Source organism: Cetorhinus maximus, chromosome 24 (genome assembly GCF_964194155.1).
Source record: "Cetorhinus maximus chromosome 24, sCetMax3.hap1.1, whole genome shotgun sequence".
NCBI lineage: Eukaryota > Metazoa > Chordata > Chondrichthyes > Lamniformes > Cetorhinidae > Cetorhinus > Cetorhinus maximus.
In genome coordinates, this window is record NC_135902.1 from 21,657,636 (window position 1) to 21,945,993 (window position 288,358).

The 288,358-nt window shown below is 44.3% G+C and overlaps 4 protein-coding genes and 1 long non-coding RNA gene across 15 annotated transcripts in view; 2 read left to right on the plus strand and 3 right to left on the minus strand.

The window, feature by feature from the left end:
• Positions 1 to 14,526, minus strand: part of itgb4 (integrin, beta 4) — a 154,546-nt gene extending 140,020 nt beyond the window's left edge. For 2 of the 5 annotated variants that reach the window (XM_078570845.1, XM_078570842.1), the window contains exons 1-4: positions 13,946 to 14,526; positions 4,165 to 4,240; positions 3,566 to 3,648; positions 2,678 to 2,770 (exon numbers count right to left, since the gene is read on the minus strand). In XM_078570845.1, the coding sequence (XP_078426971.1) occupies positions 2,678 to 2,770; positions 3,566 to 3,648; positions 4,165 to 4,237 (249 nt within the window). In that variant the 5' untranslated portion in view covers positions 4,238 to 4,240; positions 13,946 to 14,526. Of the gene's footprint in view, positions 1 to 2,677; positions 2,771 to 3,565; positions 3,649 to 4,164; positions 4,241 to 12,271; positions 12,289 to 13,945 lie in introns of those variants that run through there. The other 3 variants (XM_078570843.1, XM_078570846.1, XM_078570844.1) reach the window with 3 other exon arrangements.
• Positions 14,527 to 42,385: 27,859 nt separating this feature from the next.
• Positions 42,386 to 134,626, minus strand: sap30bp (SAP30 binding protein). Its single transcript, XM_078570848.1, has 11 exons — positions 134,528 to 134,626; positions 122,992 to 123,095; positions 121,639 to 121,686; positions 89,541 to 89,583; positions 55,124 to 55,212; positions 49,816 to 49,907; positions 47,906 to 47,966; positions 47,109 to 47,160; positions 46,922 to 46,980; positions 44,847 to 44,931; positions 42,386 to 44,711 (listed from the first exon to the last, which is right to left on the minus strand). Exons 1-11 carry the CDS (start codon positions 134,604 to 134,606, stop codon positions 44,530 to 44,532), a joined length of 894 nt encoding a protein of 297 aa, XP_078426974.1. The 5' UTR covers positions 134,607 to 134,626; the 3' UTR covers positions 42,386 to 44,529.
• Positions 48,279 to 49,768, plus strand: LOC144667639 (uncharacterized). The gene is made up of 3 exons (XM_078529115.1): positions 48,279 to 48,493; positions 48,602 to 48,799; positions 49,573 to 49,768. Exons 1-3 carry the CDS (start codon positions 48,279 to 48,281, stop codon positions 49,766 to 49,768), a joined length of 609 nt encoding a protein of 202 aa, XP_078385241.1.
• A 40-nt stretch (positions 134,627 to 134,666) lies between the features above and the next one.
• Positions 134,667 to 241,153, plus strand: recql5 (RecQ helicase-like 5). Of its 6 annotated transcripts, none has more exons than XM_078570849.1 (19): positions 134,698 to 134,968; positions 149,392 to 149,513; positions 153,365 to 153,883; positions 159,353 to 159,458; positions 163,820 to 163,931; positions 166,311 to 166,473; positions 167,175 to 167,257; positions 205,218 to 205,445; positions 207,749 to 207,848; positions 208,206 to 208,248; positions 213,856 to 213,914; positions 221,986 to 222,062; positions 222,591 to 222,684; positions 225,849 to 225,974; positions 226,814 to 227,400; positions 233,880 to 233,994; positions 234,074 to 234,325; positions 234,473 to 234,545; positions 240,753 to 241,153. In XM_078570849.1, exons 1-19 carry the CDS (start codon positions 134,860 to 134,862, stop codon positions 240,845 to 240,847), a joined length of 3,063 nt encoding a protein of 1,020 aa, XP_078426975.1. In that variant the 5' UTR covers positions 134,698 to 134,859; the 3' UTR covers positions 240,848 to 241,153. The 6 variants fall into 6 exon arrangements, with proteins under 6 accessions (XP_078426981.1, XP_078426975.1, XP_078426976.1 ...); XM_078570850.1 differs by having other exon boundaries at positions 234,074 to 234,319; XM_078570851.1 differs by lacking the exon at positions 225,849 to 225,974.
• Positions 192,164 to 196,124, minus strand: LOC144699705 (uncharacterized). 2 transcript variants are annotated; one of them, XR_013580598.1, is made up of 4 exons: positions 195,757 to 196,124; positions 195,470 to 195,610; positions 194,075 to 194,280; positions 192,164 to 193,237 (listed from the first exon to the last, which is right to left on the minus strand). It is a non-coding gene; the product is annotated as an uncharacterized LOC144699705 (long non-coding RNA). The 2 variants fall into 2 exon arrangements; XR_013580597.1 differs by lacking the exon at positions 195,757 to 196,124 and having other exon boundaries at positions 195,470 to 195,697.
• Positions 241,154 to 288,358: the final 47,205 nt, after the last annotated feature.

The window sequence follows — 288,358 nt, forward strand, 5'->3', positions numbered from 1 at the left end:
AGAACCCAACAGAACAAAACCCAACAGAATCACGGCCCAAAAGAACCACATCCCAACAGAACAAGAGCCCAACTGAACCACAACCCAACAGATCAAAACCCCTTCAGAACCACACCCTAGCAGGAACACAGCCCAAAAGAACCACACCCGAAAAAACCACACCCCAACAGAACAAAAGCCCAACAGAACCAAAACCCAACAGAACCACACCCCAAAAGAACCACACCCCAACAAAACAAAAGCCCAACAGTACCACACCTCAACAGAACCACACCCCAACAGAACCATACCCTAACAGCACCACAGCCCAACTGAACAAAAACCCACAGAACTGCAGCCCAACAGAACCACATCCCAACAGAAGCACACGCCATCAGAACCACAGCCCAACAGAACCACATTTCAACAGAACCAAATACCAACAGATCAAAACCCCTTCAGAACCACATCCCAGCAGAAACATAGTACAAAAGAACCACACCCGAGCAGAACTACACCCCAAAAAACCACACCACAACAGAACCAGAACCCAACAAAAGCTCAACAGAACCACAACTCAACAGAACCACAAACTAACAGAACAAAAGGCCAACAGAACCACAGTCCAACAGAACCACAGTCCATCAGAACCATAGCCCCACAGAACCACAGTCCAGCAGAAACATACCCCAACAGAACAATATCACCTCAGAACCACACCCCAACAGAAGCACAGCCCAACAGAACCACAACCCAACAGAACCACAGCCCAACAGAACCACATTCCAACATAACCACAACCCAACAGAAGCACACCCCATCAGAACCACAACCCAACAGAACCACATTCCAACATAACCACAGCCCAACAGAAGCACACCCCATCAGAACCACAACCCAACAGAACCACATTCCAACAGAACCAAATACCAACAGATCAAAACCCCTTCAGAACCACACCCCAGCAGAAACACAGCCCAAAATAACCACACCCGAAAAAACCACACCGCAACAGAGCCAGAACCCAACAAAAGCTCAACAGAACCACAACCCAACAGAACCACAAACTAACAGAACAAAAGGCCAACAGAACCACAACCCAACAGAACCACAAACTAACAGAACAAAAGGCCAACAGAACCACAACCCAACAGAACCACAAACTAACAGAACAAAAGGCCAACAGAACCACAGTCCATCAGAACCACAGCCCCATAGAACCACAGTCCAGCAGAAATATACCCCAACAGAACAATATCACCTCAGAACCACATCCCAACAGAAGCACACCCCATGAGAACCACAGCCCAACAGAACCACATTCCAACAGAACCAAATACCAACAGATCAAAGCCCCGTCAGAACCACAGCCCAGCAGAGCCACTCCAGAACAGAACTACACACCAGCAGAACTACATCCCAACAGAACCACGCCTGAACAGAAACACATCCCAAAACAACCACACTCCAACAGACCAAAATCCCAGCAGAAACACAGCCCAACAGAAATACACCCCTTCAGAACCACAGCCCAACAGAACAAAAGCCCAACAGAACCACAGCCAAACAGAACCACACCCCAACAGAGCCAAAGCCCAACAAAACCAAAGCCCAACAGAACCACATCCCAACAGAACCACACCCCAACAAAAGCACATCCCAACAGAACCACATCCCAAAAGAACCACATCCGAACAGAACCACAGTCCAGCAGAAACACACCCCAACAGAACAATATCACAACAGAACCACAACCCAACAGAACCACATCACAACAGAACCACAGTCCAACAGAACCACAACCCAACAGATCCACAATGCAACAGAACCACAACCGAATAGAGCCACACCCCAACAGAACCACAGCCCAGTAGAACCACAGTCAAAAGAACCACATCCCAGCAGAGCCACAGCCCAGCAAAACCATGTCAAAACAGAACCACACCCCAATAGAAGCACAGCTCAACAGAACCACTGCCCATCAGAACCACACCCCAACAGATCCACAGGCCAACTAAACCACACCCCAAAGGAACCACATCCCAACAGAACCACATCCTAATAGAACCACATCCCAACAGAACCATAGTCCAACAGAACCATAGTCCAACAGAACCAAAGCCGAACAGAATTACGCCCCAACAGAACCACTTTGCAACAGAACCACAACCAAATAGAACCACCCCCCCAACAGAACCACACCCCAGCAGAATCACACCCCAGCAGAACAAAACCCCAGAAGAACAAAACTCAACTGTGCCATACCCCAAAATGGAGTCATGGCTTTCGGAAGAGCAACATATTAAATTGTTCTGTAGATGTTGATGGTCCCAGCAGGTACACAATGAAGCAGCTTTACTCAAACTCATTGATCATGGGCTAAGGTAGGAGAAATAAGCCAAAATTTTTACTCCTTGTCACCAGACAGTAGTAAGACGAGGACAGAGTCCAACTAGCTTGCAACTAGTTGTGGCCAACTAGCTTCCCACACCTGAAGGACAATGGCCAGGACTGAGAGAAGAGGGGCAGTTAATGTGCAGTAAACTGTGTCCAGGCCAAAGTCAACACATTTAGGAGTGAGAGGAGAAAAGAGATCCTTATGGAAATACTTCCTCTCTAAGAGGGAATGCTTTAGATCTGGCTTCCTTGTTCACAGGCTACAGACTGTGCAGCATCTCCTTCCCTGTGTGGGACATACCTTTTTTATTTCCATCGAGCTTTTCATCTGGATTATCTGTTTGCACTTTGACTGTAGGTTGCTGTATAGATCACACCTGGCGTAATGAATGCCCTGCAAGACAAGAAACACAAATTATTATAGCACAGTACTGCCCATCACCCATCCCCTCAAACCTTCGCCTGCTCCCTGTCCCCCAAAGCAACTCACTCCCCAACAGCAGTGCGGGCGTACCTACATCAGATGGACTGCAGCAGTTCAAGACAGCAGCTTATTATCACCTTATCAAGAGCAATTAGGGAGAGCAACAAATGCTGGCCTAGCCAGCGATGTACACGCCCCATGAAATAATTTTTAAAACTCTCCATACCCTGAATCTGCTTACACAGTATGATGCTCTACCTGGGAGTGTGGGAGGGGGAGGGGGTCTGTGATTGAGTTTGGAGGTGGGTGCATGGAGAGGGTCTGTGATGGAGTTTGGAGGTGAGGGTGTGGAGGGGCTCTGTGATTGAGTTTGGAGGTGGGTGCATGGAGAGGGTCTGTGTTGGAGTTCCAAGGTGGAGGTGTGGAGAGGGTCTGTGTTGGAGTTTGGCGGTGGGGGTGTGGAGGGGGTCTGTGATGGAGTTTGGAGGTGGGTGTGTGGAGAGGGTCTGTGTTGGAGTTTGGCGGTGGGGGTGTGGAGGGGGTCTGTGATTGAGTTTGGAGGTGGGTGTGTGGAGAGGGTCTGTGTTGGAGTTTGAAGGTGGGGGTGTGGAGGGGGTCAGTGATGGAGTTTGGAGGTGGGTGTGTGGAGGGAGTCTGTGTTGGAGTTTGGAGGTGGGAGTGTGGAGGTGGGAGTGTGGAGGGGGTTAAAGTTTGTTGCTGGGGTCTAGCAGAGTGGGGCGGTTGTACTGCAGTTTGGTAATTTACCTTGTCAGCACAATATGAACAGTCCTTGTTCACTCTCATGCATTCAGTGCAGGTTTTGGCTCGACTGAGAATACAGCGATTGCCTGAAAGCAACAGAAGGTTCAAAGAAGCATCAAATACACACTAGCAAAAAGTGAAACATCAAACCAGACATACATTCAGACATCATCACCTGAACATCATGGTTTACATTGGGACAATGTGATTCCTTAAACGGACCACCACCAACACGGTAAATTTGTTAAAAATACCTTTCCTGAAACTAAGGGATGAAGATCATTGCTGAACCCTCTGAATTGTCTCCCCCTCTTCTAGTCCCTCCTTATCATCCCCTCCCAGCAGGCACCCCGGCACCCAACATTCCTGATCACTGTCAGCAATGCAAATTGACACTTTCATCACCAGTGATCATCCTGGGAAGATCCAGCAGATACCTGAATGTGTCTGTCTAAGGACCAATATCAGGTGTGCCTTGGGTCCATCCATTCCAGCGAGAAATCATTCCCAACAGGGAATTTCTGCACCACAATAAAGGTGAGTTCCACACTGGTAAAATGTTATAAAAGAGGAGACACCAAAGATAAAATTAGAAATCTCACTTCTCTCTCCCTGGCACACAGCTGCCAATACGACCACGCTCAGCAATGAGCACCATATCTTCCACTGCTGCATCTCCTGATAAAACACAAAGGGTTAATGGTTAACTGCTCAGTATTGGATACAATGCCAACTATGTTACTGATCGATCCTCCATTCAGAGTCACTTCCATTTTAATCATGAAATAAGAAGTGTTTGGTAAACAATAGATTATTTCGACTCAACAAGTGTATTCATTTTCAAAGGTTAGTCCCCACCTACCCACCTTCTCACCATATGCCTCAAAACATTTTCTCTCCAAATACACATCGGCCCAGGTTTTGTTGTCAACAGTGAATGAGCAGAACCAGTTATTCATTGCATTAACATTTGTCCATAAACTTTCTGTAGGTTTTGCACTGGAACTTACAGTTCCTAAAGAGCCATTTTGGCCTTCTGCAGAGGATCTGGGATCTGTGTGAACAGGGCTGTTTATCTCCTTAGCCAATCAGATTAAAGCGTTATTAATGAGCAGCGCAGAGTCTGAACCAGGAAATGTAAACTCAAATAGCTAATTCAATGCCAAATCATGTATAGAAAATAAAGAAAGGGACAGAAAGTTGGAATTAAGAGAGAGGTAAAAGAGACAGAAACAAACAGTAAAAGAAAATATTATTTTATTTTAAATCCCCAATAATTACAATTTGAAGGAATGAGACTACACATGTGTAAAAGTTAATTCTCAGTGCCAGAGAGGTTGTTTGGCAGTCATTAAGACCCCACCATTAAAAATGTACTTGCACTGAAATGAACAAGTCTGGGTGTTTAGTGGGTATCTAATAGGATACTGAGGGGGTTTGACGTGATAGCTGCTGAGAGAATGTTTCCCCTCGTGGGGGAATCTAGAACTAGGGAACACAGTTTCAGAATATGATATCTCCCATTTAAGATGGAGAAGAGGAGGAATTTCTTCTCTCAGAGATCATTAGTGTTTGGAATTTTCTTCCCCAGTGAGCAACGGAGGCAGGGTCATTCAAGGCTGAGATAGATAAATTTTTGATTGACAAGGGAGTCAAGGGTTTTGAAGGGCAGACATGAAAGTGGAGGTAAGGCCACAATCAGATCAAAGATGATTGAACGGCAAAGCAGGCTTGAGGGACTGAATGGCCTACTCCTATTTCTTATGTTCTTATGTAATGGGTAAGTATCGCAACTGAGTACCGTTCCATGTCTAGTCTCTGGGTGAGATACAATTATGGCGAAGATTCTAGAGGGTCAGTGCACTTGGTGAAGCAACTTTCTGATTTCCTCATGTAACAACATGGTCATTGGAAGTTGCTGTCTGACTTACACTTTCATAATAGTAAAACCCTGTTAGCCTCACAATTACCTATAGACCAAAATACCTGAATTACAGAGAAAATACATCATAGGAACAGGCATTTTCTGTTAGTGTTTACCCTCCATACGAGCATTATCCGAATCCCATGTGCCCACTTTTCCCAATATCCCGTCATCGCCTTTACATTGTACCATCTATCAATTTGTTTTTAATTGTTGACATGGTCTGTGATATAAGCACTATATCAGCCTCACACCCTTTGCTTTATAACATTTCTACTGCCCTATTGTAAATCTCCTCCGCCTGGGCCTGAATTTTGCGTTCCGAGGGCAGGCGCACACCCGACCCGAACACACGTAAAATTATGCAAAAAGATGTCAGGCGTGTGTCCTGATGTCAGCGCACACACGTGCAATATTGAGATCAGCAGGTGCGTGTAGGAAGCGGAGCAGTCCCCGCTGACAATTAAAGGGCCAAGTAAGGTAATTAAAAAGCCTACTGACCCCGATTTTATGTTGCCTGTGCGATTTTTAGCTTGTTGCAAGGGTAAAACGGGCTGGCGGAATTCACGTTTTTATCATTTCCTCATCCACGAGCGGGATAAAAGGCCCCCGGAGCAGCAGCACTTTCTCTGTCATTGCCAGTCCTTTGCTGTGTGAATACAGAGTTGTCCCAGAGTTTCTTGGCATCTTGTTTGATTGTCAAGCCTGCCTTTCAGCATCTCATCTTATCTCATCTCATCATCAGGTCCTCATCTTCCCTGGAAGGTTCTCCTGAGTATTGCAGCAAAGTGCTCCTTCATTTTCAAGGCACTGTTCCTCTGCATCCCATCAAATAGGGATAATGTATTCTGCTGGTGGAACCTCCTCTGTAGAGGAAGAGAGGGGCAGGAGGGAGAGGAGGCCAGGTGGACGCGGGCAGCATCCCAGAGACAGACCTTTAAGAGGAGAGGCACAGGCTCGGTTGGTGCAGGGCCAGCAGGGAGGCCAAGGCGGGAGGGCACGGTGTAAACGGCACTACCCAGTGGCTAGAGTGTTCAGGCAGCACTCCAACTACCTCCAGATGTCCGAGGTCCAGTGCCGCAGGAAACTCCGCTCCAGGGACACACTGACAGCAATATGTCGCATGATAGGTCTGAAAATCACCTCCAATTGTGTGGGCGGACACCCCATGCCAGTGACTTTGAAGGTCACAGTGGCCCTCAACGTCTATGCCTCTGGTTCTTTTCAGGGCTCAGTGGGGGATCTGTGTGGCGCTTCTCAATCAGCTGCACACAGTTGCTTGTGACTGATGCCACCTTTAGACATGCCTGCACTTTCATCCACTTCCGGACAGACGAGGCAAGCCAGGTAGGGAGAGCATGAGGCTTCGCTGTGATGGCTATGTTCCCCTGAGTCCAGGGTGTAATAGATGGCACTCACCTGGCCATCAAGGCGCCAGCAGGTGAGCCTGGAGCTTTCTTAAACATAAAGGGGTTCCACTCAATGAATGTTCAGATCATCTGTGACCACAGGACACAGATTCTCCAAGTTTGTGCCTGGGAGCTCACATGATGCTTACATCCTGCGGCACTCACAGGTACCAAGGCTGTTTTTGGCTCCTGCATGATGGATGGATGGCTCTTGGGTGACAAGAGCTATCCCTTGAAGAGGTGGCTGATGACCCCACTCTGCCACCCAAGAGCTGAGGCCGAGGAGAGATACAACAGGAGCCATGCCTCCATAAGGGCGGTGGTGGAGATAACCATCGGGCTGCTGAAGATGCGCTTCAGATGCCTGGACTGGTCAGGGGGAGCATTGCAGTATTCTCCAGAGTGTGTCTCCCTCATAGTTGTCACATGCTGCGCCCTGCACAATCTGGCTCTGGCGAAGGGGGACCCACTGGAGGCTGAGAGAAGCGAGGCAGCTCCAAAGGCCACGGACGATGATTCAAGTGATGGCTCAGAGGAAAAGCCTGAGGAGGCGCAGGGTGAGGACCTCAAGGCAGGAACCCTCAGGAGGCAGGGACACCAGGGATGCTTTGATGCAGTGAACCTTCTGCGAGGCATCCAAGGTATCGATACCTCGTCAACCAATGGCACTGTCTCCTTTGCAAACAATCAATAAATGAGAACCCAATTCATTACGCCAGCACCACACAACAGCATACTTTTACAAGCCTGTGCTCCATCTGGCACTTATTCATACCATCCAGCCAACTCAGCCCATTTAAGTCAAATAAATGTTTATGTTACTTCACATGAACAATGAACAAAGTGTCCATCCCTCACGCAAACATCAAAATAATTAACACAAATAATGTCACCAGTGACACACCCATTGCTGTGCTCAAGGTGCCTTCAACTTACATCTGTGGGTGCTGCGTCTTGGTGCCCCCCGCCCCCCCCCCACCCACTCACTGACGGTGATTGGGGGCAGCCCACTGACTCTGCTGTCCTGGTGGCCCTGATTACCTTGGCGGTCATCCTCCAGCCACTGGAGCCTGAGCAGGCTCCACCTGAGAGGGTCCATTAGCCCCATGGCTGGGCACTCCTCAGTCATCGTGGCATCATCAGATGCAGCAGCCACTGGCAGAGGGGTGGAGGAGCTGGTGCCCTTGTCCAGAGTGCCCTGAGAGAAGCCCATAGAGGCGACAGGCAGATCGTCTGCCAGCGTGAGGAGCGTTTGCACCTCCTTGCTCACCATTGATGGACTGGGACCTAGCCGGGAGACTAGGTGCCTCATCTATCTCTCACACTGGCAGTGACTACCTGAGGTCACTGCCTGTGTGAGGGTTTGCAGGTCCAAGTGCATCCCCAGGAACCCCTGAGTCTGCTCCTGAAGCTGCCTCTCCGTCAGAGTCGCCACTCTCTCAATGGAGGAGGAAGTGCTCTTGGTGTTAAGGGTCAACGCAGAACTCATGCTCCGCATGGACTCCTTCATGATGGAGACCATGGCTCGCAGACCCTCATGGATCTCCACCAGTTCTCTCTCCGCATCCAGCATCTGCCATCTGATGGATGATTCCAGAGGCTCGTCATCTGCCTCAGATGTGCCTGGTCCTGCTCTCCAGCTGTGCTCCCACTGTCGGCTCCCTGGGACTACTCTGCCTCTGCCAGCTCCTCATGCGAGTATGATGTACCCTCACCGCTGTGCATTACCGTGGAGCCGAATACCTAATGCCCACCAATGTGTGAGTATCTGCGCTGGTGCTTGGTTCAGAGAGACAGTGTGATGCTGGTGCAGGTGTGATGTCTTCCTCTGAGCTCAATGGTGGGTCCTCAGGGTCACCAGTGGCTCCTGCGGATGGCGCATCTGTAGGAGGAAAGAAAAGATCAGTACATTCAATCATCATAGTCATTATGCATGCTAGGTGGGCTAAGGAGACAGTGGAGACCTGCTGCATGATGCTATCTGCATTGGAGCTTCAATGGGCTCTCCAGCTGTGACAGTTCACTTTCTGATAAGAGCAGCCTGTTATGCTTCCAGTGCCCATCACACACGCATCTGTCACCTGCAGTCTCACATTCATCCAAGTCTCACTGCAACCGGAGGAACAAGCTAGCTGGTGGCATTCAAGCTCCAGTGCATTGCTCTCGTGCTTAGTGAGGAAGCACAGATTTGGCACTCCTCCTGTTCTGCGGCGCTCATCAGCGTTATGACTTCTCTTCTCCTGTCAGGGAAAAATAGCCTCATTATTGCTCCATCTGCCTTTAGGTCCTTTCCTGGTTCCCACCCGGTTTCCCACCTGGGCATTAGGCGGGCTGTGTCACTATAGCACATCTCACCGTGCAATGCACTAAGGCCAGTCGTGTTGACATGGCAGGGGAGGCTTCAGTGCCACTTGGCATACACACTCCCAGACCCCTGAACGTTCTGAGAAACAGGCACCCGACTAAAGTTCTCCTCCCATGTCCATGCCATTTCTGCACTTACCCTTGCTGACAACAGATCATTGAACCTTTTACGGCACTGGAGCCACATGTGGCGCATCACGTCGTGCCCACTGACCTGGGCGGTGACCTCTGTCCAGGCCTTCTTGGTCAGGTAGGGCAGCCTTCTCTTGCCATCCCTGGGCATTAAGATATGCTGCCTGGCACTGACCTCCTCAACCAGCACTCCCAGGCACTCATCTGAGAAACAGGGGGCAGAGTGCCCACCCAACTTGCCCTCTCGCTTTCCATGACCACCAGGTGCTGAGGCCATGACTGCACACCAGGACGCTTCTTGAACAGCTTCTAAACAGCTCTCTCAGCCTCCCCAACAATGGCTAGCAGCCTTCAGGGAACTGCCTCATCCATTTTTGAACATCCCGCCGGGTCCCCAGCCTCTCAGATATATGTAAAAGATTCCATGGCACTATGATAGAGAAGAGCAGGGGAGTTATCCCTGTTGCCCTGGCCGTTATTTTGTTCTCAACCAACCTCATGAAAACAGATTATTCAATCATTATTTCATGGGATTATCATATGGTATCTGCTGTGTGCAGGTTGGCCACAGTATTTCATTGGCTGTAAAGTGCTTTCGGATGTCCCAAGGTGGTGAAAGGCACTATAGAAATGCAAATACTTTCTTTCTTTTACTCTCCCTGGAGTACTAAAGACCAGAGATTAATGTTCCTTTCTAGTTTGAATGGCTCAGCTACACACTGCATGTAGCTACTGACCAGTTATAAAGCCGTACCTGTTTATGTGCTTTTCAGTACTTGCATCCCCAAATCTCTCTGCTCCTCTACAATTCCTCCAGATATAGACCAAAGGCTGGTAAATGAACTTGAGGTGCAGATCAGCCATGATCTAAGTGAATGGTGCATCAGGTTCATGGGGCTGAATGGCCTACTCCTGTTCCTACATTAACTGATCTCAGCTGAAGCAACAAGAATACCACAATTTGGAGCAGGCAAAGCATCCAAGGTTCTCAGTCTTGATTCATATCCCGTGAATCCGCCCCTCCTCCCCGACCTGTGTACAGGTTTTGAGAAGAATTGGGTACTGGGAGACCTGTGTAGTTGAAAATCCTGTTGGTGTTCTCTGTCTTGGTTAGCCACATGGGCTAGGTCTCTGCTCATCCACCCAACCCCTGCACCATCTCTCCCTTCCTGCTGAAAAACAAACCTGAGCAGAGGTTAAAAGGGGAGAACAAAACTGACAAAAAAGCTCTTCCTGCATAAATATACAGTCCCTTTAATGGTCCAGGATCCTTCTGAGTTCTGTAGAATTAACAGGATTGGTGATCATTGCTGCAATCTCTTACCTCTTAAACATCTAAGATTCTTGACAGAGTAGATGACGAGAGGATGTTTCCCATCATGGGGGAATTTAGAACTAGGAAGCATAGTTTCAGAATTAAGGATCTCCTATTTAAGATGGAGATGAGGAGGCAATTTTTCTCTCAGATGGTCATTATTCTTTGGAATTCTTTACCCTGGAAGAGCTGTGAAGGCTGAGTCATTGAATATTTTCAAGGTTGAGATGGACAGACGTTTGAACAATAGGGGAGTCAAGGGTTATGGGGAACAGGCCTGAAAGTGAAATTAGGACTAAGATCAGGTTAGTTATGATTTTACTGAATGGTGGAGCAGACTCAAGGGGTTGTATGACCTATTCCTATTTCTTATGCTCTTATTACTTTTTATTTTTGATGGACATAGTGAGGAAAAACCCATCCACATTACCCAAACTTTAAAGACACCATCCAATGCACTAGAGTGTATGTTTCTATGATTCACATTATCCTTCTGCACTAAAGGACTGCAGACAGCAGCAGCTTTTTGGTGTGAGCCCCACTCAATAGGAAACTGGATAGAGACTGCCCAAAAATATGCCATGGAAGACTCTTCCAGTCAACAGAAAGAGGAAGCTTTTATCCATGTACATCAAACAGATTTGATTCTAGGTCCCAGATGTGAAAGTACAGTGTCTAGCCTATTGCAAGATTGGGGAGAGATAGAGAGAGGACAATCTTCACCTAGTAAAGTCAAATCTTCACCCTTCAGAGGGAAAGATTCTTGCCACTGAAATCTTCACCTCTTAGATAGAAAACCTTCACCTCAGAGACATAACTTGTCACCTAATAAGGAGAAAGGTTTTCACCCCTTTTAGAGGGACTCTTCATCCCGTAGAGAGAGGTCTTCACTTCTTGGAGGGATAGATGTTAACCTCTTAGAGAGAGAATATTTACCCCATTTCAATCCTTAAAAAGAGAGTGAGAGCAAGAAGTTTTAACCAATCAGAGATAAAGTGGTGAAAATAATCTTCACTCTTCAGAGAGTGAAAGGAAGTCTTCACCCCTTCAGGGATAAATTGGAGACTAAGTCCCAGAAGTGAAAGGACACACCATCAGGTCAATAATGAATGGAGTACACAGTGAGAGGAACCTATAGATTACAAAGTGAACTAGGAAACCATGAAGAATAGAGCTTGCTAACAACATATAAAATACAGAGTAAGCAGGAAATCTACATGTACAGAGCTTGTAAAGGAAGCACAATGATCAAGGCTGTAGAAAAGGTAGGGTCAGTTTTCCAAATATATACTGCAGAACTAGCCAAAAATGCAGAGTCCAATGAGAGAGAAGATGCTAGCTTCACTTTAGACTAACAGAGAAAGGTGCTGAGTCAACAGATTAAAGGTCCCATATTCAATCCCAAACTGTGGTGGGTTTGCTGATCTGAGCCAGAATAGTAATAGGGATAACATGACTAGACTCAGTCACCACTGTAAGACTCATAGCTCTGAGTCAGAATGTGCTGGGTTCTAGCCTCACTCCATATTTATCTCTCAATGAACAGCCCCAAAATAACTGGTCACCTCAATTTGCTGGCTGTGGGATCTTTCTCTGCACCAACTGGTTTCTGCTTTTTCCTGCACATCAACAGCAATCACAATTTAAAACTTAACTGACTTTGAAGTAAGAATCATCACTAAATCTCATAGCACAGAAGGAAGCCATACTCCCCACCATGCCTGTGCTGAAAAGCATTAATTGAATGGAAGTTCTATCCATCACTGTTATAAGGAGGATATCAGTTTCCCCTCCAGAACATCCCTGCTCCAGTGCCCATTTGCCAGGTGGGAATTGGATATGGATTCACTAAAGCAGGTAATCCACAGGCACAAACAATGGGGGGGTGAAGGGAAGAAATGTGGTGTGTCACACACCTGAGGGAGGATCAGACCCCACCCTGCATACAATATTCCTGGTGAAATTGCAAACTTCCTGTCAGTTTCAGATAACATTCACCTTTGGCCAGGATTTCTGAACCAGCAGAAATCTTCATAAAGGTGTTAACCCAATCACCTCACACATCCCCCATGCCCCTTCCCCATTCCCTCTCCCGCTGACTGAACTCCAAACCCATTCCCAACTCCCTCTCCCACTGACTGAACTCCAAACCCATTCCCCACTCCCTCTCCCACTCACTGAACTCCAAACCCATTCCCAACTCCCTCTTCCACTCACTGAACTCCAAACCCATTCCCCACTCCCTCTTCCACTCACTGAACTCCAAACCCATTCCCCACTCCCTCTTCCACTGACTGAACTCCAAACCCATTCCCAACTCCCTCTTCCACTCACTGAACTCCAAACCCATTCCCCACTCCCTCTCCCACTCACTGAACTCCAAACCCATTCCCAACTCCCTCTCCCACTGACTGAACTCCAAACCCATTCCCCACTCACCCCAACTGACTGAACTCCAGACAGAGACTGATTCACCATCACACCTCTCGCTGGTCATGGGGGCCACACTCTGCTATAACTGAGGAAGGACTCGGTTTTGTCTGTACAATCCGGGGAGGGCGACTCAGTTTTAAAAAAAAATCACTCTTAACAGAAGAACCATCTGCAAAATATCTTCCTGATGTACTCCCGGTCCCGCAAACATGTTTAAACCTGGGGTTCAGCTTCCAAATGCTTTTGGGTTTAAGAATCGAAAATCAACTCTCGCTGTCTCCTACTGACAGCTCTGACCAGAGTCCGGGATGATGGTCAATAACCAGAAGGATCAACCGCTTCCAATGCAACTCTGCGAATGGTCAGCAGGCAATGTATCGAAATAGTTGGTGGGAGGGGAGCTCAACCCCAGGGGTCGGTATGTAATTTTCCCCCACCCTGGGATTAGGGTGCAATTCCACCGGGAATCAGGCTGAAACTCCCCACCCCCCTGGATCAGGATCAATTCCCCCCCCCCCCCCCCCCCCCGGGGATCAGACTGGAATTCTAGCAGGAATCAGGCTGGAATTCCCTTCGGGATCACGATACCTCCTCCCCGTCGCTTTGGTCACACATTGGTCGCTTTGGTCAGTTTCCCCCCCCCCACCCCCCACCAAGTCCGGGGAGAATTTGTCAGTTTCCCCCGCTCCGTCCCAGTCAAACTGTAAACTCAGCTGCCGGAGCGAACCCTCCAAATCCCTCACCCCAACCCAATTTCCCGAGTGAGCTCCTCAACCCCAGTTCCGAAACCCTGCAACTTCACTTACCTTCCGTTCCTAGTGGGCCGGAGTAAAGTGTCCTGGTTAAAGCAAAAAAAAAACTGCGGATGCTGGAAATCCAAAACAGAAACAAAAATACCTGGAAAAAGTCAGCAGGTCTGGCAGTGTCCTGGTTAAATATTGCCTCGGGTTATTCTGCTTTCCACTTTAACCGTCTCGCTTGGTGGACTGGAGCCCGAATGCGGTGTCTCCCGGAGTTTGGGGGAGTTTGTTTTTCTCTCCCTCCGTGCAGGTATGTACCTGGTGATGAGAGCACAGCGTCACCCTCTGACTAACTTCAGCATTCCTTACTCACCTGCCGGGGCAAGATCAGAACACATCGCCTCCCCCACCCGGGGCCACCGACTGAACGAAAGCCAGTCACAGAACCTCAGCAAAAGTCAAGGCAGCTTCTGCACCAAGTACAACTGGCAATCCCCACAATATGCCATTCCCAGTCCAGGGTCGGAGCTCCAGGCTGAAACCTGCAGTGCTGAGCAAGTGCTGCACTGACGGAGCCCTCTCACGGCGCTAGACGAGGAGGGGAGTTCTCCCCCCCTGGTCAAAACTTATTCGTCAACCAACATCATTAAAACAATAAAGAAACAGGTTAAAACTAGAAACTTATCTAACCGCTTTTTGTGGAATCTTGCTCTGCACAACTTGGGAGTTTTGCCCGCAAAACGGCCGCCACTGCACTTCAAAGGTAATTTTGTGAAGTGTTGGGGGACATTCCACAGAGATGTAATAAGATCCTATATAAACAAATCTCTTTTTCAATATCAGTACAGTAGATATCACAAATCTACAACACACTCATCTACTGCAGCCATGCACCTCCCGAAATCCTCGCCGATGCAGCCGCACAACTCCACTCATCCCAATTGATGCAGTGTTGAATTCCAGAAATATAACACAAAGGTACACTTTGCAGTGCACCCACTCACACTCACAATATTAGAGTTATGCTCTATGACATTCTAGCCAAGAGAAACATATATAAAATGGCCTATCATTTCCTCAGCACTAATTTAACCCAAATGTAGATGTGAGTAAAGAGTGGTGAGAAGTTTGTGGCAATCAAAGACAGAAATTTGGCTAGTGTTGGTCTGTGGTCCTTGTGCTTTCATAAATGGATCAACTAACATGACTAAAGGGGAAGTAAAAAGTCAGCATTTTTCTTGTTACTGCATTGTTGCAGCTTGTTGACCATCTCCTTTGTACCAGCTGGTTCCCTGACCACTGGAAATCTTTCCTTACCAACGTCAGTGACTCATTCTCTGCCTCATCTCTCACATCATGAGCTAGTGCTCCCGTATATCTATAATGGGGTCTGTTTAAAGCGGAGGTGTAGATGGTTAGCATTCTGGTGTGTGATGCTGTTCTGATTTAGCTGGAGGGAAACTATAACTTCTCCTTATTCTGTTGAGACAGCAGATGGTACATTGTGAGCAAATTAATGCACTTAAACATTTGGATACCACATATGGACTATTACTTGATTAAAATCATAGACCAGCTTGACAATCATACAATCATAGGGTGGTTACAGCATAGAAGGGGGCCATTTGGCCCATTGTGTCTGGACTGGCTCTCTGCAGAGCAACTCTCCTAGTCCCACTCCCCTGCCCTTCCCATGTGGCCCTGCAAATGCTTTTTATTCAGGTGTTTATCGAATTTCCTTGTGAAAGCCACAACTGAATCTGCCTTCACCACACTCTCAGGCTTTGCTTTCCAATCCTAACCACTCACTGCATAAAAATATTTTTCCTCATGTTGCTGTTGTTTCTTTTGCTAATCACCTTAAATCGGTGTCCTCTGGTTCATGGCTCTTTTGCCAATGGGAACAGTTTCTCTCTATGTACTCTGCCCAGACCCCTCACGATTTTTGAACACCTCTATCAAATCTCCTCTCAACCTTTTCTAAGAAGAACAGCCCCAGCTTTTCAATCCATCCACGTAACTGAAGCCTCTCATCCCTGGAATCATTCTCGTAAATCTTTTCTGCACCCTCTGTAAAGTGTTCACATCCTTCCTGAAGTGCAATGCTCAGAATTAGACATAATACTCCAGTTGAGGCTGAATCAATGTTCTATACAGGTTCACTGTAACTTCCTTGCTTTTGTACTCTATGCCTCTATTTATAAAGCCCAGGATGTGCCTTAATAACCACTTTTTCTATTTCCACCTTCAATGATTCGTGCACATGTGCACCTAGACCTCTCAGTTCCTGCACCCCCCCTCTTTAGAATTGTACCTTTATTTTATATTGCCTCTTTTCGCGCTCTCTACATTTCTCTACATTAACTTCCATCTGCCAATTGTCCGCCCATTCCACTGCCTGTCTATGTCCTTTTGAAGTCCATCACAATGCTTCCAAATTTTGTGTTATCTGCAAATTTTGAAATAGTGCCCTGCACATCCAAGTCTAGGTCATTAATAAATATCAAGAAAAGCACTGGTCCTGGAACTGACTCCTGGGAAACTCCACTGTATGTTTTCCTCCAATCTGATAAACAACTACTCACAACTACTCTGTGTCCTGTCACTCAGCCACCTTTGTACCCACTGTCCCTTATCTTCCGTGGGCTTCAACTTTGCCGACAAATCTATTATATGGGACTTTATCAAATGCCTTTTGGAAATCTATGTATACCACATGAACTGCATCACCCTCAGCAAAAATCTGTAACCTCATCAAAAAACTCAAGAAAATTAATTAAATAAAACTTGTCTTGAACAAGTCAGCACTGCTTTTCCTTGATTAATCCACATTTGTTCATTTTTAAAAATTCATTCACAGGATGTGGGCTTGAGAAGGTGCTGACTGGCCTACAGTTGTTGGGTTTATCCTTAAATAAATTTTTTAACAAGAATGTAATATTTGCAATTCTCCAGTCCTCTGGCACCACCCCAGTATCTAAGCTGGATTGGCCTGTACCTCCACAATTTCCTTCCTTAGTTTCCTCCTCATCATCTGATGCATCTAATCAGATCTGAATGATTTATCAATTTTAAGTACAATGAGCCTTCCTATTATCTCCTCTTTTATCAATTATTAACTCATCCAGTATCTCAAATGCTTGCTCTGTTACTACGACTCTGGCATCATCTTCTTCCATGATAAAAAGTACTTGTTTTAGTACCTCAGCCATGCCCTCTTTTTGATCCCTAATTTCTTCTTTTACTATTTATAATGTAGACTTTTGGATTCTCTTTTATTTTAGCTGACAGTTTCTTCTCATACGCTCTCTTTGCCTCTCTTGTTTCTTCTTTCACTTCTCCTGTGAACATTTTATATTCAGCCTGGTTCTCACATGTATTATCAAACTGACATCTGTCAAATGCCCTTTTTCTGCTCCATCTTACTGTTGACCTGTTTTGTCATCCAGGGAGCTCCAGCTTCAGTTGCCCTACCTTTCTCAACAGTACCTGAACCATGTCCTCTTTAAAGGCAGCCCATTGTTCTTCTACAGTTTTGCCTGTCAATCTGTTCTCACCCCACCAAAATGGGCCCTCCACCAATTAAATAATTTTACTCAAGATTGCTTCTTGTCCTTTCCCGTAAATTATCTAAACTTTATGATACTATGATTACTGTTACCTTAATGTTCCTCTAGTGACACTTGATCCACTTGACCCTCTTCATTCCCCAGAACCAGATCCAGCAATGCATCCTTCCTCATTGGGCAAGAAACATAATGTTCAAGAACATTTTCCTGACTACCCTTCAGAACTCTTCTCCCTCATTGCTATTATCTTATTACTCTCCCAGTCTATATCGGGATTATTAAAGTAATTTATTATCGCTATTTTGTAGTTTTTGCACCTCCCCGTAAATCCTTTGCAAATTTATCCCTCTATGTGTTTCCCATTAGTTGGTGGCCTACAGAATACATGCAGTTATATAATGGCACCTCTGATGTTTGTTAACTCTAACCAAATAGATTCTGTCCTTGATCCCTCTAGAACATCCTCTCTCCAGCTCAGTAATATTTATAATATTCTCTTTAATAAATACTGCCACCCCTTCTCATTTTGTTCTTTCCCTCTCTTTCCTGAATACTTTCTTTCCAGGAATATTTATTCAGTCCTGCTGTGACGTCTCCACAATGTGTAGTGGTCATTTCTACTGATACTGTCATGGGCAGATGCATCTGCAGCAGGCAGGTTGGTAAAGATGAGGTCAAGTATGTTTTTCCCTCTTGTTGGTTCCCTCACCACCTGCCACAGACCCAGTGTAGCAGCTATGTCCTTTACAACTCGGCCTGCCCGGTCAGTAGTGGTGATGGATATTGAAGTCCCCCACCCAGAGTACATTCTGTACCCTTGCCACCTTCAGTGCTTCCTCCAAGCTTCCTCGATGTCTACACCTGTGGGAAACACAAGAAGAGATCCTGAGAGCTAGCTTCAGAGAACAGAAGCCTCTGCAGTGCTGAAGCTTCCCAATGCAACTCAACAGTGCAGTCTTGGAAGATGACAAACAATACATCCACTACCAATGCAGCCACTTCTATTCAGGCCCGAGGATGCAGGCCATTAGATCCAGGGGCCTTGTCAGTCTTAAGTTCCATTATTTTTTTTGTCTGGGTGAGTGACCTCCTCCTGTCACCCTCCGGGAAGAGGACCCTCCTCTCCCTTATGGCCTCCAGGAGGACCTTCAGGTCCCCATCGGTGAATTGAGGGGCCCTGCCCAGGCTCTAGGCCTCTGGCTCTCCACAGATATTCTTGAATTTAATTCTGCTCTGCTCTTCCAGTCTGCAGTAACATCGGTGAAAAGACAGCCACAGTAATGCTGCAGTGGTCTGTTTAAATCAGGCCTGTACTTGCACAGTCCCACCTCCATTCTCACCTCTGCAGCTGTTTCACTGAACTTACCAATGTATTGCCTACTTTATCTTTTGCTGTCGATGAAGAATCTTCCAAAGAGAATGCCTTGCCTGAGTCCATGGCAGAGACCATAAAGGATCATAATGTTAAAGAGCTGGTACTTCCCCAGGGTGAAAGTCAATTGCCACCTGTGCTTCAGTCCCATCTCCAGGCCAATTAAGGGGTGTCCCTGTGAAATTCAGGGCCAGTGACTATTTACCACTGGGGTCAGATTCGTGATCCACAAACTATCCTGACTTCCCTTTCCTGTCCCCACAGAGGACATCCGTTCACATGGAAATGGAAGTTGTTCTATCCCCAGCATTAAAATCTCTGTCTCTGATCAGTACAAAAATTATTTCATAAGAGATAGGTGTCCTAAGATGGTCACTCCATCTGTGGATTCTAGGCATGGTACTTGGTTAGTAGACAGACTGCAGTCATATTCTGGTATCTGCTTAACAATTGTTTATTAGTACCACTTCTATACAGGTTACATGGTAGGCATGTTACTTCTAAGCATAGTGCTCCAACCTCTCTCTCTCAAGTCTAACACATGAATGAATAGTGTCAGTGTTATATCATCATATGCATTATGCATTAGCATATCCCATCTGTTAACCCGTGATATTACACCTCCCCCCAAGTATACTATCCAATTTTCAACAACAACATGAAACTATGGCCAGGATTTTCTGGCTTCGTTGTGGTGGGACCTGTCGCAGGAGATTCAGCAGCCCAGCCAAAAGTCAATCGATTTTTGGCGGGACCGGACAATCCCGGTGGCAGGTGGGGGTGGAAAATCCAACCCATGCCTTTAACTATTTACATTGCATTTCTGTAGCTCCCTTGTTACAACTGTAGATTCTGCTCAACTTTAATTCCTACTCTTCCCCTCCCCAAATCATAGTCCTGGGGGCTTCAATCTCCCACAGTATTCCTGGCCTTTAGGGAAGATGTCTCGGAGATATGAAGGCTTTCTTCTTATTCTGGGAGGGTATCATCATCAGCAGAATAGGACAGCACTTTAGCAGCATTGCTGGGAAGCAGAGTATATATTTCAGGATGACTGAACTGCAAAGACAATGAAGACTTTTCAATGAAAGACTGGTCCAAGAGAGAATACTGATGAAAATGGACCCTTGGACCCTCTGGGCCTAGAAGAGAAGAACTCAGGAGGCTCTGAGGAACTTGTTGCTCCATCAAAGCACACCAGGGAAGACCTCCGGAAGAGAAATGATCTTCAACTCCAGGGAAGATTGTCACAGCTGGATCATTCACTCCTGTATCGAAGACCAAAAAGAGATTGAATTTCCAAAATTTCAATTAACTTAGATGGCAAAGAAAAAAAACCCAATAAGATTCCTGTAAAACTGTCAGGAAAAGAAGAAGAGGTGATTTCCCAATGATATTTCGGGAGGACTGTCCACTTTCTGTCGGCAGTGGTAAGAGAGCCATACTTCTCTCTGTGTGAGGTTGCTCCACTATGGACAATGGGGAGAATTGCTGAGGATATGGAGACAAGACAGCCTCATCTTCTGTAATAAAATGAATTTCTTGTAGACAACCAACTCAGGGATAAGATTGGTGTACAGGATTCTGCAGCTTCAGAAGTGCTAAAGATTCTGCCGCAGCTTCTGTGCTGATCTCCAGCTCCGGAGGGAAAAAGGCTTTCAGCTGGGACTGAAGTACAGGTGGCAATTGACTTTCACCCTGGGAAAGTACCAGCTCTTTAACATTATGATCCTTTATGGTCTCTGTCATGGACTCAGGCAAGGCATTCTCTTTGGAAGATTCTTCATGGCCAGCAAAAGATAAAGTAGGCAATACATTGGTAAGTTCAGTGAAACAAAGATTTGAATGCTACTCAGCCACTAGAAATACAACTGACCCTAAAAAGGCAACAGAGACTTCATAAGGTGCGTCCATCAACTGGAAAGACAAATCATCCTCTAGAGCCTCTATCTCCAACAGATTACTCAGTGCTGCAAGGGTTTCTTCCTCATCACTTTCTCCTAGGAAGAACCAATTCAAGTCCAGCAGGTCTTCATGGGAATGTTCACCGTCTGCTGCAGTACCTTCAGTATCCATCACCTCTGGCCTAACTTCATGAAGAACTAAGAGATTCATAACTTCAATCTCCACCCGAGGTCTAGTGGATGGTGTCTCTGTGAAAGAAATGAACTTACTGCTGATCGTACAAACTTCCTCAGCTTCTGAAGGCTGAAGTGCCACTTGTTCTAAGTAAAAGTTTGAAGATTGTTGCATAAAAGACAGGGAGTCATTCAAATGGTGAGCATCATCTGGTTTTTCTAGGATTCTTATAAGTATGCCAACATTACCACTCAATAAGGATGTACATTGATTGTGAAGAACAAAGAGAAAATCAACGATCTGTCGACCCTTATAGCAAAGAGGAGCGATAATCCTGCCTTTCATTGGAAGGCTAATGCTGCCTGGACCTTATAATTTGATGTCTGATGGATCATTGTCTTTCTTTTTATGAAAATTTACAGAAAATCAAAATGTAAAACAAAACGAAAAGCTTTAAAACACACAAAAAGAAGTTTCCACAATCTCAGATTTGTATGACATGAATCAATACTTAGGAGCAATACCATACAGTCTGGGTGAGATAGAAACCTTGGGAAATGTATTAGACAATTGGAATGGACTGTTTCTCATTTGTCAGGCTGTTTGTCCAACATCCAGTACTGGATGAGCCAGAATTTCCTCCAATTAAATATTGGGAAGACAAATCCATTGTCTTCTCCATCAGACATCTGGTATTGAATCGCTCATCTATACCTTTGTCACTTGACTATTCCATTGCTCTCCTGACTTACCTCCCATCTTCCATTCTCCATAAATGTGAGTTCGCCCAAATTCTACTACCTGTATCCCAGCTCACCATAAGTCCCATTCACTCATACTGTGTAGATTGCTTGTGTGTGTGGAAACAAGTGCACATCTATTCTGTCTCACCATACCATTATCTATTTGGATAAGGTAGAACCATGATGTGGTGTCTGTTCAACCACTTGTCCATAATGAGCTTGGTCTCAAATTCAAACTGGTTCTCCTGGTTGGAGGTCTGGTAGGTTGTGTGCTTTGTGATGTTTATCATATGTTCCACATCTGACTGGAACAATATTCATCCTCTTTCTCCCTCACTTTTTCCATGTCATCAGTTCCCCAGGGGTTGGTATTGGGACCTTTGCTATTCCTGATATATCATTAATATATGATCTAGATCTTGGTGTGCAGGGGACAATTTCAAAATTTGCGGATGATACAAAACTTTGTAAACTGTGCGGAGGATAGTAAAGAACTTCAAAAGGACATAGACAAGTTGGTGGAGTGGGCTGATAGGTGACAGATGAAGTTCAATGCGGAGTTGATGCATTTTGGTAGGAAGAACATGGAGAGGCAATATAAAGTAAGGGGTACAATTCTTAAGGGTGTGCAGGAGCCTAAGGACCTGGGTGTATATGTGCATAGATCATTGAAGGTGGCAGGACAAGTAGGTAGAGCAGTTAATAAAGCATACAATATCTTGAGCTGTATTAATGGGGGCACAGAGTAAAAGAGCAGGAAGATTATGATGAGCTTATATAAGACACTAGTTAGACCTCAGCTGGAGTATTGTGTACAGTTCTGGGTGCCACACTATAGGAAGGATGTGAACGCATTGGAGAGAGTGCAAAAGAGGTTTACAAGAATGGTTCCAGAGCTGGAAAACTTCAGTTACGAAGATAGATTGGAGAGAATGGGACTGTTCCCCTTGGAGAGGAGAAGGCTAAGAGGAGATTTGATAAAGGTGTTCAAAATCATGAGGAGGCTGGATAGAGTAGATAGGGAGAAATTGTTCCTGCTCGTAAAAGGATCGAGAACAAGAGGGCACAGATTTAAAATGATTTGCAAAAGAAGAAATGTGATGTGAGAAAAAACTTTTTCACACAATGAGTGGTTCGGGTCTGGAATGCACTGACTGGAAGTGTGGCGGAGGTAGGTTCAATCGAGGCATTCAAGAGGGCATTAGATGATTATTTAAATAGAAACAATGTGCAGGGTTATGGGGAAAAGGCAGGGCAATGGCACTAAGTCATAACGCTCATTTGGAGAACCGAATAGCCTCCTTCAGTGTTGTAACAATTCTGTGATTCTGTGATCAGCTTGTACTTAAGGCCTTAGTGTGTTTGGAAGAGTAGGGAATTGAGTTCTCAGTCTTCTTCCCCTGAGGATTTCACATGGTGCTAAAGCATTTTGGAATGGAGTTGAATGACAGCTTAGAAGTTCAAGCTGGATGTCATCGTTCTTCTTCAGCAATGCTGTACACACTCCTCTTTCAGCTTCACCATTGGCTTGGGCTTGAAGGTAACTTGGTGAGCTGGTAGTATGGACAAATCCTTATGATGCTGTGAACTCTTTAAAGTATTCATTGGCAAATTGCAGTCCATTGTCTGAGATTACAATGTCTAGGATTCCAAGTGTTGCAAATGTCTCTTTCGGTGAGGTAATCGCTTCTTCAGAAATGTTACCCTGCAGTTGCTTGGCTTCTATCCATCTTGAGTCTACTACAATCAAGAATATTTTACCTCTGTGTTCAAACAAGTCCATCCCAAGATATTCCCATGGTCTTGATGGAAAGGAAGATGACATCAACAATTCTCGTCTCCTGGTGATAAATAGTACGAGTAATGCAGTTTGATATAATCTCTTCCAATGATTTTGAGAGACCTAAAATGGAATATCTTACTTTGGGCTCAACATTTTCTGACGCTCAAATGTTCTTGGTGCAATCGTTGTAGTATATCGAATCTCAGAACTCTTGGAATGACCACTTTCTTGTCAGGATAAGTAAATCATCAACTACAGTGATGTGTCATCTCTGTTCATAGTACTGTCTGAGAATGGGATTGTGTGGCATATATGCTGGCCATCCTTTGTTGCAGTATTCTCTGACCTGAGCACGTTCTTCATCAGATTTCTATGCACCTCTGATTTCATTCAGAGTTGCTGCTGGTAGAGTTGTGATTGTTGTCAATGGAAAGGTTGCTACCTCTTCGACAAGAACTGCATCACCTTGTTCAAGTCTTGCCACTGGGATACAGGACAAAGCATCTACTGTAGTCTGCTATTTTCCTGGAACATACTCTGCCTTTTCAACAGTCCTCACCATCCTCAGTCTGAATCGTTGTATTCATAGTGGCATCTTTGCTCTCCTTAGAATTTAAGAGTGTCACAAAGAGTTTGAGGACTGTCTCAATCTTGAAGAGTTTTTTTATAGAAGTTTTTATAAAAGCCATAAGTTCACCTTGGAACAGTCAACAAGCAAGCCTGAAGATGCTGAAGATGTGGGCAGGGTTCTCAATGAGTACTTTGCCTCTGTCTTCACTAAGGAGAGGGATGAAGCAGATATTCTAGTTAAAGAGGAGTGTGAAATATTAGATAAAATAAGCATAGTGAGAGAAGAAGCACTCAAGGGACTGACATCCTTGAAAGTGAATAAGTCACCAGGGCCAGATGGATTGTATCCCAGGCTGCTAAAGGAAGCCAGCGAGGAAATAGCAGATGCTCTGAGGATCAGTTTTCAATCCTCACTAGATATAGACAAGGTACAAGTGGATTGGAGGTCTGCGAGCGTTGTACCATTATTTAAAAAGGGTGCGAGCGATAGACCAAATAATTATTGGCTGGTCAGACTGACTTCTGTGGTGGGCAAATTGTTAGAATCAATTCTGAGAGACAGGGTAAACTGTCACTTAGAAAGGAATGGATTAATCAGGGATAGTCAGCATGGTTTTGTTAGGGGAAGATCGTGTCTTACTAATTTAATCAAACTTTTTGAGTAAGTAACAAGGAGGATTGATTAGTGCAGTGGATGTTGTCTACATGTGACTTTTCTATGGTTCTGTGGTTTTATACTCTCCTCCATGCTAGTTGTCAAAAACCATTAGAGGTACAATCTGTCAAAACTGGCAGCGTTAGGACAGAAGCCATGCCAGATTTTGGATTTTGCTAGATTTTTGGTTGGGCGCTTTGGGCAGTTGGCGGTTCAGGCCAATCCAGGTCAGGTGGGGTCAAGGGTCACTTGGAATAGACCAGCACGCAAGTGGCGAAGGGGATAAAAAATCTGGCACCTTGCAGTACCTAGCCAAGTTGACCAGGTAAGTTAATTTTAATTGAGCATAATATGAAACAAAAGGATGCATGGCAGATTTTAAAAATGTCCAGTTTTCGGACAACTCAAGTTCTTAGGGAGCTAGTTTTGAGAGACTGTACCTGTATTTACATTGAGCTTTAAGAAGATTGAACTCTTTCCCAACTTAGCTAAGCTTTCGTCTACAGATGACATAGGATGAACTTCGCATTCAATTGCTTTGTTCAGCTGTGTAAGATCTAATCAAATTCTGAAAGATCCGTTGGTGTTTGGCACCGGGACCATCCCCCTGCACCAGCTTGTTGGTTCTGTCACAGGTGAAAATACTCCTTGCTTCAACGTAGAGCCAATTTTCTTCTTTACCTTTGGCAAGAGTGGATGATGAACTTTTTTGGGTGTAAATATATATGCTGGCTTTGTTTCAGGATGTAGAGTGATGTGTCTTCAATTTTCCTCATCCTGTGAACAGTTGTGGAAAGTCAACTGATCTTCTTGGCTTTCCAGTTCCTCTACTCTGCAAATCAGTTGGTGCAAGCTTTCCTGCTTAAAAGTTAACAATTCTGGTTCAGGATCACATATAAGATTTCAGTGATTCTTTTCTCTCAATATTGAAGAGTCGCATTCACTTGTCCAATGACCATGAATTCTATACCTCCTGGAACAAGTAGATTTTGCAATATGGCTGAAGAGAGCTTTTCTGCAATCACAGTTCAGCATCAGAGAAAACTGAAACTGCTGCACCCATGTCCAATTTAAAGTGTGCCTTGTTTCCCTTGAATAGGATATCAGCACTCCAGCAGTTTCTGCTTGCTCGCTGGATCTCTTCAAGGAAAGGCACCTCAATGTCATTGATATTTTCTATTTCATGGATTTTGCCATCTTTCAAAGGCTTCCCTTTGTGCGTATTCTGTACAAGGTACTTGCTGCGTGGGGTCCTTCTTTCTGCAAAAATTACATTTGGCCTCATTGGCGGGACAATTTTTGTGACTGTGTTTTTTCCTGCCACACTGATTAGTTAGCTGGGGTAGTTGATGGATGCTCTTCCTGCCTCCCCTGATTTTTTACAGCCACCTCTCTGCTTTGATACTCTACTTAGTCAGTCATTTTTGGGATATGGTTCTCCCGGACACCCCGAATCATCAATCGATTTTGCTTCCTGACCTCAGCTTGTCTGTTCTGTTGAATCGCCTTTGTTAAGGTTAAATTATCCGTCGACTGCCAGTGGTCAGATCATCCAAGACTCTGATAACAATTCTGTCCCTGATTAATTCATCTTTTAAGCTGCAATATTCACAGTCCTCTGCAAGTCTATGCAGGTTGTTAATAAATGTGTCAATACTTTCACTTTGTCATTAGGTACACTTGTTAAATTTAGTCCGCTCGACAATGGTATTCTTTCGCAGTAGGCATAAAGTTCTTCTATTGCTTCATCCTCCATAGCTTTTCCTTTGTTGATCCCTTGCCTGACTAAGATAGCATCTGCACAGCCACCCATAGCATATAATAGTGTAATGACCTGCTCACTGCTCAGTTTCACAATGAGGCCCAATGCAGTGTGGTATCTAGTATCAATTCAGCCATGCTTCTACTTAAACCTGCTTCTGCTTAGACCTGCAAACTGCTTGAAGTTTTCTGGTAATGGCAGAGAATTTTCCAATCTTGTTCTTTCACTTGCTGCCATCATATAATATTCTTGGCCTTGTTGCGCTAACACGGAATATTCAGAGTGTGCTGAAGTAAGGAAAATACTAACTTTATTGAGAAACATCTTACAGAGGCTTCATCATGCCATGAGGTCTACAAGAGAGAGCAGGATCATGAGTTTTTGCATCACTCCCTGTGATGATGCATACTGTCTCTCATTAGCATATCACACAGACAGAATTAACCCCTTATACCACAGTTTTTTTGGAGATTTGAAGGTGATGATGTTCTCGTGCATTGGCTGCCCTTGTCCTTCTAGGTGGTACAGGCTGCGAAATTGGAAAGCGGTGTCTTAGGAGCCTTGATGAACTGCTGCAGTGCATCTTGTATATGCTGGTGGAATGAGCAAATGTTTAAGATGGTAGATCAGGTGCCAATCAAGCGGGCTGCTTTATCCTGGATGGTGTCGAGCTTCTTGAGTGTTGTTGGAGCTGTATTCATCCAGGCAAGAGGAGACTATACCATCCCACTCCTGACTGGTGTCTTGGAAATAGTGGTTAGGCTTTGGGGATTCAGGAGGTGAGTTACTTGCCGCGTAATTTCCAACCCTTGACCTGCTCTTGTAGCCACAGTATTGATATGGCTGGTCCAGGGTGTTGATGATGGGGAAGTTCAGTAATGGCCAATGCCTTTGAATAACAAGGGGAGATGGTGTCTGTTCTATGTCATTGATCCCAACATCAAACATGTCTTCTGGTTGTTCTCCTTTCCCTCACAGAATGTTTTGTGCCTGGTCAGTAATGTCCTTTACCCTGGTACCAGGGAGACAACACATCATGTGGATTCACATCAGCAGATGCAGAAACATCTGTTTAACCTCCTCACTCTTAAATCCCCTATGACAACTGCATTTCTAAATTTTACTGTGCCTCTCTGTGCAATGCTTTGCCCCATTGGTGCTGTGGATATGCTCTGTATTGTACTCCCCAAGCTGATGTCATAGTATTCAACACTGTATATTGGTTTGGCGGTTTCATAACACTGGAGGATCCCTGTACAGTTTCCCCTTCTTCCTATCCTTCCAGATAGCCACTGTCCTCTTGGAGTCTCTATGGCTGTGGACAACTACCTCCTGGAATGTGCGATTTCAACCTCCATATGCCCTGCAGTGACTCTAGCTACCCCTCAAGTGCTGGAACAGAAGGAAGCACTTCCTGCACGTGTGGCTATCTTGGATAACAAAGGGTCCTGGGAGTTCCCACATGGCACAGCATTTTCAGGCACTGGCTCACACTGTCCAGCCATTTTACTGAAATTAACAGTCTATTATCTTAAAGTTCTCTTTATTTTGAATGCTTCCTGCATTCTCTCCCTCACTTTTGCCATTGCCCCTTGGTTTTAATCACTTAGCACCTCCTTCCCCCTTTATGCTTAACTTCCACTCTCACCAAATTCCTATTTGAAAGTATTTACTCTGTTTGCTATTCACACCATTTAGATGTTCATTCTTTCTCTGTTCAAGAATCACGAGACAGGTCCTAAATGAGAAAAGAGCATTCAGCCCATCAGTGCCACCTCTTTCACAGCCCATATAAGATATTGATTCTACCCACTCATTTAATTCCCTTCCACGGCCCTGGTACATTCTATCCAATTGTGGATTATACACACTCATTTAGTCCTGTTTGGGGACTATTAGACCTGTGACAGTAGAGCCACAGTTTGACACAGCAGCTCACACAAAGCCACTGCCTTAATGCAGGCCATGGCTGTTATTACTCACTGAATTTAATCATTTATTTCCATGACAATGGTTTCTCTGTCATTCTTTATGAAAAGGCTTGAAAGTTTCTGTGCTGTTGTTTTGAGAATTCAAGTGCTCTTGAGCCCAGCATTCTTTTTAACTGCCCCCTCAAATACATCAGTATCATCAACTGTTTGGAGGAGCATATGTTCACAGCCAGAAATGGTGTTTATTTGAAATATTGTAAGGATTTTGATGAATATTTTTGAGAATATTGACACCAAGATTTTGTATGTTTAATGACGCTGACTGAATGCATTGAATTAACCAACTTGCATTGAATTCATGACCTCAGGACGCCCCAAAGAGCTTTATAGCCAGTGAAGTGGTTTTGAAGTGTAGTCACTATTACCATGTAGGAAACACAGCAAGCTCACACAAACAGCAATAAAATACATCTGCTCAAAGTGTTGATTGAAGAATAAATATTGGCCAGAACGCCAAAGGAGAACTTCCCTGCTCTTCTTTGAATATTCCACCCATGGAAGCATATGGTCTTTCATTTTATCAGAAAGATGGTGCCTCTGACAGTGCAGTACTCCTTCAGTATTGCATTGAAGTGCCAGCCAGGATTTTGTGCTCAAACTCTCGGGAATGGGATTTGAATCTGACTCAGCTGAGAGTGATATCATTGACCCAAGGCTGACAGGTATGGCAAGAAAAATTCAGACATTATAAAATCATTCAGGTGTCAGACAAGACTCAGTTGGTAATACTCTTGTCTCAGAGTCAGACAGTTAAGAGATTAAGCTCCATTTTAGGAATGCTAGGTTGACACTCCAGTGCAATATTGAGAGTGCTGAACCGTCAGAGGTGCTGTCTTTTCTAACATGATAAAATTCTTCATTAGGATGGAAAGTGAAGTAGTCCGACCCAAAACTAGGGTCCTAAATCTAAACAAAGGAAAAGTACAAAGGTATGAGGCATCAGTTAGCTAAGATAGATCGGGGAACTTCATTAAAAGGTGGACAGGCAATGGCTAATACTTAAGGGACGAATGTATGCTTTGCAACAATTACACATTCCTTTCTGGTGCAAAAACGCAACAGGAAAAGTGGCCCAGCCATGGCTAACAAAAGAAATTAAGGATAGTATTAGATCTAAAGAGGAATCATATAAAGTTGCTAGAAAAGCCCTGAGGATTGGGGGCAGTTTAGAATTCAGCAAAGGTGGACCAAGAGATTGATTAAGAGGGGAAAAATAGAGTATGAGAATAATTTGCAAGAAACATAAAAGCAGACTGTAAAAGCTTCTATAAGCATGTAAAAAGAAAAAGACTAGTGAAGACAAATGTAGGTCCCTTACAGTCCGAAATGGGAGAATTTATAATAGAGAACAAAGAAATGGCAGAGCAATTAAACGACTACTTTAGTTCTATATTCTTGGAGGAAGACACAAATAACATCCGAGAAATGGTAGGGAACCAAGGGTCTAGTGAGGAGGAGGAATTAAAGGAAATTAGTATTACTAAAACAATAGTGCTAGAGAAATTAATGGGACTGAAAGCCAATAAATCCCCAGGGCCTGATAATCTACATACCAGGGTACAAAAGGCAGTGGCCATGGTAATAGTAGATGTGTTGGTTATCATCTTCCAAAATTCTGTAGATTCTGGAACAGTCCCGGCAGATTGGAGGATGGGCAAATGTAACCCCACTATTAAAAAAAGGAGGGAGAAAACTGAATTATAGACCAGTTAGCCTAACATCAGTAGTAGGGAAAATGCTAGAGTTTATTATAAAGAATGTGATAATAGGATACTTAGAAAATATTAATGGAATTGGAAAAAGTCAACATGGATTTATGAAAGGGAAATCATGTTTGTCAAATCTACTGGAGTTTTTTGAGGATGTAACTAGTAGAATAGATAAGGGAGAACCAGTGGATGTGGTGAATTTGGATTTTCAGAAAGCTTTTGATAAAATCCCATATAAGAGGTTAGTCTGTAAAATTAAAGGACATGGGATTGGCGATAATATACTGGCATGGATTGAGAATTGGTTGGCAGACAGGAAACAGAGAGTAAGAATAAATGGGTCTTTTTCGGAGTGGCAGGTGGTGACTAGTGGGGTACCACAGGGATCAGTGCTTGGTCCCCAAGTATTCACAATATATATCAATGATTTGGATGAGGGAACCAAATGTAATATTTCCAAGTTTGGTGATGACATAAAACTTGGTGGGAATGTAAGTGGTGAGGAAGGTGTTAAGAGGCTTCAAGGCGATTTAGACAGGTTGACTGAGTGGGCAAATACATGGCAGATGCAGTATAACGTGGATAGGTGTGAAGTTATCCACTTCAGTAGGAAAAACAGAATGGCAGAGTATTATTTAAATGGTGATAGATTGGGAAATGTTGCTGTACAAAGGGACCTCGGTGTCCTTGTACACCAATCACTGAAAGCAAGCATGCGGGTGCAGCAAGTAGTTAAGAAGGCCTTCATTGGAGAGGACTTGAGTACAGGAGCAAGGATGTCTTACTGCAGCTGTACAGGGCTTTGGTGAGACAGCACCTGGAGAATTGTATGCAGTTTTAGTCTCCTTACCTAAAAAAGGATATACTTGCCATAGCGCAGCGAAGGTTCACTTGACTGAGTCCAGGGATGGCAAGATTGTTGTATGAGGAAAGATTGAGCCGACTAGGCCTGTATTCACTGGAGTTTAGAAGAATGAGAGGGGATCTCATTGAAACTTTAAAATTCTGACGAGGATGGACAGACTGGGTGCAGGGATGATGTTTCCCCTGGCTGGGGGAGGTCTAGCAGTCACAGTCTCAGGATATGGGGTAGAACATTTAGGATTGAGATGAAGAGAAACTGTGAAGGCCAAGTCGCTGAATAAATTTAAGAAGGAAATAGATAGTTTTCTCAACTCTAAAGGCATTAAAGGGTATGGGGAGAGAGCAGGAGTATGGCGTTGAGACAGAGGATCAGCCATGATCATATTGGATGGTGGAGCAGACTCGAAGGGCTGAATAACCTACTCCTGCTCCTTTTTTCTATGTTTCCATGATGAGATTTAAAACAAGGCTCCATCTTCTCTTTAAAGTGGATGAAGAAAATAGCATGTATTATTTCAAAGAGAAGCAGGGGAGTTATCCCTGGTGTCTTGGCCAAAATTTTTCCCTCAGTCATAACACTAAAAAACAGATCATCAGGTCATTATCTCATTGCTGTTTGTGGAAACTTGCTGTGTGTACACTGGCTGCTGCATTTCCTACATTACTTCAATGACTACACATTAAAAGTACTTAATTGGCTGTAGCATGCTTTGGGATGTCTTGTGGTCATGAAAGGTACTATATAAATATGTCTTTTTATCATTCAGATAGTTGCTGAAAATAAAATGAATAAGGAACAAACATTGACCTGTCGCCCACACCTAAGGGCATTGTCATGAACCTGACTAAACTGTTGGCTTCAATGTAGCCTATTTTTCTATCAAGCTTTCTGCCTCTCCCAGTGTTTCATTTTCTGTGCTTGTTTCTTCACCACTTTCATCCTCTCTTTGCTGTCCCACCATGTTTCTTGCTGCTCTTTCCTACTATGTTTCTCTGTTTCTTGCTTTTTATTTCTTTACCCTTTCTCCTGTATGGTCACATTGCTTTATTGCTTGTATTAGATAAACATAAACTGGTGATGTCAGGTTATTCTGCATACAGTAATGTAAACACAGAGGATAAGATTTTTACCACTAGGTTTGCTATTTCAACAACAACAACTTATATAGCACCTTTAACATAATAAATGCCCCAAGGTACTTCATAAGAGCTTTATAGAGTAAAATTAGACATCAAGCCACATTAGAATATATTAGGGGCAGATGGCCAAAATCTTGGTCAAAGAAGTAGATTTTAAGGAGTGTCTTAAAGGGGGAAAGAATGAGTAGGGACATGGACAGCAGAGTTTTGGATGACCTCAAGTTTAAGGGGGGCTGATGGTAGAATGTTGGATACCAGCCAGGAGTGCATTGGAATAGTCAAGTCTAGAGGTAATAAAGGTGTGATTGAGGATTTCAGCAGCAGGTGAGTTGAGACAGAGATAAAGTCAGGTGATGTTATGAAGGTGCAAAAGCAGTCTTAGTGTGGGAATGGATTTAAAGTTGGAAGCCTAGCTCAGGGTCAAATATCACAATGAGCTCATGAACAGAGTGGTTCAGACAGGGAAAAGAATGGAGTAGGTGGCTGGGAAATGAAGTTCGGAACAGGGACCCAAGACAATGGCTTAAGAACATAAGAAATAGGCAAGAGTAGATCATAAAGCCCAAGGCCAAGCTACTCCGCCATTCAATATGATCATGGCTGATCAGTGACTTCAGCTCCACTTCCCCACCTGTTCCCCATATCCCTTGGTTTCCTGAGAGACCTTGTCTATCCCAACCTTAAATATTTTCAACGATGGAGCATCCACAACCCTCTGGGGTAAAGAATTCCAAAGATTCACAATTCTTTGAAGAAGAAATTTCTTCTCATCTCAGTACAAAATGATTGGCTCCTTATCCTGAGACTGTGCCCCTGTGTCCTAGATTTCCCAACCAGAGGAAACAACCACTCAATGTATCCTGTCAGACCCCTTCAGGGTCTTGTAGGTTTCAATTAGATCACCTCTCGTTCTTCTAAACTCCAGACAATATATGCTTCAGTTTTCACAATATTTAATTGGAAGAAATTTCTGCTCATTCAATACTGGATGTTGAATAAGCAGTTTGATAATTTAGCACCAGTGGAAGAGTCGGGAGAGGTGGTGAGGTAGAGCTGAGTGTCGTCAGTGTACATGTGAAAACACGCTGTGTTTCTGAATGATGTCGCTGGAGGGGTGTGGGGGGAATAGGTGAGAAATAGGACGGCCCTAAGGATTGATCACTGCGGGACACTCAAAGGTAGTGATCTCAGGATTACTACCAGTGCCACGTGCCATTCAGAGTAGAAATCGCAGGATATATCGGATGAATACATGGCTGAAGAGATGGTGTGAGGGAGAGGGTTTCAGATTCCTGGGACATTGGGAACGGTTCTGGGGGAGATGGGACCAGTACAAACTGGACAGGTTACACCTGGGCAGGACTGGGACTGATGTCCTATTTGCTAGAGTGGTTGGGGAGGGTTTAAACTAATAAAATGGATGATATACCCGTGCAAATAGATGTAAACAGGTATGATATAGTCGGGATTCGGAGACATGGCTGCAGGGTGACCAGGGATGGGAACTGAACATCCAGGGGTATTCAGTATTTAGGAAGGACAGACAAAAAGGAAAAGGCAGTGGAGTTGCATTGCTGGTTAAAGAGGAAATTAACGCAATAGTGAGGAAAGATATTAGCTCCGACGATGTGGAATCTGTATGGGTAGAGCTGAGAAACACGAAGGGCTTGAATATAGACCCCCAAACTGTAGTGGTGCTGTTGGGAATGGCATTAAACAGGAAATTAGAGATGCATGAAATAAAGGAACATCTGTAATTACGGGTGACTTTAATCTGCATATAGATTGGGCAAATCAAATTAGTAACAATACCATAGTGGAGGAATTCCTGGGGTGGATACGGGATGCTTTTCTGCACCAAAACATTGAGGAACCAACTGGAGAACAGGCCATCCTAGACTGGGTATTGTGTAATGAGAAAGGAATAATTGACAATCTAGTTGTGCAAGGCCCCTTGGGGATGAGCAACCATAACGTGATAGAATTCTTCATCAAGATGGAGAGTGACACAGTTGAAGGGGAAAATAGAATACGAGAGTAAGCTTGCGGGGAACATAAAAACTGACTATAAAAGTTTCTATAGGTATGTGAAGAGAAAAAGATTGGTGAAGACAAATGCAGGTCCCTTACAGTCAGAAACAGGGGAATTTATAATGGGGAACAAAGAAATGACTGACCAACTAAATACATACTTTGGTTCTGTCTTCACAAAGGAGAACACTAATAACATACCAGAAATGTTGGGGAACACAGGGTTTAGTGAGCGGGAGGAACTGAAAGGAATCAGTATTAATATGGGAACTGTGTGTTGGAGAAATTGATGGGATTGTAGGCCGATAAATCCCCAGAGTACTTAAGGAAGTGGCCCTAGAAATAGTAGATGCACTCGTGGTCATCTTCTGAGATTCTATAGACTCTGGAACAGTTCCTACAGATTGGAAGGTAGCTAATGTAACCCCACTATTTAAAAAGGGAGGTAGAGAGAAAACAAGGTAATTATAGACCAGTCAGCCTGACGTCGGTAGTGGGGAAAATTCTAGAGTCCATTATAGAAGATTTAATAGCTGAGCACTTGGAAAACAGTGGCAGAATCGGACAGGGTCAGCATGGATTTCTGAAAGGGAAATCATGCTTGATAAATCTACTGGAATTTTTCGAGAATGTAACTAGTAGAGTTGATGAGGGGGAGCCAGTGGATGTGGTTTATTTGGACTTTCGGAAGGCTTTCGACAAAGTCCCACATGAGAGATTAGCGTGTAAAATTAAAGCGCATGGGATTGAGGGTAGTGTATTGAGATGGATAGAAAACTGGTTGGCAGACAGGAAACATAGAGTCGGAATAAATGGGTCTTTTTCCAAATGGCAGGTAGTGACTAGTGGGGTACCGCAGGCATCGGTGCTGGGACCCCAGCTATTCACAATATATATTAATGATTTAGATGAGGGAGCTAAATGTAATATCTCCAAATTTGCAGATGACACAAAGCTGGGTGCGAGGGTGAGCTGTGAGGAGGATGCAGAGATGCTTCAGTGTGATTTGGACAAGCTGAGTGAGTGGGCAAATACATGGCAGATGCAATATAATGAGGATAAATGTGAGGTTATCCACTTTGGTAGCAAAAACAGGAAGGCAGATTATTATCTGAATGACTATAAATTGAGAGAGGGGAATGTGCAACGAGACTTGGATGTCCTCCTACACCAGTCTTTGAAGGTAAGCATGCAGGTGCAGCAGGCGGTAAAGGCGGCAAATGCTATCTTGGCTTTCATAGCTAGAGGATTCGAGTACAGGGGCAGTGATCTCTTGCTGCAATTATACAAGCCCTTGGTGAGACTGCACTTGGAATATTGTGTGCAGTTTTGGTCTCTTTATCTCAGGAAGGATGTACTTGCTAAAGAGGGAGTACAGCGAAGGTTTACCCGACTGATCCCTGGGATGGCAAGACTGACATATGAGGAGAGGTTGAGTCGATTAAGATTATATTCGCTGGGTTCAGAAGAATGAGGGGGGATCTCATAGAAACCTATAACATTCCAGGACTAGACAGGGTAGATGCAGGAAGAATGTTCCCGATGGTGGGGGAGTCCAGAACCAGGGGTCACAGTCTGAGGATACGGGGTAGACCATTTAGGACAGAGATGAGGAGAAATTTCTTCACCCAGAGAGTGGTGAGCCTGTGGAATTCGCTACCACAGAAAGTAGTTGAGGCCAAAACATTGTATGTTTTCAAGAAGGAGTTAGATATAGCTCTTGGGGCGAAAGGGATCAAAGGATATGTGGAGAAAGCGGGAGCAGGCTATTGAGTTGGATAATCAGCAATGATTATAATGATTGGCGGAGCAGGCTCGAAGGGCTGAATGGCCTACTCCTGCTCCTGGTTTCTATGTTTCTATGTAATGATGTGGGAGCAGGAAGAGAAGCCATTGCAAGTGATACTTTGGGCTACAATTAGATACGTAAGAATGGAACTAGGTGACAGCAACCACACCCAGCTGGATGACAATGGAGAAGTGTTAGAGAAGGAGGTGTGGTTAACTGTGTCAAAGGCTGGAGACAGGCTGAGAAGGATGAGGGGGGATAGTTTACTTTTGTGACAGTTGCATAGGATAACATTTGTGCCTTTAATAAGAGCTGCTTTGGTACTATGGCAGGTGGAAACCTGACTGGAGGGATTTGAACATGGAGCTCTAGGAAACACCAGCACGGACTTTTGAGGCAACATCATGTTCAAAGGCTTTGGAGAGGAAAGTGAAGTTGGGGATGTGGTGGTGGTTTGCAACGGCAGTGCGGTCAAGGGCTCTTTTTTAGAGGAGAGAGGTGATGATGGCACAGTTAAAGGAGAGAGGAACAACACATTAAGAGAGAGAACTGTTAACAATGTCAACTAACATGGGGGCCCAATGAGAAATTGGGTGATCAGCAGTTTAGTGAAAATAGGGTTGAGGGAGCAGGAGGTGGGTATCATGGACACAATGAACTTGGAGAGGGCACGAGGGGAGGTAAGAAAGAAATTAGAGGCAGATGCGAGTTTAGGGGTAGGACTGGGGGAAGCATTAAAGCAAGTTTGATCAGGTGGGCTAGTAGAAGGGAGGGAAGCAGCAGAGGCAGCTGATGGGATGATCTGTCTTAGTGACAACGACGTCCATGAGCTCCTCACACTTATTGGTGGAGGTGAGGGTGGAGGAAACAGTGGAGAGGGATTTAAGAAGGTGATTTGCAGTAGAAAGAAGAAACCGGGGGTTATCATTGCATTCTAGGATGATCCTGGAATAGCAGTTGAGAGGAGGACTGGATAGTACTTTATGTAGTCCAGCCAGATTTGGGGTGTATGGCTAAACCAGTTGTCTGCCTGTCTGTCTAAGTCTCTTCGGCTGAAAAGAACGGAGAGGAGAGCTATACCTTATTCTGATGTATCAGGCTGGCTTGGGCCCTCTGTAAACCTGAACTGATCCAAAACTGTGCTGCCCATATCTTAATTCTTATCAATCCTGGTTACCCATCGCACTTGTGACCCCACTGAGCTGACCTGGAGTTTTGATTTTAAAATTCTCATCCTTGTTTTCAAGTCCCTCCATGGCCTCACCTGTCCCTGTCTCTGTAACCATCTCCAGGCCTACAACCCTGAGACTTTAAAAAAATTATTTCATGGTGGTATAGTTCCAAGTCAGAATGGTAAGTGGCTTGGAGGGGAACTTGCAGGTGGTGTTCTCTTGCACCTGCTGACCTTGTCCATCTGGATGGTAGAGGTCGTGGGTTTGGAAGGTGTTGTTGAAGAAGCTTTGGTGAGTTGCTGTAGTGCATCTTGTAGATGATACACAGTGGCAGGGGGGGAATGTTTAAGTTGGTGGATGGGATGTTGATCAAGCGGACTGCTTTGTCCTGGATAGTGTCAAGCTTCTTGAGTGTTGTTGGAGCCGCATTCATCCAGGCAAATGGAGCCAGGGCCACTGTGCTCCTCTAGTTCTCCATCACAATCCTGACTTGTGCCCTGTAGATGGTGGACAGGCTTTGTAGAGACCGGCACTGAGTTACTCGCCTCAGAATTTCCAGTCTCTGGCCTGCTCTTGTAGTTGCAGTATTTATATGACTGATCCAGTTCAGTTTCTGGTCAATGGTAACCCCCAAGTTATTGATAGTGGGGAGTTCAACAATGGTGAAGCCATTGAATGTCAAGGGGAGATGGTTAGATTCTCTCTTGTTGGAGATGGTCATTGCCCGGATATTACTTGCCACTTAGTAGCCCAAGCCTGAATGTTGTCCACATCTTGCTGCATATGGACAAGGATTGCTTCAATATCTGTGGAGTTACAAGTGGTACGGAACAGTGTGCAATCATCAGTGAAAATCCACACTTTTGATCTTATGGTGGAGGGACGATCATTGATGAAGCAGCTAAGATGATTGGATCTAGAACTGCAGTGATGTCCTGGGACTGACATGATTGACCTCCACCAACCACAATCATCTTCCTTTGTGCTAGGGATGACTCCAACCAGTGGAGAGTTTTCCCCTTGATTCCCATTGGCTTCAATTTTGCCAGTGTTCCTTGATGCCACACTTGGTCAAATACTGCCTAGATTCAAGGGCAGTCACTCTCATCTCCCCTCTTGATTTCAGCTCTTTTGTCCATGTTTGGACCAAGGCTGTAATGAGGTCAGGAGCCGAGTGATCCTGGCGAAGCTCAAACTGAGCCTGAGTGAGCAGATTATTACTGTGTAAGTGCCGCTTTATAGCACTGTTGACAAAACCTTCCATCACTTTGCTGATGATCGAGGGGGTGCTGATGGAGCTGGATGGGATTTATCCTGCTTTTTGTGGACATGGCATATGTGGGTAGTTCTCCACATTATTAGATAGATGGAAAATTGTCCAGGTGTGTCCTGTCCACAAAAAGCAGACAAATCCAATCTAACCAATCACAGCCCCATCAACTTCCTCTTGATCATCCACAGTGATAGAAGTTGTCATTGACAGTGCTATCAAGTGGCACCTACACAGCAATGATTTGCTCACTGATGCCCAATTTGGGTTCCGCTAGGCCCACTGTGCTCCTCTAATTCTGGACTCTTGAGCATCCCTAAGTTTATTGCCCCAACATTGGCTGTTGTGCCTTCAGTTGCCAAGGCCCTGAACTCTGGAATTCCCGCCCCAAAAACTCTCTACCCCTACCTCTCTTTCTTCCTTGAAGACCATGCCTCATGACTCACTTCTTTGAGCTTTTGGTCATGTCATAAGATCTCCTTATGTGAATCGGTGTCAGATTTTGTTTGATAACACTCCTGTGAAGTACCTTGAGATGTTTTATGACATTAATGGTGCTATATAAATACAAGCTATTGTGAAGCAAAGGAACCCTTAACGAGGACAGATCTTTCTGTTATTATAATCCTTGTGCCTGTGGAATAATTCATGTTGGGTTCATCAAATGACAAGTGGCATCTCCAGCCTAATGTACAGCTCCTGTATTGGTTGGTGATGGATAACTATTGATGCTCTTGTGCTCCATTAATATAGTCCTTGCTCATGGTGCTTGGAATGTGCCCCATTTACAGAGGCCAGCTAACCCTGTTACCTGAGGATCACAGTCACCTCCATGCTGGTAATTCCAACACTGCTGCTTTTGAAGGGAAAGAAAGTGACAGATTGCTTTGAGGCTGGGCTTACCCATATTCATTGTGATAGCAAAAGTCCTCTATTAAAATCATGTGTCCCATGGTTCCATGCCCTGTCTCTGAGAAGGGTGACTGCCACTGACCCCTTCAATGTCACAATTATTGCAAAGTGATTTCCAGTAGCCTGCTCTGTGTCTGGAGAACATATAAACATATGAATTAGGAGCAGGAGTAGGCTACTCGGCCCCTCAGGCTTGCTCCGCCATTCAATAAGATCATGGCTGATCTGAATGCAACCTCAACCCCACATTCCTGCCTACCCCCAATAGCCTTTCACCCTCTTGTTAATCAAGAATCTATCCAACTCTACCTTAAAAATATTCAAAGACTCTGCTTCCACCACCTTTTGAGAAAGAGAGTAAAAAGACACTCAACCCTCAGAGAAAAAAATTCTCATCTCTGTCTTAAATGAGCGACCCCTTATTTTTAAACAGTGACCTCCCAGTTCCAGATTCTCCCACAAGAAGAAACATCCTCTCCACATCCACCCTGTCGAGACCCCTCAGGATCTTAATGGTTTCAATTAAGTCACTTCTTACTCTTCTAAATTCCAGTGGATACAAGCCTAACCTGTCCAACCTTTCCTCATAAGACAACCTGCCCATTCCTGGTATTAGTCAAGTAAGCCTCTGGACTGATTCGAATGCATTTACTTCTTTAAATAAGGAGACCAGTCCTGTACACAATACTCCAGAAGTGGTCTTACCAATGCCCTGTACAACTGAAACATATCCTCCCTATTTTTGTAAGGAATTGCTCTCACAATAAATGATAACATTATATTAGCTTTCATAATTACCTGCTGTACCTTCATACTAACCTTTTGTGATTCATGCACCAGGACACCCAGATCCCTCTGAATCTCAGAGCTCTGCTATCTCTCACCACTGAGATAATAAGCTTTTTTATTCTTCCTGCCATGATGAACAATTTCACATTTGCCCACATTATACTCCATTTGCTAGATTTTTGCCCACTCACTTAACCTGTCACTTGTAGCCTCCTTACATCCTCTTCACAATTTATCTTCCTACCTATCTTGGTGTCATCAACAAATTTAGCCACCACTCCTTCGGTCCCTTCATCCAAGTCATTTATATAAATAGTAAAAAGTTGAGGCCCCAGCACTTATTCCTGTGGCACACCACTTGTCACATCCTGCCAACCAGAAAAAGTCCCATTTATGTCAACTCTCTGCTTCCTATTGGCTAGCCAATCTTCTATCCATGCCAATATGTTACCCCCTACGCCATGAGCTTTTATTTTCTGCAATAGCCTTTGATATGATGGTTTATCAAATGCTTTTTGGAAATCTAAGTATGGTACATCCACTGGTTCCCCTTTATCCATAGCACATGTGCCCTTCAAAGAACTCCAATAAATTGGTTAAACATGATTTCCCTTTTACAAAACCATGTTGACTCTGCCTGATTGCCTTGAATTTTTCTAAGTGCCCTGCTATAATATGTTTAATAATAGCTTCTAACATTTTCCCTATGACAGATGTTAGGCTGGCCTATAATTTCCTACTTTCTGTCTCCCTTCCTTTTTGAATAAAGGAGTTAAATTTGCTATTTTCCAATCTAATGGAACCTTACCCAAATCTAGGGAATTTTGGAAAATTAATACAGGTGCATCAACTATCTCAATAGCCACTTCTTTCAAGACCTTAGGGTGAAGTCCATCTGGACCTGGGGATTTGTTAGCCCGCAGCCCCAACAATTTGCCCAATACCACTTCCCTGGTGTTGGAACTTTCCCAAGTTCCTCTCTCCCTTCCATTTCCTGATTTACAGCTATTTCTGGGATGTTACTTGTGTCCTCTATAGTGAAGACTGAAGCAAAATACCTGTTTAATTCGTCCATCATCTCCTTACTTTCCATTATCAATTCCCCAGACGCACTCTTTATAGGACCAACGCTCACTTTGAGAAATTAGAGTTATTCACTGTGCACATGCCCTGTATATAACAGAATGCCATTGATTTATCCTGCTTCATGTATCTGGTGGGGGTGAGGAGGGAGGAAGTGATTGCAACTGTTTCTTTATTGCATTGTTCTACATTGTAACTTAGTGGCCTGTGTATAGGCCGTGACTCCTACTGGTCAGCTCACCACCTATGTATGGATAGTACAGAAGGGACAGAATATAAAAGATTCACTGTTACATTATGTGGGTTGGATTTTCCCCTTCTCATGAGTCTCAATTGGTTTCACAGTTGCCAAAAAACCTTCAGGACATCACCCAACACTTGCATTTAAATAGCACTTTAAAAAATTTTTAATTTAAAAAAAAAATTCATTCATGGGATGTAGGCTTCAGTGGCTGGGCCAGCATTTATTGCCCATCCCTTGTTGCCCTTGGTGGTGGTGAGCTGCCTTCTTGAACCGCTGCAGTAGGAATGTAGGAAAATGTCCCAAGATGCTTCACAGCAGTAAACGGCAATTCTAAGTTTATGAACCTAGACATTTAGTGTTGGCCCTTGGAGTTCCAAGGCAGAGCCCATGATCTGATCTTATTCGGTGGTCAGTCATGGCTCGGTGAGTTGCACTCATCTTTGAGTCAGAAGCTCAAGGGATCAAGCCCCAGTCTAGAGCTGAGCACAAAATTCAGGCTGACACTCTGTCAGAGGTCCTGTCTTACAGATGAGACATTAAACTGAGGCCCTGTCTGCTCTCCCAGGTAGATGTAAAGGATCTCATGACACTATTCAAAAGAGCAGGGGAGTTCCTTATGGTATCCTGGCCAACATTTATCAACCAACATTAAAAATAAACACACCGTCTGGTCATTATGATATTGTTGGCTGAGAGATCTTGTATGCAATTTATATGCTGCGTCTCCCTACATTACATTAGTTGCTACATTTTAAAAACACTCACTTGACTCTACAGCACATTGAAAGATCCTGAGGTCATGAAAAGCATGACATAAATGCATACTCTTTCTTTCATGGTGCTCACATAAGAAATTGTGAATACAGAAATCTCGAGCATTTTGAAGCCTGGTTAACTCCATTCCAATGCATTCTGGTTATTAACTTCTCTTCTGCAATGCCTCCACCTGCACATAAAAGACAAAGTCAAAGGCAGGCAATTCAGAGATGACAATGAACTTTAATACTGGTTCAATAATAAAATTATACATTACAAATAAAACACAGTTTTTATTTCCCCTCCCACCCAAAACACAGGATTGGGCCTTTCAAACGAGACGTGTGGGCAGTCATAGCAGCCACCGCTCCATCCATTTGTTGCTAGTCTGGTGAGTGTTGAGGTTGATTGTACAGTTCCTGGGACTGGAGGAAATGGTCATCTCCTTACTGATAAGTAAAAATGTCAGTGAGCAAGCACCTTTTTACACAGCATCAGTAACAATTAAACAAGGGCTTTATTCCAGATGTTTGTTACCCATGGAGATGTACATCAAATCTCAAATATTCATAGCTCCTTCAGGAAACGCAGTACCAAAAGAGCAACCAGAATAATCAAAAGGGATGGAGGGATTAGATTAAGACGAATGATTATATAAATTGGGTATTTCCCCCCCTGGAAAAGTGAACACAAGAAATAGAAGGAGTAAGCCATTTAGCTGTCAAGCCTACTACATTCTTCAATAAGATCAAGGCTGAACTTCTACATCACCGACATGAGGAAACTTCTTTTTTCATGCAGCGAGTGGTTAGGATCTAGAATGCACAGCCTAAGAGTGTGATGGAGCCAGGGCAATCAGGGCTTTCAAAAGATAACTGAATAAGTAATTGAAGGGAAAAAAAAAATCAGTGCCACAGGAGAGTGGGGGAATGGGACAAGTGAAGTAAATTCAAAACTAATGTGAAAACAATATTTCACTGAGTGAGAGGTCAACCTATGGAACAGGCTCCCATGGGAGATGGTGGCCAAGTTAGTAATGATACATTAGGATTCAATTTTAATAGATGTTTTTTCAGTAAATGCTATTTTGAGATACAGTATCTGAGTCATTTGAGATATTATGTGTTGCGAGAGTATTTGCTTGGGAAGAACAGGTGACTTTGGACCTATGGTTTCCAAAGCTCTTCACTGGGGTTTCCTCAACTCATGTCAGGATCTGTTGTAGGCTCATCGATAGAGATCGATTGCTGTGGTTAATCAGTAACTCTATAACACTGTATGATCTGACAACCAGGATTGTAGAAGATGAACTAGATGACCCTAGGTCTTTTATCGTCTAGCAATCCCTATATTTCCATGTGTGGCACAGAGTCTCGCAGACCAGGTGGTCCCAGGTTAAATCCCTGACCTGTACTAAGTTATCTGATCCCACCTTGGGCAGGATTTAGGCCAGTGCAGTTCACCTTAATGCCACTGGGCTAAGGATGGAGAAAGAAACTCAGGCCATGCTTCCTGCACCATCTCATTACCCCTGCTGGAAATTGTGTGGATGTAGGCACGAGGAGAGGACTCAGTTGTGGTGGCTACCAGAATCAAAGAGCCTGCCAACACTCTGCCTCGACTCATACTTGGATGTGGCATAGAAGAACTTCCAATGACATTCCAGCAAAGATTAGTACTTGAACCAGGAATATAGAAAACTGGCAAAAACCGCCATCTGACAGAGATGTTTTAGGGTTTGTACAAAGGAGCAGGGTTCAGTTTCAGATAAACATGAAAGTAAAACTCTTTTATTTGTGCTTCTACACTGCCAGCAGTTTACAATGCTTCATTATAATCATACATAAGTGTGCAGCGTGTGTTCACTCAGTCACAGTTTATAGCACAAGTGCAAAAGGTTACAGCATGAGACAGACAGGAAGCACCATCAATATTCAAACATGTAGGCTTGATTTCCAGACCTGTGATCACAAGCTGCCCTGTTGCCTCACCTTCCCCCTTCCCTATCTCCACCCTCTCCCCATCTTGCCCACCCAACCCATTCCACCCCTCAATCCCCTCCAGCTAGCCAATTTACAGGGTAAGTTACAGGTCACTATATATACAGTTTAGACCCTTTCAGCATTGAAATTGCAGCCACCGTTCCCCACTCATCAAGGACGCGTAATTTTTTTTTAGGTTGACCATTTATGGGTCATGAAGAATCCTAAATTGGGCAGTAAAGAACTCTCCCAACCTGTTTGTGAGCCAGCTGTAGAGATGAGAATCGGTAGCAGTAAGTAGGAAAAAGAAAGTTCTAGAACGTAAACCTGGCCCATGAGGGATTAACCTCAGCGGCCACCCAGAGACAATACTCTCGACCTGAGCTCATTGCTTGGCTTTCTTCACAATGGTCCCCACAGCGGAAATGACCGTGGTTTTTGCCCCGGTGGCACTGGTGGTTACCGTGACGACCCCTGGTAGCGTAGCGGTGGTGGTAATGATTGTCGGCTGAGCTATTGTCGTCACAGGCACTGCAGAGTCCCATTTACTCTTCCTTTTCTGGGAATCTGCAGAGAGGAGGGCAAGAGAGCAGGTTTATGAGAAAGTTTGCCTGCATTCCACTGGAGTAGCAGCAGTGCTGACTGCATCACCAAATGGTGAGCTCCTGCCCCATGTGTAATTTGTTCCACCCCATGAGTTACCTGCCACGGTCGTGCTTGCTGTGGTTGTGGTGGCTGTGCCAGAGCTGGTGTTGGTTCCTGTTTTTGTTCTGGTCACAAATTCAATCTAAAAAAATGATGAGAAGTAAATCAAACAACAACAGAGGTGCTATTACCCTATTGGGTGTATTCTATACATCACCAGCGAGGAGGAAAGATAGAGAAGAGCAAATTTGCAGGAAAATTACAAAGATACAAGACCATGGGGTAGATACAGTTGGGGATAGTAATAGTTTAAGGGCAGAGAGGGGGAAGAGTTTTGAAGTGCATTCGTTGACTTTTGCCTTTTATACATGCCCCCCTTCAACACTGCTCTGTGGAACAACCTCACTTTGCCTCTCCACATCTGGCATTTTAACAAAAATGTTTTTGCTTCCTTTCAGGTGTCAGGGATTGCATGCCTAACCTGCTGAGTATTTCCAGAATTTTCTGCTTTTATTTCAGATTTCCAGGCTCCGTGATATTTTGCTTTTGCAGTAGAGGTACTGCCTGCATTTAAAAGTTAATCACAAACGCATAGTTCAGTCCATAGAATAGCGATCTTTTATTATTTTAACTGCTCAAGGGCTTAGAAAAAACATTCTACTTTAAAATATATGTGGTTTATCAGTTATAGTAATTACTTGTTTCTTGTTAAATAGTTTTTTTCACTATTTTAATTTTTAAATGAGATTTGGCATATTGCTTTGCTCCTCTTGTAGAATAGGGTCTTAAAAGCAATTGCCAAACACAGTTTCTTGGCTGTGCACCAAAGGCTTATCTAGATCTTAAGCCAAGGACAGACACGATAGCAGTATAGGGAGTTATAACTCACCAATGACAGTGATCCAAGATACAAAATTTTAAGGGAGGTTTGAAAAGATTTAGAAACTATCTTTCTTTCAAATTAGGGAACTTCCTTTGAAGCTTCAAGACAAATATCCCTTTCTTTTCTTTCCCATTAACTATGGAACCATCTGCAAGTTAAATCATAGTTCAGCACAGTCATTGGAAACTTATCTGCTCTACCATGAGAAGCTAGCAACAACTACTGCAAAATATGGAACAAAAACAAAAATTGCTGGAAAAACTCAGCAGATCTGACAGCATCTGTGGAGAGGAAGACAGAGTTAATGTTTCAAGTCCGTATGACTCTTCATCAGAACTAAAGAGAAATAGAAATAGGTGAAATATAAGCTGTTTAAGAGGAGTGGGACAGGTGGAGCTCGATAGAGGTGGAGGCAAAGGAGAGATTGCCAAAGATGTCATAAACCAAAAGTCAAAGGGGTGTTGATGGTGGTGATATTAGCTAAAGGATGGGCTAATGGTGACATTAAGGGTAGAAAGCAGGATGAACAAGTGACAGATGGCCCTAGTGGGGGTGGGGGGGAAGGGATCGAAATAGGCTATAAGGTGGAGATGAAACAATGGATGGAAATAAATTTTAACTGCAAAACTGCAAAATATTGGTTGTATTACAGCTACTACTTGCTTGTTCTTTTAGTGTTGCATAATTCTGCTCAGTGGTTAAAGTTCAAGGCAAGGTCTAGTGTCGTGCTATTCTAGAGGAGTAAGTAAAAACACTTTATGGGCCATTTGGAAGGAGGCTCAGAAACAAAGAAGACCAAAACATCCGTATTTAAATATGTTAATTCCCAATCTTCAGCTATCTTGATAACACTATCTGTGATAGAGCTTTATGTTATTAATTCAATGGCTTGAACTTGTAATATTGGTTTGGGGTGTGGGTTGGAAATCAGCCAGTCATCTATTTCCTGATTACCATCTAGTGATTCTACCTGGGAAGTGTGTGAGTGTGGATGTCAGGTGAGGGTAGGATTGGACACTAATGCACCTACCATGGTATAATAGCCCAATAGATGATATAGTGGAGGGTTGCCAATGCAGTTTGGGACCTTAGTATTACACTGGATAGTGTTTTAACCAGGAGTATATGGGAAACTGGGCTAACTCAGATTGTGATTCAGGTATGTTGTTGTGGCGAGGAAATGAAAGGTTAGTTGCCATTTCTTGTACCAGCAGTTTCAATGGTGCTGGTCAGTCTGGGCTTTACTCACCTTTGTTCGCTCCTTCTTGGCTTTCTCTATTTTGTCCATTTCTATTTTCTGGGCCTTGGCTGCAAGAGGAGAAGGGGATGGGATATGAGAATGGGCCAGAGTTTGGCACTGTCATTATACTGAAAGTGTTTGAGACAGATGTGTGCAGATGAGGCTGTGCTCACCATGGCTTCCAATAAAATATTACCTAATGCCTCATAGTATGAGTCCTCTGACCATCCATGGGGGTCAAACATGTCCTGTGGAGAAAGTCACATGTCAAATAAACTGGAATAATACACTGGACACTGCACCCCGACACCATGGGGCAGTGTAGGAGCTTTACTCCGTATCAACTGTTCTTGATGCTGAACTCTGGATACCAGACCAGAAAATCTCTCAACTTGATGCGTATACAATAAAAAAAGACATGAATGTTTTCTAAAATGGACTTTAAGAAAACATCAAATGGATGCAGTGACAACCCTGAACCTGACTTGAGACACACCTCATTCACTTGGATCTTTCTCCATTTTTGTGGAGTAGCTTTTCCTGACTCTTCCTTGGTTTATTTCAATGCTTTGGATACAGCTATGAACAAGATAAGAAGCAGGGTGCGGGGGTTGAGGGGGATGGGGGGGTGCTGTGGAGATGGGTGAAGTTTAAGATTTGATCCATTGTTTTTCAAACTTGGACAGGTTTATGTAAATTAATAAATTGTAATATCTGAATTTGAGCCTCTATCTCACCCTTGGGTTAAATATCAAGAAAGCATGACACTATTTCCACTCTAGTTCTTCCATCTCGACACCTGCGGACTGTGAAACATCTCAAATCCCTAAGCTCCTGACTCTAGCAATCTTAAAGCTTTTTCTTCCTCATTTTAACCCTTGTTTATTTCATGCTTTAAGGGTCTGTAAGCCATCACCTGAGTTTGTCAATGAAGGGATGTGAGGCAGAGCGTAAACTACCAGCAGTATCTGTACTGAAGAGCTAAACATGTACCTTTGGGTAGTTTGTACCGAGTTCATCAATGCCACAGAACTGAATCAGTTTTTCATAAATGCTGAAAGGTAGAGAGCAGAAAGTTGTTGATGCTGTTTAGACACAGTTTACACCAGCCAACACAGAGATCAAACAAACCAACGTATCAACTACAGTACAACAACAACTCCCCTTCACTCTCCCCAAGACTGACCATCCCCAACTGGAGTCAGATAGCAGCGGCCCCTCAAACTGGGGTTAAACAGTGGCCTCTCCTCTGAACCCAAGTCAGACATTGACCCTTTCTCTAAATTCCAGTCAGACATCAGTGAGCCTGCCTTTCAATCACAATGAGACAGCAATAACCTCTCCTCTAAACTGCAGCCAGACAGCAATGACTCCTCTAACCCCAGCCAGACCAGTGATCTCCTTCTCTACACCACAGTCAGACAGTGGTAGCCACTCCTCCACACCACAGTCAGACAGTAGTAATCCCTCTGCCACACCACAGTCAGACAGCAGTAACCACTCCTCCACACCACAGTCAGACAGTAGTAACACCTCTGCCACACCACAGTCAGACAGTAATAACCCCTCTGCCACACCACAGTGAGACAGTAATAACCCCTCCTCCACACCACAGTGAGACAGTAATAACCCCTCCGCCACACCACAGTCAGACAGTAATAACCCCTCCTCCACACCACAGTCCGACAGTAATAACCCCTCCACCACACCACAGTCCGACAGTAATAACCCCTCCGCCACACCACAGTCCGACAGTAATAACCCCTCCGCCACACCACAGTCCGACAGTAATAACCCCTCTGCCATACCACAGTCAGACAGTAATAACCCCTCCGCCACACCACAGTCAGACAGCAGTAGCCTGTCATCCACACCAGTCAGACAGCAGTAACCACTTCTCCACACCACAGTCAGACAGTGATAACCCCTCTGCCACACCACAGTGAGACAGTAATAATCCCTCCGCCACACCACAGTCAGACAGCAGTAACCCCTCCTCCACACAACAGTCAGACAGCAGTAACCCCTCCTCCAAACCACAGTCAGACCTCAGTAACCCCTCCTCCACACCACAGTCAGACAGCAATAACCCCTCCTCCATATCAGTCAGACAGCAGTGACCCCTCCTTGACACCACAGTCAGACAGCAGTAATCCCTCCTTGACAGCACAGTCAGACAGCAGTAACCCCTCCTCCACACCACAGTTAGACAGCAGTCAACCCTCCTCGACACCAGTCATACAGCAGTAGCCCCTCCTGCACACCACAGTCTGACACAGTATCCTGTCCTCCATACCACAGCCTGACACAGTATCCTGTCCTACACACCACAGTCAGACAGCTGTAACCCCTCCTCCACACCACAGTCAAACAGCAATAAACCCTTCTCCACACCACAGTCAGACACAGTATCCCATCCTCCATACCACAGTCAGACAGCAGTAACCCCTTCTCCACACCACAGTCAGACACAGTATCCCATCCTCCATACCACAGTCAGGCAGCTGTAACCCCTTCTCCACACCACAGTCAGATACAGTATCCCATCCTCCATACCACAGTCAGACAGCAGTAACCCCTCCTCCAAACCACAGTCAGACATAAGTAACCTCTCCTCTTCACCACAGTCAGACATCAGTAACCTCTCCTCTTCACCACAGTCAGACAGCAGTAACCCCTCCTCTACACCAGCCAGACAGCAGTAACCCCTCCTCGACACCACAGTCAGATAGCAGTAACCCCTCCTCCACACCACAGTCAGATAGCAGTAACCCCTCCTCCACACCACAGTCAGATAGCAGTAACCCCTCCTCCACACCACAGTCAGATAACATGAGCCCTCCTCATTCCGTCTGACCTAACAGAGTCAGGCACACACCGGAATTCAGTCCAACCACACAGACCTGGGGTTGCGGAACTCCTTTTTTCTCTGAATGATGTTGTTCATGTCAAGGCCTTCATTCAGCTTTCTGTCGTACAGCTTCTGAATTTTCTCCTGTGAATACATGGAATGGAACAACTAACAGTGAGCCACATGCAACAGGTAATCAGAGCACTGAGTTTTTATGTATAATCACAAGGCTTTGCTCAGGGAAACACCTGACCTCACTGTGGGACAGGGCCTTCTCCGCCTCACTGAAGGTCAGAGGGCATCAAAGCTAATTCTAATTACACCCTTGTTTCACAGTCACTTATGTACCCTTTCCAGCAAGCACCCTTTCCACTGCACCATGATCAGGAACATGAACCCTGGCTGATTCTGTACCTCCTTAATCCAGGACCATTATAAACAACAGCAGTATCACCACTGCTGTCGCAGCTCAGATCAGCCAAACATGGGGATCAAAGCAGGCACCTTCCTGATTGGAACAGCTCAGTATTGTGCAGCTTGGAATCTTTCCCTCATGAGACACATAGGGCACTTCCTTGCAATGTTTCACCGAAAGCTGGAGAACAATGAGAGAGCAGCAGTTGTGGAAGTGAAGTCAATAGTCAAAGTTATAGCTGTGGCAAATAGAAAACAGATTCTCATTTTGAATGTTCAGCACTGAAGGGCAAGAAGCAGACAAACACACCAGCAATCTCTTTGAATGAAAGTAATTCTCAAATTAAGGAAGGATGTTCTATGGCAGTCTCCCCCTCCTGACTCCTAATCAGTCTCGCTGTGGGATTAGACAAAGACCATAGATTGGTGTGCTCACAGTGTCTCCACAGCCACACTGGCTAGTAGCAACTCTTCCAGCACTAAACTCTTATCTTCTTGCTCTAACTCTACAGGTGTGTTGGGGTTGGTTGGTGGGGGCGATGGTGGCCAGTGCCTGCCTCTATCTCCTACATGAGAGAGAGTTTGGTTTGGGGTTTGAGACAACAGGACATGTCTACACACAGTTGAAAAAAGATATGAGCTCCCCACACCTGCTTAACACATTCCTCACTACTGGCCAAGCTATTACTCACTATAAACATTGCAGCCTCAAGCTTGTGGGTGTGTTTATTTAGCACTGACAGAGAAAATGAATCGGACACTCCCAAAGTATTTTAATAGTTTATGGGATTTATGATCATGTTTGGGGGGATGGAGGAAGCATGAACTCCAAGAATAGCTTTCTATCATACCCCCCAACCCCCTGGCTGTATTCTCTCTGCTGGGTAGTTGGTCTGTGCAGGCTCCAGAACGATGGGACCAGCTCCTTGCATTTTTTTAAAATTTAACAAAAGGGTGCGGTATGCCTGCAGTCCCAATGCCAAACCGCCTGCATATAGCAGCTTTAAACTTCAATCTGAGCTGCCTGTAGCTGTAAAATTTGTTAGTATCAGAAGAATTAACAACAGCAACAACTTGCATTTATATAGTACCTTGAAAGTAGTTTCACAGGAGTACACATCAAACACTTAGGGCACTAAGGGAATCACAGAATCACACAATGCAGAAGAGGCCCTTCGGCCCATCGAGTCTGCACACGTGAGGAACATCTGACCTACCTACCTAATTCCATTTGCCAGCACTTAGCCCATAACCTTGAATATTATGACGTGTCAAGTGCTCATCCAGGTACTTTTTAAAGGATGTGAGGCAATCCGCCTCCACCACCCTCCCAGGCAGTGCATTCCAGACAGTCACCACCCTCTGGGTAAAAATGTTTTTCCTCACATCCCCCCCTAAACATCCTGCCCCTCACCTTGAACTTATGTCCCCTCGTGACTGACCCTTCAACTAAGGGGAACAGCTGCTCCCTATCTACCCTGTCCATGCCCCTCATAATCTTGTACACCTCGATCAGGTCACCCCTCAGTCTTCTCTACTCCAACAAAAACAACCCAAGTCTATCCAACCTCTCTTCATAACTTAAACATTTCATCCCAGGCAACATCCTGGTGAATCTCCTCTGCACCCCCTCCAGTGCAATCATATCTTTCCTACAGTGTGACGACCAGAACTGCACACAGTACTCCAGCTGTGGCCTCACCAAGGTTCTACACAACTCCAACATGACCTCCCTACTTTTGTAATCTATGCCTCGATTGATAAAGGCAAGTGTCCATATGCCTTTTTCACCACCCCACTTACTTGCCCCTCCGCCTTCAGAGATCTACGGACACACACGCCAAGGTCCCTTTGTTCCTCAGAACTTCCTAGTGTCATGCCGTTCATTGAATACTTCCTTGTCAAATTACTCCTTCCAAAGTGTATCACCTCACACCTTTCAGGGTTAAATTCCATCTGCCACTTATCTGACCATTTGACCATCCCGTCTATATCTTCCTGTAGCCCAAGACACTCAACCTCACTGTTAACCACCTGACCAATCTTTGTATCATCCGCAAACTTACTAATCCTACCCCCCACATAGTCATCTATGTCGTTTATATAAATGACAAATAATAGGGGACCCAGCACAGATCCCGTGGTATACCACGGGACACTGGCTTCCAGTCACTAAAGCATCCTTCTGTCATCACCCTCTGTCTACTACAACTAAGCCAATTTTGAATCCACCTTATCAAATTACCCTGTATCCCATGTGCATTTGCCTTCTTTATAAGTCTCCCATGTGGGACCTTGTCTAAGGCTTCGGCACTACCCTCATCTACACACCTGGGCACCTCCTCAAGAAATTTAATCAAATTTGTTAGGCATGACCTCCGTCTGACAAAGCCATGCTGATTATCCCTGATCAAACCTTGCCTCTCCAGGTGGAGATAGATTCTCTCCTTCAGAATTTTCTCCAATAGTTTCCCTACCACTGACGTGAGACTCACTGGTCTGGAGTTCCCTGGCTTATCTCTACAACCCTTCTTAAATAGCGGAACCACATTAGCTGTTCTCCAGTCCTCTGGTATCTCCTCCGTGGCCAGAGAGGAATTAAAAATTTGGGTCAGAGCCCCTGCGATCTCCTCCCTTGCCTCCCTCACCAGTCTGGGACACAAATCTGGATCTGGAGATTTGTTCACTTTTAAGCCTGCCAACACCTCCAATACCTTGTCACTCCCTATATCAATCTGCTTAAGAACTCTCTCTCCCAGAGTTCGATACCTTCATCCTCATTCTCTAGGGTGGAGACGGATGTGAAGTATTCATTCAACACTCTAGCGATGTCATCTGGCTCCACCCATAGATTGCCCCCATGGCCCCTTGTGGGCCCTACTCTTTCCCTGGTTATCCTCTTCCCATTAATATACTCACAGAATATCTTGGGATTTTCCCTACTTTTACCAGCCAGAGCTTTCTCATATCCCCTCTTTGCTCTCCTAATTCCTTTCTTAAGCTCCACCCTGCACTTTCTGTACTCCACTAATGTCTCTGCTGATTTGCTTCCCTTGTACCCGCTAAAAGCCTCTCTTTTCCTTCTCATCGTATCCTGAATATCTCTGGTCATCCATGGTTCTCTGGGTTTGTTACTCCTTCCTATCACCCTAGAGGGAACATGTTGAGCCTATACCCTCCCCATTTCCTTTTTGAACACCCCCCAGTGCTCCTCTGTAGATTTCCCCACAAGTAGCTGTTCCCAGTCTACCTTGGCCAGATCCTGCCTTATTTTACTAAAATCCACTCTCCCTCAATACAAAACATTTTTTTTGCAACTTGTCTATTTCTTTGTCCATAACAAATTTAAACTGTACCATGTTGTGGTCACTATCACTAAAATGCTCCTCCCCCACTACTGGACTAGTATTCCAGAGACCCAGGGTAATGCTCTGGGCACCCTGGGTTCAAATCCCACCATGGCAGATGGTGATATTGAATTGAATTCAATTCAATAAAAAATCTGCAATTAAAAGTCTGATGATGACCACGAAAAAATTACCGATTGTTGGAAAAACCCATCTGGTTCACTAATGCCCTTTAGGGAAGGAAATCTGCCATCCTTACCTGGTCCGGCCTACATGTGACTCCAGACCCACAGCTGGTTGACTCTTAAATGCTATGAGCACAAGGGAAATTAGTGATGGGTGATAAATGCTGACCTAGCCAGTGACACCCACATCTCATGAACGAATAAAAAAAACAAATTTACAAAGTTACAAAAAGAATATTTGGACAAATGACCAAAAGCTCAGCCAAAGAGGTAGGTTTGAAGGAGGTTCGTAAAGGAGTAGGCAGAAGGTTTAGAGAGAGAATTTCAGAGCTTAGGGCCCAGCCAACTGAAGACACAGTGGAGAATCAGGTTACTAGTTATCAGGTTCCATCTGTGATTTTGTTCATCTTCGGGGTTCCATGTGACAAGCTATAGAAAGTCCCAAGTCCAATCCCACTCCATCTGTGCTGAGTCAGCAGAGTTCAGTTGTTCAATACTAGGGCATTCTAGCTGGCCTTGGAGTCACTATGCAAGACAGCTGGGGCATGGGGGTATAAAATCAGCCGGAATTCCCACTCCTGATCCTATACAGTAACTCCCTGACAAGAAGAGGGTCGGGCGAGGAGAAGAACATCAGAAAACTGGATTAAATAAGATCACGGCCAATCCAATTCTCCTACCAGTTTCAGCTGTTGAATGATGTGACTATATTGGAGTTAATGGTGTTGTTTGATGGTGGCATCAATCTGGTTTGACCTGAGCTGTGATATTCCCTCCTAGTTAAAGCAGCTCACTGAAACTCACTATCCCGGCTCACACAACAGGAATGGTCATCAGGCACAGATATTGCCAGCAGACTTGCTGGGATTGGGCCTTAGGGGAAAGGAGGAAATTTGGACAGGAAAGGTATTTGGGAATTAAGTTTTCATCGTGGATGGGGCAAATTGACAAAGACATCCCACCCATGCTCACCATAGTCTGTGCTAGTCTCACATAGAGTGAACCATATATTCCTATATACTTATATATGTTGACTTTTTTTTAAAGAACACTTTTGCTAAACAAGGGACACTGGCCTAAAGCAGTTAATACGTTGCATTTGGAGGAAGGACACAAGCTGCTTTCTGGAGACAGCGTCTACAGAGCTCTCAGAATAGCCCAGACTGAGACTAGAGAACAATCATGTGACCCAGCTTGTGGGTGAAATATACTGGATTTGCACTAACAGCCAGTTCATCCCTCCTAACTTGGCCATAACAGACCACTTAAGCTGGTAGTTGGTGATCAGGTTTGGTTATTAGGGCAAACAAAATTGTGCTTCAAAGAAACGTTCCTCAACACACAATACTGCATCTTCCCAATCTGACCCTTGGTACCAGCAATACTCACTCTTACCCTCGGTTGTGCCTCATACCTGTAATTGATTAGAGCATCTCCCCATGGGCTCGGGAGGCATTTTGATATCATCAGGCGACATGTTCCTCACTTTTTCTGAAAACGAAGCTGGAAAGAAAACAAAAGATATATCAGCATCATAGATACCCCACCAGTGGGACAGGGAAAACTCAGCACACTGTACCCTGCACAGCCACAGACGTGGAGTTTCTCATCCCACCTCAACACAATTCATTGCCAGTTGGCAAACAAGCCAATCCCAGCCCCAATCCTTCAACAGCACTTTCTGTGCTAATCTATCCGTTCCCAACTCCTCACTTGTAATCAGACCCTTCTTCTGGTTTCTTGGACACTGCTAAGAATTAGCAGTTCACCCAAGCATCCATTCTTCACATGAGATGAGCTCTTTTGCAGTACAGCCCAGCCTGATCCTGTCCTCACATGACTTCTACGTGCACACACTATTCAGCAGAGGTCACTTGGATGGTGATCAGGAGTGGGAATCCTGAACGATCATCTTCCCTCCTACAACAACCTGCATTTATATAGCAACTTTACCATAGTAGTACGTCCCAAGGCCCTCCACAAGAGCTGACCAGACAAAATTTAACAGCAAGCCGCAAAAAGAGATATTAAGACCACGGCATCAAAAGCCTGGTCAAAAAGGCAGGTTTTAAGCACTATCTTAAAGGAGACGAGAGAGAGATGGAGAGATTTAGGGAGGGAATTCCAGAGCTTAGGACCTAAACAGCTGAAGGCATGGCCACCAATGGTAGATTGAAGAAAATCATGGATGTCCAAGAGGCCTGAATTGGAGGAACACAGAAATCTTAGGGCTGGAGGTATTACAGAGATAGGGAGGGGCAAGGTCATGGAGGGATTTACAAACAAGGATGAGAATTTTAAAATCATGACGTTGCTTGACTAGGAGCCAATGTAGGTCAATAAGCACAGGGGTAATAGGGGAAGGAGACTCGCTGCGAGTGAAGATACAGGCAGCAGAGTTTTGAATGACCTCAAGTTTACAGAAGGTAGAATTTGGGAGACTAGCCAGGAGCGCATTGGAACAGTCAAGTCTCCAGGATACGAGGATTAGATGAGGGTTTCAACAGCATAGTAGAACATAGGTGAGCTGAGATAGGAGCGAAGTTGAGCGATATGACGAAGGTGACAATAGGCAGTCTTACCGATGGTGTGAATATGAAGTCAGAGGCTTATCTGTGCATCAAGTGTGACTTCAAGGTTGTGCACAGAATGACTTAATTTCAGACAGTTGTCAGGGAGAGAGTTGGAGTTAGCAGCTAGGGGACAAAGCTTGGCGTGGGGACCAAAAACAATGACTTCAGTATTCCCAGTACTTAATGGAGGAAATTTCTGCTCAGCCAGATAAGTAGTCCGATAATTTATCAACAGTGGAGGAGTTGAGGGGGGTGGTGGTGAGGTAGAGCTGGGTGTTGTCAGTGCACATTTTCAGGAAGATATAATAATTTTCATAATGTTATTGGAACTTATTGTAAAATAGAGTAATAGTGGGGTCTGTGTCTATGTCTGTGTCCATGCGTGCTTGTGCGTGACTTAATTGATTTTGGCGTATCGGAAGATAAGCTAAGTTTGAAATTTTAAGTAGGTAAACATGGGGGAAGTTTTAGAATGTAAGGGTTGAAGGGAACATTTGCATTTTTAAATAAACCAGACTAGCTTGAATTCAAAGGAGGAGTGAAATGTTTCACCTAGCCAGGATAAGTTAAGAAACAGTGTGTTTATTTTTCCCAAAGATTACTGGTAAAATTGGTATTATGAGAGATTTTTATTATTAGAAAGGCAAAGTCCAAAGACACAGTGAAACAACGGGAATTTGCATTCAAAGGGGAAAATATGTATAAAGGAAAGAATGGTGTGTTTAAGGGCAGGAATTCTAAGGTCTAACAAGTGTGAAAAGCCTCCAGCATCTAAGCTTCAAGCTGCTGTCTACAAAGAACTGAAGTTGAGAAAACTGACTTAGAATTCGACTGTTTCAAGGTACTGTGTAACTTTGCCTGGGTCTTTTAAAATCTGTGTGTCTTACTGTTGCCTTAATGAAAGTGTAACTGGGAGTTAGGTTAACTAGGGGGCTTAGATGTTATCATAGTAGTAATTTGTAGATCTATGTTTGTACTTAAAATCATTTCTTCTATTAATAAAGGTTTAATTTAGTTTTGTAAGAAACCTATATTACTACTCTTATTACTACTGAATTCAGGGCACGCATCTCAAAATTTATACAAATTGCAAAACAGTTGTGGCAATTGTTTCAAGTTTTTCTTTGGGATTTGAGCAGCTCAGCATTTACCATCGGCTGTGCCACAACAACGCGTGAAAGCTAACACTGTGCCTTCAGATGATGTCACCAAGGAGCAGCATGTAGATGAGAAATAGGAGATGGCCGAGGATAGATCCTGGGAAACAGCAGAGATAACATTTCGGGAGCAGGAAGAGAAGCCAATGCAAGTGATTCTCTGGCAATGATTAGATAGATAAGAATGGAAGCACATGAGGGCAATCCCACACAGATGAATGACAGTGGAGAGGCTTTGGAGGAAGATGATGTGATCAACTGTGTCAAAGGCTGGATACAGGACGAGGAGGGAAAGTTTACTCTTGTGACAGTCACATGCGATATCATTTGTGACTGATGAGAGTCATTTCGATACTGTGGCAGAGATGGCAACCTGATTGGAGGGATTCAAATATGGAGTTTTGGTAAAGATCAGAATGGATTTGGGAGGTGACAACACGTTAAAGGGCTTTGGAGAGGAAAAAGGACATTGGAATAGAAAATGCTGGGAAAACTTAGCAGGTCTGGCAGCATCTGTGGTGAGAGAAACAGAGTTAACGTTTTGAGACCGTGCGACTCTTTTTCAGAGCTAAAAGGGAGGTTGGAGATGGAATGGTAGTTTGCAAGGAGGGTTGGGTCAGGAGTTTTTTTTTTGAGAGAGTTGATGATAGGAGAGGGGGACAACACCTGAAGTGAGAGAACAGATTACAATGGCTAACATGGGGGCCAAGTGGAGAAGTTGGTGATCAGCAGTTTGGTGGGAATAGGATTGAGGGAATAGGAGATGTGTCGCATGGACAAGGTGAATTCAGATGGGACAGAAACTAGAGAAAGATGCAAGTTCAGGGCTAGGGCAGGGAAGAGTATTAAAGGAAGTTTCGCTTGGTGGGCAAGTGGAAGGGAGAGATGCAGCAGAAGCAACTGATCAGATTGTCTCAATCTTAGTGCTAAAGACGTCCATGGGACCCTTGCAACTGTTGTTGGAAGTGGGTGGGGGGGGGGGGGGTGGGGGGTGGGGGGGGCGGTGGAGGAGACAGGGGAGGGGGGTTTAAGAAGATACTCTGCAGTTGAAAAAAAAAAGCCAGGGGTGGTGGTATCCTTGCATTCCAGCATGAACCTGGAATAGTGAGCACGTTCATCAGTTGAGAGTAGGACCTCGTAATGTTTTAAGTACCGGATCTGGCATGGGTAGGCAAACCATGTCAGGATAAGGCCAGGGTGAAAGAACGTAATTGTTTTACTGGGGTCCAGAACATCAAAGATGAAGGTGAGGGCACAGTTGAACAAATCAATAGCTGCAGAAATGTTGTTGACAGGGTTCGGTGAGGCCGCAGAGGGAATCTGAAAATGAGAAGGATCTTTTCACTGGGGCACAGGGAGCCATGGAATAAAGGGGGCAATGGAGTGTTGGGTTAGGGTGAAAACTGGTTACTATTATAGAGGTTGAGCCTTGAGGTTTTGAAGGTATGGATGAGGGCTTCAAGTGCAGTCAGGCCATTACTGACTAATGCGAAAGGTGATGAGACTCAGTCAACAGCTCAGTTCATGGAATCTTAGAGCACAAGAGGCTTTTTGCCCCATCATGCCTGTATTGACTCTTTGAAAGCATCCAGTTAGTCCATCTCATCCTGCTGTTTCCTTCAATTGTTTGCTGTTTCAAATATATATCCAAATCCCTTTGAAAGTGACTAGCGAATCTACTTTCGCCACTTCTTCAGGCAGTACATTCCAGATCAGAACAACTCACTGTGTAAAAAAAATTCTTCTCATCTCCTCTCTCACCCCCACTCAATTCTTTTGCCAATTATCTTAAATCTATATCTTCTGGTTACAGATCCTGCTGCCAGTGGCTCTACCCACTTATTCTATCAAAACTCCGCAGAAATCCCCAGGTTACACTCCGCCAGGCCCTGTCTGAGTAAGAAACAGGATTTTGATTTGCATCAGTTCCAGGAGGAGAGTAGGAGTTTGTAAGGGCCAAACAGATGATCCAGTTTTGCTGCCACTGAACTGTAGGAAGCCTTGACTCAGGACTTGATGTCAGCAAGCCAGTTGAATACTATAGCAACAGCCTGGGAGTCAGCCATGGAGGCAGAGTTATAGAGTTAGGCATCCCTGCTGTGACTAAGGAAGCTGAAACCATGCTTGATAAAGAATTACAGAGAAACAATGAAAAGAAGGCTAATGAAAAGAAGGCTAGCAAAAATGAAGTCCTGGGCTCACATCGAAAGTCACTGTGGGCTGACATGGAGTGAGAAACCTTTCGAGCAGATGTGGTAACTGCACCAAGATGGCTTAAGAGTGGGACCACAATAATGGAGCCATGAAGCTGGGCTATTGAGAACAGGTGGCGGAGGAGACAGGGATGTTCAATGATGTCAAAGGCAGTAGAGTGTGAGAGGAGAGTCAGTGTTCATAACAATTATGAGTGACAGAATCGAAGAGGTAAGAAGTCTCCCTCCAAAAGTTCCATTTCATTCAGCTTGTACACTGCAACAGTTTGATTGGGTTTTTTGCTGCCTGTGCCTCAGACCAGTGAAAACAAAGGCTCTAGTAATTTAATCCTCCCTTTCAGAAAACAAAAAAACTTCTGGGGAAATGTTGGGGCCCACAGTGCAGGCCAATGCCAAGGCTGAAAAGAACAGAGAGAGAAACAGGATTAATCAGGAAGTGGAAATTATTTGACTCCAAGTCCTTCAGAGCAGGGAAAGACTGGGTGAGGTGAAGCTCTTCACACAATTTGAAGTCCTGGGACAGAGTGAATTAGAGTGGGAGATGACAGTGAGCTTCAATTTCAAAGCAGAGAGTGTAGAAAGGAGAAGTGTAAGAAGGAAGGTAGTAAGAGTGTTTAGGATATAGGAAGAACAAGAGAGGGATTTGCCCAAAAGCTCTGATGACCGTAGTATCAACAAATCCTTCTCTAGCAGAAATTGGGTGTGCTTACACCACACAGACTGCAGCAGTTAAAGAAGGCAGTTCACCAACACCTTCTCAAGGGCAATTAGGAATGGGCAATAAATGCTGGCCTTGTCAGCTATTCCAAAAATGAATATTTAAAAAGTGTACTGAGTTCAACACTGGCTAGACAAAAGAGGGATAGCCTATTATGCCTAAAACTTTCTGTTTGTAAGTCCATGCCCCAACCTATGTTTTTATCCACATTTGTTCAGGATGTAAACTGTATAACAGATGCCACTGCAATTTCAGTGCAGCTGTGAGGGCTTGTGATTTTCACATTGTGCAAATTAAATGGTGAAAAACACCAAGCAGTATACCTCGACATTCATCCTTGCAGTCAAGGGACATGTCAGCTAAGATGATTTTGGGCTCTATAACTCTAGGGTACAGCACTGGTGGGTACAGGTCTGTCACTGTATAACGCCGTGGTGCGGTACTGGTGGGTACAAGTCTGTCACTGTATAACACCATGGTAAGGTACTGGTGGGTACAGGTCTGTCACTGTATAACACCGTGGTACAGTACTGGTGGGTACAGATCTGTCACTGTATAACACCGTGGTACGGTACTGGTGGGTACAGATCTGTCACTGTATAACACCATGGTACGGTACTGGTGGGTACAGATCTGTCACTATATAACATTGGAATACAGTGCTGGTGGATTCAAGTTTGTCACTGAGGGTACAAGCAATATGAGGCAATAATTATGACATTGCATTGTATTAAAGTACAAAAGTATTAAAGTATTATTGTGGCCTTCCTTTGGTGTCTTGGTGCCAATGCACTAACTAAGGACTTTTTGTTGTTTCTTGGTGATGGTGGGCACAGGCAACTGTCTTGTGATGGATCTGGTTTGATAAACCTGCCATTGTGCAAACCTTCAGTACGACAGCTCATACAGATATTACACAGCACACTTATGCTGGGATCTCCTCACAACTTCACGTGATTAAGTGTAGAAATTGTTTTGAGGAGTGGGAGGATGCAGTGGTTTAGACACTTTTGTTTTAAACCACCTGTATCCTGGAGGTAACTTTCCAACATGAGATTTGTCTGGGTGGTCTCTTTGACCTCTGATTTGCCTCCAGTTGGCAATATGGCTGTAAAGCAATGTTAGTGTTTTATGACCATGGTATATCTAACCTTTAAGTGTCTGAAGTGGTCCCTCAACTTGATGAGCATAATAAAAATCTGATGGAGATCTGTGTAACATGAACGGGTAGCGCTGTACTTAGGAGCTGGTTGAAGCATGCCTGCTGTCAACATTCAGTGACTGGGTAAAGATTAACATTGCCTAAAGGCACAGCTAACATCCATGACTGAAGCTCTGACTGCACCAGGGCACAGGTAAATGGGGCACTCCCAGCAGAGGGTTCAATTTCTGTATAGTTCAGAGTAACTGAGCTGCCTACAAAATACATGCCTTAGGAACATCAGTGAAACTTACAACACAGAAGGAGGCCATTTGGTGACTCATGTCTGTGCTTTCCCTATGGAAGAAGAGCTGTACTTAGTCCCACATCCCCAATTTTATCCATAACCTTGTAAGTTCCTCATTGTCAGGTTCCAGTCTAGCTCCCTTTAAAAAAATGTTTTATGGAATCAACTTTCATCAGCTTCAGAGCAACAACTCAGTGAAAAAAAATCCTCATCTGTTCTCTAGATGTTTTGCCAATGATTTTGAACCTATGACTCTGGTTTTTGATCTCACTTGTCAGAGGGAAGAGTTTTTCTCTATATCCTCTATCAAAACCTATTAAAGCATGATTAAGCAAATATGTTTCCAATCTTGGGTTTGGGTGCTGCTGACAAGGCTGGCATTTATTGGCCATCCTAGTTGCCATCAGGAGATGCTGGCGGGCCTGCTCCCTCAATACAACTGAGTGGTTTGCTAGACCATTCAGAGGACAGTGAACTCAACCACGTGGGTGTAGGACTGGAGTCACATACAGTCCAGAACCAGGTAAGGATGGCAGGTTCCCTTCCCTAAAGCACATCGTAAAACAGTTAGACTTTTATGACGGTCTGGCAGCTCCATGGTCACTTTTACTCATACCAGCTTTTTACTACAAGATTTTCCCAAATTGAATTCAAATTCTGAAATGGTGATGATGGGATTTGAATTCAGATTCTCTGAATTATTAGTCCAGGCCAGAGGAAAGAAATACAGAAGGCCAGATTAAAAAGAAAAATTCTCACATTTCAACTGAAAAGTCAAAGTTAGTCATCAAAGTTATCTTGGGAAAGGGCAACAAACAAAGGAAGTTTCATTGTGCTGGACTAAACTTTCATCCTTCTGAATACTCGGGGCCTGCTGTCACTGTAATGAGTTCTTTTCTGTAATTAGGAAATAAATCAGCAATCCTGAGATTGGATTACACACTCCATTAGGCTGCTTTCTGTCTGACACTGGACAGCACAGGTGCACACATACAGGCATCTTTACATACACATGCAAATATATGCACATGTATATTATATATATGAGATATATATATATATATATACACATGCACATAACATATATCACACATATTCAACCACACACAAACTAATTGACGCATACACACTTGATGCATTTAAGTTATTGTGCCCTGAAACCGAACTAGCCAGCATACATGAAGAAAGTCTGACAGATTTAATTAGTCCAGGGATATCCTGTTATCTCTGTCTACCTCCATGCTCTGCCTCCCTCATGCCCTCAGTGTCTGAGTAAGTAGGGCCCTAGTCCGTCAGCTGTGGGAACTAGCTATACTCACTGTACACTGCCATTGGAGCTTTGCCCAGTGTAGTTAGCTCTGCAAGCTGAATGGAGGCAATGCTCAAAAGAAAAATAGCTTAAAAAAAAAGCCACAAAATAGTGGACAAAAGCATGGTATTCACATCGCCATAGTAACCGAGGTGAAGACTTGGCCTCATGCTCAAATCCAGCACATCAACAAGTCACTGCGCACATAAAAGCACAGTCAATACAGCAATGGGAATTCAAGCAGAGCCAGAGTTCCTGGGAGTCACCCACAGTAATAAACAGAGGACACTAAGGGGTGTGGGGGGCTGTTGGGGGGGGGGCGTGGTGACAAGGGAAGTCTCACAATGAAGGATTGAACAAGCAGAACATCAGATAAGCTGCCATTGTACAGGAGAATATAGGACACAAGCAGGTTGGGCAGGGGAGATTACTGTCAAATTACAGAGTGTAAGAGTGGAGTGGGGTAGGGAGAAAGATGGGAATCTTGATTTTATTTGAAAGCCAGGGAGAGAAATGACACAAAGGCTGAGAAGGCCGGAACAGAAGGGAGAAATGTGAGTTGCTGCTGGAGCAGGGAGAAAGATGGGGGATGTGAGTGGGTGGGTGAGGACTGAGAGAGAGAGAGAGAGAGAGAGCGAGAGAGAGAGATGGGTGGACACTTGAAGATATTGAGAGTTGTTTTTTTGGAGGGTGGGCAAGTTCATCAGCTCAGGCGGAAAATGGGGGAAGGCTGTGTCTCTGTGAGAGGAGCCACGGATAGAAGGCCCTGTGCTCATGTTGGGCTGTGTGTTATTAATCCTCCAGGAGGGAGCTTCTGAAACAGGAGCCTGGCAGCACTGGCTACCGTAAAATAAACTGCACAATGCAGCAAGGTGTTCCTCTATACAGAGATGCAGAGGCTTCTGTACTTCATGGGGGCTTCATCTCCAATTGTGTTAAGTGCAGTGTATGTCTGGATTTTTTCTGGTTACAGAGCAGATAGCTAAACATGCTTTTTAATCTATGTTAAACTGAGGTGAATGGGTGAAGATACCATAACGTCAGTGGAAGAAGAGCTGAGAGTTTTCCTGATGTCCTGGAGCCAAAATTGCTCCTATAACCAACACCATCAAAAGCAAATCAATAGGTCATTCACCTGGTATGTTGTTTGTGGGATGCTTATGTACAAATTGGTTGTCTACAAAACAAAGGCGTCTGCATGTTAAAGTAATTAATTGACCATGAAGTACTTTGGATTGCTCTGAAATATATAAGGTGCTATATTAATGCAAATCCTTTCTACTTTCTAAGCAAGTAACTTTTGTGGCAGATTGTTTTACTCATGGCTGTGTTGGACTTACAGTGTTTAACCTGATTCTCAGCCTGTAATGCAGGAAGGTTCTAGCTCTGATCCTCAACCTGTGCTGAATTAGCTAATTACTACCCAATGATTCCTGCTGAAAAACCATGCATGCATGGACACTGTCAGGAAAGGGTTGGGCTGTGCTGTGCTGCCCAACAGTCAAATAGCAGATGCCACTGAGGTTTGCACATAAAAGAATGGCTACTTGGGAGGAGAAAACAGACAAGTCTTTGCAGGCTACGTTACTGAATAAGTAGTTGCCAACTTTTCTGGCACAGAAAAGTCATGAGGACTTGAAACGTCAACTTTGCTCTTCTCCGCCGAAGCTGCCAGACCTGCTGAGTTTTTCCAGGTATTTCTGTTTTTGTTTCTGGCACAGAGTTGGATTGCAGAGAGACTGAGCAAGGTCCACACTCTGGGCATTCAGCGACAGAAGCCGAAGCTTACAATAACTGAGTTCTTGCATTCCCACTCGGACAAGCTGCCGAAGCAAGTGTAGGCAGAAGGGTTGGAATGTTGCTGCAGAAGCAAGTCTGTGAGAGCTGGCACAGCCCTGTGCACAGTTCCCGGGGGTCTGCAAGGCATGCTGGGATCAAACGATTAAACTCAAACAGTAGCTCCGATCATTTCATAAGAATATTGCTCATGCTGTATACCCAGCGTAAGGCTCAATTGAAATACATACTTGACATTTGACTGTGGACGTTTCAGACACTGAGCTCTCTGTTTCACCCACAGGCGAGCTTGGTATTTCCCCGCAGACACTCCTATTCTCTGTCATGGGCAGCATGCGGGCCTGTTTGTAAACAAACCCTTGTACACACTGGGCAATTCATGGATGAAGGAAGGATGCCACGCACACACAATTTAAACTAGGCCCCCCTCGCAGGGTTTTGAAATGAACATGGGAATCCATTAAAATGCACCATTGCAACTGACTGCACAAGGTGAGATTTTCTAGACCAGTCCCCCTGGTTTGTTACATTTGAGGAACATGGCCTCAACAATCCAAAACTGAATGACAAAAAGACAGACTTTCTAGTGCCTTTCACAACTTAAGAGTGTTCCAAAGTAGTTCACAGCAATGAATTGTCATGATATAGGAAACACAGCAGCCAATTTGCACACAGCAAGCTCCCCCAAACAGCACTGAGATAATAGCCAGACCAGTTGTTTTAGTGATGTTGATTGAGAGATAAGCATTGGCCAGGACACATGGGAGAACACAGGTTTCTTTCTTCAAAATAATGCCACAGCATTTTTTTTTACATTCACCTGAGGGGGCAGATAGTGCCTTGGTTTAATGTTTCCTCTTAAAGCCGGCATCTCCAACAATGCAGCACTCCCTCAGTACTGCACTTGAGTGTCAGCCTAGAATTTGTGCTCAAGTCTCTGGACTGGGTCTTGAACCCACAAGCTTCTGTCTCAGAAATGAGAGAGCTATCACTGAACCATGGCTGACACATGAACAGGGGCAGTAAGATTAAGATGGTGGACACGGATGATTGGGAGCTTGCTAACTTGGCCACAATTGTTTTAATGGCAAAATAAATGTAATTGCCCAATTCCTGTTGGCTATTTATGTATGTATATATAGTCAAACCAGAATATGAGGAGGAGGAAGTTGGGAAGAATCAAATGAGTCTGATGAATTGGATAGTTGGGATACGAATAGAGTACCAATGGTTTCTCTAACAAGGACTGATTTATCCCTTGACCTTCAATTGAAATTTCCATTCCATCAGGCATTTCTGTTTGACTCTGGCTCAGATCTGAACTGGTTTCAATTGTGTTGGAGTAACTATTGGTACTCTACTCATATCCCAACTATCCAACTGATCAGACTGATTTGATTCTTCCCAACTACTATTTACGGTTGTTGAACAGCACCAGGTCGATGATGGGTCGGTTGAGACCCATATGATCCAAAGCACAAGGATGTGCAATGGAAATTCGCAGGGCATCGTAGTTCAAGTAGCTTTGGATGGAGCTCCGGTAAACATGGAGGTCAACACGGGTGCAGTCAGCATGATTCCTGAATCATTATACCATCAAAAGTTTAGTCAGCATCAGCTGGAGAAATCACACACAGAATCAAGAAGTTATGGAAGAGAGAAAATCCCCATAATGGGAAGTTTGCCAATTCCAGTCACATATAAGGAGCAATGTACAAAATTGCCCATCATTGTAGTGAAGGGTGGAAAACCAGCCTTGTTAGGAAGAAACTGGTTAACAGCACTTAAGTTCAATTGGAACGAGGTTTTTCACGTAGGAATGAAATTAACAACACAAGACGAGGTGATTGCCAAGTACCCTTAGGTGTTTAGTGAAACCAGCAAACTGATTTAAGGATATAAGGCCAATGTACAAATCCAGAGGAATGCAAGACCAGTTTATTGCAGATCTTGTCTAGTACCCTATGTGCTAAAAGAGAAAGTAGAGCAAGAACTGAGAAGACTTGAGACTGAGAACATTGGCCCAGATCTTCCATTCTCCAGAGGGTCAAACTCCAAAAGATGCACTGGGGACCTACTTAGAAATCCTCACGCAGGGGCTACATGGCCCGTGAAGTTTCAACTTCTATTGGGCAATTACCATTCGTCTGGAACCCTCAAACTCCAATTTAAAGTCGGAAGCTTCAGATAGTTCCAACTCAGCAGAATAGTTACCCAGTAAAAGTTAGGATTAAAGCCAGTTACTATATTACTGAAACCACCCCCTCCTGATCTGACTACCCCTCCTGATATCCCATAACCACCCAAAAACCCCAACCCACTGACTACCCCCACCACTGACCACCCGGACAGACTCCTGACCACCCTCTAGCCTCCCCCATCCTGCTGATGCAATGTCTAGATCTCCAACCCCGTCAGAGGTAGAGCCCAACAGGGAAGATGTATTTTTCTTTTCACACATACATGAGTTGCAAGTTACAACAGATGGCATGGATAGAACAACTCTTAAGGACCATGTATTGACAAGGGTACACGACCATATCGCAAACGGGTGGCCAACACAGATACTGGGTTTAGAAATCAGGCCATTTTTTATGTGTAAGAATGTGTTCTTTGTCGACAAAGGTTGTTATGTGGGAAGCCAGGTTTGTAACTCCTGAAAGGTAGAGAATACAGTTGCTATGTGATCTTCATGACCTACACTTAGGGATGAGTTTAACGAAGAGTCTAGCAAGAAGCCATCTATGGTGGTTAAGGTTAGATGAGGCTGTAAAGGACACAGTGAAACAGTGTAGACCATGTTTAGCTGTAGAAAAGCCACCACTGGTACTTCTTCAACTGTGGAAATGGCTAGCTAAAGTGTGACACAACGAAGTAAAACACACTAGGAGTTCCACCGTATCAACCTGCTTCAAATGGAGCAGCAGAGCACACAGTACAGATTGTTTAGTTAAACAAATGCTAGATACAAATTGGAAGAAATGTCAGTTCAGAAATGAATCACAAACTGGCAATTTTTTTGTTTATTTATTGTAACACACTTCACACTACTACTGGAAGAACACCAGCTGAATGGCTTCTTACAAGACAGCTGAGAACAAGGTTTTCATTGCTGAAGCCACATTTAGCATAGTCAGAAGAAGAAAAACAATCCAGGGAGAAAGAGTCATGAGAGGGGTAGAAAGAGAGAGAAAGAAGTCTGAAGTTGAACCAGAGGTTACAGTAAAGAACATAATCATAAGTGGTTGAAGTGGTTACCAGGAAGAGTTGTAAAAATATGTGGTCCTTACACATATTTGGTCGAGATGTTTGATGGTGGAAAGGTTAGGTTTGTACATGTAGATCATGTTTTACCTTCAGAGGTTCGTGAAGAAGAGGAGAGTCGGGAAGAATCAAATTAATGTGCTGAAATACATAGTTGGGATAAGTTGCATCTACCAGTAGTTACTCCAGCACAAGTTGTGCCTGAATCAGGTCAGATCCGAATCAGAGTTAGGCAGAAATGTCTGATGAAGTGGAAATTTCAACTGAAGGTCAGGAGCAAAGTCAGTCCTTGGTGGAGAAAACATCTCTTCGGACTTGGGGCCCTGATGGGTCAAGGTCTTTCCCCAAGTTCTGGAAGTTTGAGTCAAGAAAGGAGGTATCCTCTTAGGAAATAGGAGGCTAGTTGTTAATTTGGATTTGTAAATAAATGAAAAACAAGAAATGTATGGAATTTGAACTTTTCTGTGACTTTTTCATTAAGGCGTAAAGAGTGTAATAACACCCTCTCGTGGTCATTTGTGTACGTATGTATATATAGTCAAACCAGAATAAACTAGTTTTTTCAGTTGGATATTTTGAGCTCCATGTGCTGTGCACTGTTTCCATTATGTTCTGCAAAGATATCACAGCCACGCAGTTACTTGACAGACATTTCTCAAAACTGGACTACTCTGTTCCAGAATCAGGAGGGTGGTCACCAAAGACCCTCTTTGCCATCAAACCCCGCTAAATCAGTACACTATTCTCCTTCCCTGCCATTTGCTGCCAAATTGAAAATTGGGGCATTGTTCTTGATCCAAAATTGACCATTCCCCTCTGTGCTTTGCTCATGATTCAAGCTGACAGCAAACCACAAAAACCACCACTAACAACTGTCATGAGGGTGCCCTACAGTTCCTTTGGTTACTGTTTGTTGTCCTTTGCTCCTTTGCAGAAACTCTGGGGTGGCTGTATATCATAGAAATTGCTGAATTCTTTTAAACTGCAAGTCAGTGAATTTCCTGCATTCAATATTTTCTATTCCCCAAAGATTGTGTTTTTACCACCTGTTATTAGTAATTTCCTGTGAATAATTGGCTGATTTGGTGGGGCGCATGTTTACCCTGATTTTGTTACAATCAGGCAAGTTGATGCATTGCATCCCTGGCCGTTTAGCTCTTCCAGGTGCTAGCCAGTGAGGATCAGCTGGCAATTTGTTGCAGTCAAACCCTCATCTGACATCCATACCTATACAGGAAGGAAGAAGGCATTGTTGAAGGCCATTAACACGATAAAACAGCTGGCATGCAGAGACATGACTGAACTGAATAAGCAGCTAAACTGACACACAGGAGTACAAGAAGAGTGAGAGAACTGTCTGCGCATTTCAACGACAGTTCCACAGTGCATTTGTACAAGTAGTCTGCTCAGCTTGTTTTTCCCTTGCTTTAGGCACTCTGGAGTACTTGCACAAAGACAGAATTGGACACCGTTTGCACCCTGGGGTCAAATTCTTTTGTGACAAACGCTTTCAATAACAGATCCACACAGGATTAAAAGCAGCCAGGCACAATGGGCTGCCATGGCAACACTGTGCCCTGCACTTTACTCTTTCCCACTTTACTATAGTCCCACCCTTTTTCTTTTGCCCTGGCACTTTCTCAATTGCACCTATCTTGATTGGCAACAGAACCCAGGTGTTGCAAAGAATGACCGAGGAACTGGTTGCCTTGGTGACTGTACTGATTAGGAACTTCCTGCCAGCTAAAGGAGGCAAAAATGTGCAGCCTGGAGGAGACACCGCCCCTGGAGCAGCAAGTTGTGTTGTTCATTGAGAACCGCACCCAGTACACAGCCTGTCCGGCTAACCATGTTAATCTGATTCATCAGAGTGTGCACTGTCACACTGCAAGAATCCAAGGCCGTAAGATATACACATACATTTAGCAGGGAGTGGCATGACAGGGGATGGTCCAAGAGCTGCACACTCAGCAAGTTGGAGAACAGTGCGAGACAAAGCAAGTCGCTTTCTCATCATCCCAGATAAAACACATTACACAATCACCTTCCCTTATTTGTGATTGGGAAACTATAATGTTGCTCACTGGTCTGTGCTGACTTAGCTGCGGTCAGATGAGAGGGCAATAGGTAACTACAAAGGACTACAGTCTCCATGGCATAGTGAGGGGAAGAACAAAAAGAAGCCAGAAGCCCCATTATTGGTGGCTATCCTGCACCCCCTACTGGATACCGACACTGATTCCCCGCCCACTGCTGGAGACCTACACCTTATTCTCTCCTTCCTGCGGACTGATTTCTATACAGAGACCAATGTTCTCTTTAAACTGTGAGGGTGTGTGGACATGCAGAAATCAGGAATGTGCTGCACAGGTGACAAATAGGCTGCATACAAGTAGTATTCCCTTTAAAATGCACCCAGGCAGGGCAATTCTAAAGAGACCACGCACAATGGAGAGAAATTAGATGGAGCATTGCAGGGGGCCCCTGCTGAAAACTGCACGGGTGCATACATCATGCATTAGGCTGGATTGCGATGCCCCACCTTGTGTATTAGCTTTCTCGGACTCACAATTGAGATTCAAACATGGTGAGTGGCCATTTGGCTGAATTACCAAAGGGCTGAGGCATCTAAACTGAAGTCAACCTACCTAATACCGTAATGAGAGAGGTTTCACATTGTAAGGTTAGTGCAGGACTGAATAGTGTTTTGATACTAACTAAGGTGCAGACAGAATTACAAAAGCCAGACTAGTTAAGTTGCAGTTGGGTCTATTAATCAGACAGTGAAGTAGTTGTGTAGAACAGAGGAGAGAGTCAGGATCAGGCCTTGTCTACACAACTGTGTGACTGCACAAATAAATCACAAGAAGGTTTGTTTTCACTGTTGCTAAATTGAGGCTGAAGCAGGCCCAGGGCAGCTGCGATCAATGCTAAGGTACAAAGGTACATAAACACACCCGGCCAAGGCAGACAACCTGCAACCTGCATTCAATTCACAGCAAGACAAAAAAATTATTCTAGAACTTTATGTAAACATTGTGATTGAAATCAGCGCGAGAGGAGAGGTGATTGGGAGATTGAAAATAAAAGGAGGGGAAGCTGAAGAGGAGCGGCCAGCGTGTGAGCGGCCCAGTGAGGGAGTGGAGCTTTGAGGCTTTGGCTCGAGAGGCTTCGGCGAGCAGAGGCTGAGGACGAGCTTGCTCCCAGTGAGGTAGGGCCGGGTAAGTTCCTTTAAGTAAATTAGGAGTAGGTAATGGAGGCAGCAGTTGGGGCAGTCAAGTGCTCCGAATGCAGCATGTGGGAAGTCTGGGACAGCACAATTGTCCCTGATGACTACACCTGCAAAAGATGCATCCAGCTGCAGCTCCTGAGAAGCCGAGTTAGGGAACTGGAGCTGGATGAACTTCAGATCATATGGGAGGCAGAGGCAGTAATAGACAGGAGTTTCAGGGAGACAGTCACCCCTAAAGGTCAGGAGGCAAGTAGCTGGGTGACTGTCAGGAGAGGGAAGGGGAATAGACAGAAAGAGCAGAGCACCCCTGTGGCCGTTCCCATCAACAATAGGTATACCGTTTTGGATACTGTTGGTGGGGACGACCTACCAGGGACAAGTGGTAGTGGTCGCGTCTCTGGCACTGAGACTGGACCCTCAGCTCAGAAAGGAAGGAGGGTAAAGAGGAGAGCAGTAGTGATAGGGGATTCGATATTTAGGGGGACAGATAAGAGGTTCTGTGGGAGAGATCGAGAATCCCAGATGGTCTGTTGCCTCCCTGGTGCCAGGGTCCGCGATATCTTGGATCGAGTTCTCAGTATTCTCAGGAGGGAGGGTGAGCAGACAGATGTCGTGGTCCATGTAGGGACCAATGACATGGATAGGAAGGAGGAGGAGGTCCTGCAAAGAGAGTTTAGGGAGTTAGGTGCAAAGTTGAAGGGCAGGACCTCCAGGGTTGCGATCTCAGGAGTGCTACCCGTGCCACGTGCTAGTGAGGCTAGAAATAGGAAGATAATGCAGCTAAATACGTGGCTAAGGAGATGGTGCAAGAGGGAGGGCTTCATGTTTCTGGACAATTGGGCTCTGTTCCAGGGAAGGTGGGACCTGTTCCGACGGGACGGTTTGCACCTCAACTGAAGGGGGACTAACATCCTTGCGGGTAGGCTTGTTGGTGCTGCTCCGGGGGGTTTAAACTAGATTTGCAGGGGGAGGGGAACCAGAGTGTTAGAGCAGATAGTGAGGTGGAGGAGGATAAGGTCAAGCGAGGAATGCATGTATAGACAGAAATCAAAGGTTTGTACGTGATAGAAATGTTCTCAGGTGCATCTATTTCAATGCAAGGAGTATTGTCGGAAAGGAAGATGAGCTGAGGGCGTGGATTGGCATGTGGGATTACGACATTATTGCTATTAGTGAGACTTGGTTGCAGGAGGGGTAGGACTGGCAGCTCAATGTTCCGGGGTTCTGTTGTTTCAGACGTGATAGAGGGGGAGGGATGAAAGGGGGAGGAGTGGCATTACTAGTCAGGGAAAATATCACAGCTGTGCGTAGACAGGACAGCACGGAGGGCTCGTCTACAGAGGCCATATGGGTGGAGCTGAGGAACGGGAAAGGTGTGACCACACTAATAGGGTTGTATTATAGACCGCCCAATAGTCAAAGAGAATTGAAGGAGCAAATCTGTAGAGAGATAGCAGACCGATGTAAGAAACAGAAAGTTGTAATAGTAGGAGATTTTAACTTTCCACATATTGACTGGGACTCCCATACTGTAAAAGGGCTGGATGGATTGGAGTTTGTCAAATGTGTTCAGGAAAGTTTTCTAAATCAATATATAGAGGTACCAACGAGAGAGGATGCAATACTTGATCTCCTATTAGGGAACCAGACAGGTCAGGTGACAGAAGTATGTGTAGGCGAACATTTTGGGTCCAGTGACCACAATGTTATTAGTTTTAAGTTAATTATGGATAAGGATAGGTCTGGTCCTCGAGTTGAGATTCTAAATTGGAGTAAGGCCAATTTTGTGGAAATGAGAAAGGATCTAGGAAGAGTGGATTGGGATAAGTTGTTCTCTGGCAAGGATGTGTTCAGTAAGTGGAAGGCATTCAAAGGCGAAATTTTGAGAGTGCAGAGTTTGCATGTTCCTGTCAGGATTAAAGGCAAAGTTAACAGGCATAGTTAGTTTTCAAGGGATATTGGAGATCTGGTTAAGAAGAAGAGAGAGGTGTATAGCAGGTATAGGCAACAAGGAGCAAATGAGGTACTTGTAGAGTATAGAAAATGTAAGAAAATTCTAAAGAAGGAAATCAGGAAGGCAAAAAGAAGACATGAGGTTGCTTTGGAAGATAATGTGAAGGTAAACCTGAAGGGTTTCTACAAGTATATTAAGAGTAAAAGGATAGTAAGGGACACAATTGGTCCCCTTGAAGATCAGAGTGGTCGTCTATGTGGAGCCTCATGAGATGGGGGAGATCTTAAACAGTTTCTTTGCATCAGTATTTACTCAGGAAACTGGCATAGTGTATAAGGAAGGAAGGGAAACAAGCAGTAGTGTCATGGAACATATAGAGATTAAAGAGGAGGAGGTGCTTGCTGCTTTACAGCGAATAAAGGTAGATAAATCCCCTGGGCCTGACATGATATTCCCTCGGACCTTGAGGGAGACTAGTGTAGAAATTGCAGGGGCCCTGGCAGAAATATTTAAAATGTCCTTAGCCACAGGTGAGGTGCCAGAAGATTGGAGGGTAGCTCATGTTGTTCTGTTGTTTAAAAAAAGGCTCCAAAAGTAAACCAGGTAATTACAGGCCAGTGAATCTGATGTCAGTAGTAGGTAAGTTATTGGAAGGTGTTCTGAGAGATCGGATATATAATTATTTGGACAGCCAAGGACTGATTAAGGATAGTCAGCATGGCTTTGTGCGTGGTAGGTCGTGTTTAATGAACCTAGTAGAGTTTTTCAAGGAGGTTACCAAGAAAGTAGATGAAGGAAAGGTTGTGGATGTTGTCTACATAGACTTTAGTAAGGCCTTTGACAAGGTCCCACATGGGAGGTTAGTTCAGAAGGTTCAGACACTTGGTATCCATGGAGAGGTTGTAAACTGGATTTGAAATTGGCTGTGTGGGAGAAGACAGAGTGGTAGTGGATGATTCCTTCTCAGATTGGAGGCCTGTGACTAGTGGTGTGCCTCAGGGATCTGTGCTGGGACCATTGTTGTTTGTTGTCTATATCAATGATTTGGATGATAATGTGGTAAATTGGATCAGCAAGTTTGCTGATGATACTAAGTTTGGAGGCGTTGTGGACAGCGAGGAAGGCTTTCGAAGCTTGCAGAGGGATCTGGACCAACTGGAAATATGGGCCAGAAAATGGCAGATGGAATTTAATGCAGAAAAGTGTGAGGTGTTGCATTTTGGAAGGACAAACCAAGGTAGGACATACACAGTAAATGGTAGGGCACTGAAGAGTGCGGAGGAACAAAGGGATCTGGGAGTTCAGATACATAATTCCCTGAAAGTGGCGTCGCAGGTAGACAGGGTTGTAAAGAAAGCTTTTGGCATACTGGCCTTCATAAATCAAAGTATTGAGTATAGGAGTTGGGATGTTATGGTGAGGTTGTATAAGACATTGGTGAGGCCAACTTTGGAGTATTGTGTGCAGTTCTGGTCACCTAACTACAGGAAGGATATCAGTAAGATTGAAAGAGTGCAGAGAAGATTTACTAGGATGTTGCCGGGTCTTCAGGAGTTGAATTACAGGGAAAGATTAAACAGGTTAGGACTTTATTCCTTGGAGCGTAGAAGAATGAGGGGAGATTTGATAGAAGTTTACAAAATTATGAGGGTAAATGCGAGTAGGCTCTTTCCACTTAGATTAGGAGAGATAAACACGAGAGGACATGGCTTTAGGGTGAAAGGGGAAAGGTTTAGGGGGAACATTAGGGGGAACTTCTTCACTCAGAGAGTGGTGGGAGTGTGGAATGAGCTGCCATCTGACGTGGTAAATGCGGGTTCACTCTTAAGTTTTAAGAATAAATTGGTTAGATACATGGATGGGAGAGGTCTGGAGGGTTATGGACTGGGTGCAGGTCAATGGGACTAGCGGAATAATATTTCGGCACAGACTAGAAGGGCCGAATGGCCTGTTTTTCTGTGCTGTAGCATTCTATGGTTCTATTGTGTTGCAGATCATCAGCCCCTGTCATAACAGAGCAGGAATAACTTCCAAGACAGAATGTATCACCATACTACAAACAACTCCATTATCAACTATCAATATGTTGTGTCACCCCTTCAATTTGTCAACCTACCCCTTAATTTGTTCTCTTGGTGGTGCTGATTGTCTGGGACATGGTCCCTCAAGCACTAGCTTGGTCCTATCCTTGATTATCGTTTAAGGATGCACATCTCTAGCAGGGGTCACTTGACAGAAATCAGGAGCAAGAAGGCTGGTAGCTTTCCCTGTTGCTATCCTGATAACACTGAGGACATCTGCCAACTGATCCAAGACTGAAGTGGGGAATATCCTGAACCCATTCAGTAATTTCCCTGACCCTGACTTCAGTCATGTAGTAAGTATCAGCCCTTTTCTACTCTTTAATAGATACCATATGTATGCCCAAGGTTTGCTTTGAATCAACACAGTTTTGAACTTATATAATAGCCTTTCACGTGGAGCTTTGTCAAATGACTTCCTGAGTTCCACCCTAAACAGACAATATTGCTCTGACGTTTAATAAAAAGCATAACCACTCTTACCTTAGGCCATTCTGGGGTGATAACAGGAGGTGCTTCTCCACACAAAAGGTAGTGGAAATATGGAGCTCTCTGCCCCAAAAGGTTGTTGAGGTTAAGTCAATTTCAAAACTGAAATTATTAGAATTTTCCTAGCAAGGATATTAAGGTTACGGAGTTCAGGTACAGATCAGCTCGATTTAATAGAATGCTGGAGGGGGCTGAATGGCCTACTTCTGTTGCTATGTACACTGTCACTACCAATGAATCCCAATTTGTTCTTGCTACTCAGCAGGTGGAGCTTGACTGGTTTGTAATTAAAATAAACTGTTGGCAATATCACAATCCTAGCAGTTTCTGCATCTCCTAATTTCTGTCACTCCAAAGTGGGAACTCGATGGCTAAAAGCAACATGTAGGCAGCACTTTCCAAACCGGTGACTTTTACTATCTAGAACAAGAGCAGCAGGCGCATGGGAACACTACTACCTGCAAGCTCCCCTTCAAGTCACACATTATCCTGAGTTGGAATTATAACGCTGTTCCTCCACTGTCACTGGGTCAAAAACCCAGAACTTTCCCAACAGTGCTGCAGATGTATTTACATCGCATGGGCTGCAGGGGGTCAAGGAGGTGACTCACCATTACCTTCTGAAGGAGGGTTAGCGATTGTAATAAATATTGGCTTTATCTGCGACACCAACGTCCAATGAACAAATTAAAAAAGAAACGTGTTATCAAATATTCTATGTCCAAAAAACCCTGCATCTAGGTGTCAGTAACTCTCTCACCTTTGAGTCAGAAAGTTGAGTTTTCAAGTCCCACTCTGGAGATTTCAGCAGATAACCCAGGCTGACAGTAATCAGGGAGTGCTGCACTGTTGGATATGCCGTCTTTTGGATGAAATGTGAAGCTGATGCCCTGCCTGTCCTCTCAAAAGGAAGTAAAACATCAGAAGGCACTGTTCTGAAAAACAGCAGGGGAGTTTATCCTGGTGTCCTGGCCAACAGTTATCCTTCAACTATCCCTGATATGATCCCAGATAATCTGGTCATTTATTACATTGTTGTTTGTGAGTCCATTCTGTGTGAAAATTAGCTGCCACATTTCCAACATTACAGCAGAGGCCATACTTTAAAAGTCCTTCATTGGCTGTGTAAAGAACCTATTTTTATTTTTCTTGGGCTGTGGCTTTAAAAACTACTATGGCTGCAGTGGAAAGACATGTTCACTGGAACAGGATGAGTAATATCTGTTGCTACCCTGGAACAGAGTGTGCCATAAAAGAACAGGATGGCGCTGGAAAGGAGTCCTGGACTAAGGGGAACTGTCTGACGAAAGCATTTTAATTGGCTCCTGACCAGGTGACCAGGGTTTTGTGTGGTAACAGTGCAGCTCATAGTATGCAAAGAGGGAAGACCTAAAACCTCTCTCTCCTGTGTTTGTAAGATTCCAGTAATTCTGCCTTAGTAGCTAGCTGGCTATTCCTCACATCTCTATAACCTGCTTTCTCTGAAAACCACTGACATGAGGAAAAGGGGAAAAACCACCAGTAGAGACATAAAAAAAAAGTTTTTCAACCAGTGAACCACAGACTAAAAGTGTTGGGAGACCACCTCGTGTTATCAACAACAAACTGCAAGAAATTTGGAAGACATCAATCAAAATCAACCCATCAAATCCGGTACTCCAAATTGGTGCTATTGAACTGTTTTATCTCACCCTTAAGATCCATGTTGTGTGTGTCGTGTGTGTGGGTGTGTGTGTGTGTGTATGCGTGTGCGCGCGCTTATGTATGTTTAGGGGTTTAAGAAGGGGTAGAGTTAGAAGTTAGCGGTTCATATTTCTTTCTTTTGCCACTAGCTAAAGACAATTTGTTCAATAAGCAGTTATTCATTTATTAAGTTTACAAACCTGGTGCTCGTATTCTGTTAACCTAAATTAAACAGTTCGGTAGAATTGGTGCAATCTAGTGGTTTGGTCAAACTTATCACATTTGTCGTGGCTCAGGGAACAGTGGGGCTTGTTATTATAGTGCACTATCTTCAGTGAGTTGTGACAGCTGTGAAACCCTCTGGGTAGTTGTGAAAGGCGCTGTATAAATGCAACTTTTTCCTCCTTTTCTCAGCTCTGGGGCTTTAAACACAGCCCCCCTTTCAGGGTTTGTCTCAAATTTGTTCTGTCAGCAATAATTCCGATTACAATGCCTATTGTAAATTCTAATGGCATGAGAGTTATACATCATCAATTCACAGCCTGAAGACAACACTCTGCCTGAACAAGCCTCACCAGTCTGCTGCAGCATCTCATAATGATTCTGTGGTGAAATTGGTATGTGGTAGAAACACAGCAATCACAGACACTCCATCAGACCATTGATCTGTTAGCACATTCTCAGAACAACACAGCATTCACTGGCATAGTTACTGCAAGGTTAACAACATGTATGCAACCAGAATAATACACATGGCTAAACATTGATACCACTCTCAACTTCGCTATCAAAACAGGCTTAAGTGTCACCTTGGCTCAGTTGGTACCACTCTCATGTCTGACTCAGAAGGTTGAGGGCTCAAAACCCACTCCAAGGCTTCCACATAATCTAAGCAGACATACTGCTGCAGTACTAAGGGAATGCTGCAAAGTAGGAGGTGCTTTTCAATGTCAAACAGAGGTCTTGACTGCCTGCTCATATGGAAATTAAAGATTTTGGAGCTCTTTTTAAGGAGTAGAGGAGTTCTCTCAGTGTCCTGCTCAATGCTACATCCTCAACCCATGCTATTAAAATAATTTAACTGGTCATTTCCCTCATTCCTGTTTGTGAGATCCATCTGTACACAAATTGGCTGTCTCATTTGCCGGTATAATCAGCGATTCAACTCATTGACTGTGAAACACTTTGTGGGATGTCCTGAGGATGTGAAGGGTGGTATATAATGTAGAAAATTGCCCGGGTATGTCTGGTCCACAAATAACAGGGCAAATCAAACCCAGCCAATTACTGCCCCATCAGTCTACTCTCGATCATCACCAAAGTGATGGAAGGGGTCATTGATAGTGCAGCACTCACTCAGCAATAACCTGCTCACTGATGCTCAGTTTGGGTTCCACCAGGGCCACTCAGCTCTTGACCTCATTACAGCCTTGTTCCAAACATGGACAAAAAAGCTGAACTCGAGAGGTGAGGTGAGAGTCTTTGACAACAAGACAGCATTTGACCTAGTGTGGCATCAAGAAGCCCTAGCAAAACTGGAGTCAATGGGAATCAGGGGAAAAACTCTCCACGGGTTGGAGTCAAACCTAGCATGAAGGAAGATAGTTGTGGTTGTTAAAGGTCAAACATCTCAGTCCTGAGACATCGCTGCAGGAGTTCCTCAGAGTAGTGCCCTAAGCCTAACCATTTTCAGCTGCTTCATCAACGACCTTCCCTCCATCACAAGATCAGAAGTGGGATGTTTGCGGATGATTGCACAATGTTCAGCACCATTCGCAAATCCTCAGATTATGAAACAGTCTGTGTCCATATACAGCAAGACCTGGACAATACCCAAGCTTTGGCAAGTAACATTCGTGCCACACAAGTGCCAGGTATTATGACACAGCCAATGGTAAAGGCTGAGTTGTTCAAATCCCAGAGAGAAATTTGAAACAGTGTCATAACCCATTTTTTGCAATTTGTTTTGAGATGCAGGCTTTGAATTCAGTAGTAATAAGACCAAGTCTCAAGAAGTCTTTTATAAAACTAAATTAAACATTTATTAAGATAAGAAAGATTGTAAGCACATGCATATGTATACAAAATTACTACTATAATAGCTACAAAAATCCCCTAATTAATCTGACTCTCAGTTTAGACCCCTGGTAAGGCAACAGTAAAACACACAGATTTAAACAGACCCCTGGCAAAGCACACCCTGGACAGTCACATTCAAAATGAGTTTCTGGTTCTTTGCAGACAGACTTGAGGCTTACAGGCTGGAGGCTTAAGATCTTAGAATCCCTCCTCCTTTTGCCAACAGCCTTCTCTTCCTTTATACATATATTCCTCTTTGAATGCAAATTCCTATTGTCACTATTTTTTTTACTTTAAATCTTCTAACAATAAAACCCTTTCATAATGCCCACTTTATTAGTAAGCTTTTAAAAAATAAACGCATTGTTTCTGAAATCTCACTTGGTTAGGTGTAAAATTTCACCTGCTCTTTGGAATGGTCTATTTAAAAATGCAAATTCCCCCCTTTATGCCTCACCTTCTATTTCCCTATGTTTATCTAATTACCATTTAAAACCTACTTCTTTTCTACACATCAAAGCCTCTAGACCAGCCTGCTTTAATCCAATTAAAACACACACACACATAGACATAGACACCACTAAACACTATTTAAAAATAATTTCCAATAACATTATAGACATTCTTATATCTTATTGACACAGGCAATGGTCATCTCTAATAACAGAGAATCTAACCATTTACCCTTGATATTCAATGGCATTAGCATCACTGAATCCTCCACTATCAACATTCTGGGGGGTTACCATTGACCAGAAACTGAACTGGACCAGCCATATAAATACGGTGATAAAAACAAAAAACTGCTGATGCTGGAAATCTAAAACAAAAACAGAATTACCTGGAAAAACTCAGCAGGTCTGGCAGCATCGGCAGAGAAGAAAAAAGTTGACGTTTCGAGTCCTCATGACCCTTCAACAGAACTGAGTAATATTTGGAGAGGGGTGAAATATAAGCTGGTTTAAGGTGGGGGTGGGGTGGGGGGGGAGAGAAGTAGTGGGGGGGGGGGGGTGTTGTAGGGACAAGCAAGCAGTGATAGGAGCAGATAATCAAAAGATGTCACAGACAAAAGAACAAAGAGGTGTTGAAGGTGGTGATATTATCTAAACGAATGTGCTAATTAAGAATGGATGGCAGGACACTCAAGGTACAGCTCTAGTGGGGGTGGGGTGGAAAGACTAACAGGGCATAAAAGGTAGAGATTTAAAAATAATGGAAATAGGTGGGAAAAGAAAAATCTATATAAATTATTGGAAAAAACAAAAGGAAGGGGGAAGAAACGGAAAGGGGGTGGGGATGGAGGAGGGAGTTCAAGATCTAAAATTGTTGAATTCAATATTCAGTCCGGAAGGCTGTAAAGTGTCGCTTGCCATTTTAACACTCCACCCTGCTCTCTTGCCCACATGTCTGTCCTTGGCTTGCTGCATTGCTCCAGTGAAGCCCAACGCAAACTGGAGGAACAGCACCTCATCTTCCGACTAGGCACTTTACAACCTTCCAGACTGAATATTGAATTCAACAACTTTAGATCTTGAACTCCCTCCTCCATCCCCACCCCCCTTCCGTTTCTTCCCCCTTCCTTTTGTTTTTTCCAATAATTTATATAGATTTTTCTTTTCCCACCTATTTCCATTATTTTTAAATCTTTACCTTTTATGCCCTGTTTGTCTTTCCACCCCACCCCCACTAGAGCTGTACCTTGTGTGTCCTGCCATCCATTCTTAATTAGCACATTCGTTTAGATAATATCACCACCTTCAGCACCTCTTTGTTCTTTTGTCTGTGACATCTTTTGATTATCTGCTCCTATCTCTGCTTGCTTGTCCCTACAACCACACCCCCCCCCCCACCACTTCTCTCCCCCCACCACCCCCACCTTAAACCAGCTTATATTTCACCCCTCTCCTAATATTACTCAGTTCTGTTGAAGGGTCATGAGAACTCGAAATGTCAACTTTTTTCTTCTCCGCCGATGCTGCCAGACCTGCTGAGTTTTTCCAGGTAATTCTGTTTTTGATATAAATATGGTGGCTACATGAGCAGGTCAGAGGCTGGGAATTCTGTGGCGAGCAATCACCTCCTGATTCCCCAGAGCCTGTTCACCATCTGCAAGGCACAAGTCATGGAATACTCTCCATTTGCCTGGATGAGTGCAGCTCCAATAACACTCAAGGACCTCAATACCATCCAGGACAAAGCAGCCCGCTTGATTGGCACCCCATCCACCACCTTAAACATTCACTCCCTCCAACACCAATGCACAGTGGCAGCAGTGTGTACCACCTACAAGGTACACTGTAGCAATTCACCAAGACTCCTTCACCAGCGCCTTCCAAACCCACAACCCCTACCGTCTGGAAGGACAAGGGCAGCAGATACACGGGAACACCACCACCTGCAAGTTCCCCACCAAGCCACACGCCATTTTGGCTTAGAACTATATCACCGTTCCTTCACACTTGCTGGGTCAAATTAGTATACTGTATTCATGATGTGGTCTCCTCCATATTGGGGAAACCAAGCGCAAACTTGGTATTTGCTTTGTGGAACACCTCTGGTCAGTCCTGTACTTTTAATTCTTCACCTTGCTCCCCACTCTGAGCCTTCTGTTCTTGGCCTGCTGCAGTGTTCCAATGAAGCTCAATGTAAGCTCGAGGAGCAGCACCTCACCTTTTGACTATGCACTCAGCCTTTTGGACTCAACATTGAGTTCAACAATTTTAGATCATAATCTCTGCATCCATTTGCTTCATTTATCTTCACTGTTTTTTCCTCTCTTGTTTCTCTAATTTCCTTTCTTTACTGTTGGACAGCAGCTATTCAGGATCTTGCCAACCACACCCTCTGGACACATCTCTTATATTTTCACTTGTCCCATTTCCAGTCCCTTTGACCTTGCACCATGAAACCTTTTATCATTTAATCTTGCCTACCCTCTACCCTGTCACAGACCTTCCCTTATGTTCTTCTTTCCATCCTCCCCCTTTCATTTTCTCAAAACCTAACACATTTCTAACTTTTCCCAGTTCAGATGAAGGGTCACAAGCTGGAAGCTTGTTTATCTCTCCATAGATGCTGCCTGACCAGCTGAGTATTTCCAACAATTTTCTTTCCCATCTTTAATTTAGATTTTCAGCATCCACAGTTTTTTGTTTTCATATTAGTTATCCCTGGTGTCCTGGCCAAAATTTATCCCCCAATCAACATAACAAAAACAGACTATATGATCATTGCCACATTGTTGTTTGTGCGAGCTTGCTGTGCCTTGCTATATCTGATGGGATGGTGTAGAGGGAGCTTTACTCTGTATCTAATGTTGTACCTGCCCTGGGAGTATTTGATGCTAATAGTGGTGCCTTCATTGCAAAATGTTCCAATACCAGCCTGGATGTGCTTTAACTTGAAGGGTACAAACATTCAAACACTTTTTAAGGCCCACAAGGGATGAGGGAATTAATAAAATAAAACCCACTGTTTTACACTATTTTGTAATATTCTGTTTTAGTAATTTGCTGACTTGTTTTAAGGAAGGAATGTAACCTCTGACTTGGTACAGCAATCCCTGCAACTTGAAAGACTGCAAAGATCAACAGCAACACACAGCCTGGAATAGAGAACAAAAGCTTCTCTGTACCTCTCATAGCGATCAGCACCAAACACTGCATAAAAATCAGGATCATTTACACCATAAGTATTATTACGTCCCCAGGGACTTTGTTCAAATACAACCTGTTCAGTTGTATTTGAATCAGCAACATGATCCTGTGTTTATATTTAAGTATTGGGACAGTTTAACATATCACTATTTACAGGTAAACCTCAGGTACAAATTGGTATAAACCCTAGCTCACAGGTATATCCTGACCCTCTCACTAACGCAGGTATAAATCCCAGCTGCTCACTATCACTGGTATGATCCTGCCCCACTCACTAACATAGGAATAAACCTTAGCTCCTCGTTAATGGGTATATATCCTAGCCCTTCACATAGGTACAAACCCAGCCTCCTCACTGACACAGGTATAAACCCAATCCAATTAGTTTAAGTATTAGTCCCAACTCCTCACTAACGCAGGTGCTCATACTAAAGGATCCTCTAGCAAAGAATGATCATAACATGTCGGAATTTCACATTCAGTTTGACAGTGAGAAATGTGGGTCCATAACTAGAGTCTTAAACTTAAATAAAGGCAATTACAAGGGTATGAAGACAGAGTTGGCTAAAGTGGACTGGGAAAATAGGTTAAAAGGTAAGATAGTGGAAATGCAGTGGCAGACATTTAAGGAGGTATTTCATAACTCTCAACAAAGATTTATTCCTTCGAGGAAGAAAGACTCGCCTGAAGAATGCACCATCCATGGCTAGCTAAGGAAGCTAAGGCTGGTATCAAATTGAAAGAAACAATGACACAAAGATTAGTGGTAGGGCAGAAGATTGGGCAGGTTTTAGAAACCAGTAAAGGATGGCCAAAAAAAAAAGGGAGATTTTGGAGTCTGAAAGAAAACTAGCAAAAAATATAAAAACAGACAGTAAAAGCTTCTACAAGTATGTAAAAAGGAAAAGAGTAGGTAAAGTGAGCCTTGGTCCCTTAGAGGCTGAAACTGGGGGATTAAAAATGGTAAAGAAGGAAACGGCAGAGGCTTTGAACAAGTATTCTGTATCTGTCTTCACAGTAGAAGACACAAAAAGCATCCCAAAAATATTTAAAAATCAAGAGGCAAAATGGAGGAAGTAACTTGGAACAATCACGATCATTGGAGAAAAAGAAGTGGAAATACTAATGGGACTAAAGGCTGACAAGTGCACTGGATCTGAAGGTCTTCTAAAGGTCTTAAAAGAAGTGGTTACAGAGATAGTGGATACATTGGTTCTAATCTTCCAAAATTCTCTAGATTCTGGAAAGGTACCAGTGGCTTGGAAAACTGCATATGTAACTCTCTGTTCAAGAAATGAGGGGGATAGAAAGCAGGAAATTATAGGCCTATTAGCCCAACATGTGTCATTGGGAAAATGCTAGAACTATTATTAAAGGGGTAATAGCAGGACATTTTATCAGGCAAGAGTCAAAATGATTTTGTGAAAGGAAATAGTGTTTGAAAAATTTATTAGAATTATTTGAGGATATAACAAGCAGGTTGGATAAAGTGGAAACAGTAGGCGTACTCTATTTCGATTTCCAAAAGGCGCTCGATAAGGTGCAACATAAAAGGTTATGACCCAAGGTAAGATCATATGGTATTGGGGGTGTTAAAAAGACAAGCCTTAAGGCTTTGTGCCTTAACACAAGGAGCATTCGCAATAAAGTGGATGAATTAACCATGCAAATAGATGTAAACAGGTATGATATAGTCGGGATTACGGAGACATGGCTGCAGGGTGACCAGGGATGGAAACTGAATATCCAGGGGTATTCAGTATTTAGGAAGGACAGACAAAAAGGAAAAGGCAGTGGAGTTGCATTGCTGGTTAAAGAGGAAATTAACACAATAGTGAGGAAAGGTATTAGCTCCGATGATGTGGAGTCTGTATGGGTAGAGCTGAGAAACACTAAGGGGCAAAAAACATTAGTGGGAGTTGTATATGGACCCCCAAACTGTAGTGGTGATGTTGGGAATGGCATTAAACAGGGAATTAGAGATGCATGCAATAAAGGAACATCTGTAATTATGGGTGACATTAATCTGCATATAGATTGGGCAAATCAAATTAGTAACAATACCGTACAGGAGGAATTCCTGGAGTGTATACGGGATGGTTTTCTAGACCAATATGTTGAGGAACCAACTGAGAACAGGCCATCCTAGACTGGGTATTGTGTAATAAGAAAGGAATAATTGGCAATCTAGTTGTGCGAGGCTCCTTGGGGATGAGCGACCATAATATGATAGAATTCTTCATCAAGATGGAGAGTGACGAAGTTGATTCTGAGACTAGGGTCCTGAATCTTAATAAAGGAAACTATGATGGTATGAGACGCAAGTTGGCTATGATGGATTGGGAAACGTTACTTAAAAGGATGACGGTGGATAGGCAATGACAAACGTTCAAAGAGCCCATGAGTGAACTGCAACGATTGTTTATTCCTGTCTGGCACAAAAGTAAAATAGGAAAGGTGGCTAAACCATGGCTTACATGGGAAATTAGAGATTAGGTCCAAGAGGCATACAAATTAGCCAGAAAAACCAACAGACCCAAGGGTTGGGAGCACTTTAGAATTCAGCAAAGGAGGACCATGGGATTAATTAAGATGGGGGAAATTAGAGTACGAGAGTAAGCTTGCGGGGAACATAAAAACTGACTGTAAAAGTTCTATAGGTATGTGAAGAGAAAAAGATTGGTGAAGACAAATGTAGGTCCCTTACAGTCAGAAACAGGGGAATTTATAATGGGGAACAAAGAAATGGCTGACCAACTAAATACATACTTTGGTTCTGTCTTCACAAAGGAGAACACTAATAACATACCAGAAATATTGGGGAACACGGGGTTTAGTGAGAGGGAGGAACTGAAAGAAATCAGTATTAGTAGGGAAATGGTGCTGGAGAAACTGATGGGATTGAAGGCTGATAAATCCCCAGGGCCTGATAATCTACATCCCAGAGTACTTAAGAAAGTGGCCCTAGAAATAGTGGACGCATTGGTGGTCATCTTCCAAGATTCTATAGACTCTGGAACATTTCCTACAGATTGAAGGGTAGCTAATGTAACCCCACTATTTAAAAAGGGAGGTAGAGAGAAAACAGGGAATTATAGACCAGTCAGCCTGATGTCGGTAGTGAGGAAAATTCTAGAGTCCATTATAAAAGATTTAATAGCTGAGCACGTGGAAAACAGTGGCAGAATCGGACAGAGTCAGCATGGATTTACGAAAAGGAAATCATGCTTGACAAATCTACTGGAATTTTTCGAGGATGTAACTAGTAAAGTTGATGAGGGGGAGCCAGTGGATATGGTTTATTTGGGCTTTCAGAAGGCTTTTGACCTAGTCCCACATAAGAGATTAGCGTGTAAAATTAAAGCGCACGGGATTGAGGGTAGTGTATTGAGATGGGTAGAAAACTGGTTGGCAGACAGGAAACAAAGAGTCGGAATAAACGGGTCTTTTTCCGAATGGCAGGTAGTGACTAGTGGGGTACCGCAGGCATCGGTGCTGGGACCCCAGCTACTCACAATATATATTAATGATTTAGATGAGGGAGCTAAATGTAATATCTCCAAATTTGCAGATGACACAAAGCTGGGTGGGAGAGTGAGCTGTGAGGAGGATGCAGAGATGCTTCAGTGTGATTTGGACAAGCTGAGTGAGTGGGCAAATGCATGGCAGATGCAATATAATATGGATAAATGTGAGGTTATCCACTTTGGTAGCAAAAACAGGAAGGCAGATTATTATCTGAATGGCTTTAAATTGAGAGAGGGGAATGTGCAACAAGACCTGGGTGTCCTCGTACACCAGTCGCTGAAGGTAAGCATGCAGGTGCAGCAGGCGGTAAAGAAGGCAAAAGGTATGTTGGCCTTCAAAGTGAGAGGATTCGAGTACAGGAGCAGTGATGTCTTGCTGCAATTATACAGGGCCTTGGTGAGACCACACTTGGAATATTGTGTGCCGTTTTGGTCTCCTAATCTGAGGAAGGGTGTTCTTGCAATAGAGCGAGCGCAGTGAAGGTTTACCAGACTGATTCCTGGGATGGCGGGACTGACATATGAGGAGAGATTGAGTCAGTTAGGATTATATTCACTGGAGTTCAGAAGAATGAGGGGGGGGATCTCATAGAAAATTATAAAATTCTAACAGAACTAGACAGGGTAGCTGCAGGAAGGATGTTCCCGATGGTGGGGGAGTCCAGAACCAGGGGTCACAGTCTGAGGATACGGGGTAGACCATTTAGGGCTGAGATGATGAGAAATTTCTTCACCCAGAGAGTGGTGAGCCTGTGGAATTCGCTACCACAGAAAGTAGTTGAGGCCAAAACATTGTATGTTTTCAAGAAGGATTTAGATATAACTCTTGGGGCGAAAGGGATCAAAGGATATGTGGAGAAAGCCGGAGCAGTCTATTAAGTTGGATGATCAGCCATGATCATAATGAATGGTGGAGCAGGCTCGAAGGGCCGAATGGCCTACTCCTGTTCCTATTTTCTATGTTTCTATGTAACACTGGTATAAACCTCATCCCTCACTAACACGGGTATCAACCTCGTCCCTCACCAACACGGGTATCAAGCTCGTCCCTCACCAACACGGGTATCAACCTCGTCCCTCACCAACACGGGTATCAAGCTCGTCCCTCACCAACACGGGTATCAAGCTCGTCCCTCACCAACACGGGTATCAAGCTCGTCCCTCACCAACACGGGTATCAAGCTCGTCCCTCACCAACACGGGTATCAACCTCGTCCCTCACCAACACGGGTATCAACCTCGTCCCTCACCAACACGGGTATCAACCTCGTCCCTCACCAACACGGGTATCAACCTCGTCCCTCACCAACACGGGTATCAACCTCGTCCCTCACCAACACGGGTATCAACCTCGTCCCTCACCAACACGGGTATCAACCTCGTCCCTCACCAACACGGGTATCAACCTCGTCCCTCACCAACACGGGTATCAACCTCGTCCCTCACCAACACGGGTATCAACCTCGTCCCTCACCAACACGGGTATAAACCTCGTCCCTCACCAACACGGGTATAAACCTCGTCCCTCACCAACACGGGTATAAACCTCGTCCCTCACCAACACGGGTATAAACCCCGTCCCTCACCAACACGGGTATAAACCCCGTCCCTCACCAACACGGGTATAAACCCCGTCCCTCACCAACACGGGTATAAACTCCGTCCCTCACCAACACGGGTATAAACCCCGTCCCTCACCAACACGGGTATAAACCCCGTCCCTCACCAACACGGGTATAAACCCCGTCCCTCACCAACACGGGTATAAACCCCGTCCCTCACCAACACGGGTATAAACCCCGTCCCTCACCAACACGGGTATAAACCCCGTCCCTCACCAACACGGGTATAAACCCCGTCCCTCACCAACACGGGTATAAACCCCGTCCCTCACCAACACGGGTATAAACCCCGTCCCTCACCAACACGGGTATAAACTCCGTCCCTCACTAACATGGGTATAAACCCCGTCCCTCAATAACACGGATATAAACCTCAACCCTCACTAACACAGGTATAAACCTCTTCCCTCATTAACACGGGTATAAACCTCTTCTCTCACTAACACGGGTATAAACCCCGTCCCTCACTAACACCCGTATAAACCCCGCTCCTCACGAACACGGGTATAAACCTCATCCCTTACTAACACGGTATAAACCTCTTCTCTCACTAACACGGGTATAAACCCCGTCCCTCACTAACACCCGTATAAACCCCGCTCCTCACTAACACCTATATAAACCCCGTCCCTCACTAACACCTGTATAAACCCCGTTCCTCACTAACACCTGTATAAACCCCATCCCTCACTAACACAGGTAAAATGCCAACCCCTCACTAGCCTACTCACCTGTACACCCAAATAGCCTCTGTGTTAAATAATTTTATTTCTGGCATCCTCCACTGTTTTGAAATTAAGACTTGTTACACAGTCTTCTAGCTTCATTTCATCAAAATTGAAGATGCCGTATTCCCCCTTAGAACAGTGAAGGCTCCAAAACTCAAAATTGGCCTCAGCTATTTATTATTTCCCGATTTACTCCAGCTGCATTCCTGTTTCTAACGTTCGTGTCCTGCATCCTAAGGCCTGGCTGTTCACCTGGGTCTCAATAACAACATCTCTCCATCCCCATTACTGTAATACATACCAACCAGTTCCTGAGGATTCTTCTTCTCCACATCGAGGATGTCCTAAAAAAAGAAAATAAAACTAAGTGTCTGAACCATCACACTTTACAACTCAAGAATGTTCTCTACATTTCACTGTTCATCACAAAAACAGAGAGTGACAACTGCTGCATCCCCAGAAATATATGAAGATGGTTGGCTATAAATGCTGCATCCAGTAACAATACATCAGGACAGGAGTTGGGGAGGAAAAGGAGGACTCAACGCATCCAGGACAAGTCTATCGACATTTAAATGCATGATTTATCTCGAGTCTGCTTGCAAGATCATGCATAAGATTGAGAGAGAGGGAGGGAGAAAGTGGGGTTTTGAAGACGAATAGATAAAGAGAGAGAGAGAAGGATGGAGAAGTAGAGAAAGAGATAAAAATGAACAGAGATAGCGAGAGAGATACAAAAACAAAGACAGCAGGAGGGAAGGAACAAGAGAAAGAGAGGTAGGAACAGGGGTCATTAGAAAGATTGACAGAATTATAGATGGTGATATACAAAGATCAAGGAAGTTGGGGGGGGGGTGGCAGTGAGGCAGAGAGAGAAAGAGGGAGGCAGAGGCAGAAAGGGCAAAGAGGGACAGAGGCGGGAGGGAGGGGCGCAGATAGGGAGCGGGGAGGTAGGGGAGGCAGAGGGAGGGAAGGGGAGATGGAGGAAGGGGGGACCAGAGAGAGGGAGGGGGGACAGGAGAGAGGGAGGGGGGACAGGAGAGAGGGAGGGGGGACAGGAGAGAGGGAGGGGGGACAGGAGAGAGGGAGGGGGGGCAGGAGAGAGGGAGGGGGGGCAGGAGAGAGGGAGGGGGGGCAGGAGAGAGGGAGGGGGGGCAGGAGAGAGGGAGGGGGGGCAGGAGAGAGGGAGGGGGGGCAGGAGAGAGGGAGGGGGGGCAGGAGAGAGGGAGGGGGGGCAGGAGAGAGGGAGGGGGGGCAGGAGAGAGGGAGGGGGGGCAGGAGAGAGGGAGGGGGGGCAGGAGAGAGGGAGGGGGGGCAGGAGAGAGGGAGGGGGGGCAGGAGAGAGGGAGGGGGGGCAGGAGAGAGGGAGGGGGGGCAGGAGAGAGGGAGGGGGGGCAGGAGAGAGGGAGGGGGGACAGGAGAGAGGGAGGGGGGACAGGAGAGAGGGAGGGGGGACAGGAGAGAGGGAGGGGGGACAGGAGAGAGGGAGGGGGGACAGGAGAGAGGGAGGGGGGACAGGAGAGAGGGAGGGGGGACAGGAGAGAGGGAGGGGGGACAGGAGAGAGGGAGGGGGGACAGGAGAGAGGGAGGGGGGACAGGAGAGAGGGAGGGGGGGCAGGAGAGAGGGAGGGGGGGCAGGAGAGAGGGAGGGGGGGCAGGAGAGAGGGAGGGGGGGCAGGAGAGAGGGAGGGGGGGCAGGAGAGAGGGAGGGGGGGCAGGAGAGAGGGAGGGGGGGGCAGGAGAGAGGGAGGGGGGGGCAGGAGAGAGGGAGGGGGGGCAGGAGAGAGGGAGGGGGGGCAGGAGAGAGGGAGGGGGGCAGGAGAGAGGGAGGGGGGGCAGGAGAGAGGGAGGGGGGGCAGGAGAGAGGGAGGGGGGGCAGGAGAGAGGGAGGGGGGGCAGGAGAGAGGGTGGGGGGGCAGGAGAGAGGGAGGGGGGGCAGGAGAGAGGGAGGGGGGACAGGAGAGAGGGAGGGGGAACAGGAGAGAGGGAGGGGGGACAGGAGAGAGGGAGGGGGGACAGGAGAGAGGGAGGGGGGACAGGAGAGAGGGAGGGGGGACAGGAGAGAGGGAGGGGGGACAGGAGAGAGGGAGGGGGGACAGGAGAGAGGGAGGGGGGACAGGAGAGAGGGAGGGGGGACAGGAGAGAGGGAGGGGGGACAGGAGAGAGGGAGGGGGGACAGGAGAGAGGGAGGGGGGACAGGAGAGAGGGAGGGGGGACAGGAGAGAGGGAGGGGGGACAGGAGAGAGGGAGGGGGGACAGGAGAGAGGGAGGGGGGACAGGAGAGAGGGAGGGGGGACAGGAGAGAGGGAGGGGGGGCAGGAGAGAGGGAGGGGGGGCAGGAGAGAGGGAGGGGGGGCAGGAGAGAGGGAGGGGGGGCAGGAGAGAGGGAGGGGGGGCAGGAGAGAGGGAGGGGGGGCAGGAGAGAGGGAGGGGGGGCAGGAGAGAGGGAGGGGGGCAGGAGAGAGGGAGGGGGGGCAGGAGAGAGGGAGGGGGGGCAGGAGAGAGGGAGGGGGGGCAGGAGAGAGGGAGGGGGGGCAGGAGAGAGGGAGGGGGGGCAGGAGAGAGGGAGGGGGGCAGGAGAGAGGGAGGGGGGGCAGGAGAGAGGGAGGGGGGGCAGGAGAGAGGGAGGGGGGGCAGGAGAGAGGGAGGGGGGGCAGGAGAGAGGGAGGGGGGGCAGGAGAGAGGGAGGGGGGGCAGGAGAGAGGGAGGGGGGGCAGGAGAGAGGGAGGGGGGGCAGGAGAGAGGGAGGGGGGACAGGAGAGAGGGAGGGGGAACAGGAGAGAGGGAGGGGGGACAGGAGAGAGGGAGGGGGGACAGGAGAGAGGGAGGGGGGACAGGAGAGAGGGAGGGGGGACAGGAGAGAGGGAGGGGGGACAGGAGAGAGGGAGGGGGGACAGGAGAGAGGGAGGGGGGACAGGAGAGAGGGAGGGGGGACAGGAGAGAGGGAGGGGGGACAGGAGAGAGGGAGGGGGGACAGGAGAGAGGGAGGGGGGACAGGAGAGAGGGAGGGGGGACAGGAGAGAGGGAGGGGGGACAGGAGAGAGGGAGGGGGGACAGGAGAGAGGGAGGGGGGACAGGAGAGAGGGAGGGGGGACAGGAGAGAGGGAGGGGGGACAGGAGAGAGGGAGGGGGGACAGGAGAGAGGGAGGGGGGACAGGAGAGAGGGAGGGGGGACAGGAGAGAGGGAGGGGGGACAGGAGAGAGGGAGGGGGGCCAGGTGAGAGGGGTGACAGGAGGGAGGGAGGATAGAGGGAGGGAGGAAAGGATAGACAGATGGAGGGAGGGAGGGGATACAAGGGAAGGGGGACAGAAGGACTGGGGGACAGGAGGGAGGGGGATAGACAGAAGGAGGGAGGGGGATAGACAGAGGGAGGGAGGAGGAGACAGAGAGTGGGAGGGGGAGACAGAGGGAGGGAGGGGGAGACAGAGGGAGGGAGGGGGAGACAGAAGGAGGGAGGGAGGGAGAGACAGAGGGAGGGAGGGAGGGAGGGAGAGACAGAGGGAGGGAGGAAGAGACAGAGGGAAGGAGGGAGGACAGAAGGAGGGAGGGAGAGACAGAGGGAGGGAGAGACAGGGAGGGAGGGAGGGAGAGGGGACGAGACAGAGTGAGGGAGGGGGGACGAGACAGAGTGAGGGAGGGAGGGAGGGAGGGACAGAGGGAGGGGGGATGAGACAGAGGGAGGGAGGGAGGGGGTGTGAGACAGAGGGAGGGAGGGAGTGAGGGGGAGGGGGAGGCCGAGCGAGGACGGTGGGGTGCAGGACAGGTGAGTCCATGGGGAGACGCCTGGGAGAAGTTTACAGATGGTACAAAAATTGGCTGTGTGGTTGATAATGAAGGAGCAAGCTGTAGACCATGGTTTCCCAAGCTGTGCATCATGATCCTGATGGGGTTGCTGAGGTGACTGCTTGGGTTGTGAGCTGCCCTTTCTCCGACCAGCAACGTCGACTGAGGAGAGGAGACAACCCAGTCTGGAAGCTCTGTTGGGAATGAACTCACTGCATTAATTCTGCCAAACAGAATGAGGCGGATGGTGAGCTCAAAAGTGTTCTTTAGCTCAGAAAACACTCCTAATAGTGAGTTCAACTGGGCTCAGGATGTTTGTGCACAACTTGACGCAGCTAGGGGTCTGCAATTGTAACTCAGTCACTGCCTGAGTCTGAGAAAATCTGGGAGGTCATGGGGCTCAGCCAGGAAGGTGAGTGGTGCCTTCAAACTTGACTGTGTTGCTGCACCTGTCTGCCCGTTGTACAGGCTCCTTACCCCAGGATAGTGACTCTGATTTACAGATACCAGCAACTAGATTAAAAAGGGAGGGAAGAGAGGCTGCTGAATGAGTGAGTGGGGAGAGGGTGTTGGGAGGTGGGACGTGTGTGTGTGCGCGCGCGCGCGTGCGTGTTCGTGTGTGTCGTGGTGGGGGGCAGAGGGGCTGATTACATTTTGTTTGTGGGGATGGGAGAGAAGGGGGGCTTCACTGAGTTTTCTGTCACTGGGATATGGAAAGTTTGGCTGAAACTTACATGAGTTCATAAAATAATAACATGTCACTAAGTGCTTTAAAATACAGGTTTTCATATCTATAGGATATATGTTGATCTATAATATGCAAACTTTAATACTTATATGCTGAATGTTACTATGCTGCTTTGTTGCTCTTTTGCTTTTGCTAGTATCTGGAGAAGTGTGAAGTAATACATTTTGGAAAGGCTAACAGCAAGGGAATGAACAATAAATGGTAAGATATTGAGAAGTGCAGAGGAACAGAGGGACTTCGGCTGCATGTCCAAAGATCCCTGATGGTGGCTGGACAGGTAGAGAAGGTGGTTAAGAAGGCATCCAGGATGCTTGCCTTTATTAGTTGAGGCTTAGAGTATAAAAGCAGGGCAGTGATGCTGGAACTGTATAAAACACTAATTTAGGCCATACTTAAGAGTACTGCATGCAGTTCTGGACACTGCACAATAAAAAAAATGATTGCATCAGAGAAAGTACAAAGGAGATTTACAAGGATGTTGCCTGGACTGGAGAATTTTGCTTATGAGGATAGATTGGATAGGATAAGGATTGGTTAGGATAAGGTTGTTATCTCTGAGGGGACACTAATGAATTGTATACATTTAGATAGAGTGGTTGGAAGGCCCAATTCCTCATGGATGATGGGTCCATAACCTGGGGGCATGGATTTCGAGTATGAGGTTTAGAGGGGACATGTTTTCATCCAGAGGGTGGTGGGGATCTGGAACTCATGTCCTGAAAGGGTGGTAGAGGCAGAGAAACTCATAACAAACTACCTTTATATGCACTTGAAGTGCCATGACCTACAAGGCCATGGACCAAGAACTGGAAAGTGGGTGAAGCTGGATGGCTCCTCGTCGGCAGGCACGGGCACAATGGGTTGAATGGCTTTCTTCTGTGTTGTAAATTTCTCTAAGTATTGACACTCTCAGTGTAGTGACACACCAGTGTTGTTTAGGAGACAGAAAGGTTCTCTGTGTGGGTCACATTAAATGTCAATGCATTGCACCTCCCACAGCCTGGTTTATGGAAAATTCAACAGATATTTGGGAATTTGATTTTGCTTTTGGGTGGGGGAGGATGTGGAAAGTTGTATTCCAGTGGTCACCAGAATTCTATACCGGACATCGCAATTGTATCAATCACCGAGTACTAACACTTAACTCAGCCCACCTGAATGTATGAGATGCTCTCAATTAACCTCAAATTTCTCCCACCACCAGCGATAGACCTGTCCCAACTAATACGTCACCTTTAAGTTATACTGGGACAGACTTATACAAACTAGAGCAGTACCTGTGTTATACAGTGACAGACCTGTACACACCTGTTACACATCCATGTTATACAGTGACAGACCTTTACTCACCAGTATTGTATCCTGGTATTATAGTGACAGGCCTGTCCCTACCAGTACTGTAACCAGTGTTATACAGTGACAGACCTATACCTACTAGTTCTGTAGTCATGTTATACAGTGACAGACCTGTACCCACCAGTACTGTACCCTAGTGTTATACAGTGGTAGATCTGCATGTGCCAGTACTGCACCTCAGTGTTATAGTGTGACAGGTCTGTAGCCTCCAGCACTGTATCTCAATGTTCTACTGTGACAGATCTGCACCCAATTAAATATGCTGTTGCTGAATCGCACTGATTTCTGTTTTCAATATAAATTGAACAGAACTGATGTTCCTAATTAAACTAGCTTGGACTGAGATAAAAACAAAAAACTGCGGATGCTGGAAATCCAAAACAAAAACAGAATTACCTGGAAAAACTCAGCAGGTCTGGCAGCATCGGTGGAGAAGAAATCAGTTAACGTTTTGAGTCTTCATGACCCTTCGGCAGAACTGAGTATAGTTAGGAGAAAGGTGAAATATAAGCTGGTCTAAGGTGGGGGGGGCGGGGGGAGAGAGAAGTTGAGGGTGGGATGATTGTGGAGATCAGCAAGCAGTGATAGGAGCAGATAATCAAAAGATGTCACAGACAAAAGGATCAAAGAGGTGTTGAAGGTGGTGATATTGTCTAAGAAAAGTGCTAATTAAGAATGGAAGGCAGGACACTCAAGGTACAGCTCTAGTGGGGGTGGGGTGGAAAGACTAAAGGTTTTAGTTTTAGATTTAAAAATAATGGAAATAGGTGGGAAAAGAAGAATCTATATAAATTATTGAAAAAAAAGGGAGGGGGGAGAAACGGGGTGGGGATGGGGGGAGGGGGAGTTTAAGATCTAAAGTTGTTGAATTCAATATTCAGCCCGGAAGGCTGTAAAGTGCCTAGTCGGAAGATGAGGTGCTGTTCCTCCAGTTTGCGTTGGGCTTCACTGGAACAATGCAGCAAGCCAAGGACAGACATGTGGGCAAGAGAACAGGGTGGAGTGTTAAAATGGCAAGCGACAGGGAGGTTTGGGTCTTTCTTGCGGACAGACCGCAGGTGTTCTGCAAAGCGGTCACCCAGTTTGCGTTTGGTCTCTCCAATGTAGAGGAGACCGCATCGGGAGCAACGAATGCAGTAGACTAAGTTAGGGGAAATGCAAGTGAAATGCTGCTTCACTTGAAAGGAGTGTTTGGGCCCTTGGACGGTGAGGAGAGAGGAAGTGAAGGGGCAGGTGTTGCATCTTCTGCGTGGGCATGGGGAGGTGCCATAGGTGGGGGTTGAGGAGTAGGGGGTGATGGAGGAGTGGACCAGGGTGTCCCGGAGGGAACGATCCCTACGGAATGCCGCCGGGGGGGTGAAGGGAAGATGTGTTTGGTGGTGGCATCATGCTGGAGTTGGCAGAAATGGCGGAGGATGATCCTTTGAATGCGGAGGCTGGTGGGGTGATAAGTGAGGACAAGGGGGACCCTATCATGTTTCTGGGAAGGAGGAGAAGGCGTGAGGGCGGATGCGTGGGATATGGGCCGGACATGGTTGAGGGCCCTGTCAACGACCGTGGGTGGAAAACCTCGGTTAAGGAAGAAGGCGTACATGTCAGAGGAGCCACATGCTTGAGCCTGGCTGACATCCCTGGTACCAGCCAGCAGTCTATCACTAACAAGGAGGTGATGCTTATTCTCTTTTGCAGGTGTTGGCCAATGTCTGGCTCTGCAAATCCCACTTGAACCTAAACTCAGAGCTATCTTCTGGGGTTCAATGGTACCAGCTGCTCCCTAAAGCAACCTGGCCACTTGCTCCTTCCTCCAACTGCCCTGTAAACATCAGTGACTAGTAATAGGCCGGTGGTGCAATAGTGAAAATGCATATGTGCATTCCTTCAATCTCTCCTGACGTTAACAGTAAATGAGGGAATACTGGTTTCAATTGCAAACAAGCTTAATTTCACGGCAGGGCAAACACACTGAGTAACGAGATCGATGAGAATCACTTGTGATACAATGAGTACAACATCTGTTCATGTACTAAAAATAAAGACTTAGATTTATCCAGCACTTCTAAGACCACCAGACACCTCAAACTGCTTTCCAGCCAATTAAGTACTTATTGAAGTGTAGTCACTGTTGTAATGGAGGAACTGTTATAAAAATAAGGACAAGGATCATATGAGCCCATTCCAGTGGGTCGTCTAATTCAACTTAAAAGCACTCTCACTGTATCCTGTTGTATGGTCCAGGACAGCAGTTCACTCCATTCACAGCTTCTGTTCTCCAACTCTTGGTGCCTTACACACTTGGAAATGTTCTTGGCTTGTCTTTTTGATTTTATTCTGTCAGAGCACCAGGCTGCACCCAGTACTATATCCCAGTGTTATACAATGACAACCTATACCCACCAGTACTATACCTAATACTGTACAGTGAAAGACATGTCCCTACCAGTACTGTATCCTAGTGTGAGACAATGACAGACAGGCCTGTACCCATCAGTACTGTGCCTTATTATATGCCAACAGACCAGTACCCACCAGTACTGTACCCAGTGTTATACAGTGACTGACGAGTACTTATCAGTTCTGTACCCAAGAATTATACAGTGACAGACCTGTACCCAGCAGTTTGGTGCCCCAGTGTTATAAGGTGATAGACCTGAACCCACTGATTACACATCTAAAAATAATCTCTTCAAACACAATTCAAATTTGAAAGCATCTAAAAAGCATTCTTATAGTTCCAAGGATTGCTATGCCCCCTAACAGTTTACACCAATCAGTTGGAGTGTTGCCCTTTCACTACGGCCAAGGGCGAATATCCCCAAAATACCTTTCCTGGGCTCTTGGACACACTAAAAATGTAAAAAATATATGCACATTGTAGGGAAAGTGGCATATGAGGGGTTAATAGTCAACTAGTCAGAGAAATGTACAGTTACTTTGTAAAGAATTATCTAGACCCTCAGGAAAATCTACGACCAAACAATACCTCGAGAGGTATGCCTTAGGGCCATGAATTTAAAACAAACTGTTTGATACCTTCCCCCCCACAACCCACCCATTTCCCCTCCCCGCCGCCCCACCTTAGCCACATAATAATTAACATTAACCAAACAAACAGAGTTTTATAAATACTCATTAACTGTATTGTGCAATTTGTAATGTTGACTATTTTTGTTAACAAACTGAACCACAGAAACTGTGTGCATTTTGTTCCCTCACTTTTCTGTCAAATAGAAGCCCTTTCTTGCAGACCTAATGAGACTCAAGCCTCCCTCACACCTGCCCTGCAAGCAGGGGAGAAGTGACCTGCCAATAAACTCAGAGTCACAGTATCTTTTTGCCTCACTGTATTCACACTGCACACTCAGCTGGGGCTCTCTGTACAGGAAGCTTTCCATGGGTAGCCACACCCGCACTAAACATCTGTGGCATTTGTCGATTCATAGCTCCAGGTAATAAAGTCTGTTTCAGCTTGTGTCTGGTGGGCAGGGAAAGATTCCCAGGAAACAGGATAATCTTCGTATTAAAACACACACACACACGCCCTGCAGAGTTAAACAAACACTAAATGGTTAACAGCAGCAGGTACAGGCACCCTCACTAATTACAGGATGCTAATCCACAATACAGTCGCTCTCACTAAATAATGGATAGTAATGGGCACGTACAGGCTCTCGCACTAAATACAGGGCAGATACAGCTACTCTCACTGAATACAGGACCCCACAGGTCAGTAATGAGTGGGTATACACAGGAACAGGCAATAATGAACAAATTAACATGGCTTCTATCTTGTGATTGATGGACAGAGGCTGTAAAGGAGAAGGATTTGGGAGTGAGCACGAAACATATTTCAAAAGCATCTGGTCAGTTTGAGAACGTTAGTGATAAAGCAAACTAACCTATGTTTATCATATTAAAACCAATGTATCACAGTTTACCCCATATGCATACCTTTACAAGTCTCTGGAGATAGTTACATCAGGGTGTTCTGCATTTGCCTTTGTAAACCCATAATTTGTCACCCATCAAAATTGATGAATGGAAAATCATGGGCTGGTGAGTTCTGTGGCAGAAAATCCTAGGCAGAGTTAAACAAACACTAAATGGTCAATAACAGCAGGTACAGACACCCTCACTAATTACAGGATACCAATACAGCCACCCACTCTCACTAAATAATAAATAGTAATAGGCACTCCCAAATCCTTCTCCTTTCTACTCATTTCATCTCTTCATCAGGTTTAATAGTCCCATTACAGTCAGTCTGTTCCAACAGGCCATTCACAAACATTGTGGATACAGGATGCATTAAGGTGACATTCAATTATATGTCCAAACAGTTAATACTGGCACTGTATAGTTCAATGGTGAGGTCCCATACTGGGTATGACATGAGGTTTTGCTTATTCTACCTCAAGAAGGATATGGATGTATTAGAAAGACCTCAGTGAAAAGTAACCAGAATGGTTGATGGCCTTAGGAGACTGAGTTATGAAGAAAGGCTTAAGCAACCAACTTGCAAAGGAGTCAAGACTGAGAGGAGACTTGGATCTAGGTCTTCAAAGCAATGAAAGGTATGAAGGAAGGCAAAATAAACAAGCTATTTCTCTTGGCTGAGTGCAGGGCGAGAAGTCACAAGTATATCATTCACAGGCAGAATCGAGATTTGAAATCAGAATAGCTTGTCCCTCTCACAGGATATGGTTGCTTGGAGATAGACTGAAGAAAGAGCATTGACTCAGGGTCAGTTGGCATTTTTAAAGGGGATGTGGATTAAGAACAGTTGAGGAGGAAACTCAGGGTTAGAGGGACATTAACAAAACTGTTCAATTATTTAGGTAAGGCAAGGAAATTATTGTTCCCTCAAGTAGCTCTAAAGGTTATTTGGGTGGAAGTCCATGCCACAATGAGAGAAGAAATTATGCAGGTAGTGAGACTGATAGACTGGATGTACTTTTTCCCTTCTGGATTTAAATCCCTTGCAGAAATTAAATTCAAAAAACGATGACAAAAATGATCAACTGGCTTCACGAATGAGCCTCCCAACGACAGGAACACGGTGATTACAATTTTGCCTATGAGACCTTAGGAGAGTAATGGAAAAACTGGATGTATAAGGTCTTCACATCAACACTCTCCCAAGGTACAGTCATTCAATTAATGTAATGTGTTCATTTTGTACTGTCCTTAAACAATTCTCCAACACCAGTCTTGTATCCAGCAGTCTTGTACCCCAATGTTATACAGTAACAGACATCTAGCCCAGTGTTACACACTGGCAGTCCTGCAGCCCAGTGTGATACAATGGCAGTCCTGTACCCCAGAGTTACACAGTGGCAGACCCGTAGCCCAGTGTTACACAGTGGCAGACCCGTAGCCCAGTGTTACACAGTGGCAGACCCGTAGCCCAGTGTCACACAGTGTGCACACTGTTATACAGTGGCAAATCTGTACTGCAATAGAATGTCAGACCTGTACCCAACAGTTATACAGTGGCAATACTGTTGCCCAGTGTTACACAGTGGCAGTAATGTAGCCCAGTGTGATACAGTGACAGAACTGCACACAGCAGACCTGCAGCCCAGTGTAATACAGTGACAGACCTGCAGCCCAGTGTGATACAGTGACAGACCTTCAGCCCGGTGTGATACAGTGACAGACCTGCAGCCCAGTGTGATACAGTGACAGACCTGCAGCCCAGTGTGATACAGTGACAGACCTGCAGCCCAGTGTGATACAGTGACAGACCTGCAGCCAGTGTGATACAGTGACAGACCTGCACACAGCAGACCTGCAGCCCAGTGTTACACAGTGACAGACATATAGCCCAGTGTGATACAGTGACAGACATATAGCCCAGTGTGATACAGTGACAGACCTGCAGCCCAGTGTGATACAGTGACAGACCTGCATCCCGGTGTGATACAGTGACAGACCTGCAGCCCAGTGCGATACAGTGACAGACCTGCAGCCCAGTGTGATACAGTGACAGACCTGCAGCCCAGTGTGATACAGTGACAGACTTGCAGCCCAGCGTGATACATTGACAGACCTGCAGCCCAGTGTTACACAGTGACAGACCTGCAGCACAGTGTGATACAGTGACAGACTTGCAGCCCAGTGTGATACAGTGACAGACCTGCAGCCCAGTGTGATACAGTGACAGACCTGCAGCCAGTGTGATACAGTGACAGACCTGCACACAGCAGATCTGCAGCCCAGTGTTACACAGTGACAGACATCTAGCCCAGTGTGATACAGTGACAGACATATAGCCCAGTGTGATAGTGACAGACCTGCAGCCAGTGTGATACAGTGACAGACCTGCAGCCCAGTGTGATACAGTGACAGACCTGCAGCCCAGTGTGATACAGTGACAGACTTGCAGCCCAGTGTGATACAGTGACAGACCTGCAGCCCAGTGTGATACAGTGACAGGCCTGTAGCCCAGTGTTATACAGTGGCCGTCCTGTAGACCAGCGTTATACAGTGACAGACCTGCAGCCCAGTGTGATACAATGACAGACCTGCAGCCAGTGTGATACAGTGACAGACTTGCACACAGCAGACCTGCAGCCCAGTGTTACACAGTGACAGACATATAGCCCAGTGTGATACAGTGACAGACATATAGCCCAGTGTGATAGTGACAGACCTGCAGCCCAGTGTGATACAGAGACAGACCTGCAGCCAGTGTGATAGTGACAGACCTGCACACAGCAGACCTGCAGACCAGTGTTACACAGTGACAAACCTGCAGCCCGGTGTGATACATTGACAGACCTGCAGCCCGGTGTGATACGGTGACCGACCTGCAGCCCGGTGCGATACGGTGACCGACCTGCAGCCCGGTGCGATACGGTGACAGACCTGCAGCCCGGTGCGATACGGTGACAGGCCTGTAGCCCAGCGTTATACATTGGCCGGCCTGTAGCCCAGCGTTATACAGTGGCCGGTCCTGTAGCCCAGCGTTATACAGTGGCCGGTCCTGTAGCCCAGCGTTATACAGTGGCCGGTCCTGTAGCCCAGCGTTATACAGTGGCCGGTCCTGTAGCCCAGCGTTATACAGTGGCCGGTCCTGTAGCCCAGCGTTATACAGTGGCCGGTCCTGTAGCCCAGCGTTATACAGTGGCCGGTCCTGTAGCCCAGCGTTATACAGTGGCCGGTCCTGTAGCCCAGCGTTATACAGTGGCCGGTCCTGTAGCCCAGCGTTATACAGTGGCCGGTCCTGTAGCCCAGCGTTATACAGTGGCCGGTCCTGTAGCCCAGCGTTATACAGTGGCCGGTCCTGTAGCCCAGCGTTATACAGTGGCCGGTCCTGTAGCCCAGCGTTATACAGTGGCCGGTCCTGTAGCCCAGCGTTATACAGTGGCCGGTCCTGTAGCCCAGCGTTATACAGTGGCCGGTCCTGTAGCCCAGCGTTATACAGTGGCCGGTCCTGTAGCCCAGCGTTATACAGTGGCCGGTCCTGTAGCCCAGCGTTATACAGTGGCCGGTCCTGTAGCCCAGCGTTATACAGTGGCCGGTCCTGTAGCCCAGCGTTATACAGTGGCCGGTCCTGTAGCCCAGCGTTATACAGTGGCCGGTCCTGTAGCCCAGCGTTATACAGTGGCCGGTCCTGTAGCCCAGCGTTATACAGTGGCCGGTCCTGTAGCCCAGCGTTATACAGTGGCCGGTCCTGTAGCCCAGCGTTATACAGTGGCCGGTCCTGTAGCCCAGCGTTATACAGTGGCCGGTCCTGTAGCCCAGCGTTATACAGTGGCCGGTCCTGTAGCCCAGCGTTATACAGTGGCCGGTCCTGTAGCCCAGCGTTATACAGTGGCCGGTCCTGTAGCCCAGCGTTATACAGTGGCCGGTCCTGTAGCCCAGCGTTATACAGTGGCCGGTCCTGTAGCCCAGCGTTATACAGTGGCCGGTCCTGTAGCCCAGCGTTATACAGTGGCCGGTCCTGTAGCCCAGCGTTATACAGTGGCCGGTCCTGTAGCCCAGCGTTATACAGTGGCCGGTCCTGTAGCCCAGCGTTATACAGTGGCCGGTCCTGTAGCCCAGCGTTATACAGTGGCCGGTCCTGTAGCCCAGCGTTATACAGTGGCCGGTCCTGTAGCCCAGCGTTATACAGTGGCCGGTCCTGTAGCCCAGCGTTATACAGTGGCCGGTCCTGTAGCCCAGCGTTATACAGTGGCCGGTCCTGTAGCCCAGCGTTATACAGTGGCCGGTCCTGTAGCCCAGCGTTATACAGTGGCCGGTCCTGTAGCCCAGCGTTATACAGTGGCCGGTCCTGTAGCCCAGCGTTATACAGTGGCCGGTCCTGTAGCCCAGCGTTATACAGTGGCCGGTCCTGTAGCCCAGCGTTATACAGTGGCCGGTCCTGTAGCCCAGCGTTATACAGTGGCCGGTCCTGTAGCCCAGCGTTATACAGTGGCCGGTCCTGTAGCCCAGCGTTATACAGTGGCCGGTCCTGTAGCCCAGCGTTATACAGTGGCCGGTCCTGTAGCCCAGCGTTATACAGTGGCCGGTCCTGTAGCCCAGCGTTATACAGTGGCCGGTCCTGTAGCCCAGCGTTATACAGTGGCCGGTCCTGTAGCCCAGCGTTATACAGTGGCCGGTCCTGTAGCCCAGCGTTATACAGTGGCCGGTCCTGTAGCCCAGCGTTATACAGTGGCCGGTCCTGTAGCCCAGCGTTATACAGTGGCCGGTCCTGTAGCCCAGCGTTATACAGTGGCCGGTCCTGTAGCCCAGCGTTATACAGTGGCCGGTCCTGTAGCCCAGCGTTATACAGTGGCCGGTCCTGTAGCCCAGTGTTATACAGTGGCCGGTCCTGTAGCCCAGTGTTATACAGTGGCCCGTCCTGTAGCCCAGTGTTATACAGTGGCCCGTCCTGTAGCCCAGTGTTATACAGTGGCCGGTCCTGTAGCCCAGTGTTATACAGTGGCCGGTCCTGTAGCCCAGTGTTATACAGTGGCCCGTCCTGTACCCCTGTGTTATACAGCGGCTGTCCTGTCATCCAGTGTTCCCACATGTGCCCACATGTTCAACTACCGCCCAGAGTGTTCTGATGAAGAGTCATACAGATTCGAAACGTTAACTGTGTTCCTCTCTGCAGGTGCCGTCAGGCTGAGTTTTTCCAGCTATTTTTGCTTTTGTTACCGAGCGGACTGTTCCACTCTGATCCACACGTTCAATTACCGAGCAGACTGTTCCACTCCCATCCACACGGTCAATTACCGAGCTGACTGTTCCACTCCGATCCACATGTTCAATTACCGAGCAGACTGTTCCACTCCGATCCACATGTTCAATTACTGAGCTGACTGTTCCACTCCGATCCACATGTTCAATTACCGAGCTGACTGTTCCACTCCGATCCACGTGTTCAATTACCGAGCAGACTGTTCCACTCCCATCCACATGTTCAATTACCGAGCTGACTGTTCCACTCCGATCCACACGTTCAATTACCGAGCTGACTGTTCCGCTCCCATCCACATGTTCAATTACCGAGCGGACTGTCCCACTCCCATCCACACATTCAACGACCAAGCGGACTGTTCCATCCCATCCACATGTTCAATTACCGAGCAGCCTGTTCCACTCCGATTCACATGTTCAACTACGCTGTGGCTCAGTTCATAGCATCCTCACCTTTGAATCAGAAGGTTGTGGGTTCATGTCCCATTCCCGGAAACCAAGAACTGTGAATGTACTCGAAAGAATTACAATCTGTGACTGTTGATAACTCGAAAGAGTTACTTACTTGACAACTCCACTCTCAATTCAGCACTCCCTTTCCTGTCTGCATCGTCCAATATCAACTTCTTTACAGAGAGTTGTTAGGCATTGGAATCCACTTCCAGAGCTAAATGTTGAGACGGGAATTTAATAAAGTTGACAATTAGGTGGCTGAAAAGAGAACGGGTGCACAAACCTGAGCTGAACTCTTTGTTCATGTGCAGGATGAGCACCAAATGACCCTGTGTTATAACTTCCATATCTCAGTTCAAACATGAAGCATGGGCATTTGTGAATTCCCAGCTTATCTCCAAAGATAAATAATGAAGCCATGTTTGCTATTAACCCAGCTAGTACTGTGTGTGCAAGGGGTACTTTCCTCGTAAAATATTGCTAATTAAACAGTTTGGGAAGTTATTTTCTTCAGCTGTTTTTTTGGGGACAGCCCCTGAGATATGCACGGGAAATGATCCAGGTCATTTTTCTAGTAACCAGAGTGTGAATGCAGCTGACTTCGGGACTTTATTTGGTTTTAACGAATAATTTAAAAAATCTTCCCGTGGATAAAATGTATCTAGCAGATGGTATTCTACATCTACTTTATAAATATTAGTGCATCCCAAACAGACTGCTTCTCATTCTAAGATGGTCATACTCCAACCCACAAGTCAGGTCAACCCAAACAATCAGAGCTGAGCTACAGCTGAGAAATGGGTTTTATGCTGTTGAAAAAGGGAGGGAGGGGCATGTGGAGCAAAGGAGGTCAGAAGTTTAAAGAGTGGAGGAGATAAAAGAAGATATTGTGGAACAGAGGCAAAGGGAGTGTTAATGATAGTATGAAAAACATAAAGCTTGGACAGAGTAGGTGTTTGTAGTAGAATAACAGTGAGCACGGTCTGAAAGCAAAGTAGCAGAATATGTTAATAGCAAAATAAAGTTCAGCCCTGCCTGAAAGCAAAATTGCTTTTTACTACTATTCTGCCATTAACACCTACTCTGACCAAGCTTTGTGTCTTTAATACTATTACCACTCCCTTTGCTTATGTTCCATGACACCTTTGTCATTTTATCTTCACTGTTCTCTAACTATCCCTGACCTTCTCTTTTGCTCCATCTGCCACTCTCCACTTTTTTAACAGCATAAAACCCATTACAGTCCTACCTCTCTTCAGTTCTGAAGAGTCATATTTGGCTCAAAATGTTAACTCTTTTGCTTCTCTCTCCACAGATGCTGCCAAATCTCTTGAGATTTTCCAGCACTTACTGTTTTTATTTCAGATCTGCAGCATATGCAGTATTTTGCTTTTATTACAGCTGAGAGACACAGTGTGTTATGTACCAGTATGCTCTGTGACACATTCATTTCCTCCCATTTAATGGTGATTTCAAAGGAAAGAGCCATGTGAAACTTCTTCTCTGCTTAGGCAGTCTTTCAGGATCAAGGATGACTTGCTTCCACTCTGATTCGATGGGTTCTAAAATGGCTGATTAGTCCAATACGCGATCTACAGATTCTGTGATATGAAGGGCAGGTGGTGCAGTAAGAATTGGGTAAAAGAATTCTTTGGAGGTTTTGCGCTCCCTCCAATGCCTCAATTTCACTTCTGCATGTGCCTGACGCAGTCTCTCGATGTGTTCAGTGCCTTCCCAAAGAAACCTTCTTCATTTTGGTTGGTCACAAGCCAGGGTCTCCCATGAGTCAGCAGGTATGAGGACACCCCTAAAGCTTTTCTGCTGTCCTCCTGGGAATCTCCTGCCGTAACCAAGTTCCGAGTAGAGCAGTTGCTTTGCGAGTCTAGTGTGAGGCATACAAATTACATGTCCCACCCAGAAGAACTGATTTGGAGTTATTAGCGCCTCAATTCTGGGCAAGTTGGCCTGGGACAGGACTCTGCTGTAAGACCGCTTTTCATGCCCTTCGAATTGGAAGATCTTGCAAAGGCTCAGCTGATGGTACTTCTCCAGTGCTTTGAGCTGCTGCTGTAAATGGCTCAAGTCTCCGAAGCATACTGAAGCATGGGTCACTGCTGCCCGGTAAACCATGATCTTAGTCTCGGGTTTGAGATCCTGGTCCTCAAATACTCTTTTCCTCAGCTGACTGAACGCTGAGCTGGCACATTGGAGGTGATGATAAATTTCGTCATCTATGTCTATCTTTGCTGAGAGGAGCCTCCACAGATATGTAAAATGGTCCACATTTTCCAAGATCTTGCCGCTGATCTGAATTGATGGCAGGGAGTGGGGGTGCGGGGGGTGGGAAGGTGTTTTGCTGTGGGAACTGGTTGGAAGAGGACCTTAGTTTTCCAGATGTTTAGTGAAAGGCCCATTTTCTCATGTGCTTCAGGAAAGTCAATAATGATCTGGGCGCAGTTTCTGAGTGAGCACACACACAAGCATCATCTGCACACTGAAGCAAGATGACCGAGACTGGAGTGGTTTTGGATTGAAGGCGACGTAGGTTGAACAGTTTCCCATCTGTTCTGTAGCTTATCTTTACATCTGTGGGTAATTTGCTGAAGGTGAGGTGCAGATTTGCAATGAAGAAAATGGAGGAGAGAGTTGGTGAAATGACACTGTCTTGTTTGACCCCAGTTTTCACTGATATAGGGTTTGTGGTGGTTTCATTGCAGAGGACCAAGGCATATACACCATCATGGAGTAGGCAGAGGGCGGTGACAAATTACTGACTTACAAAATAGCCGCAATTAATGTCCCAGTACTAGAGATCACCAAACCTAAATGTTGATCAGCTGGTCTCACTGACTCCAAGCAGTGAGTCTGTTTCAATGACCTGAGGCATAGCAGATATCTTCCAGGGTCAACAAAACTGTATAAAATAAATTGGAATTTTATCTTTAGGTCATGCATCAGGTCCGAGGAACACCTTTGACAGGAATGACCTACAGGCTATTCAACACATTCACTAACCCATGTGCCAAGGAAAACCTGTTCAGGTATCAGGAGCTCATCTAGATAAGAAATTGGAACTCAAACTGTCAAGTGGTAGAAAGGAAACAAAGACAGAATGGATTCTGATAACAGAGTGTCAGTGCTGACCGTTATCCGGGAACTGTCAAAGAAAGGTGGAATTGTACTACTTGACTGCAGTAAAGATTTGAGAATCCAACCACCCTGGAGGATTAATTATTTTTCACCAAACAGCAGTCAACATTGCCATCTTTTGCAATTGAAAGGACACTGCAGGTTGTATCCATTAACATAAGGTTGGAGGTGCTAAATTTGATTCCAGTTACAGCACACGTCACTTAGGTGGGGGAGGCGGGGTGATGGTCGAAGATTATTTTTACAATTGGAAGCCTGTGATGAGTGGTGTATCACAGGGATCGGTGCTGGGACTCTTGCTGTTTATACTGTACATTAATGGTTTAAGACATGAATATAGGAGATACGATCAGTAAGTTCACAGATGACACGAAAATTTGTGGTGTCGTAAATAGTGAGGAGGAAAGCCTTAGATCACAGGGCGATATAGATGGGCTGGTAAGATGGGCAGAACAGTGGCAAATGGAATTTAGTCCTGAGAAGTATGAGGTTATGCATTTAGGGAGGGCTAACACGGCAAGGGAGTACACAATGAATGGTAGGACCCTAGGGAGTACAGAGGATCAGAGGGACCGTGGTGTACATGTCCATAGATCCCTGAAGGCAGCAGCACAGGTAGATAAGGTGGTTAAGAAGGCATGTGGGATACTTGCCTTTATTAGCTGAGGCATAGAATATTAGAGCAGGGAGGTTATGTTGGAGCTGTATAAAATGGTAGTTAGGCCACAGCTGCAGTAGTGTGTGCAGTTCTGGTTGCCACACTATAGGAAGGATGTGATTGCACTAGAGAGGATACAGAGGAGACTCACCAGGAGATTTTAACATTTTATAGAATTGTTCTTGCAGCATTCAGGGAAAAAAAAATCAAATTCATGTTTGCATTTGTGATGAAGGTAATTACTCACCCCATTTACCTTCAAATGACTGTATTAAAACAGTCAATAGACATGGTCACACTGCAACCAGCAAGAAGGGCTGACAACTCAAGTTCAACATATTCTTGGAAGTGTCATCACATGCCCTCTAATATTCAACTACCTCACTTAGTCAAACAACCTCTTTTCAAATCACCCAATATTTTTATAACTAATGAATGCAAGTGGTCAGGGAAAATTATTAGAACAATACATAGCTTTAACATCATGATTAATTCCAAAGCACTTCACAGGAGCATTAGAGTCATACAGTCAGAGTTATACAGCACAGAAACAGGCCCTTCAGCCCATTGTGTCCATGCCGGCCATCAAGCACCTATATATTCTAATCCCATTTTCCAGCATTTGGCCCGTAGCCTTGTATGCTACGGTGTTTCAAGTGCTCATCTAAATACTTCTTAAATGTTGTGAGGGTTCCTGTCTCTACCACCCCATCAGGCAGTGTGTTCCAGATTCTAACTACTCTCTGGATGAAAAAATATTTCCTCAAATCCCCTCTAAACTTCCTGCCCCTTACCTTAAATCTATGCCCCCTGGTTATTGGGAAAAAGTTTCTTCCCATCTACCCAATCCATGCTCCTCATTATTTTGTATACCTCTATCAGGTCCCCTCTCAGCCTTCTCTGCTCTAAGGAAAACAACCGTAGCCTATCCAGTATCTCTTCATAGCTGAAACGCTCCAGCCCTGGCAACAATCTGGTGAGTCTCCTCTGTATCCTCTCCAGTGCAATCACATCCTTCCTAGAGTGTGGCGACCAGAACTGCATACAGTACTCCAGCTGTGGCCTAACTAGTGGTTTTTACAGCTTCAACATAACCTCTCTGCTCTTATATTCTATGCCTCAGCTAATAAAGGCAAGTATCCCACATGCCTTCTTAACCACCTTGTCTACCTGTGCTGCTGCCTTCAGGGATCTATGGACATGTACACCACGGTCCCTCTGATCCTCTGTACTTCCTAGGGTACTACTATTCATTGTGTATTCCCTTGCCATGTTAGTCCTCCCAAAATGCATCGCCTCACACTTCTAAGGATTAAATTCCATTTGCCACTGCTCTGCCCATCTTACCAGCCCATCTATATCATCCTGTAATCTTAGGCTTTCCTCCTCACTATTTACGACACCACAAATTTTCGTGTTATCTGTGAACTTACTGATCATACCTCCTACATTCGCGTTTAAATCATTAATGTACACTACAAACAGCAAGAGTCCCAGCACCGATCCCTGTAGTACACCACTCAACACAGGTTTCCAATCGCATAAATAAACTTCGACCATCACCCTCTGCCTCCTGCCACTAAGCCAACTTTGGATCCAAATTGCCCTGGATCTCATGGGCTCTTACCTTCTTGACCATTCTCCTATGCGGGGCCTTGTCAAAAGCCTTACTGGAGTCCATGTAGACTACATCAACTGCACTACCCTCATCAAAACAACTAGTCACCTCCTCAAAAAATTCAGTCAAATTTGTTAGACATGGTCTCCCCCGACAAAGCCATGCTGACTATCCCTGATTAATCCCTGCCTCTCCAAGTTACGATTAATCCTGTCCCTCAGAATGTTTTCCAATAGTTTCCCTACCACTGATGTTAGACTCACTGGCCTACAATTACCTGGTTTATCCCGACTACCCTTCTTGAATAATGGAACCACATTTGCAGTCCTCCAGTCCTCTGGCACCTCTCCAGTGGCCAAAGAGGATTTGAAAATTAGTGTCACCCTTGCAATCTCCTCCCTTGCCTCACATAGCAGCCTAGGATACATCTCATCTGGGCCTGGTATTTATCCAGTTTTAAGCCCGCTAAAACCTCCTCTCTTTCAATGTTAATTTGTTCAAGTATATCACAGTCCCCCTCCCTGATTTCTACATTGTCCTTCTCCATGGTGAACACAAATGAAAAGTAATCATTTAAAACCTCACCTGCGTCCTCCGGCTCCACGCACAGATCGCCACTTTGGTCCCTAATGGGCCCTACTCTCTCTCCCTGGTTATCCTCTTGCCCTTAACATATTTATAAAATGCCTTGGGATTTTCCTTTATCTTGCCCAGCAGAGTTTTTTCAAGCCCCCTCTTCGCTCTCCTAATTACATTTTTAAGTACCCTCCTACACTGTCTATTCTCCTCTAGGGCTTCTGCTGTTTTCAGCCCTCTGTATCTGCCATAAGCCTCCTTTTTTTTCCCTTATCCAATCCTCTATATCCCTTGACATCCAGGGTTCCCTGGACTTATTGGTCCTACCCTTCACCTTTACGGGAACATGTTGGCCCTGAACTCTCACTATTTCCTTTTGAATGACTCCCACTGGTCTGATGTAAACTTTCCTACATGTAGCTGCTCCCAGTCCACTTTGGCCAGATCCAGTCATATTGAAATCGGCCTTCCCCCAATTCAGGACCTTTATTTCCATTCCATCTTTGTCCTTTTCCATAACAATCTTAAATCTTACTGAGTTATGGTCATTATCACTGAAATGTTCCCCTACTGACACTACTGCCACTTCCCGGTTTCATTCCCTAAGTTTAGGTCCAGTACCACCCCTTCTCTTGTAGGACTTTCTACGTGCTGGCTCAAACAGAGAATTCCGTTACACTTTAAGAATTCTGCCCTCTCTAAGCTTTTCATGCTAAGACTATCCCAGTTAATATTGAGGAAGTTGAAATCCCCTAATTTTATTACCCTATTATTTTTACACTTCTCTGAGATTTGCCTACATATCTGCTCCTCTATCTCCCCCTGTTTAGAGGCCTATAGTACACTCCCAGCAAAGTGATTGCCTCCTTTTCATTTTTAATTCTACCCATATGGTCTCATTTGACGAACCTTCTAAGACACCATCACTCCTTACTGCAGTAATTGACTCCTTGATCAATAATGCAATGCCACCTCCTCTTTTACATCCCTCCCGTCACGCCTGAAGATTCTATACCCTGGAATATTGAACTGCTAGTCCTGCCCTTCCCTCAACCATGTCTCTGTGAAAGCAACAATATCATATTCCCAAGTGTTAATCAACACCCTCAATTCATCTGCCTCACTTGTAAGACTCCTTGCATTAAAATAGATGCAATCCAGCCTTGCATTCTTCCCTTGTGCCTTAACAGGTCTATATTTGCTCTGCCTTCCAGACTGACTTAGTTTCTCTTCTATACTTGGCTGTGCATCACCTGCTACTGTATCTCCACTCTGCATCCCACCCCCCTGCCAAATTAGTTTAAACCTCACCCCCCAATAGCACTAGCAAACCTCCCCAGGAGGATGTTGGTCCCGTTCTGGTTCAGGTGCAACCTGCCCGACTTGTTCAGGCCTCATTTTCACCGGAAACAGACCCAGTGATCCAGGAAACTAAAGCCCTCCCTCCTGCACCATCTCTTCAGCCAGTCATTCATCCTCTCTATCCTCCTATTCCTATACTCACTAGCACGTGGCACAGGGAGTAATCCAGAGATTACAACCTTTGAGGTCCTGCTTTTTAATCTGCTATCTAGCTCCCAAATTCTTGTTGCAGGCCATAACCCTCTTTTTACCAATGTTGTTGGTACCAATGTGAACCACGACCTTGGACTGCTCATCTTCCCCCTTCAGAATGCCCTGCAGCCATTCTGTGTTATCCTTGACCCTGGCACCAGGGAGGCAACATGCTATCCTGGAGTCACATCTGCAGCCACAAAAGCACCTGTCTGCACCCCTCACTATTGTGTCTCCTACCACAATTGCTCTTGCACCATTACTCCTCCCCCCTTGTGCAGCTGAGCCACCCACAGTGCCGTGAACTGGCTCTGGCTGCACTCTCCAGAGGAATCTTCACCCTCATCGTTTTCCAACACAGAAACGCGGTTCTTGATTCAGATGCAATCTGGGGCTTTCCTGACTACCTGTCAGCCTCCCTTCTTCTGACTGGTGGTCACACATTCCCTCTCTGACTGCACTTCCTTAAGCTGCGGAGTGACCACATCTAAAAATGTGCTATCCACGTAACCCTCAGTCTCATGGATGCACCGCTGTGTCTCCAGCTAATGCTCAAGCTCCGAAACCTGTTGCTCAAGCTGGTCAAGCCGGTGGCACTTCCTGCACATGTAGTCATCCAGACTGCAAGGACTGTCTAAAAATTCCCATATGCTGCAGGCCATACAACACACAGGACTGAGCTCCCTTGCCATCCTTTTTATTTGTTTTTAATTAAAAGGCTATTTCCTTAAATTTAAACCAAGTAGAAAACTATTTAGTTTTTCTTAAAAAAAACAAATGCTGAGACTCTTACCTTCTGTAATGTCGCTGTGAAGTGGAAAAAAAACAACTTACCCACTACCTACCAATCAACTCTCTCCCTTGTCCTGACATCACTCCTTTTGAATTCCAGTGTGCCGAGTGTCTGGGTGAGAACCGGCACCCTCACAGGTAAACTCCGCTCCGCTCGTTATACAGCCGCTCCGTTCCCACAGGTAAACTCCCACTCTTTATACAGCCGCTCCGTTCCCACAGGTAAACTCCCGCTCTTTATACAGCTGCTCTGCTCCCTCACAGGTAAACTCCCGCTCTTTATACAGCCACTCCACTCTTGCTCTTTTGTTGTTTTATCTTTATTATTTATTTAATTTCCCCCATCCTTAAGTTAATTTAATAATAATCAAGTGATAGTTACTCAGCTGCTAATTTAAATACCAAACAAAGCTAAAAACTGAAATGCTCACCAGCCAATCACCTGCCTGCTCTCCTGTGAACCAGTTTGTTTTTTCAGTGAGTTATCTAACAAGATTTGACACTGATCCACATAAGGAGCTATCTGGACAGAAAAGGAGCTTTTTGGAGTTTCTTAAAGGAAGAAAGTGAGGCAAAGAGGTTTAGGGAGGGAATTCCAGAGCTTAGGCTCAGGCAACTTAAGACACAGCTGCCAATGATGGAACAATTAAAATCAGGGTGCTAAAGAGATCAGAATTAGATGAGTGCACATGTTGTGAGGCTGGAGAAGAGCAGAGATATGGAATGGCGAGGCCATGGAAGAATTTGAATATAAGGATGAGAATTTTAAATTTGAAGTACTGCTTAATTGGAGGCTAATACGAGCACAGGTGTGACTGGTGTGAATCAGTACATGGGCACAAAAGAACACAAAAAAAGTTTATGGAGGGTGGCAGATGGTAGGCCAGCCAGCTGTGCTTTGAAATTGCCAAGTCTATAGGTAAGAAAACATGGATGAGGGTTTCAACAGGTGAGCTGAGGTGGGGGGAGGTGGGGAGGAGAGGAATCAGATGATGTTACAAAGGTGGAACTGGCAGTCTTTATGGTGGTGAGGATATGGGAGCTCATCTCAGGGTCAAATATGGCATCAGGTTTTGCTCCCTGGTTGCTCTCAGCAGTGCCAAGAAAATTAGTTACTAATTCCTGGAGACTCATGAACAATACTAGAAGGTTGGCAACCAACTGTCCCTAATTTCACGCAGCCTTGTACTATTTACTTAGTTACTCACACATTTAGATGAGTGAGATGGGGGAAGATGGTGGCAGAGTTGTAATGTCACTTAACTAGTAAACCAGTGGCCCAGGGGTCTGGGGGACACGGGTTCAAATTCCCGTGGTGGAATTCCAGCTGGTGGAATTTAAATTCAATTAATAAATCTGGAATATATAATGCTAGTCTTATAATGGTGAACTTAAAATTATCATTTATTGTTGAAAAAACCCATCTGCTTCACTAATGTCCTTTAGAGAAGGACATCCTTAACTGGTCTGGCCTACATGTAACTCCAGATTCATAGTAACATGGTCGACTCTTAACTGCCCACTGGAATGGCCTGGCATGACACTCAATTCAAGGACAATTAGGGATGCAACAAATGCTGACCTTGCCAGCAACGCCCAGATCCCATGAAAGAATTAAAAAAATCAGATAGCAAAATAATAATGCACTCATAACTTTTTTGACCTCCAATAGCAATGATTTCCTCAGCCTCAGATAGTGTCTCTCCTGCAGTTGCAGCAACTTCCCCCTGAATGGAATTATTTTTGAACGAAATGGATCATCAGGTTTACCTGCCTCCCTGTTGCTGAGAAATGTGTGAAAAGAAATTCAGACCAACTACAGACTGGTGCGCAGGTGATGGTGGGTAAAATCCCGCATAGATTGAGATCTTCAATCCATATGCAATGGCTCGGATCTGAGGATAGAGAGGAGGGTATTCAAGTGTGCAAGTGGTGCTGAGCTGGATGGCATAAAACATGGATAGTGCAAATGATTTTGAAAGCATGGATTAAGCAAGAGGGAAGAACGGGAGCAGATGGAGTTCAACGCAACATAAATTTATAGGGTAAAGAAAAAGGCCATTCATCCCATCATACTCTTTGGAAGAGCAATCCAATTAGTTTCACTTCCTTCCAGCTTTTCCAATAGTCCAGCAAATCTTTTTCTCTTCAAGTATTTGTCCAATCCCATTTTGAAAGTTATCATTGAATCTGTTTCCATCGCCCTTTCAAGCAGAGCATTTCAGATAATAAATCACTGTGTAAACCTTTCTCCTCACCAGCCTCAAATCTTAAATCTGTGTCCTCTTGGTTATCAACTTTTCTGCAAGAGGATAGCTTGTCTATCAAAAACCATCATGGTTTTGAAAATCAATGAAATCTGTCCTTAACTTTCTCTGCTCTAAGATGACCAATCCCAGCTTCGTGGGTCCTTCCACATAACTGAAGTCTGTCACTTCTGGTAGCATTCTTGTAAATCTCTTCTGTACCCTCCCCAAAGTCTTCACGTTCTTCTTAATGCATGGTGTTCAGGATTGGGCACAATACTGCAGTTGAAGCCTAACTAGTGTGTTATAGAGGTTTAGCATAACTTCCTTGTTTTTTTACACATTTAACATTTGTATCTACATATGTAACATTTCATTTTTAATGCACAAGTGTTTGACTACATGTCCAAGAACTCATTCTTGGCATAGAGGTTGTGAATTAATCTGTAATTTCAAAGTTTGTATTTTTTGAGGCAGGCCCTAAGGAAAACAGGGCAAGGAAAACAGGGCAAGGAAACTGACCATCCCAGTTTCTAAGGAAACAAAAACTGGAACTGAGATTGAAAACCAAAACTCCTGGGGAGGATGAAACTGGTTGAGGCTAAAGGGATGCACAGTCACCCAAGCTCAGTAGTGGTACAAAATGAGTCCAGTGGTGTAGTACAGGCAGGCTGAAGAAGACAGGCTAGATCCAGAAGCTGAGAATAAGCAGAGGTATAGTTGCCGAAGCTGTTTTTGTTAAAGATAACATTGGTGGATCTATGCTATCCAGACCGTGGTAAGCAGAGCTAAGGAGGTTTTGCAGTCATGTGCCATTTTTGGTGAAGACCGTGTCCCTGGAGCTCGGGTCAGTTGTGCGTTGCTGTCAGTTGAGCATCAAGGCATATCCTAAAATGAGGAGCTGAAATTCTTTCTAAGAAAGACAGAGTTTTGAAGAATTTGTGACTGAGTTTGATGACCTATATACTGTGTGCACTGCTGAGCAAATTTGCAAGATCTCTCTCAGTTTTATTTGCCATTGAATGTGTAAATTATGGTTTATAACCACCCACAATTTGCCTGTTAATTCATGTTTAACTTATGATGATTCTGGGTTGTAGGGTATTGGTGGTTAGCTGAGATAGAATTTAGTGTTTGCTTTGATTGACTCTTGTATAGTAAAAATTTTTCTGTTTTTAACTCGTGGCATCTTGTGGCTTCATTCTATTAGTAAATAACTGGGAATTCGGGTTTCTTTTTTTAAAAAAAACGTTACTGTTCTCTACCACGATTTTAACAAGATTGTTTCAGAAAAATACATTTCTAAAGGTCATAAGACAGTTGACATTGTTCAGCAATTTGCTTCAGTTCATGTGTGGTGTATGTGACTGACAGAGCAAAATCTGGCTTTGAGAAATCAATGGTCAGGGCCTAGGACATCAGATTCAGACAATAATGCTGGACAAAACCCAAAAGGTTGGTGGTATGAGTTAGTTAACACAATAGAGGACAGATCCTTTGCTATGAGAAGAAATCAGAGTCATTTCATTAACACTTCAGATCATCTTATCTGAGGTGTTAATGAAGAGGAGCTTTTGAGAAAGGTGAGGGTGGTCAAAGATTAGACTCTACAATGCCAAGTATGGAGGGGCTTCAGTTGATGCCCCGCAGGTTACTGAGTTACCAGCCAAGGCCTACCAAGCCTAGACTAAAAGCTCACTCCTCTGTAGAGGAGGATTGAACAGCTACTGATGTCTACTCACTTTCATCACAGTAAACTACAATGAGATGTCTGGTGGCTCCAGAGCCTGACAGCAAAATATGAACGAGAATACAAGAAAACCCAATGCACTAGATTTCTCAGGTTCTTGACAGGTAATGCTGAATGTTACTTGGGCTTACATGAGCTGAGTCCATTGAGAATTACAGAGGTGAGCCCTGGCTCTCGGACTGTGACGCTGAGTGGGACCCTAATGTCACCCTGATTAATAAAGTATCGATCAATGCTATCCTTTCCTCTGTGGTGAGATCTCTATTTTAAAGATTGTCAACAGGTCTGGACAAATAGGTGGAGTTCAATGGGGAAAGTGCAAGGTCATCACTTTGGATCCAAGAAAGATAGATCACAGTATTTTCTAAGTGATGAGAAGCCAGAAACTGCAAAGGAACAGAGAGATTTAGAGGTACAAGTAGAACAAAAAATCACAAGGGGTTGTTGGACAGGTGCAAAAAATAATTACAAAGGTTAATGGAATTTTGGCCTTTAACCTCAAGAGGGTTGGAATACAAAGGAGATGGTAGGATGATGCTTCAGCAGAGCTCCAGTCAGATCCCATTTGGTGAACTGCACTCAGTTCTGCAGCTCAGGGAGAATAAATTGATTTTGCAGATGTGGGGGCAGGGCGTAGCACAGATTCACCAGAACAATAGAGACCAAAAGGGTTAAATTATGAAGACTTGTTCCATAGATTAAGCCAGTATTCCCTAGAGCATAAAAGATCATACGCGATCTAACAGAAGTGTTAAAATGATTAAAGGATTTGATAGGGTAGAGAGAGAGAGAAACTATTTCCTCTCGTGGAAGAGTTCAGAAAGAGCTAGGTGGCATTAGCTTAAAATTAGACATAGGCCATTCAGGAGCAAAGTTATTTCTTCACACAGAGGAAAGTGAAAATTTGGAATACTCTCCCCAAAAAGCTTTTGAAGCTGGGGGTCAGTTGCAATTTTGATACTGAGGCTAACAGATTTTTGTTGGGAAAGGATAGTATGGTTGCAGAACCAAGGTAGGTAAATGGAGTTAAGATACAGATCAACCATGGTCTAATTGAACGGAGGAACAGATTGGAGGAGCTGAATGGCTGAATCTTGTTGCTATGTTCCTAGGACAGAGAAGTCCACATACTCTCTGGAATTGTATGATGCCGATATTCACAGCTAGCACAATTTATCAGTGGCTGGATATGACCCACAGTGCTCTCACAATTCTCAAATCAATATCCAGCCAGGTGCCGTGAGATAAAATGTAACTGAAACTCAAGTGAAAATCAGTTTAATTCTTCTGGAATACCTTATTTTCCTTCAAGTTGAAAATTTCACTTGTTCTCAAACTGAGTTGAATGATTACACCATGAGCAAACCAAATTAAAATAGGCTGCATATAATGGCACAAGAAATCCTGGCCATAATGAAGATGATTGTGCAATTCTCCCATCAATCACTGCATCGTTCTAAGAAACTGGTATTGATTGTATGCATATGCAATGTATTATATAACTATCATTTATTAATTGCATTTTGCTGGAGAATTAATCCTGTTGTGGTTTAGAGACTCTCAAGTCCCAACTCACTGGCTGACACCAAAGGTATTCTCCTCTGGCTCTTTCAAAGAGAAATCCAGTTCACCCTATACCACTCTCCTTCCCTCATCTCCCTGCAAAATTTTCTCTTCATTGCACTTATCCAATTGCATTTTGAAGGATTTAACTGAATTTGAATCTAGCACCTTTTCAGCTAGTAACACTGCCAACTTCGAAACGGGAGCAAAAGTTTAACAATAGATTTTTAGTGGCTGTAAATAGTTTGAAAGGTTGTTTTAAAGTCATCTGAAAGCCCAGACTTTGAAAACTGAAATGATTTCAATTATGTATTCACATGAAACACAAGAAGAGTTTGGTCAATGATTGTACTCATCCAAAACACTGCACGAGTGAGGCTGGGTAGGGTTAACTATCACCAGATGCTGAGCAAAAGCAAATGTTTTGTCAATATAAAGCAGTGCACAATAACACAAGCTGACCAACCCACACCGAGACAAACCAAAAAAATCAAGGAGGATGTGAGAAAGACCATTTTTACATAGTGAGTAGCAATGTCCTAGAACTCGTTGCCTAGGATGGTGGTGGAAGCAGAGACGGTGAACGATTTCAAAAGAAAATTGGATGGGCACCTGAGGGAAACAAACATGCACTGCTACGGGGATAGAGTGGGGCAATGGGACTCACTGGATTGCTCGACAGAGAGCTGGCATAGATTCGATAGGAATGGCATCCTTCATGCTTTAATGACTCTGACTCTATAACAAGTCCACACTGGCCAGCCCACGCCGGCACAAACCAGCCAATCACTTTGGTTCTGTTCAATATCAAAAAAATTAAAACATAGATTTCACTCTCATTTAATTGATGAAATTTTCATTTATGTTTAAGAGTTTGAACCAGGAAAAACTTGCAGTTTTCTTTTCATAAGATTGATCCAAATCCTTTCATTCTTTTTGGCACCAGCAACTCTGTAGGCACCTTGCACTCATCCTTACAAAGCGTTCCCCAAGCACCATAATCCTAAAACGTTTGGTCACAGCACATTCCTAGCGTTTGTTCACCCTAGTTTAATTCATAAGTTCACTAAACGGCTCAGCCTGTAAATTATAGGTCCATCTAATGAAACATTCAACAGTTAAATTAACAGGTCTTAGAACGAGCTGCATTTACAGTAGCTACAATCTTTACTAATTTCCAGGCCAAAATCAATAAAGATGCTTCTTCTCAGCATATCTCCAACATAACACTAACGCTTGAAATGGTTTCTTCTTTCAATGAGGGTGTTTGCTATGACAGGCCCTCTGGATTAGCCTTAGACCTCTAACAGCCTCAGATTAATGAGCGAGTGAACATGTGGCCAAATATAAATCCATAACCAATAGCTGCTGGTACAAGGGGATTAGTTTATGGACCTTAATGAGTCACAGTTTTGCTTTTCTTGCAAAGTGAAGTCTTCACTCAAACCTATTACTTCAGAATGCTATCCTTTATTACGAGAAGAATTGAAGGTAAAAGTAAGGATGTTATGCTTCAGTATGCTCCAGCATTGGTGAGACTGCATCTTGAATATTTTGTGCAGTTTTGGTCTCCTTATTTAAGGAAGGGTGTAAATGCGTTGGAGGCGGATCAGAGGAGGTTTATTCGATTAATACCTGGAATGAGCGGGTTGTCTTATGAGGATAGGTTGGACAGACTGGACTTGTTTCCACTGGAGTTTAGAAGAGTGAGGGGTGACTTGATTGATGTATATAAGATCCTGAATGGTCTTGTCAAGGCGGACATGGAATGGATGTTTCCTCTTGTGGGTGAGTCCAGAACTAGGGGGCACTGTTTTAAAATTATGGGCCGCTCTGAAAGGACAGAGGTGAGGAGAATTTTTTTCTCTCAGAATCTTGTGCAACTTTGGAACTCTCTGCCTCAGAAGGTGGTGGAGGCAGGGTCACTGAATATTTTTAAGGCAGGGGTAGATAGATTCTTGTTAGACAAGGGAATCAAACGTTATTGGGGGTAGATGGGACTATGGAAATCGAAACACAAACTAGTCAGCCATGATCTTATTGAATGATGGAGCAGGCTCAAGGGGCCGAATGGCCTACTTCTGCTCCTATTTCGTATATAAAGATCTCTAGGGTGTCAAATATTTTGGAAGTTTGCTGCTCAGTGAACTTTCCAGCACTCATTGAAATTCAAGAACATACAGATGCATGTTACTGTCTTAAGTGCGCTCGACCATAATGCATATTCACTGCAGCAAGATGGCTGTGTGTTTACTGGGATGGTAGCAAACAATTCAACAAACAATTTAAGTGCCAAAATAAATGCTGAGCTATGCACCATATTTGTTGGGGCTCTCGGCACTGTGCCGCTATTTGCTGGGGTCCCCATTTGAAGGGGGTTCTAAAGATCAGAAGTGTGGGACTGAAGTACAAGCAGAACTGTGGAGGAATTGAAGATTCCACTTCAAATAGCAGAAGAGGGAATGCATCCTCCCTTGCACCATGTGGATGTGCAACATGGACTCCTTTAGACTGCAAAATTACAAGCAGCCTAGAAATCCGTGATGCGGCATAAAAACCTATTGGATGAGATTGCTATATGCAGCACACCAGATCCAAACGGTACCCCACATAACTACTTTTGCTGGATAGATTCAGCGGTATAGGTATTGCAATTCTGTGGGACATGCCGAATAGAACCTTGTTGTTACCCTGTCCATTATGGTTCACACGATACACCACGAGGTCTCACATTTACATCAGGTTATCGCTCAGAAGTTCCGCTAATACACAACTTATATCAACATCACTGCCTGACATCACTCCCATTGGAAAATGAATGGGAAGCTGGACAGGAGACAGGACTGGCCCTGCCCCAACCACAGTGCACTGCAGCCATAAGTCTCCACATTCAGGCTAGTTTGTGGGCCCTCGCTCCCTCTGCTCCAGGCTAATGCATTGTTCATGTGTGAAATTACAACTGTACCTTTAAACCATCTGCCTCCAGCAGCTCTGTTTCTGAATCTTCACCTTCCTATAAGACAAGAATTTACAAGGTTAAAGGGATCACTCCAGGCTGCAGGGCAGCTATCAGACTGAAAAGCAATGCAGAGTGACAAGCTCTTGCCAGAGACACAGATGAGATAAAATCCAATTTCAGACAGGCAGCCGCCTAATGGACTCAAGGTATACCCTGCATGCCAGATACAAAAAGCTTTCTGGAACATACATCAACCAGGATTCACAGCAATGGTAGATTCACTAAACCCATGGAAATACTTGGAAAAGACAGTAGCCCTGGTTCTACAAATTACATTCACCACAGCCAAAAGTAAAAGATTCCCCTCTGAAGGAAGTGACTTTATGTTGGGTTATGGGTTCCATGAGCACAAGTTGCTCTCCAGTACCTCACCCAACTGGTCATTTTCCACACAAGTCCAAATGGCAGGTTATGCAACCATAAGAGCATTACAGACAAACTTGATCCTGCCCTCACTCAATGCCCATATTCCAAAAGGGCTTGCTGGACAATGATTGGGAGCAGAACCAAGGCAGTATTCTTCTCTGTCTCTCTGCCCCTAAACTAGAGCATTCTACCAGTTGGAGCATCAGAGGACAGTTGACTGCGATTGAATCTGGGACGCCAGGGTCCATTCGGTTCAGGGGCCAGTGTCTTGACTCACGAGACTTTCCATAGAATGGAATAGCAGATTGACGCTCCATCCCTTCCACCTCCTAGCCTTTCTACGTCTGGCTCCCCTGACTCCCCCTAGTTGTCCATGTATGTCAAAGAATTGAGCAATATTCCTGTACTAAAGGGGCAATGAGTGACTGTAACCAAGTTCACACTTGCTAATCTGAAAGGTTTATTTTTCAATATAGCAGAGAGCAAAGCAGTCTGTGAATCTGGTTTAAGCTCTGCAGGCACTACTCAGTTCTCCTTTTGATAGTATTCCCCCTTACAATGTTAATTAATTTCAAGCACGTGCCTTTAATGCAACTTTAAAGTAAAGCAGAATCATGCAAGGTGTGCTAGTAATGTCCTCAATCCACAAAGATAAATATTTCTATTCCCAGATTCCTGTCTCACTGCCTCCAGAAACTTCTTTCCCAGTCCAGTTCTGTGGGCCCTGACATCTAATACCAGAGGAGAAACAGCTTTGTCAGCCAGTCTCAGATAAACCCAAAACAGCTGGCTCTCCCTTTCTCAATACAGTTAACTGGTTGTATTGAACAAGGACATTCAGCAATTTCAAAGCACTCTCAGTCCTGATCCTGGGATCAGAGGGAAACAAAAGGGATATATTTTTGGGAAGATTCTCTCTCACTTGTCACTCACCAGTGGACTGCTGCTCTCGTCCTCTTCCTCAAGCTCATCTGCCTCCTCCATTCTGCTGATATCATCATCGCCATATCCAGCAGACACCAGCCCTCCTTTCGTGCCTGAAACACAGAGAACAAAGTAAAACAGTAACAGAACAGTACCCATCAGTACTGTACCCCCATGTGATAGAGTGGCGAACCTATACCCACCAGTACCGTACCCCAGTGTTATAGTGACAGGCCTGTGCCCACCAGAATTGTGCCCCAGTGTTATACAGTGGCAAAGCTATACTCGCCAGTGCTGAACCCGAGTGTTATACAATGGCAAACCTATAATCACCAATACTGTACCACGGCAGCACATTACAGGAGCTCACCAAGCCACCTTAGACAGCACCTTCCATACCCACAACCAATACCATTTAGAAGGACAAGGGCAGCAGATAGATGGGAACACCACCATCCGGAAGTTCCCCTCTAAGCTAGTCACCATCCTGACTTGGAAATATATCACCGTTCCTTCACTGTCACTGGATCAAAATCCTGGATCTCCCTCCATTGCGGGTGTACCTACACTACATGGACTGCAGTGGTTCAAGAAGGCAGCTCGCCACCACCTTCTCAAGGGCAATTATGGATGGGCAATAAATGCTGGCCTAGCCAGCAACACGCAAATCCCATGAATGAATAAAAAGAGTTATACAGTGACTGACCTGTACCCACCAGTAGTTACTCCAGTATTATACAGGAACAGATCTGAAATCACCAGTTCTGATGATAGGTCAGAGACTTGAAATTTTAACTCTGTTTATCTCTTCACAGTTACTGCCTAATGTACTGAGAGTTTCCAGCACTGGGTGTCTAGCCAAGCTGTTGCAGTAAAGGTACAATACTGGTATCTACCCAATGTTGAAAATTGTCCAGGTATGTCCTGTCCACAAAAAGCAGGACAAATACAATCAGGCAGTTACTGTCTCATCAGTCTACTTCCAATCATCAGCAAAGCAATGGAAGGTGTCAGTGATATCAAGCGGCACTTACGTTGCAATAACCTGCTCATTGATGCTCAGTTTGGGTTTCGCCAGGGCCACTCAGCTCCAGATCTCATTACAGCCTTGGTCCAAACATGGACAAAAGAGCTGAATTCAAGGTGAGAGTGAGAGTGAAGATGAGGTGAGAGTGACTGCCTTTGACATCAAGCATTTGACCAAGTCCATCAATCAGCCCTATCAAAATTGAAACCAATGGGGATTGGATGAAAACTCCAATGGTTGAAGCCATACCTAGCACTAAGGAAGATGGTAGTGATTGTTGGAGGCCAATCATCTCAACCCCAGGACATCACTGCAGGAGTTCCTTAGAGTGGTGTCATAGGCCCAACCATCTTCCGCTGCTACATCAAAAACCTTCCCTCCACCCTAAGGTCAAAAATGGGAATGATCGCTGATGATTGTATCATTCGCGACTACTCAGATACTGAAGCAGCAAGACCTGGGTTAGGAAGTAAGTAGCATGAAGTCCAGTTTGACAGTACTGTTTTGACAGCGTACTTAATTTAGGAAATTTAGAGAGAATTTTAAAGGTTAATCTCTTTCTAAAATCTAGTCAAGTTTTGCATTTAGCATTTAACTTAGCTTTAACATCAGCTTGTAACTCCTTTCACATTGTTAGTGGAAAACAAGCTGCCTACTAGCGGCAGTTGCAGTTAGGTAATTTGAACTGGTTACCTGGTCAGCAGGGGCTAATTCAGGTCTTTAGAATTTTTGCTAGTATAAATACAGGAGGCTTTTGCTTCAAAGCACGAATTAGTAGCACAGAGTCCAACTCAACTGAATACCTTAACTCAGAGATTTCAGCCCAGTGAGGGAAGAGGTGTTATTCTGATCCTCTACAAAATAAGGAATGGCAGACAGCTAGACCTTAGGACCGAAGTTTAGAGGCATTAATTAGATAAGCGGAGAGACATTTTTCTACATTACAAAGAGGCCCAAAGGCATCAATGGCTGTGGTGGATATTCGGTGGAGACCAACTGCTGCAACTGTAGAGTTAAAACAGAGGAGGGAGAGCCAGCCCAAAGACTCACCATCTGTGGCAAGCCTGGGTGGAAACTTACTGCAGTGGCCAATGAGTTAAAGCAAGGGTGAGGGCCTCCAGTGAAATAGTCAACAACAAAAGCAACATCTGCAAAACAGCTATAATAACATCACAAATAGGAAACAGCCGATTGGTAAGTAGCTGTTAAATGTTTCTGGTTAACAATCTGGAAAGTAAAGGCAAGGCAGGGAACTTCAGCCCCGTGAAATGCACGTCCTGTGCCACGTGGGAATCCTTGAAACTTCCTATGGCCTCGTTCAGTAGCCAGAGCAGCTTGAGCACTGGGTTTCAGAGCACGAGTGGCAGCTGGTGCTACTATGGGGAATCTGTGAGGCTGAGAGCTTTGTGAACAGCATTTTTCTGGAGGTGGTCATCCCACAGCTTAAAAATATGCAGAAAGAGGGGCAATGGGTGAACACCAGAGGGACAAGGAGGACCAGGCAGGCAAGGATTCCATGAGGGTATCTCAAACTCAATTCAGTTCTGAATAATGGTGAGAGTAATGATTCCTCTGGGGAGTGTAAAGAGAGCCAAGTGCACAGCACCATGGCAGCCCGGGGGAGGAGGGGGGCAGTGGCTGGTGGGTGGAAGAAGAGTGGAAGAGTGATAGCTTTTTCTTACTGAAGACGAATGACATCAAGGGACATGGAGATAGCACGGGAAAGTGGTGTTGAGGTAGATGATCAGCCATGATCTAACTGAATGGCAGAGCAGGCTCGACGGGCTGAATGGCCTGCTCCTGTTCCTACGTTTAGTCTTGTATTTATTTATTTATTCTTATTCGTTTATGGGATGTGAGCATCGCTAATTGCCCTTGCTCAGAGGGCTTTTAAGAGTCAAACGCATTGCTGGTGGGTCTGGAGTCACATGTAGGCCAGCAGATTTACTTCTCTAAAAGACATTAGTGAACCAGATGGGTTTTTACGACAATCGGCAATGGTTTCATGGTCATCATCAGAGTTTTAATTTCAGATTTTTATTGAATTCAAATTTCACCATCTGCCTTGGTGAGATTTGAACAGGTCCCCAGTGCATTACCCTGGGTCTCTGGAACACTAGTCCAATGACAATACCACTATGCCACTGCCTCCACTTCACATCATGCAATGTGGTTATCGCTGGCTAGGCCAGCAATTGTTGCCCATCCCCAGCTGCCCTTGAACGGTAGTGGTGTGCCACCTTCTTGAACCGCTCCAGTCCATCTGGTGCAGACACACCCACAGTGCTGTTATGAAGGGAGTTCCAGGATTTTGATCCAGCAATAGTGAAAGAACAATTATATAGTTCCAAGTCAGAATGGCGTGTGGCTTGGAAGCAAGTTTGCAGACCTGGTGTTCCCAGGCATCTGCTGCCTTTGTCTGTCTAGGTGATAGAGGTCGTGGTATTGGAAGGTGCTGTTGAAGGAGGCTTCTCAAATAGTGCGAGAATTCGATAGCGAGAGGAACAGACAGGTGTTTTTGTGGCTGCAGATGGAACTTCAGGATAGTGCGTTACCTCCTTGGTGCCAGAGACAAGGTTGTCACCGAGCGGCTGCAGGACATTCTTGGGGGGGTGGGCAGAGGTGAATAGCCAGAGGTTGTGGTCCATATCAGTACCAGAGACATAGGCAGACAGAGGGATGAGGTCCTGCAGACAGAGTTTATGGAGCAAGGAGAGAGGCTGAAATGCAGGATCTCAAGGCTCCTTAGGCAGCACCTTCCAAACCCATGGCCGCTACCATCTAGAAGGACAAGGGCAGCACATGTATGGGAACAGCACCACCTGCAAGCTGCCCTCCAAGCCACTCACTATCCTGACTTGGAAATATATCACCATTCCTTCACTGTCGCTGGGTCAAAATCATGGAACTCCCTCCCTAACAGCACTGTGGGTGTACCTACATCACAGAGACTGCAGCGGTTCAAGAAGGCAGCTAACCAACACCTTCTGAAGGGCAATTAGGGATGGGTAATAAATGCTGGCCTAGCCAGTAACACCCACATCCTGTAAATGAATTAAAACAAATTATTCCTTGTGCTACATGCTAATGAGTATAGTAATAGGGAGATGGAAATGATAAATATGTCACTAGAGATGTGGTGCAGAAGGGAGGGCTTTAGATTCTGGTGGCATTGCAACTGCTTTTGGGGGAAGTGGGCCTGTACAAACCAGATGGGTTGAACCTCTACAGGCAGGGACCAACATCCTTGCAGGGTTTTTGCGAATGCTGTTCGGAAGGTTTAAACTAGCTCGGCAGAGGGGTGGTAACCTGAGAGTAAATTCAGAGGGGAGAGATGGCATGTTGGAAATAGAAAGCAGAAAATTAGTGAGTGTGTTTGTAAGGTCGAGAAAACAGACAACAAGGGAGTTTGGCAGTGCTAAATGGCATATACTTCACTGCAAGTAGTCTAGAGAATAAGACAAGAAAAGCTGAGAGCACAGATTGATATGTAGGAGTATGATGTGATAGCTATTACTGAGAAGGACAGGAATGGCAGCTCAATATTCCTGATTAGAGGATTTTCAAGGGAGATGGTGGGGGGGTAGTAATACTGATTAAAGAAACAACTATAGCTGTGAGAAGGGATGATATGGTAGAAGGATCACCAAATGAGGCAAAATGGGCTGAACTGAAGAACAAAAAAGGGCAGTCATGCTACTGGGACTACACTACAAAGCCTCCAAACTGTCAGAGGGAGACTGAGAGCAAATATGTAAGCCAATCTCTGAGAAGTGCCAAAACAATAGGGCGGTAATGGTTGGGGATTTCAACTACCCAAATATAAACTGGGACAGAATTGGTGTGAAAGGCACAGAGAGAGCAGAATTCTTAAAATTCATTGAGAACTTTTTTTATCCAGTACACAGCAAGTCCAACAAGAAAGAGGATTGTTCTGTACTGAGTTTTAAGGAATTAAGCTGGACAGGTGGAAGGGGCATCAGTTTGGGAGCACTTTTGTGGAAGTAATCAAACTTCAGTTAAATACAGGGTAATTATAGATAATGACAAGGATAGACCGAGAACAAAACTTCTTGACTGGAGGAAAGCTAATTTTACTAAGCTGAGATGTGATTTAGCTGAAGTGGATTAGAAATAGCTACTTTAAGGTATATCAGTGTCAGATCAGTGGGAGGCATTCAAGGGATAGTGAGGGTTCAGAGCAAGTTCAGAGCATGCTCCCTTAAAGAAAAAGGGTAGCACTAACAAGTCCAGAGCCCCCTGAATATCAAGGGGCTTAAAGGAGACTGAGGGCTCAATATTGCAGAAAACCTAGAGGAGCATAAAAAGAGTAGGGTGAAATTAAAAAGGAAATTAAGAAAGCAATGAGAGGGCATGAAAAAATTTGCCAAGTAAAATCAAGGAAAACCTAAAGATTTTTTTACAAATACATAAAAAGCAAGAGGATAACTAAAGAAGAGTAGTACCTATTGGGAACCATAAGGTAAACAGCATGTGGAGGCAGAGGACATTGGTATAATTTGCAATGAATACTTTGCCTCTGTATCTGGGACATTGCATCTGCATTTGGGAAGGCTTGTGTTCATCCTTCATTGTCGAAAACAACCATGACATCAAGTAGAATACATTGAGTTCTGTTTCAGGTGCTCAAAGAAGGCTAATCAGTCCAGTTTGAGCATGAAAAGATCATTTGCACATTGTAAACATGTAGTCTTGATGCAGAAGAGATGTTTGCAGCTCTGCGTCACTGTTCCTGTTGACCAGTGTGACTCGGTACTGTTCATAGGAGGAAGCCTTTGCTGACAAAGCCTTTCCAGGACAAAGCAACCTGCTTGATTGGCACCCCTTCCACAAACATTCACTCTTTCCACCATTGACGAACAGTGTGTGCCATCTACAAGGTGCACTGCAGAAACTCACCAAGCCTCCTTAGGCAGCACCTTCCAAACCCACAACCGCTACCGTCTAGAAGGACAGGGGCAGCAGACACATGGGAACGCCACCACCTGCAAGTTCCCTTCCAAGTCACTCACCATCCTGACATGGAAATATATCGCCGCCCCTTCACTGTCACTGGGTCAGAATCCTGGAAGTCACTTCCTAACAGCACTGTGGGTGTACCTACACCACATGGACTGCAGCAGTTCAAGAAGGCAGCTCACCACCACCTTCTCAAGGGCAATTTAGGATGGGCAATAAATGCTGGCCCAGCCAGCGAAAACCACATTCCGTAAATGAACGAAAAAAAATGAGACTGCACCAAATTGAGCGATCCTGTGTGAGGCTCTCCCATGTCTCAGGATGATGCTGAAACTCTTCAGTGAGACCTTCATAGCATCTTGAAGTGCTTCGTCTGGCTTCTATGAGTGTTTTCCTTCAATTAGCTTGCTGTAGAAGAGTCTTATTGGCAACTGCTCATCGAGCATTCTGGCAACATATCTGAGGTTTCTTCAGCAGATTGTGGATGCTAGGCATGTCGGTCAGGGAGACAATCTCAGTATTAGGAACCTTGTCTTACCATCTGATCTTGAGTAGTCTCTGCAAGCAGGTCATTTGCAAGTGTATAATAAAAACAGAAAATGTTGGAAAAACTTAACAGGTCTGGCAGCACTCCGTATGACTCTTTTTCAAAGCATGTGAAAGTGTACCCTGTTTGCATACCTGGAGTCAACTGTCCACATCTCACAAGCAAAAGAGAGAGCAGTAAGGATAACTGTTATGTATACTCTCACTTTTGTTGAGAGACTAATTCCTCTTTGCTCCCAGATAGTTTCTCACAGCTTGCAAAAGGCAGTGCTAGTCTTAACTGTTCTGGCATTGACTTTGTTGTAAATGTGAACTAGTCTGGAGAGGGTGCAGCTGAGGTAGATAAATTTGTCAACTATTTCAAGCCTTTGACCACTGACTGTAATAGTTGGCTTCACCTGCTGCTTTTGTGGAGTAGGTTGGTACATGGCTTCAGTCTTTTTGGTGCTGATGGCGAGACTGAAGTTATCAGGCATTTAAGGCATAGTCATCAGTGAAAAGAAAGTCATGAACCACAGCTTTGTGTACTTTAGTTTTAGCTTGTCACCTCTTCAAATTGTCGACTTTCCCATCTGTGGATGCCACTTCTGCTGACACAGAATACTTCAGAAACCATTGCAGAGAACATCATGCTGAACAGGGTAGCGGGGGCGGGTCAACACACAGTCCTACTTCACTCTGTTTGTGACAGGGAAGAGATCAGAAGACATGCACCATCCAGGACGTGAGCGAGCATGCCACTGTGGAACTGCTGTACCATAGTGATGAACTTTTCTGGTCAGCCAAATTTTGCCATCATCTTCCATAGGCCTTCATGACTAACTGTGTCGAAGGCTTTCATCAGATCAACAAATGTTGAGAACAAATTCTGAAGAAGAGTCATATTGGACTCGAAGCGTAAACTCTGTTTCTCTCTGCACAGATGCTGCCAGACCTGAGTTTTTTTTAGCACTTTTGTTTATTTTGAGAACAAGTTGCCGTTCTGCTCTTATTATTTCTCCTGGAGCTGATCTGCAGCTTTTCTGAAACCACACTGACTCTTGTGCGCAATGCAGTTAAGTGTTTTAGCAGGACTCTCGCAAGCTTTTTCTCAGTGATGCACGGTAGGGAGATTCCGCAATGGTTGCTGTAAGCTCAACATTTTTCCAGCCTTTTGTAGTGGTAGTGTGTTACAGATCACTCAGGGAGTCAGAGTTGCTGTGGCAACATGCATTTTCACATGTTTGTAGTAGTCTGGGAGCTATGGCTAGAGCTCCAACTTCCTTGACATCACATGGCTAACCAGAAATCTTTCCCACACTTACTGCCTGCCAATGGCATGTGTTGGAAGAATTTGCAGGCTGATAGGTTGAACAGGTTGAACCTGTTTGGCCGTGCCAGTAAATGCCTCCTGTCTTGTATATTTCACCTGGTGTTGCATCTGGCCCTGGTGTCATGACACTTTACATGAGACTGATAGTTTAGTTTAGTTTCTGTCTGTGTATGATTATATTTCTTCTACCTTTTTGCTTAGCCAGTGATCCTGCACCTTTCTGAGCTTTGATTGGATGATTTTACAGATGTTGTTGAAAGCAGCTTTCTTTCAAGCAGGCTGGTTTGATAGACTCTAAGGAAACAGGTTTTCTCATCCAATAGAGAATAAATCTCCTCTTCGTTTTCAGCAAACAAACCCTGGTGTTCTAGGGCAGTAGAGTGCACAAGGTCTCTGAAAGCGATCCAGTCACCCTCCCTGTTGAGAGAGAGAAATTTAAGACCTTCTAGCTAGCAATCCAGATCTTCTGAGAAGTTTTGCCTCAAAGTATTCATTTTGAGGCTTGAGATGTTGAATCTGTTATTGACCTTTTTACCCCTGGGTATGTCTCTTGAGCCGAATATAAATCTTGAATTTGAGATAATGAGTTCATGGTCAGTCCAACAACCTGCTCCACACATAGTTGTCTGTCCTTTCTTCTGACAAAAATAGTTAATTAGATGTCAGTGCTTAGAGAAAGGGTGCATCCAGGGGGTCTTATTTTGCTTTGGCAGATGGAATACAGAGTTGGTAATGAGGAGTCAACGGTGGATAAGATGACCCTGTTCCCTTAGGTTAAGGTGTCCATAATCAGAAGCCATAGATTTAGTGAAGGAGGTTTAGAGGGGATTTGAGAGAATTTTTTTTCACCCAGCGGGTGGTGGGGATCTGCAACTCATTGCCTGAAAGGTTGGTACAGGCAGGAACCCTCATAACATTTAAAAGGTATCTGGATATGCACTTGAATTGCCATATCCTACAAGGGCACATCCTGAGAGCTGGAAAATGGGATTAGGCTGGATAGCTACTTGTTGATCAGCCTGGGCATGGTGGGCTGAATGGATTCCTTCCATGCTATAAACTTCAATGCTTCCATGGACAACATCCAGGCTAATGCTGATAAGTGGCAAGTAACATTCGCGTCATACAAGTGGCAGACAATGACCACCTCCATCAAGAGTGAATCGAACCATCTCCCCTTGACATTCAATGACATCACCATCACTAAATCACCCACTAACAACATCCTGAGGAGGGGGGGTTACCATTGTCAAGAAACTTGACTGGACCTGCCATATAAACACCATGACTACAAAGGCAGGTCAGAGGCTGGGGATTTTGTGGCAAGGTTACCTCAGCTCCTGACTCCCCAAAGTCTATCCAACATGTACAAGGCACAAGTCAGGAGTGTGATAGAATACTTGCCTGGATGAGTACAGTTCAAGAAGTTTGAAATAATCCAGAGCAAAGCTTGATTAGCAATTCATCCAGCACCTTAAACATTCATTCCTTTGACCATAGGTGCACATGATGGCAGCAGTGTGTACCATCTACAAGATGCACAGCAGCAACTCACAAAGGCTCCTTCAACAGCACCTTCCAAACCCACGACATCTGCCACCTAGAAGTTCAAGGGCAGCAGATGCATGCGAGCACCAGCAACTGCAAGTTCTCTTTCAAGCAATACACCATCTTGACTTGGAACTATATTGTGCTGTTCCTTCACTGTTGTTGGGCCAAAAACCTGAAACACACTCTCTGCCATCACCAGCACCAGATGGCCTGCAGCCTTCTCAAGGGCAATTAGAAGGGGCAGTAAATGCTGGCCTAGTCAGCGACGTTCACCTTACATGAGCTAATAAAAAAAGTTTTTCCTTTTGCATGAACCAGCATGTATGAGAATGTCCTACAGTGACAGGCCTGTACCCACCAGTACATAACCCAGTGTTAGACAGTGACAGGCCTGTACCCACTAGTACTGTACCCCAGTGTTAGACAGTGACAGGCCTGTACCCACCAGTACTGTACCCCAGTGTTAGACAGTGACAGGCCTGTACCCACTAGTACTGTACCCCAGTGTTAGACAGTGACAGGCCTGTACCCACCAGTACTGTACTCCAGTGTTAGACAGTGACAGGCCTGTACCCACCAGTACTGTACCCCAGTGTTAAGACAGTGACAGGCCTGTACCCACTAGTACTGTACCCTAGTGTTATACAGTAACAGGCCTGTACCCACCAGTACTGTACACCAGTGTTAGACAGTGACAGGCCTGTACCCACCAGTACTGTACCCCAGTGTTAAGACAGTGACAGGCCTGTACCCACTAGTACTGTACCCTAGTGTTATACAGTAACAGGCCTGTACCCACCAGTACTGTACACCAGTGTTAGACAGTGACAGGCCTGTACCCATCCGCTACATTGAGGTGTGGTTATTTACAGACCACGGCCTAGCGAGCATTAATTATTATGATAAAAGCAAAAAACTGCAGATGCTGGAAATTGAAAACAAAAACAAAAATACCTGGAAAAACTCACCAGGTCCCCCTTGTCCTCACTTATCACCCCACCAGCCTCCGCATTCAAAGGATCATCCTCCGCCATTTCCACCAACTCCATCATGATGCCACCACCAAACACATCTTCCCTTCACCCCCCCGGCGGCATTCTGTAGGGATCGTTCCCTCCGTGACACCCTGGTCCACTCCTCCATCAACCCCTACACCTCAACCCCCTCCCACAGCACCTTCCTATGCAACCGCTGAAGATGCAACACCTGCCCCTTTACTTCCCCTCTCCTCACCGTCCAAGGGCCCAAACACTCATTTCAAGTGAAGCAGCATTTCACTTGTACTTCCCTCAACTTAGTCTACTGCATTCGTTGCTCCCAATGCAGTTTCCTCTACATTGGAGAGACCAAACGCAGAACACCTTCATTCTGTCCACAAGCATTACCCAGACCTCCCTGTCACTTGCCATTTCAACACTCCACCCTGCTCTCATGCCCACATGTCTGTCCTTGGCTTGCTGCATTGTTCCAGTGAAGCTCAACGCAAACAGGAGGAACAGCACCTCATCTTCCGCCTCGGCACTTTACAGCCTTCCAGACTGAATATTGAGTTCAACAACTTTAGATCATGAACTCTCTCCTCCATCCCCACCCCCTTTCTGATTTTCCCCCTCCTTTTTGTTTTTTCCAATAATTTATATAGATTTTTCTTTTCCCACCTATTTCCATTATTTTTAAATGTATTTCCATCCATTGTTTTATCTCTAGCTTTTAGCCTTTTTCAATTCCTTCCCCCCACCCCACCCCCACTAGGGCTATCTGTACCTTGCTTGTTCTGCTTTCTACCCCTAATTAGCACATTCCTTTAGATAATATCACCACCTTCAACACCTCTTTGCCCTTTTGTCTGTGACATCTTTTGGTTATCTCCACCTATCACTGGCCCTCTATCCAGCTCTCTTGTCCCAACCACCCCCACCCCTTAAAAACCATCTTATATTTCACCTATTTTCTATTTTTCCTTAGTTCTGTTGAACAGTCATACGGACTCGAAACGTTAACTGTGCTCCTCTCCGCAGATGCTGCCAGACCTGCTGAGTTTTTCCAGGTATTTTTGTTGTCATTAATTATTATGGGCGGCCACTGACGACCTCCCCGACCGAGAGTGATGCTGGATGCCCGGGCCTTACCGGTCTCCGTATCAGTTTCCGAGTCGGAATCCCCGGCATAAGCGGTGAGGGTGAGCAAAACATTTCGCTTAGCCGCCATTTTCGGTCGCACTTTGTTAGCGTCACGGGCTGCCATTCTGCGCATGCGTTTAACATGCCCGGTACAGTGACGTCACATCATGCGACAACGTTGCTGTGCGCGGTGATGTTACGGGTGCCTGGCCCGGGCTTGCCGGAGCTTCTGTGTGCTCGGTCCCGGGCGCCGATAGTCGGCCCTTCGTCCGCCTCCCCCCTCCCTTCTACCAGGAGAGGAAACCCCCAGGGCATCAGGGGACACCTGCTATCCCGGGACCATGTCCTCAGCCTCCCGGGACCGGGTGCGCTCGGCCCTCAGTCAGGTGTTCGGGTTCGAGTCGTTCCGGTCGCAGCGACAGGAGAGCGCGGCTAGGGCGGTGCTGAGAGGTGAGAGACGCCGGGGGTGGGGAAGAAATCCCCCCCCAGTCCATCAGGAGGGACCCGCCATCTCGGGACTTTGAGGGTGGGGGAGAAATCCCCCAGGGCATCAGGGGGAATCCCGGGACAAGGGGTTTGGGGGAGCAAACCCCCAGGGCTTCAGGGGACACCTATCCCGGGACCCAGTGGGATGGGCGAGGAATACCCCAGAGCATCAGGAGGGGCTGTATCACAACAGGGTTTAGTATTGAGTGTAGCTCTTTTGCTGCACAACATTGGGGTACAGTGGTGGATACTAGACTGCAACTGTCTGACATTGGGGTACAGTACTGGTGGCTATTGATCTGTTAATGAAAACCACTTGTAGAGTATTGGTGGACACACGTGTCACTGTGTAGCGCTGGGGTACAGTACTGGTGGGTACAAGTCTGCTACTGTGTATCACTGGGGTACAGTACTGGTGGGTACAAGTCTGCTACTGTATCACGGGTGCAGTACTAGTGGGTACAGGTCTGCCACTATGTATCACTGGGATGCAGTACTGGTGGGTACAGGTCTTCTATTGTGTAATACTGGGGCACTATTCTCCCACTGTATCACGATGGGTTACATTACTGGCATCCACGACTGCCCCTCATACTTGCAACAATTCATAGAATGTTTGGGCATTCTATGTCGTTCAGCCCTTCAACTCTGCATTGATGTCTCCACATGAGCCGTCTCATCTATACCTGCACTTCTTACCTTGCTTCTTTAGATAAGACATTTTGAAGATTTATACATTTGTGATTCAACAAGGGTCTGTGGCTGAATATTCTACCTGCTCTGTGGAAAATCTTACTATTCTGTGATACTTAGGAACTGTCCCCTCCCTTTCAGTGTAAATAATCTCTCCTTATTTACCCTTCTAATCTTAAAGAACTTTTTAAATATCACTTTTCACCTATGTAGTTCCAGTGGAGAACCCTTAATTTCTCTAATTTCTCTTCAGTGCTGGTATAATGAATCAAGGCTGCTCATTTTGTTATACAGATATCCTTCCGAGAATGGAAAGCCAAAAACTGTACACCAGACACCAACTGTAGTGTAACTAAAGTAATCTACAATTTTGAATTGAGCTACTTGGTATTGTATTCTACACATCACCATACAAAATCAGTGCTTCTCTTTGCCTTTTTATGGGCTTTATTTTTTTACTTGCAACAACACTTTTAATCACCTGTGTATCCACACACCATAGTCCATGTGCTCCATTTAAAATCTTAGCATCCCTTTCTTCAAATTCCAGAATGTATTTCTTGTGTTTTAGTATTAAACTGTGCTTGCCCAACCTGCTCGCCTATCTATTTCCTGAAGTTTTTCATGATGCTCGTTCCAGACATCCTATTTGTTGTATTAGCAAATATCAATGTTCTTTCAATTCTGAAGTCCAGGTCTTTCACTTGTTTGATAATTAAGAGCAATGCCAAGACAATTGTCTGTTCAGCACCACTCACTGCAGCTTTCAAGCCAAGCAATGACCTTTTACCTTTGTTTTCTGTTCTCTAGTCATTCATCCATCCATCCATTTGTCCACTTTCCACTCATTGTGGAACTAACTTTGCCATAACTGTTTATCTTGCTTTTTAAAAATCTATATTATGCTTGAACAAGGAATGTCTTCCAAGAATGCTACAATTTTGGTCAAACACTAAACCGCCTTTTATAAATTTGCAAGCTAAACCTGATTAGCTCACGTCTTTCTGAGAGCTCAGTAATTTTGTCCTGTTATAGATTCTAGAGCTTGCCAACAGAATAACTGGCTGATAATTTCCATGTCTTAGGAGTCATATTTGACTGTTAAAAATTATTGACTTAAATGTGATATTTCTGTTGTTATGACGTGGCAGATGATCTGTGCCAGGTAGACCAAATCCACAAGGGAAACTTGGTCATGCTATCGCAACGGTTTTACGATTTGTATTTATTACAAGATATGTGCACTGAATTCGGAAGCAGTGAGTCAACTAAGATCTTTAGAATTTTCAAGAATTAAATTAAAATATTTATTAACAAAAGAAAAGATTTCAAGCACATACATATAAGACTACAATTACTACTATAACAAATCCTAAAATTCCGAATTAACCTGCCTCCCAATTACACACCCCTCTTTAAGGCAACAGTCCAAAATAGATTTTAAATTAAAAGAAACAAGCCAGCACGTTATCACAGTACCCACTTGACAGTGGAATTCCAAAAGCTTGTCTCCAACTTTAGTTACTGGACACAACAGACTTATGTACAAATGACTGGAGGCTTCCCGAAGGCTGTTTCACACACCCCTGTTAGATCTTACATGGCTTCCCAAACTAGCCTTTCATTCTCCTTTATGTATGTTTCTTTCTCTTTAATATGTAAGTTCCATAGATCTTTGGAACTTCATCTTTCCCATAATATAAAATTTTTCATTTTGCCAATATTGTCAGTAACCTTTGGGAAAAGTAAACACACTGCTTAGCCTTGCTTATCTGGCTAGTTGTAAACATCCTAACATCCCTTTGAAATCCAAACAACCCCTTCACTTATCTAAAAATGCAAATCCCCTTCACACCTTACGTGCTAAGACTCCATCCATGTTTACTCTTTAGCATTTCAAGAACATTTCTACACCTAACTTCTTTTGATAATTCCAAGCTTGCAGCCTACATGACTCCAAGGTAATTAAATCACACAGACCAAACCATCTACGCTCACACCCATAAACCTATTTTACAATAGACCAGACTAATATTAGGATAATTATTATACTTTCATAACACTGTTAGTGTGCTGGTGTCATTACACTGAGCCCAGTGACTGCCCAGTGATTAAACTAAAACGAAAACAAAAGGCTGCATTTGCTGCCAATGCAGTACATGTGCAGTTGTACTGTTTTATTCTGTAACGTCATTGCAATACCACAGTGAACTTAATCGCACTTGTCAATATAGCTACAAAATGTTTTTCTTAGAAATGTGTTGGCAAAGTTTGTTTAGAAGATAATTTTAATCATCATATCTGCCACATCCCTGAGACACTTGAATTAAGGCTTGATATTTCCAAGTTAGTTTTGAATGACTTTATCCAGCTGATCTCTGCAGAAAACATAGCAAAGAGCACTCAGGTGATTCTCTTTCTGATATCATATCCTAACCTAACGAAGAGCATTCGGGTGATTCTCTCATTCAGATATCATATCGTAACCTCAGTTCAGTATCCTGAGGATAAGACGAATCCTGATCCTATTTCTCTCCCATAATCAACATTTTTATGATGAATTACCTACAGCAAGAAAACTATTTTTATTCAAGACTGCAGGTCAGAATCAGCTCTACAATTAAATAAATCAAAGCCATAGACTGGGTGCAGTGCTGTTGGTTTTCTGCACATGTGTGGATCAGTGCGCGTGTGCAGAAGAGTATTGGTGGCCATCTTGAGTTGGCAGGAAACACAGTGAAACGAAAATGCTGGAAAAGCTTAAGAGGTTTAAAAATATTTGAAACAGAGTTAACGTTTCATAACGATGACCTGTCATCAGAACCAGTAACTAAACTTTGTATCATGGTGAATTTGATCAGTGGTTATTGTGCAATGGCTGATTTGAGGCTGCAGTTGCCTCTCCTTGTTAGAATGTAGGAGCATACTAGACTGACAAAGATCATTGTAGCCCAGCTCACTAGTCCCATAGATGAAAAACAGTTTGTTACTTATGTCCTCCAATTTATTTTCTTATTGAACACCTTGATTGTCTCTCTTGAGCAGTTCAGCCTACCTGCTGTGTGAAATGTGATGTCTCTACCTTCCATTCACCTCCTAACAGTTTGTTGGTCTTCACCTTCCCCATAAAATCATGCTGACCTTGTCCTTCTTTGGGACAACCTCTGACATTTCACTTGCAACATGTTCAGTGGGCTGTAATTTCCAGGATTGTCCTGTTTTTTTTAAAAGGTGGGGCGGTAGCTTCACGTCTCTCCAACCCTTTAGTATAAGCTTCAGATGACTACCAAAATGTAATAATTTTGTTAGACATTTTCTTAAAGTGTCCTTGTGTGCAGACCATTGGCCCTGAATTTTTCAAAGCCTTCATAGTTTTTGTTACTAACCCTGTTGAACCACCATCACATGTTAAATTTCAGTCCACGTTCCCATTAAATTGCTGATATCTGAAGCTTTCAGCATCTTGATTGAGGCTTATAATTTGAAAAGGCAGCCTGTGGACAAAGAGCAAGGGTATGGGACTAACTGGATAGCTCTTTCAAAGGGCTGGCACAGGCACAATGAGCTGAATGGCCTGCTCTGGTGTACGATTCTATGAATTTGTGTTCTTAAAATTTCCTCCATTTCACAGAGAAAGTCAGTGGCTTCAAGCAGTTCAGACAAAGATATAAATGAATTAAAATGGAGAAATTGTCATGGCCAAGGCCAGAATGAATGAAAAGAGCACTAATAAGCATTTGACTTTCAACTTATTTACAGGCTAAGTACAACACATCACCTGAAAAATAGTACAACTTCAGTCAGACCTGCTAGTCTAAGGATTGAAATCTGAATTCACAGCTAAGGTGATTCAGTTCTACTTGTGATTTATCTTTTTGTTAAATTAGGGAAACCATGCTGGAGGGCTAAGCATGGATGGGCTGTCTGATCTGTGACTCCTGAGCCCTGATAACCCAACAATAGAAGTTCTCACAACTCAGCCCATTTCGTGTTCCATTTCTTATTCATGGGCTCATTCTCTTTGACCCTTATGTGGGCCTGGTGGTTTGGAAAGGGCTGTCCTCAGTTCTGTTTATGGATAAATCCTCAATCAGAACCCGAGAACTTGAGATGCCTGCAGATCCTTGGGGAGATGGATTTAATTTAATATGTGACCTAAACCCCCATGGTGTTCCCATTCAAGAGGGAAAAAGCTTGGAAATCCATTAATTAGAGAACCACTAAAGTTGAAGTTAGGACAAAAGGCAAGATAAATCAAGTGATAGTTTGGGGTCAGCTTGTCTAGATTGTAGGGAGGAAGAGGGAGGGGAAGAATTCTGCAATTTTGTAGAACAGAATGTGTTGGAGGAGTGGGTTGATTAGGATTTTAATGCACAGTATCAAAGCACCCTTGGTTAGTGAGAAGAGACCGGCTTTCTCCAATTACATTGTCTCTGTCACTACAGTTCATACACAAACACCACTTAAAGGAAATTAACCCTTTGGTATCAATCCACCATCTAGAAACTTGGAAGGGCTTGTTCATATTTCTTTGTTACAAGGTCAGAGCCACAGATTATAGTTACACAGGGTATATGGCAAAGAACAGGTCATTCAGCCTAACTAGATCATAAGACGTAGGAGCCCGAAGTGGGCATTCGGCCCATCAAGTCTGCTCCGCTACTCAATGAGATCATGGCTGATCTGATAATCTTCAACTCCACTTTCCTGCCTTTTCCCCATAACCCTTGATCCCCTTACTGATTAAAAATCTGTCTATCTCAACCTTGAATATACTTAATGACCCAGCCTCTACAGCCCTCTGCAGTAAATAATTCCACAGATTCACCAGCCTCTGAGAGAAGAAATTCCTCCTCATCTCTGCTTTAAATGGGCGACCCCTTACTCTGAGATTATGCCCTCTGGTCCTAGCTTCTCCCAGAAGGGGAAACAGCCTCTCAGCATCCACCCTGTCGAGCCCCCTAAGGATGTGTTTCAATAAGGCCGCATCTCATTCTTCTAAACTCCATTGAGTACAGGCCCAACCTACTCAACTTCTCCTCATAAGAAAATCCCTCCGTACCCTGGATCAACCTAGTGAGCCTCCTCTGGACTGCCTCCAATGTCAGTATATCTTTCCTTAGATAAGGGGACCAAAACTGTTCACAGTATTTTAGGTGTGGTCTAACTAGTGCCTTGTATAGTTTTAGCAAGACTTCTATATTTTTATACTCCATTCCCTTTGAAATGAAGGCCAACATTCTATATGCCTTACCTATTACCTGCTGAACTTGTATGCTAGCTTTTTGTGATCCGTGCAGGAGGACCTCCAAATCCCTCTATGCTGCAGCTTTCTGCAGTTTTTCTCCATTTAAATAATATTCAGCTCCTCTATTCTTCCTGCCAAAGTGCATATCTGTACACTTTCCCACATTATATTCTGTTTGCCAAGCTTTTGCCCACTCACTTAACTTGTCTATATCCCTGTGTAGACTCTTTGTGTCATCCTCGCCACTTTCCTTTCCACCTATGTTTGTGTCATCCGCAAACTTGGTGATAGTACATTCATTTCCCTCATGCAAGTCATTAATATATATTGTAAATAATTGAGGCCCCAGCACTGATCCCTGTGGCACTCCACTAGTTACAGGTTGTCATTCTGAAACCCTCCCCCCTTATCCCAACTCTCTGTCTTCTATTAGTTAGCCAATCCTCTATCCATGCTAATATACTACCCCCAACACCATGGGCTCTTATCTTTTTAAGTAGCCTTATGTGCGGTGTCTTATCGAACGCCTTTTGGAAATCCAAATATATTACATCGAGTGGTTCCCCTTTATCCTGCTCATTACCTCCTCAAAGAATTCTAAAGAATTTGTCAGGCATGACTTCCCCTTCATGAAGCCATGCTGACTCTGCTTAATTATATTATGCATTTCTAAATGCTCTGCTATTACATTCTTTATAACAGACTCTGACATTTTCCCAATGACGGATGTTAAGCTAACTGGCCTATAGTTACCTGTTTTTTGTCTCCCTCTCTTTTTGAATAAGGGCGTTACATTAGTAGTTTTCCAATCCTCTAGGACTTGTCCAGAATCTAAGGATCCTTGGAAGATTATCACCAGTGCATCCACTATCTCTGTAGCTACTTCCTTTAATATCCTAAGATGCAACCCATCAGGCCCAGGGGACTTATGGGCCTTTAGCCCCATCAGTTTCCCTAATGCTTTTTCTCCAGTGGTAGTTATTACATTTATTTCTGTCAGTGTTTATGCTCCAAGTGAGCCTCCTCCCATCTTTCCTTATCTAAATCTACCTTCATAACCATTTATTACCTCCTTCCACATATGCTGGTCTAGCTTCCCTTTAAATGCATCTATAATGTTCACTTCAATTACTCTCTGTGGTACCGAGTTCCACCTTTTCACCGTTCTTTGGGTAAAGAAGATTCTTCTGAATTTCCTATTGGAAGTTGAAAGTGTATTGTAAAAATTATTACCCAGAATTTAAAATCCTGGTTAGTTTAGTTATTCAGCAATGCAGTGCAGCACCAATATTTATATTGCACCATATCACACTGAAGGACTTCACACAATCAATTACCTATGGAATTGTAAAGATTGTACATTTAGGCACATATGACAGCCATTCTTCACTAATTGAATGTGCAATGTTGGATAGTGTTAGTAAGAGGAAGACTATCCTGCTCTTCAGATTGTGCTGGTGCTTTAGTGCCCATCTGAGTCAGTGTCAGCTTAGGTTGTAAACTGAAACCTAGCTGTAGCTCCCAACCACTTCTCTTGAACCTTCGACTGTTATCGTTCTGTCAGATTGTTGTTTTGCATGAATCACAACTTTCTGCAGTTCAGCATGGGGCGAATGAGCCTGTAGTCTTTAGCCATTCAACCTGAACCAGTCCATTCGCAAACTTGAGATTCTCTTTAACTCTGAGCTTAACACAGACTATCCATCACCTAGACCACTTTTTGTCCAAAACTCTGCCCCACTTTCCTGTCCTGCTTATCCTTCACCCCCATCTGCACTGATCTATGTTCACTACTTGTCACCCATAGCATCACTTTTAAAATCCATGTTCTCTTTTTTTTTTCCTTGGCCTCATCACACTCTGCAGTCTTTATCAGATCTAGGCCCCCTTGGAAATGCTCCATTTCTGATTGCAGCCATCTGTACGCTTGTGTCCCCACACTCCCCATTGGTGACAGAGCTTCCAATCACCTTGGCCCAGTTCTCTGAAGGCCCCTCCCTAGATTCCTCTCCTTCTTCCACCTTATTAAAAACTTAGCTTTTCAGCTTTGGGTCATCCTCCTAATCTGTGGTATGGCATCTTGTTTCCTTTTCGCCTGCTTGTGAAGTACTTTGTGGTGTTTATGTTAAAGGTGCTCAACAAAGGTTTGGTTGAAAGCCCTCAGGAGAGCCGAGAGCAATACCAACTAGGCCAAGCTAAATATATCAAGTTAGAAGTCAGATTACTTGGGGAAGCAAATCAGCAGAGGCATTAGTGGAGTACAGACAGTGCAGGGTGGAGCTTAAGAAAGCAATTAGGAGAGCAAAGAGGGGATATGAGAAAGCTCTGGCTGGTAAAAGTAGGGAAAATCCCAAGATATTCTATAAGTATATCAATGGGAAGAGGATAACCAGGGAAAGAGTAGGGCCAATAAGGGACCAAGAGTGCAATCTATGGGCGGAGCAGAGGACATTCCTAGAGTGTTAATGAAGATGAAGGTATCGAACTCGGGGAGAGAGACTGTGAGGTTCTTAAGCAAATTGATATAGGAAGTGACAAGGTATTGGAGGTGTTGGCAGGCTTAAAAGTGGACAAATCTCCAGGTCCGGATGATTTGTGTCCCAGACTGCTGAGGGAGGCAAGGGAGGAGATCGCAGGGGCTCTGACTCAAATTTTTAATTTCTCTCTGGCCACGGGGGAGGTACCAGAGGACTGGAGAACAGCTAATGTGGTTCTGCTATTTAAGAAGGGCTGTAGAGATAAGCCAGGGAACTACAGTCCAGTGAGTCTCACGTCAGTGGTAGAGAAACTATTGGAGAAATTCCTGAAGGAGAGTATCTGTCTCCACTTGGAGAGGCAAGGTTTGATCAGGGATAGTCAGCTAGGCTTTGTCAAAGGGAGGTCATGCTTAACAAATTTGATTGAATTTTTTGAGGAAGTGACCAGGTGTGTAGATGAGGGTAGTGCAGTTGATGTAGTTTATATGGATTTCAGCAAAACCTTTGACAAGGTCCCACATGGGAGACTTATAAAGAAGGCAAAGAAACATGGGATACAGGGTAATTTGTTAAGGTGGATTCAAAATTGGCTTAGTTGTCGGAGGCAGAGGGTGATGACAGAAAAATGCTTTAGTGACTGGGAGCCAGTGTCCAGTGGCGTACCACAGGGATCTGTGCTCGGTCCCCTATTATTTGTCATTTATATAAACGACATAGATGACTATGTGGGGGGTAGGATTAGTAAGTTTATGGATGGCACAAAGATTGACCGGGTGGTTAACAGTGAGATTGAGTGTCTTGGGATACAGGAAGATATAGACGGGATGGTCAAATGGGCAGATAAGTGGCAGATGGAATGTAACCCTGAAAATTGTGAGGTGATACACTTTGGAAGGAGTAATTTGACAAGGAAGTATTCAATGAACGGCATGGCACTAGGAAGTTCTGAGGAACAAAGGGACCTTGGCATGTGTGTCCATAGATCTCTGAAGGCAGAGGGGCATGTTAGTAGGGTGGTGAAAAAGACACATGGACACTTGCCTTTATTAATCAAGGCATAGATTACAAAAGTAGGGAGGTCATGTTGGAGTTGTATAGAACCTTGATGAGGCCACAGCTGGAGTACTGTGTGCAGTTCTGGTCGCCACATTATAGGAAGGATGTGATTGCACTGGAGGTGGTGCAGAGGAGATTCACCAGGATGTTGCCTGGGATGAAACATTTAAGTTATGAAGAGAGGTTGGATAGACTTGGGTTGTTTTTGTTGGAGCAGAGAAGACTGAGGGGCGACCTGATCGAGGTGTACAAGATTATGAGGGGCATGGACAGGGTGGATAGGGAGCAGCTGTTCCCCTTAGTTAAAGGGTCAGTCACAAGGGGACATAAGTTCAAGGTGAGGGGCAGAAGGTTTAGGGGGAATGTGAGGAAAAACCTTTTTACCCAGGAGGTGGTGACGGACTGGAATGCACTGCCTGGGAGGGTGGTGGAGGCGGGTTGCCTCACACCCTTTAAAAAGTACCTGGATGAGCACTTGGCACGTCATAACATTCAAGGCTATGGGCCAAGTGTTGGTAAATGGGATTAGGTAGGTAGGTCAGGTGTTTCTCATGTGTTGGTGCAGACTCGATGGGCCGAAAGGCCTCTTCTGCACTGTGATTCTGTGATACTGCCAGTGTAGCAATAAGACATACAAACTAAAATGCCCCAGTTTGGCTTCCTGGTCTGTTCTGAGTCAACGACTGGCTCCCAGTTGTCAGTGTCAATGTCCACCATCTTCATATCTCGCTTGCAGGTGTCCTTGTAGCAGAGGAATAGATAGCCAGTGGCCAGTTCACCGTACAGAAGGTCTTTAGGTATACAGCTGACATCTATCCGATGAATGTGGCAGAGCCAATGCAGACAGCGTTGGCTTAGCAATGAGTGTATACTGTTAGAATTGGTACACTCCAGGATCTCTGAGTTGGTGACCTTGTCCTGCTGAGGATATGTCTAATACGTCAGAGAGGGAAACTGTTCAGTCTTTTCTCCTGCCCAGCATAGAGTCTACTCACTCAAATCACTTTGTAATTAATGAGCGTGGACCACTTGGCTTCAATAGCACGTTCCATCACAGTGACTTTAGCCTTAAGCCAGTAAGCATTTCTTCGCTCTTGCTTTCCTATGTTGAGAGTGCAGTTTTGTAGATGGTGTCTTGAAATATGTTCCATTTTGCTTCTGCACCCTCTGTTGGAATGCTGGAGAACGTCTGTTCAATCAAGTCGAGGAGCTGCTGATTTTTCTGGGTAGGCAGTATGGCTGATGTTGAGACGAGGACGGCATTTCTGCCATGAATGAAAACTTCAGGGGTTGTGTCCTAATCCTGGTGCACACCCAGGAGTGATCTATATCACGATCATTGCTGTGGTAGCTGCGTGTGTTGAGAATTCTGTTCAGAGAGTCACGTCTGGCGAAGATCAGATCCAGTTGATGCTAATGCCCTGACCTTGGATGTCTCCGGGACACCTTAAGACATGGTTTGTTCTGAAAGAAGGTGTTAATTACACAAAGCTTGTGGTAGCTGTAAAGCTTAAGTAGTCTCTGTCTTTCTCATTTATCTTTCCTAGGCCATGATGTCTGAGGCAGGAAGGGCAGGCCTCTTTTGTGTTCAACACTTCAACACTTTTGTGTTGAAATCCTCCAGTAGGTAAAGACTTAGGGATTCTGCTGAAAGCACTGTCAAGCTCCTCACAGAACTCATCTTTCGACCCTGTAATGAGAGCAGCATTGGAGAATAGATGCTCGTTAGGTTAACTGGCCCTGTTTGAGTTGAGAGGCGGATGGAGAAAGTGTTTCAAACCATTTGTGGCGGTTTCAATCATCGAGATTAGCAAGCTCAGCAATGAAACTGGTGTGTCCAGGGCAAAATGTATGGAGACCTGCGCTGCCCAAATGTCCCCTTCTCGACCTCCCTGGTTAAGTCCAAAGGGATGTAAAGCACTACATTTGGCACCGGCTTGGTTGCAGGAGTTGCTGGAAGGATGACATATTTAGACATCAGTCTGCCTTCGTGCTCCACTCCAGATTTTTATTTGCGGTTTACTCCCTTAGCTTTCAACCTCCTGAGGTATCCACAAGCCAGTGGAGCTATTCACCCGTAGCTGGGAGTTTGGTTCATAAGTGCCAGGACATGTCCACATGCTGGTGGGCCTGCACACTGCATGTCTGGGGGCCAAACCTCCTCTGAGTTCCTCTGAAGCTTTAGCCTGGGGCTGCGAAGGGTCCAGTTTCTGTGTGTCGCCACAAGGAGGCACAGCTGAGGACTTATCGATGGAGAGGCTGTGTATTGATAGGGAGAGACTTACACTTTTTTGCATTGCTGTGAGCCAGTGGTGTAGGCTGAAAAAGGGAAGGAAACTAGCACAGAAAAGTGGAAAGCATACCTAACTCTCGCTGTGTGGTGCCATCTACATGTTTCTGCAAAGCAGAAGTCCCAATACCTGACAGAAGGTTGATTTCCATGCACCATTGGAAAAGACTTGCATTTATATACCGCTTTTCATGACCACCTGATGTCTCAAAGTGCTTCATAGCCAATGAGGTGCTTTTGAAACGTGATCGCACTTGTAATGTAGAATAAAGTGGCAGCCAATTTGCACATAGCAATCTCCCACAAACAGCAGTGCGATAATGACCAAGAAATCTGTTGTGATATTGATTGAGGGATAAATATTGGCAAAATACTGGGGATAATTTCTTTGCTCTTCAAAATAGTGCCATGGGATCTTTCACATCCACCTGAGTAGGCAGATGGGACCTTGGTTTAATGTCTTAACCAAAAGATGATACCTCAGCGCAATGCTCCCTCAGTACTAAAATGTAGTGTCTGCCTTGATTTTTGAGCAGACTGCAAAGATAACTAGACGCTTGGAAAATAATGATATGATCGGGTAGAGTCAACATGAATTTAAGAAAGGGAAATCATTTTTGGCAAACCTGTTGGAGTTTTTTGAGGATGTTACCTGTTGCATAGATAAAGGAGAACCAGTGGATGTGTTGCGCTTAGATTTTCAGAAGGCTTTTGATAAGGTTCCACATAGGTTAATAAACAAAATTAGAGCACATGGGATTTGGGGTAATATACTGGTATGATTTGAGAACTGGTTAACAGACAGAAAACAGAGTAAGGATAAGTGGGTAATTGTCGGGATGGCAGACTGTTACTGGTGGGGTACTGCAATGATCAGTGCTAGGGCCACAGCTGTTCACAATCTATATAAATGATTTGCACGTGGGGACCAAATGCTTATGAGAAAACTAGGTGGGAATGCAAGCTGTGAGGAGGATGCAAGAAAGCTTCAAGGCAATTTGGACAGGTTAAGTGAACGGGAAAGGACATGTCAGATGGAATATAATGTGAATTAGTGTGAAGTTATCCACTTCGACAGAAAAAAACAGAAAAGCAGATTATTTCTTAAGCGGTGAGGTGTTGGGAAGTGTTGATGTCCAAAGGGACCTGGGGGTCCTTGTTCATGAGTCACTAAAAGCTAGCATGCAAATGTAGCAAGCAATTAGGAAGGCAAATGGTATTTTGACCTTCATCGCAAGGAAATTTTGAATACAGGAGTAAAGGTGGCTTGCTTCAATAGTATAGAGCCCTGGTGAGACAGCACCTGGAGTATTGTGTACACTTTTGGTGCCCTTATTTAAGGAAGGATATACTTGCCATAGAGGGAGTGCAACGGAAGTTCACTAGACTAATCCCTGGGATAACAGGATTGTTTTATGAGGAGAGATTGAGGAAACTAAGCCTGTATTCTCTAACGTTTCGAAGAGTGAAAGGTGATCTCATTGAAACTTACAAAATTTTCACAGGGTGTGACAGGGTAGGTGTCGATAGAATGTTTCCTCTGACTGGTGAGTCTAGAACTAGAGGGCACAGTCTCAGAATAAGGGGTAGGCCATTTAGAACTGAGATGAGGAGGAATTTCTTCACTCAGAGGGTGATGAATCTTTGGAATTTTCTACCCAAGAGGGCTGTGGAGGTTCAATCATTGAGCATGTTCCAGACAGAAATCAATAGATTTCTGGATACTAATGATGTCAAGGAATATGGGAATAGCGCAGGAAAGTGGCATTGAGGCACATGATCAGCCATGATCTAACTGAATGGCATTGCAGGCCCAATGGGCTGAATGGCCTACTATAATCCTATATCCCTACAACAGGAGCTGGGCTATCAGGGAGATATGGTGCCTCGTGCAGTAGGAACTGGGAAACGGGGAGGGGGGTGGGGGGGGAGAAGAAATATTGAGCAAAATTTCAACTCATCCAAAATCCACCCACTTCCACAGTTAAAATTGGGACATGCTTTTGTTACCTCCAGACTTGAGACCTTCAATGGTCTCATGGTTAACGTTCCATCTTGGATCCTCCCTAAATTTGAGGTCATTCCAAAATTCTGTTTCCCATATCTTAATTTGCATCCAAGTCCTGCATACTCATCACTCCTGTGCTCATTGACCTACATTTGCTCCCTGTCAGTCAACATCTTGATTTTAAATTTCTTATCCTAGTGTTCAATTTTCTCCATGGAGTCGGTCCTTCTGATCTCTAATTTCAACTAGTCTTACAATTCTCCAATACTATGCATTCCTCCAATTCCAGCCTCTTGGGCATCCCTGATTTCCTTCCCCTCACCATTGGTGGCTCTGCCTTCAGCTACACAGGCCTTTAGCTCTGGAAGTCCCTCCCGAAGACAGTCCATCTTCTCCTTTAAGACATTCTTTTAAAACCTACCTCCTGTCCGAATGTCTGCTTTGACTCAATGTCAGTGTTGGTCTTATTATACTCCTGTGAAGTACCTTAGGATATTTACTATGTTAAAGGCACTATATAAATGAAAGTTGATATAGGAGCTGGGCCGGGGGAAATCTGGCCCTTATCTCATAGGAGCTGGGCCGAGGATGAGCTTGTTTCTGTTCTCTTTGCAGGCGACAAGGATGTCTTCATCTGCATGCCAACAGGAGCAGGGAAATCTCTCTGTTACCAGTTACCAGCTGTACTTGCTGAGGGTGTCACCATTGTGATCTCCCCATTGATCGCTCTTATTCAGGTGAGTTTAATACTGGATGTTTTCCACCTTGTACTGCGTGGCAATGAATCATTACAGGATCGGGGCCAGTTCAGTGTGAACCACAGTAATCTGACACAGTAGCCTGACTCGACCCTACTGGCCCTGAAATGTTGTTCCCTTCCCAAAAGTCCCTAAATTATTGCATTATCGTAAAACCACTGTAGATTCAAATGTCTAGGAAAGGTACCCTGCACGGTGTACAGTGTTTAATACCTTTGAGGGGGAGGTGGCGGTGTGGAGGGGTGGAGTGGGATTTTCCTGCAGGATTTCCCCGTGGGGGAATTGCAAACCAAAATAACCAGATTTACTGAGTGACCCCCAAATGAAGATTTCACTTTTTGTAGCTTTTACTTTAACATGAACCAGAACCAACGCAAATTAAGCATGAATTAACAGGCAAAAGATACTTCAAATAAAAAGGTAGATTTCACTTTAAATAATTGATTCAACATAAATGCATCTTGACAACGACAAGCGCTTGCAGCCACCCAGTTCCAGTACGCTGCTGTTTCTTCACGCAGGGTAGGTCAGGAACCTGATCCGACAGCAGCTTTCACCTTCGGGTTTCCTGAATATGATTATAATCAGCAAGGCACACTTTGACGAACCCTCTCTCCTCCGGGTGATCAACTCTGAGGAAATAAAATCAGAGACACTTCGCCAGAGTCTGGGGGAGGTGGTGGGGCATGCAGGCCGAGACCCAGCGGATCGGGGCTGTTGCTGCCATTGGAGTCAGAGGGTGAAGATAGAAGGATGCTTTAGTGACTGGAAGCCAATGTCTGGTGGCGTACCACAGGGATCTGTGCTGGGTCCCCTATTATTGGTCATTTATATAAAATGACATAGATGACCATGTCGGGGGTAGGATTAGTAAGTTTGCAGATGACACAAAGATGGTGGTTAACCGCGTGGTTAACAGTGAGGTTGAGTGTCTTGGGCTACAGGAAGGTATGGACGGGATGGTCAAATGGGCAGATAAGTGGCAGATGGAATTTAACCCTGAAAGGTGTGAGGTGATACACTTTGGAAGGAGTAATTTGACAAGGAAGTATTCAATGAACGGCATGGCACTAGGAAGTTCTGAGGAACAAAGGGACCTTGGCGTGTGTGTCCATAGATCTCTGAAGGCGGAGGGGCACGTTAGTGGGGTGGTGAAAAAGGCATATGGAACACTTGACTTTATCAATTGAGGCATAGATTACAAAAGTAGGGAGGTCATGTTGGAGTTGTCTAGAACCCTGGTGAGGCCACAGCTGGAGTACTGTGTGCAGTTCTGGTCGCCACATTATAGGAAGGATGTGATTGCGTGTGTGGAGGTGGTGCAGAGGAGATTCACCAGGATGTTGCCTGGGATGAAACGATTAATTTATGAAGAGAGGTTGGATAGACTTGGGTTGTTTTCGTTGGAGCAGAGAAGACTGAGGGGCGACCTGATTGAGGTGTACAAGATTATGAGGGGCAGGGACAAGGTGGATAGGGAGCAGCTGTTCCCCTTAGTTGAAGGGTCAGTCACGAGGGAGCATAAGTTCAAGGTGAGAGGCAGGGGGTTTAGGGGGAATGTGAGGAAAAACTTTTTTACCCAGAGGTGGTAACGGTCTGGAGTGCACTGCCTGGGAGGGTGGTGGAGGCGGGTTGCCTCACATCCTTTAAAAAGTATCTGGATGAGCACTTGGCACATCATAACATTCAAGGCTGTAGGCCAAATGCTTGTAAATGGGATTAGGTAGGTATGTCAGGTGTTTCTCACGTGTTGGTGCAGACTCGATGGGCCGAAGGGCCTCTTCTCCACTGAGATTCTGTGATTCTGAGTGTGAAAAGGTGAGTGTGTGTATCCAACTCACTCCCAGTTCTGGGTGCTCACACTCACTCACTCTCTCACACTGCAAGATGGTGTGTGGGGTTGAAAGTGAATGAGAACCCTGAGACTGGGAGTGAGTCAGACACACACCCTCCCCTCCCTCTCAACACACACACACACTCAACCCTAACACACACACACACAAACACACTCACCCCTCTCTCACACACACACACACACACACACGCACACACACCCCTTCACATGCGCTCACAGACACGTGCACATTCTCTCTCTCTCACTCACACTCACTGCCCAAGCACACACAAGCCCCCCCCACACACACATGCACCCCCACACACACGCCCCCCCCACGCGCACGCCCCCCCACGCGCACGCCCCCCCCCACGCGCACGCCCCCCCCACGCGCACGCCCCCCCCCCACGCGCACGCCCCCCCCATGCGCACGCACGCCCCCCCACACACATGCACACCCCCCTCAGCCCCACACACAAGCCACCCTCTCTCTCACACACACACATCACACTTTCACCCCTCACACACACACACACACACTCTCACCTTTCACACAGCTCACATACTCATCCCACAAACACGTACACATTCACCCCATTTGCTCACTCATCCCCCTCGCTCACCCACACAAACACGCAATCCTCTCTCTCTCTCTCTCACACAGACTTGCTCATCTCACACACACTCCCCCCTCACACTCATCCCTGACACACGCACACACAAATGCTCTCTCACGTACACACCTCATACACATACACACACCCCTCACACAGAGCTCACCCCTCACGTGCGCCCGCCGCCTTCCCACGTGCTCGCGCCCCAAGCAGTCTCCCAGTCACTGCCTGAGAAATACAGGACAAAAAGCATCCTGGGGAGGACAAAACGTAAAATTACAGAACAGTCCCTTAAAACATGGGACAGTTGGTTACCTTGTCATTCCCTCGGGTCACAACAGTCCGGATGGTGCAGTTTTCCAGAGTTCCTTTTCAACCGATCAACCGACCAACCAATAACAGTCTGGTTCATGGTTTGTCCACTTCTGGGAAATACCCAGTTGTTTAGCATCTCTGAGCTATTCACACAGTTTTCCAGGTTTTAGAACTTTATAGCCAGTTCGCAGAGTATCTCCAAGAGCTCTTGTCTCCTTTCCTGCCAAACAGAAAAAACTATCTGCTTCCTGAGAATGATTTGTTTCTTCTCTCAAAAATTCTCTGTGATACTCTTTCTGTCTCTGCCTGCTTTCTTTTTGTATCTGCACCTGTCTTCATCCTCCACCTTCTCTGTTTGTAGCTCTCCTTTGTGCCTGCAGCTCTCCTTCATTTGCTAGATACATGGCTTTCATATGTGAACTTCCTTCGTGTTGGTACTGTTTCCAGGTCAAGGTTGCCAGGTTACATGGACAAGCACTTAATATGCAAGGAAATCACAATTGAAACAAACTCTTAAAAGTCCTTTTCAAACATTCTTAAAAACAATTAAAAATTCACATGTTTTAAAGAAATATTCTTCTGAGTCAAAGGTTGTCACAAGGGCGTGTACAGTGTTTAATGTCCATGGGATTACCCTGCAGGGTGTACAATAGTGTTTAGTGTCTGTGGAGTGTTGGGGATTATCCTGCAGGATGTACAGTGTTTAATGTCTCCAGAGGGGGGATTATCCTACAGGGTATATAGTGTTTAATGTCTGCAGAGGGGGGAGGTTGCCCTGCAGTGTGTATCATGTTTAATATCTGGGGGGATTATCCTGCAGGGTGACTTTTTAATGTTGTGGGTTGACCTGCAGTGTGTATCATGTTTAACATCTGGGGAAATAATTCTGCAAGGTGGGGTTGCCCTGTAGTGTGTATCATGTTTAGCATCTGGGGGAATTATCCTGCGGGGTGATTGTTTAATGTCGGGTCCAGACGGTGCTTAATATCTGGAAGTATCCTGCAGGGTGTATTGTGTTTAATCTCCTTGCGTCTGTGATGTGGTTTTAATATCTTTCCCTTCCATAGGACCAGATCGAGCACATGCGTGTACTGAATATCCGAGCATGCTCCCTGAATTCCAAGCTGTCCCTAGAGGAGCGGAAAGTGGTCCTATCTGACTTGAACTGTGGGAAGCCCAGCATCAAACTGCTCTACATCACCCCGGAGATGGCAGCTTCCAACACCATGCTTCCCGTCATTGACTCCCTGCTGGCTCGACATCTCCTCTCGTACCTGGTTATCGACGAGGCACATTGTGTGTCGCAGTGGGGGCATGACTTTCGACCCGATTACCTCAAACTGGGGTCTTTACGCAGCAAGGCTTCTGGTATCACCTGCGTGGCTCTGACTGCTACGGCCCCTCAGCAAGTACAGGATGATATTGTGGCTGCTCTTCAGCTAAAGCAGCCCATCACAGTCTTCAAGAGTCCTTGCTTCAGAGCTAATCTGTTCTACGATGTTCTCTTCAAAGAGATCCTGAATCAACCCTATGTCAATCTGAAGGCATTCTGTGAGAAGGCTCTGGGACAGAAGGACTCTGCAGGGGTTTGTAGGCGCTTTCATTGTGTTTACTCATTCTTTAACATGCAGATTTTTGCTTAGTGTGCTGTTCCACTGGCTTTGCCCAGCCCAAGCAACCTTCTTCGCATGTGAGATTAAGCAGCATGTGTTGAAGGGCTGTCCATTTGTGCAGCAATTACAAGTAAAGAAACTAAAGATGTGTTTAGGGAAGGTGTAAATGAGATAAGCCAAATCATCCCCAATAACTGCTGTTCAAAAACTTTTATTATCTAAAATTGTTGAATGCAGAAAGTTGTAGATGGCTCCTTTATTTGTCCCATTACTGTCTCCTTTTATCTTGCACCATCACCCCTTTTGTTATTTAACCTCTCCTAACTTCCACCCTATCACGGACCTTTCCTTTTGTTCTTGCCCCATCACCTCTGAAATAAAGACAGAAACACTGGAAATACTCAGCAGGTCTGGCAGCATCTGTGGAGAGAGAAACAAAGTTAAAGTTTCAGGTCTGTGACCTTTCATCAGAACTGGGAAAAGTTAGAAGTGTAATAGGTTTTAAGCGGGAGAAATTAGAAGGTTGGGGGGAAAAAAAAGAGACTAAAAGACTAAAACAGAATTACCTGGAAAAACTCAGCAAGTCTGGCAGCATCGGCGGAGAAGAAATCAGTCAACGTTTCGAGCCTCCATGGCCCTTCGGCAGAACTGCAGCATAGTTTCAACAAGGGAGAAATATAAACTGGTTTAAGGTGGGTGGGGGGCGGGGGGGAAAGAGACACATTGAGGGTGTGGTGTGAGCAGATAATCAAAAGATGTCAGAGACAAAAGGGTCAAAGAGGTGTTGAAGGTGGTGGTCTTTGTCTGAGAAAAGTGCTAATTAAGAATGGAAAACAGGATATTCAAAGTACAGCTCTAGTGGCCCCAACAATCCCCATCCACCACTACTCTCCTCCGTCTGGCTGAACTTGTTCTCACACTGAACAATTTCTCCTTTAACTCCTCTCACTTCCTCCAAATAAAAGGTGTGGCTATGGGTACCCGCATGGGCCCCAGCTATGCCTGTCTCTTTATGGGGTATGTGGAACATTCCTTGTTCCAGTCCTACTCCGGCCCCCTCCCACAACTCTTTCTCCGGTACATCGATGATTACTTCGGTGCTGCTTCATGCTCTCGTCGGGACCTGGAAAAATTTATTAATTTTGCTTCCAATCTCCACCCCTCCATCATCTTCACATGGTCCATCTCTGACACTTCTCTTCCCTTCCTTGACCTCTCTGTCCCAATTTCTGATGATAGACTGTCCACCAATATCCATTACAAGCCTACCGACTCCCACAGCTACCTCGACTACAGCTCCTCACACCCCGCTTCCTGTAAAGACTCCATCCCATTCTCTCAGTTCCTTCGCCTCCGTCGCATCTGTTCTGATGACGCTACCTTCAAAAACAGCTCCTCTGACATGTCCTCCTTCTTCCTTAACCGAGGTTTTCCATCCACGGTCGTTGACAGGGCCCTCAACCGTGTCCGGCCCATATCCCGCGCATCCTCCCTCACGCCTTCTCCTCCTTCCCAGAAACATGATAGGGTCCCCCTTGTCCTCACTTATCACCCCACCAGCCTCCGCATTCAAAGGATCATCCTCCGCCATTTCCGCCAACTCCAGCATGATGCCACCACCAAACACATCTTCCCTTCACCCCCCTTGACGGCATTCCGTAGGGATCGTTCCCTCCGGGACACCCTGGTCCACTCCTCCATCACCCCCTACTCCTCAACCCCCACTTATGGCACCTCCCCATGCCCACGCAGAAGATGCAACACCTGCCCCTTCACTTCCTCTCTCCTCACCGTCCAAGGGCCCAAACACTCCTTTCAAGTGAAGCAGCATTTCACTTGCATTTCCCCTAACTTAGTCTACTGCATTCGTTGCTCCCAATGCGGTCTCCTCTACATTGGAGAGACCAAACGCAAACTGGGCGACCGTTTTGCGGAACACCTGCGGTCTGTCCGCAAGAAAGACCCAAACCTCCCTGTCGCTTGCCATGTTAACACTCCACCCTGTTCTCTTGCCAACATGTCTGTCCTTGGCTTGCTGCATTGTTCCAGTGAAGCCCAACGCAAACTGGAGGAACAGCACCTCATCTTCCGACTAGGCACTTTACAGCCCTCTGGGCTGAATATTGAATTCAACAACTTTAGATCTTAAACTCCCCCTCCCCCCATCCCCACCCCGTTTCTTTTCCCCCCCCACCCGCTTTTTTTTCAATAATTTATATAGATTCTTCTTTCCCCACCTATTTCCATTATTTTTAAATCTAAAACTAAAACCTTTAGTCTTTCCACCCCACCCCCACTAGAGCTGTACTTTGAATATCCTGTTTTCCATTCTTAATTAGCACTTTTCTCAGACAAAGACCACCACCTTCAACACCCCTTTGACCCTTTTGTCTCTGACATCTTTTGATTATCTGCTCACACCACACCCTCAATGTGTCTCTTTCCCCCCCGCCCCCCACCCACCTTAAACCAGTTTATATTTCTCCCTTGTTGAAACTATGCTGCAGTTCTGCCGAAGGGCCATGGAGGCTCGAAACGTTGACTGATTTCTTCTCCGCCGATGCTGCCAGACTTGCTGAGTTTTTCCAGGTAATTCTGTTTTTGTTTTGTTTTGGATTTCCAGCATCCGCAGTAGCTTTTAGCTTTTTGTTTTTAGACTAAAAGACTAGTTGTGCAGGGCCAAGATAAGTCAAGATGCTCCCAAAAAGTTCAGAATAGGAGCAAGGTGGAGAATTAAAATTAAAATGATGGACGACATGCCCGTGGACTGAATAGAGAGGTTCCCTAAATGGTCTTCCCATTGTAGAGGAGACCACATGGTGAGCAGAAAATACAGTAGAATAAATTGAATGAAGTATACCTAAATTCCTCTTTCACCTGGGAGGAGTGTTTGGGGTCTTGGATAGTGAGAAAGGAGGAGGTAAAGGAATTGCATGGAAAAGTGCCATGGGAAGGGGAGGGGAGTTGGGGTTATGGAGGAGTGGACCAGGGTGCCATGAAGGGAGAAGTTTTTTTGGAATCCTGAAAGGGAAGGGCAGGAGAAGATGTGTTTCGTGGCATCACACTGGAAGTGATGGAAATGACAGAGGATGATCCGTTGAATACAGATCCTATTGGGGTGGAAGGTGGGGACAAGGAGAACCATATTGTGGTTCTGTGAGGGAGGGGAAGGGGTGAGACCAGAAGTGTGGGAAGTGGAACGGATATGGTGGAGGGTCGCGTTAACCACGATGGGAGGGTAATCCTCAGTAGGAGAAAGGAAGATATATCTGAAGTTCTAGTATTGAAGAATGCAATAGAGTTGGAGAAACCGGACAAATAGAAAAAAGTCCTTACAGGAAGCAGGGTGTGAGGAAGTGTAGTCGATGTAGCGGTTGTAGTCTCTGGCTTAAACAGAATATTGGTTGATAGCCTATCCCCAGAAATGGAGATGGAGAAGTCTAGGAAGGGAAGAGTCTGAGATGAACTGGGTGAAGGTGAGAGAAGTCGATAAAGTTTTCCAATTCAGGGGCAGAGCAGAAAGCTACACCAATACAGTCATCATTTTACCAAATAAAGAAGTGAGGGAGGAAGCCCAAGTAAGACTGGAACAAGGAATATTCCACAGTTCCCACAAAAAGGAAGGCATAGCAAGGACCCATGAAGATACCCAGAGCAACACCTTTTATTTGGAGGAAGTGAGTGGAGTTGAAGAAGCTGTTCAGTGTGCGAACAGGTTCATCCATGCAGAGGAGGGTGTTGGTGGATAAAGATTAGTTGGGGGGTCTCCATTTAAGGAAGAAGCACAGAGCCCTCAGACAGTTCCTGGTGGTGTAGAGAAATTGGACATCCATGGTAAAGAGATGGCTCGGATCAGGAAATTGGAAACTGTTAAGGTGATGGAGGACATCAGGAGAGTCACTCATATAGGTGGGAAGAGACTGGACAAATCATAGAATGGTTACAGCTCAGAAGGAAGCCATTCTGCCTGCCATGTCTGTACTGGCCCTCTGAAGTGCCACTCCTTGCCTTTTCCCTGTGGCTCTGTAAATTTTTCTTTTTCAAAAAAATGATCCAATTCTCTTTTAAAAACTTCAATTGACCCTGCCTCCACCACACTCAGGCAGTGCATTACAGATCCTAGCACTTGCTGCATGGAGAAGCTTTTCCTCGTGTTGCCATTGCTTCTTTTGCAAATTACCTTAAGTCTGTGCCCTCTGGTTCTTGATCTTTCCATCAATGGAAACAGTTTGTCCTTTCTACTCTGCCCAGACCCCTCATGATTTTGAACACCTCTATTAAATCTCCTCTCAACCTTCTCCAAGGAAAATAGTCCCAACTTCTCCAATGTTTCTACATAGCCGGAGTAGAAAGTGAAAATAGAGCTAGGAAAGGAAGAAATCAGTTCAGTGAGGTGGGAGCAGACTGAAACAATAAATCTATCAGGGCAGACCTGTATGTGGATCTTGGAAAGGAGGTAGAAGTAGGCTGTTCAGGTTTGGAGGCTGTGGAGGGAAGATATCCAGAGGAGATGAGATCAGTAACAGCCCTGGATACAATGCCTTGATGTTCAGTGGTGGGGTAATGGTCCAGGGGAGGTGGGGGAGAGTGTCAGAAAGTTGGCATTCAACCTCTGCTAGGTAGATGTCTGGCATACCAACAATGACAGCACCACCCTTGTCAGCTGTTAGGGTTGGATCTGAAAGAACAGAGTGCAGAAAGCTCAGAGGGGAACAGGTTAGAGTGAATGAGGGGAACAGAGAAGTTGAGACAGCCAATGTCATGCTGGCAGTGAAGAGATCAAGAGAGGATAAAAGGCCAGAGGGTGGGATCTAGGTGGAGGGAGAGTATTGAAGATGGGTAAAAGGGTCTGCTGTGTGGGGAGAAGACTTCTGGCCAATGAACTGAATGTAGAGGCAAAGATCATTGAAGTGAACTCAAAATTCATTGAGGTGGAGGCATAAGGAGCTGAAGTTGTGTCCTTTACTAAGGGCAGATCAGCTAGAGAGGGGGTGGTCAGAGAGTATTGTGAATACATAGCAAGAGGTAAGATTAGAAGAAGGGATGGGTTCAGAAGGAAGTGGGGAGTCCAGTACAAGGGGGAATTATAAAGTTAGAGCTAGGCTGCTTGGGGTGATGTCAGCAAATGCTTTTCCACGTAAAGGGTAATGGAAATATGGAACCCTATCCCCCCAAAAAAACTCTGAATGCTGGAGGTCAATTAGAGCTCCCAAGTCTGAGATAGATATTTGTTCGGTAAGAGTATCAAGGGATATGAAAAAAGGTGGACACATAAAGTTGATAGGCAAATATACACAATCTAGTTGATTGGTGGGATAGGCTCAAAAGGGCTGAATGGTCTATTTCTGTTTGTGTTTCTATGTTAATGTGCTCCAAAGTCAGTTTTAACAGAGCAGTTGAGTCACAGTAAATTGTTCTGTGAATGCAATTCTTCCCTTGCAGTTGTTTGATGGCTGTGGCATAGTTTACTGTCGGACCAGGGACTCGTGTCAAGAGGTGGCAGAGGAACTGACACAAAGAGGGTTGGAAGCCAAGGCTTATCATGCAGGTAAGAAGCACAGATGAAAGCACTATGGATGCTTTGTGTCAGGAGTCATGTTGAATGTATCAGATTAGGATTTCTACCTGTTGAGTGATTTTGGAGTGAATTTGTATATGTTACTGATGGGACACTGGGTTTATGAAAGATTAATTCCCAGAGTTGTAGCATATTCACTGACTTGACATTTTAATAAGTTGTTGACACTGAACAGTAGATGGTTGGTATTGTTGACGTGTGGCGTTCTATTTAAAGTGGTAACTTTGATTGGAAGCTCAGCGAGCAAATTTTGATGCACAAAGCTCAGATGGGTTAGAAGTCATTGGGTTATACCCCTCTCTGAAGATTTCATTCTAGGGTAGTCTAAAAGCTCCATCAAACACTTCAGGGCACATACAAGAGCAGCTATCACTCCTAATGTTTCTTGACCTTCCTGCAGTGTTTAACATGATTGACCACACCCACTTCCTCCAACAGCTCTGCAGTTGGCCTACAATGGCTTATCTTCCTGCTCCTGAATCGTTAGCTCTGGTGTCCTTCAAGGATCTATCCTCAGCCCCCTCTTATTTGTCATCTACCTGCTACCCTACAGCAACATCATCTGAAAATGCAGTTTCCACACAGATGCTTACGACACCAAGCTCTGCTTCACTACCACCTCATGTCCCTCTGCACTCTGAGTTGTCAGACTGTTTGTCTGGTATTCTGTATTGGATGGGCAGAAATGTCATCCAACTAAATACTGGAAAGACCAAAGCCATTGACTTTGACCCTCACCACAAATTCTCTTCCTTGACACCAACTCAGTCCTTCTCTCTGACAACTATCTGAGACTGAACCAGACAGTTCGCAATCTTGGTATCATCCCTAGATGAGCTTCTGACCGCATATTCCGTCACCACTAAGGTGCCCTATTTCCTCTGTAATGTCATCTGACCCACCCTGTCTCAGCTCATCTGCTACTCAAATCCTTTGTTATCCCCAGATGCAACTATTCTAGTGTGCTCCTCATTGAACCCTCAGTGAACTTGAGGCACCTAGATATCTGCTGTCCATTTCCTAACTTGCACCAAGTCTCAATCACTCATCACCCCTGTGCTTGCTGACCTACATTGGCTCCCGGTTAGTCAGCGGCTGAATTTTAAAATTCTCATTTTTGTTTCAAATCCCTCCTTGCCCTTGCAGACCCGATCTCTGTAATCTCCTCTGGCCCTACAACCCTGCAAGATCTCTGCACTCATCCAATCCTGGCCTCTTGAGCATCCCTGATTTTAATCATTGGAAACCATACTGTCAGCTGCCAAGGGCCTCCACTGTGAAATTTCCTCCCCAAACTTCTCTGTCTCTACCTCTCTTTTCTCCTTTAAGACACTCTTAAAAACCAAAACTTAAAACTCTCTGGTCATCTGCCTTAATATCTCTGTGGCAAATTTTGTTTGATAACACTCGTGAAGTGTCTTTGGTCATATTACTATGTTAAAGGTGCTATATAAATACAGGTTATTAGATACAGAGTAATGTTGCTCCACATTGTCCCAGCAAACACTCGGGCCTGGTATAGCATGGGTTAGATGCAGAGTAAAGTTCCCTTGACAGTCCCAGCAATATACATCAATCCTCAGTTCAGAAGAGTGCCCTGACTGCAACGTCTTTTGTTTCCTCTCTCACCCAGTCTGTGATTTCTCTAGAAGGATCTAGTAACTTATTTCATGTAAAAAGCTTGCATTATGTCTTCCAGTTATGGTGGTCCCACACCGTGTCCATGCTTCCTATTAGACTTACTCATGCCCCGTTCAAGTCTGCAGTGGTTTGGTTGACCATTTGGTGACAAAGTGGGGTTGCTTTTATTTTTCTTTTATTCATTGGGTGTTAATGGCATTGTCAGCATTTATTGCCCATCTCTACTTGTTCTTGATCTCTACTTGGCAGTAAGCCACCCTCTTGACAACTGAGACAGCAGTTAAGAGTCTACCAATGGGCCTGGAGTTACATATAGGCTAGACCAGGTAGCGACAGCAGATTTCCTTTGATGAAGAACATTAGTTAACCATATGGGTTTTTAATGAAAAACTAGTAGTTTCATGATTACCATTACTGATACCAGTTTTTAATTCTAGATTTATTTAATTAACGGAATATAATTTCCCCAGCTGCCATAGTAGGATTTGAACTCCTGTCTCCAGATTGTTAGTCCATGTTTCTGGATTAGTAGTCCAGTAACATCACCACTGTGCTGCTGTTTCTACTTCTGGCACTGTCCTGATTCATATAGAGGAAGACTACACTGAGGTTGGAACCTAACTGTTGAGGTTCAAAACCTAAAGACAGACCCAAGTTCATGGTGTGAGATGAGTTGTTTCTACTTTGACTGACCATGTAGACCTCTGATAGCATGATTTAGCCTCGATTTTATCTTGTTAATTAATAGGCTCAAGAATGTAATTTCAGTAACTTCAATACTTTATTAAGCAATATGAAATTTAACATCTGCTTATCATCTTCAATCAGAGTAAGCAAGCACATGATAGATGTCTAGATATTTAGAAGCAGACAACCTGTTGGCTTAACCTCAGACTTGGGCTCCAGTGTCCAAGCTGCCTGCAGGTCAGAAGGGTAATCTAATTTTTAAACTCAGTTGTAAAAATGTCACCTGACTGCTCCAGCTTGAAATAAAAGCAGCATCAGAGCCCCATCCTTATCCGTAATTCACAAAGTTGTGTTCATTACTGTTAAACTAAGCAAGACTTCCCTACTTTATACTCCAACTCCCTTTCAATAAAGACCAACATTCAATTTTTCTTCCTAATTACTTGCTATACCTGCCTGCTAACTTTGTGTTTCATGTTTGAAGACACCCAGATCCCTCTGTAATCCCTCTATTTAAATAATATTCTGCTTTTCTTTCTTCCTACCAAAGTAGGTTACCTCACATTTTCCTACATTGTAGTCATACTGCCAATTTTTTGCCCATTCACTCAACCTATCTATATCTCTTTGCAGACTCTTTGTGTCCTCCTCATGACTTACCTTCCTACTTATCCTTTATCATTAGTAAATTTGGCTACAATACACTCAGTCCCTTCACTCAGTTTTCCATTTGTTAGCCAATCCTCTATCCATACTAATATATTACCCCAACACCATGGGCTCTTAACTTGTGTCATAACTTTTTATGTGGCAATGCCTTTTGGAAATCAAAATGCACTACATCTAGTGGTCTCCCTTTATCCACCCTGTTAATTACATCCTCAAAGAACTCTAATGAATTTGTCAAACACAATTTCCCTTTCATAAAACCATATTGACTTTCCTAGATTGTATTATGATTTTCTAAGTGACCTGCTACTAATTTCTTAAGAATGGATTCTAGCATTTTCTCAGTGGCAGATGTTAAAAGTGTTTTGTTTGCGGTTTTCCAATCTTCTGGGATGTTTCCAGAATCTAGGGAATTTTTATTACAACTAATGCATCTATTATCTCTTGCCACTGCTTTTAAGACCCTAGGATGCAGGCCATCAGACCTAGGGGACCTATTAGCCTTTAGTCCAATAAGTTTGTTTAGTGCTTATTCTCTAGTGATAATATTGTTTTAAATTCCTCCCTCCATTTTTTCTCCTGATTCTCCATCATTATTGGGATGTTTTTAGTGTCTTCGACCATGAAGACAGATACAAAATATGAGTACAAAATATGTGTCTAAAGTCTCTGCCATTTCCTTATTTCCCATTATTAATTCCCCAGTCTTGTTGTTTTAGGCAACAACATTTACTTTAGCGACTCGCTTCCTTTTTATACACTTGTAGCTCTTCCTATCTGTTTTGATATTTCTTGTTCGTTTTCCCTGAAATCTATTTTGTCCCTGTTTATTATTATTTTTAGCTATCCTTTGCTGTTTTCTAACATTTTCCCAATCTTCTGGTCAACCACTAATCTTCGCAGCATTGTATGCTTTTTCTTTCAATTTGATACTATTCTTAACACCTTAGTTAGCCATGGATGGTTCATCCTTCTTGAAAAAATCATGATCTGGAATGAGCTGCCTGAAAGGGTGATGGAAATAGATTCAATTGTAACACTCAGAAGAAAATTGGATAAATACTGAAAAGGAAAGATTTGCAGGACAATGGGGAAAAAGCAGGGGAGAATGGGACTCATTAAATGCTTCTGCGAAAGAGCCGGCACAGGCATGATGGACAGAATGGTCTCTTTTTGTGTTGTATGATTCTCTGATTATATGAAGTAAAACTTGCATGTATAGCGTGCACAGTGCACATTCCAGTATAGAAAATTGATCCACCAATCTATGGAGATAAGGGAAGGCTCGCACAGTACTTCATGTTCTGGGAGCTGAACCTTGTGTGTACCTACAGGGCTAAAGAATTCAGAACGCACTGTGGTGCAGAAGGAGTGGATGGAGGGCAAGGTACCTGTGATCGTGGCAACCATCAGCTTTGGGATGGGTGTGGACAAGGCGAATGTCAGGTGAGTGTCAAAAAAACGGGATAGAGGAATGGGGAGGATAATGTGTCTGTCAGAAACACTCCTGAAGGGGAGGGTGTGTTCTTGTTGTAGTAGTGGGATTGTAATTGTCTTCTACCCAGGGTGCTTAGGCGAGGTGGGGGATATTTGTCATTACCAATTATTAGCTGTCCATGTGGAATGATTATTGGTTTACAAAAGATTATCCAGACTGTGTGTCATATAACAGGTGCAGCTTTGTGAGGTCAGATTTTGTTTTGCATGTTGTGAAATATGACTATTACACAGTCTGGATCCTGGGGAATGAGTGCCAGATGTGCACAGCCCATGCCATGTTTCCTGGCTGCAGGTATTGCTGGTCCATTGGCAGCTGGTGTTGCCAGCTGATTTGCAGCAGCTTACCAAATGCACATTGGTGCTGGTTACTGACAGTGCATGTGGTGGTGTTCTCAACTACCAGCTTTCTCTGAGAGTTACAATGCTGGTTGCCAGTTGTAAGTGCCAGGTAAGGCTGGTTACAGGCTGTCAATTTCCATTGAGTGGCCAGAGACTCATATAGCTCAAAAGGCAAGCATTTGGCCCATTATGCCTGTACTGGCTTTTTGAAAGTGCCATCTAATTAGTCTACTCCACAGTTTATTCCCCATAGCCCTGCAAGTTTTTTTCCTTTTCAAGTTTACATCCACATCAAATTTGAAAGTTATTATTGAATCTGCTTCCATCACCCTTTCAGGAAGTACATCCCAGATCATTACAACTCACTGCATAAAATAATATGTTGTCTCTGAATCTTAAATCCATATCCTCTGGCTATCGCCCCATTGAAGAGTAGAAGTAGTTTCTCTTTCCTTACTCCATCAAAAAAAGTCTGCCTTCATATACACTGCCTTTCACGATCTCCAAACATCCCAAAGAGCTTTATAACCAGTGAAGTATTTTGGAAGTGTAGTCGCTGTTGTAATGTAAAATCCTTCATAATTTTGAACACCTCTACCAAAACACCTCTTCGTCTCCTCTGCTCTAAGGAGAACAACCCCAGCTTCTCCATAATCAAAATCCCTCATCCTAGAATATCTCCTCTGCACCCTTTCCAAGGCCATGGCATCCTCGCTACAATGTGGTGCCCAGAATTGGACACACTACTCCAGCTGGGACTTAACTAGCGATTAATGAAGATTTAGCATAACTTCCTTGCTTGCATTGTGTTACCAGCTATCTGAGTATTTTTAATTCATTCATGGCATGTATGCATCGCTGGCAAGGCCAACGTTTATTGCCCATCTCTAATTGCCCTTGAGAAGTGATGGTGAGGTGGAGGTACACCCACAATGCTGTTAAGAAGGGCATTTCCGGATCTTGACCTATGTTTCCAAGTCAGGATGGTGTGTGACTTGTAGGGAAACTTGCAGTGGTGATGTTCCCATGTATCTGCTGCCTTAGTCCTTCCAGGTGATTGAAGTTGTGGGTTTGGAAGGTGCTGTCAAAGGAGCCTTGGTGAGTTCTTGCAGTGCACATTGTAAATGATACACACTGCTGCCACTTTGGGCCAGTGGTGGATGGCATGCTGCTTTGCCTAGATGATGTCAAGCTTCTTGTGTTCTAGAGCTGCATCATCCAAGCAAGTATACAGTATCCCATGACACTGCTGACTTGTGCTTTGGGGAGTCAAAAGGTGAGTTACTTGCTGCGGAATTCCAGGCCTTCGACCTGCTCTTGCAAACACAGTGTTCATATGGCTGGCCCAGATAAGGTTATGGTAAATAGTAACCCTCAGGCTATTAATGGAGGGATTCCATTAATGGTAATGCTGTTGAGCGGAAAGGGGAGATGGTTAGTTTCTCTCTTGTTGGAGATGGCCATTGCCTTGCATTTCTGTTGTGCGGGTGTTCGGCGACGCTGGTTACTGACTGTCTCTAAGCACTGGCTGATGCTGGTTATTGACTGTCTCTGGACACTGGGCGATGCTGGTTGCTGACGGTCTGGGCACCAAATGATGCAGGTTTCTGACTGTCTCTGAGCACTGGTGATGTTGGTTACTGACTGTCTCTGCGCACCAGATGATGCCTACTGACTGTCTCTTAGCACCGGGCGGTGCTTGCTGTCCGTCTCTGAGCACCGGGCGGTGCTTGCTGTCCGTCTCTGAGCACCGGGCGGTGCTTGCTGAGCCTCTCTGAGCACCGGGCGGTGCTGGTTGCTGACTCTCTGAGCACCGGGCGATGCTGGTTGCTGACTCTCTGAGCACCGGGCAATGCTGGTTGCTGACTCTCTGAGCACCGGGCGATGCTGGTTGCTGATGGTCTCTGAGCACCGGGCGATGCTGGTTGCTGATGTTCTCTGAGCACTGGGTGTTACTATTTATTAACTATCTCTGAATTTCTGCAGATTTGTTGCCCATTGGAATCTGGCAAAGTCAATGGCCGCTTATTACCAAGAATCTGGCCGAGCGGGGAGAGACGGGAAGCTCTCGTTTTGCAGAATCTACTACTCCAGGATAGATCGTGTGAACATCAGCTTCCTGATCAAGAAGGAGATGGCTCAGACCCAGGTACTGCGTCACCAGAGAGTTATCCACGGAAGTGTTGACCTTTCAGAGCAACACTTCTTGGCTGGCTCTCATCCCTTTTACTTACCCTAGATCCCCTCAAGCTTGAGTTCCATAACGCCCACCGTTTTTCTGATGGTGAGTTACAAGCTGGAAACTAACTGCCGGGTTTGACTGGTTCATATGTAAAATAACAAACCTGGAAGTGAGTTATATGCTGGAATCAAATCAAGGGATTTGAATGGTTTGTATATAGAATGACATGTACCTGGAAGTGAGTTACAGGTTGGAAACTAACTGAGGGGATTGGGTGATTTATATATATCAGTAAATATTAATCAGTATAGAAATTATATCAGTAGTATGCATCAGCCTACCACATTTCTTCATCTTGCTCTTCATGTACCCCTCATGCTTCCTCATCCCAGCTTGGCTTTCCAATCCCCCTTCTACCCTTCTGTCCAGGCCATCATTACCCTTCCATGCTGACGTGCCTTTTCTGCATGTTCCCAGTGAGGCACTTCACACTTGTCCTTATTTGCCTCTGGCTCACCTCTCGTACCCCAATTCTGGCGGCTGCATGGCTGTCCCTTTGGTAATGGTGCTGTGTCCATTATTTGGCTGCTCATTTTCTGAATGCACTGAGAACCTCTGTGTTCTCCTCTGTTTGTCTTAGGATAATTATTTTCTTGTGGCTTTTGCAGAGCAAAAGAGGATCCATAAAAAACTCCGACAAATCCTCCCTGGTGGGCTTTGAGATTCTGGTTTCCTTCTGTGAGCAACCAGGGTAAGTGCTTCCATTTCCTGTGTTTTCTGCACTTCTTCCCTGAATAACAGTTAACAGCTACCTTGGGAGTAAGTTACAGGCTGGTACCTAACCAAGGGGTTCAAGTCGTTTATATATATATATATAGAATACCAGATATCTAGGAGTAAGTTGCAGGTTGGAAACAAACTGAAGAGTTTGGGCGGTTTATGTCTGGAATAACATACGGCTGGGAGTGAGTTACAGGCTGGAAACTACTAAACAGGGATAGATATTTTATATGCAAATAGTGAGTAGCAGGTGTGAGTCACAGTCAATGTTCCCTCTTTTTTTGAGGTCCATGGCCCTTTTAATTTTTGTTGTGTAACTGTGGATGCACAGTAATTCAAAGGGGCCAGCTGACGCGTGTGTGATCTGTGCAAGAATTTTTGGATTTCCTCATGGCTGCACAGTCTAGAGGGAACTTTGGTCACACGTAGAATTTCACAGAGGGTATACTCAATTTTCATGAATGGACTTGTATACACTACAGGAAACTGACCAGTTAACACCTATCATGTGCACTCTATGGTGGAACATTGATCCATATAGAGTGTATATCTGTAAATATTAATCAGTACAGAGCTTACATTAGTAAATGTTAATCAATAGAGTGTGTGTATCAGTAAATATCAATCAGCACGTAATGTTTATCAGTAAATATTGATCAGAAGAGTATATATCAGTAAATATTAATTAGTGTATCAGTGTATCAGTAAATATTAATTAGTGTAAATATTAATTAGTGTAGAGTAATATCAATAATAAATATTATTAAATAAATATCAATAATAAATATCAATCAATAAATATTAGTGTAGTGTGTATATCAGTAAATGTGAATCAGTAGGGAGTGTATATCAGTAAATATTAATCATTATAGAGCTTATATCTGTAAATTATTTTAAAGTGTATATCAGTAAATATGAATCAGTAGGTAATGTTTCAGTAAATATCAATATAGTGTATATTTGTAAATATTGATCAGTATCGAGTTTACATCAGTAAATATTAATCAGTAGGGATGGTATATCAGTAAATATTAATCAGTAGGGAGGGTATATCAGTAAATATTAATCAGTAGGGAGGGTATATCAGTAAATATTAATCAGTAGGGAGGGTACATCAGTAAATATTAATCAGTAGGGAATGTATATCAGTAAATATTAATCAGTAGGGAGCATATATCAGTGAATATTAGTCAGTACAGTGTGTGTTTCAGTAAGTATTAACCAGTGTAGAGTTTATATCAGTATATATTGTTCAGGAGAGAGTGTATATCAATAAATATTAATCAGTAGAGAATGTTTATCAGTAAATGGTGGCATAGTGGTATTGTCACTGGACTAGTAATTCAAAGACCCGGGGCACCCGGGTTCAAATCCCCCCAGAGCAGATGGTGGAACTGAATTGAATAAAAATCTGAAATTAAAAGTCAAATGATGACCATGAAACCATTGTCGATTGTTGCAAAAACCCATTTGGTTCACTAATGTCATTTAGGGAAGGAAATCTGCAGTCATTGCCTGCTACATGCGACTCTAGACCCAGTAGATAGTATGCAATAGGGAGTGTTTGACTCTTAAATGATCTCTGAAGTGGCCTAGCGAGCCACTCAACTGTATCAAACTGCTAAACAGTCAATAAAAAGGAATGAAACCAGACAGACCACCTGGCATTGACCTAGGCACCAGAAATGACAATGGCAAACCCTGCCCTGTTGAGCCTTACAGCTTGGGCTGTAATTGGGCGAGCTGTCGCACAGGCTAGTTGAGCAACAGCCTGACATATTCACACTCTCGGAATCATACCTTACAATGTCCCAGACATCACCACCACCATCCCTGGGTAGGACAAATCCAGCAGAGGTGGCGGCACAGTGTTATACGGGAGGGAGTTGCTCTGGGAGTCCTCAACATCGACTCTGGACCAAATGGCACCAGGTCAAACATGTTCAAGGAAACCTCCTGCTGATTACCACATACTGGCCCCCTAAGCTCCACCACTTGGAGGAAGCACCAACAGTGGCTCAGTAGCACCACTGCTGACCGAGCTGGCCAAGTCTTAAAGGACATAGCTGCTAGACTGGGCCTGTGCCAGGTGGTGAGGGAACCAACAAGAGGGTAAAACATACTTGACCTCATCCTCTCCAACCTGCCTGCTGCAGATACAACTGTCCATGACAGTATCGGTAGGAATGACCACCACACAAGTCCTTGTAGAGACAAAGTCCTGACTTCACATTAAGGATTGTGTTGTGTGGCACTACCAGTATGCTAACTGGGATCTATTTTGAACAGATCTAGCAACTCAAGATGGCGCTGTGGGCCATCAGCAGCAATAGAATTGTACTCAACCACAGTCTATAACCTCATGGCCCAGCAGATCCCCCACTCTATCATTACAATCAAGCCAGGGGATCAACCGTAGTTCAATGAAGAGTGCAGGAGGGCATGCCAGGAGCAGCACCAGATATACCTAAAAATTAGGTGTCAACCTTGTGAAGCTACAATACAGGACTACTTGTGTGCCGAAAGGCATATGCAGCAAGCGATAGACAGAGCTAAGCAATTCCACAGCCAATGGATCAAATCTAAGCTCTACAATCCTGCCACATCCAGTCATGAATAGTGGTGGGCAATTAAACAGCTCACTGGAGAAGGAGGCCCCACAAATATGCCCATCCTCAATGATGGGGGAGCCCAGCACATCAGTGCAAAAGGTAAGGCTGAAGCACTTGCAACAATCTTCAGCCAGAATTGCTGAGTGGATGGTCCGTCTCAGCCTCCTCCGGAGGTTCCCAGCCACACAGATGCCAGTCTTCAGCAAATTCGATTCACTGGATAATGCAAAGGCTATGGGCCCTGACAATATTCCGGCAATAACACTGAAGACTTGTGCTCTGGAACTTGTGCCCCTAGCCAAGCTGTTCCAGTACAGCTACAATTCTAGCAATGTGGAAAATTGCCCAGGCATGTCCTGTACACACAAAGCAGGACAAATCCAACCCAGCCGATTACCACCCCATCAGTCTACTCTCGATCATCAGTAAAGTGATGGAACAGGTCATCACCAGTGCTATCAGGCAGCACTTGCTTAGCAATAACCTATTCACTGGCGCTCAGTTTGGCTAGGGCCACTCAGCTCCTGACCTCATTACACCTTGATCCAAACATGGACAAAAGAGCTGAACTCCCGAGGTGAGGTGAGAGTGATTGCCCTTGACATCAAGGCAGAATTTGACTGAGTGTGACATCAAGGAGCCCTAGCAAAGCTGGAGGCAAACTCTCCGCTGACTGGAGTCATACCTAACGCAATAGCCAGGCTTGGGCTGACAAGTGGCAAGCACTACACAATTGCCAGGCAATGACCATCTCCAACATGAGAGAATCTAACTATGGACCCTTGACATTCAATGGCATTACTATCGCTGAATCCCCCACTATCAACATCCTGGGCATTACCATTGACCAGAAACTGAACTGGACAGCAATATAAATACTATGGCTACGAGAACAGGTCAGAGGCTATGAATTCTGCAGTGAATAACTCATCTCCTGACTCCCCAAAGCCTGTCCACCACCTACAAGGAACAAGGCAGGAGGGTGATGGAATACTCCCCACTTGCCTGGATGAGTGCAGCTCCAACAAGACTCAAGAAGCTTGACACCATCCAGGACAAAGCATCCTGCTTGATTGGCACCCCATCCACAAACATTCACTCCCTCCACCAACAATGCACAGTGGTAGCAGTCTGTACCATCTACAAGATGTACTGCAGGAACTCACCAAGGCTCATTAGACAGCATCTTCCAAACCCATGACTGCCACCTGGAAGTTCCCTTCCAAGCCACTCACCTTCCTGACTTAAAAATATATTGTCATTCAATCACTGTCACTGGGTCAAAATCCTGGAACTCTCTCCCTAACAGCACTGTGGGTGTACCTACAACACATGGACTGCAGTGGTTCAAGAAGGCAGCTCACCACCATCTTCTCAAGGGCAATTAGGGATGGGCAATAAATGCTGGCCTAGCTAGTGACGCCCACATCCCATGAATGAAAAAGAAATTAGTAGGGAGTGTTTATCAGTAAATATTATTCAATACAGAGTGTATTTCAGTAAATACTAATCAGTAAAGAGTAATCAGTATATTGTATATCAGTAAATATTAATCAATACAGAGTATATATTAGTGAATATTAATCAGTACATATTAATCAATACAGAGTATATATTAGTGAATATTAATTAGTACATTGTATATCAGTAAATATTAATCAGTATAGAGTTTACATCAGTAAATATCAATACAGAGTGTATTTCAGTGAATATTAATCAGTATAGAGTCTTTGAGTAAATATTAATCAGCAGGGGGTGTATATCAGTGAATTTTCATTAAGTGTATCTCAGCAGATATTAATCAGTAGGGAGTGTATATGAGTAAATAGTAATCGGTATAGAGTGTATTTCAGTAAATATTACTCAGTAGGGAGGTTATATGAGTAAACATTAATCAGTACAGAGGTTATATCAGTAAATATTAATCAGTATAGAGTGTATTTCAGTAAATATTAATCAGTAGGGAGCATACATCAGTAAATACTAATTGGGTAGTTTAAACACATTTAATATGGTAAGGAGGCAGTGTTGGATAGCCTGTCTGTACTTAAATTTGATAATGCACCAGATCTGGATGAGATGCATCCTAGGATACTGAAGGAAGTGAGAGTGGATATTGCAGAGGCACTGTCCATAATTTTCCAACCTTAGACTTGGGTGGTGCCAGAGCACTGGAGAATGTGAAACGTTACGCCCTTATTCAAAAACGTGTGCCAAACTTGTGCAAATGAGGACTCCACAGATTTCAGACACTTGTACAATTCATCGTGATTTTTTAAATGTAGGTTCTTGCATTTGTATACAGTCATTTGCAGTAGTGTTCGATATCATTCCCAGGTTACAATCAAACACTGTACAATAGGCTGACAAATATGTTTAAGGAATGTTGTCTATTTTTCCAGGCAAATTTGTTAAATACATAACCTGTGTACCAAGTTTGTGTCAGTCTTTTCTATGCAGTGCAGGAGATGGGAGCCTGACGGAGCCGTCTCCTTGGTGTTGGTGGGTTGTACCCTGTTGGATTAAGTGTCTTAACTAGTCCGGCCATTCAATGTCTATTTGAGGACACCCTGAAAATACTTTCCCCAAGCTCTTGAAAGTGTTAGGGTTTTGTTGCCAGAGATTAGATTGTTGGGGGTTCCTGTTGCCTCAGTTGGGTTTTTTGGGATTAGTGTTGTCACTGTTGCATTGCTGGGGTGCCTGTTGCTGGGGGTCAGGTTGCGGGGTTCCTGTTGCTGACTTCTGGTTGCTACCAGTCATTTCTGCATGTTTAGTTGGACCTGGCTGCTGACCTTGGCCTTGAACAGAATCCATAAGTGATGGCGAATGAGACAAGAATTAGGAACATGACAATGAACGTGGCGATGACCACAAGTCCCCCCAGGGCCCATCTGTCGCTCAGCAGCCAACTTCTGGCCTTCTGCATCACTCCTGAGTCCAGGGATGACAGCTGTTCCATCGCAGTGCTGCAGGATAGAGACAGTAAGAAAAATGCTGCAACCTCAGGTTGTAGAGGGGCAGATCTAGTTTGGAGCAGGACGGGAAGCTGCCAGTGGGTGTAGAGCTTGCTGGGTGTCGGTAACAGGCAGTGATGGGCTAGCCTGGGATTTAAAAAAATTTTAGTTCCTGGTATGTATCAAGTTTTACCTGCACTATGCTTAAAGCATCAAGGTATTCATGCACTGGCTGGGTGTGCAAGGCATACGGGTAGAGGTGGAATTTTCTACCACTGTTTAGCTGTCTGATAATCGCAATAAAACAACCATGTTGTTGTTGGAGGTATAAGTAGACATGTCACACTGTGGTACATTGTGTGACCCTCCCGGGATAACTGTGTGACCCTGTCACCCCACCCTGAGGTAACTGCGTGACCCCGTCGCCCTCCCAGAGTAACTGTGTGACCCTGTCGCTCTGTCAAGGTAACTGTGTGACCCTGTTGCTCTGTCAAGGTAACTGTGTGACCCTGTTGGGGTAACTATGTGACCCTGTCACGCTCACAGGGTAGCTGTGTGACCCTGTTACTTTGTCAAGGTAACTGCGTGACCCCCGTCGCCCTCCCGGGGGAGCTGCGTGACCCCCCCGTCGCCCTCCCGGGGGAGCTGCGTGACCCCCGTCACACTCCCGGGGGAGCTGCGTGACCCCCGTCGCCCTCCCGGGGGAGCTGCGTGACCCCCGTCGCCCTCCCGGGGGAGCTGCGTGACCCCCGTCGCCCTCCCGGGGGAGCTGCGTGACTTCCATCCTCCTGGTGGGGCACCCATGTGACCCTGTCAGGGTAACTGTGAATCCTGTTGCTCTGTCATGGTAACTGTGTGACCATTGCACTCTTGGGGTAACTGTGACTCTGTTGCCCTGTCAGGATTATTCTGTGATTCATCGCCCAGTCAGTGTATCTTTGTGACCCTGTAGGGGTAACTGGGTGGCACCCATCCTCCTGTCAGGGTAACCATGTGACCTATCGCTTTCTCGGGGTAACTGTGCAATCACCCTGCTGGGGTAACTGTGCAATCTGTCACCCTGTCAGGGTAACTGTGCAATCTGTCACCCTGTCAGGGTAACTGTGCAATCTGTCGCCCTGTCAGGGTAACTATGCAATCTGTCGCCCTGCTGGGGTAACTGTGCGATCTGTCACCCTGCTGGGGTAACTGTGCAATCTGTCACCCTGTCAGGGTAACTGTGCAATCTGTCGCCCTGCTGGGGTAACTGTGCGATCTGTCGCCCTGCTGGGGTAACTGTGCGATCTGTCACCCTGCTGGGGTAACTGTGCAATCTGTCACCCTGCTGGGGTAACTGTGCAATCTGTCACCCTGTCAGGGTAACTGTGCAATCTGTCGCCCTGCTGGGGTAACTGTGCGATCTGTCACCCTGCTGGGGTAACTGTGCAATCTGTCACCCTGCTGGGGTAACTGTGCAATCTGTCACCCTGTCAGGGTAACTGTGCAATCTGTCACCCTGTCAGGGTAACTGTGCAATCTGTCACCCTGTCAGGGTAACTGTGCAATCTGTCACCCTGCTGGGGTAACTGTGCAATCTGTCGCCCTGCTGGGGTAACTGTGCAATCTGTCACCCTGTCAGGGTAACTGTGCAATCTGTCACCCTGTCAGGGTAACTGTGCAATCTGTCACCCTGCTGGGGTAACTGTGCAATCTGTCACCCTGTCAGGGTAACTATGCAATCTGTCGCCCTGCTGGGGTAACTGTGCGATCTGTCACCCTGTCAGGGTAACTGTGCAATCTGTCACCCTGCTGGGGTAACTGTGTGATCTGTCACCCTGTCAGGGTAACTGTGCGATCTGTCACCCTGTCAGGGTAACTGTGCAATCTGTCACCCTGTCAGGGTAACTGTGCAATCTGTCACCCTGCTGGGGTAACTGTGCGATCTGTCACCCTGCTGGGGTAACTGTGTGATCTGTCACCCTGTCAGGGTAACTGTGCAATCTGTCACCCTGCTGGGGTAACTGTGTGATCTGTCACCCTGCTGGGGTAACTGTGTGATCTGTCACCCTGTCAGGGTAACTGTGCGATCTGTCACCCTGCTGGGGTAACTGTGCGATCTGTCACCCTGCTGGGGTAACTGTGCGATCTGTCACCCTGTCAGGGTAACTGTGCAATCTGTCACCCTGCTGGGGTAACTGTGTGATCTGTCACCCTGTCAGGGTAACTGTGCAATCTGTCACCCTGCTGGGGTAACTGTGTGATCTGTCACCCTGCTGGGGTAACTGTGTGATCTGTCACCCTGCTGGGGTAACTGTGTGATCTGTCACCCTGCTGGGGTAACTGTGTGATCTGTCACCCTGCTGGGGTAACTGTGTGATCTGTCACCCTGTCAGGGTAACTGTGCGATCTGTCGCCCTGCTGGGGTAACTGTGTGACACCCATCGTCCTGTTGGGGTTACTATGTGACCCTGTTGGGGTAACTGTGCCACCCATCCTCCTGTTGGAGTAACTGTGTGACTCGTCGTTCTGTCGGGGTAACTGTGTGACCTTGTCACTCTGTTGGGGTAACTCTGACTTGTCGTCCTGTCAGGGTATCTGTTGGGGACCCTGCTGGGGGTAACTTGTGATCCCGTCAACCTGTCAGGGTAACTGTGTGACCCATCGCCCTGTTGTGGGATCCTGTCGCCCTCTATAGTGTGCCTACGTAGCGAGAGATCGAGTGTGTACTGAATTCTTTAAATCAAGAACAGCAGACAAAAGGAGACTGATCATTGAGCTGCAGTTTGAGGCTGTTTCTGGGTGACATGTTTCAGCCCCTCAAGGGAGAAGCTCATCTTTAAAATTGGAACCTACTTGTTCAGAAACCTCCCCGGCCTCTTTCATAAATTCTTTCAGTACAAGCTGAAAGTCAAAGTGACCTTTAGCCGGCACTCATGTGGGAAAATACTGGGCGGAGGTCTGCCTGCCTCTGTGTATAACCATTGACCACTGTGTGAGTAATATCTTCCTACAGGATAGCCTGTCCTTACCTGAAGTTGTTTTGTCACCGTGAAATGGTTGCCGCTGCTCAGCAGGTGTCTCCGCTTCCTCTAAATTCTGTGAATCTTTAGTTTGTGCTTTCACCTGAGCTACTGTTGGTTTGTTTGGGGTTAAATATTAACCTGCTGACGCTGCACCTGAAAAATGCTATATTCCTCAGCCACACCTGGCTCTGGCTAGTTCCCCTTTTGTAATTTTCTTTTATTATTAGGTGATGCAAACATGGGTGGAGACGACTAACATTGGCATGACGTTTAACCCTATGTCAGCTGTGGCTCAATTGATAGCATTGTTGCCCTGACTAAACTGACTGAAAGGGTGCTGAACTGTCAGAGCTGCAGTCTTTCAGATGAGGCATTAAACCGGAGCCCCGTCTGCCCTCTCAGCTGAATATAAAAGATCCACACCAGTTTCAAAGAAGAGCAGGGGAATTCTCCCCAGTGTCCCAATATTTATTGCTCAATCAACACATTACTGTTTTTGGGAGCTTGCTGCGTGCAACTTAGCTGCTGTGTTTCCTACGTTACAACAGTGACTACACTTTAAAAAAAATACTTCATTGGCTGTAAAATGTTTGATCATCTGGTGATCGTGAATGGTGTTATATAAATGCAAGACTATTTTTATTTTGGAGCACAGAGGGTTTTTGCTGAAATTTTACCTCCTATTCTTCATTCAGAAAGAATGATGCACTTTTTGAAGTGTAGTCACTTACAGGGAAACATCCCATCCAATTTGTACACAGCAAGGTCTTTCAAACACCAATGAGATAATGACCAGATAATGTGTTTTAGTGAGGAATGAATATTGGACTGGTCACTGGGGAGAACCTCCTTGCTCCCCTTCAAATAATGCCATGGGATTTTTTACATCCATTTGAGAGAACAGAAGGTGCCTCAATTTATTGTCTCATTTGAAAGACAAGCCCAGCTCCCCCTCTACACTGCTCTGGAGTTTCTGCCCAGATTATATGCTCAAATCTCTGGAGTGACACTTGAACCCGAAAATTTCTGAGTTTGAGGCTAGAGTGCTACCCACTGAATCAAGGCTGACGCCTTAAGAATAAAGCTGTTGAAGTGACAAGGCCTATAGTTCAAACACCAGTAAGGTTGGAAAGAGTAGGAGAGAAGACACAGGTAAATTGACCAATGGTTGTTTGATAATGCTAGGCTGGCATTAAAAAGTCTGCTGATTGTGGGAATACACCAGATCCACAGTTTTGAGGGGTCTTGGGGGAGCTGAAGGGATGGTGACGAATGAGTTAGAGTAGAAAGATGGTGTGATGAGTTTTAATTTTAATTGGATTTTCTGTTAACGAGCCTAAATTTCCCATAATTGAATACATGCTCCGGCAACCAGTCAGTGGTTGTATTGAAATAGGGAAACAACATAGCTTCAGATAAAAGCAAAATACTACAGATGATGTAAATCTGGAATAAAACAGAAAATACTGGAAAAACTCAGTAGGCCTGGCAGCATCTGCAGAGAGAAACAGAGTTAACGTTTCGAGTCCGTATAACTCTTCTTCATAGCTTCAGGCCACATAACTGTCTGAGTGAGTTTCACAGGCAGGGGAAACTGTGTTGCATTCTGCGGGAATTTTTTGCATTGTGTCAATTTGCCGCTCCACCTGTGTTAGTTGACAGTTTGCAGACTTTTCACACCCCAGCCCACAACACATCATGATGAAACCTGCATCTGTCTCATCCTCCCATTTGAATCCTCAGACAGAGCCCTGAGGCTGACTATACACCCTGTCTTAGTACCACTCAGAAGAGATCTGGTTAGCTGGTTTCCTTATCGCTGGGCTCTGATTCCTGTTCTTTCCATCAACCTGCTCCCAAATTGAGAGTTGGAGAAGGATTTTCCCCACTGTCTGGAATTGAGTCTGTACACCTGACCAAGTCCCGATAGCTGCCCTGTACACTTTCCAAGCTTGTTCACTTTTGAGTTCACCATCCAATAATTCTAACCCACCTGATGTTTCCCTGAGAATATCATTTCTCCACTTAATCTGAAAGTGGGACTTTGGGACTAGCTGATATTCTCATGCAGAGAGCCAGCAGGGATGCGACAGGTTGAATGGTTTCTTTCTGTGTTATAACCATTCTATGGTTCTGTCTTGTTTCTCATGATGTGGTAATTTTGGTCGTCTGAGTTTTCAAATTTTCATCAGCAGCAAAGCAAACCTCGGAAGTCAGCCCTGGTCCCTTCTCCATCCTGCTCTGCTCTGCTTTTGGTTTGGGGTAGAGCTGGGCAACTTGGACCAGTCAGACAGTTGTATTTTTTAGCTCATCACTTTATTGCGTGTTGCTATCAATTATTAAATATTTTTCATAGAGTGGTTTAGCCTCTCACTATGTAAATAGTTGATGGGCTGTTTTTCTTCTTTCATCACCAGAGGGTGCCATGCTACACTAAATTGAACCTGTTGTTTTTAATATCCTGGGTAACTGTAAATTTCATTGGCCAGCTGCATAGTAATTCAACATAAACTGATACAACTGATAAAATTATACACAGAACATGTTTAGATAGGAACATACGAAAGGTCAGGGTGCTAAAACATCAAGGCTCAGGATATTGAACTTCTAGTATATGGAATATCTAGCCAAGTTAAAGTTATGTTCTGGTCCCATTTACTGCCTGAAATTCCCTTTGATTGAGTTTCACTTGGAGTATATGCCAAAGTTCTGCACGAAAGGTTTAATTACCAACTTATGAGCAATAGTAAGTTTTGTAGTTGGGAGCAAGAAGTTACAAAGGGAATTAAATAGAAGAAAAGACTTGCATTTATATAAACTCAGGATGTCACAAAGCGCTTTACAGCTAATGAAGTTTACAGCTTTTGAAGTGTAAATAAAATTGTAATGTAGGAAGTGCGGGGCTAATTTGTGCACTGCAAGCTCCCACGCACAGCAATGTGATAATGACATCTGTTTTCTTGTGATGTTGATTGAGGAAGAATTATTGGTTAGGACACTGGGGCAAACTCCCCTATTCTTCTTTGAAATAGTGCTGTGGATCTTTTACATCCACCAGAGAGGGCAGACCTCAGTTTAATGTCTCATTGGGCACTTCACCTCAGGAAGTATATGTAAGGGGATGAAGCACAGATTCTTCAGAATGAATTGGGGGCTCGGGGGGTTAAATTATAAGGACAGCTTGCATAAATTTAGCTTGTTTTCTCTTGAGCTTAGAAACTTCAAGGGTGACCTAATCAAGGTCTTTAAAATATTAAAATGATTTGACAGGATAATAGAAACTATTTTCTGTGGTGGGGAATCCAAAATAAGGAGGCATAACCTTAAAATTAGAGCAAGGGGGTGAAGTTAGGAAGCAGTCCATCCATACACAGTGTAGTGGAAATCTGGAATTATCTCTCCCCCAAAAAGCTGAGGATGCTGGGGGTCATTTGGTGTTTTGAGGTCTGTGGTCAAGACTTTTGTTGGATAATGATATCAAGGGATATGGATCAATGACGGGTATAGACTAGCCTGTGGTTTTATAGAATGGCAGAACATGCTCGAGAGGCTCAGTGGCCTCCTGTTCCTTTGTGAAACCCGTAAGAAATTACTCGAGAGAGTGGAAGCAGCAATACTTATTGGAGGAGTTGTGTCAGGTTGGGTGAAGGTGCTGAGTAGGGTGCCATAGGAATTGGTGTTTGTAATTCACAATAATGATTTATGTTCAAGAACATAAGCTTGAATGTAAGCTGGTCAGACTTGCTGACAATACCAAGCAAGCTGAACTTGGTAATTGAGTACTGATTTCCATGGTGGGAAAGTGCTGTCTCACTAACAGTTGTAGGATGTGTGGTTGGGGAATACTACACCATACCTGGATTTCCTAATGTACCTTATAGGCATATTTTACTTATTGGGTGGGTTTTGGGTGATAAAGGGGTTAACCCTATTTGCATTCGTTGAAATTACTGTTTCAAGTTATGAGACTACACTATTAATTTGGTATTTGCAAAATGATCATCTTTTTTATACTTGTCTCTAGTGTCTAATCTTCCCCAAGAGTCTTGATGGTCTTACAGGTGACACACCTTTGACAGTGATTTCACCTTGATAATGACATAGATATTTTCCAACACTATCACCACGAAATGTAAAAACTTACCACAATTTTCCATTTCTGTGCATATACTAGAATGGTTTCAGGGATTAGCGACTTTAATATGTAGATAACCTGGAGAAGCTGGGGTGTTCTCTTTGGAGCAGAGAAGATAAAGGGCAGATTTAATAAAGGTGTTCAAAATGACAAAGGATTTTGGTAGCATAAATAAGGCGAAGCTGTTTCCACAGGCAGCAGGGTGACTAAACCAGGAAATTGGGACAAGAACCAAAGAAGGGGTGAGGAGATCTTTTGAGGCAGCAAATTGCTGTGATTTGGAATCCGCTACCTGAAAGGGTAGTGGGAGCAGATTCAGTAGTAACTTTCAAAAGGGCGTTGGATAAATACTTGAAAAGGAAAAATCAATGCAGGGCTATGGGAAAACAGAAGGAAAGAAGTGGGACTAATTGGAATGCTTGTTCAAAGTCAAGCACAAGCCATTAGGTTAAATAAGGCTTGTCCAACCTTATCGATTTTCACAATCGGAGGGAGGAGGTGGTGGGGGGTTGGGGTAATGAGCAAATTTCAGAAAGATAAGGTTTGGTACAACATTAAACATGAATTTCCAAAAAAAATTGACGTATTAAAAGAAACAATTTGCTGAGCAAAAAAAAAATCACAATAAGTTGACAATTTAAAAACATGTAATAAGCAAAGACGAGCATTAGAATGTGAAAGGGGAGAGTGTGTGTGCAGCTCATTCCCAGTCTCAGTGCTCACTCACCCATCCTCACACACACACACTCACCCATCCTCACACACTCACTCACTCACCCATCCTCACACACACTCACTCACCCATCCTCACACACACTCACTCACCCATCCTCACACACACTCACTCACCCATCCTCACACACACTCACTCGCCCATCCTCACACACACTCACTCACTCGCCCATCCTCACACACACTCACTCACTCACCCATCTTCTCACACACTCACTCACCCATCCTCACACACACTCACTCACCCATCCTCACACACACCCACTCACCTTTCCTCACACACACTCACTCACTCACCCATCCTCACACACTCACTCACTCACCCATCCTCACACACACTCACTCACTCACCCATCCTCTCTCACACTCACTCACCCATCCTCACACACACTCACTCACTCACCCATCCTCACACACTCACTCACTCACCCATCCTCACACACACTCACTCACTCATCCATCCTCACACACTCACTCACTCACCCATCCTCACACACACTCACTCACCCATCCTCACACACTCACTCACTCACCCATCCTCACACACACTCACTCACCCATCCTCACACACACTCACTCACTCACCCACCCATCCTCTCTCACACACACCCACTCACCTTTCCTCACACACACTCACTCACTCACCCATCCTCACACACTCACTCACTCACCCATCCTCACACACACTCACTCACTCACCCATCCTCTCTCACACTCACTCACCCATCCTCACACACACTCACTCACTCACCCATCCTCACACACTCACTCACTCACCCATCCTCACACACACTCACTCACTCATCCTCACACACTCACTCACTCATCCTCACACACTCACTCACTCACCCATCCTCACACACACTCACTCACCCATCCTCACACACTCACTCACCCATCCTCACACACTCACTCACCCATCCTCACACACTCACTCACCCATCCTCACACACACTCACTCACCCATCCTCACACACGCACTCACCCATCCTCACACACTCACTCACCCATCCTCACACACACTCACTCACCCATCCTCACACACACTCACTCACCCATCCTCACACACACTCACTCACCCATCCTCACACACACTCACTCACCCATCCTCACACACACTCACTCACTCACCCATCCTCACACTCACTCACTCAGTCACCCATCCTCACACTCACTCACTCACCCATCCTCACACACACTCACTCACTCGCCCATCCTCTCTCACACTCACTCACCCATCCTCACACACACTCACTCACTCGCCCATCCTCTCTCACACTCACTCACCCATCCTCACACACACTCACTCACTCGCCCATCCTCACACACTCACTCACTCATCCATCCTCACACACACGCACTCACCCACCCATTCTCTCTCACACTCACTCACTCACCCATCCTCTCTCACACTCACTCACCCATCCTCTCACACACTCACTCACTCACCCATCCTCTCACACACTCACTCACTCGCCCATCCTCTCACACACTCACTCGCCCATCCTCTCACACACTCACTCGCCCATCCTCACACACACTCACTCACTCGCCCATCCTCTCACACACTCACTCACTCGCCCATCCTCTCACACACTCACTCACTCGCCCATCCTCTCTCACACTCACTCACTCGCCCATCCTCTCACACACACTCACTCGCCCATCCTCTCACACACACTCACTCGCCCATCCTCACACACATTCACTCACTCACCCATCCTCTCACACACTCACTCACTCGCCCATCCTCTCACACACTCACTCACTCGCCCATCCTCTCACACACACTCACTCGCCCATCCTCTCTCTCACACACTCACTCACCCATCCTCTCTCACACACACCCATCCCCTCTCTCTCACACACAGACTCACTCACTCACCCTCACCCATCCTCATATGCGCTCATTCACTAACACACCCTCATACACACTCACGCACTCACTCACCTTTCCTCACGCATTCACTCACCCACCCTCTCTCACACTCACTTATCCCACACACAAACACTCTCACACTCTCATTCGCCCATCCTCTCTCTCACGCACACTCATCCACTCTCACATACTCACTCATTCACTCATCATCACCCTTACTCATACTCACCCGTCCTCTCATAAACACACTCACTCACTTTTCCTCATGCGCTCACTCATCCTCTCACCCACCCTCACTCTCGCCCTCACACACATTCACGCTGACACACAAACTCATTCACTCACCCATCCTCACATACACTCACTAACTCACACTCTCTCTCACACTCATTCACCTATCCTTTCGCACACACACATTCACCCATCCTCTCACATACTCACCGATCCTCTGTCATACTCACTCATCCATTCTTACACACTCAATCACTCACCCACCCACTCACTTGCTCACTCACACCCTCACACACACACAAACACACTCACCCTCACACACAAACTCATTCATTCACCCATCCCCAGACACAAACTCACTCACACTCACACCCATCCTTCCAAGCTCGCACCCATCCCCGCGCGAACACTCACTCATTAACTCTCACTCATTCACTCAGCCACCGTCACAGACAATCACCCATCCTCATGCACACTCACCCACCCTCTCTCACACCCACACATACTCACACACTCACTCACCCGTCCTCTATCAAACTCATTCATGAACCCTCGCCTGCACCCCCACTGGGCTGCGCCCCCACTCCTCCTCTCTCACTCTTGCACACATTCACACACTCATTCACCCTCACACACACCCCCCTCACACAGTCACTTACTCATCCACCCTCACTTGCTCACCAACCTTGTGCACACTCACACACAACCCCTTCACTCATTTAATTGACTGGATTAGGGGGTGAGTTAGTGGTGTAGGTGTGATGAGGAGAGACCTGGAGCGAAGCCTAAGGTCCAGAGGCATCCAAACGTAGATGCTCGTTGAGAGGAATGCCAAGGTGTGGCTGGAGCCGGGAGGGACATGGCTGGAATTGGGTTCAACCTACAGGAAAGTGTCCGGAGCCCTGGGAAAGCGTGGTGAGCAGAGGCCCCATGCACTCCAGAGTGTCCCTATCTTCACATACGGACAGTTTCTGGTGTATGCTGCTCCTCCAATCATAGCCTGTTTCTCTCCCATGTTTACTGCTGAGAGGCTCAAAAATGAGCTTATTAGCTGCAAATGCAGGAGAGAAACAGCTGTGATTGGTGGAGCAGTCCCCCACAGAAATCTTCAAACTCACTGACCCGCCTTACCAGCATTTTCACCAATCAATCCGGGGGTGGCCTGTATGCTGTGGGTTGGACAAGCCTAGGTTAAATGGCCTCCTTCTGTGTGGTCTGATTCTATCATTTCTGTGCTGATTTAATGCCGTTGAGCTCTCATAATTAACCCTGATCACAACTTGTTTCATGGAAAGCATGTTAAATATCCACTGTGCTTGGTAATTTCAGAAAATAGAAAATGTCTCAACTCCATACCAGTTTGTATTAAATCTTAGATCGAATTTGTTTGCAATTAAAAACGATCAACCAAAGCAAAAGGGCAATGTTCAAATGAGGAAACTGAAAACCACACAAGGGTTAACCTGAGCACTACATCTTCTGTGGCTCATTAGGCAATACAGAGAATGCCCTGCTTGGCCTCACTCAGTTTCTGTGGATGAACCTGATGAGCCCGCTCTGTTCTTAGGTGAGTTGGACAGGGTCTCGAGTTAACTTGCACCTCCACAGCATCACCCACCTCTGCTACTGCCTCAGCTCATCTACTGAAACCTTCATCCATATTGTCGTTACCTCCAGACTCCACTATTCCAATGCTGTCCTGAACAGCCTCCCATCTTGCACCTATGCAAACTTGAGGTCTTCCAAAGCACTGCTGCCTGTATCCTAACTCGCACCAAGTCCCTTTGCCCATAATCCCTATGCTCCTGGACTGGAAACATTTCAATTTTAAAATTCTCATTGTTTGAAAATCTCTCCATGGCCCCGCCCTTCCCTACTTCTGTAATCTCCTACAACTTTCCAAGGTATCTGCACTCCTCCGATTTCTGGCCTCTTGCTTCCTCCTGATTTTTTCTTCTGTAAGGGCTGCACCTTAGATGGCTGTACCTTCAACCATTTAGGCCCTAAGACATGGAATTGCACCCTTAGACCTCTCTGCCTCTCAATTTATTTGACCAGGTTTATGGCCACCTGACCGAAATATCCTTGTGTGCCTTGGTGTCATATTTTGTCGGATAACTCTCCTGTAAAGTGCTATGGGAGTTTTAATATGTTACAGGCGCTGTATAAATGCGAGTTGCTGGGTACATTCTGGATGAGTTAGCTGTGGGCCTTTGAATGTCTTTGACACATTCTCACAATGAATGGATTGGAACTGCCTGGTTTGGCTTCACACTTAGGGTTAGATCCACTAACGTGCAGTCATGCATCTCAGTGATAATTGTTCAAGCTGAGACATGGTTGTATCTATTTGCTATAGGGCAGTCCCATTGAGGGTTGGCATATTCTTTCACAGCTCAAGTTGCTGTTCCCCAAAAGTATAACACTTCCGCCACACCAGTGGTACACTTTCAAGCTTTGGCTGTTAACCCTGCCTTGCTGAGGTAAGCCCATTTGTAACATGGGTCACATTTTCATCCTGGGTCTGACTAGAAATAGTGAGGTTGTTTGTGTGCACTTGAATAGGACCCCTAAAATGGAAAAAAAAACTTGCATTTATATAGCACCTTTCACCACTTCAAGACATCTCAAAGCGCTTAACAGCCAAAATATACTTTTGAAGTGTAGTCACTGTTATAAGATGGGCAGCCAATTTGCACACAGAAAACTCCCATAAACAACAATGTAATAATGTCCAGATAACATTTTTTTTTAAGTGACATTGACCGAGGGATGAATAGAAGCGAGGTCACTGGGCAGAACTGCCCTACTCTTCTTTGAAACAGTGCCATGGGATCTTTTGTATCCATTTGAGAGGGCAGACAGAGCCTTGGTTTAATGTCTCACCTGAAAGACGACATATTTGATAGTTCAGCGCTCGCTCAGTATTACAGAGACATGTCAGCCTGAATTATGTGCGCAGGTCTTTGGAGTGAGGCTAGAACCCACAACTTTCTAAGAAAGGCATGAGTCCTACCACTGAATCACAGAAGATATCTATGACAAATTCATTATTCATCTTGAGGACGAAGACTGTAAATTCATACAATTCTGAATGTATAAGAAATACAGGGTCATTCTGGCTGATAACTGCCAGCTGCATTTAGTCAGTATCAGGTTTTTAAGATTATTAGCATTTCTTGACTTCAAAAACCTCAAAGTTGTGTGACAATGCACATGAGGTGGTTAAAGACAAAACTGAGCAATATTTTAATCTGCAAAGTTCCCTCATCAAACAATTAAACTCTGATTGACCTGATCTAGTATTTACTTAGATCCAATGTTCATTTTAACTGCAATTACATTAAAAGAAATCAATTTTACACAGCCCTATCTGAGCAGCAAAATTATGTACAAATATATTTGCATAACCTAAAGTTCCTGTCACTACAAAACTGTTTAGCAATTAATTTACAGTGAGTAATGCCACAGGAAATTTGCTAGCTGCCTATTAAATGTAGTATATCTATGTCGAGGAAAAGACAACTTCTTAATCATTAAATGCCGCCCCGCCCCAATAAGGGTGCTCAAAAACATCCTAATGGGTGTGCACTGCCATACATGCACCAACCATTTCTATTGATTTCAAAATCATAATGATCACTGGTTAAACTTAAAGGCTGAATATACAAATAATTAAATATGATTAGTTGTAGAAAGGGCCATCTAGCTTTTGAATAATGCGTAATATACAGTTGCTTAATAAAATGAATAACAGATTGTAAAGATGGTTTAGTGTATCACTGTAATTCAGTGTTAACAGAATTGCTGATTATTAAATTAAGGTCAAAATCAACTGTCTGAAACTGTCGTAAATTGGTGAGATTAATGGCAGGATTTTCCAGCCCCGCCTACCACCAGGATTGTCTAGTCCCATCGCAAGTCAATGGGCTTTTGACTGGGCCGCCGAATCTCCCACCGGGTCCTGTGTCCTTTCACAACGGAGCTGGAAAACCCGGACTAAGTTAGGATCAACTCCTTAGATAAGTTAAGGGCTTTGACTAGCCAGCACTATAGATAGATCACCTATACTGTGGTATAGGAATGTATACCGAGGCATGCTAAATCGCACTTTTACTACTGTAGCTTTTCAACCTTTCCTTTAACAGAGGATGCACTTTAACACAGTGCCAGATAAGAGGTGAGGTATTTATGTCCCACTGACAAGCTATGGTTTCCCCAGTTGATACAACCTTGCCCTTAATAGATTGAGTTGATCATCTTTCCTGGGTTGGTGGCATCAGCTTCTGAAATGCCAAGTTGAGCTTCTTCAGTGGTGGAGTTATCTATTCCACTCAGATCCCTGCTAAATGCACCTTGTGCCTTGCAACTGGGTCTGAAGATCACTGCCATAATTTCTACCTTCCTTGATCTCAGACAACTTATACGTTTAAGTGACATACTTATCTCTGCCAGCGACAGGCTGGTATGTCATTCAATCTGACTAAATTCTCTTGCTCTCCGTCCTGGATATACTTGGTACTTGCAAAGATGCCCATCCACATCTGCCTGGTAAAGAGTACTACATAAGACAAAGAGAATCTAAAAGAACCCTAGATTCTTACAACTAAACAAAAAGAACCTTAAGAGAATCTAACAGAGCTAAAGAAGATCCATTGAGAGACATGCCAAGCATCCTCTTATGGACCTTAAATTGGAGATGAATTGTGTCAGAAATTCTTTATCAAGTATCCTAGAAGACCTACAAGTTAATGAGGAATATATACCTAGGCATGCCACATCACACTTCTTCTCCTGTAGCTTCACAATCTTTCCTTTAACAAAGGGCACAGTGGGGTGACATATTTACGTTCCAATAATGAGCTATTCCTGAGCACAGCCTTTAATACTGACTTCTCTTTATTATTGATAAGGAAAGTTTTGTTTGAATAAGTCACCTTTTGTTGAATTAATTTTGATTTCCAGCTTCAGTTTTAACTATCAAGTCCTTTTTGAGACCAAATTTCAGGCAGTTTACAGGCCATTTTCCTTACAGGAACTCGGACATCACATTCCAGATGTCAGACTTTAGATGCTATGTTGTTTTACAAATGTAAAGCAGGCTTACAGTTCCAGCAATGGAATATTCGGGTCTTGCTGATCTTATAAGTTAATGTACTCCTCTCATCCCTGAGGTTTACGCTCATAAATGTTTCCTCCAGTCTCCCCTTCATGCTCAATGGCTTCTAATTACAGGGGACATGTCGTGATTCCTGGAATTAATTACCTGCCAGTCAGATCACCAGTCTGTGTCTCTAGTCTTTTATGGGTGTTCAACAGTTTGGCTTTGATTGTTATGTGGCAGTGATGCCATCCAATGCTCTTGCAATTTGCCTTTTACTTTAACTGCCGTGCCTCTTATTTCATGGTTGTGGTATTTCACTGTTTATATTCATTCTGTGCTAAGACCTCTAGTTCTGGGGAGCCAATCTCTGGTTTGTGTGGTGCTTTTTTGGCAGAGATGATGGGAGTGAGATGTGCTGAAGCTGGGCCTGATGGCTTTGTTTGCAATTTCCATGTGGAATAAACTCCAATTTCCATGTGGAGTTTCATAAATAAGAGACGCTTGGTGAATTGTAAAATAATATTTCCTGTTTCCTGAGAGAGTTGCTGTGGCAATTAAACAGTCTGCCAACTTTCTGCCAGTCGCTAAGAAACAGCAGGATTTATAATGGTAACACTGGTGCTGTGGGGCCTCAATGCAATGTCATGGATGAACTTTGTGTTTGCTTACTGTCCATGATCAGTGTGTTTTGTATGTGAGGTGTGTGTGTATTTTCTTACCCTCAGAGTGACTGTCCCAATTTAAATAATTCTAGCAGCAACCTTTTTTGTGATCTTTAAAATAAATTTATTGTCCCACACTTGCCCCAGAGTCTCTCTCACTCGCCTCACACACACTACCTTTCACACAAAGATTAGATACAGATGAAGAAATAAAAATACTATTACAGTATATAATTGTCTCGCTCTCTTTTTCGTCGCAGGCCTGTAGGGTCTTAGATGAGTTAATGGTTTTAGTTGAAGTGAAGGTCTTGTAAGCAGAGGAGAAGCCTCCTGTAATTGACTGTCCTGGAGGTTGGTTCTCGGGTGAACTTGAAGTTGGAACAGGTTGGGGAGAGTCCTCCTACTTTCAAGGTGTGGTTATTTATTACCTTGGCTACGTAGTTGACTTGTAGCTGGTTCGATGGCTGTTTGATGGGTTGCTGTCCAGAGCAACAGCTTGCTGTTCTAAAAGCCAGCCACAGACATGGCTGCCTCACCGTTTGACCTGTTACAAGTACAAAGTCCTTTTCCGAATAAGATGCGTGGCCAGGTTGATTATACATCCTATGTGATGACTTTCACACCTTGAGAGTTTGAAACAGCTAGTGTCTTTGTATCTGAATGACCCATTCAATTTGAAATTACCCTTGTGAATTAGTATCAGGGAAAAGGGATTCGGTCAACGTCAGTCCAGAAAATTTCTTTTGTTCCCCCTTTAGAGACCGGGGAATCTTTCAATCCACAAGATAAGTCAGGTGATCCTTGGGCAGCCACCTTTTTTGTAGCCTTTTGTGTTTTTAAAAAATATAAAGTATTGACTGAGAGTTCATAATGACAGCACTGAGGAACCCTAGCCCGATGTGTATAATATAAAGTAATCCAGCAGGGGGAATTCATTCATTTAATTGTATCAGAATTTTTCCATTTTTATTTTATTAAAACAAAATCCTACATTGGATTATTTATTTATACATGTATATATTGAGGTTTATATATAGTTGTAACGATTGAGTTGTAACATAATTTACAGGAGCTCATAGCAATACAGTTAAATCCCTATAGGTATGGTGGTGATTCAGGATTGTGTTGCAGGTTGGTAGGTTGAGGCTGTGTTAGGGTTCTGAGGCAGCCTTTCAGGAGGGGACCAAGTCACTGGTTACTTTTGAGACTGAAGGCTGTGCTGCACTCATTCCAACTGGTGCATGTCCCTCATTGGGGTTGGGTGGGGTAGCTTTCATACATAACATGAGCATACGAATTAGGAATGGGAGTAGGCCACTCGGCCCCTCGAGCCTGCTCCGCCATTCAATAAGATCATGGCTGATCTGAATGTAACCTCAACCCCACATTCCTGCCTACCCCCGATAACCTTTCACCCACCTTGTTAATCAAGAATCTATCCAGCTCTACCTTAAAAATATCCAAAGACTCTGCTTCCACCACCTTTTGTGGAAGAGAGTTCCAAAGACTCAACCTTCTGAGGGAAAAAAATTCTCCTCAACTCTGTCTTAAATGAACGACCCCTTATTTTTAAACAGTGATCCCCTAGTTCTAGATTCTCCCAAAAGAGGAAACATCCTCTTCACATCCACCCTGTCAAGACCCCCTGGGATCTTAAAGGCTTCAATTAAGTCACCTCTTACTCTTCTAGCACTGATGTTGAAGTGAAGCATGTGGTATGTGGAGGCTCTCAAAGAACATGGGTCAATAAATGTGACCTTGCTGTTGTCGTTCCCAAGAGTTTTCATGTTTTAAATGTCTGTATCAATGCAACCAAAACCTTTTGATTCAGGCCAAGGTAATTCACTTATGATACAGGTATAAGACGAGTCACTGTTTGCCATTGTTAAGATCCTTGTTGAAGAAACACTCGAAACATCATCACCATTCTTTTCTCATTGACCTGTTGTGTATTTCTATTTCAGAATTCCAGCTGTTGCTGTTTTTCCTTTTTATTTAACTGTCAGAATAGTTGAATTAAAATTCTGTTGGATATTGATTTAATTTTCATGCAACTATGATGAACATTCAAGCATCTTTACAGTAGAAAAAGCTAGAGCGCACAACAGGGATTTCTACTATCATACTGTATTGTAGGTTACGAGGAAAAGATGAAACTACTTTTGCAGTGCTGAAGCCTTCGGCAGGTGCTGCAGCTTTCTGTTATACAGGCTTTATGCGCATGGCATGGACTCACTAAAGCTAACTGAGGTTTAGTGATCTGCCAGGTTCCTGGTTTTTACAGGTGCTGGTAGGCTTGCAGCTGGCTGTGCAGGACTCTCCCACCTTGCGCACACCTCTCTTTCTCTCTCCTGTCTCTCTCTCTCTCTCTCTATTGATTAAAGAAGCTTGTGGAGAAGTTGGGCCTGTTTTCTTTTGGAGACTTTGAAGTGATCTAATTTTTCAAGATTATGATGGAAATTAACAAAATTCCTCAAATTCTGGAGGAGACATGGATTAAAAATGACAAAGTTTTTAAAAAATAGAAAGGAATTTGGCTGGAGCCTGTATGTCTAACGGGCATTGGAGCTGCAGAATAACTTACCAGGGAAGGACCCCAATGTCAGAATATAACTGGGTTCAAAAAACTGGATGTGGTTCGCAAGGAACCAGGAATATGATGGATTATTAAATAAATACAAACCGTTTCCATAATTAGTGAAGCACAGATAATCAATTGATCCTTAATTCATGTTGGATGTTAACACTATTGAATGTCTCAGGTTCCTCTAATGGCCCAGTGGTAAAAGAATGGTGCTGTGCCTGGATCCTGGCTCCACTCCTGGTTTGTTGAGTCACAGTTGATCTCTCAGTTCCCGTGCTTCGGGAGAGAGCAAAATCAAGCAGGTCTCCCACTACGGTCGCAACGATCGCGATCCATTGACTTTTGCTTGTGTGGACATCTGGTGAAGACAGGATTTGACTTGGCTGTGACTTACTCCTCCCCCCCGCCCCTCTCAAATAAATTGCTCATCAACTCTCACTTTCTGAGATCATGAGGACTGAAGGTCGGCCACTTGGAAAAAGTATCAGAAATTTTACGGTGGTAGTGAGCTGTTCCTTTTCAGAGAGCAGGACATGATAGATATAGAAACCTTCTTGTGATAGATGTCATGATTTGCTAATGGTTTTTAAGAAGATCAGAATTTAACCCAAAGCTTTAATTGTGTTGGGTTGTGCCACTTGGGACAGCCGTGTCACTTCCTGTAGGAGTGTCCATGTGCCAAAGTCTTTACAAAGTGCAGGAGTTTGAAGTGGGACCTTGTGACTTTTCTGCAAGATTGGTGTTCTGTTTCTGCAATGCCCTCTCTCAGCAGGTTGTTTAACAATAGAAAAATACTGTATTCCTCATCATAACATCACATCCCATCAATCCGCTATTCTACAGATCTCGAGCAGCAATATTCGAACATATCTTGGGGGGGTGTGTGTTGCAGTCAATGTTATTAATTAGTCTTTACTGGTCAGTTAATTTGGTAGAATGTGAGAGGATCTGATCAATTGACTAGATTAGCATTGAGAACAGATCAGTTCTATTCATTTTATTAAACACCTTGAATTGTAAAACATAACATCGTAAGCAATGAGTAGCAACCTGTTTGTGAGTCCAGGGAAAAGTGATGGATTGAACAATGGCAAATGATCTGATGCTGCTCAGAGGAGCATAGCATTTAGCGTAAATATCAAATGTGCCAGCTGGCATTTAAAAGCAGCTACTGTGAAAGCTGGTGCAAGAGTGACAGAGCCCTGGTTGTGGCAGGGATTGTACTGTAACTGCTGACTGTGGTTAGGAGTTGTTCCTTTGTAACCTAACAGGATATCCAAATGCATGGGCACCATATGAGTGACCACAGTAACTGGGGCATGCTACCAGACTGAAATAACCCCCTCTTCAGTGTCACAGAAGATTAGTTGATCCTGTTGTTTATGATCATGTTACAGTATTTGAGCTGGATAAGAGTCAAGTCCCACTGTTGTCTAGATGATTTGGTGGAGTTTGTTAGATTGGAAGATGGTTACTGCATTGTTGACTAGGATGAAGGTTGCTGGGCTCTTCTGGTGTGTGTAGTGTATTGTTATTGTTGTTAGCATTGCTGGTACCAAGCCTCCTGAGTTTTGCCACCTGGTGCATTTGCTAGGAGCTGTGCTATTTGGTGAAAATGAGAGTGAAGGTTTCAACAGTTTCTGGTCTTATGGATTTCATTGCTATGAACAGTTTAGTGCGCTGGCTGTTGGGTGGATGTGCAAAGAGGTTTCTGTTAATTTGGTGTAGGGTTTTCAGGATATTCTTTGATATCCAACCAATCAACCAACAAAACTGTCACAATAGGGTTGACTGCATTGGTCTTCGACGAGGTGCTTTGTTCCATCTTAGTTGTGACATGAAGTCACTGCTGCTACAAGCTGATACAGGACAAAGATAAACAGCACAGTCCATCTTCAGGTGTGTACCACCACCAGCTGCTTGTGTGGTGTAATGCCCATCGGGGATTCCTGCTTTTAGGGATGGGATTTGGGCTTAACTCTGCCCACTCTTTTGCCACAAATGCAGGAACAGCAGCAGTAAATAACAGGAATGAAAAACAGCAGGAGAAAAGTACCTGAAAACAAGAGAAAATAGTGTAATCTTGGTGCCGAATTCGCAGCATTGCCTGTTGTAACTTTACATAAATTTAAAGCACAGGAACCAGGCTACTTGAGCCAAACAGGTCAATACTGGAGGTTTTTCTCCACAAAGGCCTCCTCAGCCTTATTTCAACTCAACATATCACCTCACATCTATCCCTTTATCCCTCACATGTTTACTTAGCTTCCCCTAAAATGCACCTGTTCCAGTTGCCTCAGCCACTTCATGTAGTAGCGAGTTCCACAATCCCAGCACTTATTGGGTATGCATGCTACCCAGCATAGTGCTGAACCAAAGGGATCAGGAAACATTGAGAGAGCTTTGATTGGCAATATTCTAGAGCAGCATAGAAGAGGCCTAGTAGGGAGCAGATTGCCTACTATTAACAAGGCTACTCTGCCAACTTTACCTAGTCCAAAAATTAAAAATTATGAAATGCAATCATGTTTAAATATTGCCAGTTGGAATGGTGCCTTGGACATGGCAACTGATCTGATTCCGCAAGTACATTCCTACCTTCAGCCAACTCTGAGATGTTCAGCAGCAAGCATTTGTTTCAGGTGGTCAGCAAGACCACATGTCTGTTGTAGGAGACCATTGTTGTATGGTGTGGTCCAGAGTAGCTGCTATTTTGCTTAAACTCAGTGACTCAGGCTCTTTGGATGAATCATCTTTAATGATTAATGTTAGTTCTTTTGTACTGAAGGACTCAGCATTTTCTTGTGCTTCATCAATAACCTACATCAAGCCTAAGGAATATATTCAGCAAGTCTGTAATAATTTCCACCCAACAGTTTTAAAGAGTACTTACAGATGAATGTCAGGATGATCATAAAAGAGACATATTTGAGAATATCAGACTGGTGAAATTCTCGAAGTTTGGCAATTAGGTTGTTGATGAAAACCTTCGACTCCTCGAGGCTAGCTTGAGAAGACATTCTGACAAAGAGCTGCAGGAACAAATGAAAGGGAAAGTCGACTGCACAGAAAATGTTGAATGGGCCACTGGGTAATTATCTGTAAAAGACACCAGGTTTACATTATAATATTAAGACATATCTGGTTGTTAGGCAGAGAAGGAGCCTGAAAAATTTACACAGTTAAAGATTCTGGACTTCTTATTCCAAAAGGCAATGAGAAGAAAGTGTTGGATAAGTAAAACAAGTCCCACAGAATCTGAAAACTGGCTAACATTTCCATTGAAGAGTTTTTAGAACTTTAGGACCTGCTATGTGGTTTCCAGCATTTACTCTCTTTCCTGCTGGGTGTTCTACTCTGAACATGGTGTCAGCTGTGGCTTAGTGAGTAGCACTCTTGCTTCTCAGTTAGAAGGTCATGGGTTCAAGTTCTATTCCAGAGATTTGAGTATGTAATGGAGGCTGTCACTTCAGTGCATTACTGAGGGAGTGCCACAAGGTGGCTCGTTTGGGTGATGTTAAAACTGAGGCCAAGTGTGCCCTCTTGTGGGCATAAACAATCCCATGACACTACTCAAGGAGACCAGGAGAGCTACCCACGCCCCCTGCCTCCGTGTCTCGGCCAACATTTATCCCAAAGCCGAAATTACCAAAAAAAAATCATCTACATATTATCACATTGCCATTCGTGGAATCTTGTTGTGAGTGTATAGTCTGTCACATTTCCTGCATTAAAACAGTGCCGACACTTCAGAAGCACTTAATTAGTTGTAAAGGGTTTTGGAGTATCCTGAGATAATAAATGATACTATGCAAATGCAAGTTCTTTCATTATAGATTCTGTATTTGTCTGGAGCATCTCCAGGTAGCCAAATTGTTAGAGATGATCGCAACCTGTTACTCACCATAACCTGATCTCTGCTACTGTTCTGAATGCTGACTGTACTGAGTTACCAGCCCAGATGCTGGCTGAAACAGAACAGCAGAAATCTGCTAGGCAGACTTAATTCAGAGGATTCTCTAAGAAAACCTTGGCAATTCAGAAAGAATACTGTTGTCCTTCAAAGGGTTAATCTGTGTCTTTATGGAAATCATTAGACCCTTGGCTCCTGTCCACAGTAATGTTTTCAAACATTTTCCCTGTGGAGGACCCACTGCAAAGACTGGCACCCTGTATTAACTTCAGAAAGAAGTATTGGCCACGCAAAAGGAAACCGTACTATCATTTCATTAGTATATGGCAGCGAAGTAATGTGCTCATCGGACAACAAATAAAGCAAAACAGAAACCTGATAATCTTCGAGACCCCAGTTTGGAAAGGGATGTGTCAGCGCAGCGTGCAGCTGTACAGTTCTCTTCTGCAGCCAGTTTGCGATAGTGTTGTTTGTATTTTATGCCCTGTTTGCTTCTACCATTTTTGTGGGGGAAAACTGACAATTCAGTTAAATTCACAACTGCATTCCTGGTATTTTTATATTTCGGATATGTTATCATGAATGTTGGGTTTCTTTGCAAAAGCCTCAAGTTTCTAAGAAAGTGCCAGCATGCCTTGATGAGATAAGCTAAGTGTCCTTACCGTCTGCTTGGAGACTTGTTACACTGAAGTGCTACATTCTCTTCTGCTGTTGGCTCGTACATACTTCGCTTGCACTGCAGTCCGAGTAAGCAGCTATATTCACACTGAGAAAGCGTTCTGTGAGTGAGTTCTTTGAGGTGCTGTTGGCCTTTGGACAGAGAAAATAGAAGCTGTGTTTGCTGTAGCTCGGCCCCCAGATGAAGGACAAAGCCCGCTCTCATAGGCATAGAAATGCATTGGTTAAACCCAGTAATGCTTGTTCAGCTATTAATGGGTATTTCATTGCAGCACACACAACAGCAGCAAAGTCACATTTGTACAGACCAATTTGAGTAACTGTTTTTCTGTTTTCTTCAGAGTATGAGGGAGTGGCACCATAATTAATTGCTTATATAAATATTTTTGACAGAGCAAGTATTTGTTTCCGGCTTCAGCCTGCGCTATACAGTTAGCTCCCTCTTGCTCAAGTACAGCATAGCCAGTTTAAAGGATTATGCTCCCATCAACAGCCTGTTTTCATAATGGATCTCCTTTAGCCTGGTATCATTCTGGTGATCCTGTGTTGCACGCCCTTTCTAACGGAATGTATCCTGAGCTGCAGTGTCTAAAGCTGAACGTATTCCAGACTGGGTCTGACCAAGACTCTGTACAACTGAAGCATCACTTCTTTCCCCGTGAGATAGAGATCAACATTCTATTAGTGCTTTTGATTACATACCTGTGCACTAACTTTTAGTGATTTGTGTACACGGACACCTAAACCCTTTGTTCCTCTACAGTTTGTAATCACTCAGTAATGAGAAAATATTCTGGTTTGTCTTTCTCGCATCCTAAATGGATGACCTCACACTTCCCAACATCGAGCTCCATCTGTTGCAGTTTAGTTCACTCACTTAGTCTGTCTATGTCCCTTTCTAACTTCCTGCTCCCATCTACACAACTCACTTATGACCTCCTCACTTGTTGTCATTTGCAAACTTGGATATATGCTCTGTTCCTTAATCCAAGTCATTAATATACACAGCATAATGAAAATTTGAAGCCCAGAACAGATTGCTAGGGAGAACACTATTTGTCCTGTATCACCAATCAGTAAATGTTTGCTCTGTTCCTACTCTCTGTCTCTCACCTCCCAACCAATTTCCATGGCGCAGGGTTATCTTCCAATTCCAAATGCTTTATTTTTGGTAACAATCTCTTGTGCAGAACCTTGTCAAATACCTTCTAGTCTTTTTTTTTAAACAACATCCATTGATGCTCCTACACCCACCATATTAGTGACCTCCTTAAAATAAAAACAACTAGATTTGCCAGGCATGACCTACTCATCACAAATCCATACTGATGCTCAGTTCCTACTTGTCCAAGTGCCCAGTCACTCTGCCTGATAATAGATTCCACTAAGTTCCCCACAACCAATGTCATACAGACAGGTCTGTAATTAAATGGATTCTTCCTGTCTATCCTCCCTAAATGCATACAAACATACCAATTAGAAGCAGGAGGCACAAGCCACTCGACCCCTTTGAGCCTGTCCCGCCATTGCTGATCTGATTCTAACCTCCACTCCACATACCTGCCTACCCTGATAACCTTTCAACCCCTTGTTTATCAAGAATCTATCTAGCTCTGCCTTACAAACATTCAAAGACTCTGCTTCCACTGCCTTTTGAGAAAGAGAGTTCCAAAGACTCATGGCCCTCTGAGAGCAAAGGTTTCTCCTCATCACGACTCCTAGTTCTTGATTCTCCCACAAGAAGAAACATCCTCTCCACATTCGCTCTGTCAAGACCCCTCAGGATCTTAAAGGTTTCAAGCAAGTCGCCTATTACTCTTCTAAACTCCATTGGAGACTAGCCTAACCTGTCCCAACTTTTCCTCATAAGACAACACGCCCATACCTGGTATTAGTCTAGTAAACCTTCTCTGAACTGCTTCTAACACATTTACATCCTTCCTTAAATAAGGAGACCAATACTTTACACAGTACTCCAGATGTGGTCTCACCATTGCCCTGCATAAATGAAGCATAATCTCCCTACTTTTGTAATCAATTCCCCTCACAATAAACGATAACATTTTAATAGCTTTCCTAATTACCAGTTGTACCAGCATACTAGCCTTTTGTGATTCTTGCACTAGGGCACCCAGATCCCTCTGAATCTCAGAGCTCTGCAACCTCTCACTTATATAGATAATGTGCTTTTTTATTATTTCTGCTAAAATGGACAATTTCACATTTGCCCACTCCATTTGCCGGATCTTTGCCTATTCACTTAACCTACCCATGTCACTTTAAAGCCTCTTTACATCCCTTCAAACTTACTTTCCTGCCTATCTTTGTGTCGTCAGCAAATTTAGCAATCATGCCTTCAGTCCCTTCATCCAAGTCATTTAAATAAATTGTAAAAATAAATAATGGAGTGATATTTGAAATGTTCAAATCCAGTGGCACGATCCCTAAATCTAGGCAACTTTTGAAAATTGTAACTACAATTTTCTCACCCAACCTGCTGCATTTCCACCTTTCCTTACCTTTTATACCATAATTTTTTTATTTTTTCATGCAATGTGGGTATCATTGGCAAGGTCAGCAGTTATTGCTACCTTATTGAACCACTGCAACCTATGTAATGAAGGATGGAATTCCAGGATTTTGACCCAGCAGTATGAAGGGCCGGTGATATATTTCCAAGTTAGGATCATGTGTGCCTTGGAGGGGTGACTTGCGGTGTTGGTGTGGCGAGTTTCTACAATGCATCTTGTAGATGGTATGCACAATAACCACAGTGCACCATTGATGGAGGAAGTGAATGTTTAATGTGGTGGATGGGGTGCCAATCAAGCGGGCTGCTCGGTCCTAAATGGTGACGAGCTTTGAGAGTGTTGTTGGAGCTGCACTCATGAAGTAAAGTGGAGAGTGTTCCATCATGCTCCTGACGTGTGTCTTGTTGATGGTGGAAAGGCTTTGGAGTCAGGAGGTGTATAACTTACTGCAGAATACCCAACCTCTGATCTGTTCTTGTCACCACAGTATTTATGTGATTGGTTCAATTAAGTTTCTCGTCAGTGGTATCCTGAGAATGTTAATCGTTGATGGTAGAGTCTTTGGTGATGAGAATACTGTTGAATATCAAGGGGAAGTGGTTAGATTACCTTGTTGGAGATGGTCATTGCCTGGAACTTGTATGGCACAGATGTTACTTGCCATTTATCAGCTCAGACCTGAATGTTGTCTAGGTCTTGCTGCATGTGGACACAGACTTCTTCATTGTCTGCAGAATTGCGAATGGTAGTGAACCATGCAATCATCCCCACTTCTGAACTTATGATGAAGGAAAAGTCATTGGTGAAGAGTTGAAGTTGTTTGACCCAAAACCACTGCCCTAAGGAACTCCTGCAGCAAGGTTCTGAGGCTAAATTGATTGACCTTCAATAACCACAACCATCCTCCTTTGTGCTAGGTTTGACTCCAGCCAGTGGAGAGTTTTGTCCTTATTTCCATTGACTACAATTTTACAAGGGCTCCTTGATGTCATAATTGGTCAAATGTTGCCTTGATGTTAAGGGTAGTCACTATCACCTCATCTCTGGCATTTGGCTGTTTAATCCATGTTTGGACCAAGACTGTAATGAGGTCTGGAACCAAGTGATCCTGGAGGAACCCAAACTGAGCATTAATGGGCAGGTGATTGATGAGTAAGTACTGCTTGATAGCACTTTGTTGATATCCACTCCATAACCAAGATTGCCTACTTCCACCTCTGTAGCATCGCCTGACTCCACTGTTGCTGAAAACCTCATCCATGTCTTTGTTACCCCTAGATGTGACTATCCAACACAATCCTGGCTGACCTCCCACCTTACACCCGAAGTAAACTCATCCAAAACTCTGCAGCCCATATCCTATCTTGCACCAAGTCCCATTTGCCCATCACCCCTGTGCATGTTAAGCTACATTGGTTCCCGATCAAGCAATGCATCAATTTTAAAATTCTCATCTTTGTTTTCTCATCCCTCCATAGCCTTATCCCACCCTACCTCAGTAACCTCCTCCAGTCCTCCAAGCGTTTGAAATCACTGCACTCCTCCAATTCAGGCATCGTGGGCATCCCCAATTTCCATCTCTCCACCATTGCCACTGTGCTTTCAGCTGCCTGGGCCCTAACCTCTAGGTTTCCCTCCCTAAACCTCTATATTTCTCTCCTCCTTTAAAATACTTCTTAAAACTACTTCCATGACCAAGTTTTTGGTCATCTGTCTTGATATTTCCTTCTGTGGCCTGGTGTCAAAGTTTGATTAATAATGTTGTTGTGAAGTGACTTAGGATATTTTTCTATATTAAAGGCACTATTTAAATGTAAGTTAATGTTTTCTCCTAGCTTGGTACTGTAATTTACTTTGTTTACTTAACTACACAAGTGGAACTTCTACCTTTTAGGGTTATTTATTAGTTTTGTATTGTACCAAATATTTCTTTGAAAACTTCTCATTTTTTGTGGTTTACAGATTAACAATTCTGCCCAGTTTACTGCAGTCAACTAATATCAAATCCCCTCAAAGTTTCCCTTACATGGGTACCTTTCCAGTTTAGGTGAAGGCCATCCCACCTGTGCAGACTTCCCTAGCCATATGAGTGATCACAGGAATATGAAACCCCTCCTCTACACCATCCTTCTAACTAAGCTATCAAACCTAAACTTTCTCTCCATTTCTGATCCAGTGTGTAGATCCAGAGATTGCTTCCCTAAAAGTTCTGCTTCTTAATCTAGAGTTTAACTTGTTGAAATCCCTTTTCAGAACCTCAAACCTATTCCTATCTATGTTATTGGTTCCCATACGAACTACAATCTCTGGCAACTTGTCTTCCATTCCAGAGCCTTTTGTATTCACCCAATGATGTCCAAAATCCTGACATCTGGAAAGTAACATACCTTGGGGATTCCGAATCATGTCTGCAAAAGAAGCTACCACCACTTGCCTATCAACAATCGCCACTCGCCTTTTCATACAATCTATTGTTCTCCCTATAGATAACCATTTGCTGCTCAGTGTCTTGTAATCACTCTTGGTTCCCTTCCTCTTGGTCACTTTTCTGTCCACATCACTGATTTTGTATTAGACAAATCAAGTAACACGAAGTAACAGGATTGAATTGCCAGCGTTAGTTCTGGAGCTGGGTAACAAGCTCATACTCTTGTTGCATTTTTAAAAATTCATTCACGGGATGTGGGCTTTGCTGGCTGGGCCAGCATTTATTGCCCATCCCTTGTTGCCCATGATAAGGTGGTGGTGAGCTGCCTCCTTGAATTGCTGCAGTCCATGTGGTGTAGGTACACCCACAATGCTGTTAGGAAGAGAATTCCAGGATTTTGGCCCAACGACAGTGAAGGAACGGTGATATATTTCATAGTCAGGATGGCGATTGACGTGGAAGGGAACTTCCAGGTGATGGTGTTCCCATCTATCTGCTGCCCATGTCCTTCTAGATGGTGGTGGTCCTGGGTTTGGAAGGTGCTGTTGAAGGAGCCTTGGTGATTTCCTGCAATGCATCTTGTAAATGGTACATACTGCTGCTACTGTGTGTCGGTGGTGGAGGGAGTGAATGTTTGTGGATGTGATGCCAATCAAGTGGGTTGCCTTGAGCTGGACGGTGTCAAGCTTCTTGAGTGTTGTGGGAGCTGCACTCATCCAGGCAAGGGGGCAGTATTCCATCACACTCCTGACTTGTGCCTTGTAGATGGTGGAGAGGCTTTGGGGAGTCAGGAGGTGAGTTACTCGTCGCATGATTCCTAGCCTCTGACCTGCCCTTGTAGCCACAGTATTTATATGGCTAGCCCAGTTCAGTTTCCGGTCAATGGTAACACCCAGGATGTTGATAGTGGGGAATTCAGTGATCGTAATGCCATTGAACATCAAGGGGCGATGATTGGATTCTCTCTTGTCGGAGATGGTCGTTACCTGGCACTTGTGTGGCACGAATATTACTTGCCACTTGTTAGTCCAAGCCTGGATGTTGTCCAGGTCTTGCTGCATTTGGACATGGACTGCTTCAGTATCTGAGGAGTTGCGAATGGTGCTGAACATTCATCAATCATCAGTGAACATCCCCACTTCTGACCACATGATGGAAGGAAGGTCATTGATGAAGCAGCTGAAGATGGTTGGGCCAAGGACACTACCCTGAGGAACTCCTGTAGTGATGTCCTGGAGCTGAAATGATTGACCTCCAACAACCACAGCCATCTTCCTTTGTGCTAGGTATGACTCCAACCAGCGGACTTGACTCCAGTTTTGCCAGGGCTCCTTGATGCCACACTCGGTCAAATGCTGCCTTGATGTCAAGGGCAGTCACTCTTACCTGTGAAATTAGGTAACAGGAGCATACTCCTGATATTGGATGCAGAGCTAGCTATCAGATCATGCAACTGGTATTTAATCTGTGGCACTGGATTCCAGAATTGAACTTTATTGTGGAGCTATGTTTGTGTTTTCACATGGTGTTGCTGCCAGTTCCTTATAATGAGGCAGCCTGTCTCTACATGGATGGTCTTGTCCATGGAATGTCAGTTTTCCCTTGACCTAATATTTTTCACCATTTAACCACTCGTGCAATGAGGTAATTTAGCGATGAAGCCTGTAAACCACTCAGTGCCCTTCCAGTGCTGCTGTTTGGTTACAAGGAGGGAAGACCATATAGAAATTAAAGATACTGGGACTTCCCTACTGGATCAATTCCAGAAGCCCTGGCCATACTCCTCTCAGCCCCCATTCTTTCTCAGTGGGCCTGAATGGTGGACACCAGTAGGGTGTTCATCCATAGTGCTGGCTGTTGCAGCCAAGTTCAGTCCTGCTCGTGTGGTATCCACATACACTCTTTTTTGGCTGAGGTTGATGAATAGGAATCGAACTTGGGAGCCTGGCTGGCTTTTGCTCTTCATAGCCCAGGAACACAAGGCTGCCATGTGGATGGAATTTTCTCTGGCAATGGCCAGTGCTCCCGTTGTTGACGCATTTGTCAATATCTGAGCTCCAAAGACTCAGTAATATGGGACACTCATGTTGTAGGAGCTGAAAGCTGCTTCCAGGTCTTCATTTCCAACTAAAGGTTCAGAGCCAGCTCTCTCTTTCCTCCTCCTTCCCTCCGTTAGCTGTATGAATTGTGGATTTTCAGTCTCCAATGGAATAAATTGGAGCTCCAGCAAGATGGATGGTAAACAGGAAATCAGTGCATTTTTGCAAACAACTTAAAAACTTTACTTGTACCCTGACAGCTGTTATCTTCCACTAAATTTTAATTGCTACCTTAAAGAAAGTGTTGCCATGTCTTTGTTTTTTTTTTCTTTCTGCCTCCGGTTCCACTACAACAGCTACTCATGCTCATTCCCAGTGCCTTTTCTTTGCACTGTTCAGATTCTCAGCTGCTGCGCAGAGGGGCTTTTTGTGTTGTCACTGTGGTGACAGTGGGTTTCACATTTCCTAAGGGACTCCAAGAACGCCAGTGTGGTTTGTGCTTTTTTATCAGTGATAGGTCAGGCTGCTGAGTCTGACAGCAGTACAATCTCTTAGTGTCAGCTTAGTGCATGCACTCTGCACTGAATGCAGCATATGTCCTTAGATTTCACAAAATTGCTGTTCACTGTTTCAGGAGACTTAGAATGTCACAGTACAAAAACAGGCCTTTTAGCTGCATCAAGTCTGTGTCAATATATTCTACATGAGCCAATCTCATTCTGCTGCTCACTCACTCATACACTTTAATTTTTCTCTTTTTCAAAAAAGAATTTAACAACAATGTTTGGGCAGAGAATTCTGCGTTATTACCACCTGTAAAGAGTTTTTTTTTGCAATTCCACACTTCAATCCCTTTTGTTATCTTAAATTTATACCCCCTCTTGTTACTGTGTTATTAACTGGTAAAATGAAGCCATAGAGCAGTTTCTCAAACCTTTTGTTTCTGAGGCAGCCACCCCTTCCATCCCCAATATTATAAGAATTCCAAGGACTCCCTGTTACAGAAGACTATGTTCATAAACCTCAATGAAAAGCTGGAAGAATATCAGGCTAGGAGCGGAAGTGGGGATTAGAAGGCCTACCATGGAAATATCATGCATAGGAAGGCAAGCTTGAATGTATAATGCAAGTTATGTGGTTAGATCAGTGTTCTGTGGTTTTGCTTGATTTAGGTGAGGGAATTTAAAGAAGAGAATCTGCAGAACCTAGGGATTAAATAGCTTGGGGTATAGCTCCTTCTACAGTCAATTGTGGATGGTCTAAATGCTTTATGTTCCTGTTATACAATGCATGGCAAAGGTTCTGCCCTATCACCCTTCTAATTTGCAAGACAACCAGTACATATGTGTAATGTCCTACAGCGACTGGTAACCTGTGAGTTGATTAATCCAATAAAAAACTTAGAGAACAGAATGCCAGCCTGCTCCTCCAGTGCATTATTAGTCTGTGTCATGCTTTTGTGTGGATTTGCTGAATGGAAGACTTATCCAGGATGGGGAAGAATTGGAGGAAGGACTGTCACCAGGTCTTGTTTGTGCAACACTGCAGGAAACATTGCTGCAGTCAGTACATAACCTAGGGGCAGAATTTTCTGCCTTCCGGGTGGGCGGGCCCGACCCAATCTCCGGCGGGCGGGGAGCCGATCCCTGCCGGAGAAGCGGGCCCCGCCGCCATTTTACGTGGGTGGGCCAATTAAGCACTATGCGCTTCCTGTGCAGGCAGGGGGGGATTCCCCAAAAGCGAGAATGTGATCTTTCGCGCATGCGCACGAAAGAGCGCACATCTCTGTGAGGCTAAGTGCTGCCTCAGGGAGATCGCTGACAGTTCTAAAAACCTTAAAAATAGAGAAAAAATAAAATCCTTAACATGTCTCTCTCGTGTGACAATGTCACATGAGGTGGGACATGTTCATAATTTACACTAAAACTTTATTAAACTTTTTAAATCCCTACATGAAACCTCATCCCGCCGGTGGATGAGGTTTCATGTTTTTTCTATTCCCCACTAGGGCTCCTGGCCTGCCCACCAACCTTAAGGTTGGACGGGCAAGTCCTTTAATTGTTTCAATGATCCTGTCAATGGCCTCAATTGGCCATTGACAGGTCGGCGGGCGCACAGCTGATTTTGCTGCGCCCCCGCCTTCCTGAAGATTTAAATGGGGTGGGATGACGGGCGATCCCACCCCCGACGTCATCCGCATCATTTTATGTGTCGGCAAGCGGGCCCCGCTCCCTGCTCACCGACAGCAAAATTCAGCCCTGGGGCTTCAGCAGAATGAGAACAAAACAAGGATTTTGCATTTTAACCAAAAACACATTCAAGAAAACTGCCTGGCGTGCTTCCTCCATATTGGTTGCTAAGTATGTAGGATATTTGTCAGATGGGTGTTTGTCACTGCAGAATGATGCAGGGTTTTGAAGCTGACTTTTTTCATTGTATTCTGTCAGGTGTCGACATGCAGCCATTGCCAAGTATTTTGGAGATGAGGTGCCAGCCTGTAATCGGGCATGCGATCACTGCAAGAATCCAGAGATTGTGATGAGACAGCTGGATTCACTTCAGAGATTTGATATGGCCAAGGCCCAGGCATCTGTCAATAAGCCAACGGTCCAGGGGCCATTTGGATACATCCATGATCTGTATGAGGGTGGAAGGAAGGGCTATGGCTTTGAGAGGTAGGTTCATTCTGGTAAGATTTACTGTCAACATTTGAAAGTGGTTGTGTATGCAAATATTGGCAATTGGATCAAACATTGTGGAAAAAGAGGCAGGGTAACTCATTAAAGTTGAGATGTCACCGGGTTCGTTGGGCAAGCCATCTGCTAAAAGTACTCATTCTAATTGATTGCACTCGAGCTAAACAACCAACCTCTCAACCACAATTAGTGTTGGTTTATTGTGAAAACCCAATTTTTGCTGTAGGTTTCAGCTCAATGGATTAAGAAGAAATTCTGCTCAATTCTGACTGACTAACTTGGCCTCATACCTGGCTGACAGTTCAGTGTTACTTATGAGAGCTGATGGACGTGACTGGAAAATCAGTAACATCTCATAAAAAGTGCGAGGAATTAAATTGTAGATTTAACAAGCCTGAGGGCTGGAAATAAGTTGTAGAATGTAAAGCCAGTTGGTTGCTGCACTTTCAGTAACATGGCAACCTGCACATTATATCGGATTATTATAAACAGGAATATTTTGAGACCTGTGCCTGTTCACAGTGAGTTCAAAAGCTTGCAGTTTGCATATTATTTAATTTATTCAATGTTTGGGCAGGTGGAGAGTTTAGTGTTGGATGTATAGAAACCGAGAGGAGTTACATTAAATTGCATTCCACTCAACGGTTTATCAAATCCACAGACTGAACACATAGAAATAAAGTTAGATTAAAGTTATTTTAAGATTATTGAATTGTATCTGTTATTATGTGCAATATGCCAGTGAACGGATTATGTGTTAGTTAATAGTAGGCATGAAGTTACATTTGCTGGTTAACAGCAGTTATAGTATTGCATTCACTAGTTAACAGCAGGCATGGTAACCATTTGATATTACGTTGATTAACGTACGCCCCTCTCACCAGTATATAAGCAAGCTCAGAGTTACAGTAATGTAATTTTAAATTGGAACACTCATTCGAGACAGTACTGTTGATGCTCAGGCTGATGGAAGGAACACTTCTAAATGTTTGAGACTCTGGGGCAGTGTTAAGTAGCTATTAAGTGCTTGCATTTAACAAAGTAATTGTGTGGAGCAAAGTCAGTTCAGAGGCAGGCTTTCATCATGAGCAGACCTACCAGGAGAAATGTGCTAACTGGCTTTTGCATTAAAAGGACAAAAGCAATGGAGGTCAGATGGCTGGCATTTGCCTCACTCGTAGAACCATAGAAAAGTTACCGCACAGAAAGAGGCCATTCAGCCCTTCATGTCTGTGACGGCTGAAAATGCTAGCCGCCCATTCTAATCCCACCTTCCAGCACCCGGTCTGTGGCTTGGCAGTTTACAGCACTTCAGGTTCAGATCCAGGTACCTTTTAAATGAGTTGAGAGTTTCTGCCTCAACTACCAATCTGGGCAGTGAATTCCAGACACCCACCATCCTCCAGGTGAAAAGGTTTTTCCTAACGTTCCCTCTAATCCTTCTACTAATCACCTTAAATCTGTGACCCCTGGTAATTGACCTCTCTGCTAGGTGAAACAAGTCTTCCCTGTCTGCTCTATCTAGGCCCCTCATAATTTTGTACTCCTCAATTAGGTCACCCCTCAGCCATCTGTGACTAAGAAAAACAACCTTAGCCTACCTAATCTTTCTTCATAGCTGCAATTTCCACCCCGGCAATATTCTAGCAAGTCTCCTCTGTACTCTCTCCAGAGCAATTATGCCCTTCATGTAATGTGGTGACTAGAACTGTACACAGAACTCCATCTGTGGCCTAATCAGTTTTATACAATTCCAACATTACCTCCCAGTTTTTATGTATTCTATGCTTCGTGCAATAAAGGAAAGCATTCCATATGCCTTCTTTACTACCTTATCTATCTGTCCTGCCACCTTCAGGGACCTGTGGACATGCACTCCAAAGTCTCGCACTTCCTCCACCCCTCTCAATATCCTCCTGTTTATTGCGTATTCCCTTGCTTTGTTTGCCATCCCAAAATGCATTACCTCACACTTTACCGGTTTGAATTCCATTTGCCATTTTTCCACCCACTCAACCAAACCATTGATATCGCTCTGGAGTCCACAGGTATCCTCTTCACTATCAACTACATGGCCAATTTTTGTGTCATCTGCAAATTTCCCAATCATGCCTCCCACATTTAAATCCAAAACAATTCAGTTCAGCAGTGGAGGTATATCATTTAGTCATATGAGTTGTAACATTGTGTGAAATTGTCTGCTACAAATTGTAGGAGGCTGGACTATTTGCTGTTGGACCAGCCCTACGTGTCTTGTTTTAGTTGACTTTACTCTCTTTTAGATATGATAATGAAGAAGATGACAATGAATTAGATGGAGAAAATGAATCCAGAAAGAAGGAATGGAATACATTTTTTCAGAAACAGATGAAGCTGCGGAAGGTAAGATTGATGGACGAATAAACTGATTTAAGGTCACCTGATCACTTTGACCAATTTGATAGCTGTTGGTAGCAAAGAATTCAGTTTGTGTTACATGAGACTGGGTAAGTATTTAATGCTTCAGTTCTCCATTGAACAGTCTGCGGCAGATTTTGTGCGGCTGAGGAGGTGTATAAACAGAAGCACAACAACCAGTCTCTATCATAAGCCATATCTCAGCCTCTTGGCTGAAAAGGGCATAGTCACCATGGCAAGACTTAAAGGGGACAGAACAGTGGAAAGTGGTGCAATCTGATTCTTTACTTCCTGTGCTTCCTATGCAAGGTGTCTCCTAATCTCTAACTCTATTTCCCATAGAATGGAGAGCCTGTAAAGGATAGGGATAACTTTGTACCGCCTGGTGAGTATGTTTAACATATACTTATAAGTTATACTGCTGGGTTTCGTATGTTTTCAGTGTAAAATAAGTGAGAGAGCCTTGCACACCATGTTTGATGGTCCCACCATCAGTGTTGTGATGTTATCAGTACAAAGACTGTGGCTAAGCACTGTCGCATCTATTCTCTGATATAATGTGACCATGTAAAAGAACTACTGAATGCTAAACTCTTGAGTTAAACTTGGAGAAGTCTGTCCGTAAGCATGACCCAGACCTCCCTGTTGCTTGCCATTTCAACACTCCACCCTGCTCTCATGCCCACATGTCCGTCCTGGGCCTGCTGCATTGTTCCAGTGAAGCTCAACGCAAACTGGAGGAACAGCACCTCATCTTCCGACTAGGCACTTTACAGCCTTCCGGACTGAATATTGAGTTCAACAATTTTAGATCATGAACTCTCTCCTCCATCCCCACCCCCTTTCCGATCCCCTTTTTTTCCAATAATTTATATAGATTTTTCTTTTCCCACCTATTTCCATTATTTTAAATGTTTCCATCCATTGTTTTATCTTTGCCTTTTAGCCTATTTTGATCCCTTCCCCCCCACCCCACCCCCACTAGGGCTATCTGTACCTTTATTATCACATTCCTTAGATAATATCACCAGTTTCAACACCTCTTTGACCTTTTGTCTATGACATCTTTTGGTTATCTCCACCTATCACTGGCCCTCTATCAAGCTCTACTTGTCCACCCCCCCTTAAACCAACTTATATTTCACCTCTTTTCTATTTTTCCTTAGTTCTGTTGAAGAGTCATACGGACTCAAAACGTTAACTGTGTTCCTCTCCGCAGATGCTGTCAGACCTGCTGAGCTTTTCCAGGTATTTTTGTTTTTGTTTTGGAGAAGTCTATCCTCTGTTGCAAAGAATTTGCAGCACAGAAATGGGCCATTCAACTCAACTATGCCAATGTTTGTGCTCCACGTGAGCCTCCTCTCACCCTATGTCATCTAACCCCATCAGCATCACTTATTATTTTCTTCCTCGTATGTTTATCTAGCTTCCCCTTAATTGCTTCTATGCTGTTCATCTCAACTACCCCATGTGTTCACTTAACATTACTACAGAATGGAATTTTTGTGATCCATATCAAACATTCACAGCACAAGTTACATTCATAGAATCATACAGCACAGTAAGAGGCCATTTGGCCTGTTGTTCTTATTCTGGCTTTTTGAAAGATCTATCTAATTAGTTTCCCTTTCCCCATAGCTGTACCTTTTGAACGTTATTATTGATTCTGCTTCCATTATCCTTTCATTCCAGTCCATTCCAGATTATCATAACCCACTGAGGGAAAAAAAATATTCATCATGCTGCCTGTGGTTCTTTTGCCAATCTCCTTTAATCTGTGCCCTGGATACTGACCCTTTTGCCACTGGAAGCAATTTCACTTCATTTATTTGTATCAAAATAATTCATAATTTTGAACACCTCAATTACATCTGGCACTAATCTTCTCTGCTCCAAGGGGAACAAGCCCAACCTTTCTAGTTTCTCCAGGTAATTGGGGTCCCACATTCTTTGTACCATTCTTATAAGTCTGCTCTGCACCCTCTCTAAAGCCCAGTAATGCAATCAAAGCTCATCCTGCATCACCCCCTTAGCAGTGGTTAGCTACAGAAAATGCACTCCACTCCATCAAGCAGTTTCATGTCAGGCATCGTGTGAGTTAGATGCTTACACCACACTGTCCCATTAAGTACTGCTACCCCAGGTACAGCAACTCTGACAAAGTGAGCTCCTAATGCACCACAGTGCCATTTTCTATACAAGCTGTCCTGCAATATCTCTGATTTTAAATTATGAGAGATTCTCCATGGTGAACTTTTATATGTTGACAACAGGTTTGAGATTGCCCCAAACTTCTTCAATTTTGTGAAGTGAAGTTTTGTAGCCTTGTGCACTGATGTTCTGATGCCAAGTTCAAGGACAATAGCCCAACAAAGACAGGAAGAGGTGCTAGATCTAGTTCTAGGAAGTTAAGTGAGCTTAATCAGTAATATAAGATTGGTGCACCTATGGGTTAAAAAAAAGGATCAATATTCTATTCTGCAGCAATACAAACATACAAAAAGGACAGACAGAAAAGGAAAAGTTTGTTTATCAAATCTACCCAAACTCATGATGCTCAACATTATGGCTGAACACTTCCTGTCCCCTCTTTCCAACCGCCCACAACAGTATTGTAATCTGGAGTGGCAAAAAGATCATGAAAATAGCCAGAGCCAATGCAGGGGTGAAGAACTTTGAAAATCCCTCTCTGTCCCCTTTAGCAAGCAAAATCAGTCCAGGAAATATCTTCACTGTTAATCTGCTTACTGCCTATATATCTCAACATCTAGAAAACAGTAATCATAAAATGACCTGTATATTTGAGAAGGTAAATGGTCAAAAATACAGGTACTCTCTGGAAAAAAAAGGTATACAGTAAGATAAAAAGCTCAGAATAATTAGGAAGAAAAACTTCCAAATCGGACAGTGGACAATTACAGGAAATTTCAAACAAGATGCTTGGGTACAAACAAAGTACACGAAGAGTAGAAGTTAAGGAAAAGGGTTATGACTGGTTAGGAATGGAAAAAAATAAAGTCTAGTGATGATTAAAGGAATGACAGGAATGAGTACCTTTCCTTGGTTTCCACAACAGAATGTGATAATGGAATGAAAGTGCAAAGAAGAGAAAACGGACAATTCAATAGTCCAGCTATAGGTAAGGAAGATAGAACTCAAAAGTGGAAATTTGTACTAGATCCTGATACCATGCATCAGAGATTGGTGGGGAATTTCAGAGAGAAATTACAGAAGCTGTAATCACAATATTTCAAACATCTTTGGAAATGGAAGTTGTGCCAGAGGATTGGAAAGTTGTCAATATAACATCTCTGTTAGAAAAGAAAGGGTGAAGGTAGTGACAGTCCAGATGTTCTAACTCTGGTAGTACATATGAACATACAAATTAGGAGCAGGAATAGGCCATTCGGCCCCTCGAGCCTGCTCTGCCATTTGATAAAATCACGGCTAATCTGATTGTGGTCTCTACTGTCCTGTCTACTCCCTTTACTCTTAGATTGACTGACAAGGGAGTCAATCTAACTCAGCTTTAAAAATATTCAATGACCCTGTCTCCACTGTTCTCTGGGGAAGAGAATTCCATAGACCAACAAGCCTCTTGACAGAAAAAATTTCTCCTCATCACTGTCTTTACTGGGAAACCTCTTATTTTTAAACTGTGTCCGCTAGTTCTAGTCTCTCTCACCAGGGGAAACATCCTTTCAGCATCCTCCCTATTAAGTCCCCTCTGGATCTTACATGTTTCAATAAGACCACCTCTCATTCTTGTAAACTGCAATGGATACAGGTTCAACCTATCCTCATAAGACAACGCCTTCAACTCAGGAATCAGTTGAATGGACCTTCTTTGCAGTTCCTCGAATGCAATTATATCCTTTCCTAAATAAGGTGACCAGAACTGTATACAGTACTCCAAATATGGTTTCACCAATGCCCTGCACAACTGTAGAAAAACTTCCCCTACTTTTATATTCCACTCCCCTTGCAATAAACACTACCATTCTATTTCCTGCCTAATCACTTGCTGTACCTGCATGCTAACTTTTAGTGATTCATGTACCAGAGCATCTAGATCCCTGTGTACCACAGGGCTCTCCAATCTCTCAGTACTTAAATAAGATGCTGCTTCTCTATTCTCGCCAAAGTGGACAAGTTTACATTTCCCCACATTATATTTCATCTGCCACATTTTTGCCCACTCACTCAAACTACCTGTATCCCTTTGCAGACTCTTCACGTTCTCTTCACAACTTTGTCTCCTGCGGTTTTCTTCATGTCATTAGCTACCATACATTCGGTCCCTTCATCTAAGTCATTGATGTAGATTGTAAATAGTTGAGGCCCCTAGTTACAGCTTACCAACCTGAAAATGACCCATTTTTCCCTACTCTCTGCTTCCTGTTAGCTAACCAATCCTCTATCTATGCGAATGTGTTAACTCCCTGAAATTTTGTGCAGCAACCTTCGATGTGGCACCTTGTCACATGCCTTCTGGAAATCCAAGTACACTGCATCTACAAATTCGCCTTTATTCACATTGCTTATTATTTCCTCCAAAGAACTCTAAGAAATTATTCAAGTTAGTCAAATAAATTTCCCTTTCACAAAACCATGTTAATTCTGCCTGATTGCATTAAGATTTTCTAAGTGCCCTGCTATAGCCTCCTTAATAATAAATACCAGCATTTTCCTTATGACAGATGTTAGGCTAACTGGCCTGTGGTTTCTGTCTCCCTCCTTTCTTGAATAGAGGAGTCACATTTGCTATTTTCCAATCTGAAGGGACCTTTCCTGAATCTAGGGAATTTTGGAAAATTAAAACCAATGCATCTCCTACATCAACAGCCACATCTTTTAATACCCTAGGACGAAGCCCACCAGGCCTTTAGTTCTAATAATTTTCTCAGTACCCTTTTGCTGGTGATTGTATTTGTTTTAAATTCCTCCTCCCTTTCACCTTCTGCTTCACAATTATTTCGGGGATGTTATTTATGTCTTTTACAGTGGAGACAGACACAGAATATTTGTTAAATGCATCCGGCATTTCCTTATTCCCCATTATTAATTTCCCAGATCCACACTCTAGAGGACCAAAACTCACGTTAGTTATCACTTTTTTACTTACCTGTAGAAATTCTTACTATCTGTTTTTATCTTTCCAGTTAGCTTTCTCTCAAACTCTAATTTCTCCCTTTTTTTTTTAGTCATTCTTTACTGTTTTTTATATTCTGTCGAATCCTCTGACCTGCCACTAATCTTTGGGTAATTCTTTGGACAACACTTACTAAACGATCCTGATTGTGCTAAAAAATTACACTAACAACCAATTTAAGATTATCAGTCAGGCTTGCCATGTGGCTCACTTACACTTGTTAGAAGCTATATATATTCACACGCAGGGCCCTGTCCTTTGCAAACAAAAAGAACATGTCCAGGCATTGCGCCTTTTTCAACTAAACAAAAGCTGGGGGTCAGTGTTCCCTGGTGCATTCCCCATGGCAATGCCTTGACAAATCAAAGTCGACTTGCCTGGTTTGAATATAAACAAAAGCTTGGAGGATAACTATTGTGGTGCCTTCTCCATGGCGAAATCCACCAGAGTCCAACTAATGATCACCCTTTTCTCATGCAATATGAATTGTTATTCTCTTTGCAATTTGGTATTCTTGTAGTTCTGTCTGGATGAGTGCAAAATGAAATGCTTCAACAGCATGTCTCTTTCTTCAGTAATACTTTTCCAATTAATATTTTCTTTTTCCAATCTTTTCTGTGGAAAAAATCAAAAGATCCAAAATATGACATGAAGATTGAGGCAAGGAAGGAGACTAAATGTTTCAGAGAGCAGGCATGGAAACAATAGACTGAAAGTCTGCCACCTATACTATAAACCTCCAAATCTATGGTGATATGCCGGGAGGTCAGTGCTCTGTCAGCTGGATGGTGTGGTGAATGTGAAAGTCAATGTTACATCCTGTGTCCATTTTCTTTTAAGATCCTCACTGCCCCCTCCGAGATGCAGCCAATCGGAAAATACCAAAGCTGTCTGTGAAGGTACTGAGTAGGTTTAGAGTAAATATCCTCTTAAGGGATAATATGCATTGAAATGGTATTTGAACTGCTATACATTAACTAATATTATATTGAATTAATTTTTCTAGCACTGTATATATCCAAAATGTACAGTGGGAATTAGCTTATCAACTGTTTAAACCAGCAAGTGACATCCAGTGTACAGTGCAAGATGGAGTAAACTGAGTTTAAAACCTTTGTTTCTCATAGCGCACATATGTTTCTAGACAGAAAACTGGAGAAACCCTTTGGGTGGTACCAAAGTAACCTTGCCTAACCATTTCATTTTAGACATTGCTTCCACAAACTGGTCTGCCAATTGCACTAACTACTAAATGTTTGGCTACAACAAGTATTACGATACCTGTGGGGGAACTGTGAACCAAAATAACAAAATTTACTAAATGGCCCCAATGAAGAAATTACCAACAAGATTGAGGCCAAATTTGCTGACAATAAAAAGATAGGTATGAAAGCAAGTTGTGAGGGGGATACCAAGTGTCTGCAAAGGGATTACAGATAAGTTAAATGAGTGGGCAAAAATTTGGCAGATGGAGTATAATGTTGGAAAATATGTGGTTGTCCACTTTGGCTGGATGAATAGAAAAGCAGAATTTTATTTAAATGGAGAGAGACTGTAGAGTACAGAGGGTTCTGGGTGTCCTGGTACCTGAATCTCTCAAAGTCAGCATGCAGGTAACAACAAGTAATTCAGAAGGCAAATGGAATGTTGGCCTTTGTTGCAAGGGGGTGGAGTATATAAGTAGGGAAATCGTTGCTATAAATGTACAGGGCATTGGTGAGACCACACATAGAGTACTGTATATAATTTTGGTCACCTTACTTAAGGAGGAACATACTTGCATTCAAAGCAGTTTGGAGAAGGTTCACAAGGCTAATTTCTGGATGAGGGATTTGTCTTATGAGGAAAGCTTGAGCAGATTGAGCCTATATTCATTGGAGTTTAGAGAATGCGAGGTGATCTTATTGAAACATATAAGATTCTGAGGGAGCGTGACAGGGTAGATGTTTGTGGGGGATTCTAAAACTAGGAGGCACAATTTAAAAATAAGAGGTCTTCCATTTAAAATGGAGATGAGTTTCTTGTGTGAGATGGTCATTTGTATGTAGAATTCTCTTCCCTAACAAGCAGCAGAGGCTGGGTCATTGAATATATTCAAGGCTGAGTTAGACAGATTTTTGATGGACAAGGGAGTCAGGGGTTAGGGGGGCAGACAAAATCTGGAGCAAAGGCCAAAATCAGATCTTATTGAATGGTGAAGCAGGCATGAAAGGCTGAATGCCCTACTGCTCCTGCTTCTTATGATCTTATTTCACTTTTTGTAACTTTTACTTTTAAAATGAATCAAAATCAATGTAAATCAAACATTAATTAATAAGCAAATAAAAAGATAATTTCACTTAGTGGATAAAACAAAGATACGTCTTACAGGGCAACGAGCACCTGCATCACTGCCTGCACAAATGTGGCAGTAGATAGATGCATAGTTCCACAATACACTTCTTTATTCACACAGGGTAGGTCAAGAGTCCTTTCAGACAACAGCTTCTACCTTCAAATTTCACGGATATGATTATCGTCAGCAAGTCACACTTATACAAATCCTCTCTCCCTAGGGTCACAACAGTCCTGATGCTATCACTTCCTGGATATCCTTGTTAACCAACCAACTAATAACACCCCAGTTCACAGTTTGGCCACTTCTGGGAAAACACCCAGGTCTTTAGTATCTCCAGGCTATTCACACAGCTTTCCATGTTTTTAGACCTATTTAGCCAGATTGCACAGTAACAGCAATGCCAAATGGAAAAACTGACCTCTTCTTGACTGTGATTTGCTTCCTTTCCTCAAAAGAATTCTCTGTGCTCCTCTTTGTGTTTTTGACTGCTTTCTCTTTGTCTGCATCTGTGTGTTGAATGCCTCCATCTTCCAGCTCCTCTGCTTGTAGCTCTCCTTTGTGTCTACCAGCCACATGGTTTCTGTCTTAGCTTCCATCCTATTGGTACTGCTTCCAGGTCAAAGGTCAGGTCACAAACATTCTTAAAAACAATTACTGATTCCACAGACCTTTTAATCAAGTTACAAATTTTTCTTACTGTACTGCTGGGTCAAATTTCATCAAACTTCACCCCCTCCCCCCCACCCTTTGGAAAAAAGTTTTACGACAGTAACAGTAGTTTTCTTTATAAGTGTCTGAAATAGTTCTTAACATCATAAACACTTTAACATATAGCATATTACACAGTTAGCATATTACATATTACACAGTTAACAACAATGGTACATTGTATTTACAAAGTGAGCTTCATTAAAACTTGCAGTTGTACTTCACAATCTTATAAAACCCAATATGTTCACTTGGCTTTAAAACATTGTTACCATCCTTTGTTCTTTAAACTCTGGCCAGGGATCCACAGTCACATTGTATGTTAACGTTTCGAATCCGAATGACTCTTCGTCTAGAAATAAAGAAATATAGAAATGTGGAGAAATATAAGCTGGTTGAGGGGGGTGGGGTGGGACAGGTAGAGCTGGATAGAGGGCCAGTGATAGGTGGAGGCAAAGAAGAGATTGTCAAAGATGTCATAGACAAAAGGACAAAGGGGTGTTGATATTATCTAAGGAATATGCTAATGGTGAAATTAAGGGTAGAAAGCAGGACAAACAAGTGGCAGATGGCCCTATTGGGGGTGGGGTGGGGGGAAGGGATCGAAATGGGCTAAAAGGTGGAGACAAAACGGTAGATCGAAATAAATTTAAAAACAAGTGGGAAAAGAAAAATATATTTTAAAAATATAAATTTGGAAAAAGGGGGATCAGAAAGGGGTGGGGAAGGAGGAGAGAGAGCTCATGATCTGAAGTTGTTGAACTCAATGTTAAGTCCGGAAGGCTGTAAAGTGCCTAGTCGGAAGATGAGTTGCTGTTCCTCCAGTTTGCGTTGAGCTTCACTGGAACATTGCAGCAGGACAAGGACGGACATGTGGGCTTGAGAGCAGGGTGGTGTGTTGAAATGGCAAGCGACAGGGTGGTCTGGGTCATGCTTGCGGACAGACCGAAGGTGTTCCGCAAAGCGGTCACCCAGTCTGCGTTTGGTCTCTCCAATGTAGAGGAGACCGCATTGGGAGCAGCGAATGCAGTAGACTAAATTGAGGGAAGTGCAAGTGAAGTGCTGCTTCACTTGAAAGGAGTGTTTGGGTCCTTGCAAGGTGAGGAGGGGGGAAGTAAAGGGGCAGGTGTAACACCACCTGCAGTTGCATGAGAAGGTGCCGTGGGAGGTGTAGTTGAGGTGGGGTTGAGGTTTGGGGGGTGATGGAGGAGTGGACCAGGGTGTCCCGGAGGGAATGATCCCTGCGGAATGCCGCCAGCGGGGGTGAAGGGAAGATGTATTTGGTGGTGGCATCATGCTGGAGTTGGCGTAAGTGGCGGAGGATGATCCTTTGAATGCGGAGGCTGGTGGGGTGATAAGTGAGGACTTATAAGGGGGACCCTATCATGGCTCTGGGAGGGAGAGGAAGGAGTGAGGGCGGAGCGCGGGAGATGGGCCGGACACGGTTGAGGGCCCTGTCAACCACTGTGGCTTAACCACCCTCGGTTAAGGAAGAAGGAAGACATGTCAGAGGAACTGTTTTGGAAAGTGGCATCAATAGAACAGATGTGACGGAGGCGAAGGAACAGAGAATGGGATGGAGTCCTTACAGGAAGCGGGGTGTGAGGAGCTGTAGTCGAGGTAGCTGTGGGAGTGGGTAGGCTTGTAATGAATATTGGTGGACAGTCTATCACCAGAAATTAAGACTGAGAGGTCAAGGAAAGGGAGGGAAGTGTTGGTGATGTGAAAATGATGGAGGGGTGGAAATTGGAAGCAAAATTAATACATTTTTCCAGGTCTAGATGAGAGCATGAAGCGGCACCGAAGCAGTCATCGATGTACCGGAGAAAGAGTTGTAGGAGGGGGCCTGAGTAGGACTGGAACAAGGAATGTTCCACATACCCCATAAAGTGGCAGTCATAATTGGGGTCCATACGGGTACCTATAGCCACACCTTTTATTTGGAGGAAGTGAGACGAGTTTAAGGAGAAACTGTTCAGTGAGAGAACAAGTTTAGCCAGACGGAGGAGAGTAGTGGTGGATGGGGATTGCTCAGGCCTCTGTTCGAGGAATAAGCAGAGAGCCCTCAGACCATCCCGGTGGGGGATGCAGGTGTAGAGGGATTGGACGTCTATGGTGAAGAGGAGGCAGTTGGGGCTAGGGGACTGGAAATTGTTATGATGTAGGACATCAGAGGAGTCGCGGATGTAGGTGGGAAGAGACTGGACAAGGGGAGAGAGAATGGAGTCAAGATAGCAAGAAATGAGTTTCGTGGGGCAGGAACAGGCTGACACAATCGGTCTGCCGGGGCAGTCCTGTTTGTGGATTTTGGGTAAGAGGTAGAAGCGGGCCGTCCGAGGTTGGGAGACTATGAGGTTGGAAGCCTTTGGATACTGGTGGCTGTGAATTGGAATCCAAGGAGAAATACCCTGTCATATCCTCGGGATTCAGCAATTTCCTTTGTTCTCCTTTAAAATTAACAATAATTGTCATCAGGGTTTCCATTGATTGAAAGACTCTGAACCACTCTGTTCAGTTTTTAAACTCCCGACCTCCATTTTCTTTCATGTCTTCATGTATTTTGATGTCCAAATCTTGGGGGTAGAAGTTTCAACCAACCAAACATCCAAGTTGTCCTTTCGAACAATTGATTTCACCTCGTCCTGTTTAAATTCAAGATCATTCTATCATTCTTCTCCCTGATTTAACATTTTGGTTTTCTTTTCCAGGAGATGCAGATTTAGCACTGCCTCTTTTTGTGCAAGCAGTTCATTTTTCTGTTGAGTAAAATCCCCTTTAGATGCTTAAAGAACTTTGTTAAGGTTATGTCGATATTCAGCCAAGGAAACTTGATATTCCTTTTTATTCAATTCACAAATTTTCTTGATTTGTTTGCTTTTCTTCCTCCCACTGTGTTTGAACTTTGTTTTATTCCATTCTAGCAAGAGCGATTGCCTCTTTGTTTTGAAATTTTAGTTAATTCCAAGAATACATATCCTTCCTCACACCTCTATGGTATCAGCACTGCACTCAGTTATTCCACACTCTTTCAAAGCATGTTCTCCTTCTGCTGCCATCTGCTTTGTCTCATCTTGCTAATACTTTTTTTGTATTTTTAATTCAGATGACTGTAACTCATCTCCCACTGCCATTAACTTTTTCTTTTCAGCTGGATGCTCCAATGTCCTTTTAAGAGGGTCTGACTCTTTGGACATATATTTAGTCAAAACATTAACAACAAATTTACAGAAAGTGATGGATTTTTTAAGTCGCTTGGCTTTTCCCAGGCAATTTCAGTTTCAACAGCCTTGATGGCTTTCCCGAAACCACTGGAGACAGCAATACCTTATCCCCAGCAAAGTCATTTCCTAATAAGAAATCTACACAGTCAATAGGCAAATTAGGTACAATGCCAACAGTTGCAGGACTGCTAACTAGGGCACATTTTTAATTACCTGTGCCTCTGTATGGAGTTAAATAGCTCTGTTGATCCCCCGAACGAATACCTTGGCATTCATCGAGCTAACTGGGGGGCAAGATCAATATCAGTGACTGTTGGACCCCCCCCGCCCCCACAATCCCTATGGATAACAATTGACTTACATGCCTCACCAGACAAAAATGGGGACACTTTACCCTTAAACAGAAAACATCTATAATTTCCTGCACCCTGCAACTGCACTAATGCTATAGACTCGCTTTTAAATTCCCAACATTCAGTTTTCACATGCCCTTTCTTGTGACAAAGTAGCAAATTTTCCTTACTGCACTGTTTCTAGGTCAAAGGTCATTACAAGGCATAATTAGGAAAATTATTTTCTCACTAGTTTGGCATAGTAGCACTGCAGAGGCTCTTTGCGGATGTTGAATGTTTGGACTGGCAAGAATGGTGAAGTATTGTTGACTAGATGTTTTTCCACCCATCTTTTGCTATTTGTCTGTCACAATGTGACTCACATCAGCATGATAAGCAATGAAGGAATGCGGGAGATAGCTAGATCCTTGGGGGCTCAGTTGCTAAAGACACTGTCCAAATGAACCATAGCCAGCAGGTGATGAGTTAACTGATATCATGCAAGCTGGGAACAGACGTTCTCCAACTAATCTGAAAACCCTTGTGAGATGGAGAATAACCAACCCAGGGTTCCTGCTCAGGATCACTAGCACTATTATATGTTGATCTAGAACAAGGAAGGAGCACTTAGTAAAACACCACCTCAAGAGTTGAATTATTTGATGCAGCAGATTTTTTTTTATAATGAGTTGGCTAATTTCACCCAAGCTGGAACTAAAATTGGTCCTTAAGTTGGGAAGGGGAAATTCAACCAGGGTTTGTGCTTCTCATTATCCCTGCTGGAAAGAGACAGGATCAAGTTTGTCTTTAAAAAGTTCTCTGCTCTTACAATTGCTGTCTAAGTGTAGGTGCTCCTGTAGTGCAAGAGCTGTAGAATTACACCCTGAAAGTCTTTGCATTCTGGTGAGAAAACTGACCAAAATGAAAGTGGCCAACTCCTACATCAGTGCTGATGTAAAACTGTTCTCAGAAGATTCCTTGGTCATGTATCCAGCTCAACATATCAACAGAATTTCTTTTATTGGGAATCTTAGCTGAAGGATCATGGCCCCATAGGAAAGATACCACCACAATTGAGAAGAGTAGAAGAGAAGCGGAGGTAAATCACCAAAGCATTAGGTGATACCTGGCTGGGGTTTTAAAACCTACAGGAAGAAGAGTAAGGGAGGTAACAAGTTCTTTTATTTTGAAGTACTAAGATGAGCAGAAAAGAAATTAAATGAGTTTGACTTAACTAAACAGCAGCTTGCATTTATATACTGCTTTTAATGTGGAAAAATATCCCAAGGCATTTCAGCAGTGTTATCAGAGATAAATGGACACCAAACTAAAGGAGGAGATATTATGAGGGTTGATCAAATGCATTTAAGATTGGCATCCACCATTACTCTCAGGGCAAGTAAGGATGAGCAATAAATGCCAGTAATGCCTAATATCCTGGGCATTGTTTTTTTTTAAATGTTAGTATTGGCATCAAGTATTCCGCATCAGGTGTAAATTAGTTGCAGAGTAAAGCTTCCTGTACTGTGCTGCAACAATGTGCCTCAGCCTCAATTTCAGAGCATTTCCAAATGCACCCAGTGAGATATTTTTCCCATTTCCCGCACCACCCATCCTGTTTGCTCTCTGAGTGGGATTGATAGTTTAATGGTAATTTGCGCCGAACTAGCAGATGTGAGTGCTAGCAGCCAGATTGAAACGGCCCAATTTTTTCTTGTACAGCCAGCAAATAGTGGATAATTTTCATCCCACAATATTGGCTTGGATTTGAGTACAGGTACCTATCTTAATGTGACTTTTTTAGTTGAAGAAGTTACAAGCATTGAAAGGTTAGCGTGACAGCTTCCTTTAACTGGGTAGAAGGGTTGCCCACAGCAAGGGATTTCCATTAACATTGAGCCTTTCCTGGCCTCACAACATTGCAACTAGCTTTGCAATCACTGTTGTAGTGCAGAGAAAAAAAGCAGCCTGTTTGGATACCGCAAGGCCCCAAAAGCAGCAATGAGATACATGACCAGATAATCATTTTTTAGTGGTATTGGTTAACGGATAAATATTGGTTTAGATTCCAGAATAACTCTTCTGCAGAGCTGAAGAACTGACTGGCAAGTATCACTTTATCAGGCTGGGAATTAAAATATATTCAGTAGTTTCAAAAAGGTAGAAGTGGGTAAACTACTGGAAGTTTATATAGTGAAGAATGTATTTTTACAAGATGGCCAAGAATCAAAAGGGTATGTATAATGCATTTTTGGGATTGATTGTGCAAAAATGTTGTTACTAATCATTTATCTTGGTGGTAGTGGATGTCAGGTTTGTGTACTAACTGTTTTGCTTTTCTCTTTTTTGCCTCTGCTGTCTGCTGTATCAGGCACGGGAACATTGTCTCCACATGTTGGAGGAGGCACTGACCAAGAGTAAACAGCAGGGAGTCGCAAAACCAGAGTGGTAAGTAAAGTATGCAGCAGTCAAGTACACGCATGCATATTTTTTCTACACAACAACAGCAACTTGTATCTATATAGCTCCTTTAATATTGCAAAACATCCCAAGGTACTTCACAGGAGTGCAACTAGACAAAAATTGATACCGAGCCAAAGACGGAAACATTACGACAGGTTACCAAAAGCTTGGTTCAAGAAGTAGATTTGAAGGAACATTTTAAAGGAAGTGAGACAGTTGGAGAGACTTGGTGAGGGAATTCCAAAGCTTTGGGCCTAGACAACTGATGAGATGCCAATGGTAAAGTGGAAGAAGTGCACACAATACTGTGTTCTTTGTTAAATACCTTTGTACTTAGTGAGTGGAAGACAGGTTTCAGTGCAAACTTATCAAAGATATTAGTTCCTTATGTCCACGAGGTTTTTTGTATGTATATATATTGTGCCAGTGTGCTCTCCCTCGTTCTGTCACATCTGGATTGACACAGCTAATCCATATACATTCCCTGAGGACCCTCTCCTCTCTCACTAACAGGGCTGACCCTCACTCATGTGCCGTAGAGATGGAATATGAAGCTTTCAAAATCACCAAGATGGCTAACTTATACAAAGCACTGGTGCTGAGAAAGGTGGGTAAATAAAATGATGTACTGTTGGGGACCTACTACATTTAATTCAAAGTGGCTTGTTAAGTCTATTTACATAATTATGCATAGCCATCGACAGCCAAGGGGAGGCAGCAGAATGAGGAAATTAATAAGAATTCAGAATTTGTAGCAGCACAGAAGCATTACATTTAAAAGGTTACAACTTTGACCCTTAGAATGAGAGGCTATTATAACTGAAAGCTTTATAGTGAGAGTGGAATGTAAAGAGTTATAACTGGGAATTCTAATGAGAATAGAGTATGCAACACTGAATTTTAATTGTGAACTTTTTATTAAGTGTTGGGTGTGACAGAATATTGAAATGAGAACAATTGTGCTCCATGCACCATTGATCTGGAGCAAGCCTGAGTACTGCACTGTGTCATGATGTAGAGTAAAGCTTTCTTTGTATACACTGGTTTTAAAGAGAAGATTGATGCCCTCAGTGTTTACCTTGTGCCGTTAGCTGTTAGTATAGTTGAGTAAGGCAAGATTACATAGCGAATGTGAATGTTTGCTTTCATAATATTTTTTCAAAGCAACAAAATTAATAACAATACACATAGCTTTTATTGCACTCCAGCTGAGTACTTTGTTATATGACACTTGACCTAAACCTGTGCCAATGAAATTGTTACAATTTTGAGGTTTATAAGATTATTATACTTTGGGACTGTGGCTTTAAATTTAGGGTAAATTAAGGGGGGCATGTGACCTGTTCTGAAGTCTGCCTTGACAGTAAGCTTGGGTTGTTTGATTAGTTAGTGATCAAAGGGAAGGCTTAGATTGTTACACAGAGAAGAGGGTACAAGGTATTTATGTTTGGAGACAATGACATTAGTACTTGAGTTTACAATCTCCCAAAGTGCCAGAAAGGTGTTCCTGGTATTGGGTTTTAAACAATTGTGTTTAGGGACTTGGGATCAAGGATAGCTAATTAGCATTTCTACCTGGATGCAAGGTTAATGTGTTTCACCTTGCCATGGGGAAGAGGTCAGACAAAGCCATTTTTTGAGATCAGGTTACAGGCTTCCCTACAAATCAATTAATCTCACAGACAGGGATTCTGTGTACTTGGCAGAGAGCAAAGGCTGCTTGACTTTGCAAGCTACCACAGCCAGATTCTGGAAGGAGATGGTCTATAGTCGAAGACACACATCCTGCAGCCATCTAAAGATTCTGGGAGATTTGTCTTGGCTTGGCCAACAGGTAGAAGAATCCTCTCAATGGGCTTTACTGTTGTAGATATAAGGAACTTTCTAAAAACTGAGGAAAGTGCCTGGAGACGGCCACTCAAAGTTACTACTCATCGAAGCGGGGATGCGGAAACCCCTTAGTAGCTGAGAGGAACTGGATTGTTTGCTAAAAGGACTGTAATTCCGTGGAGAGTGATATGTGTGATAAGTATAAAAGGAGAATGTTTTTCTGTGTAGTTAAAGTGTAGGTTGCCTACAAAAAGAAAATAGTGTTTAGACAATGATGCTTTTAGTCATTTTAAAATATGAAATCTTGCCATGTCATTCTGTCAGCTAGTCTGACTGGAAGTTCAAATCTCTTTTAAAAAGTTATCAATCTCTATGGAGATCATTACAAAATGTATCTCGTTGTATGCTGTTTTTCCACTGAGTATACCTCCACTGGTTTTAATGCTATTTAATCAATTACTTTGTCAGTTTAACACCAGTTACTGTAATTTGTCATCAGAGACAGAGTGCCTGAACACTTGATCAGGTATCAGTTGATCAGTGGGAGTTGCATGGATTTGTGAGGAGTAGGTCAGGTTTGACTAAAGTATTTGAATTTTTGAGGAATCTATTAAGCACAGCATCTAGTGTATTACTTTCAGTCCTGGGCACTGCACCTCAGAAAAGATATATTGGCCTTGAAGAGTGTACATGTGGATTCATCATTCTTGTACTCGGGCTTAAAGGGTTAAAGTATGAGGGTAGGTTCCATACCTTGGCTTAGATTTTCTAGAGTTTAGAAGTTTAGAGGTTTTAAAAATGACAGAGGAATTCAATTGGGTAGATACTGAAAAGCTATTTGCTTTAATAGGGAATCCAGAACAAGGATCTGACCTCAGCCATATAGGAGCAAAATCAGGAAACATTTTATCCACACAAAAAGTAGTGGAAATCTAGAATCATAGAATTGTTACAGCACAAAAGTAGGCTGTGCAAGAGCAACTCATCTTGTCCCATTCACCCAACCTTTCCCCATGGCCCTGCAAATTATCCAATTCTTGTTTGAAAACCTCCAGCACACGTTCAGGCAGTGCGTTCCAGATCCTAACAACTGGCTGTGTAAAAAAAAATTCCTCATGTCACTGTTGCTTCTTTTACCAATCATCTTAAAAAAATTGGTGTCCCCTGGTTCTTGAACCCTCTGTCAACTGAACTCACTCTTCCTTTCTACTCTGTGTAGACCCGTCATAATTGTGAACACCGCCCCACATTCTTCACGTAACTGAAATTCTTCATCCTAAGAACCATTCTCATGAATCCTTTCTACACCCTCTCTAATGCCATCACATCTTTCCTAAAGTGTGGTGCCCAGAACTGGATACAGTATTCCAGTTGAGGCCAAGCCAGTGTTTTATACAGGTTTATCATATATTTGTTGCTTTTGTACTTTATGCCATTATTTATAAAGCCCAGGATCCCGTATGCTTTATTAACCACTTTCTCAACCTGCCCTGCCACCTTCAATGATCTGTGCACATATATCCCCCCAGGTCCTTCTGCTCTTGTACCTCCTTTAGAATTATGCCCTTTTTTATTTATTGCCTCTCCTCATTCTTCCTACCAAAATCAATCACTTCACACTTCTCTGTATTAAATTCCATCTGTCTTTTATCTGCCCATTCCACCAGCTTGTCTATGTCCTATTCAAGTTTATCACGATGTACCTCAGTTCATAATACTTCCAAGTTTTGTGTCATCCATTTACTAAAAATCTTTGCATATTGGGGGACAATTGAAATTCTCAAAATCAGATTGTTAGATTTTTGTAGGTAAGGGTATCAAAGAATATGGAACAAAGGAGGCTAAAATAGACCGGCCATGATATAATTGAATGGTGGAGCAGGCTCAAGGGGTTGAACGATCCACTCCTTTCCTATTTACTTGTTGCTCCTTTCATACCAGGTTGGAGAGATTAAGTCAATTCAAAATCGGCCTTTGTACCCACAACTGACAAAATTGGACGCTACAGCAACAACAGATTGTGACAAAGATGGTGAAACATTTATTTCCGCATCACAGCTCTATTCTGTGAGTACATCTCTTGTCTCTTGGTGCAGGACTGTAATGCCTTGTCTTCTCCGGAGTAGTGGGAATTTAAGATCTCACAACAGACATCCTGCTCCCTGAAACCTCACTGTGCTAAAAACAAACATTATTTCATTCTAACTCATTCTTTAGCAGGGCTTCAAAACTGTGGACTTAGTCTTTCCTTTCTCCTACAGTCTACAGGTTTTATAACCCTAACTTGGCATCGTCTAATCACTACTTCCTGATTTATGTCACCTTCTATGTAATCCTAGTCGTGTCCTGTGAAATGGCCTTTGACCTTTCCACTTATTGATCTTGTGGTGCTCGCTGCCAGAATGTGAATCATTGCTTGAGCATGTGACTGATCATAAACCATTGACTTCTGTACTGGCTGACCTCAAGCCACCGCCCTCTGTATCCGAGTGTTGTTGAGCTCCAGTCACTGCCTGCTGTATTCTGAGTATCATTGACCTCAAGCCACTGCCCTCCATTTTGTGTCACTGACCTCTAGTCACTGTCGCTTTATCCCGAATATCACTGACCTCCAGCCACTGTCTCATAACTGTCACTGACCTCCATCTATTGCCCTCTATATTGTGTGTCTCAGACCTCCAGCCACTATCTTCTATATCTGGAGTGTTACTGACCTCAGGCTACTGCCTCTATATTTTGTGTCTCACTGAGCTCCAGCCACTATCTTCTGTATCTGGAGTGTCACTGACCTCAAACCACTGCCCTCTATATCATGCATGTATCTGACCTTGAGCTGCTATATTGTGAGTGTCACTAACTGTACCATAAATACCAGACAAATGCTGATCTTTTTCTGTGTTTTGCAGTTCAAGCGAAAGCGTTTAGGAGCAGGAGGCCAGAGTTCATCTAGCCCATTCCAGACTGCAGGAGAGATGCTGACGAACCCGGTGCTAGTGAACAGTGAGCAGAGGAATGGTGCTAGTTCAGAGAGTCCGGAATACCACTTGGACAGAGCTAGAAAAAAAGATACAAGATCTCCAGATGTCACAAAACCCTCTGTAGACCACAATGAGAGGACAAATCAGTCCTCGCCTCTCCACTCTAGTCCAAGCAAGAAGAAACCCACTAAAAGACAACTGCTGGCAGAGAATGCTAAGAAAGACTCTCAGAATATTACCAAATTCTTTCAGCAGAGCAAATCTAAAGGGGTAGCAGAAGCCTCAGCCAAGGGCCTCGGTGGGGTCTGCAGCACCCTTGTTAATGATGCACAGGAAGAAGAGGACAGCAGGAAAGGATCCTCTTCCACTTGGACCTTGTCTGGGGAACTGGAATCTTCTCCGGATCTTGATAAAATGACTAAGACTGTAAATGTGAACATAGTGCCTAAGACTGTAAATGTGAACATAGTGCAGAGACATTTACAGACCTGTCATGACATGGAACAAAAGATAAGGTAATGCTAAAAGCTGGGCAATACTGGTGCCCTATTATCTGATTTTTTTTTCTGCCAACTGACTTTCTTTGTGTTCATCAAAATGAAGGACGCTGGTGCTAGGGAAAGGTATACTCTCCAGTTTAGGCACCTAATGTTAGCACCAAGCTTCCTCTACTCTCGCAATTGAGGCCGAGGCCAATTTTAGGCCAAAGTGTTTGCTAAAGGCGTTTCATTTCCCAAATTAGCCATCCATCTTGTGGCCTTTTTGAGTGACATCAATGTTAGAACAATCTTGGTGTTGTACACTGGATTGAGGCTGCTCGTATTTCATTAGATACTTACAAGCAGCTGACAATCTTGTTATTAGCACTAGTTAGGCCTCAGCTGGGGTATAGTGTACAATTCTGCACACCACACTCTAGCAAGGCCCTGGAGAGAGCACAATGGAAGTTTACCAGGTTGATACCAGGGATGAGGGAGTGCAGTTATGTGAAGAGATTGAAGAAACTCGATTGTTCTCCATGGTGCAGAGAAGGTTAAGGGATACCTAACAGAGATATTTAAATAATGAAGGGTTTTGATAGCCAAATATGGAGAAACCATTTCCTCTGGTAAATGGTAACGTGAGGTCATAGCTTTAAAATAACCGGCAAAAGAATCAGAGGAGGAATGAGGAGCAATTTACAAGGAGGGTTGTTAAGTTCTGGAATGCACTAAAGGGTGGCGGAATCAGATTCCAAAGCAACTTTCAAAAGGCAATTGGACATGCACTCTGCAGGGGTTATGGGAAGTGAGACTAAGTTGGACAGTTCTTTCAAAGAACTGTCACAGGCATGACGGGCTGAATGGTCGCTTTCTGTGCTGTAAGTTTCTATGAGTTTTTCATCCAATGAGTTTGTGCTGGATTTTAACCCCTCCCCAGAGTGGTGAAAAGAAAGCATCAAGCACACTATACTGCTCGCTCTCCTTAATGATTGGATCTAATCTCTAGTTTTCTTTTATAGCATTTGTGTAATTAGTGTGTGCAGCATGATAACCTTCTTGTCCAATTGTTTACACTTAGTGTTTCCCACATTTGACGCCAATAGGTTACATAAGAAGAAATAGGCCATTTGGCCCTTTGAGCCTGCTCCACCATTCATGGCTGATCTGATTGTGGCCTAACTCTACTTTCCTGCCTGCCCACAATAACCCTGTACTCCCAAATAACTAACTGCTTCCTTCTGAACCTGACCAAAGCTTTCTCTTACAGTTTTCTGTTTAAAACCTGCCTGTGTTTCTGTCTATTTTTATCGCCCTGTGTTCACAGTGTTATGAAAACTATACTTACTTTGAAGTTGAGAGCGGAGGGCAGGAACTTTAACTCCCAATGGATCTCGGTGCTTTTGCACATACGCAGACTGGGAGCGGGCTGCACATGCACAGTTCTGCAGTGCAAGTTCTTCGGGCCTGGGACAGGCCCATCACACCGTATAAAGAGAGGGGGGAAAAGGCACGAAACCTGGGAATGGAGCACCATCAAGGAGAGGTCCCAAAAGAAGAGTCCCAGAGGGAGGGGACAAGGAAACAGGCAGAGAAACAGGCTCCAAACAGGCAAAATGCTATGGGGAGCAGACTTTAAGTGAAGAAGGCAGCTGAAGATTGGTGACTCTGTGCTCCAGGCCATTGGGGCAAAAGTACCCCTTTGGAGCAGTAGTGTTCTGCTTGGCGTGGCCAAAGATCTAAAGTTGTGCTTGTAAATTAGTGCTTGAGCGTATATTTGGGAATCCAGGGGAAAAAGATCTTGAGAGACAAGATTGAAATACTACAAGGTGGACTGTTGTTGATGCCATCCAAGTTGGGGAGACTGTTGGAGAAAAATCTTCGAAGGTGAAGACTGGAATCCCTTGTAAGAGAGACCAAGTTTTAGTGAGATTGGTTGACACTCAGTGTTACTGATGCCTGCGTGGGTTGTTGAGAAATCCATGGACTCTGTCTTGCTCGAACCTGGCATTTATTGTGGAGTCTGGTGTGTTTGACCACAGTTAGTGTGTTAATTCACATGTACCTCATACTTACCCTAAATGTTAGAGTATAAGATCGATATTGTAAATGGTTTTATCTTTCTGACCTTGTATAGTAAAGTTTATTTTTGTTTGTTCAATGGCTGCCAATGCAGTGCATGCACAGTTGTACTGACGTGATGTCATTATGAGCAACGGGTTCCATTTGCTGGTGATGTCTGCGCACCCCAAGCTCTTGATTTCACTGTTTTTCAATGAAGGGACCTATTGTACTTACAGCCATCCAAATTTAAGTTGTCTAATCTTGGTTCAAAAGTTCATACGATTCCCTTATGGGATTCTAATTTTCATCTGATTCCATACAGCAATGCAGTAGCAAACTGCCCTCTTATGCATCCCAAGAGGTTGATAAATAAAAAGCAAGCAAAGAGAGATGCAGGGTTATTTCCCTCACAAACTCCAAAATGCTTCATTTTCTTTCTTATTAAACGTGATAAGATAAAGTTGATTTGCTGAAAAAAGAGACATGTCTAAGCTTTTTGTCTAACACTCATCAGGATACTCACAAGAATGCCAATATAAGGGAGAAAATAACAATTTATACTGTATGTGAAGAATTTGCTGATTGATTGGCAAGTGGCATTGCCATGGAGAATGCACTGCTGATGGTGACTGTTAGTTAACTGCCAAGCATTGTTTGAAATTTAAACAGATTCACAGAATTTTAACGGCACAGCAGGAGACCATTCAGCCTGTCGTGTCTGCACCAGCTCTCCAAATGACCATTATGACCTAGTACCATTGCCTTGCCTTTTCCTATACCCCTGCACATTGTTTCTATTTAATAATCATCTAATGCCCTCTTGAATACCTCAATTGAACCTACCTCCACCACACTTCCAGGCAGTGCATTCCAGAATTAAAATGTTTTTTTCCCATGTCACATTTGCTTCTTTTGCAAATCACTTTAAATCTGTGCCCCCTCATTCTTGATCCTTCTATGAGCGGGAACAGCTTCTCCCTATCTACTCTGTCCAGCCCCCTCATGATTTTGAACATCTCTATCAAATCTTCTCTTAGCCTTCTTCTCTCCAAGGAGAACAGTACCAACCTCTCCAATCTATCCTCATGGCCAAAGTTTCTCAACCCTGAAACCATTCTTGTAAACCTCTTCTGCACTCTGTCCAATGTGTTCACATCCTTCCTATAGTGTGGCGCCCAGAACTGTACACAATACTCCAGCTGAGGTCTAATGAGTGTCTTATATAAATTCAGCATAACCTCCCTGCTCTTGTACTCAATGCCCCTATTAATAAAGCCCAGGATACTATATGCTTTATTAACTGCTCTCTCCACCTGTCCTGCCACCTTCAATGATCTAGGCACGTATACACCCATGTCTTTCTGCTCCTGCAGCCTCTTCAAAATTTCACTTTATTTTATATTGTCCATATTCTTCCTACCAAAATGCATCACCTTACACTTCTCTGCATTGAACTTCATCTGTCACCTATCTGCCCACTCTACCACCTTGTCTGTCCTCTTGAAGTTCCACACCATCGTCCTCGTTGTTCACAACACTCCCAAGCTTCATATCATCGACAAACTTTGAAATTGTCCCCTGCACACCAAGATCTAGATCATTAATATGTATCAGGGAAAGCAAGGTTCCCAATACTGACCCCTGGGAACTCCACTACAAACCTTCCTCCCATCTGAAAAATATCCATTGACCATTACTCTCTGCTTCCTATTTTTCAGCTAATTTTGTATCCACGTTGCTACTGTCCCTTTTATCCCTTGAGCAATAACTTTTCACACAAGTCTGTTATGTGGCACTGTATCAAATGCCTTTTGAAAGTCCACGTACACCACATAACAGCATTATCCTCACCGACCTTTTCTGTTACCTCTTCAAAAAACTCCAGCAAGTTAGTTAAACCAGGCAGCTTGACCCTGATTGGTTGAGGTGTTGCCCTGAGGAATGAATCAGCAAAAGGCTGTCACTTATTTTGTTTAGCTGAATCAGGCGCAATGTATATGCATGTTCATTCTGTCTGCAAAGAACAGGGCCCAGTGTATTAATAATATGTAGCTTCCAGTAAATGCAAATGCGCCACACTGTGAGCCCGACTGACAATCTTAAATTGGTTGTCAGCGTAATTCTTAGCACACCGAGGGTTATTTGGCAAATGTTGTCCAATCGTGGAATCACATCTATTGTTGGACACTGTGTTTTGAGTTTTGCAAGCACGGGCTGGTTGGGTACAATCTGTACCCTGCCCGTTGCGAACAGCAGCTGGGACATGCTGTTTGAAACGATCCGATAGTCTTTGGGGGACACGGCCTACGTACCTAGCATCACATTGGCACTGAAATTCATTTACTGAATTACTCATTTGTGTGATAGGCAAAACGTTTTTGGCTTGACGGCAGCATCCTGTTAGTGGCAAATACCACTCGTGTTGCTACTGCACTATATCAAGCATGCATATATATTGCGCCTGTTTCAGCTAAACAAAATAAGTGACAGCCTTTTGCTGACTCATTCCTCAGGGCAATGCCTTGACCAATCAGGGTCAAGCTGCCTGGTTTAAATTTCAAACAATGCTTGGCAGTTAACTAACAGTCACCATCAGCAGTGCATTCTCCATGGCAATGCCACTTGCCAACCAATCAGCACTCTTCACACACAGTATAAATTGTTGTTTCCTCCCTTATATTGGTATTCTTGCAAGTGCCCTAATGAGTGCAAGACTAAAAGCTTAGACATGTCTCTATTTTTCAGCAATACTCAAGTTCTGTACTACCGAACGAATATAGTTGATAGTATAAGGTTGTAGTTGTCCAAAGTTGATGTTGATGACAATGGGAAAATGGATTATCACAGAAACTGATGAAGTTCTGGCACAATTAGATTGTAAAGCAGTGCTCTGAGGTTTGTGTGGCACTACACTGTTCTCATTGTGCTACATATGCAGTTGCATTGAGAGTTCCTTTTTCTATTTGAAAGAGAAATAATGAATACATGGGGTGGAGAGCTGGACTGGATTCTATGCATTTGTGGCAAAGTACAGCTTTAACCACCTGGGTACAGAATATGCAAATACTCAGAATAAACAACAAATCAAAGCCATACACTGGGGCACAGCGTCATTGGTTTTCTGCGCATGCATGGACCAATGCGTGTGGGTAGATGTGTATCAGTGGCCATCTTTGCAGCCAACTTGCGTTGGCAGGCGACACAGTGTTGTTCAAAACCTGTGGAATCTTGCAGCTTTATTCTGTTAGTGGGTATCTTGGATCTCAAACTTTGTCTATTTTAAACAAAACATTATTGGTCCCTAACTGGATCTTACCAACAACTTGGGGGTCTGGCCTCGGATCATAACAGCCAGAAGGAAAGGCCTGCCAGACCACTCACCACTGAGGTTCTAGCAACAGACACTTCCCAGCACACCCAGTATGAGGCATTTATTGCCAAGACAGATTAAGGTATTGCTTATCATTTTGTCTTTGTGGACCAACATCAATCCTGAGCTCATAAGCCTTTTAACCACCTTTCATTTAGATACATTATTTTCCCTAAGCCTGAATGAATGAGCCAAGCTTTAAAAAAAGAAAGCATTTGAAATTAACTTTTTGTGGAAGAATGGTCAAGAAACCCCAAACATGACAACCACCGTTACTGAGATGAATTCATCACAGGCTGGAGATCAAGCTGAAGATCTTCTGCTCTGTATTTTTAAAAATTAATTCATTTGTGGGATGGAGTCGTCACTGGCAAGGCCAGCATTTATTGCCCATCCTTGAGACAGTGTTGAACCAATTCTTGAACCACTGCAGTCCTTATGGTATAGGTACACCCACAGTGCTGTTATGTAGGGAGCGCCAGGATTTTGACCCAGCAACAGTGAAGGATGGTGTGTGACTTGGGAGGGCAACTTGTAGGTGGTGACCCCATCAGGGTGCACCCCTTTTTCTAGGTGGTAAAGGTCATGAGTTTGGAAGAAGTGGAGGTTTGTTGAAGAACCATAGTCCTGCAGTTTTTTATCCTCTTCAAGTACTCATCCAATTCTCTTTTCTGAAAGTTACTATTGAATCTGCTTTGAATCACCACCCTTTCAGGTAGTGCATTACAGATCATAACTCTGTGTAAAAAAAAATGTGCACTTGTGGTGCCTTCACCCTCTGCCACTGGAAACTGTTTCTCCTTATTTACTTTATCAAAACCTCATCATCATTTTGAACATCTCGTCAAATCTCCTCTTGTGGAGCAAAGGCAGATTTTTGGTGTTAGGGAATAGATTAGCTATAAACGAACTGATTGGTGGAACAGGTCTGAGGGGCCAAATGGCCTACTTCTATTTTTATCTCAGAGAAATGCACACTGGCTGATTGAATATGTACAGGAAAGGTTTGCGACTAGTTTGTATGTTGCTGCTGTTCGTGTCCCAGAACATTCTTTTTGATGTGTATTGTTATTTTACCAAGTGACAGATGTAGGAACGTAGAGAAGGCTCCTGGTGGGAAAATGCTGGCTGATGCAAGCAGCCAAGGCTGGAAAGTTGCTCCCTCTGCTAGCGAGAAAAGGCCAGCAACAGACCAGGTAAGTCGCCTTGGTGTTTGTTGCACTCGCTCTGACTTACGCTCCTTGTGCCTTGAACTTATCACCTGTATTCTTTCAGAGACAAGGGTCACTGGACCTGAAACGACAACGAACCAGCATCAATTCCTCCATCTTATGCCCACCCGACGTTAAGGGCAGTCAGACCAAGAAGAAGGTGACCTTTGACTCCTTGTTTCAGTCATGTAAGGAAGAGAGCACCAAGGCATCTTCAGTTGCATCAAATGGAGGACAACTGAAACAGGCAGCAGACATCGTTGTCAAATGCCTCACTCCTTATTACAAGGAGGGAAGGTTTGCTTCTAAGGTAAAAGTGAGTTGTTAGTGAATCAGAATAAAACACACAAGGCCCTTTGTTCTTAATTTGGGACTAGCAGATCTTTGTGATATTGCTCATTATAGATACACTGAAGTCCTCACTTGAATTAATGAATAATGGCTCATCTCCCATATCCTGCAGGATTTATTTAAAGCCTTCGCTCGACACCTTTCTCATTTACTGGTTGTTGAAGAGAATGCTGTGAAAAGAAATGGTAAGAGCAGACTCTGCCTTCATTTGTGATCTGTTGTGTCCTGGGAAAGGGACAGTACCATTAGTCTAAGAGACAGGTGCAGTCTTGAACTTGTAATTCATGGTAAGCTTTTCTCGATGAAACAATCTCCAGGATGATCAGTGCAATATTAGGGGTGTGGAAGGTTAAACTGTGACAGTTCAACAAGAGAGCACAAGTTCAAACTGATATTGGGACGTTCTTGAAATGATGATCGACATATTGATGGACGTATGAGTAGGGAAGAGGAGGCGAAAGCTCTTGATCAGAGACATATGAATGCTGTGATGGAGGGCACTGCAACTCTTTTCTGGACAGATGAACTAGAAGAGACCAAATGACTTTCCACATCAGTATCTATATTGTGATCGATAGATGCAACTGACCCCAATAACAAACATTTATAAAACTAATACATAAAGACCCTCCTGATTTATTTTTCCTCCTTCCTTTCTGAAGATCCTAGCTCTTGCTTGTGCATTACTGTATGGTACTGATGTTTTCTGGAACCTTTCCCAGACATCCATTCATATATCAGCAGGTCAAAGACACTGTCTCTTAAATTAACTGTACTACTTTGTCATGTTAAAACTCATTTGGCATATGGAAGTTTAGCCTTCACATATTTAACTAGTTTTTTAACCCAATCTCACCCACACAGTTAGATGTCTTGGGAGAGACAGAAAAATCCTTATTCCAGCTTCCCAGAATTCTGGGGAATTCCTCTACAACATTTCCTTCCCCCACCCAACCTTCAAACAAAGGCAGTCAAATGAGCTGCAGGAGACCACATTGACCCAGATGTCTTATCCACACTTAGGAACCTGTGCAGCTACTTTCAAATGTCTGTAGTGAATTCACATTCTCAGTATTTGTTAGCAATTTGTTCAGAGATCAATGATTCTCTGAAAAAACAAGTAATACCTGCCATTTAGTTCGTGTGTGACTTATCCTTGCATTCCCTGGTCCTCCCTAGCATTTAGGACTAAGAGGAAGGGCAGGCAAGGAGAAATTCCTGAACACCGTGGGACTGGAGGTCTGAAATGCATTTGTTTCAATGTGAGAAGTAGAACAGATGAGCTTAGAGCTTGGGTTAGTACTTGGGACTATGATGTTATTGCTATTACAGAGACTTGGTTGAAGGATGGACAGGATTGGCATATAAACGTTCCAGGATTTAGATGTTTCAGGCAGGATAGAGAGGGATGTAGAAGAGGTGGAGGAGTTGCACTGCTGGTTAAGGGGAATATCACAGCTGTACGACAGGAGGACACCTCGGAGGGCTCATGCAGCGAGGCAATATGGGTAGAGCTCCGGAATAGGAAGGGTGCAGTCACAATGTTGGGGGTTTACTATAGGCCTCCCAATTGCCGGCGGGAGATTGAGGAACAGTTATGTAGGCAGATTTTGGAAAGATGTAAAAGCAATAGGGTTGTTGTGGTGGGTGATTTTAACTTTCCCTATATTGACTGGGAATCACTTAGTGCTAGGGGTTTGGATGATGCAGAATTTGTAAGGTGCATCCAGGAGGGTTTCCTGAGACAATATGTAGATAGTCCAACTAGGGAAGGGGCAATACTGGACCTGGTATTAGGGAATGAACCCGGCCAGGTGGTCGAAGTTTCAGTCGGGGAGCATTTCGGGAAAAGTGACCATAATTCAGTAAGTTTCAAGGTACTGGTGGATAAGGATAACAGGAGTCCTCGGGTTAAGGTGCTTAATTGGGGGAAGGCTAATTATAACAATATTAGGCAGGAACTGAGGAATCTAGACTGGAGGTGGATGTTTGAGGGCAAATCAACAACTGACATGTGGGGGGCTTTCAAACGTCAGTTGATAAGAATTCAGTACTGGCATGTTCCTGCTAGGACGAAGGATAAGTATGGCAAGTTTCAGGAACCTTGGATAACGAAGGATAGTGTGAGATTAGTCAAAAAGAAAAGGGAAGCATTCGTAAGGGCTAGAAGGCTGGGAACAGATGAAGCCTGTGGAGAATATAAAGAAAGTAGGAAGAAACTTAAGCAAGGAGTCAGAAGGGCTAAAAGGGGTCATGAAAAGTCACTGGCAACCAATGGAGAGCTGTGACTAGTGGAGTTCCGCAGGGATCAGTGCTGGGACCTTTGCTGTTTGTAGTATACATAAATGATTTGGAGGAAAATGTAACTGGGCTAATTAGTAAGTTTGCAGATGACACTAAGGTTGGAGGAGTTGCAGATAGTGAAGAGGATTGTCAAAGGATACAACGGGATATAGATCGGTTGGAGACTTGGGCAGAGAAACGGCAGATGGCGTTTAATCCGGACAAATGTAAGGTAATGCATTTTGGAAGGTCTAATACAGTCAGGAATTATACAGTAAATGGCAGAACCCTTAAGTACATTGACGGGCAGAGGGATCTGGGTGTACAAGTCCACAGGTCACAAAGTGGCAACGTAGGTGGATAAGGTAGTCAGGAAGGCATATGGCATGCTTGCCTTCATTGACAGAGGTATTGAGTATAAAAGCTGGGAAGTCATGCTGCAGCTGTATAGAACCTTGGTTATGCCACACTTGGAATATTGCGTGCAATTCTGGTTGCCACATTACCAGAAGGATATGGAGGCATTGGAGAGGGTGCAGAGGAGGTTTACCAGAATGCTGCCTGGTCTGGAGGTTATTAGCTATGAGGAGAGGTTGGAGAAACTCGGATTGTTCTCACTAGAGCGACGGAGATTGAGGGGCGACTTGATAGAAGTTTACAAAATTAGGAGTGGCATGGACAGAGTAGAAAGTCAGAAGCTTTTTCCCAGGGTGGAAGAGTCAATTACTAGGGGACATAGATTTAAGGTGAGAGGAGAAAACTATAGCGGAGATGTGCGGGGCAAATTTTTTACGCAGAGGGTAGTGAGTGTCTGGAATTCGCTGCCAGAGGAGGTGGTGGAAGCAGTTACGATAGTGGTGTTTAAGAGGCAACTTGACAAATACATGAATAGGATGGGAATAGAGGGATACGGACCCCGGAAGGGCAAAATGTTTTGGTTGACGGGCAATATGATCGGCGCAGGCTTGGAGGGCCGAAGGGCCTGTTCCTGTGCTGTACTTTTCTTTGTTCTTTGTTCTATGTTGAGTAGTCTGCACACTATCATTATTAAAGTAACTCAATCAAATCTCCATGAAGCTGACATTTCTCTCAAAAAAAATTCCCAGCTAATCATGCTTTCTGTTTACCAGTGGTGTTAATATGCTATTGTACTGCATCATTCTATGTCATGTAAAGCTTATTTTGCGTCATTGCCTACCTAGTATTCCTTACCTATCCCCTCAGTCCTTCCTCTTCAATATTGCAATCTTTTGTTACTTTTAATATTTAACAATATTGCTGCACTCCTTAGTATCTATTCCATTGTACCCTGTACCCTACGTGTAACTCTTCTGCTCTGCTCCTTTTCAATTCTGGGGTTTCTGTTGCCAAATCTGAGAATGTTTATTTTGTACTTTAGCCTTAGGACTGAATAAATTAATGAGGCATTGATAGAATTAGTGTTTGAGAGAAACTAAAACCAGTTTTAATTACATCCCCTGCCCATACCCACTCAATCCCAAAGGGAAGGAACAGAGAAGGGTCACTGGTGCATTATAACACAATGTGCATTATTATAGTGCCTTTACCATAGCAAAATGTCCCAAGACATTTCACAGTCAGATACAAGCAGGCAGAGGAATGAGAAAAGATGGCCAGTAGCACAGTCAGATTTTTAGGAGGTTTTTGAAGGTAAACAGCGAAGAAACAAGGCAGGAGGATTGGGGAAGGAACTCCGGAGTTGTTAGGCTCTTCTTTAATCCTAGCAATTATGGCAGATATTTTTAAACATTTGAGTGATGTGAGTGAAGAGGCAGGTTTTCAACCATGATCTGCTGATTGGTTGTTGAGGAAACTGAGCCCACAATTAAATACTCTTCTAGTTGATCTTGTGAGATTTGTATTGACAGCTCTACTGCAAAATATCTAGAGTATAGTGACTGTATTAGTTGAACAGTTTACATTAAGTAAATAATGTAGCATATTATTTGATATTTGCTCCATGATATTTGCTCGTTCATTCCTTTTAACCCAAATACATGACCCTTGACTGACTTTGGTGTTGTACTTTAAGTAGTAGTGCTATATTATAGTCAAAATGCAACTATTTTAATTTGCAATGCGTACATATTTTACATATTTACTAGTTTAGAGCAAGTGATCTTACATTTACTCGGTAGAGTGGTGGGATATATATTTAGTAGGGTTTGATTTGCTTCTGCTGTCTACCGTGCTTTCTTGGATTGTTTCTGGCCCTAACATAGAAACTTACAGCACGGAAGGAGTCCATTTGGCTCATCGTGTCTGTGCCAGCCAAAAAAGAGCCATTCAACCTGATCCCACTTTGCAGTTCTAGGTCAATAGCCCTGTAGGTTATGGCATTTCAAGTGCATATCGATGTACTTTTTAAATGCGTTGAGGGTTCCTGCCTCTATCATCCCTTCAACCTGTAAGTTTCAGGCCCCCAACACCTTCTGGGTGAATAAACATTCTCATCAACTACCCTCTAACCCTTCTACCAATTACTTTAAGTCTATGCTACTTGGTCATTGTCCTCTCTGGTAAGGGAAATAGATCTTTCCTCTCCACTCTTTCTAGGCCCTTCATAATTTTATACACCTCCTCAGCCTCATCTGTTCCAAGGAAAACAACCCCAGCCTCTCTAAATCTTTCTCATAGCTAAAATTCTACAGTTCTGGCAACATACTTGTAAATCTCCTGTTTCCTGTCTAGTTCAATTGCATCCTTCCTGTAATGCAGTGACCATAACAGTACTCTAGCTGTAGTGTTTTATACGATTCTAGCATAATCTGTCTGCTTTTAGTCTTTTTGCCTTCGCTGATAAAGGAAAGTATTCCATCTGGCCTCCTAATCACTTTATGTACTATCCTGCTACCTCAGGGATCTGTCGACATGCACTCCAATGTTTCTCTGGTCCTCTACATTTCTCAGTCTGTCATTTATTGTTTATTCCCCTGACTTCTTTGTCCTTCCTAAATGCATTACCTCACATTTCTCCAGTTGAATTCCATTTGCCACTTTTCTGCCCACCCAATCAGTCCATTGATATCTTCCTGCAGCCTACAGCTTTCTTCCTATCAATCATACATGGCCAATCATCTGCAAACTTTTAAATCATTTTACCTACATTTGACTCTAAATCATTGATATCTACGACAAACAACAAGTGATCCAGTACTGAGCCCTGTGGAACCCCACTGGAAACGGCCTTCCAAGTCACAAAAACACTTGTCGATCATTACCTTTTGCTTCCTCCCACTAAGTGAACTTTGGATCCAGCTTGCCAGTTTCCTTTGAATCTCATGAGCTTTTACTTTTCTGACCAGTCTGCCATGTGGGAAGTTGTTTAAAAAAAAAACTTGTTAAAATCCATATAGACTGCATCAAACCCACTATCTTCACTGACTCTCCTTGTTACACCCTAAAAAATTCAATCAAGTTAGTCAGAAATTACATTCCCTAACAAGCACATGCTTGGTTGATCTGTGACTTTCTAAATGATGATTAATACCATGTCTCAGAATTTTTTCCAATAATTTGGCCACTTCCAAGTTTAGGCATACTGGCCTGTAATTATGTGGCCTATCCCTTTCTCCCTTTTAAATAATAATATAATGTAAGCTGTCTTCCAATCCTCTGGCACTAATCCTGTAGCCAGAGAGGATTGGAAAATGATGGTCAGATCCTCTGTTATTTTGAATTTGATGGGACTGAGGTATCCTGCCATGCCTCTAAATATTAGACTCTGTCTTATCCTTGATGCTCTGTATATGTCTCTTTCCCACTGACTGTCTGGGTCACTCACTTTCTGTGTCTGGCATAGGCTGCAACACTTGTCCTGGTTCATGTTCCTACTGATTTCAGGTTTGGTTTCTGACATTTTCTGTCTACCTAGGGAATCCACATCAGGTTCTGTCTTGGGGATAAATGAGATGATTGGGACAGTCAAACTGTACCTCAGTCTCAAAGAGAACTAAATTACACATTTAGACATTTACGTATGAGCAGATGATGAATCTCAGGATTTCTCTCATTTATTCTACAATATCTACCAAGAGATTGCTTTTTTGAACAATATTTAAAACTCATTTCATTTTGATCTTTTTCAGTAAAAGAAGCAGCTCAACAACTAATCCACAGTTTCTTTAAAAGCTGCAGGAGATGTGAGAGTGAGGATGATTGGAGAAACCTCAATTCAACATAGCCATTCGTTTTACTTGACATTATCTTAGAGCTATGCGGTTTCTGTTAATATTTAGATTGAATGGTTAATATATGGCTTCAATGTTATAGAGCTGCTTAATCTCAGGTATGACCACATCGATCAGGGTGAATCTCTGTGTTTGGAAAAAATGCCATTTAACAGCCTTCTTTATGTGACCTCTTTGGAATATTCTCCAGGCTTGATGAATGAGAATGGAGTAATTTATTTTATAGGATTATTATTGTTCTGTTGTAATTAATGAGTGAATTGGAAAGGCTTCACCAGAATAAAGTTTCTCTAAACAACTCTGCTGTCTTGATCTGTTGTGCGATGCTGCTGTTATCCTGACCAACATCACAATATAATGTGGGTTCAGATCCTTCAAGAGTTCAAAATATCCTATTCAAAAAAGGGGTTTACGTCTAAAGTGAATGGCAGATAGGGACTTGGTTTAACGTCCCAGCTAACAATGCAGAACCTCAACACTGTCTAGGTTATATACATGGATAGTATGAAGCTGGACTGTGTAAAGTTCATACTTTACCTCATATTAATAAATCAGATCTAATTTCCTTCATGGACTCCTCACACCAGCTGAAGTCGCTTCCCAAATTGTCTTGCTGCCTAGCCTTTGGATTTGAATCTCCTGTAGATTACCAGATGTCAACATATCGGGGAAGACCAATGGACTTCAGAGCTTGGTAGCAGTTCCTCCTTTCAGTGGTAATTAATGGTTTGTGGTAGACTCCACATTGTTCAAATAGGTCCAAGCTGTAAATCATTTCATCTTCTGTGGGTCCTCTGATGACTGGAGTCCGATGCTGGCTGTTCATATTGTCGTTGTTGGTGCTTGGGAGAACGTCTGCAGCTGTGCCACGCCTGGCCTTCCTCTGGAGGAAGTTGCGAGTTTGGTGTAGATGGTCCTTGAAACATGGTGAACTGAATTTTAGTGCTTGCTTCAGTGGGCCGGTCAGCTACAGTGTTTTCCCAAGAGAGGTAGTGATAACTAATGATACAGTTAGCATGAAATCTGTTAAACAAATTAAGCAAAGTCAAGCTAAGAGCTAATTTTTCTATTAAATCTGTTTCCCCACAGCTTGGCAAGGTTTAGGGTGGAACATTAGTTCCCTTTGAAACAAGAATCACTTTGTTGGCAAGATCCACAAGCTTATTCCACATTCCTCATCCTTTACAGGCTGTAGGAATATAGCCAAGTTTCATGGTTCTGGAGAAACTGATGAATGCACATATGATTATCTTGATATTAGAGGTGATGCCACACATGGTCATTAATCCCTACATTCACTAAAGACCCAGGAGCTGCATCACAGTGTCTGTTCTTTTTTCCCAGCTAACATCAAAGCCCTCACTGCTAAAAGTTTGAAATGAGGACTTTAGCCTCTCTACACAAATAGGTCAGATTACTTAAAGTCAATTTATCATGTGTGTCCTTTTCAATGACACAAACAAAAGAAATTTCTGTTGTTATTCAGCTTTTAACATCAGCAGTCAATCCTATACTCTCTAGAATGAGTACAATAAGCAGACAAAAACACAAGAACATTAGAATACAGGAGCTAGGGCACATAATATGCCCAACTGGACTGTTATTGTACAGCATTCCTTTCAGTAGATCCACACAATATATTGCCTATGTCTAAGCGGTTGCATAGGTCGATCAACATGTCTGTACTAAGATCAACCATGTGCTTTCTCGTACTGTGCAAAATGTAATAATCCATTCACAATTGTAGATGCTTATTATTGTACAAAATATTTGTCTGACTTTTCAAAGACTCTGCAGACCTCTTAGATAACACACCAGTTGCTAAGAGGCCCTAACTCCCCTCAGGACAGCCCTGCTCAGTCAATACCAATGCTCATCAATATTGATTATCCTTTGGCCTATATTTCAGCAGGCTCATTCAAAATGTACATATTCTCCTGAGGGTCATTGGGTTGCTCCTGCTATAGAGTAAACCAAAAAAGTAGCGAGAATGAACCTAGATTTGTATTCCCAGTGCTCCTTTATATGTGTAAGTATGCTTCCTATCCACTGCATTACCACTGGGTGCTCCTCTCCCTGACCCCCTCCATATACTTTGAGGAAAATAAGCACAGAAAGCAACCAAGAACAAGCCATGTTTTTGGCTAAAGCATTTCTTCTCTTTGAAACAATAACCATAATATTCCCATTCATCACAAGACGGACTACATCCACAGCCAGTGCAAACCATTGGGCCACTTTAGAATCTGCCTACATTAGATTGGGAACGAGACTTCCCTAAAGGAGGAAGCAGGAAGTTGGTGGCAAATAGACCAAAGGCACATTATTGGATCAAAAATCCAAACCTAGAGATGTCTTATGCAAGAGTTGCTCAAAGCCTCAATATGCATGGACCTTTGGCTACAAGAAATCTAGTGAAAATGCCACTATTATCGATTTGTGTCTCAGTCACAAAGGTTTGGGACGACTCATATAAATCATCTAATCCTAAAATTAACTGAAAACACAGTATCCACTAGGATTTTGCAGATTCAATGGCCTTTCCAACACAGGCAGTCCAAAAAATCTAGGAGTATCATTTCAACCTCAGCAAGATTAAAACAAACGGACAACTAATAAAAGCATCTGTGGAGAGAGAGAAACAGTTAACGTTTCAGGTCGATGACCTTTGATCAGAACCTGAAACATTAAGTTTGTTTCTCTGAACAGATGCTGCCTCACCTGCTGAGTATTTCCAGCATTTTCTGTTTTTATTTCAGATTTCTAGCTTCTGCAGTATTTCGCTTTTCTGTTACCAAGTTAGAGACAGTTGTGGAAAGCAAGATTATTTTTCAGGCTGCCCCCGCCCCTGTCTACCCCCTAGGTCAATGAGCCAAGTAAGTTACTACCAGGCCCAACTGAGTTGCGGCCTTTTCATGGCATCACTTGGACTTACTTGTCATCACACACTCAAGTTTCCCTCTAATTTTTGAGAAATATCCAAAACTTTTGACAAAAAAGCTCCCATGATTCCAGGTCACTTCAATCCTTGCAACGAGATCAAGATGAATAAAGCTTTCCCACGTCAGGAGTTTTTGCTGCCTTATGGAAAAAGGTTTCTATATTACATGAATTTTAGGAACAATTAGAAAAGGTGCCTTCTCCATTCTGTGGCTGGGGCATAAAAGAAAAATGAGCACCTGTAAAAATCTGTTTGGTAGGCTGATATTTTGGTGTTAAAAAAGCATAACCACTAAAAAAAAGAGCAGTAGATAGCCAATGGATGGTTGGTTCCACCTTACATAGAACCATAGAACACTACAGCACAGAAAACAGGCCATTCGGTACTTCTAGTCTGTGCCGAAATATTATTCCGCTAGTCCCATTGACCTGCACCTAGTCCATAACCCTCCAGACCTCTCCCATCCATGTATCTATCTAATTTATTCTTAAAACTTAAGAGTGAGCCCACATTTACCACGTCAGATGTTGCTCGTTCCACAGTCTCACCACTCTCTGAGAGAAGAAGTTCCCCCTAATGTTCCCCCTAAACCTTTCCCCTTTCACCCTAAAGCCATGTCCTCTCGTGTTTATCTCTCCTAATCTAAGTGGAAAGAGCCTACTCGCATTTACTCTGTCTATACCCCTCATAATTTTGTAAACTTCTTTCAAATCTCCCCTCATTCTTCTACGCTCCAAGGAATAAAGTCCTAACCTGTTTAATCTTTCCCTGTAACTCAACTCCTTAAGACCCAGCAACATCCTAGTAAATCTTCTCTGCACTCTCTCAATCTTACTGATATCCTTCCTGTAGTTAGGCGACCAGAACTGCACACAATACTCCAAAGTTGGCCTCACCAATGTCTTATACAACCTCACTATAACATCCCAACTCCTATACTCAATACTTTGATTTATGAAGGCCAGTATGCCAAAAGCTTTCTTTACAACCTTGTCTACCTGTGACGCCACTTTCAGGGAATTATGTATCTCAACTCCCAGATCCCTTTGTTCCTCCGCACTCCTCAGTGCCCTGCCATTTACTGTGTATGTCCTACCTTGGTCTGACCTTCCAAAATGTAACACCTCACACTTTTCCGCATTAAATTCCATCTGCCATTTTCTGGCCCATTTTTCCAGTTGGTCCAGATCTCTCTGCAAGCTTTGAAAGCCTTCCTTGCTGTCCACAACGCCTCCAATCTTAGTGTCATCAGCAAATTTGCTGATCCAATTCACCACATTATCATCCAAATCATTGATATAGACAACAAACAACAATGGTCCCAGCACAGATCCCTGAGGCACACCACTGGTCACAGACCTCCAGTCTGAGAAGCAATCATCCACTACCACTCTCTGTCTTCTCCCACACAGCCAATTTCAAATCCAGTTTACAACCTCTCCATGGATACCAAGTGTCTGAACCTTCTGAACTAACCTCCCATGTGGGACCTTGTCAAAGGTCTTACTAAAGTCCATGCAGACAACATCCACAGCCTTTCCTTCATCTACTTTCTCAGTAACCTCCTCGAAAAACTCTACAAGGTTCGTTAAACACGAATTACCACGCACAAAGCCATGCTGACTATCCTTAATCAGCCCTTGGCTGTCCAAATAATTGTATATCCGATCTCTCAGAACACCTTCCAATAATTTACCTACTACTGACTTCAGGCTCACTGGCCTGTAATTACCTGGTTTACTTTTGGAGCCTTTTTTAAACAACGGAACAACACGAGCTACCCTCTAATCCTCCGGCACTTCACCCGTGGCTAAGGACATTTTAAATATTTCTGCCAGGGCCCCTGCAATTTCTACACTAGTCTCCCTCAATGTCTGAGGGAATATCATGTCAGGCCCAGGGGATTTATCTACCTTTATTCGCTGTAAAGCAGCAAGCACTCCTCCTCTTTAATCTCTATATGTTCCATGACACTACTGCTTGTTTCCCTTCCTTCCTTATACACTATGCCAGTTTCCTGAGTAAATACTGATGCAAAAAAACTGTTTAAGATCTTCCCCATCTCGTAAGGCTCCACACATAGACAACCACTCTGATCTTCAAGGGGACCAATTGTGTCCCTTACTATCCTTTTACTCTTAATATACTTGTAGAAACCCTTCGGGTTTACCTTCACATTATCTGCCAAAGCAACCTCATGTCTTCTTTTTGCCTTCCTGATTTCCTTTTTTAGTATTTTCTTACATTTTCTATACTCTACAAGTACCTCATTTGCTCCTTGTTGCCTATACCTGCTATACACCTCTCTTCTTCTTAACTAGATCGCCAATATCCCTTAAAAACCAAGGTTCCCTATGCCTGTTAACTTTGCCTTTAATCCTGACAGGAACATGCAAACTCTGCACTCTCAAAATTTCGCCTTTGATTGCCTTCCACTTACTGAACACATCCTTGCCAGAAAACAACTTATCCCAATCCACTCTTTCTAGATCCTTTCTCATTTCCACAAAATTGGCCTTTCTCCAAATTAGAATCTCAACTCGAGGACCAGACCTATCCTTATCCATAATTAGCTTCAAACTAATGACATTATGGTCACTGGACCCAAAATGTTCGCCTACACATACTTCTTTCACCTGACCTGTCTGGTTCCCCAATAGGAGATCAAGTATTGCATCCTCTCTCGTTGGTACCTCTATATATTGATTTAGAAAACTTTCCTGAACCCAAACTCCAAGCCATCCAGCCCTTTTACAGTATGGGAGTCCCAGTCAATATGTGGAAAGTTAAAATCTCCTACTATGACAACTTTCTGTTTCTTACATCGGTCTGCTATCTCTACAGATTTGCTCCTACAATTCTCTCTGACTATTGGGCGGTCTATAATACAACCCTATTAGTGTGGTCACACCTTTCCCATTCCTCAGCTCCACCCATATGGCCTCTGTAGACGAGCCGTCCGGGCTGTCCTGCTTATGCACAGCTGTGATATTTTCCCTGACTAGTAATGCCACTCCTCCCCCTTTCATCCCTCCCCCTCTATCACGTCTGAAACAACGGAACCCCGGAACATTGAGCTGCCAGTCCTGCCCCTCCTGCAACCAAGTTTCACTAATAGCAATAATGTCGTAATCCCACGTGCCAATCCACGCCCTAAGCTCATCTGCCTTTCCGACAATACTCCTTGCATTGAAATAGATGCACCTGAGAACATTTCTATCATGTACAGACCCTTGATTTCTGTCTATACATGCATTCCTCGCTTGACCTTTATCCTCCTCCACCTCACTATCTGCTCTAACACTCTGGTTCCCCTCCCCCTGCAAATCTAGTTTAAATGCCCCGGAGCAGCACTAGCAAACCTACCCACAAGGATGTTAGTCCCCCTCCAGTTGAGGTGCAAACCGTCCCGTCGGAACAGGTCCCACCTTCCCTGGAACAGAGCCCAATTGTCCAGAAACATGAAGCCCTCCCTCCTGCACCATCTCCTTAGCCACGTATTTAGCTGCATTATTCTCCTATTTCTAGCCTCACTAGCACGTTGCACGGGTAGCACTCCTGAGATCATAACCCTGGAGGTCCTGTCCTTCAACTTTGCACCTAACTCCCTAAACTCTCTTTGCAGGACCTCCTCCTCCTTCCTATCCATATCATTGGTCCCTACATGGACCACGACATCTGGCTGCTCACCCTCCCTCCTGAGAATACTGAGAACTCAATCCGAGATATCGCGGACCCTGGCACCAGGGAGGCAACAGACCATCCGGGATTCTCGATCTCTCCCACAGAACCTCTTATCTGATCCCCTAACTATCGAATCCCCTATCACTACTGCTGTCCTCTTTTCCCTACCTCCTTTCTGAGCTGGGGGTCCAGCCTCGGTGCCAGAGATGCGACCACTACAACTTGTCCCTGGTAGGTCGTCCCCACCAACAGTATCCAAAACGGTATACCTATTGTTGATGGGAACGGCCACAGGGGTGCTCTGCTCTTTCTGTCTATTCCCTTTCCCTCTCCTGACATTCACCCAGCTGCCTGCCTCCTGACTTTCTGGGGTGACTGTCTCCCTGAAACTCCTGTCTATTACTGCCTCTGCCTCCCGAATGATCTGAAGTTCATCCAGCTCCAGCTCCAGTTCCCTCACTCGGCTTCTCAGGAGCTGCAGCTGGATGCAGCTTTTGCAGGTGTAGTCATCAGGGACAATTGTGCTGTCCCAGACTTCCCACATGCTGCATTCGGAGCACTTGACTGCCCCAACTGCTGCATCCATTACCTACTCCTAATTTACTTAAAGGACTTTACCCGGCCCTACCTCACTGGGAGCAAGCTCGTCCTCAGCCTCTGCTCGCCGAAGCCTCTCGAGCCAAAGGAGCTCCACTCCTTCATTGGGCCACTCACACACTGGCCGCTGCCCTTCAGCTTCCCCTCCTTTTATTTTCAATCTCCGTGCTCTTTTTCAAATGACCTCCCCAACGCTCTCCGCGCTCTTTTTCTTTTATGATTCTTTACATGTCTATTATGTATTAATAAATCAAAAGATTAATATTTTCCTTGGGCTGGTGCAGTTGTTTTGAGGCCTGCCAGTTATTATATTTTGGAATGCAGGTGGAGATTTTGCTCTTAATGTTAGCAAGATTCATGACCAGACTGGTTAGATCATTTGCAGGGCAACTCTCTTCTCTTATCGCTGACTTCTCCTTCCTGGCTCATGCAGAGCTAGACCATACAAAATATGGCCATCTTAAATGACCACCAGTGAACTTCATACCTCTCATCCCATTCTATCCATCACCAAGACTGCTAACTACCAGTACTCATTGTCTGGCTTCACCCTATCCAGAATTTTTTCACCTCTGGACTTGATTTCTCCAGTATCCTACATTAACTTCAAATTGTTCAAAATTCAATCAGCTATGTTGAGGTGCTTATGATAAAGGCAAACATGGTAACCAGCTTTGCATATAACAGGATCCCATAAACAGCAGTCAGCTAAACGACCAGATAATATATTTTAGTGGTGTTGCTTGAAGTAACTGCCAGGGCACCAGCACTGGAAACTTTGCTCTCCTTCGAATAGTGCCATCCAATTTTTTACATTCACCTGAATAACTAGATAGAGCCTCATCTGATTGATGGCACCTCCTACAATGCAACACTGCCTCAGTACTGCACTGAAGTATTTGTCTGGATTGTGTGCTCAAGTCTTTGCAATGGGATCTAGTGGCTATAACTATTATAGTATAACCTGTGATACAGTCTGAAAGGGGGAATTATAAAATTTGGTTGTAAAGATCATTGTCAGAGACAATTCCAGAAAATACTAAACACAACACTGAGGGATGAACCTGACTGACCACCTTGATGAGACCATCTGGTATTTCCAAGGAATTCCACCCCTAATTACAGAATTGGGAACCAATCCATGCCAGTGCTACTATTCAAGGGATGGCAATCAAACCCTGTGGTATGTGTTAACATAAAATGAGAGTGTCATGATATTTTTCTTACTAAAAAGGAGCCCAATAGTCATTGAGGTCAGATAACATTGGCTCCCTGTCCCCTAAAGTATTAAGTTAAAATCATTGATTTCCTCCAGTCGCTTGCCACCTGCAACTGCAACTTCCTTAGCCTTACATACCCTCCTTACACTCTTTAGTTTTCAAACACTGGTCTTTTATCAATGTATTTTTCATCTCTTTGCTGATGGCCTTAGCCATATCGACCCTACTCTCAAGAACCTCCTGCCTAAACTCCTCCTCCTCCTCCACTTTTAAAAGCCTTATTAAGACCTATATTTTTAACTAAGCCTTTGGTCACCTCTGCTAATGCTTGCAATATGGTACTTTATTACATTAGCTATTCTGTCCACTGCCCTCTTCCCCTGCCCACCATGTAAATCATCTTCTAACATTGTGTATTTATATAGTGTCTTTGTTGTTGATAACGGATGCTTCGTTATTATTCAATCAGTAAGCAATCACACAGACTATTTCAGGTCAATTTGTAACTCAGGGTTTCATTTTCATCCCTTGGGTATGGCCAGTGGCATAGTTTGCGTGGGGCCACTGGTAGCGATTGGATAATGTCACATGCATGTCTTGAGTGGAGTCACTGGTATGCTATGGATAATACCACTGGCATGGGTTTAGTACATCTAGCATAGTTTGGATAATGCCATTGGCATTAGTGCCCATTAGTTCAATGCCACTGACATGAGTTTGGTACCTCTGACACAGTTTGATTAATGCCACTGGCATGGTTTGGCTCTCCGACTGCATTCTCTATTAATTAACGAGTAGATGAAGGAATTCTCTGACGGCGGCCACTGATTGTCCTGTTTTTTTTTCTGTATGTGACTGACAGCCCCAAGTCACACTCCTCAAAGTACTTCAAAACCAATGACAGAAAGCGTTGCCTTTCGGCCCTCACATCTGGGTTGATGCCAGCCCCGGGCAGCTCGAAGTCGATTTGCTTCACACAGACTCTTCCCCCGCCCCCCGGGTAAAGGCCAGCGGGCGGCAGCCGCACGCGTGCGCATCATGGCAGGCAGACCTGAATGCGCGTGCGCAGAAATCATGCCCTTAAGGAAAGTGGCGGCCGCTTAACAAAATGGAGTCGATATGGGGGTGAGGCCTCCGACGGGACTCACGGTGTCGCTGATGCGCCTCAAGTTCCTGAGGAAATTCCAACGTGCGCACAGCGTCAGTAATTATGCAGGAAGTTTAAAACCCGGATTGCTGGATTTCCCCTGTTCTCTGTGCGGCAGGATTCCCGAGCATAAAAGCAAAAAAAAACTGCGGATGCTGGAAATCCAAAACAAAAACAAAAATACCTGGAAAAACTCAGCAGGTCTGGCAGCATCTGTTCCTCTGTTCCTCTCCGCAGATGCTGCCAGACCTGCTGAGTTTTTCCAGGATTCCCGAGCACACTGGGATTAAATGTTCACCCCTCATCCCCTTTCCTCCCCTCCCCTTTCCCCCATCTCCCCCCCTCCGCTCCCTTCCCCCCCAGCAATGTTCACTCCACCGCCCCCACCCCCCCAGCAATGTTCACTCCACTGCTTCTTCCCCCTCCAGCAATGTTCACTCCACCGCCCCTTTCCATTCCCCAGCAATGTTCACTCCACTGCCCCCTTCCCCCTCCAGCAATGTTCACTCCACTGCTCCTTCCCCCGCCCCCAGCAATGTTCACCCCACTGCCCCTCCCCCTCCCCAGCAGGAGTCATACCTAGCACAAAGGAAAATGGTTGTGGTTGTTGGAGGTCAGTTATCTCAGTTCCAGGACATCACTGCAGGAGTTCCTCAGGTCCTTGGCCCAACCATCTTCAGCTGCTTCTTCAATTACCTTGCATCATGAGGTCAGAAGTAGGAATGTTCACTGATGACTGCACAATGTTCAGCACTATTCACGACTCTTCAGATACTGAAGTAGTCTATATCCAAATGCAGCAAGACCTGGACGATATTCAGGCTTGAGCTGGCAAGTGGCAAGTAATATTTGCACCTCGCAAGTGCCAGGCAATGACCATCTCCAACAAGTGAAGCTAACCATTGCTCCTTGACATTCAATGGCATTATCATTGCTGAATTCCCTACTATCAACTTCCTGGGTGTTACCATTAACCACAAAATCAACTGGACCAGCCATATATTTGTATATGGTATTTACTGTGTCTACAAGAACAGGTCAGAGGCTAAGAATCCTGTGGTGAGTAACTCACCTCCTGATTCCCCACTTGCCTGGGTGAGTGCAACTCGAACAACACTCAAGAAGCTTGACACCATCCAGGACAAAGGATTGATTGGCACCTTATCCACAAACATTCACTCCCTCCACCATCAACGCACAATGGCAGCAGAGTGTACCATCTACAAGATGCACTGCAGGAACTCACCAAGCCTCCTTAGGCAGTACCCTCTAAACCCACAACCACACCATCTTGAGGAACAAGGGCAGCAGACACATGGGGACACCACCATCTGGAAGTTCCCCTCCAAGCCACTCACCATCCCGACATGGAAATATATCGTCGTTCCTTCACTGTCGCTGGGTCAATATCCTGGAGCTCCCTCCCTAACAACACTATGGGTGTACCTACACCACATGGACTGCAATGGTTCAAGAAGGCAGCTCACCACCACCTTCTCAAGGGCAATTACAGGAAGGACATGAGTGCTCTGGGGACAGCACAGGGGAGATTTACAAGAATGTTGCCAGGGCTGGAAAATTGCAGTTATGAGGAAAGATTGGATAGGCTTGGGTTGTTTTCCTTAGAACAGAGGAGGCTGAGATGTGATCTAATTGAGGTGTACAAAATCATGAGGGACCTAGATAGGTTAGACAGGAAGGACCTTTTTCCCCTGGCTGAGGGATCAATTACCGGGGGCATAGATTTAAGGTGATTGATAGAAGGGTTAGAGGGGACATGAGGGAAAACTTTTTCACCCAGAGGGTGGTAGGCATCTGGAATTCATTGCCTGAATTGGTGGTTGAGGCTAAAACACTCAACTCATTTAAAATGTATCTGGATCTGCACCTGAAAAGGTACGGACCAGGAAAGTGGGATTAAAAATGAGCGGCTAGTTTCTTTTTTTCTTTTTGACCGGCGCAGATGCGATGGTCTAAACGGCCTCTTTCTGCGCTGTAATGTTTCTATGGTTCTGTGGCTCTAATTAGGGATGGGCTATAAATGCTGCCTAGCCAGCAATGCCCACATCCCATGAACGAATGAAAAAACATCTCCTGGCAATGTTCAATCCCCCCTCCCAGCAATGTTGACAGCCCCCCCAGCAATGGTCATTCCCCCTACTCTCCTGGCAATGTTCACACCCCCCCACACCCCCATCCTGGCACGTTCACCCCTCCCAGCAATGTTCAATCCCCCTCCTCCTCATGGCAATGTTCAACCACACTCCTCCAGCGATGTTCATCCCTGTTATGAGACAGTCTTTCGGAAAAGCTGAGTTATTTAAAAATCCCAGAGGGACACTTTAAACATCTGTCATAACCTATATTTTTAAGTGGTATGTTTGAGATGCAGCTCTAAATTCAGGAATCAGACCACCAGTTCTCAAGATGTTTCGTACTAAGCTAAATGAAACATTTTATTAATTCACACAAGATAAATATATACACATGGCTACAACTTACTACTTTCATAATATTTTTAACAAATACCCAAACAAATCTCCATTAAGGCAACAGCAACTCAGACACCAGGCAAAACATTTTCACCTTACGAATTCAAAATGAGGTTCCTTTTACTATGGTTCTTGTGGAGACAGTTGTAGGCTTACAACCACTATGATTTTACATTGCCTGTGCCCTACACACACGAAAACTGCTGAAGTTATACCTAGCACAGCTCATTGACTGTAAATTCTCATTGTATCACGAGCCTCTTTGAGCTCCACCTCTTCTAACAATAAAACCCTTTTTATAGTACCAATTTTATTAGTAATATACATATTGCTTGGTTTCTGATAGCTTTGTGCCAGATTTCACCCCACTTCTTAAATAATCTATTCAAAAAATGCAAATGCACTCTAACCATCTTACATCTCAAAACTAGTACACATCAAAGCACCCAGACTAGCTGGCTTTAATCCAATTAAGACACACCCACAAACTAAACCTCTATTTTAAAAGAAAAATATTTTCCAATAATATTATATACATTAATGGCTTAATTACAACCCCACCCCCTCCCCGCAATGCTCAACCACTACCTCCCACCTTTCCTGGCAATGTTTGCTACACCCCCTCTCCCTCCCCAGCATTGTTCAGTTGTTCACCTCCCTCCCAGCTCACCAATTCCCCCGGACACGACTCACCCCCAACTCGCCCAGGAGCGCTGAAACCTTTCCGCACACCTCTCTTCCAACTCACCATCCAGAATCCCTGCTCCTGTCCGGATGATGTCAGAAGTATCAGCATTGTCAGGGAGCAAGGTTGAGCATTTTCATGGGGTGAGCACTGTCGGGGGAGTGAGGGGAGAGTGAGAACTGTCAAGAGAAAGCGGAGGGTGAGCACTGTCAGGGGTTTGAGGGGTGAGAGCACTGTCGGGAAAGAGGGAGGGTGAGCACTGTCAGGAGAGTGAGCGCTGTCAGGAGGTGAAGGGAGAGTGAGAATTGTCGGGGGAGTGAGGGGAGGGTGAGCACTATCGGGTGGTGAGGGGAGGGTGAGCACAGTAGGGGGAGAGAGGGGAGAGGGAGCACTGTCGGGTGAGGGGAGAGTGAGCACTGTCGAGGGAGAGTGGGCACTCGGCGGGTGAGGGGATGGTGAGAACTGTCAGGGGGGTGAGGGGAAGGTGAGCACACGGGGTGGGGGAAGGGAGAGTGAGCACTGTCGGGAAGTGAAGGGTGGGTGAGCATAGTCGGGGGTGAGGGGAGGTTGAGCACAGCAGGGGGAGCGGAGAGGGTGAGCACCGTCGGAGGTGTGAAGGGAGGGTGAGCACAGTCAGGGTGGGTGAGAGAAGGGTGAGCACAGTAGGGGGGTTCAGGGGAGGGTGAGCACCATCGGAGGTGTGAGGGGAGGGTGAGCGCAGTCGGGGAGGGTGAGCACAGTTGGGGGGGTGAGGGGAGGGTGAGCACAGTTGAGGGGGGGTGAAGGGAGGGTGAGCACCGTTGCGGGGGGTGGTGAAGGGAGGGTGAGCACAGTCAGGTGGGGTGAGGGGAGGGTGAGCACAGTCGGGGGTGTGAGGAGAGGGTGAGCACAGTTGGGGGGGTGAAGTGAGGGTCAGCACTGTAAGTGGGGCTGAGGAGAGGGTGAGCACAGTCGGGGGTGTGAGGAGAGAGTGAGCACAGTTGGGAGGTGTGAGGGGAGGGTGAGCATGTCAGGGGTGTGAGAAGATCATGAGCACTGTCTGGGCGGGTGAGGGGAGGGTTAGCACAGTCGGGGTGAGGAGAGTGAGCACAGTTGGGGGCGGGTGAGGGAAGGATGAGCACTGTTGGGGGTGCGTGAGGAGAGAGTGAGCACAGTTGGAGGCGGGTGAGGGAAGGATGAGCACTGTCGGGGGTGGGTGAAGGGAGTGTGAACAATGTCAGAGGGTGAAGGGAGGGTGAGCACTGTCATGGGGGGTAGAGGAGTGCACTGCCGGAGGGTGAGGGGAGGTTGTGCACTGTTGGGGTGTTGGGGGTGAACACTGACGGGTGAACATTGTCCGGAGGCTGAGCGGGTGAACATTGTCAAGGGGGTGAACATTGTTGCAGGGGGGTAAGGGAGGGGGTGAACATTGTCAGCCGGGCTGATGGGTGGTGAACATTATACGGGGGTGACGGAGGAGGTGAACATTGTCGGGGGGGTGGTGAGGGAGATTAGCACTGTCTGAGCGGGGAGGTTGTGCACTGTTGGGGTTGACAGTTTAATTTAAAACAATGTAAGTCAATGAACTGAAGACAGACCTTAAGGGGTGTGTTTTCAGTTCATGATGAGAAACTGGAGCATGGCTACTCTGGAATTACGCTTAATAATTGACCGCCCATCTCTGCTGGAGCTGGCATTGGAAGGTGCAAAGGTTCCAGGGTAAAATGGTATGTGGGCAGATTAAATCTCAGTCAATGTTGAATGCACCCTCTCTGACTGGAAGATCTGGCCCATTATCTTATTTTTAATAATTTCAGGGGTTTTCTTGTGTAACTGTTGTCTCTGATTTAGGAATTAAACACCTCATTGCTCATTGGCTCTAGGATGAGGAGTATCACAATTTTAAAATTCTCAGAAAAATATTTTTTTCTCTCTCAGAGGGTATGTGGAATTCTCTTCCCTAGAAAGCAGTGGAGGCTGGGTCATTGAATTTGTTCAAGGCAGAGTTAGACAGATTTTTGATAGACAAAGGAGTCAAGGGTTATAGGCTGGGAGGGGTGGCAGGGGGACCGACAGAAAATTGGAGTTGAGACACAACCAGATCAGCCATTGAATGGCAGAGCAGACCCAAAGGGCTGAATGGCTACTCCAGCTCCCAAGTCCTAATTTCCTACATTCTTATACCTGACCTGCTGAGTACTTACAGCATTTTTATTCTCAGTTTAAATTCTCATCCTTCTTTTCAAAACCCTCCATGTCCTCACCCCTCTCTTTCTCTGTAATCTCCTCCAGCCCCACAATCCTCCACGATATCTGTGCTCCTCTAATTTTGGTCTCTAGTGCATCCCCAGTTTTAATTGCTGCACCATTGGTGACTGTGCCTTCAGTCGCCTTGGTCCCAAAATTTGGAATTCCTTCTCTACACCTCTATCTCGCTTTCCTCCTTGAAGATACCCCTTAAAAACGTGCCTCTTTGACCAAGCTTTTTATCATTTGCCCTAATATCTCCTTTTATGGCTCAGTGTCAAATTTTGTTTTATAACACACCTGAGAAGTGCCATGGGATGTTTCATTATGTTGAAGTTGTTATTTTAATGCAGGTTGTTATAAATCTCCTCAGCATAGCTGGCTATGGTGCCTGTGAGTTCCAGGATTTCACCACACCTCTTGCCTGCTACCTAAGGTGAACAAAGGCCACAAATACAATGCCCAAACTGGGCAAAGTTGGGGTTGCTCCCCTTTTATTATCTCTATTTTACAACTGAAGGTAGGACAGTCATAGCTGCTGTACCAGTGCTGATTCTCATGGAAGATGGCAAGCACCCTGTCCTGCTCTTGACAAACATTGCTTGTGTTTTAGTGAAAGTTGATTAAGTTGGCAGCTGCACTGGAGCTTCCATCTTGCTTCATTTGTGATCACAAGGAACTCTGTGAAAGGTCATCCAGGAGCATTGTGATCATGTGGCAGATTTCCTTGGCCTGCGGAAAAATATAATGGCACCTGTCAAAACAATGGTTCTTACTATAACCTCACCTTCTGCTGGAAATGCTAACTTACTATAGTTTGGCTCCACAGCTGTAGGGCAGTCTCCAGTGCTTCATCCAAGCGCCCATTCTTTATATAACTTTGAGAGTGGGGGGCTGGATTCTCCCCAGTTCATCCCCAGAAGGAACAAGAAGAAATTTCTATCCAACCCCCCACAGTGGCTGCAGCTCAGTTTACTCATTGAGCAATGTTATAAATGCAGGGTGAGCTCCTAACAAACCTCCACCTGCAAGAAGGAGCCAGAGACTGCTAAAGAAGGACATATGGCGGTGCTGAAGCAGGACACCCATTGCAATATCAGAAGAGGAGGGAAATATAATTGAAGGGTCAGAAGTGCACCAATGGCTTTATCAAATTTTATACTGAAGGCCTCAGATTGATCAGGGACCTTTAACAGGTGGTGAGATTTTGGGGCCATTATAGAGTATGATAGTACTAGAGTCTACAACTACCCTAGTAAAGGCTTGAGCACTGTTGCCTCAGGAACTATGGTGACCCCTTTCGATGCAACCCCTGGGGTTGGCAGCATTAAAGCCAATATGAAGGGAAATTATTTAGATCACCATGTCTCACCTCCCCTTCATGCTTTACATGTGGAAGTGGTGGGTGATAGCATTCTCTGCCCAAGCCAGGGAAAGAAAATAGTGGTTGGGGTGGAATGCAGCCATATGTAGGCTTTGCTGCCCAAATATGCTTTGTTTACTAATTTGGATAGTAATTCCAGGTCTGAGCATTAATAGGTTAATTTACCGTCTAGCCCAAAAATCTGTCCTCACTCAACATTAATTTGTGCATTTTCCAGTGGGAAATCACTGGATAATGATCGAGGTTGGGATTCCTGACTGATTTTCTCATTCCTACCAATGTTGAGGCTTGCAACTGGTTGACATCAGACAGTAAACTGAACAAAGAACAAAGAAAAGTACAGCACAGGAACAGGCCCTTCGGCCCTCCAAGCCTGCGCCGATCATATTGCCTGTCAAACTAAAATATTTTGCACTTCCAGGGTCCATATCCCTCTATTCCCATCCTATTCATGTATTTGTCAAGCAGCCTCTTAAACACCACTATCGTACCTGCTTCCACCACCTCCTCTGGCAGCGAATTCCAGACACTCACTACCCTCTGCGTAAAAAACTTGCCCCGCACATCTCTTCTAAAGTTTTCTCCTCTCACCTTAAATCTATGTCCCCTAGTAATTGACTCTTCCACCCTGGGAAAAAGCTTCTGACTATCTACTCTGTCCATGCCACTCATAATTTTGTAAACTTCTGTCAAGTCGCCTCTCAATCTCCGTCGCTCTAGTGAGAACAATCCGAGTTTCTCCAACCTCTCCTCATAGCTAATAACCTCCAGACCAGGCAGCATTCTGGTAAACCTCCTCTGCACCCTCTCCAATGCCTCCATATCCTTCTGGTAATGTGGCGATCAGAATTGCACGCAATATTCCAAGTGTGGCCTAACCAAGGTTCTATACAGCTGCAGCATAACTTCCCAACTTTTATACTCAATACCCCTGCCGATGAAGACAAGCATGCCATATGCCTTCCTGACTACCTTATCCACCTGCGTTGCCACTTTCAGTGACCTGTGGACCTGTACACCCAGATCCCTCTGCCCGTCGATGCACTTAAGGGTTCCACCATTTACTGTATAATTCCTACCTGTATTAGACCTTACAAAATGCATTACCTCACATTTGTCCGGATTAAACTCCATCTGCCATTTCTCTGCCCAAGTCTCCAACCGATCTATATCCCGTTGTATCCTTTGACAATCCTCTTCACTATCTTCAACTCCTGAAGCTGGCACCTTTCTGATTCATATGGCTTAGTAGCACACTAGGCAGTTTAGAGCTAAGCATTGGGAAACTATGTGCTATCATGTGTGAGTGGAACTGAAGTTCTATTCAGTTACTTATGCCCCAGCTTTCTCATTTAGCTGCTTGGCAGTGATAAACATTGTGTGCATGTGCATTCAGCATTATTTCAGTTTTCTTGATCACGGTACATGGGCCAGCAACACAAAACTACCCATAATTTGGCACTAATAATCAATCTCAATCAAGATAGGTCATGATGACTATGTGGCCCAGGTACTCAGGTGCAAAGTAAAGCTCCAACAAGGTGTGCTATACACACCAGGGATTGCTTGATGCTGTCATCGAGTACCTGAAATGGAAAATATCCTATTCAGCAGCACTAATATCCCTCATCCTAACTAACCTAGTGAAAAAATATGAACCACAAGCAATTCATGGAACAGGAACAATCCATTAATCAAAAGTCTGTTTCCTAATTTTATTCAGCTTTCCTAATAAATCATCAGGATGCTTTAACCTGGCAGCCCCCTACTACAAAGACATGACAAGCCTGGGAAGGGGCAGTCTGTCAGAAAGCAGGAAAATTCACCAGGACGACAGACCCTGCCCCCAACTTCCCCGGGCAAAGGCAGGAGGGGAATACACAGACAGGGACAGTGGGGGAGGTGTTTTCTAGTCTGGTGGAGGCAGCAGTAAGCCTCACCGACCAAATTCTCCACCATGACCGTACAACGTCATGCCGACGGATCTGGGACAGATACGCATCTCGATATTTAGCTATTTTAAGGTTTTTGTCCCCTGAGGTGAGAGATGGTTAATTAAATTCATGCACCCAGTGTCAGCATCAAGCATATTTAGATGCAGAGTATGGCTCCCTCTACATATTTCAAACCCCTTTACTCCGCTCCAACAGTGATCCTTTGTCGCAAATTCGGAACATCCAGTTGCGTTTCTGAGCAGGACTAGCAGTTGTTACTAAATTAGGAGTAGCTATGTATTGCTTACCAATTAAGAACCGGATTCAGACTACCAAAACATAACTCACATAGCCCCTCTACAGCTAGCAGTCAGTCTCAGTAAGTGCTGGACTTGAATCTAAGAGCCAGTAATGAAAGACTGTCTCAGTAACCCACCCTGCCACCTACTTCTTAAGCTGCGGTATTTTACATTTAGCTTTGATCTGTGCCCTTCCTCTTACCTCTTTCAGTTCAAAGGAGATTTTCTGTGGTTTAATTGAAGGGCCAAAATTAACTTCCATCATTGGGAATCTTGATCCATCGGATGGGCGCAAGGAGCGCATTGTTTGGATCATCCTCAGTGGAATCCTCCGGAGCTCACTCTGCAACAGATTATAGATTCTACAGATCAGGCATGCTTATATAGTGTGGAGCTTATAGTGTAGGAGTATCGTCAAATAACAGGCAGCATGCAGCAAAGGGTCAAAATCCTGGAACTCTCTCCCTAACAGCACTGTGGGTGTAACTACACCATATGGACTCCAGCGGTTCAAGAAGACAGTTCACCTTCTCAAGGGCAATTAGGGATGGGCAATAAATGCTGGTCTATCTAGACACCAATATCTCATGAATAAATAAAAAAGCATGTTCATAAGATCATAGGAAATAGGAACAAGAGTAGGCCATTTGGCTGATTGAGGCTACTCCACCATTCAATAAGATCATGGCTGATTAGACTGCCCTTAGCTCCACTTTCCTATTTGCCCTCCCAACCCCCATAAACCTGGACTCTCGTAGATAAAAAAATGTCTAAATCAGCCTGGAATATATTCAATGATCCAGCCTCCACTGCTCTCTGGGGGATAACATTCCAAAGACAAACAACCCTCTGAAAGAAGGAATTCTTCCCCAACTCTGTCTTAAATGGGAGACCCCTTATTTTTAAACTGTGCCCCCTAATTCTATATTCCTCCACAAGGGGAAGCATCCTCTCAGCATCTACGCTGTCAAGCCCTTTCAGGATCTTATATGTTTCAATAACATCACCTCTCTTTCTTCTAAACTCCATTGAGTATAGGCCTGACCTGCCCAACCTTCCTCATAAATCAACCTCTTCAGCCCAGGAACCTTAATGAACCTTCTCTGAACTACTTCCAGTATCTCTCCTTAATTAAGGAGACCAAAATATACACAGTGCTCAAAGTGCGGTCTCACCAATGCCCTGTACTGTAGCAAGACTTCCCAACTTTTATACTCCATACCCCTTGTAATAAAGGCTACCATTCTCTTTGCTTCCTAATTACTCACTATACCAGCATGCTAACTTTTGTGATTCATGAACAAGGACACAGATATCCCTCTGTACTGTGCATTCTGCAATCTCCCTCCATTTAAATAATATTATTCCTGTCTAGGTAGACAAGCTCACATTTTCCCACATTATATTCCATCTGCCAAATTTTTGCCCACTCATTTAACCTATCTATATCACTTTGCAGATTCTCTGTATTCCCCCTGCAACTTGCTTTCCTACCTATCTTTGTATCATCAGCGAATTTGGCTACAATACAGTAGATTACTTCATCCAAATTATTAATATACATGATAAATAGTTGAGGCCTCAGCACTGCTACCTGTGGAACTCCACTAGTTACAGTTTACCAACCTGAAAATGACCCAATTATCCTGACTCTCTGTTTCCTGTTAGTTAGCCAGTTCATAACCCCCAACACCATGAGTTCTTGTATTGTAATCTTTTATGTGGAACCTTATTGAATGCCTTTTGAAAGCCTAAATACACTACATCTATTGATTCTCCTTTATCCACCTTACCTGTAACATCCTCAAAAAACTCTAATAAATTTGTCAAATACAATTTCCCTCTCACAAAATCATGTTGATTGTGTTATGATTTTCTAAGTGACCTCCTACTACCTCCTTAATAATGGATTCCAGATTTTGATTATTTTAAGTTCCTCTTTTTGCCTCTTAATTTTTCTACTATTCTTGAGATGCTTTGTTATGTCTTCTACTGTGAAGACAGATACAAAATACTTGTTCAAAGTCTTTGTCATTTCCTTGTTTCCCTTATTAATTCCCCACTCTCACCCTTTAAAGGACCAACACTCACTTTGGCTGTTCTTTTAATTTTTGTATACTTGTGGGAGTTTTACTGTCTGTTTTTACTTTCTTGCTAGTTTTCTCTCAATCTAATTTCTCCCTCTATTTTTATTGTCATACCTTTGCTGGTTTCTTAAATTTTCCCAATCTTCTGGCCTACCACTAATCTTAACAGCATTCAGTAGCGGTTTTTTCAATCTGATACTATTCTTAACTTCCTAAATTAGGCACAGATGGTGCATCCTTCTCAGAGTCTTCCTTTCTAAATGGAATATATCTTTGTTAAGTGTTATGAAATATCTCCTTAAATGTCTGCCACTGCTTCTCTAGTGTCTTACCTTTCAACCTATTTTCCCAATCCACTTTAGCCAACTCTGTCTTCATACCCTTTGTTTAAGCTTAAGACACCAGTCTTAGATGTACATTTGTCACCCTCAAACTGACTGTGAAATTCAATCTTACTCTTACCTAGTGGGTCCTTTACAATGAAGTAATTAATTAATTCTGTCTCAATACACATTACCAGGTCTAAAATAGCCTGTTCCCTGGTTAGTTCAAGAATGTATTGTTTGGAGAAACTGTCCTGAATAATTCTATGAACTGATCCTCCAGGCTACCTTTGACAATTTGTTTCATCCAATTGATAGGATTAAAATTGTCCACAATTGTTGCAAAACCTTTCTTACGAGTCCCCATTATTTCTTGATTTATACTCTGTCCTACAGTGTAGCTACTGTCAGGAGGCCTATAAACTATTGCCACCAGTGATTTCTTTCCTTCATTATTTCTCATCTCCACTGAAACTGATTCTACATCTTGATCATCCGAACTAAGATAATTTCTCTCTGCTGTACTGCACTTCCTTTATTAACAGAGCTACCCCACTTCCTTTTCCTTACTTCTTGACCTTGTGAAATGTCAAATACCCTTGAATATTCAGGTCCCAGCCTTTGTCACTTGCAACCATGTCTCTGTAATGGCTATGATATCATACTCATTTATTTCTATTTGTGGTATCGATTCATTCATCTTGTTACGAATTCTCAGTACATTCCGATAAAGAGCTTTTAATTCTTTCCCTTCATTATTTTTCCCTACTCTGACTTTATTTGCTAGTGCACTCTTATGTTTGTATGCTCTGTCCTTTCCTATCACACTCCAGTTATCATTACCTGTATCATTACCCTGCACTATTGGCTTGTCCTTTCTCTTTAACTTTCCAAATGTCCCCTAACATGAATCCCAACCCCTCCCCCCCATCCATTATTTAGTTTAAAAGCCTCTCTACAGCCCTAGTCATACGATTTGCAAGGACACTGATCTCAGCAGGATTCAAGTGAAGACCATCCCAATGGTACTGCTCCTTCTTTCCCCAGTGCCCCATGACTCGAAATCCATTTCCCCCACACCAATCTTTGAGCCATGCATTCAACTCATCTTATATATCCTAACCAATTTGCTCGTGGCTGAGGTAGTAATCCAGAGGTAATCTGGTTTTTTGTGGTTCTGCTTTTTAATTTAGCCCCTAGCTGCTCGTATTCCCTTAGCAGAACCTCTTTCCTGGTCCTCCCTATATCGTTGGTACCCATGTGGCCCTCAACAACTGGATCCTTCCCCTCCCATTCCAATTTCCTCTCCAGCCCCAAGGCGATACCCTTAACCATGGCACCTGGCAGGCAACACAGCTCTTGGGATTCACACTCTCGACTGCAGAGAACAGTGTCTATCCCCCTAATTATACTGTCTTCCTATTACAATTACGTTCCTCTTTACTCATACAAACATACATCTATATGAATTAGGAGCAGGAGTAGGCAACTCAGCCTTTTGAGCCTGCTCTGCCATTCAATAAAATCATGGCTGATCTGATTGTAATCTCCACTCCACATTCCTGCCTACCCCCGATAACCTTTCACCCCCTTATTTACCAAGAGTTTACCTAGCTCTGCCATAAAAATATTCAAAGACTCTGCTTCCACCGCCTTTTGAGGAAGAGTGTTCCAAAGACTCGCTACCATCTGAGAGAAAAAAATTCTCCTCATCCCTGTCTTAAATGAGCAACCCCTTATTTTTAAATGGTGACCCCTAGCTCTATACTCTCCCACAAGAGGAAACACCCTTGTCACATCCACTCTGTCAAGACCCCTCAGGATCTTAAAGGTGTCAATCAAGTCACCTCTTACTCTTCTAAACAAGCCTAACCTGTCCAGCCTTTCCTCATAAGACAACCCGCCCATTCCTGGTATTAGTCTAGTAAACCTTCCCTGAACTGATTCTAATGCATTTACATATTTCCTTAAATAAGGAGACCAATACTGTGCACAGTATTCCAGATGTGGTCTCACCAGAGCCCTGTATAACTGAAGCATAACCTCCCAACATTTGTAATCAATTCCCCTCACAATTACCTACAACATTCTCGTTATTTGGTAATATAGAACTTGAGTATTGAAAAAAGAGACATGTCTAAGCTTTTCGTCTTGCACTCATCAGGACACTTAGTAAGAATACCAATATAAGGGGAAACTTGTTGTTTTCCCTTTATATTGCTATCTTTGTGAAGTGTCCTGATGAGTGCAAGCGAAAAGCTTAGACTTTGTCTCTTTTTTAGCAATACTATAACATCCTATTAGCTTTCCAAATTACTTGCTGTACCTGCATACTAGCCTTTTGTGATTCATGCACTAGGACACCCAGATCCCTCTGAATCTCAGAGCTCTGCAACTTCTCACCATTTAGATAATAGGCTTCTTTTTTATTCTTCCTGCCAAAATGGGCAATTTCACTTTTGCCCACATTATACTCCATTTGCCAGATCTTTGTCCACTCACCTAACCCAGCAATGTCACTTTGTAGCCTCCTTATGTCTTCTTCACAACTTCAGCAAAGTTAACAACCATACCTTTGGTCCCTTCATCCAAGTCATTTATATAAATTGTAAGAAGTTAAGGTCCCAGCACTGGTTCCTGTGGGACAGCACTCGTTACATCCTGCCAAGCAGTAAAATACCCATTTATAACTACCCTCTGTTTTCTGTTAGCTAGCCAATCTTCTATCCAGACCAATAAGTTATCCCATACACCACAAGCTTTTACTTACTGCAATAACCTTTGTTGTGGCACCTTATCAAATGTCTTCTGGAAATCTAAGTACAGTATATCCACCGGTTCCTTTTTATCCACAGCACATGTTACTCCTTCAAAGAACGCCAATAAATTGGTTAAACATGATTTCCCCCACTTGGATGGCCCCCTGCATCACGTGTGGTGTTCAGTTTACTCATCATCCCTGCTGTCCCGGTTTCGCCCACATAAGTTGCAAGAACATAAAACGTGTTGGACAAGTGCAAGGAATGAGGTTCCTTCATTGCTACCTTCTGGATCCCCAGAACTGCCTCTCTTATAGTCACACCCTCCTGTCCCTGGCCATGAACCAAATCTGAAGAACCTAGTCTAAGGAGTATGACTGCCTCCTGGAACAAAGTATCTAGGTAACTTTCCCCCCTCCTTGATGCATCGCAGTGTCTGAAGCCTAGATTCCAGCTTATCAACTCTCAGCTAAGTTTCTCGAGTTGCAGACAGTTACTGTAGATATGGTTGCCGTGGATCACACAGGTGTCCACCAAGTATCCCTTCAAGTAATGTGTTTGGCCGAGATGTGTTCATATGCTCGTGGTCAGAGCAGACATATTCACATAGTGGGCAATAAATAAGTGCAGGCATGTCATGTATAAAATAGTGCTCAATGCAGAATTTGGATTCTGCTAACTTGTGGGCTTTATCTCTCTATGGATTTGAGCACAGAATCTAACTTTGTCATGACTTTCCTAGTGAATCTGTGAAGTCATTGTTCTGTAAAGTCTATTAGTCATGATTTGCCTCCTGTTGCCTTATTTGCTTACTACCCTGCAGTTCCTATTCATCTTCATCTTTTTGCTCCCAGTAGTTCAGGGTATATTAGGACCCTGAAGTTGACACCCATTGTACAAACTTAGAAGTGGCAGTCAAGAACTGAGTCCCACAACTGCTTCTCTGATTCCACTGAGTCCACATAGTGAAGATGCACTGCGATCTTACGCTTTGAATTGCCTGGCAGAATCAAACTTAGCATTCGGCAGGCTCACCCACAGGATTTGGAGAGAGCATGGTGTTTGTCACAAAACAAAGATCGAAGTCTTCCAGGCAGTGGTTCTCATAGCACTTCTCTATGGCTGTGAGGTATGGACAACCTACTGGTGTCACATAAAGCATTCTATTTTTGCTGCTTTAAATCTATCTGCAAGTGGCAGGGCAAAATCCCTAACACTGAAATTCTTGCAAGGAGCTGCATACCTGGTATTGAGAGCATTTTCATCAGAGCTCAGCTTCGCTGGGTCGGCCATGTGCTTCACATGGAGGATTCCTGCATACTAAAGGCAGTATTTTACAGCCAGCCGAGCATGGGAACCTACCCCACAGGACATTCTGAAAGCCAATCTTAGAGCCTGTAAGTTGCACCCCATTACATGGTTAAAAACTAACCCTGGACAGATCCAAACCGAGAAGTTTCTGTCGTCAAACAATCTCAACATTTGACGAGAACAGAGTCCGGTCTCTAAAGGACAAGTGAGCACACACCAAAGCCAGTGCCTTCACCCACCCCTCCAACAGTGACTTCATTTATAATATTTGCAATTAAATCTGTCAATCAAGACTTTTCATAACATCACATATGAGACAACATCAACCTAGACGGTGAACAATTGGTCTCCTTGCTGAACACTCATCCATCGAAGCGGCAGGAGAATCCATCATATATATAAGTCAGGAGTCATGTAACTAGTACAACTTGATATATTTTATATGAGCTACCAGTTTCCTATGTATCTCTTATATTGACTTTGTTATATAGAGCAGATTTTCAAACTATTTGGTACATGCAGATTACCATACCATGGTATCCTTATTTAAGATAATCAGATTTTCCTGATTGACTGCGATAATGCAGGGAGTTGGAATCCAATGTTCACTAGTGTTCTTCACCATGAAGAAATTGTAACCAAACAGGTCCGTGGCCTTCACCGTACCTGAGCAGAAAAAAAGAGGTTAAGTTCCATTCTGAGTATATGTACATATTGAGTGGAGCATGGGAAGGAATCAAAGGGATTGTGGCATTGGGCTGCCTATTCAGTGGGCTGTGTTAAAGGGCTTTTTGCTATTTTGACCTGTATTTGTGCTGTTCCAGATGTTAAACGGAGAATTGTGTCACTTCATACCTGATGTAGGCCTTACAGCAATGGAAATATAGCCACCTGAAAATCCTACACTATAACAGGAGCATGTTCCCTTTATTCCGTAATGGTTCAGTCATTCATTTAACACATGATAAACGGCTCAAAAAACAAAAATGTTTTTTCAGTTTTCTAGACCATTTCTAATCTCTCTGACGATAAGGAATTTTATACTGAATATCTTCTGTCTTAGGTCCTTCACCATACCCATAAATTTATTGTGTTACCCATAACATTCCTTTCTTGAATCCTGCAATCCCTTATGTGGTCATGCTACCTTAAACCAGACATTTTAATGTAGGATTTGCCAATGAGACTCCCTGGGTTGCAACAATTACAGGGACTGGGAAGGCTTCCTGTACCTATTAATTGAGGTTATTTTATATATTTGAAAAATTACAGTTGGTATAGGTTATTGCATCTGGCCCCTACACAACAGGGGTTAAATTGTCTAACTCCTGAAGATGGATGTAGGGATTATGGTACACAATAAACCTGCATCCGTTTATTGTCTTGCAGGTAGTATGTTAAATTGGTGCTCGTTTCTGTTTTAATGGTTTCTGGATGCAGTGCAGGAACAAGTTTAATGATCTGACATGAGTTGTCAAGGTGAGTGGCTTCACCTTGAAATGTCTTGTCCTACCAACTGCAAACAAACCTTATTCACTGCTCAATTCATCACACTCACATCACCTACCTACCAATAATTTCTATCAATCAGTACACAACTCTTTGAGTTCATACGCTTTACCTCATCCTCACACACTTAACACTGTTGCAAGCCTTGCACCCACAATTCACAGCTCACACACACTGGCAGCTCTTCAACCATAACAGCCAATCACCCAAATACATTGCAGGATGTTCACTGACACATGTCACATGGTGCATAACAGAAGACAGCAGGAAAGAACTGGAGACAAGCACACCTGCATGTAGGAGGCAGTGATGGCCATTATGGAAAGGGCATTGCTAGGGCCCTAATCCTCCTTCTCTCATCACACATCTCCCTCATTCCACAATCTCTTCTGGCCTCTCATACCTCTCATGCAGGCATCCAATTCTTACTTTCTTCTCTCCCCTCATCGCAACCTAATACATGATGCTTTCTCTTTTCAGATTCCCAGCCCGAGGGAAAAGACAATGAAGATTAAGAAACAGCATTATACATTTGCAGTCACCAGCTCAGAGACAAATACTCTTGTCTATTTTAGAGTCTAGGATAGAGGGAAGACCTTGCACATTGTGATGTGCCAAGCAGAAGTGAGCCGCAGCCAGAGTGGGGGGAAAGAATAGCACAGGTGCCAGCTCACCGAGGTCACACACAAGTCCTGTTGCAGAGGAGTCAGATGAAGCTGATGGGCGTACTCACCAAATGTTCAGTGCACTGGAAAACTTGTGCGAAAAACTGTGTACTCTGTCAAGGAGCGTGAGGAGTCCAACACCGTATTGGCACAGGGGCTTTGCATAGATTTTGAAGTCCTTCCTTTCCAATGTAGAACTGGTGGTCACTTCAATCAGCCCACCTGTGGAACTCACCATGATGCAGCAGCTGTTGGCCAATGTCACAGCTTTTATTGCTGCACAGACAGCTTCCATCAAAGCTCTGACTGCTATAGTAAAAGCTCAGGCTGCTGCCTTCAAACTCAGATTACTCTCATTTTGGCTCTGGAAACCATTGTTCAAATGAGTTTCCAGGGCATCACATCAGTCCATAAATCTATTCTCCGACAGATCAATGGGATTGATTAATAAATCGATATTAATAATAGGATTAATGAATAAATCTGGAATTGAAAGCTGGTCTCACTAACGATGACCATGAAACGATCATTGATTGCCGTAAAATCCCAAACAAACTTGCCATCCTTACCTGATCTGGAAATCTGAAATAAAAACAGAAAATGCTGGAATGGTTCTGGTGGAGGGTCACCGATCTGAAACTTGTTTTGGAGAGTGGAGAGGCAGAAAAACGTGAGAAGCGGCAAGAGTTCTGAGAGCAGACGGCCTAGAAAAACAGCACGAGAAGTGGCGAGAGCTCCAAGAACAGAGGGACTATCCACCGCTGCTGCCGCTGAGGAAAGCCAGCGCTGAGTAGGAAACAGAAATCAAGGTGTGACATCACAGGAGACATTCAAGTTGATTGACTAGTGGATATTGCTGCTCAGGGACTAAGTCAACTGGAAGATTAAAAATGATAAAAACATTAAGTACCAATAATGAGGAACAAGTGAGTAGCTGTTGAGTTTCATCTTTTATTTTTAAGTAAGGCTTATTACAACTAGTAATCTGCGTTAAGTATTAGTAGAATTTTATCAGTACTAGTAAGGTTTATAATTATTGGTAGAGTCTTTTTAGCGGCAGCAAGGCTAACCAATACGTAAAGGAATGGCAGGGCTGCTCCAACCTCACAAGTGCACATCCTGTGCAATGTGGGAACTCCAGGATGCTTCCCGTATCCTGGACAACCATTTGTGCAAGAAATGTCATCAGTTGCAGCAGTTTTATGCCCTCACCTCAACAAAATTTGGCCCCGGCACGACACTGAACTCTTCTTCTCCATGCTCACTTCTTTGGGCAGGAGTCCTCCCCCCGTTCAACGGATTTTTCCATTCGCCTCCAGTATTCTCCCTCTACCTGGACACCCACCCCCCCCACCTCGGGCTTTTTACCTGCTATTGACATTTTCATTGAAAATGCTCGGCATGATATCAGCCATCTCAATTTCTCTGCTCCTCTCACCCACTCCAACCTGTCTCCTTCTGAACTTGCTGCACTCCGTTCTCTCAGGCCCAACCCTGACTTTGTTATCAAACCTGCTGACAAGGGTGGTGCTGTTGTTGTCTGGTGTACTGACCTCTACCTTGCAGAGGCTGACCACCAACTCTCAGACAATTATTTCTAACTCCCCCTGGACCATGCCCCCACCACTGATCATCAGGCCATTGTTTCCAGGACTGTCACTGACCTCATCTCCCCTGGACATCTTCTCTCCACAGCTTCCGACCTCATAGTCTCCCAACCCCACACAGCCTGCTTCTGTCTCCTTCCCAAAACCCACAAAAGGTCTTTCCTGGTAGATCCATCATTTCAACCTTTTCCTGCCCACTAAACTCATTTCTTCCTATCTTGACTTTCTTCCCAACATTCATGATTTCTCTGATGCCCTACATCATTTTAACAATTTCCTGTTTCTTAGCCCTAACCTCCTTTTCTTCACCATTAACGCCCAATCCCTCTACACCTATATCACCCACCAGGATGATTTGAGGGTTCTCTGCTTCTTCCTTGAACAGAGACCCAAACAATCCCCATTCACCACCACTCTCCTCTGCCTAGCAGAACTTTTTCTCTCACTGAACAATTTCTCCTTTAACTTGTCTCACTTCCTCCAAATAAAAGGCGTGGCTATGGGTACCCACATGGGCCCCAGTTATGCCTGTCTTTTTGTGGGGTATGTGGAACACTCCTTGTTCCAGTCCTACTCAGGCCCCCTCCCACAACTCTTTTTCCGGTACACCGATGACTGTATCAGTGCCGCCTTGTGCTCCCGTCTGGATATGGAAATATTTATCAATTTTGTTCCCAATTTCCACCCCTCTCTCATCTTCACATGGTCCATCTCTGACAGTTCCCCTCCTTGACTTCTCTGTTTCCATTTCTGGTGATAGACTTTCCACTAATATTCATTACAAGCCCACCGACTCCCACAGCTACCTTGACTGCACCTCTTCAAATAAAATAAAAGCAAAATACTACGGATGCTGGAAATCTGAAATAAAAACAGAAAATGCTGGAAAAACTCAGCAGGTCTGGCAGCATCTGTGGAGAGAGAGTTAATGTTTTGAGTTCGTATGACTTCTTCAGAGCTAAAGAGAAGAAGCAATGTGATGGATTTTATGCTGTTTAAGAGGGGGTGGAACAGGTGGAGAGAAATGGAAGGCCAGGGATTAGTGGGAGCTCAGGAGAGATTGATAAAGATGTCATGACACAAGACAAAGGGAGTGTTAATAGTAGTGTTAAAGACTAAAGAAGGTGCTGATTGTGGCACAAGGTAAGAGCAGTATTTGTTAATAGCAGAACAAGGGTCAGCATTCTGTGAAAGCACAATATAGAAACAAGTGACAGATGGCCCAGTGGGGTGGGTGGGTGGGGGAGAGGGTGAGCATTGGGGAGAAGTGATAAAAAAAAGCAAAAATAAATTTAAAAGAATTTAAAAATAAATAAAACAAAAATACATTGAAAGAGGGAAAAATTAATAAATAAAAATAAAAAAAACAATAATTAAAAAAAAATGATTAAGAAGCAGATAAAGATAGAGGGGAGAGTTCATGGTTTGAAGTTGTCGAACTCAACGTTAAGTCTGGAAGGCTGTAAAGTGTTGAATCGGAAGATGAGTTGCTGTTCCTCCAGCTTGCATTCAGCTTCACTGGAACATTGCAGCAGGTCAAGGACGGACATGTGGGCATGAGAACAGGATGGCGTGTTGAAATGGCAAATGACAGGAAGGTCTGGGTCATGCTTGTGGACAGGCTGAAGGTGTTCCGCAAAGCGGTTACTCAGTCCATGTTTAGTTTCCCCAATGTAGAGGAGACCGCATTGGGAGCAGTGAATGCAGTAGATCAAATTGAAGGAGGTGCAAGTGAATCGCTGCTTCACCTGAAAGGAGTGCTAGGGGCCTTGGACGGTGAGGAGGGAGGAGGTAAAGGGGCAGGTGTTGCACCTCCTGTAATTGCATGGAAAGGTGCTGTGGGAAGGGGATGGGGAGTAGGGAGTGATGGAGGAGTGGACCAGGGTGTCACAGAGGGAATGCTGACAGGGGGAATGAGGGGAAGGTGTGTTTGGTGGTGACATCATGCTGGAGTTGGCGGAAAATGATTCTTTGGGTGCAGAGACTGGTGTGGTGAAAAGTGAAGACAAGGGGGACCCTATCATGGTTTTGGGAGGGAGGGGAAGGGGTGAGAGCAGAGGTACGGGAGATAGATCAGACATGGTTGGGGGCCCTGTCAACCACAGCGGAGGGGGGAACCCTCGGTGATGGAAAAAGGAAGACATGTCAGTAGTGCCGTTTTGGAAAGTGGCATCATCAGAACAGGTACAATGGAGGGGGAGGAACTGAGAAAATGGGATGGAGTCCTTACAGGAAGCGGGGTGTGAGGAGCTGTAGTCGAGGTAGCTCTGGGAGTTGGTAGGCTTGTAATGAGTATTGGTAGACAGTCTGTCACCAGAAATGGAAACAGAGAGGTCAAGGAAAGGAAGTGTTGGAGATGAAATATGTAAAGGTGAGTGAGGGAGGAAATTGGAAGCAAAATCGATCCATTTTTCCAGGTCCAGACGAGAGCATGAAGCGGCACCGATATAGTTATCGATGTACCGGAGAAAGATTTGTGGGAGGGGGCCTGAGTAGGACTGGAACAAGGAATGTTCCACATACCCTACAAAAAGACAGGCATAACTGGGGCCCAAGCAGTTACCCATAGCCACACCTTTTATTTGGAGGGAGTGACACAAGCTGAAGGAGAAATTATTCAATGAGGGAACAAGTTCAGCTAGATGGCGGAGAGTGGTGGAGGACGGGGATTGTTTGAGCCTCTGTTCAAGAAAGAAGTGGAAAGCCCTCAGAATATCCCGGTGTGGGATGGAGGTGTAGAGGGTATGGATGTCCATGGTGGTTAGAGCCAGGAAACTAGAAATTGTTGATATGATGTAGGGCATCAGAGGAATTGCAGATGTAGATGGGAAGAGACTGGACAAAGAGAGAGAGAATAAAGATAGGAAGAAATTAGTTCCATGGGGCAGGAACAGGTTGATATGACGGGTCTACCAGGACAGTCCTGTTTGTGGATTTTGGGGAGGAGGTAGAAGTGGATTGTCCGAGGTTGGGAGATGATGAGGTTGGAATCTGTGGAGGGAAGATTTCCAGAGGAGACAAGGTCAGTGACAGTCCTGGAAACAATGGCCTGATGTTCGGTGGTGGGACCATGGTCTAGGGAGAGGGAGCAAGAAGAGTCTGAGAGTTGGCGCTCAGCCTCTGCAAAGTAGAGGTCAGTACGCCAGACAACAGCACCGACCTTGTCGGCAAGTTTGATAACAAAGTCAGGGTTGGACCTGAGAGAAGAGAGTGCAGCAAGTTCAGAAGAGGACAGGTTGGAGTGGGTGAGCGGAGCAGAGAAATTGAGGCGGCCGATGTCATGTCGACAGTTCTCAATAAAAAGATCGAGAGCCAGGTAAGAGGCAAGAGGGAGGGGTCCAGGTAGAGGGAGAATACTGAGTGCGGGTAAAAGGATCCATTGAACAGGGGGAGGACTTCTGTCCAAAGAAGTGAGCACGGTACCGAAGGCAACGAAAGAAGAGTTCAGCATTGTGCCAAGCCCAAAATTCATTGAGGTGAGGGCGTTAGAGGATGAAACTGTGTCTTCAGACCCTACTTCCTGTAAGGACCCTGTCCTATTTTCCAAGTTTCTCTCCGCCTCCATCGTATGTATTCCAATGATGCTACCTTCCACAATGGCACTTTGGACATGTCTTCCTTTTTCCTGTGCCAAGGTTACCCCCCCACTGTGTTTGACAGGGCCCTCAACTGCATCCGATCCATTTCCTACTCTTCTGCTCTCACCCCTTCATATCCCTCCCAGAACTATGATAGTGTCCTCACTTTTCACCCCATCAGCCTCCACGTTCAAAGGATTATCCTCTGCCATGTCCAGCCAACTCCAGCATGATTCCACCACCAAACACATCTTCCCCTCACCTCCCCTGTCAGCATTCCATCGGGACTGTTCCCTCCGTGACACTAACTAACTAACTAACTAACCAACTAAGGTCATGTCTCACTTGCTGGAGTTTTCAAGGAAGTGACAAAGATGATCTACGATCGAAGGGTAGTGGATGTTATCTACATGGATTTCAGTAAGGCCTTTGACAAGGTCCCTCATGGCAGACTGGTACAGAAGGTAAAGTCGCACAGGGTCAGAGGTGAGCTGGCAAGATGGATACAGAATTGGCTTGGTCATAGAAGACAGAAGGTAGCAGTGGAAGGGTGCTTTTCTGAATGGAGAGCTGTGACTAGTGGAGTTCCGCAGGGATCAGTGCTGGGACCTTTACTGTTTGTAGTATACATAAATGATTTGGAGGAAAATGTAACTGGGCTAATTAGTAAATTTGCAGACGACACTAAGGTTGGAGGAGTTGCAGATAGTGAAGAGGATTGTCAAAGGATACAACGGGACATAGATTGGAGACTTGGGCAGAGAAATGGCAGATGGAGTTTAATCCAAACAAATGCGAGGTAATGCATTTTGGAAGGTCTAATACAGGCAGCAATTATACAGTAAATGGCAGAACCCTTAGGTGCATTGACGGGCAGAGGGATCTGGGTATACAGGTCCACAGGTCACTGGAAGTGGCAATGCAGGTGGATAAGGTAGTCAGGAAGGCATATGGCATGCTTGCCTTCATCAGCAGGGGTATTGAGTATAAAAGCTGGGAAGTCATGCTGCAACTGTATAGAACCTTGGTTAGGCCACACTTGGAATATTGCGTGCAATTCTGGTCACCACATTACCAGAAGGATATGGAGGCATTGGAGAGGGTGCAGAGGAGGTTTACCAGGATGCTGCCTGGTCTGGAGGTTATTAGCTATGAGGAGAGGTTGGAGAAACTCGGATTGTTCTCACTAGAGCAACGGAGATTGAGAGGCGACTTGATAGAATTTTACAAAATTATGAGTGGCATGGACAGAGTAGATAGAAGCTTTTTCCCAGGGTGGAAGAGTTAATTACTAGACATAGATTTAAGGTGTGAGGAGAAAACTATAGAGAAGATGTGCGGGGCAAGTTTTTTACGCAGAGTGTAGTGAGTGTCTGGAATTCGCTGTCAGAGGAGGTGGTAGAAGCAGGTACGATAGTGGTGTTTAAGAGGCAGCTTGACAAATACATGAATAGGATGGGAGTAGAGGGATACGGACCCCGGAAGTGCAAAATGTTTTAGTTGACGGGCTGAGGTTTTCCAGCATTTTCTGTTTTTATTTAGATTTTCAGTATCTGCAGTATCTTGCATTTATTCAGTGTGAACATTATGGTCTTGTTGAAAAAAACATGTCAGGATAAGCCTAGCAACTACAGGCCAGTCAATTTAACTTCGGTGGTGGGGAAACTTCCAGAAACTATAACCAGAAATAATGGGGCGGTAACTTCCTCGGCGTGGCAATCAGTGTCGAATTGTCACTCTGTGCCCAATTACTTATGTGGATTTTTTTCTGAGCCAATCTCACCCAACCTTCTGACTCAGGTCAGGCAAAATCCAGGCAGTGCAGCTCGCCCCCAAGGACCAGCGTCGAAGTCCAGCTCCTTCGAAGTGAAGGAGGCCTAGCTGCCAGGTAGGCTTACAGGTCCCATGAAACCTAAAGATCCTTGACAGGCCAAGGAGAAGGTAAGTGTCTAAGGCCAGTGGATATGATTTGAGGGCTGGGGAGGATTGGAGGTCAGGGGGAAGTCGGACCATGGGGGAGGTATGGATTGGACCTCGGGGGAGAGATTGGGGGTGAGTTGGACCTCTAGGTGGCATGGGGAGGGTCGCAACCTGGGGGTGTTGGGGGTCGAATCAGGGGGGTTGGGTTGGGGGGTTCAAGACAAGTTGGGTTGGAGTGTGGTGGTTGGGCCTGTGTTGGGGGGGGGGGGGGGGGGGGGATGTCGGATCGTGTTGGGGGGGTGTAGGTGTCATTCCTGTGAGGGGTGGTGGGGACGGGCCATGCTGTGTTGGGCCTGTGGAGTGGGGGGTGGAGGTCGGGTCAGGCCTGCAGGGGGTGGGAATATAATGGGGGGGTGGTTAGGCGGAGGGGGGGTGGTTGAGGGGGAGTCCCATAGGGGGTAGTCAGGGGCTGGGGCAAATCCCCTGGGGGATTGTGGGTGTGGGGGGGTAGTCCCATTGAGGGGTCGGTCTGGGTCTTTACAATAGTTACCTAGAAGTTAGAAGAGGTTTTAATTCTTCTAACTCTTTCTGGGTAACTTTTGCGTAAAACAGTTGGAAGTTTGCAATTTGAATAGCATTTTTGGATGGTTCCCAGTGCAGCACAATTGCCCAGAGGAAGTTGCGCTTCTGGGCAATTGCCATGCAAACCCTTACCTGGGAACTTCCAATGGGGATTCCCCAGCACATCTGTGGGGCACCCACCAATGTGGCGCTGGGGAGCTTGAATGTTACAGCCTTATAATTTGGGACAGAATTAATAGTCACATGGACAAATGCAGGTTAAGTAAGGAGAGCCAGTACAGACTTCTTAAGCGAAAATTGTGTTTAACTAACTTGCTAAAGTTTCTCGAAGAGGTAACTGAGAGAGTTGATGAGGGGCAATGCTGTTGATATGGTGTACATGGAATTCCAAAATGCATTTGATACAGTGTTGCACAACAGACTTGTGAACAAAGTAATAGCTCATGGAATGAAATGGACAGTTGCAACATGGATACAAAATTGGCTGAGTGGCAGAATGGATGTTCTTCGGGTTGGAGGAAGGTTTGTAGTGGAGTTCCCCAGGGGTCAGCATTGGGACCCTTGCTTTTCCTGATATATAGAAGGAATCTAGACCTTGGTGATTTCAAAATTTGCGGACACTGCATAACTTGGAAGCACTATAAACTTTGAGGAGGACAGTGCAGAACTTCAAAAGGACACATAAAACAGTATAAAATAAAGGGGGCTACTCTAAAGGGGGTTCATGAGCAGAAGAACCTGGGTGTATATGTGCACAAGTCATTAAAGGTGGCAGGACAGGTTGACAGATCTGTTAATAAAGCACACCTTAATAGGGACACAGAGTACAAAAGCAAGGAGGTTATGTTGAACTTGTATAAGACACCAGTTAGACCTCAGCTGGAGTATGGGTACATTTCTGGGCACCGCATTTTAGGAAGGATGTGAAGGCATTGGAGGAAGTGCAGAAGACGTTTACAAGAATGTTTCCAGGGATGAGAAACTTCAGTTACGAAGGTAGATGAGAAGTTGGGACTCTTTTCTTTGGAGAAAAAAAAGGCTGAGAGGAGATTTGGTAGAAGTATTCAAAAATATGAAGGGCCTGGACAGAGTAGACAGTGTTCCCACTCGTGAAAGGATCGAGAACGAGAGGGCACAGGTTTAAAATAATTGGCAAAAGAAGCAAAAGCGAAATGAGAAAAAACATCTTCACGCAGCGACTGGTTGGGGTGCCTGAAAGTGTGGTGGAGGCAGGTTCAATCGAGGCATTCAAGAGGGAATTAGATGATTCTTTGAACAGAAACAATTTACAGGGTTACAAGGAGAAGGCAGAAGAATGGCATTTGGAGAGCTGGTGCAGACACAATGGGCTGAAGGGACTCCTGTGTTGTAACAATTCTGTGATTGCTGAGGTGCCGCCCTGGAGAGTGGCAGTGGTTCGATGGAACACAAACCTACTGTCCTTTCTCAGAATTACAGCTTTCCTACTACCACCCATTCCACTCCACCACGTGGGAGGTGAGGCAGCCATCCCAGACTGCTATTGTCCAAGTCAAAATGATGCAGTCTGAAACTGGGACCACAAGGCTTAGAACTGCTTGAGGTCCGATATTCAAGTCTCCACAATTGAAGGTCAGCAGCCTTCCACCACCCATGTTGCAGCCACTGGGAAGCACCTTGTAGGAAGTCTAGGATAAGTGAAAACATACAGAAGGTAGACACTATTGGAATGCGTGGGGGTGATTGGTTTATTTTTCTGTGCATTATGTCACAATAAAATTTATAAAATTGGATTGCAATGTACATTTTCATGTGGTTTTTATTTTTGTGCTGTCAGCAAGAGGATGTGATGGTCAGTAATAAAGTAGAGGTTAGAAGCGTGGAATAGTTAGTGAATGGTGTGGCGTGGTATGCTTACTGGTATCACTCATGAATTATTTCATTATGTAGAATTCTGGCAGAAAGGAGCTATTTTTATTGTATCCTCCCTTCCTCTTTGCCTTCCTCCATTTTCTGTTGTACTTCCTCCGCCACCTCTTGCTCCTTCAACCTCTATCCTGATAGGTGATGCCCAGGCTTGTATCCTCATTATGGAAAGGTTGGACTGCTTGCAGCATACTCATCTGAATACTGTACGGCTCCTCCAGAGTAGTCCAGGCAGTGGAAGCCTGGCTCGAGGATGCCGATACTGTGCTCTGTTATATGCCTTCTGCCAGCATGGCTCACATTGTAGGTCTGCTGCGTACGTGCGAGTGGCTTCCAGACTGGAGCTACGGAATAAGCATAACCCTTGTGGCCCAGTAGCCAGCCTTTGATTTGCCACAGTGGGTCAAGTACAGGTTATACAGAGCACTGCCACGGAATGAAGGAATCATGATTGCTACCAGAATAATGGGCATTCACCTTCATGATGCCTGTGGTCATACACCAGCTGCATATTGAGCGACTGGAATCACTTACAGTTCATGGAAATAGCTGAGTTCGCATGAGTCGTTTGCAAGGCAAAGTGCATGCAGTCAATGGCATCCAGCACCCTGGGGGAAGCCTGTAAGTCAGGCAAGTTCTTGCGCTCACTCCGCTTACTTATCTCTGGCAAGAGGGAATGAAATTAAAATGTTTGTATGTGTATAGAGGGCCTCAATGACATTGCTTATGCAGGGGCGAGATGTTGCTTATATCTCCAGCAGCAGCCTGAAAGAAGCAAATAAACTAAGAGCCACAGTCACCTCGGTAGCCCTAGTCAATGCTGTCCTTGCCCTGCTTTGAAGTTGCAGTTGTGGTTGTAGCAGTTGGCAGCTATCAGTCACAACCCCTGTGAAGCAAAGATATCCCAAGCATTAGGCTGTGCTAAAATTGCGGTAAGTGAATGGCTCTGCCATTCCCCACCAGGATGGTCTGAGTGCTCTCAGCTTCTTTTTTGAATGGAATTGGGATGGGCAATAAACGCTGGCCTAGCCAGCGATGCTCACATCCCGTAAATCAATTTTTAAAAAGGCAACTACCATTACCCTTCTCCACCTGGCTGAACTTATTCTCACATTGAACAACTTCTCCCTCAACTCCACTCACCTCTTTCAAATAAAAGATGTTGCCATGGGTATAATTAAGTTTAGGAATTCATACCTGAGAAGCAGTGTAGGCTGGCTCATTGAATATATTCAAGGCTGAGTTATAGAGATTTTGATTTACAAGTGAGTCAAAGATTATGGGAGGTTTGCAAGAAAGTGGAGTTAAGGCCACAAACAGATCCGTCATGGATCTTATTGAATGGCGAAGAAGGCACAAGGGCTCACCTATTTCGAAGGTTCTGATCCAATTGGCCCTAGGTATGCCTGACCTTTTGTGGGATATGTGGAACATTCCTTGTTCCAGTTCTACTCAGGCCCACACCATGTCATCTCTTTTTCTGGTACATTGTTGACAAAGTACTGTTTCCTGCTCTTGTCCTGGCCTGAAAAATTTAATCAACTTTGTTTCCAATTTCCACCTTAGTCTCACCTTCACATGGTCCATCTCTGAATCTTCCCTTCCTCGATTTCACTGTCACTATTTCTGGTGATAGGCTATCAACTAATATTCACCACAAGCCATAGAACCATAGAAAAGTTACAGCATAGAAGGAGTCCATTCGGCCCATCTTGTCCATGCCAGCCCGAGGACACCCAGGTGCTCTTTCTAATCCCACCTTCCTGCACCCGGCCCAGAGCCCTGCAGCTTACAGCACTTTAGGTGCAGATCCAGGTACTTTTTAAAAGAGGTTAGAGTTTCTGCCTCTACCACCAACTTGGGCAGCGAATTCCAGACACCCACTACCCTCTGCGTAAAAAAGTTCTTCCTCGTGTCCCACCTACACCTTCTGCCACTTATCTTGAATCTATGTCCCCTGGTTCTAGAATTCTCCATCAAGGGAAACAATTTTATCCTGTCCACTCTATCTATTCCCCTCATAACTCACTGACTCCCAAAGCTACCTCGACTACACTTCCTCACACTCCACTTTCTGTAAGAACTCTATTCCATTCTCCCAATTTCTCTGCTTCTACTCTGGCGCAACTGTATAGTGGATGCTACCATCCATGCTAGTGGTTCTGATGTCTTCCTTTTTCCTCAACTGAAGATTCCCTCCCACCATAGTTGATAAGGCCCTTGACCATGTCTGTTCCATTTCATGCACTTCTGTCCTCACCCTTCCCCTTCCTTCCAGAACCATGATAGGGTTTCCGTTACCCTCACCTTCCACCCCACCTCGATGTTCAATGTTCATCCTTCGCCATTTCCACCACCTCCAGCGTGATGCCTCCAGCAAACACATTTTCCCTTCCCCTTTCAGCATTCTGAAGTAACCATTCCCTCCACAATATCCTTGTCCACTCTTCAATCAGCCCCTTCACCCTGTCACCTTCCCACGACACCTTTCCATGCAAGCACAGGACATGTAATATCTGCCCTTTTACCTCCTTTCTCCTCACCATCCAAGGCCCCAACACTCCTTCCAGGTGAAACAGCAATTTACTTGTACTTCTTTCAACTTACTGTACTGTATTCGCTGCTCATGATGTGGACTCCTCTACATTTGGGAGACCAAACACAGATTGGGTGACTGCTTTGCAGGACACCTCCATTCAGTCCGCAAGCATGACTCCGAGCTTCCAATCACCTATCATTTTAATTTTCCATCTAACCTTTCTGGCCTTGACTTACTACAATGTTCTAATGAAGCTCAGCACAATAACAAGGAACAGCACTGGGCATTTTGCAGCTTCAGGACTCAATATTGAGTTTAACAAGTTTAAATCATAACTCAGATAGCAGCTATTCAGGATCCTGCCATTCAAACCTCCTCAAGACATCTCTCTTGTTTCTTTATTTGTCTCATTACCACTTCTTTTGGCTTTGCCATGAAACTTCCAGCTGGATTTTATGGCCCCTCCGCCCGGTGGTGGGTTTGCAGGTGTGGCCATTATAGGCCAAGCCTGCTGCCTACTTGCTCACCCTCACCCATGCCACAATTTTACCAGTGGTGGGGGAAGTGTTGGATGGCCTGCCTCCTGGGGACCATATAAGGACCTAATCTTGCCACCGCTGGGATTTAACTAATGATGGGAAAGGCACACGCCAAGCATCCAGCCTGGCAGTTCTTACTGCACAAACTGGTCAGAGCCCCCCCATTCTGCTCCCCGCCCCAACTGGTCGCTCCCCCCATTGTTCCCTTCCTCGCTCCCCCTACTCACTCTGTTCTGGTTCTTTAGCTTGGCCCCGACAATACTAACTACTGCCAACCCTGTCCTCCCCACAACTTAACTTTCCCTCTGGCTGAGGCTCCTCAGGGTTGGGGACTGTTGCTGTCCCAGTAGTGGCCACCACTCCCAGTGGCGCTACTGGGACCAGATAGCTGCTGGCCATTTGATTGGCTGAAAGGTCCCTGGGGTAGGACTTCTTGCCCAGATGGGGGCTGAATTCCAACCTTAAACCAATTAATGTCTTTCTGAGAATTAAATGCCTGCTGGGTGAGCTGTCTTTTGTCATTTAATCTCTCCTACCCTCCATCCTATTACAGACTTTCCTTTTTGTTCTTCTTCCCACACTTTCCCTTTCAATTGCTCAAAACCTAACACATTTTTCTAACTTTTACTAGTTCTGATGGAAGTTTACAGACTGAAAAGTTAACCCTGTTTCTCTCCCCACAGATGCGGCCAGACCTGAGTACTTCCAGCATTTTCTGCTTTTTTGTTTCAGATTATCAGTAATATTTTGCTTTTGTGTAAGAGAATTGCTGCCTCATTGGATATGGTCTCCCAATGACAGTCCTTCACCCCAGCTTCTGACAGCTCATCCTGCATTGCATAAAGTCTCCTCATTCTCTTAGTCATGATGTCTACCCAGTCTTAGTCTACCCAGGGGTAGAGCGACCAGGACACACATGCCTAGAAGCAACTAATTCAGCATAAACTTAATAACTGAACAGAAAAATACTTCAGCACCAGCTCTGCATTAAATTTCTGCCATGTGTCCGCCCATTCCACCACCCTGTCTATGTCTTCTTGAAGTCTATCACTATCCCCCTCATAGTTCACGATATTTCCAAGTTGTGTGTCATCTCAAATTTTGAAATTGTGCTCTGTATACCCAAGTCTAGTCATTAATATATATCAAGAAAAACAGTGGTTCTAGTACAGACCCTTGGGGAAACCCGCTGTATTCCTTCCTCCAGTGCAATAGACAACTGCTCACCACTACTCTGTTTCCTGTCATTCAACCAACTTCAGTACTCGTGCTTCCACTGTCCTTTTTATTCCATGGGCAAGCCTATTATGTGGCATTTTAACAGACAGCTTTTGGAAGTTCATATACTCCACATCAAATGCATTACCCTCATCACCCTCTCTGTTATCTTATCAAAAACTCAATCAAGTTTGTTAAACACAATTTGTCTTTAACAATCCACACTGCCTTTCCTTAACCCACACTGGCCCAAATGAATGTTAATTTTGCCGTGGATTATCATTTCTGAAAGCACTGAGGTTAAACTGACTGCCCTGTAGTTGCTGGGTTTAACCTTACATTCTTTTTGAACAAGGGTGTACCATTTGCAATTCTCCAGTCCTCTGGCACCACTCCTGTACCTAAGGAGGATTGGAAGATTATGACCAGTGCCTCCACAATTTCCTCCCTTATTCCCTCAGTATCCTCGGATGCATCACATCCAGTCATGATGACTTATCAACTTTAAGAGCAAGCAGCCTTTCTAATACCTCCTCTTTGTCAATTATTAGCCTATCCAGTATCTCAACTACCTCCTTTTTTACTATGACTTCAGCAGCACCTTCTTCCTTGGTACAGACCGATGCAAAGACTTCCTTTAGTACCTCAGTCGTGCCCTCTGCCTCCATGTGTCCCTAATCAGCCGCACCCCTCCTCTTATTTCTCTTACTTTTTATATGCCTACAGAAGGTTTTTTGATTCCCTTTTATTTTAGTTGCCAGTCTCTTCTCATACTCCCTTTATACCTCTTATTCCTTTTTCACTTCCCTTCTGAACTTTCTATATTCAGCCTGGTTCTCACTTCTATTATCAACCTGACATCTGTCATATGCCCCCTTTGTCTGCTTCATTTTACTCTCTGTCTCTTTTGTGATCAAGGGAGCTCTAGCTTTGGGTCCCTTACCATCACTTGTACCGCACTTGTACCTGAACCATCTCCTTTTTAAAGGCAGCCCATTATTTTACCTGCCAATCTTTGATTCTAATTTACCTGTGTCAGATCTGTTCCTACCCCACCAAAATTGGTCCTTCCTTCAAATAAATATTTTTACTCTAGATTGCTCCTCGTCTTTTCCTAAATCTTATGATACAATGATCACTGTTCCCTAAATATTCCCCAACTGGCCCTTAATCTACTTGAGCCCCCCGCCCCCCCCCCCCCCATTCCCCAGAACCAAATTCAGCAATACCTAATTCCCATTGGGTCAGAAACATACTGATCGAGAAAATTCTTCTGAACACACTTCAGAAACTTTTTCCCCTCTCTGCCCTTTACAGCATTGCTATCCCAGTTTATATTAGGATAATTAAAGTCTTCCATTATTGCTACTTTATAGTTTTTTTATCTCTGTAATTACCCTGCAAATTTGCTCCTCTATATTTTTCCCGCTAGTTGGTGGCCTGCAGAATACATCCAGTAGTGTAATGGTACGCTTATTGTTTTTTTTTAACTGAAACCAAGTCCATTCTGTTCTTGACCCCTCTAGGACATCTTTTCTCTCCAGCACTGTTGTATTCTCCTAAATCAATACTGCCATCCCTTCTCTCTTTCCTTATGTATCTTACCTGAACACCTCCACATGGATTTTTTCCGAGTCGGGATGACTCAGGAAACTTTTAAAAATGATGGACAGGACTTGGATGGCGAAGTCCTATTTATCTTTCTGGCAGATCCAATTTTTGCCAGTGGGGGAAGGGGGCAGGAAACCCAAACTCAGCAGGGCCATTTGATTTGACTGCTGAATACAAACACATCTAATTTTGGTTGTTCCAATGCCCTTAACCAGCAGTATGGGAACAGTGATTTTATGGAAGAGACGTTTAATTCATGTGAAGGGCGGATTTAAGGTCTATTTAAGTGTTGTGATCTGAAGTGATTTAAATCCAAGCCCTTTAAAGTTGAAAAAAAACAGGCTGCAGCTTTCACTTAAGAGTAAATAAAACAGACGTTCATTGCTGGAGTGCATTGATTGATGGTCATCTGCTGTAGCTTAGAAGAAACCATTAGCCAGCTGTTTTTGCAATTTCAATAGACTTAATTGTTTGGATTTCCCAAGGTTTGTTATTGTAGGTAAGCCCATTATGAATGCTTGGCTGAGTTTCAAAATATACAGGACTACTTATCTCATCAGGGGCTGTATAGACATTTTGATTGACAGTTTTAAGAGGGTATTAAAGGATCAGCTGTCTTTGATGTGGTTTGTGAAATATTTGTTTGTTTTTAACGACAGATTCACCGCTTGAGGGGATTTACATTTTGAATGGGTTTCAAGAACAAGAAACCTTTCAGTATCGAATGTGTTTAAGTGAGAGCTCTATTAGGTTGTCAGAAGTTTATTGTTTTTTAATCTCCAGATGGCTCCACATGAGGTCTTCCCATAGTGGGTGAATGGTTATGGCTGATTTATGGGGGTATAGGGGGGTATAGGGGCAGGGAAGTGGCAGGCAGAATATGAGGGGAAATGGAGGGCACAAGGTGGATATGAGAGGGCATGGAGATAGCATGGGAGAATATGATGGGGCATAGAGGTGGTTGAGGTAGTGAGGGGTGAGGGCTAGAGGGCCAGCCTTCAATATAGTTGGGCTAGAATCCCAAAGAACTGGGTGGGGGGCAGTGGCTAGTAGCTGGCCCGCCTCAGCACTTGCCTGCCCCTGTGGCCACCTCTGAACCACCTCCAGAGGCAGCGGAGCCTGACTCCATTCCACCCCCACCTCCACGGAATGAAAATAGGGCTCCTTTTAAAGGTCCGCTGCGACAGGAAGTTTCCCGACTTGCCCTTCCTGCCTCCTCCATGAAAATCCGACCTCTGTATCCAGCAATATTTAGAACCGCCGTTTTCTGAGCCAGGCCCCCATTATCGTCCCATCATATTCCCATGTGATTATCTGCATCTGCAACTCACCAGTCTTATTTACCACACTTTGTGCATTTACATACATGCACTGTAAACCTAATTGAGATGTTATTGTAGTCCCTCTTACCCTGACCCCACCTAGTACCTTACTATTTCTTACTCTAGTCCTACTTGTCTCCCCTACAATCTTTCATGCACCCTGTTTCTCCTTTATAATGTTACATTCTTATTCTCATCTTCCTGCCAAGTTAGTTCAAACCCTCGCCAACAACACTAGCAAACTGCCCTGCGAGGACATTAGTCCCAGCTCTGTTAAGATGCAACCTGTCTGGCCTGTATAGGTCCCAATTTCCCCAGAACTGGTCCCAATGTCCAATGAATCTAATCCCTCCTGTCTGCATCATTTCTCCAGTCATGTATTCTCTTGCTCTATCCTCTTATTCACTAGCATGTATCACCAGGAGCAATTTGAAGATTACTGCCTTTGACGTCCTGCTAGCTTATTTCCTTCTGAGGAGCACTTATCTGGATGCAGGCCAATTGCTCCCACACAGCATGTAGAGAGGGTGAAATATGGAGTCAGCGCATAGAAAATGGTTCAAAACAGGACACTTCAAAATAACACTAAACACCATCACTATACACTGTTTCCTTCAACTGCACCTTTCAAATCCACAAACTCTACCACCTAGAAGGACAAGAGCATAGCATGGCAATACCCCACCTGCAAGTTCCACTATAAGCCATTCCTTTATTGTCACCGGGTGAAAATCTGGGAACTCCCTCTCTAACAGCACTGTGGGTGTACCTACATCATACTAATTGCAGCTGTTTTTAAGAAAGAGGTTCACCACGACCTTCTCAAGGGCAGTTAGGGGTGGCAACACATGTTGGCCTTTCCAGCGAAGCTCAAATCCCATGAAAGAATAAAAGACAGGACTTAAAGTTAAGGAAATATACCATTTGAGATTGTAGCTGGTTGAGCTGATAGTATGTGTTGTGAGATGAGATATCAGAACATTGTAAAGAAATGAAAATATGAGCAGGCACCTATCATGGTGGATGTCTTCACTGTGTTCAACATTTTCTGCATCTTTTGCACAGTCTTGACAAAAAACCTTTGAGGAGCGCAGTTTTCATAATTAAAAATGGCAAGCATTCTTTGCCTAATTTCCCTCAGCATGACTTCCATGGCTTTGTCCAAAATTACATAAGATATATGGCACAGAAAAGCCATTCTGCCCACACAGACTATACCAGTGTTTATGTTCCAGTTGAGCCTTCTCCCATTTTTCCTCATCCAAATCTACCACCTTTATTCCCTCTTCCCATCTAGCTTCCCCTTAAATGCATCCATACTATTTGTTTCAACCACTACCTTTGGTAGTGAATTCCACATTCTCACCACACTTTGGGTAAAGAAGTTTCTTCTGAATTCTCTATTAGATTTATTGGTGACTATCTTATATTGATAGCCTCTAGTTCTGCTGTTCTCCACAAGATGAAACATTCTCTCTGTACCTGCCCGATCAAAATCTTTCATTATTTTAAAGGCCTCTATTAGGTCTTCCCTCCACCTCAGCCTTCTTTATTCAAGAGAAAAGAGATCCAGCCTGTCAGTCCTTTCTGGTTACATACGCCCACACATTTCTAGTACCTTCATTGTAAATATTCTCTGCACCCACTCCAATGCCTCTATTTCCTTTTGATAATATAGTGACCAGAACGGCACACTATGCGTGGTCTAACCAAAGTTCAATAAAGGTTTAGCATAATGTCCCTACTTTTCAACTTTATCCCTCTAGAAATAAAACCAGTATTTGTATTTTCTATGGCCCTGCTAACCTGTTGCACAGCTTTTAGGGATTGGTGTATTTGGACATTGAGATCCCTTTGATCCTCTTGTGCACCTACGTCTGAATTTTCTCCTCTTAACACTGAGCAACCTGTATCAGAAGGACCAAACAGGAAGCATGTGGAGCCGCAATTTTAAACTTAACAGGCCATTCCTGCCACCCACCATTTTCCCCAGGTCAGGAAACGTGGTGGATTGCAACCTAATGCTCACGTAAATTGATGTTGGCTTCACAATTTAAATGCCAGCTCCAATTAGAATTTTCCCTTATGTTTCTATTATCGTGGAGGCAGGTGGGTTTCTGAAGGCTGTGGGGACCATGCCAGGTAAGTCAGTTCATAAGCCTTGGTGGAGTCAGGAACCTTCTGACAAGTAGCTTTAAATGCTCTTGCCAACTTCAACTGTCATAATTAGATGCTGTTGGAAAAGTTAAACATCTTATTACCGCAATGATTAATCATAGGACTCTATGTTTAAAAGACAGGAGACCATTGAATTGGCCAGCAATGTGTAAGGGTTCAGATGCATTAGAGTACTTTATCCAGTGGACTTTTTATGAATGCCTGGCTGAGCTCCAATACTCACTCATGGATTCAGCTCTGTAGGGGGTTGTTTACACAACTGAAGGGGATTGCTAGCTTTGTTTGATTGACAGTTTTATGAACTTTTAATAAGGTTATCTTTCTTTGAAACCTTTTTCAATGTCTGTTTGTTTAATCGGACAAGATTAGGAGATGTCAAGTAGATTAAGGATTTTTCAACGGGAGCATGCATGCCAATGTTTGATAGACAGTTTTATGAGCTTGTAACTTGGCAGTTTTTTTCAAGGGGATTTTGAAAGGTTGATTGTTCATTTATTTTGTGAGCATTTCAAAGACTTGCCAGCGTTATTTTATAGATAATGAGTTCTGTTCCCAATAGTTGCTGAGTAAGTGGGCATGGGGACTGCATGGAGGCTATGGAGAGGGTATGGAAGACGTGAAGGGGCATAGGGGTGGGTGGAGGGGTTAGGGCTAGATGGTCAAACAACCATGAATAGAACAGTGCCTAAGTTCCAGTAAATGGAGGAGAGCTTACTAACCTGCTGGCCTCTGAAGGCATTGGCCCTGACTCTTGGAGACCAAATTTTTTGGTCAATGGGTTGACTTTCTAATTCGAGAATGTGACGTCAGGAAATGGCCCGACTCATGCTTCCCGAACTGAAGACAAAAATTCAGCCCCTAGCCACCGTGCTAAATGGGGTAGATTTCAAACAGTTCTAGCAACTCAAGACTGGGCATCCATGAGGCACTGTGGGCCATCAGCAGTGGCAGAATTGTACTTGAACACAATCTGTAACCTCAAGGCCTGGCATATCCCCCACTCTACCATTACCATCAAGTCAGGGGATCAACCCTGGTTCAACGAAGAATGCAGGATGGCTTGCCAGGAACAACACCAGGCATACCTAAAAATGAGGTGTCAACCTGGTGAAGCTACAACACAGGAGTACTTGCGTGTCAAACAGCACAAGCAGCAAGTGATAGAGCTAAGCGATCCCACAACCAACAGATTAGATCTAAGCTCTGCAGTCCTGCCACATCCAGTCTTGGATGGTGGTGGAC

Bases quoted from the DNA above. Each gene is read 5' to 3' on its own strand.
- LOC144667639 (XM_078529115.1), top strand. From the start codon at position 48,279: ATGACTCCTCTAACCCCAGCCAGACCAGTGATCTCCTTCTCTACACCA. The intron at 48,494-48,601 runs GTGAGACAGTAA...ACAGTCCGACAG, and splicing joins AACCCCTCTGCCACACCACA to TAATAACCCCTCCACCACAC. The intron at 48,800-49,572 runs GTAACCACTTCT...TCTTCACCACAG, and splicing joins TCCACACCAGTCAGACAGCA to TCAGACAGCAGTAACCCCTC.
- recql5 (XM_078570849.1), top strand. From the start codon at position 134,860: ATGTCCTCAGCCTCCCGGGACCGGGTGCGCTCGGCCCTCAGTCAGGTG. The intron at 134,969-149,391 runs GTGAGAGACGCC...TTCTCTTTGCAG, and splicing joins GGCTAGGGCGGTGCTGAGAG to GCGACAAGGATGTCTTCATC. The intron at 205,446-207,748 runs GTAGGTTCATTC...ACTCTCTTTTAG, and splicing joins AAGGGCTATGGCTTTGAGAG to ATATGATAATGAAGAAGATG.
- sap30bp (XM_078570848.1), bottom strand. From the start codon at position 134,606: ATGGCGGCTAAGCGAAATGTTTTGCTCACCCTCACCGCTTATGCCGGG. The intron at 123,096-134,527 runs GTAAGGCCCGGG...TCTGTGTTTCAG, and splicing joins GGAAACTGATACGGAGACCG to GCACGAAAGGAGGGCTGGTG. The intron at 47,161-47,905 runs GTACATGTTTAG...CTTTCTCCACAG, and splicing joins TCGGTACAAACTACCCAAAG to GACATGTTTGACCCCCATGG.